Below are 288,358 nucleotides of genomic sequence, written 5' to 3'. Positions count from 1 at the left end.
GCTCGGGTTTTGACACCTTTTTCGACATTCGTTCCACGACTTTTAAGAAGTGACAAAATATACTCCCTTTAAGAATTAAAATATTATAATCCTTCTTCCACCGTTGGACCCAAAACTTTTGTTCCTTCAGCTTCATTTCAGTATTTATGTAATATTTTTGCCAGGAGGGATTGTACAATGTGAAATAAAATGGCTGCATTAGTAACTGCTACAGACCCATCTTAATCAGTATAATCTAACAATATATTCAACATTCTCGGTGAAAGTGATTGATCAGTCGACCGACTAGTGCCACTTTAAAATCGGAAAGAGAATATATATTCAGGTTGAGAGGGAAAAGATGACGCATTAATGACTGCGACAGATCGGTCTTCCCCCGTTCGACCGAAAAACGACCCTGAATGATCCCGCGGCGTTCTCGGGCCACTCCCCCGAAAGCCTGGGACGCATCAGTAACGAAAAGAAAAGAGAAAAGAGAGGGAAAAAGACGGCACGATACACCTGATGAGACTGGTGGTCGCCGCTGCTGCGTCCCGCAGCGTGACCCATTGTTTCCTGTCGTTCCGTCGAGACGGGGCCCGAGGTGCGTTTACTTTCGATCACATAATGAGCGGCAATGTAGGCCAGGAACGTCCACAGAATCATATTTCGCCGTACGAGGCGACACTCAACACCGGGACCGAGTCGCACAGAGAACAGACGATTAATGCGATAGCGTTCCGCGTTTCTTGGAATCCAAGGTAATCGTCGCGTAATAAAGAACGCCGGAACGGGCATGTCGAACGCCGTCGACCGCCATTTTAGATCCGAAAACTCGGTGCACCGCAGCTTACGTCATAGACAACTTCGTCTTACATCCTGGACACTGGCTATTCGTTCCGGGAATTTTTATACATTTTTATACCCCTTTTGCTGCACGCAAAATTAATTTCTCGATTCAGTTGAAAATTCAACGTTGTGCACCATATTTTATTTCCGGGGAATTTGAACGATTCTTTTAGGCACGATGATATTTTTTGTATTTCTATTTTTATTGAATACGAAAATTTCTTACAAAAACGAAAAAGTTGCAGGAATCGATTTTTCGAAAAAATCTACAGCGAAGGAACAATTTATTGAAAGTAGGAATTTCTTATGGTCGAGTTACAAAGGATGATAATATTCGCCAAACTGAAAGTGTTCTTGTAATCGACGAGCTAAATGTTTCGAAGCTTCTGAAGATCGAAATAAATCTCCCGACACGCGGAGGACGTTCGAAGGAGCAATTTAATTTCCCGCTGCACGTGACAGTTTTTTTTTTCCCCCGGGCAATTTGGATTCATTTGGAAGATGCGGTGCCGAGTTGATCCACGAGACTCCACGGAATTGATCAATTTCCAAGGCTCGTCTCGCGACACTCGATACCGAGCCGGGTTTCGGTCTTTCTGCGCATGAAACTGGCTGCGAACTGTGTGCGCGTGTGTGTACGTGTCCGCGAGTGGCAATCAACGATTCGAAACGCATTCCCAAAATACCTGGAATCACTATGTTCGGTCGGGCCGCGGGTCTATACGTTTTCCGTATTATTTTCGTACGCGTTCCGCTATTGTATCGCAAAACGAAAACGATTGCCTACTATAATACCCGGCGCGATTTATTGCGTCACCGTGGCTGCAATTTCACTCCCAGATGTTCGTATTTCGTGACACAGGCCTTGAACTCATTGTTTACGTCGCTCGTTTCCTGATCGCATCGCCGAATCTCGCGTATCGATACACGCAGCGAGCTCTCGATATCGCAACAGTCGGCTGGTTTGTTGAAATTGCTCGACAAGTGCGTGTACGCGTATGTTTGACATGGATTTCGACACGAACCGTGCAACGCCATTCCTTTCACAAAACAATCGCCTAAAATATTTGTGCGTCACTCCGTTGCGTAATTCTGATCGGTTCTGTAAGAGAAGCGGCTGTTTGACGAAGTTTGACGAAGTTTGACTACGAATTCTTTGGGGAATGGGAGAATTTAATTCGCTGATCCACAGTAATCTTACTGTGTACTCTTACTGTGTAGACGAAGTTTACAAGCTTTATTTTCCAGCAGTTTGCAAAATATCTCAATTGGGATTCAAATGAATATCTGCTTAGAGGAAAATTCTCATCCAAGTTTGCACTACTCACACAAACTTGTAGTTTCTTCTGGATGCTTCTGTTATTCGATGATTTTAATTTGATGGATATTAAAAATTGTACAATTCGACAATTCCTACAATTTTTACTGTCTCAAATTGTTTCAACTCGCGTCCGTGATAAATGCATAAAATGCGCACTCTGCTTATGAACGTTTCCGAATATGATAATGGGCTCTCCGCTCGCAAAATTCGTTCGTCGCCTTTCTCGCCTTTCTCGGTTATGCAACGTCCTAATTTCGCCTAATTGCCGCGGCAAGAAGCAATTCGCGATAGACGTTTCGGTGGATTAATTAAGACGTTTCCTAAGACGCGGCTGGATTTGCGCATCAGATCGCCGGGGTTCGCGTCCCTTTTTCGGCACGGAAAAGAGGGAGACCCGAACGAAACCCGGTCGAAAGTGACTGCGAAAGGGTTGCGGACTGGTCGGACTGGTTCCCCGATGGGAAACGGAGCCTGCGATTAATAAACATACGGCAGAATGTCGTTCGACGATACTCATTAGCATCGAGCATCGATCACCGTGCCACGAATCGTGAAAAACCGCTGTTGGAGCTGGGAGCATCGATCCTTCGGGTTTTATTTTATCGTCGACGATGGAGGGGGTATATGGGGATGAACATTTCGGGGCCTGTTTTTTTTTGCGCTGCAAATGCTACAAGGGGTGCGAGAGCGCTGAGAACCGGAATCGCCGATTTCGTCTCGTCCGGAAAATTACTATTCTTTTGTTCCGACGATAGAAACCCGTTTGGGAAATTAAACGCAGCTTTGTTCCGTTTAGAAAGAAGTCGAAACGGTATTATTTATTGGTTCTGGGAGCTTTTTTAGAAAATAATCCCGGGCCGTGTAAATGCGAGAGCGGATTAAAATGTCCTCGAAAAAGAGTTAACTGGAAAAAAAAGTTAAATTGAACGCGGGTCGGTAATCGCGAAGATACAGATTGCAACTTAATCGCAACACGCTCCTAGGCCCTCCCGGATCCGGAGGAGAGGGGCGGTGGAGAGGCGCTGGGAGGCGCAGCGCGATCGTTTTGCAATGTTGCTGAAATAATTGCTCGAAAACGGTTCCGCGAGCGGCGAGGTAGACGCTGAATTCCTCTTCGCTCTGAATTAATCTCGGCCGGAATGCGACCCCCACACCCGGCTACCCCATTGCCCCCATGGACGCTGGACTTTCATCACGAATGGCTTCTAGGGGGGATGCAATTGTCCGCATTGCCGAGTCGATGCGCTTTCCGGCGTGCAGGTCGCGTTCGTGGAAAAATTTCCGCGACTTCCGCTCGATATTGCGCCCATTCTTCGGAACTTTTCAGCCTCGACGGATGCCTCTTTGGTATCGGGGACTCTGCCCCGTATTTGCGCTAATGGTTGCAACAAATTCACCATCAGGACCGCGCGGAATCGCTCGCGAATAAATTCTTTCGAATTCACCGCCCTGCTATTCGTCGCATATTTATACGTACAGTCGCACCGAAATTAAATTACGCAAATGTTCGGCCTCGTGAAAACTGCATATTTTGTTCCTCCAAAGAAATTAACAGGCTCGTTTTTGGTCATTTTCATAGGTAGTACTGTAAAACTGATTTATACTAATTTATTCGTAGTTATACGTAAATCAGTAACATATAACGGTAAATTCATATCGCACAAACACTTTTATTCATACTTATGCAAACACTATTGCTTACAGTGCTATATTCTTGTGCGCGTTTCAACCAGAATTGAATTAATTGAATTAATCGAGTTTAAATAGTATTATTTTCCAGCTTTCCCTCCAAGTAACCAGCAAGTATTCTCGCGTAGGAACATCGATGTTTAAACATTTTATAAACATGAGGCACACCACACGGTAAGGAATGAGCTGAGCATTTCATGGAAATTCCGAACAACAATCACCTGTTTGCGAACGTTTTAAACGCGCAAAATGCAAGAAGCCAGAACTGATTGCATTTTCTCCAACCCCGAGGTGGAAGTTTTGTTTAATTTATTTTAACATCGGGTTCTCGTGTCGGTCGGCTGATCGACGATAAAAATTGTGCGATTACCGATGAACACGTGTTTTCCTGTTATTATCGCGCGTTACAACAAACGTTGCCGCGGCTACCGCGAAATACACATCGAGCGCAGTTTATTTCGCTTGTCGTAATATATTAACGCAAATCGTTCGGGAATACCGCAATCTTCGGGTAAATGTTATCGAGTTCCAGTGGGCCGGTGTTTGCGTTTCACGCGGTGTTTTCTGAGCGACGAATCGCGATGCCAAGCCACCGCGCCGCGCCGCGTTGTGCAACCAGATGCAATTACCATGCAAACAACACGTTACACGCCGGCCCCGCTCGCGCTCTCGCGCGCTCGTTCGATTGTTATACAATATTTCGCTGAGAGAACCAAGAAACGGCTCATCGAATGTGCGATCGCTGCAGTTCTGCAAACTGGAATCGGGGTGAAACTGCCCATTACACTTTATCGTCCATTAGCCATTGTATTTCATTACGTATCTAACGAACACACCGCGGATCTCTGTGCAAGGTAAAAATTGTCCGAGTCGGTTCGAAGAAACAGAAGTTAAATGGAGGCGCGTTCGAACTATGTTAATAAGTCGAGAACTACATAACGGCATCGTTGAATTCTTCGGGGCTGTATTGTAAGACATTTTTGTCAGACATGAAATGAAGATTTGTGTACTGCTAGGTGAAAATGTTTGAATTTCTCTCTCGAAAGCTAGGTGTGCATGTAGTGCACCTGCGTGTAGATTAAAATATCTAAAAATTCAATGTAGCATCTACCCATTGAAATATGTTTTAAAAATTGACTGAGCGAGCCTAAGCATTCCGAGGATTGAGGAAGAAAAGGGAAACAGTTATTCAATCTTTGGGAGCCGTGCGGTTTCATTCGCATCAGGAAATGAAGGATAGTCGAAGACACTTTGCACGCGAGGCAAGTGTCGCAGGGCGTTTTTGAGCGGGAAAGGGCTCGGAGGCCGAGAGCCTTGACAAAGTTTAAGAATCATGGTCGACGACGGAAGTTCTCCCATGGCAGCGAAGGGACGGAGACGGTGGCGCGGGCACGATTAAGCGTAAAACAGGGTAGAACCGACACTCGAGGATTCAAATCCGGTGGGGGGGGGGGGTCGAGAGCGTCCCGCGCCGGGAATCAAAATACATTTAGGATTTCCACAAAGGGAAAAAGTGGCATTATTCGTCGGCGAGCGGGCACAAAGGCATTAGCAGCATTTTGCGCCCTTAATATATTATTCCTCGGCCTCGTGGATATATATATTTTTTTTATCTCGGTTCTCGTCGAGCACCTTCCTTCTCGCCCCTTTTTTTTCCTCTCCCCACCGGTGTGCGCCGCACCCCTTTTGCGCCCGTCAATAGACGCACCGAGACACAAGGATCTTTTTCCCTTTGCGCTCGATCGTGATCGCGTCTTCGACCGCGCGCGATGCAAATATGCCCCGATGCAAATCAGCCGGTATGCAAATATGGCCGAACATGTGTGTCCCGCGTGTAGGCACCGCGTCCCCCGTAGACCCCGTGCGCGTCTTCCCCGGACCCTTTTTCCGGCCGAAGATCATCGGTATTTGCATATCTTGGATATTTCCTCTCATTGTTGATCGGGAGCCATTGTGCCCGCTCGATCCTCCCGTGGATCCGAGCCATTAATCCGAATATCGCTTTGAATCGAACTGCTAACGCTTGCGGCACGATTGACAGATAGCCTCGAGTGTTCCCAGGAGAATCTGCCCGGGATAGAACGCCGTCTTCCGGTTTCTTCGATCTGCCGGATGCTGCTCTCGGGGTGCGATCGAACCCGAGGACTTGAATTATCGACAACCGTGGGGTTCGCACCGCCAATCCTGGGGATGAGAAGAGGACCTGGGATCGAGTGGGTGTCCGGTTCCAACCGTTATTTATTAGCATTGTCCCCCTTATTATTCCTATGCCTGAAAAATCCTTTCAGTCGCTCATCTCATCGAATCTGCGCTCGAATCTTCGCTTCTTTAAATTTTGGGAAAATTTATATTTAATTCCCGAGGTTTTGGATCTTCTTTGCTGCCGACAGGTAACAGGAAACTATTTCATTTTAGGTAACGTTGAATTTTATACGTTCTTCGAAGAAAAATATGATCCTCAATTTTTTATAATATTGTGGATTCGTTTTTATTTTATTTCTTGCTCGGTCTAACGCTTCATAAAGTCACTAAAAAATTACACAGCAGAGCATTACAGTGCTCTGTACAATATTCTTTGAAAGAATTAATTATACTTAGAAAGAATTAATTAATTATAAGTTAGGCGCAGAGAGTACCGAGGGATGTGTGAAGTAAAAAAAGAAAAGAAACCGGGAAAAAACGTACATCGCGATAAAAAGATTTGGAGATTCGAATCGGCGGCCAATCATTTGTCGAGAGGTGCAGCTGTCTCCGGTCCGATAAAAGGAAGAAACAGCGAACGTGAGAAAAAAGGGCGCAGTCCTTCCCGGTTCCTTGGGCATATCAAAATTACGGGACAATCGAGAGCGTATCGAAACGAGGACCCAGACAGAAAAAGCAAGAGAGACGGAGAGAGGGCTGGAGCGCGGAACAGAGACGGAGAGAGGGAGAGAATCGAGCATATTATTCTTCGGACGCGATCGCGCCCGAGTCGTCATTGTCTGAAACCAGTTCGCGCTGATGCCTCTTTGCATACCCACTCCTCCGTCGAATCGTAATTATTGGTCCTCGCGCATTGATTATTAAAGAGCTTATTATAGGGTGTCCCCTTGGCCTTGATCTTCCGTCTGCGCATGGGCCCGGGGAATGAAAAAAGAAAGGGCCGGCGTTGCAGTCTGATCGCGGCGAGTGATCTGAATTGAAAATTGAGCGGGGAATTAATGAAAGTAAAAGTGACGAGTCGATTCATGACATTACGCCCGAACCGTTTCGAACCGGTAACAGAATTAAATTAGACAGGAACACGTCTTCGTTCTTTAAAACATCACCCCTCGAATTATACTGCGTTCATCCGTCTCATGAGAACCGATATCCTCGAGCTCTGTTCCGAAACAGATTTCACGCGGACATAAAACTCGTCCTGGTTGTTTAATCGAACTGCCACCGAGATCTCTAGAATTTATTTTTCCTCGAATTTCCCTGATCTGTCGGCTTTCTTGTTCTTTTTAATTGCTGCTCTTTTTCACCCGCTGCGTGCCCTGCGGACGGTGAACATCTGACTCGAACACTTAATACAAACATTCGTCCTTATCTCCGTCGTGTCTGCTTTGAGGAGGAGCACGTGTTCAACGATTATGTTTTCTTTATTTTTGGAGAATGGCCGCCCGATGCTCGGAACGCTGTCCCTTCCTTTGACGGCCACATTATCCTGTCAATCCAGTCGCGTTAAAAACTGTTAGTAGACACCGTTAAATCAGTAGACATATTAAAAGAATTTCAAGGTATCGTTGTATTCGTTTCAGCAGATTAAAATCATTAGAGGAAGAATCACATTTCTGTTTGACTTCTATCGACGTTTAACCCTTTGCACTCGAAGCTATTTTAACTCCAAAACGAAACAATTTCTCCGACATAGAATATTTCCCTTCTACATGTTTTCTATTTATGTTATACTTGTCAATACTGAAATGTTTAGTAATTTATTAAATACAAACAAATTTAATAACGTAAGAAATATTTTGAATAATGATACAGTAATTTTTAGTGGCGCCTTATAGTCGCCATTTAAGTGCTAAGGGTTAAACTTAAGCAACTATTGTAGGGCGTCTCAGAGGACGTAAAATTTAATAAGAATCTGTTCCAAGTTTTAACTAATCAATAGAGGATGAACAACTATTACCAATATTAAAGTAGGACTGAATAAAAATTGCGAGCTCGCAGAAGATCCGAACCTAGGAATATCAACCCTAGATACACCTAGCTCCGGAATGAAACAGTATCAATAAGTATCTGAAGTCAGTATAAGAGGCGTCCATAGAAATCGTTTCAAAGGATCGAGGAAAGCAGGAAAAATCGGCGGTGAATGGGGGATTGAAGAATAAAAAAAAAAAGAAGAAGTGTTGGCCAAAGAAGGAAGTCAGAGATCCCGGGGATCAATATCAAGATTGATTCCGTGGAAAGAGGAGAACGTTTCCGAGGGCTACGGAGTTAAACGTTAGCGGCCACGATCCCGAATCAATGTTGAAAATCGAGTCCATGGAAAGTCGTTGCAGGTAGCTCGGACGGCGTCCATTGTCTGCGGCCCGGGAGAAGAAGCTACGTGTGCCAGCCACGGAAAGTGATACCCATTCAGGCTGTTCTTCTTCGTCCACGGGGAGTCCTGGAACTGGAAACGTGAGACGTTGCCGGCCGTAACAAAGGCGACAGGTAGAAACACTCTCGCGGATAGAAAAGCTGCGCTCCTTCGGGAAACCGGCCGATCAGATACCGTTTGCTCTCGTAAACTGAAATCATCGGGGGTGTCGTAGCAACTGGACCCGTTTCCTTTCTCGTTTAACGAGAGATCGCTCAAACTTGGACGCCTTCGGACGCGCCACGTGGCTGCTGAAACGCATCCTAACGCGCCCGAAAACTTTCTAAATTTCCCTCGTCCGAAGCAATCCTTTGTGACAACTTGTTCGTCCTTTTGCCATTTTCCTGCGGGTTTCCCTATTTCCTTAATCAAAATCTAGAAACACGAAACTCCTATACTATCGATGTACAGTCACATTTACAGTACCAATTTTACATTTTAGGATCCAAATTTTTACGAATTTGGATATTTTTGACTTTTCTATGATATTCTTCTTCTCGGCATCATCTGGAACTTTTCTTACTTTCCTGTATAATACAAATTTTAATATTTAAATATGAAAATATTGGAAGTACTAATTCCATCTATACAAATGAAAATGTTACGAACGAAAGAAACTAATACCAAAATCCCTTAATTCTAATTAAATAGAAGCTAATAAAAATTCCTTAAAAAGTTATATTGATCTCAAGGAGATACAATAGTCTACTGCAATTTTGACAAGCTGTACTTTTCACACATTTTCATACCATTGAAATATGGGACACTTTTCTTGTATTTGATGGGATGCATCCTAGGGATGGAGTAGGTTCCTCAGATGAGATTACTAAAAGGATCGTCTCGACAAGTATTGTATGGTCGCAGAGACAATGTCAGTCTACCGGGGATCGATCAGGCTGAAGAAACAATTCCATTCTCTTAGGCTAGCCGGAAAGTCGTCCAGGGTTACCGGTATTTCAAGATGCACAGGCAAGATCGTGGTGCAATGCTAATCCGTGATCGTCGATCCGCAACCCCTTGCAATGATCGGAAGACGCAGGAGCGGGACCTGACCTTGGTCGAGCCCCTTCACCTGGCCCGATAAAGGAGAGGTAACCGTGCGTGCAGGAACACACGCGTGGCCTTCTGGGTTCTTCGTACGTGTCATACGATCTACGTCTGCACACGTGAGTTATGGGTTTCTACGGTAGCTTTATCGGTCTCCGGGCCACCTCCCTTGCATTTGTAAGAGCCTCGCAATCTACATTCGCGGGGCGATCGAGGAGCATTAAGTATCTTTTTAGGAACGATACCTTTTTGTCACACGCTGCGGTCGTTAACAATTTTCTTTAAAACTCCACAAACCGCTGCCTCGGGCCGACTGTTCTCCGAGGGACGGTTGTCAATTCCACTGCTTTCGACGACCGCACAATTATTAAACAATTATTAAACTTACAATTTATGTGCTTCAAATTTTTTATTAGTATGGGGTTTGTTGGTATTTTTGATTCGCTACTCTCAGCTTTCGATACTTCTACTTATAATTCAAAAGGACGATACCGTAAGGTTAATGTTTGTAGGATTTTTTTCGCAACCCTTAGTTCTCAATACTTCTACGTATAAGTGCAGAAGGACAATACTATAGGGTCAAGGTTTCCAATAATTTTGGATTCACTGCTCAAAACTTGCAACACTCATAAGTGCAGAAGGTGAACATTTGAATGCTTGCGACAAATAGATGGAAATGATCGATTCAAGTGGAATTGAAGCAAAGCAGCGTCAAAGATGGCACATTCCAAAGAGCAAAAGTCACGTCCCGAATTTTCCTACCGCGAGTCCTCGAAGCACGGTAATTTCCGAACTTTCCTCGCGTTGCTTCTCTTACCTTGGCTCTTTCTCTCCCTCTTTCTTCCCTTGCACCCCTGCCACAGAGTCGCACACCCCCTTCGAGAACCCCGTTCCTCGATCGGGCCCCCGTTCCCCCTTGGCGGGGTGTTGAGCCCCGCGCACGCATATATACACGTGGATATGGTAATTCACCAGCATCGCCGGTGATATGTAAATAAGTTAGATTCGAGTTTTGTTGCGGGCCCGGCAGCCGGCTCGATGGGAACCATACCGTACCAGCCGAAAAGAAACCAGCCATCCGGAGGAGAGAGGAACGACGAAAAGAACTAAGGCGCGTAAGTGTAAGCGCCTTAGTAGCCGCACACACGATCCGGACGACCGGATCCAGATTTATTGGCCGTTCGCCGAACAGAGAGGAGAAAAGCCGGCCCCGTTCGGTGCGAACGGAAGCCGGGGATTTTACGATCTTGATTCCGAATCGGCCGGCGACCGCGTCTCATCCTTCTGCCTACTGATAACGCTGTATTTACAACTAATTCTTTATTTTTATTTCGGCCTTTTAACCACCGGTTCCCTCTGTTCTATCTTCAACGATCTTCAACTTTGAAAACGTACTGTGTTCAAACAGAAATAATTGGACTGCGGATTTGTATGCATTTATCAAGAAATTGGCCGGACGAAATATACAACAGTGAAAGATTAGAAATATCTGTGATGTTGTTTTCAGTATAGAAAAATCATCGAGGGATGAAATTAATTTTTAAATACATTTTTATTTTGTATAACGATTCACGGTAATTATTCCAGTCTAATTTACATATTCTTTAGATTCTCCCGAATAAGATGATGTAATTTACCATTAAATTCTGAGCACGGGAATCTGTGTAAAAAATGTTTAAAGCGAAAAGGCGTACGCGACACGTTCTTTGTGAATCTTTTGGATTTCTTTCGCGGACTATACATGAATGAGCAAATGTGGTCACACCAGGTGACACGGCAGGCTTTTAACCCGAGGACAACGTTGGTGGAAGTTGTAAATTATTATTTTATCGATGTTAAGAAATGAAGATAGTTTCGGAAGGCACGTCGCGGTCGCTCGACGTTGGCGTCCCCCGATATAAACGGTGCATCTGCTAATCGTAATTGTATTTGTAGATTACGCGGGGACTATAGTTTACGTCGGCCGTAAAACCAGTTTCAGGTTGCCGTTCGATGATTCGAGGCTGGCACTCGAATACGCGATATTATAGTAATAACGATACGACTTTATTGCGCTCTATTACGCGGCGCTCGCGGAACCGAATGTGGATTATAAAATGCTGCGGTTAAATGGGCGGGAAATGTGTAAAAAAAAGGAACGCCATTAAACCTAAACCTTCGTGCGACAGCTGAATCAGAGAAGAAGCTAGTATTTAATATCTTAATGAAACTGTAGCATGACTGGCCGATACGCGTCGAGTTCGTGCTCTCGGCAAAAATGACGTAGGATATTGCAGTATGTAATTCGACGAAACGAATCGTTGGTTTTCACCGTTTTTGTTCAGGGAATGAATATTGAATCGAGAGACAAAGTGGTTATCCTTCGGGTAGCTCCGATACCCAAGTCACGAAAACCATAAAAACTCTATGTACGTCGCTCCCCCATGCTGTCTTATCTATCACCAGCACATCAGCTTGTATTTTTGCCAAGGTCTGATGGATCGTTTCTGTCGTTCACCTTCGGTACCCACTACCGGAACAATCGTGAAACGAACTTTGCCCCCCTCCCCCTCTCCCCACCTTCACACCCGCTGTTATGCTAATTCTCAATTTTTCAGCGAAACTGGTTCGATGAGAAAGACAGGAAACGCCACTCTCGTGACCGTTTCGAATTTCTCGCCTTTTGTGGAATCGCAAATCCACGGAGGAAGGAATCACTCAAAGAGGAGAGAAAAGTATGAAAAAAATTTGCTGGATCACAGTTACACTCGGTTCTCATGGCAATTCTTCCTGAAACAGATGATGACACTTCCTGGCACTTCCAACTGATGATCAAAATTTTCAGCTGAATACTTGCCCCAATTATTTTCTGACGTGCTTGCCCCAGAGCCCCTAAATATGAGAATGGTGAACCCTAAAAGTTACAAGTCATTGAATAGAATTTGGTAATTGTTGAAAGAACACTTGCAAGTTCTTGGACTTTTCAAAAATCGAGCTCCCAGGCCAATTGTTGCCTCGTGGAACACTCTTACCACTGTGGAGAGTAAAACTGGTAAGTTATTAGGATTTGGCTGGCAAAAGGGGTTGCAGGAGCGTGAAGTCGAAATATCGTATCCAGGTGTTTGGCCGGGCACGCGAGGTCGATTAAAATCTCGCTGTATCCTCCACGGAAAGTACGTTTTCGTGGGCCGGCTGGCCGGAGCCGGGGCCCGATCGATCGGTAGATCCGGGGCCTGATTACGCGCGGGTGCGAGGTGGCAGCACCTGTTTGCGCGCCCTCGCGGGGCCCGAGAGCGGGGCCCGCGCGAGGAATTGGGCCGCGTTGCACGCACACACGCGTCTGCCCGTCACGCGTCTCTGAACAATAGCATTAATAGGCCCTGGCGAGTTATTAATTGCCGGTGCCAGCCGGATATGACTGTCTATAGGAGCGCTCGCTGCCAGAGTGTGTCTAATACCTGTGGTATTCCGAAGTCGAGAGTTTGATTACCGAGATAATCACTGTGCCACTATAAATAATAATGGCGTCCCCGTTCTAACAAAAAATTCAAACCGTAACACACACACACACCGGAGGCCATCTTGCGAACTTTGGTGCTACAATCACGGCCATGTTTGGCTCATTAGGCAATTTTTCTCCGTGTTCAAACTGAACTATGCTAAGTTCCATTGGCTGTACAATAATTAATTACAGTGAAATTACAATGAGGTATCAGCTTTGCATGTTTGTTGTGTATTTGAAAACTGATATTGAAAATAATTTTGCATACTTCAGAAATGCAGAGAGATCATTCTTCTGCAATGTACTTAGATGGAACTTGTGTTAACTTCTGCATTAGACCATAGTGAGCTTTATAGTCATTAAAAAATATTTAATATTCCATATCTGGGATATCAAATCGATATTTGTTTTCTTGGAAACCGTGAAGATTTATTCGTTAGGCAGACACGAGTTTCGTAAATATTTTTCAATTTTAGTCAGATTTGCGCGATGGAGCAAGCCGCGCATACATTATCTAAATTGTGGAGGATAGTTAACGTCCCCGAGACGAACCGACTGACTTATTGCCGATGATCGAGATAGCGGTCGAACTTGAAAAGATTCGGACGATGCAGCCGACACCTTCGGGCTCGGTTCGCATGAGTCTCGCGGTGTCCTTGTTCGATTCACGGCTGTTTGCTCAATGCCCACGGTCCCCTTTCATCGAAGAATCGGCTGGCACAGAGCGATCTTTATGGTCAATCTACGTGCGCGTAATTAAGACCCGCCACTGTCGGGACTGATTAATAGAGGACGGTGCGAGATAATCGAAAGGAAGTAACGAACGGAGAGCAGCTACGATGCCATCGGTACGGGCGTACCTGGTTTCGCAGGAAATTGCGTTTGTTTGGCCAGGGGAGATAATTCTTTTTTTTTCACCTCCTCAAACTGCGCCTGATATCGTGGTAAATAGGTTTCGCACGATTCTGATGGATCTACCCTGAATTTCGATAGAGATTAGAGCGATACAGGAACATCGGAAATATTTGCGTTAGTTAATATTGCGACTCGAGTCAATTTTTCCGAACCTTCTGAAACGTGAGTTTGAGCGCGAAGACGGTGGGGATAAGAATTGCGGCAGTGAGAGAAAAGCGTTTCATCAGGTTCCCGGTATTTTCACGTGTCCATAGTTAATTTCCAGGCTAGTTCCCGGAGAGCGAATTTTCACCTGCGGGACAAGCTTGTCCACGTGGCTCCCCCTCGGCACTTGGAGCGAGACGCTCAAAACGGGAATGTTAAAATAATATTCCGCCGCGTTTCTGTTTTGTTCCTGCGCGCTCATGCATACGTAATACCCGCGGTTAACGATCAGTCGATTCCCTGTCGAGGAATTCCACCGCCGAACGAACGAACGTACGAACGAACGGACGAACGCCCGGCTACGTCTTCCACGGGCCTGACGTCCAATGACAGTTTGATGAACGGACAGGAAGAGACTCGCAAGTCCCACCTGGCTCTCCCCAGACAATTAGGACCGGCGTGCAAGGTGGCTCCCTTTGTGGGGCACGTCGATTCCCGTGATCGCGACCCGTTTTCGTCGGTAACTTCTTCTCCTCGACCCTGCCGAGACAGCATGATCGTCTCCAATTGCCACGCAATTAATCGGCCGCCCGATCTTCTTCCGCAACAGCTTTACTCCCCTACGATTCGCCACAGTGACGGACGAACTGCTGTTCCAAAACATCTTACCAATTTTAACACTCGAAAACACGTCTTGTTAGGGGTTGTTCAAAGAAAAGTTTTTCTGCGTTTCTTAAGATGCTTTCTTCAAGGACAGGAGTCTTTTGTCCACGATTAGTGCGCGTCTTTAGCGTTGGGAATTAATTTTAACGGGTTATTCAACGGTAAACGTGTCGAGAAATATTAAGGAGGGAACTGCTTAATAGTTGATCCAATTTTTTTATTCGAATAGTATTCTTTATTCCTTCTGTATGATTAGTTTTTTTCTTCTTTAAATAATTGTATCAGTTTTCACTGTAATAGCACAATAATTCGTTGTCAGTAAATGAATCGATTTTAGGAGAGAGAAAAGTGAAAAAGAAACGGGCCTAATCCGGCAACCCTGTCTTCGACTTAGGCGCCTTCTGACGGCAAGCGGCAAGTTTACACATTTGCGCTGGAAATATGTTCAAGTGAGTACAAATAAAAAAATAGTTTCTATGAATAGAATAATGTGATTTAATCACAGTTTAATCCTACGAGTGTTATGAATAGAAATTTTTTAACAATTAAAAAATCATATGACAGACAATTTACTGTCGTCTTTGTACCCTTAATAAGTATTTGTCAATTCTTTTTCGATTACGCAACAGGACTCTCCTTCCTCCAATCGGTGTCAAGTATGTATATTCAACGAAGGCGTATGCACGATTAGAAATTGATCGAGGAAAGGAGAGGCCAGGGAACGTTCGAAAACAGAATAAAAACGAGTCGACAGAGCGCTCGAATGGGAACGGGCTCGCGCGGTTAACAATAAGCCATTCGAATGGCCAGGTAAATTGCGAAACGCACGAAACTGCGTACGAGTAATATGCATACACGGTGCGCGCTCGGAGCCCGCGCGAAATGATGCACGGTGAACCGTGAATCACTTCCTACGTCGAAGCCGATGCCTGGATGATAGCCGGCGATACCACGTCGGCCGAGCTGAAACGGCGAAGTTAATGAGATGTGCAAATGAATCGAGGTCTCGAGGGGCCTCGACTTGCCGCGATAGGTGAAACGACGTGAGGAGGAGAATAAAAAGGGGCAGCGAGCAATATTCCTGCAAGATTGCACAACTTGTCGCTCGGAAAGAGAGCTCGTTTTATTTAGGAAACTTCGGAATACCCATGAACGGTTCGAAAACACTGTTACCCGCTCGACGCAGCCCCTCAGACCACGATCGCTCGTTATTAGCTCGTTCCATGCTCGCGCCATGCTCCATAGCTCATCAATCTTTTTTAATCTCCGCGTTTGAATCGCAAATTTTAATGCTGAGTTTCGCAAACAAATTTTTACCAACTTCTCAACAGCTCGCAATCCTTAAAACCAGAATACATCGACTCCTTTTGATACGTTTGAGTCAACAATATTGCGTAAAACTTTAAATGTTCCCTCTTTGGACAACCTTACGTTTACGACTTTCGTATTCTACCTTTGAACTTGTGTCGTGAAAAAAAATTTGTAGGATAGCCTATCTTGGCTCATTTTAAAGATTGAAGTTTCTACTTCGACACACTGTGATTGTGTATGTGGAAAATCTCTTTATATCATTTTTATACCACGGAGTTCAAAGCTCATCTTGGTGTTTGTTCTATAGAATTTTGCAAGTTCATTCTACAGACTCTGAGTTGCTTAAAACATTTTTCTCGCGATTCTTTCTGGCATGGCTTTGTAGGGAGAAGTTTCTCCTTTATAATGATCCTAGGTAGACTGTCGTACGGTTTTTTTTTTCTCACGAAGTTACAACACTTCAAACATTCAAAGACCTTTAGCTAATAATGTTACAAATTCATACGACTCTGCGGGGTTAAATAAATTTTGTTCTCCATTCGGATTAAAATCTCGTTGTGGAGGGAAGTCTTCTCTTTGTAACGAGCTTAGACAGACCATCGTACAATTTTTCCACCACTTCAAAGATGGACGCTCTTTCAGTCACAAACCTCCGACCCCTTAATTCTACTTACCCCTTAATTCTTAATATTTTCAGCGTTAAATAAATTTTTTCTCTATTCGGGCTAAAATGTAGAGGGAAGTTTCCTTTTTTGAACAAGCTTAGATAATAGTTACAGCATTTTAAAGATGAACGTTTTCGCAGTCACCCCTCAATTCTACGAAATAATGGAATATCGTAAAAATTGTAAAATTCTCGGTGTCAAAGGCAAAACTGGAGGCCCGAAAAATTCCCCCACCATAACTCACTCTGTTTCCCCAACCCTGTTCACCGATAATTGCTTTCTTTATCATCGCGTGGGAAGTAACCTTCAAAACGCTTTCGTACCTCCCATTTCCAAGGAGTCGGTAATGTTTCTCAATGTCGGCGCCTGCTAAAACGCCTGTGCGGGTAATATAAAGCGGCTCGAAGGCAGATGGGTGCATAATAAGGAGGAAATGCGCGGTGAATGGTGTCCGTGCAGCGTTCTATTAAGAAAAAAAAAAAAAAAAGAAAAAGAAAAAGAAAAGAGAACAAGTTTTCCGAAGAGGAGGGAAAAGCGACTTCGTCGAGCGTGGATTTCCTATCGATAGATTGCCGTAACGATCTGTGTGTAGAGCGTGGCTGGTTTCTCACGCCAGTGGCCTTATTTGCGAGCCCCGTTTCGACCCGTTTCTTTCGTTATCGAGCACCGGGTTTCCACATATCCGGTCCTCGTGGCTCGCTCTCGTATTCCGGGGACGACGGGACACCCACAGCGCAACAACGGCAACGGCAACGGCCCGACAACGCGCGGCGACAACGCTCGCGTTCGCTGGAGGATCGGTGTCGTGGCCGGGTTCGGTAAAAGGAGCTGGTGACAATCGAGTCAACAACCTGCGGCCGTTCCGGTCGCTGAACGAGCGATATTTTCGAGAGGAAGCGGCGCCATTCGGCTTCGCGGAAAGGATCAAACCAGCCGTTACTAACGGCGCCGGCGTCGATACGTCACGCGACCAGGACCATCGCCATCGCGTTCTCCCCTTAATCGAGGAAGCCCGATTGCTATCTTCACGCTTCATATGCGTTAATTGGGCGTTGTCGGTGCGACTGAATTAATTTGAGATCGCTGAAGCTAATGAGACGACGATGCGCTCGCTCGATCCTCGTCGAGCCGAGCCAAACCCGAGCCGAACCAGAACGCCGACAACGCGCGGGAACAACCCAGCCCTTCATTCCTTCCTTCGTTGCTTCTCTGCTCGGCTTTCCCTTCGATCGTTCGCGCCTTTGTCTCGAAACACGCAATCGATCCCCGCTCTACACACATTTTTATTAACCTTCGCGATCTTTGCTAATTGGCTGGTTCGAACTTTCGCAAATTCTCCGAGCAGGTGACAGATCGCGGGTTTCCGGCTGATTTGTCCCGTTCGTGGTTATTGCTGCGATCATAATCATCTGGGACACGATTATGGGTCCATTGACATCATACACTTGTACCTTCTTGCAAATATTACACTGCAAAATTGATTTGTACGATTTTCGGGTGGTTGTAACTATGTCTTCTAGTGTGAAGAATTATTATTTCTTCGTTTTTTCATTTCCGTTAAGAGAAGGTGGATTTTATAGAAAATCACGATACTTAGAGTGTTTGAAAGTAGGTAGGCGGTTTCGTCAGAAATTTTTCTCTGAATTTTTCCGGAATTGAGGGAGGAACGTATTGTCATTTTGTTCTGGAGAATGGGGACGGGGTAACCCAGTGATTATAGATGGAGAATATTGGTGTTCGATGACACGAAACGGTGACTAGAGTATGCCCCGAGGATGTCTTTGTTTGACAACGCAGCGCCTGGACCCGTGCACCTGCTACGTCACGATAGGCGATCGCTTAAAAGTCAGAGGCGCGTAACACAAAAAGCGCAGGAATACCGGAAATAGATATCTGCCTGGTGGCACGGAGACAATGGGGACGACGTATTGGCAGTCGAACGTTGAACAATGGCCACAATGCCGCAAGGAAAAAAGGGGGCCGTGCTTCAGAAACCTGACGTGCCTCGGTGCACCGTAACTGTCTACGAGAATGTCGCCTCCTGCGACTTTTGCAATAATTGTACATCGCGATAAGAACACCCAGGCAGAGGTTCTCAGTCCTAGACACCTCGCTGCGTTCCGTGAAACGGGGACATTCGCTCCAATCGATGATCACGTTGATTAAAAATCGAAATTAATCCGTGTATACTCAACCAGCTGACAAAAAAGGTTCTGAATGAATTTTTGAACAAAATAGCAAAGCAGTTAGCGACTCGTTAATAGTAATTTTGTGATTTAAAATTGCGCGATTGAGAGGTAGAGGAATGCTTTCTTGTTTTACCTTTACGCGGGGCAAATATGAAATGGTAATAACGATATCGCGGGGGAAGAATTTACGAACGTTAAACGTAACTCTGAACAACATATTATAATTTAAAAGCCCCGCTTCAACCTATGCATCTATCGTAGTTGCTTATCTTTCGTGTGTCTCGCAATTTTTTTCTTTTTTTTTTTTTTTGTTTATTAATGTGTACTGCTAACTGGTTCATGTAAATTGCGCTTTAATACAGTTTTTTCAAAGTGTAATAAACACGGCCGTAGAATAAAATGATGAAAGCGAAATGAGAATGCCTGTACATTTCACCAAGTTCCCGGCATTATTATGGCGCACGCATTCTTCTACGCGCAGGGAACGCGTAAAATTCATATTCGAGAAGAGCGACAGAGAGAGACAGACAGAGAGAGAGAGAGAGAGAGAGAGAGACAGAGAGAGAGAGAGAGAGAGAGAGAGAGAGAGAGAGAGAGAAAGAGAAAGAGAGAACGTTTCTTTGAACGAAAGTGTGATTGCGCCGATCCGAGCGGAATAGAAAATATTGGAGCGGTCGGAAGGGGTGGGGGTGGGGGTTGTGTGCCGCGAATTTTGGTTTGCTTTTTTCGAAATTTCTCAGCGCGCCGTCGACGCATCTAATTAATAGCCGCCGAACTGGCTGGGACATTAATTATTCAGGACGATGATGTCAAGTAGCACAGGTATCTGAGTAATAAAGCATGAAGTAATCATATCCTTACTGCGAGGATATAATGATGAAACATGGTAATTGGGCGGCGTGCCATCAAATTTGCACAGTTTGAAGGTCTACTACGGGAGAACAGAAAATTGAACATTTTACGGGTTGCTCGCTCCACATTAAAAACTGCATCATGTGCTCGATCTCGACGGATGGGTATAATTATATGCAAATCGGCCAATTAGTTGTGCCTGACATATTTGCGGTACTTGTTAATTTCACTCTCGCTGCGCAACAAATTGCAAAGATTACGACTTTGTATACATCACCAAGTGAGCTCGTTTAGTTCACCCATTACCTTTATTGATTTTTGCGCTTGTTATTGCTCCTAAACAATCTATTTATTCTTATCTACCGACAATAAACGACGCGTTCCACGACCTACTCGAACTTCCATATCTTTCAGCCAACTTCGTCTTCGTTCGTTCCGTTCTTCGCGATTATGGCGCGCGTTCAAGCCATTTTATGAATAATTCCAGCATTATTGACCGAGATTTTCAATTTCATAGACGTTGCAACAGCGCCACAGACCTATTTTATTTCTATTTTTTCTTTTACTTTTCTCCCACTTCAAGGCATCATCGAATTAGATTCCAATTTTCAAAATTATTAGCTGTTTATAACCTTAATAAGAGGATCAATGTGAATCTCAAAGAAGTTCAAAAAAATGTGGAAAGAAAATTGTCCCAACCCTCGTCCTAAGGGTTGACACGTAAAAATTAATATCCATTATTATCCACTAGATTCGTAGTAAATTGAAAATATTTGAACACGCCAAGCCGATATAAACAGAGCATGGCAGCGTTGATACGGCGCAACAATAAACTCGTATCAATATTCCCCGTGTCCTTAAACATCCGTACGCCAATAGAAAAGTTAACAGCAGCCTTTATACGAAGATTGCTGGATAGCAGGCAATCCCGGAGTCAATTTAGCGAATTTTTCCGTGGATTGTCCAACTTCCGCGGGTTCGCGGAAGCGGGGCACCCAGTAGATCGCACAATATCAAACCGAAACTAAAATTCGCAACCTGGGGTAGGACAGGCGAAAGCCCAAACCGGACGAGTCTCACAAAACCAACCCTTAAATCCCTCCCCGTTCCATTCCAATCGTTGCTCGCCTTCCTCTCGGAGAAAGACGGTAGAGAAAACTGGAAAAACCGGAGCCGGAGAGACAGCCGCGGGAAAAGAGCGAGGGAGAGGGAGAAAAAAGAGAGAGAGAGAGAGAGAGAGAGAGAGAGAGAGAGACGAAATCAGCTTGGGCAGGCCCACTCGCCTCTTCGAAACCAATATCGCAATGTTCGCCGCAGAAAGTTCGTCCGGTAATGCCATACAATATCTACTCCAGCTTCCATTACTCCGGTCTGGCCTCCTCCCCTCCTGCGGCTCGATAGGCTTCCCCTCCTCCTCCGGAGAGGAACCGAGGAGTCGAGTGCCGATCCACCTCCACCCATTTTCTGCCTCTGGACTCTGCTGGACCTTCTCTCTCGACCATGAGCAGAGTGGGGGGCGGGGGTGGACGAGGAGGGGGCAGCTGGATTGCGGAGAAATAAGAGAGGGGGCAGTACGTCGATTTTCTTTTCTTCCGCGCGCGCCCGCTATCCTGGATTTTTCCCATTGTATCCTCGTATTTTCCCGCTCACCGGCGAAATTTGATTGAAATTATTAATGGGCAAGGGTATACGCTGCATCCTTCCGGGGGAGAAATTGATTTCTCCCCCGGTTCTCTTTTCTTTCAGCGTTGCGTTCTTTCTTTTTCTGGATTCTTGTTGGGGATTTCACGGATAATTAATGTTTGACTTTGAGGCGTCGGATTTTTTAAATATTTACAGACGCGGCTGTTTAGGCTACTTTCTAGTGGAGAATTAAGATGTAAATGTGTTCGGGTGGGCGAGACAAGTGGTCGGAAGGACTAAGGCTTGATTTTTCCAGTGGCGCCTAGAGCACGCTGTATTTGGTGATCGGCACTTGGACCACTGAAGAACACTTGGTACTAGCATCTGTAAGCCATCCAGTCTACTACAAACGAGTCTGTAGTTCCCGGCCGTCCACTTTCTTCCACGGATTTGAATTATGTTGAACCCGCATCTTTCAGTCTGCAGTGTTTACCCTCGTCCAATAATCTTCTGGGCTCTCCTATTAAAATACCATTATCATGCTGATTAGATACTGGAAATGGACATTTGTGTCTTTAGGTGGGTCTCTCAACTGGCCGTGAATACAATAAGAGCCTTATTACACATCCACGGGCTACTCGTTACGTCACAAATGGGAGGAGAGAAATATTCGCGATAAATTCTGTGGATTGGAAAATGCTTGGAAAAATTGATCGAGGGATCTTCGGTGCGTTTGATTGGGGAAATTGCGGGCGTATCGTCGAATGATTTCGGACGTAGAGTGGTCATGCGTGGAGGCGGTGGACAGTGGTCCCGCTTCGGGTCTAATGACGCGCTGGCTCGGTCTAGAGCGGCCGGTTCGAGCGGCGGATCGAGGCGAGATCGTGGAGAGCGAGGAGGACGAGGCGATTTAACACGATTGGCCGGTAGAAATAAACTGGCAACACGCGCATTGGTTCCATCGGTTCCATTGGCTATCGGGGGCTTCTCGCGCTTCCGTCGGCCTCCCGCTTCCACCGACGCGCTCCCCCCGCGGCCTTGTCGCGCGCTTATGCTCCTTTTTTTTTGTTCGCTCATGTTCCACTCCACCTCCGCTCGATCGACGCCGTCGATCCTCCCGGGGCCGAGGTGGCCTCGATCACCCGTCACCGCGCCGCACGTTTCAGAACTGGTCGCATTTCGAACCTCGCCTCTCCCGGCCCCTTGCCCCTCGCCCGGAGACCGGCCCGCTGATCATCTGACACGATTTCAGCCAGATCTACCGATTTCCGAGAGATCCCGAGCCGCCTCTTATTTATGCTTCCAGCAGGACGCCACGTGAAATGAATTTTTATTCGCCCGGTTGGACCGTCTGCCGAGGGAACAATCGCTCGGTCCGGTTAGCCGCGCGCCCGCACGAAATATTAGGCTTCAACGAGACTCTTGATCTTCCTTTTACTATGGTTCTAGTTTTTAAAATTAATTTCTCAAATTCCTTCCTTCAGAGCGATATCCACTCGGAATCGGTCGAAACTGTGACAAATCGACTTGAGAGACTGATAAGGGTTGGAATAAATTTTTAAGAAAGTCTTTAGTCACAATACAATTTATATTGTCGTTCCACGGCTTCTATTTTTCTGTAACAAAATTCTGTCTGAAGTTCTTCACCTGGTTTTTGATCTCTGTTTGAGATACTTTCAGTGCAACTTCCTTCCACCACGATCCAGAACTGGCCTCAAAGTTAACGTCAACCGTTTAATTTTTCAATATTCGTCGAGTTGACGTTTTATTGAATTTTGATTGAAATATCTGAAAAATAACTCTTATTTTTTTTTCACAGTAGCATCTTTCTTTTGATTCTCGTTCCATCTTGTCAACGATAAAGCCTCGAATCAAGATCTGCAGAGTCTCCGGCAAAGGAATAGCTATGCTGATGCGTTTACGACATTTCCAGGCTGATGTCCTTTCAGCATAACGCGAAACAGACCTCGACACTTTCGTTGTCGGTATAATGGGATCGAAAGGGAATCAAAAGCGAAGCTGGCGTACCCGCAGGAATGTTGAGCGTAATGTTTCTCGCGTAGAGCCAAACGACCGGGGCGATCCATGAACGTCAAGACGGATACAGTAACGCGATAGTACGCGACTTATTGTCAGGGACGATAATGATCATTGTAGGAAGCCGAAGGGGAAGGGATATAGATCGTGCAAAATTTTTCTCGAAAACTGAATTGAAACAAACGAGCTTATTAGCGTGGCTAGTTTTTGCGGTTCTAATGACTGGCCACATAAAGTCCAATATACGCGGAGAAGCGGCCCGCACGATGACCATGACTCAAAAGTTCCCCCCATCGCGACGGGTAAATAACACCCACGTGACGGTGTCGCTTTCTTCCAGTCGGTGGCTAGATTACCGGGATGAGTTATGATAATTTCTGCCGGACGGCGATCAACGACGTCGGGCAATCAAACATGGCGCCCGTGGAGCAATCGAGCGTCTCCAACACCGCCAACGCTGCCGCTCGAATATCCACCGGCACCGGCTACATTGTTGATGATTTCGCCTAAACGCTACCTTGCGCAAACCCTCCAAATTCATTTTTCCGTTCACCCAAATTTTTATTCGTTTCGCTTCTTTCTTTATTCATTTTTCTAACCACTGTTAATTCGCAAGGAAATTAGGGGTGCCATTAGGTCACCAAATGGGGTGGGAGATTCTTTTTAATTCTTTGCTTTTTGATTTCTAGTATCACTGTAATCAACACCATTTTTCGTGTTGCCAGTATCCGTTCGATCAAAGTTCAGAGAATACACTAAAAATGTTCAGTTTCAAAATACTACTGGGGGAAATGGTATTATCGTTTGTACACATTGAAAATATCATATTATATATTCGCACAGATTGGCGAATTCAGGATTCTGCTGTTTACGATATCGCGATTATTATTTTGGTCGTCGCTGCCGGCGCCGAGAGCCTGTGTGCGCTAAGCAGATCATGGGGGTTGTTCTGTGTTACGGTAGAACGTGTGCTAATCTGTTGTAATACCAAGTTCGTTTGCAACTTCGTCTCTGACGTCGCGAACGTTATTATTATTTGCTCTTATTGCACGGGTACATACACAATTATCGTAGTCAGATAATTTATCATTAACGCACGAATTGGCCGGAACTCTCGTCAGCAAATCAACATCAAATTTGCACCATAAAGTCTGGAAATATTAATACATCTATCAAATCAATGCTACGTTGTTTCCGAGATATATTCAAGAGAGAAGTACGTAATAGCGATCAAAAATGGCACAAATGGTAATCGCATCAAATTCGTCCGTTCGCATTTTTCTACGCGATTTCTGGGAGCGATAGCGGCTTCCTGAAACTCTTCCTAGATCCCGACGTGCTAGGAATACATTTTCGATTCTCCGCTTCGAATCGGTACCGGTGGATCCGCTTTCGAAGCATTCTCCGTTGGTAGGAAGCCGGATTCGCGGGGAAACGGGCGGGAAATTCGAAATCGCGCAAGGTCGTGCCAATAAATCCGCGGTGGAAACAGCAGCAACTTTTCCGCGGTAGCCTCGACAAAGGTTAGAAAACTCGAGTAGGTGATTTCGAGGTGGACCGAGGTCAAGCCTCCTCGTCGTCGAGAGCCAGAACTCGTGCTTTCAGGGAAATTCAACTTCAGCCCTCCACCCTCTCTCTCTCGTCGTTTCCACCCCCTATTCCAAACCCCGACGCGTAGGAACTGATTCGGAGCCGCCGCGGTATTATTTATCTTCCGAATACCAAACAGACTGGCACGCATTGTATTATAATTTACTTACCGTCGTTATAATTACAATTTTGAGCGAGTGACCGGAGAGCTCGGTCGGGGAATTGCGTTTTCAGCAGAGCCCGAAATCGGACGGTCGGTCCTGTTTGCACAGGCCGAGGATAATATTCAATTCCAATCCGTCCGGTATTAACCGCGGTGTGCAGCCGCCGGTATAGCCTTAATGCAGGCCAGAAACTCGTGCTCTTACCACGGTAATATCATAATACGAAACTCCCCGGTCGAATAAAGCTCGCTCCTTGCGCCGCGCGCGAAGAAACGATCGCCGGCTCCTACATTCTTCACGCTCGAATAATTGTCGGCTGCATTTTGCCAGGCCGCTTCCGGCCGATGGAAAATGCCACGGTGTGTCTACCGTAGATACCCATCTACCTTGCGCTTCTTCAAACTTCGGTTCAGCTGAACTCTTACGTGCTACAAGAAGATATATTCCAGAACCTCGCCTGTAAACCACTTGATTCGCCAAGAGATTCAATGTTCATTTCCTGTTATCCTGTACAATTGTGTGCTTCATTAATAATGCTTCAATGATAAGGCTTTGTAAAATGCCAATGCGATAGAGCATCATGTTCTTGTTTCTCGAAATTATTTGAATTAGACACAAAGCAAAAATAAACGCAGAATAGGTGAAAATCGAGCACAAGCAGTTAACCCTTAGCGCTCGAATGGTGACTCTGAAGCACCACCAGAAATTGTTGTGGCATTATTTCAAAGAAATTAGAAAAAATATTACAAAATATTTGTTACATTACAATATTTGTATTGAATAGATTACTAAACATTCGAATACTATATGTAGAAATCGGATCAGCTTCGTTTGAATAAATTGAAAATATTGTAAGACGGAAGAAAAATTTAATTTTACATTGAAAATAGTGCCGAGTGCAAAGGGTTAAATTGAAGCACATTTTTAAGACCTGCCCAATAAACGAAAAAATTGATCTCACTAAGCGGGTCAAAAGTAAATGTACACTGTAATTTGCTGGAACTTTAGCCAATGGTTAGGAGCAGATCGTACTAATTACGGGAATATTCGCGTGTCTTAAAATTCTCTTGTTCGAAGACCATTGGCTCGAGAGGGGACTGCGTGCGCAATGGCTGGTTAGGGGAGTGCATCGATGGTCTTAATACGAGCCGCATTTAGAAACGATCGACAAGCGGTTAGCATCGAAGAAAGAGGGGCGATTCCGCATCTGGCGCACCTGACGGTCAGTTGGGCTCCCTTCTTCGTTTCTCCTTCAACTGTTTCGTTGCCTTGCAACCCTTCGCCGGAACGCAGCCGGACGAGCGAGCGCAACGTCTGCTTCTTAATGACCATTATTGAAATTTTACTGCCTCTTAATTGGAAATTGATGGTTCTCCCGACGCATCAGTCCTCGGACAATCAACCCGCGAGATTATGGTTCTACGGTGTTCGGAATATCGGTCGGAAATCTTCAGGTTTCTTTCGAATCGTTCGAAGAAACTCATCCCTGTATCGCACGATTTTAAAAATTATTCGAGGAACAATTACTACGAATCAGAAAAAAGATATTTCTGATCGGGTATGATACATTTAATCTCGACATACATATTAAAGTAATGTGACGGTATTAATTAAATGTCTCATATTCTATTGATATCCGGATTGCTTAATCACCTCCGCTACCGGTATCGATTTTCCCGTACACGGTACGCAAATAGATTTCAGTTAGATGGTCGTCAGAACGAAGCACCGAACGTCCAAAAAGAAACATTATTTAAATAATACGCTTGTGTGTTCATTTGTACGAGGAACCAAAAACCTCTGAAATGTCATTGTTAGAGACCTCTATGATCTTTATTGAATCAGCAAGGTCAATTTTGCCAGCTTTCCAATTTTTAGAAAGACTTTTTGCAAGACTCGATAGTTATCTATAGGTAGGTAACAATTCCCAAAAATTCTCAAGGATCAGATTTGAGATTTCAGTAACATTAAAACTCACAAGTAATACAAGTAGTGCGAAATCGCACAAAGTTAGTCTCGCAGTAATTAGAAATTCCTATAATTTCCAGCGATTATAGAGAGCAATTTTTCCAATTTTTGCAGATTCTATTCTTTCGATTATAATATCATTTTCGTCGCGACCCGGTTCGATGACGGGTCCCAATGATCCCCGCGTGTCGGAGCCACCCCCGCGCCGGACAAGGCGTATCCCGCGGCGTCTCGACGCTCCGAATTCGCGCCGGTAACGAAAGGAAGACGCCTCAAAGCTTCAAAGCGAGTTGCCACGTCCACTTATGCACGCGGCTCCGCTCAAGTGACTCTTCGAACGGAATTTCACCGACATCTGCGCGGCTCCCCTTCGGTTCCTCCGCTCCGTGCATCCGCACTCGCAATACGGTGCGCACGTAACGCACGGGAGGAACCATTCGGCCTCTGTAATTTAAAGGTGTCGCGTCAAGGGTGAACGAGCACGACATAAGGAGCAGAGTGGACGTTCCACGTACCAGCGGAACACGTTGACTTCTGGTGCGGAACCGTCTTCGGACCAGGGACAACCTTCGAACAGGTTCGATGTTGCAACTGTTCGAATCCCTTTCAGCCCGGCTCAATAACATACATTTCGCTCGGGCAAGTACTTTGTCCTTATCGTGCAGAACTTGTTCCCTTTCTGTTCGCGAAGACCGCCTTTTGCTAACCCTTCAGCCTTAATCGATGACCTCGGATAATCTCCATTCACGAACTTAATCTTTAGTCCGTCTTGCTCCAATCTGACTGGAAATATTTTTCTGTATCTAGAGTGATTTCTCTATATACGTCGACAAGGCCTGGATGATAAATGTCGCGGAATTATCCCCACTACCGCGGGCTATACCCTGTGATTGACGAACTGTACGTGTGTTTGCAGATGGATATTTTGTGTCTGTATTCATTCAGATCCAGAATTCTTCCTGTACGAGTCCATTTTTAATAGTATACCTATTCTAAAATCGCAGCAAAAATTAATTTAACCTTTTAACAGTTCATTATAGTAACACCGCGTTTATTCGGACTACTGAGAGAGACACGAACGTTCGAATAATAGATTTGTACAAGAAATTGTCGTGTGGAACGTGTTCGGAGGCTTGGAGAATCGAGGCTCTACAGTAAATAGAACATAATGTTCTCCATAAAACAGGGAAGGAAAAATCAGAACATGGACCGGAACGACCGATTGTGAACGATAAAGATGCAGGCGATAAGAACGAATCTTTTATTGCCCGGCGACACGAAATTTACCGAAGATATCAGCCCTGTGAAGGCAGCCGAAGGTCAGAGCTCTGTTTGCCAACTCTTTCATCTACAACAGGTACAAACAGCCGATAAGGAACGTGTTCGGGCCGGTGTTCGAAAAGGAACGAGCGCAATAAGCCGAATAAACATTCCCGAAGGATCCAATCGACAAGTCCCCGGTGCCGGAAGTTTTCCTTTTCCGATAACGACCGAGTCACAGGTGCAGGTTGAACGATTCCGCGCAGGTAGTAGACAGGCCGTTCGGTCGAGCAAGAAGGAGTCCCAATTGAAAGTTAATTTTCTGCGGCTGGTCTTTACACCTTCCTTTGCCCTCTCGCTCGTCGCCCGTAGGACCCTGACGGTTCAACAGGCAATCGATAATTAATATCTTCCAGCCGTTTCGGCTGGTGCGCTCTAATTGACGATTGCAATTAGTTCCGGACGATATAACTGGGCCAATCTTTGCGGCTCGAGTCGCTCGTTAAAATTACACCGTGCCGCCGAAATGTTCGCCCGGAATTCGATAACGAATTTTCATTAAACACGATCGTTTCCCGTCGTCCGTTTTCTCCGAGTTTCTTTTCCCCTCGAATTCGGTCTTCCGATGGTATCGGTGAAAATATTTAGATGATCTTCCGTAGAGGAGTGTTCATTAGATTAATTGAGCGAGGAACGGAGAAGTTTTTTGCTTCTCAATTAGCCGCTCGTTAATGGAACGAGATTATGCTGGCATATTATTCCATACCTGTGGCGGGCGCAAGATGTTCGTCTCCACCACATTTCTGTACACAACCCTCTTGCCGCCACTGTGGTCAAGGGATGGCAAGGATAGCAAGAAATGTGGTCTGGCCCGGAGAGTGCGGCCACCTTTAATTCGAAAAGTACCGGCACCGCTCTTCGAGAACCCTCTGAAGAATTTCCTCTCGGAATTACCAGAAATTTTCTCCTCGTACTTCGTTACTTCTAATCACCCGTCCATTGATCCCGCCCAAATGTACTCGCATCCGACTTCTTATTTCGACTCGTTCAACGAGCATCGTTCAGCACTTGGCCACTTTAATCCTTAAAGAATCAACGTTTTTAAACCCTGTCTAACAATTTTTTTAAATTCTTTGCTTTAAACATTTGACGTTCCAACGATTGTATATTAAAATACGGGCTACAATACGTGTTCCAGAATTTTTTTAGATTTGTTGAAAGCCTAGAACAGTCCAAAAAAATAAGGTGTCGATAAAAATAAAGTTGCAGACGCAGGGTTAAGGATGTCAATCAATTTTTGGTGGTTCATAGGACCTAGGTTTTGCTCGATGTGTAAAAATTAAATTTCTCGGGTTTTAAGGGTAGTGCATAGAGTGGGTTTCCAATTTTTGTATGGATTCTGTCGTAAAGTAATTTTTGTATCGAATTTTCGCAATCGCTCGTTTCTGATGGGGTAGTGAACGGATCTTAAAGTTCGAGTGGACCATTTTCGCGGATCAGGGGCGAGCCATCATCGTCCCGACAGACACGACGGCGTTCCCCACGGAGGCTATTAACCTCCAGTAACGTGTGAAAACGGCTGTAAATTTTGGCGACGACCCGTAATGGGTTGTGGGACTTTAAGGATGTATAATACGAGGAGGGGCCGAGAAGCACCCGCGCCCTGCTCCCTCTGAAAAACCCTTCGCCTGAATCTTGGGCGAACCCTTGCACGCACGTAAGAATGTGCAGTAATACACTCTGCAGAGCACCCCATTCGGGAACAGGCGAAAGGGGTAAGTAAGCTCGGGGGCTCCTACGGCCGCATAAACATAAATTATCAGCTGGTAATTACGAGATACAACCGAACCCCCACCACCCCCTACTACCTACCAGCATCCATAGCAGCGCAGCGGTTGCTTTCCTTTTCCGCCAGGGGTAAATCTTCACCTTCCTAGGAACGCCGAGGGGGTGCGAAGAGGGGCGGCGGATACGGCGAAGAAGAGGAACCATTCGCACCCCCTTGCCGAGTAGCGAAACGGAACCGCGTGGACCGGCTAATTGTTATATACATTCCATTAGGTTAATTGCTGAATTAAGACTTCTGTTGAGGGCGCCAGCAGTCGCGGACTGGATAATTATTGCGCGACCGTGTGAGCTATGGCAGAACCTGGTCGAACCATCCCGGGACATTCTTCAAATCGTCCGCGAGATGGCTGATTTTTTATAGTCCTTGCGAGTAATTTTTTAAGTACACGGATCAGACGCTATTTCACAGAATTTTTAAACACCCTGTATATCCCCATTAATACTTTACCTACAGAAAAATAATTATTGGCCAAGATGGTCATAGAAGCTACCTTAAGAATTGAGAGTAAAATGGTTGAGGACAGTGATAATTTATTGTTCTTCGTAAATTTGTGTTTTACTGGATACACGAATTATTTTTCATTTTGCTGCGTAATTAGTTGAGGATTCCCGCAGCTGTGCGTGTCACAAAAATATGTACCTTTCGGTCCGTTGCGGATTTATATCGTTTTTATTTATGTTGAGCCACGATTGTTCATCCCAGAAAACTTTGTGATTACCAACTTGAATGTTTTCTGTTTCCAGGTGTTGGGTTCAGGGAAGAAAATCAGAGATACGAGAGGACGGTCGCAAAAATGCCTGTGTACCGCCATTATCCTAGAATTATGCTCTCGCCGTTGATAAACTTCTCCAATTTGAAGGAAGCAGGAAAAGGGGTTAGCTACATAAAGCAGCCGAGGGAAGAGAGAGAGAGAGACACACAGAGAGAGAAAGTGAGGGAGAGAGGGAGAGAGAGAGTGGAGGGGAGTCGGCCCATGAAATGCTGCATTCAACGCGTGTCCCGGCTAATAAATAATTAAAACTTTTGTTTCGAAGGTGTCACTGATGTACGGCCTCCTCCCGGCCATCCCGCGCTCTGAGTAATCGCGCTTTATGAATTAAGGTTATGCTTTATGTTAAAAGATTCGCTCGGCATCTGTTTCTAATTACCCGTTAATGGCTATAGCGCCAGGCAGTAAAGCATTCGTTATTGTAAAGTTCCGGCTTCCTATGCCGCGTCTGCCGGCTCTGCAATCATAGATCTCGATACCAACTATACCATTTACCCGGCTAACTATCGCGGATACCGTTTATGCTCTTCCTACCGCGGAAACCAGAAGACTTTTACGAGGGACTAAAATAAATATCTTTCATGGCTGCTCTCAATTTTAAATTCGATTGCATTTTTAATCGGACGAATAAAACAGCCGCATAATCAAAACTGAAATGAAGCTTAATTTTTTCGAGGACACACACTCACGCATCAACGAGTACCTTTTAGCCGATTCTCGTTCGATCGGTTTCACCTCGGCTACCGCCTCTGCGAGCGCACATTTTCCGACAGACAGTGGAGCGAAGAGGCCTCGCATAATCGGCACTCAAGGGCACGGGCACTCGAGCGCCACGATTCGGATTCGTGGGGCCCCGGATCTTGAGTCCCACGTGCGACCACGACGACGAAGACGGGCAAGACGAAGAGAACGCCGAGCGAGGAGGACGAAGAGAGGCACAGCGTCGGCGACGTCGTCGGCGGCGGCGGCGGCGGATCTTCGATCGCTGCGGACCGGACGCTGTTAACTTTTTCGTCCTTTTATCGGTGCCGCAGGACTCCACGTGATTGCGCGGCCCTGTGGGAGGGCAGACGCGCAAAACATAATGCGCCGGTGATCGCGGGTGTGGGTGAGAATGCATGCGACGCACTTGGCCGGTTTCTTACGCGGCCATTCAACGCGTATGCGTGTGAGTAATTAAAGAGAGCGACTGTCACATCCGGCGACCCACGCGAGAAGGGTGCGGCCCTCTGTCCCTCCCTGTTGCTCCGCAACTCGGACTCCCTCTCTTTGTTCCTCCCCGCTGGCCAGCCCTGGGCCACGTCACTCTTTTCTCTGCTCGCGAACGCCTCGCGGACGAGTTTTCGAGGCCTCTTTCCGAGACACAGAACCCGAGACTTCCAACGAGCTGGCGCCTAGCCGATGGGAACCCACCGGAATCGAACCTGAATCCTCTTGTCCGTCTCCGACAAGGATTCCTCAACATTCTGGGCCCTCATCCTACTGCCCGTCTTCTTCGTTCTTCGCCCTTCGTATGAAGAGTCCACTGGAAGAAAGAAAAATTTCGATTTTAAGGAATTCCCGGACTAACTGAACTTTCTCTCGGATTCCTGTATTCCTGTATCACTTATTGCTTAAAATCTTCGTCAAACTACATTGGTGCTTGGTGAAATTTATTAGAACTTCTCCCCCGTTCATGATTTTCAAGAACAACAAAATGGAATTTTATTTCGATTCGAAATCAATTTATTTCATCAGGAGTCAGACTCGATGCTACAGTCCAAGGGGTTAACTAACGGTAGACAGGGATAAAGAATGAACATAATGTAACAATTTTAACTAAATTGGAAATTAACTAGTGGCTTGCGAACCGGATTGAAACCTTAGCGAGCACGATTGTCTGTAGAAAAATGAACATTGATATTAAAAATACATCCAGCACGTGCAGCGGAGGATCGGTTGCCAAGGGGTGGGGGATGGTGTTTTGTAAAGAGGAGTTCTAAGCAGGAGAAGAAGGGAAGGTATCGCGGACCAATCAAGAGCCGAGGCGTAATTTCGCAACTGGGACGCGCTCGATGCCTTTAAATCCGCGTGTCCCGCGGCATAACTTAGCTTATTTACGATCCGTTGGGGCGCGCAGGGCGACGGGAATATGTGACGCATTTTGCTGATTGAAATTTTCGCAAGATTATTCCCCCTCCCCCCGCTCGGGGGGCACACACCACCGCCGCCGCCGCACCGGGACGCTCCCGTTGCGAACCGGTGGGTGGGCATTGTCTTCGGAAGGCGAGTCGGGCCCTCTTAAAGCGCATTGATCCAGTAATTTACCGTGTTACGGCACTCGCGACATCGTTATGAAGATTACTGGCGAGAGGGAAAAACCCGGCCGGCTCGGCGCGTCGTCGGAATTACGGGGCCGGCTGAGGACTAGGCATAATGCCGGCTGCGTGCACGCTTTTGTAACAAGAATTACGCGAGCGACTGCTGCCTCCTTAATTCGGAGCGAAATAGGAATGCAATAGAAATTGTACGAAACGCCGCTCCTTTTTTCCTGCCTCCTCCTACGACTTCCTGGAAGACACAAGACACTGGAAGACACTGGACCAGCGACTGCTTTAATAAAAAAAAAAAAAAAAGAAGGAGCAATAATGAAGCAGCTAATTTATTCCGTGGTCCATTAGCTACAATTGACAAGTTTCGATAATGTGTCTTAGTAGAGCTGCGACAGAACAGTTCAACAATCAATAGAATCTATAGGTTTTCCAATGCAATTTATTCTACTCCTTTTGCGGGTTAAGATCCAGCAATTTCAATCTCAAAAATCGTTAAAAGCAAGAATTTCGACCATCAAGTAGCACTTCGTTTTAGCTTTGGATCACTTGTCCCAAAAATGCTCTTATTCTTCCAATATATCAAACAATAAAAATAGCTGTAGTTGCGTGCAATGCACCTTGAAATCTTTGAACATAAAAGTACAATATATGCGTTTAATTTTCTTTCAAGCAGACAAACCATCAAGCGCACCGTTACTCTCAATCTATAATCACTGGTTCTGAAATAGAAATAAGATTGAAGCCGTAGAATATTTTCTAAAACATCCTAGACTACGAGCAGACAACGAACTCCGCAAAGAAAAAATCTTCTACCGAGTTAGAGTACTTCTAAATTTTCTGAAATTCAAAAAGGGAATGTTTGGGGGAAGAAGACGGTGTTTCGTGGCGCGAAGGAGTCCACGGTGGAGGAAGGAAGGCAATGCGCGAGCGGAAGATCCCCGGTAATGTTGTGCAGGGGAAAACTCTTCAGACCCCATAGATCAATGGTTCGTAATTATTGTAAGTTCATTAGAGCCAGCAGGTTCCCGCCTCCTGTTTCTTCTCGGTCGACGGTTCTCCATCTTCCCCCACCTTCGACGGAAGAAGTCTCTCCGCGACCCCGAAAACCCCTGTTGGCGGACCTGAAATTGCGACATTCCGTGCGAAACGCCGAAACTATTTGACTCTGTAATTTGTGATTGTAGTTTATTGCGCGGATAGACTAACGGACCGTCGTTGCAACGCTGTTGCTCAACTCCCCGCAACGATTCCTTGCAATTTCGGGCTTGGAATTCCGCAGGAAGCCTGGGACACGCGCGCGCCCCGTTATGGATTGCGGCTCTTCCCGAACTTCTATTCTATCGGCTCCACGAAAGAGTCAGCTTTCGCCGGGGACACGATAGAAACGCGCTGCTTGCAAATATTTTACCGCGTGCCCGCCGTGCTTCCCGCGAAACTATCCCTGTTTACGTCCCTGATCTTGTTTCAACCATTTGTTAATCGGCCACGCCGTTCCGCAAAGGATACCCAAAGTTCTCTGGCAAAGCGAAACTTTCATCCGGAAGATCTTCCTCGAAAGCATCGAATGCCACCTCAGCCTCTCATCTTCCATCAATTTTGAAAATTAATTTGTGCCTTTATATATTTTTCAATTTCTCTCCATTGATCACTCCACTCACCCCTCGAGACTATTATTTGATAATACGTCTAATTCTGTTGCGTCTCAGCAGATTAGGTTCGCAACAGTAAAGGCAATTCTAGGTAGAAAAGTTTAAAAATAAGTAGTGGAAAGATCGAAAGAATTTAAAAATATTTACGTATTCTTTCCAATTTATTGGAATTATCAAAGAAAGAAATTTTGTTCTGGCTTCTGTTGCTTACGACAGAGGCAGTGAATTTTTATTTTGTACAAAAATTCGCAGCTTATTTTTTAGTTCGTCTCCCAATGGTTTGTTAATTTTTTTAAATAGCATCCTCCGTTCACAATATTTGTATAGATTAGAAAGTAGTGCCTTCTGCGTTCGCGTGTTTTTCCATTTGTAGCAAAATGGAACGTTCGAATGCCCGGAAGAATGTATTTTGCACGCGCGAAGAAAAAGAGGCGGACTGTTTAAAGAGAGTATTTTACAAGGAAGAAAACCCGGGGGTTCGTTCTCTGGAAACGCGTCCTGGAAGGAGGAAAGAAAGCATTTACATGCTACTCGACGGCAATATTGAGCACAGACTCCGTTAACTTCAACCGCCCTGCCAAGCTATTCTCACTATCGCAAAAACAATTAATGTTTGTTAAAAGAAATCCTTGATTTACCGGTGGACGGTGCTGCAGAGCCGAGATAATCATTGTCGGCGCTTTTCGCTTCTTTTTACTCTTTGAATCAACCGTAACGTTTGTACACTCTCGCTTTATCTCACTGAAGTTCGTAATTAATCTTCATTCAGCGACTAGTCAAAACAATCTGTTTGTTAAAATGATTATTTTTCCATTTAAATAGTTATTCTGCTGCGTCGAATTGTTACCTCTGGCTCTGGTTGAATGCGTTTCATTTTTGCGAAACGATTTTGTTGTTGCCGGTAGTAGAGTGCGTTGATGCGCAGGCATTGTTTACGCGTGTCCACAAGCTGTCTATAGCGATTAATTGAAATAATCTGCTGTTTAAGATTATTATTTTCTATTTAAATAGTTGTACTCTCTGCTGGGTTAAATTTCGATGTTTGACACAGTTTAATGCATTTCGATTTCACGAACAGATTTTGCAGATGTGAAAGCGCATTGTTGTGCACGCAGTGTTTACGCGTGTCCACAAGGTGCCCGAAGATCCGAGTGGTCTATTCGTAGTAATGACGGTGCCTCAAAAGATGCAATACGGCAATTACCATTTCTTCCCTGGCGGAGCGGCGTGTGACGACACGATGAAAATTGTCATTACGCGAACTGGCGCGACAATTATCGCGGCGTTCACGATTGCAATTTGCAACCGTCTGGAAACGGTCTGGGATTACTCAACGAATCATCTTGTAACTTTTAACTACCGGGCTGTGAGCTCGCGCCTCCTCCTACTCCCTCCTACGTCCCCTTAAATCCTACTCCGGATCCAGGAGCGTGAATCTTTTTCGTCGGAAATCTTGCTCTCGTGGGCCATCGATTTCCAAATCACACCCTCCTCAAAATAAATTTCCCTTCACCCTCAAAATACTCAAAAATTGCCTAAACACATTTTTCCATCCCTACAGGCATCCCAAAAAATATTGAACCCTTTAACTCTTCGTTCATTAGGATCCACTTGAAGCAAAAGCAAGTCCTCGATTAAAATCACATTTTCTAATATATAAATACAAAAAATAGTTACAAATTTTTGTTCTGGACTTATATGGTTTGTCTGAAAGTCATCAATTTGTAACAATTAAGATTGAGGATCTGCAGAATTTAATTTAACGAAGACCAAAATAAAGGAAATATTTCTTTTATTAATTTTAAAAGAATGGCTTTTGTAAAATAAATATGGATGGTCTAAAAATGTGATTTTTTCACTTCCATTAGTATACATATTTTCCTGTATTTTAGATTTTTTGATGGGGCATAAAGACTGAACAATCCATTCTACGATCAATATCTGTAATAATCGATAGTGCCACCAATTTTATTAGATTAATTAGATTTCTCGCGGTGGAGCGGCGTGGAAATTAGGCGAAAAAATCGCGCGAGAGGAATCGGCTCCTTCGCCGGCAATAAATAACAAATAATTCTTAAAACAGTCGGCCATGCATCATCGTGTCACTTTCGCGAGCGGTATATGCGCGCCGGTGGCGTCGCCGAGCGTCGTCGTCGTCGACGTCGCCAGCGACAACGCGGAACGACGCGCCGGGAAATTTATCGATGCTAATTTCCCGGCCGCGGTCCTCCACCGTCACGGAAAAAATTTGTTGTCATCCCACCCCTGCGACGCCGAGCCGCGTCGTCTTACCCTGTCCTCGAGGCAGTTACGTGTGCGGAGGTGTGCTTGCTCCGTTCCCGAACCACCCCCGTTTAAAACCGTGTTCCCGGCATTTAAGTCGCGCTGACTGACGCGAATCGGCAACCTTGGGGATCAGTTGTTTTCCCGGGGCGATTTTCCGCCTGTTCCACGAGTTTTCCATCCTGCACGAGACGCTTCTCAACAGGCCAAGCCTCGATCGAAAATCCTACAGGGGTTCTAGGCTCCGTTTTAATCGATCCAAACTGCCACGTCCTCGGGGGGTGAAATCTACCCCTGTGTTCTACGGATTCCGGGGTTATTCTTTAAATTGTTTCGGAACCGCTTATTCGGAGACAGGCTAACAAGAATTTTTTTGTGACATTCTTCTTCTTCTGCATCTCAATTTCTCGGCTTCATTTTTGTCAGATTGATCAACAGGATTTTTTGGGGAGTATATATAATCTAATTATAGAGATTAAAAAAGATTAACTAATCTTAATATTAGCTTATTTGTCTGAAAATAAAACAAACTGGATGACATGCGTATTTTTCCGTTCTGAATTGTTAGAAAGAATATATTTAGTGGTGAAGTGTTTTTATCCAGCACAAATTGTTTAACAAGCCAGCACTGCTTGTTACGAATTCGTCTTTGATATTTTATGAATCTTGAGAATTAATTTCAACAAATCTGACGAGCACGTTGCACAGTTCCGAAAAAACTGTTCTGTAAAATTTGCAACGATGTACAACCATTTCTCGACATTTGTAGCAAAGTGTTCGCGTGGGAACGATCTTCGGGCGGACAGAGGAGCGTGTTTGCTTAATACGCGAATAGTTGTTGCTATTAAATTGTACCGACGTTTATCAACGCCGGTATCCAGCGGGGCTCGCGAGGAACGTAATTAAATACGAAATAGTATGCGCCTCTTAATTGCTGGTGTCCTGAATTTAGCAATAGCCCCTAGTATTGTGTCCGTCTTTCGACAGTCTTTTCGAGCGTTCACCGCAAAACAGGCCTCTTAGCCGCGATGGTTGCGTTTTAATTCCGCGAGACATCCGCGTTCGTGAATAATTACGGATCAGGGAGCGTCTGTCAGCCTGTTCGTTTTGACATCGTCTGCTTAGGCTGTCGGCAATCCCAGAAATGATTTCATTACGCTCGGACGCTGCAATCGGAGAGCTATTAGCCGCGCTATGCCACGGAGAAACCTACTGACTCGATGATTGCCATTTTTGGGAACCCATTCTTCATTCTAATTTCCAAGCGAGAACTAGATAGGCATCACCTTTCCAGAATGGCTCTATTTTCTTTCTCAAAAAGGAGTTAAATTGCACGCAAATTACTGTCATCGTTGGACCGCGGATCTTTATGCAAGATAAAAATTTTTACTTTTTATTTTTATATTTTCTTCTTCCTCTAATGACTTTAAGAGGTTAAAAATTACAAATTATAAAAATTCTCTAATTCATCTAATCTTTCCACTGCCTCAAATTTCTCTCACTTGTGACAAGCATAAGTGGGTGAACCATAAAAATTTATTTTCAGCTGATTGAAATTACCCGCTCCTCACAATTGATTCGGAACGGTTTTATTTTGCATAAAACCCGCACAGTCCAGTCATCTCACTGTCTCCTCGCGTCCGTAGAGTCGCACGAGAGACGAGTTCCGGCTAGCAGCCGATTCGCAATCGCATTTTTGCGCATCGGCAGCGGGGGATGGGGTGGGGACTGGGGGTGGCGTGCGTCTAGAAACCGCGAGAGTTCGATCAGCGCGGACAAAGCGTAAAATGGGCCGCGTAATTTTCCTCGCAGGTGCAACGCCGCCGCGACAGCAAAGTAGTTTACACCGTTTACACAATGAGGCTCTTTGAGCGCGCCCCGAAAGCGTCTAATCGTCTTCCCCGCCCCTTGTCGTCAATGAGGGTAGGGAGAGAGGGTGGTTCTGCAGGGGGTGGGCGGATTGTAAGCGTTTCCCCGGGTTTTTGTCAGGCGTTCACCGTCGCGGGGCAGAATTCGTCGATGCCGCGGCACCGAAAACCTATTAGCTGACAGTCAATAAACAAAGGAACGTTCTGGGCGATATAATATTGATTAATGGGGAGGTTAAGGAAGCGTGGAGCCGTTTAGTCAAAGTTCTCTCCAAGGCGGCGCGAAATCAACCGGCGGTGTTGCTCGAGGAGGGGCGAGAGAGGAGCAGAGGATGGCGACGGGTTTGTGTGCGTGCAGAGTATCGAATTTCCTCCCCTGTAACAACGAGGTTCTATTAACTCCTACCCGCGCCGGCCTCACCCGATACAACCCCCGCTTTTGTGTATTGTTAAGACTATCCGCATTAAGCGATCCATAATAAGGAGTTACGCGGCGCGATAAATCGTTCCAAATTGCCGTGGACAACGGACCGATCGCTCGCAGCTGAGCCCGGGTCCCTTAAAATAACAATTACGCGCCCTCCGGCTCCCAGCAAAAATTACCATTCGATATCATCTTTCCCTGGACAGCTACCCTCTCGCAAAAATGACGATACACGTATTTAAATCTTCGTGATTCTATCATACAACTTTCATTGAGCACGAAGTTGTGTGTTTAGCGCACAATTTTTATCAAAGACCAAGACACGCGTTCTACAAGTACTATTACGGCTTATCGATGTTCCAGGTGCATCATCGAGCAGTAAGACGGCGGAAGGAGGTTCTAAAGGGTGAAAAAGTGGGCAAAGCGGCATCGATAAATTGGCGTAGGCGTCCACGGAAGTTGGAGGACGGTTTCCGGGCGATTTCGCAAGCGAGCGGTGGATACGCTCCTTCGGTTTTGCAACACAGTATAGTCGGAGGGGTTGAAGAATTCTTCTGGAGTCCACCGACCGGGCCTCGCGCGATTTTGACTAGTAAGCATAGTCTCCATGTTCTAATTTCTCGTTTGCGTTTCCCTCTAAAAAAAGAATGGCTTCCTTTTATCTCTGGAGAGTACCAACTATCTTTCGCAAGCCTGCAGCACACGGTACACACTCGACGTCGTGCTCTAGAATTCCAGATACTACAAGATCCCCGGGTTTCCTTCTCTCTCTCTCTCTCTCTCTCTCTCTCTCTCTCTCTCTGTCTCTTCTTCTTCTCTCTCTCGCCCTGTCTCTCTATCTTTCTCTCCTTCCTCCTCGGCCCGCTTTTCATGAGCCCCGCTGTCTTGTTTGCCACGAAAGTCCGCGTCTTTCGAGGGGACCAATTAGTTCCATTTTTCTTACGGAAACTGCATTCCGCTTCTTCGAACCAGTCGGCCGCCATCTTGCTGGGGATTGAAATGTTGCCATTTTATCCGTCCTCCGGCTAGCCGCGGACTTCCGAGAAAACGGCCTGCCTTCGCCAGTAAACGGACGTTTATGGCAGTGAAACCATATTAGAACTCGATCAAGTCTTGTTGCATTGTTAACGGGCTCATTGGTCGCAAATCGATCGTTTGTGCCGTTTTTGGGACTTTTTCTGTGAATGTGAGAGCTCCTAGATTCTTGAGATGGTAAGAGTTTCTCTGAGTATCTATTGAGCAATGGGAATATTAATTATCAGTGTGAAAATCCCTTGGGAAACGATGAAATCGAGTCGAGGATCCCGCGTGCATTTTCCAATCGATCCGTTATTAACTTCCGATGAGCCTGATACACATAATTTTCCCACGAACTCGCCAACGTTTATTACAATTTTATTTTCCTCGTTCCTCTGCGAAAAGGTGATCCAGAGTCGATGAATGTGTAATAAAAATTTCCTGTTCCCCGGATAAGCGTAAACTCGAGATTAATTGAATATCGAATCGTTACACGGGCATCAAAATTTTCTGCTCAAAAGACCGGTTTCCGGTCGTGCGGATTTATCTTTTCCTTAGCTGTCCCGTTGTTCTCGACGTTGAACGCAGCCGCCGCGTTTCCGTCCCCGGGAACTAAGAACCGTGCACACGAATGCGAATCCGCTTCGATATTAAAAAAATACAGGAAAAAAAACGAACAAACAGACAAGCAAGAAAAAACGGAAAAAAGAAAACGTAGCAGAAGATAGCTTTTGAGGAAGAGCCCACGGGTGGACGGGGTCGTTGATTCCGTGGAAATCGAAACAAAGCGTACCTTGAACATCCACGGATATTTCCGCGGGCTAGAAAAATAGATTCGAACACGGACGCAGCAAACCGCGAATTCGGGTCATCCTTTGCCGTTCCCCGTTGCATAATGTCCTGTGATGAATGTCGCCTCTGTTCCGCGAAATTTGACGGCGAAAAGGGGACCAGGCTCGGGACATCGTTGCAAAACCGTGGAAACCCCGCTCGAAATCAAACTAGTCGCTACGCAAGTTCATCCCGGGGCAATTTTTCCATCGCTACTCGAAAACTGCGCTTTCGGACACGGCGCAAGAGCAAATGACATCGCGAGCACTGCGTGGTCAATAAATACAATGTGTCCCAAAAAAGTGTACACACTGTTTAAACATTTTTTTGGGACACCCTGTATTTAAAATTATACTGCGCTCTAAACTGACATTCCTCTCTAGGTTCGATATTCTTCCTACTTTTATTTTGCCGTTCACTATTGATTTATTTACTGCGCTCTGAACGGTGTTTGCAGTGTGAAGTACAGTGTTTACTCGATATATGTCCACAACACGGGTCTGCCCAAGGACATATATCGGCTAGAAGATACTACTCTTTGATACACTGCTTCTTGACCTCTCACGGGGTAAACTCCGAGGCAGTGAGGATAGTTCTAGGACTTTAATCGGCTAGATTTTTGCGACATATATCGAGTAAAGATTGTAGTAATTTTATTTTATTTCTATTTTTATGTCCGCCCGAAACTATCATTCTATTTACTTACTATCAGCATAAAACTATTTCTTTGGAACCTCTCTGTCTCGTAGTACTGTTGGTCAGCTACTAGTTGCCAAAAGGAATTTAATGAATGAAACAATAGAGCGGTCTATAGTCTCCGTGCTCTATTCTTCCTAGAAGTCACAGCTTCTGCTGTTCCAATGTTTCAAGTGCTCGTCAAAGGGGCCGCGAAGCGAAGGATTCAAAGACGAAGGCTACATCTTAGAATCTGCTAAAAAATCGACAACGATTGAAGCTTACAAATACTACAACAAATTATAATATTATAATATTGCCGGACGCTATCGACGAAGCTCGAGGGTTGCTTCGGATACGTATGCAGTAGATTGTTAACGATTGGACGGGTCGTACGGGCGAAGGTGTGCGACGAGCGTCTCGAGGATCGAAAGAAAGCATCGCTGGGGGTGGGCGGGGGCGGCGGGAGATCGATAACGCCTAGTTCGCCACGCGGCGTCCAGAGTTTCTAACCAGATTTTCGAGACTTTCGAGTGGCACTCCTCGCGTCAAAGGACACTTCCCGCCCGCGGCGGGCCGACGATCGCTCAGGAAGGAGCGAAACGAACAATCGACGCGACGCGCGAAGTCAAGTGTCGAACAACGCCGCGTAATCATTCCGGAAGCTTTGTCGCGCGCATCCGAGTGCCGCGCGGGCGCGCAGTTTCGCCGTTGCTTCCTCGCTATTGAAGAGCCTCATTAGTACTGTTTGTTATTGTTTGTACGGCACTCGGGGTGAAAAAGAGCGTGATACGAGAGGGCGCCCGAGGTGTCACCGTGATCCCGCTGATTCTCGCACCTCTCTTCGTCGTCGTTACGAGCCCAACCTCTGCCCACCGTCCTCCTCCTCCTCCTCCTCCTCCTCCTCCTCCTCCACCTCCTCCTACCCCTCCTATCCCCCGACCCCCGTGTCTCTCTACTTGTCCCCATTTTTGGTTTCCTTTTAAGCATGTTCCTCACAATACGCGAAAGCTTGTTAAGTAGAAGCACACTTGGACTGATACGTCGAGGCGCGCGCGCGCGCTTGTCTGGCGACAAGACAGGGGACCCACTCGGATTACACTTGGGCCAATTTTTCGTACAGCTCCTCCCGCTCCTCCGCTTTCGAGAACGCCCGCTTATTGGACCGATTCGAATCGTGCCGCTATCCCTCTCGCACTTTCTGTTCCTTCCGGGCTTGATGCAACGTCGTTCGTTCACTCGTCGGTGTTCTCAGCTGCACCCGATGCTTCCAACTAGGAGAAAACGCGCGCGAAATGCTCCCAGCTCTGGACGAGCGTCCAGTTTAGACGCCAATGATTCACAGCTGAGGATAGTTTCATGAATCTTCAATGGACATTTATACTAGTGAAAATTTTCTTGGTGGAATTCGAAAGTTGTCCAACGACCAGAGTGACAAAGCAAATGCATCGACGTCTTCGGAACACGGTACAGTGATTTCTCTATATACGTCGCCAACGCCTGGATGATAAACGTCGCGAAATTATCCTCACTACCGCGGTAAACATAACCGTGTAAATATAACACGGCTCGAGTATGTCTCCTGGACGGTACACGACGCAGGAAAGACCCGTGTTGTTGACATATATCGTGAATTCACTGTCTAAGAGGATGATAAAAATGGTTCTACAGTTTTTACGGTGATAGCGGGATCATTGAAAGGCTCGGTGACGGCCGTCTAACGATCGGAGAGCGATTGAGGAGGGCTGCCCCGTTGCAAGCACGGCGCAGGTCCCTATCGGCGCGCCATTAGCGAGGCGCGGGTCCACTCGAGCCTCGGCCGTTTCATTTCCACCGACGTTTTATACCTACGTGACCCAATCTGCATCGGCAAATGGGTCGAGGATGTCTGCTCGTCTACACGGTGACCAGCCCGCGATTACCCATTCCTTTAGAATTAGTGTGACATCAAAGTTGCACGGACAGAGGGACAGGCAGGCGGGCCGGTCCATTGGAGCACGGAGAAAAGAAGAGAGGGCCGGAGTCTTTCAGTTCATCGCGTAGTACAAACAAAGCCGGGGCGAACCGGTGCAATGCACCCGCCCCAACATCTCTCTCTCTCTCTCTCTCTCTCGCTTTCTCTCTGTTGCACATGTACACGTACGTGTGCAACCATGGTACGTAGCGCACACATCCTAGCCGGGGCTAGGTTTACAGCTATTCCCTTAATTGCGAAGGTATTGCTTTTGTGCCGGCCCGTACAATAATCTTCCCGGGAGCCTGAACCATTAGCCTTCGCGAAATGAAGGAGGCCCCCACGGTTTTTTTCTCTCGTGCCTCGCAGGCCTCCTTTTTCTCGTTTGGTCCTTCGTCCTAGTTCCGTTGGGTAAACACCCAGCGAATTGTTCCTTCTGCCGCGCGAGCTCTCCTACCGCGGCGCGGGGGTGGCGGGGAGGGGTTGGAGGAAGAAGAAGAATTTTCGGTGGAAAACAACGGAGCATGGCACCGTGGCCCCCGCCTTCGGGCCGTGTTACTACGCTGAACGGGTACCTTCTGCCCGCTAACGAGGAGCAAATCTTCAAGCAAACGCGCCCCCGATGAAAGAAGACGCTCTAGGAATTGCGGGAATTGTTTGCGTCGCCGCGCCGCACCGGCTCCGGCTAGCCAAACCACTGTTTGCCTTCCATTTGCCTTCGGTTACGTTCCTCTCACGGGCCCTGGCTAATCGCGTAAGAATACCACGACCATGGCCACTGATTAACCATCCTTTTATTAATAGACGATCCACATTTACAGTGATTTCTCTATATATGTCTCCAAGGCCTCGACGATAAACGTCACGGAATTATCCCCACTACCGCGGGGCATACCCCGTGTAAACATAACACGGCTTGGGTATGTCTCCTGGACGGTACATGACGCTGGCAAGACCCGTGTAGTTGACAAATATCGAGAATTCACTGTATCATTTAAAGAAAATCACATTATGCATACCTTTTGTTAATGTTACAATAGTATACAAGGCTATAGCTGATATAAGTGCTGTTAATGCGTTCAATGAACGGTGCTAAGAATAGTCTCGAAACAAAATTTGCTATTCGCGTAGAACTCGGAGAAACCGTAGACCAGTTGCTAGATTATCGATCACGGGGGACGCACGGAGTGTTATGGTCGTTCCCGCGACAAATCAAACGGCGCGAGACCAAGGTCCCCTGTTGGCAAAGGGAGTAAGTGGCCAGGGATAAGAAGTGGCAGTCGAGTGACGTTGGGGGTGTAGAGGGTGGGGGGGGGGGTGTGGTAGGCAGAGGCACGGGTCTCCTATCTCGGGGATAGCATGGGGTTGCACGAAGAAGGGAGGGACAGGGCACTGGAGCCGGTGGTAGTTGGGTGGCAGTAGGATGTACTCATCCGTTGCAGTGCTGCAACTAATGAGACATCGCTAAAGGGCACAGGGTGGGTGGGTACAGACACGGTGGAGGCATATACACGGGGGGTAGGCGATACACTTCACCTGAGACTGCAGACTGCAAGAGATAGACGACGACGACGACGTCGACGACGATGAGGACGAGAGTGCAGGCACAATTAAAACTGACGCTCCTAATGGCAAGTCAAACGCCGACGGGCTCAAGAGATTCTTGACTTTCCAATGAAGCGATTGTTTCATATTCCTGTGCTTTCCTCCTGCACCATCTATCGACCGACTCCGGCTGGCTCCGCTCATTTCTCTCTTTCCTTCTCTCTCTCTCCCTCTATCCCTCCTTCCCTTTCTGGCTCTCTCTTTCTGCCAACCACCCTCTCCCCCTTCACCCCCGTTCACTTGGCCCCTTGTTTCTACCGAGCCGACACGTGAATCCTGGTTACGCGACGGAGCCAGAGGGAGGCAGAAATAGGAGGGGTCGGGGGAGAGAGAGAACCGGTGAAACTTTAGAAGGGAGAAATCGGTAGGAATCCGCGTAGATTTCTACTGGCTGCGGGAGAAGAGCTGTCTGTTTCGTCGTTGACAGGAAACACGTGCACCTGCGCTTCAGCCCGAACACTGAAAAATACCGATCGCCGAAATTTCAAGATATTTCACCCCCCGCGGACCCGGCCACCGCTCGTTCTCTCTTTGCCCCATTCCGATCCTTGTTAGCCTCCTATGCACCAACGAACCCACCATTTCTATTCATTAGTTTATGATCGTCGAAATGTTTGACACTTCATAAAATTTTTGTTTCAATCCTACAATTCCATTCAAGTACTAGGTCTTCATTAATTCCATTAATCCTCGTAAAATTTGGAAGCAAGAGCGACGAGTTTACAAATCATCAATGAGGGAACAAATTACTGTTGCACCGGAAAGTGCAACCTCAATAAAGAGCCACCCTCCACACGCAGCAACCAATAACAAAATATACCGTGACTTCAGAAATGGTCCTAACATCCGCCCAACCGATTAAAAGAACTATGGCTAGAACTCGGCAAATTGAACCAACAATAACGTGCATAGAGAGACAGTGTTTGCGGGGGTTGCAACCCCGAGGATCTTGGAGGGTGGCCGAAGAATTCCGGGAGCAACGGAGGAGCCAAGCGATCGGTAGTTTTAGTCGAACGTCTAAAACAAACGACGACACGAAACAGAGACTCCGATAGTCGTCGGGGGTGGCAGAGAGCCGGGGGTCCGGGGGGAGGGGGTGGCGAACGGAGGTGAACGCGGAAGGTTAAGGCTGGGTTGGATACACGAATGCTAGATAGTAGCTCCGGGCGGAGCTTGATTATTTTCCGCTAGCTCGTTCATTCAGGTGGAGAGCGTGGCGCACGAGGGGTTCAATTGGAAACAGCAATCACTGCTCGCCTGTATTTTGTTCTCTTCTCGGGTGCAGCGAACTCCAATAATAAGCTTTCTCCTATATTGCCTCTTCAGTTCCCCTCCCGCCGGTTGCGCCGGCCTCCTCGCCAAGTCTCCAGAACCGGCAACAGAACTACCCTTTCCCTCTTTCCGCTCCCCTGGCTTCGACTGTCCTACCACCGACCTTCCTCCACCTTCCTCCAACCTCCTGCTGCCTCTTTACGCCCCCCGGTGCCGCGTTTCCTTCGAGTTTCCAGCGTTTCGTCTCCCGTACGTTCCCCAAACGACCTCGGTTCTCGAGTTCGAGTCGTTTGCCGAGATACACCCTCCCGCTTCCACCACCCCCCCCCCCAGCCCCAGAATCTGCTCTCCTCCTCAGCCCAGGATGTTCCACGGAATTCCTACCTTCTTCGCTGTGCAAGTGAACATTCGTCTGACGATCAAGGACGAACCGGAACACGCGGTGTCTTCTTCGGGCTTCGCCGGCCTCCGTGAACCACCCCCCTGAGACGCACCCTGACTCTGATTGTTTCTGCCGGGTGTCCTACCTCGGCTCATTCGGATCTTCCTGCCGCAGGTCAAAGTTCGAAGTTCGCAGAGTTCGCTGGGAAAAATTTTTGTTGCTCTGCCACAGCGCTTTCGCGTTCTATAGGGGTGGTTTTTCTAGGAATAAATTTGCAATGTAGGTAATGTGGACGGAATAAAAATAAATCGGTTAATAACCAAGTTCTTTAGGAGCTATAAACCATTCTAAATAACTCTTTATAAGATTTTAGCTAAGAAAGCGGCGAATGTTTACCTCCGCAGTTCGCACGGCGGTATAATTAATCAATTGAAGTTTCATCCCTCGTTCGCATAGCATTATCGTTATTCCAGAAAATACCGTCGTAGAAACGAGCGTCCGGGGATGGGTTTTACGGGGGAGGATCGGGGGTTGGGGGCGGGATAGCGAAAATGCCCGGCACGTGAGTGGGTCGACGCTATATCAAAAGACCAATTACAATAAATTCCGAGGACACCGTTTACTCTGTCGGCACGCGAGCGGGTATTAATCCGCGCGGACTGTCAGCCCGCGCCGCGATAATGGAACGGATCGGCTTTTATCGGTCCCCGAGGCGCGTGGCCTTCTAAAGTTCTATCGTCGTTGACGAACTCGACAAATATCAGCCTGCCGAGGAAATTTCAGCTGGCCCCGAGTCGCTTCACTGTTCGTATTCCTTTTCCTGCTGTTATCGCTTCCGTGACATTTCGATGATGACGGCACGGGGCGGGGAACCTGTGAAACGAATGCTCGGAATGTCGTAAGGGCTGTCGGCAATCGTTTACACGCGTGTTCCGTCAACCTTATGTTGTCGCACTGTGTGCTTCTGTCAGTATGATCCTCAAAAAGTCGGAAGAAAAATTTATCGCTCAATGTACCTAAAAAATTTGGCTTTGCAAAACGATATTCCAAATATGTGGCCTACGAAAATGTAGAACAAAAATGTCCTCCAAAAATGTGCCACAAGAATGCCCCACAAATTGTACTCCAAAAATGTATCACAAACATGTAGTACAAAAATGTGTTACTGAACAATAATGCCTAGATTGCGTACTTTATAAATTTACAGAAGACTCGATGGTTGAAAATTCAAGTTATCGAACAACTAAGTACTGAAATATATGATTTCTCTTTTTCGTAGCTATTTTGACACGTCCTCACTTTCTTTGAATAAACTTTCCACGAGTTTTTTTTATTCCTTTCCAGTCTATTCGTAAAAAATCCCCTGAAGTACAAAAACATTTACAAATGCGTTTATTGTGCTGTTAGAATGTTTAAAAAATCGTAGCCAGGTCTATAAATTTCGATGCGAGCATTCGCAGCCTCGCGAAAATATTTCGAGCTGCAAGGCGAAACGGTTTGAGTCACGGTGCAGCGAGATTGCAGTAATCAGATGCGAAGTGGAAATTCCCGATGTAGAACCGCAAGGGACGAAGCCTTTAAAGAATCCAAAGGGTCAAACCATTTCCTCGGAATGGACAGCGGAACAAGAGTCAGGGTGCAGCAGTTAGAACGCACCCCTAATCCACGGTGTGTGTATACTCCCCGCCCCCTCCCCTGTCCATCCCCCTGGTTCACGTATGTACGTTGTCCTGCAATTACACGAGCGCTAACTCCCAACCCTTTCCCTCTGGTAAACGGCACGTAAATATATCGATTCAATTCCGTTTCAGCGGTGACCACCCTCATCCCCTTTTCGGGCCCCGGTCTCCTGGCGCGCCCTTCTATAAAAATTTATCGTCTGGTAAATTGTTTCGCGCGGCGTGTTCGCGATTCCACGCGAAACGACGAGGAGGTATACGCGCGTATGTTGCGTCGCGCAACGAAAACGTCAACAAGACCTGCGGGGGTGTGCACGAGGAGAACAGCGAGAGAGAGAGAGAGAGAGGGGTGGGTGGGTGGGGGAGAGGTGGAAGTTTGTGTGGGTGAAGAAACGACGCAGGATGAGGGGGGACGCAGGGGGGAAAAGGGAGAACGAAGTGACCGTCGTTCCCCTAAACCTGTCCGACGGGATGTTAATTAACAAAAAGTCATTAAACTTTTCACGGCGAGCGGAACGAAAGACCGTGCCGCTGTCTCTTCGCCTAGGATCGATACGACCCGTTTTATTTTCCGACTTCTCGTGCGTTTATTGTCCTGCCTTTTTCTGCTTGCTGCCGACGCGATCTACGTGTGCCCGCCATCGTACATTCGCAATCCCCGTGAACGAACGCTGAGACACAGAGAACCCCATAAATATTCCCTCGCGATCAGATCTCCGAATCGCTTTCGGAAGCCTTAGTCCACCGACCAGGAATTTTGGAAGCTGGTGAATCGATGTGACACTGTTTCTTCACTACTGAGTTTTCTGGATTCATTTTCTAGGTAATTTTAACACTCATCTGACACTCAGACAAAATATAACATAAAACTGTGAACCTAATAAAATTAATTGAATTAAACGACAAACGCCTAGGGGAAAATTATTCTTACTCTTCGGGCTATATTCAAATACATAAAATGATTTTTTCGTCAGTAAAAACACACATTAGACATTCCTCTAGCCGCGCGTAGAGTCTAAATAATCTAATTTCTGTGTACAATATCGGTGCGTTGATCTTCAGGACAAAGGGTTGAAAACTTGTCGAGCTATTGAAGTTACAGACTCCGGGTTCGGCGGGGGTGCAAAGGGGGTGGTTTGGCCGATTCCTTCGATGCGTATCGTCCAAGAAAGTTTTTCGCTGGGTCGCGTGTAGCGGTAAATTCGAGCCTCCAACCCCTTTCGCAACGTTTAAGCGAGAATGGGCCGAAACGGTCGCGGAATTGCACCGCACGGCGTAACGAGTTCAAGTGCTGCAGTCCATTGGTCGTGGTCCCGGGGTCTGCGAGAGCGGCCAGACGATTCGTGCGACACGGCGATAATGACAAGCATAACCATTACTGACCCGAGGTCGGTAAACGGTAACGGGCAGGGGTAGCTTTTCGACCTCGGGAACCGTGGCAGACGTCCAGATAAAAATCACTCGTCTAGAAGATTAAATAATAAATCACCCTCGCCCGGCCGTCTGAGTTCGTTTGCGCTCCGGTTCCACGTCGCCAATTAAATGTTTTCTCTTAACGATACGGGCGAGTCTTCTTCCCCAAGTCCGACCCGCCTCGTCGTCACATAAAAATGTTTGAAAAATTTGTCGCGCCCGGATATCGTTGCTACTTGCAATCTGGAGACGCGCGCGCCTTCCCTCCAGAAATGTATTCGACTGGAGTCTAATTAACTTCGAATTTGCCGCCTGCTGTCAATTACAAGTCGTATACTCGATTGCACCCTCATTAATTGAAACTCAAACAAAATTACGATTAGAAAGAAAAAATTGTACGAAATTTCCGGTGCGTAAAGAAAGACGTCGAGGTTTGACGCTGGCAACGAGATTGAAAAAGTCACCCCCGTGTTCGCCGTCGATTAATTCGGTAAAAAATATTTCAATTCCGCAAGACACCCCCGCGGAACTCAATTAATTTCGATCCGGGTCGAGACATCCCTGGAACGCGGGGGTTGCTACTGCCCCCGCACCCCTGGAGGTCGATTCGACCGCGGTTCGAACCGCGGCCGTGTAAAAGACCTAAACACCGCAAACCCAAACGCTCACTAATTTTCCGTTTAGTCGTAAAATAAATTCTCCGTTTCCCGGGGGGGGGGGTGGGAGACAGGAGAACGAAAAGGGATGCGGAGAGAGGAGAAAGAGGGGTAGGCGGTAGAGTTCGAACCGTGGAAAATGTTCGTACTTTGCCGCCCCCCTCGGTTCGGTTGGCCGTGGCAAGGGTTGAAGGTGCCGATGCTGGCATTTACCGGGCCAACAAAATTTGGAAGCAGAAGTAATCGAATTTGTTGGCGTCGTTTAATGAGAGCCGCACAATAGTTGTGTCTGTATAATTGGTACACACCCCCGTCGCTGCGAGACCCGAACCCCGCCCCTCGCCTTTCCCCGGGCTTTTCCGCCACTCTAACTGCTCCGCCGATGCAGTTGTCACGGACAGAGAAAGCTCTGCGAGAGAAAGGGAAAAGGGTATTCTACGGTGTAACTATTTGGCTCAAGCACCTTCGCAGGAGACCGCATACAGTGGTTCTCGATACCTCTACCATGGCTCCCACTGTCGACAGGGTGGCCACCCCACGAATTAATCATTTTTTCTTCCCTCTATTCTTCAGCAAAACCCACGATTTTTCTTTACAATTTCGTACACTTTGTTCCGGACATTTTTGGTATTAGAACACCTTTAGTATAGACCCATGGTTAGTTACGATTCAATTTTATTTTATTTTAGTCATACAATATTACATACAATATTGTAGGTGCAGGTAGTGGTACATTCTGATTTTAATTTATTGTATCATGATCCCGTATCACGTGTGATGTATAAAGTATAAATCATCACAGTCGAAAAATCATAGAATTGCACCCCCAGTTCACTATTTCTTTATTTATTCTTGTTGCAATTAAAATTGAAAGCAGAAGCTAGGTGGTCACATTTCCTGTAAATAAAATTAAAGTTTCGAGGATGAACTAGTTACTCAATTTTGGTGTGAATAACATGAACGATTGGAGGAAGTGTTAGCTGCCGATTTTTCCTGTGGAAAGAATATATACAGTGAATTCTCGATGTATGTCAACAACACGGGCCTTGTCAGCGTCATGTATCGTCCAGGAGACATACCCCGTGTTACGTTCACACTCCTCGGCGTCCGAGGCCTCTCGAGCTTCCCGGCCCCTTACGGAGTATACCCGGCGGTAGTGGGGATAATTCCGCGACGTTTAATAATAATTATTTGCTGCGAATAAAATAGGAAGTGGGAAGAAGAGTAGCATATTTACGTTCGCTGCAACTGGAGTCAAAAGTGAAAGAGAGGGACTCGCCAGCTCGCAGTAACGAAATTTAAGGTTTGTCAGAGTGAATTTCTGTAGAATTTGGTCGGAGGGTCGGGTCCGGTGTTCGAGTGACCGTTTGAACAATTAGAACGGCGGAATCGAGCAGTTACAAGGGAACTGATTGCCGCCCGATGCCCGAGAACCCCTGTCTCGCCTATTTACCAATATCGTGATTAAATGTTCCATGAAATCACGAGTTCCACGTCATAACATTTTAAGAGTGTCTCTCCCTCGGCCACGGCGAGCCCTCTTTTACCTCCGGGACAGCCACGTATGTATGCAGCCCGTGTATGTAGCTTTAATACTGTGTACCGGTCCGGCGCGGCGCGAGTATGCGAGCGTCGACCCGCGTGAACACGCGTGTACGTGCACGAAGCGGACCCTGTTCCCCTCCTACGTGTCTCCACTATGTATAGCGTGTACGCAAGTAGTCGGTAGCCGGACTCTCGAATAGGCTCGAATTCTCTGCTCCCTCATCAACGAACGCACCTTCGCCTACCGTTTAATTACAGTATACTTAGCTACACAATTGTCTCTTTTACTCTTTCCACGTCGCCTCCGCCGCTCTGTGCCGTTTCCTTTGAGGCTGTCGCTCGGAATTACTGGCGCAGGACATTTTTCGTCATTTTGCTGGGGCGATGTACTCGCTGCAAAGCCGGTAATTAATTCGCGTGTGCGCACACCAACGTCACGCGTTTCGCTACGCTGATCGATTTCTCCCCCTTTCTTACCGAAACTGATTCATAACGACACTTTTACACTCTCCCTTTTATTGCTCTAAAAATATGTATTTATTTTATTGACACAATGTGTACCGACGATTACTTCCTAATTATTTAAAGTCTACAATCTACTAGCAACCTACAATAATGTAATAGTTTCTCTTTGGATTTTTAAGCTTCTTTTTGGTACAGCACAGGTATTGATAATCTTATTAACATCTCACCGATAAATAGTGTTCGTTGCATCGAGGCACTCCGAGTACCTCAATATTATTTACGATGGCGATCAATGCGTTGCTGCGCGAATTAAATTGATCATTTTTCTTGTACAGAAAATGATGGCGGCAGTGGTCGAATGATTTCGGACGCTGTACGATTTTCACGGGAGGTCCGACAGAAGTTTCCACTGCAGGGAATCTCGTAGCTTTACACGGTACTCGCGCGGCGCGCCGTCTTCGGCGCTCTTCTTTCCCTCTATAAAAGAACATCTGCGATGGCACAGTATCGCTTACCCCGTTCACCGGCTCTAAAAGTGACAGAGAGTCAAAACACATAGGCTAAGTTGTTTTGCACTTACCTCCCTTTGCGTAGCGCGCGACAGCTGTATTTATACAAGCCACTTCCGGCGAGACTCGAGCATGATAATTTCTTTTCCTTATTTCTGCCATCGCGAGAGACCCGCTGCGCAAGAAAAACAATAATCTCGTAGGAAGACTGCGCGGCGGCGAGGAGCTCCTTTTGCAATCGGTTAAACAAATTGATCGGGTGCTTTCCAAAATGCGTAGCAAGCATCATGCACAAAATAATTGTTCAAATGAGAAAGCGATTTTTCTTTGCAAAGAGATCCCCTGGCCTTGGATTTTTAGTTGCTGGTATTGGCTCTTCTCTGGTTTACTCAATTTTTGCTTTTATGCGTCTAGGTTTGTAAATGTTTAGTTTGTTTTACGGTTTGGGGTCGGTAACGATGGAATGTTGGTGCAAATCCGCCCCGGATCGATATCCCTATACCTCAGAACGCGGGAGTAGGTGTCGAGGGTAGAAATGTCGTTAAATTATACCAAAGATGTTTATTGGACGCGTGCCAGTCTTCGAGATTCTTAGCCGCTTCCTGCGCGCATACCAACACTCGAAGCGACAATGAGACAGTCGTGGAAGCCCTATCAGCTTACCCCGTAATAAATAATAGAAACCGTAAATCACAACAAGTTGTATTTTGTGCTCAGCAAAAACTTCCTTTGTCCTCCCTTCGCAGTCTCGGACCTCTCTCAACTCGACAACGATTCGGACAGTTTCGAACAAGACTCGTATTTTACTTTTACAACAAACATCATTAACTTGCGTGTTTCAGTTCAATATTTTACCAGCAGGAATATTTCAAAATTGATTACAGTAGCTTAGATTATTAGGTGCGTTATGTTTCCATTGTTCTAGAATTCGGAGATAGCTAGGGAAAATATTAAAAAGTCACCACGAAATGATTGTAAAATTATATCGCGTCGACCACGCAGAAACTGGTAATTCGTTCTCCGGGCCATCGTAAGATTTCGCGCGCGCAAGTCCGCTAATTAAAACCGCGGGCGATCCGCGGCGCGCGCGGTTCTTTCAATAACAACTCCATCGGTTTTCAATTCGCGCGGAGGCCCCGCGCAATAATCCTTAGATTACCGAAAGCACCGGTAATTAATGCCCGTTCGCTCCTCGTAATCCACTTCCGGCTTCTCACGCAGTCTTCGTTCCCGCGCGGCCGAGAGGCCTTCCGCCGGCAACTTCATCCCCCTTCATCGCGATATTTAATTTCTGAGGAACGTGTTTCCATTACAAAATATTTCTGTATTTGTCTGGGAACTTCTCTAAGAGTTTACGAGGAAACTCCGCCGTTAGCCGACTACGAAAACCTCTTGTTGTTTGCCTCGCGTTACCACCCGGCCCCGTTCGGCACCCCGTTCGCCTTCTGCACACCCTTCCGCACACTCTCCCTCCGCAAAACCACCCCCCCCCTCTGCCGCTCCCACCCTCTGTATGCGCGCTCTCTTCGCGGAAAGGGGGTTGCAAAACTCGGGGGTGGTTGCGCGATGCGGCCGCAGCCACGCGGAGTCTCTGCAAGTCCCGAAGAAGCTACGGACAAGACCGACCAACTTGCATAATACATTTTAATTTATAGCGATATTAATTAACAACTCTAGCGGCGCTCGCGTGTTCGACTATTCCGACCGCGAACTCGAACCGTTGATATCGCCGCGGATTTTACGCTGCGATGGGACAGTTTAGCGGATTGTAAATTAAGCAGGCGCGGTTATGGCTCCGCCAGGAACGCTATCCGGGCACTGTCGTGCCTCCCTTGGTAGGCATAACTATCAAATATTTTACGTTTACATTTTTCTTAGGAAATATTCTTCAAAAATCTCTACATCGTGTCATATTGTACGTAACTGTCACACACGTTTCTTTTTTTTTAACCATCACATAAAAAGATGATGGGTCCTGGTCCCTTAATAAATACCATAGATATTTATTGGACAACTTACAGGTGCATAAATGAATAAATTTGTAAATTTACCGTACACATTGTATACATGAATGTTACACGATGCCATTAATTTTCGTCAGATAAAATCGAAGGTGAAAGCAAGATGATTTATAATTTGATATTGAATGTTCGCGATCTCTGTTTTCATAAATCTGATTATAACGACGGTGCAATATTTCCGAACGTGCGGTGCGTTCATTTGAATGATATGCGTGGTAAAAATTGATTTGTAGCATGGTGGCAAAGCGAGAATAAAAAGGGATCCACGGTTCTTAAGCTGGGAATACTTTCGAGGTGCCGCGCTGCCCACGAAATTCGCCGGCGCGGCGTCGCATTCCAGCGCGAATAATCACTGTGCCAGAATCTGGGAGCAGCTTACAACATTGTATTTCAGTGCGCCGGTGTTATTTGCGTTATTTATTCGCGGCCGGTTCCCTATTTAATCGTACAGCAGTTTTCGATAATCCCAGTTGGCTCGGATCCGGTTCACCTCGAATCTCCGAAGCTACTCGTGTAGCTGTGCTAGGCAGCCGTACGCCACAGGCAGACCGTCGATTGCGCAAGCATCCGGTACTAAATAGATCGATCGACCGGCTTCGTAAAACCGATCTCTAAATTCGCGTTGATTTTATCCACCCGTTGTTTTTATCGAAGAGTTTCGAGTCGGCGGTGACGTTTGAGAACGGCTAGCGGCGGTCGTTGAACGTAGAAAGCGAACGAAAAGGCGTTTGATAAGCGAGCAAATTGCACGGGACAGATGACGGATTTCGATACTCGGAAACGGCCGCTCGTTAAAACTAATGGGAACGGCGGATTTAGAACTTGGCAGTATTAATCATCAATTATATCGACCTTATTGCGGCGAACCCGGCGTGCGACGTGCGTGACAATCGTTGGAACGAAACGCGCGGCGCGCACGTGTTTTCGCATCGCGGCTCGAATCGATCGTCGATCCGACCGAAATAATCGCGAACCGGCGACCCCCTAAATCTCGATTTTAGTAACCGTTAACCTCGATCGACCACGCACCCACCCATTCCTCGTAAATGATCCTGGAATCTTCGGGGCTAAAGAACATTCCGCTCGCTGTAATTCACCGAGACTTCGCCGACGCGGAAATTAGTTCGCTCGTAATTTCGTCAACTTAATGCCGCGTCCAGCAGCAATTATTTAATAGCCTCTACACAGCCGATGATTAATAACCAACGATTTATTAACCCCCTTCTCCTCGAAAATCCATTTCCTTTCTTTAACAAACCGTTTCATTTTTTTTTTTTTACATTTCAGGAATAATATTTCAATTGTACAGCAGAAATGGACGAATTAATACACCAGGATTTTTCATAAATTTATTTCCGAACAGAATCGAAATAGAGGATTGACCGACGAGCGCATATTTAGCAACAGCGTCAAGAAATAAGCGAAAACTTCTGCGTCTGTCGAAAACAAGAGAAGCTATGAATAACCTGTCAGATCCCCTATATTTTATAATTAATATTAAATATCCGATCGTCGGTTTCTTCGGATTTCATTGTTTTCCGGTCGATCGATATTTCGGAAGAACGCGTTATTCCCGGCACGTCGAGTAAGGATATTCAATTCAACAAAATGTACATCTAAAATTGGTGGCATTAAAATGCAACGAGCCGAAAGACGGAAATAATTAGAGCGCAACGACTGATTTGGAATGGTGGATAACATGTTACACGTCGGGGATAAGTTCGCGTCGGACCCGGCCGCTGTCAAACGACGTGACATAATCGTCAAACGAAGTTCCGGACTTCTGTCTGGGGATTCGCGGCGGTCGAATGTCGCCCGGGCCGAGCCAAAACGCGATATTTCCGCGTCAATTCCGCGGACGACAAAGTCGCCCGTGAAAAATTATTCGCCGCTGCTTCGTCTCCGTTCCGGCGACAGTCGATTCATATCGTGCGTCGCAATAGCGTGGAAAACACTTCCGCGAACTATCGTAGACCATCCGCCCGGGGCAGAGCACTTAAACACCGGCCGCGACCAGCGTGGAGAACCTGACGGATAACGACCATCCAGAGATTAATCGGTGGTCACGAATTCTAAATTCTGCCGCGCGGTTTAACCACCACGGATCGCCGCCTGACCGACTTCAACTTTCCGTTTGATTCCGTCGAACCGAACCTCCGTTTCCGGGTCTGTGTTCCAAGAAATGGACTCCTTTCTGATACCTATCTCATGCTAACCCAACCACCATAACCAAATATAACCACCTCCAGTTTTAATTTCATCGTTTTTGCTCCATTTCCTAAAGTCACTCATTTTCAACTTTAAACGAAAATTTCTCGTAGTTCTAGTCGAAATTTCGAGAAGTTCTTTCAGGATCTCGTCAATTAGTCCTTCCTGCCAGTATTTAATTTTGTTAGACGGAGATTGAGCAATCAGGGAATTAATTAGAATGTTTTAGGTGGTAGTCACGTGGTGGTCGGTAAGATAGATTCCTACTGTTCGAAAATTCTAGTTTACGGGAAATTTAGAGAGTTTGTGGTGGTGTGTCGTCGCTAGAGGTATCTAGAGAAGCACAGTTTGCCCAATGGGGCACTGCCCTGATTCCGTTGAATTCAAGAGCAGCGGAGACCACGCCCACTGAAGACAGTCTGTGTATAAACAGAACTGCGCTTTCGACATTAAGACAATATATCTCGGGATAACCCAATTTTTATTCAATTTCTGATCAATCAGTGATTTCCGGAATGCGATAATTGAAATGGGTAATTGAAGGGGATCGTAGGAATCGAGAGCGAGAGAGGAGCTGTGTCAAGGAACGAATATATTCGGCGGGTCTAGCAGAGCGCGTATACATCGTGGATGATTCACCAACAGTAATTTTCCGGTGAACGCTTGTCGCGGACCGCGTGGACGGCATATATCGCGCGGCACCGCGCGCCGCGACGATTTCGGTAAAATGTGTGACGGTCGAAGCGACGGGCAAAGCCTCCTTTGACTTCTGTCCCGTGACCATAAACCCCTGATTTACGCCGGTTCGGGCCGAGCCCGGTACCGTTCGCCAAACCACGCGTGAGATCGACCTGTCGCGAAAATCGGATTACCGGCTTTTTACTTTGTCTCGTTTCTACGCGGCCGAAACCGGAGACGGGGCCGCGGCGACGACGCACTTTGCTCAGCCGAGATTGATGCTTCGCGGGAACTTAGCTGGCACCGAGCTATCGCTTCTACACTTTTCTTGTTCCTCTCCGTTGCAAACCCGCCTCCCTCGAACTGCTCGAACCCGATGGATGTTTCTTTGTCACGGACGCTCAACCCCGTCATCCTCGATCACGCGAATTCTTTTCTTTTCGCATTTATTACACGACCTGTATGCTTCAGTTACGCGTTTGACCCTGCTTTTCTTTCAATTCTTTATCAATGTTTGAATTGCCAGTAGAATTAATATTTTTAAAATTAAGATCCAGGGAGCATCGAATTTTGAGACGCGCTAAAATTATTCACGCGTTCGGGTCGTACACCCAAGGGTTAATAGTTCAGTGATTTATGTCATTGTTCCAGCATCTGGCAATTGGCTCATGAAACTCTATTACTTGTACTCACATGCGGGGAACGCGCACTTGTAATTTATTTGGACACGCGGTTGACAAGATTTACTTTACTATCAATAATTTCCCAGCGGTACGTTTATTGCTAAAGTTCAATATATTATCTTATTTCAACATTTTTATGAGGTGTTAGAAGCCGGGGATATTATTTCTGTTTGACTCATGTGGACCGGGAAGTATTCGTAATTGTTGTATCTGATCTGGCGTCAAGTTTGACATTTGATTAGGAGACTTTAATAGTCGCACGGTTGTCGGCTATATTTTCTCCTGATTTGCTCGTTTTCTTTTCCCCCGATCATTTTGTGTTCCTCTCGGAGGTGGGATCGTTATCGACGAAAATATCCGTCGATCGGATCGCGAACCAGCTGTACGAACACTTACGCACATAAATGTCGGCGCACGGTCGCCGGACATCGTTTTCTCCGAGCCGATCCCAGCCGATCCCAGCCGATACACCCGGATAATGTCCGCAAATTCTCGGCGGATAAAGCTCGGCCCTGGCGGAATTTCGAATTCGCGGCCGCAATACGATCAATCTCCGACTGCTCGTTACCCGTCCACTTCCCCGCGCGCCAGTTCGAGTTACTCGACTTTAAGTGCCTCACCTCTCGCCCGGGGCGGCCATATAGATGCCAGGACCGTTTTCAACGACGAACCGCCGTCGTTTGATGATATTGATACAATGACAACTGTTACACGCCGTACAGTTGCTAACCGCTTTCTTTCTTCTCGTTGCACCGCTCTTGCATCTGATAATATTTGGGCTCCGGTGTCCCGGCGAATATTTGACGGACTTCAAAGCGAGATATTCCGCGTGGCATGCGACTATTAGCACATAGTTAGTCCTCAAACTCTGCCAGATTCGACACAAAATTTCTAAATTAGTTTCAACGTGTTCCGACGCTCGCTCCTTGCGGTTTTTGTACTTAGAAATCGGTCATGGAGGTTTGTCAATATTCTAGAGAAAATTTTTATTTTTCGGAATTCATTTATAGAAATCGAGACCAAGGGGGGTAGTTTCTTTCTACCACTGGGAAATTTCTAATAGGCTTCGGAGATTTTAGCAAATTTTTTTAGAGATCAGAAAATTTCCCGACGCAAAAAAAAATATTGTCAATTGTATACTTATTCCCTCGCACGTTAAAAGTTCGCACATGTCACCAATGTGAACGGCCTATTCTTTAGGATGTCTTGCGTTGGTTAGGTATCTTTGAGAAGGGAAATATTTACAGCCTCGTTGACTGTGGATTCTCAGTCTATAAATTCGACAGCTTTACCATGTCTTAATTCCCAAAAACTTGAGAAAAAGATTTTTTGAGAGACTCGGCGATTTCGGCTAGCGTTATTGACGGAAGGAGAGGGCTGGTAGGCTTGTGATTTTTTCCCGATCGCGTTCCCGCGGCACTGCTTATAACCGATCTTTAAAATCGCCCCTGCCACCGCCAGAATTAGAAACATTCGTGGGTCGTTCCACCGGTCGCGAAAGCGTCGCGTCGCCGAGGAAAGGAAAGCGAAGAAAGGGGAGCGGCCGATCGTTCGGTGAACGATAAACCGATCGTGGCGGGCCCCGGAGACTCCAGAGATACATTGGCCGCTCGTTTAACGTCCTCATAAAAATTCTTTCGTTCGGCCACCGTGGCGGGAAAGACCGGGAGTAAACGGATTTCGAGGCTCCCGATGCCAGGCCGGCCAAGTAAATATACCCGCGACCCTCAGCGTGGCCCTAGGCCACAAATTAAACTATAAATACACAGCGAATGAACCGAACAGGACCGACTCCAGGAAGCTGCGATCGCCATCAACGAATCGACGCCGTTTCTTTCGAGCCAGTCATCGCCGATACGTCGATGATTCACGACGCGACTCGACCATCTTCTTGCGCGGCCGACTCTGAGCGAGACTAGGTCTGTGATACTCCCTCATTTATGCACGAAATTTGTCTGCTCTCTTAGCTCTCCTTTTTATTAATCATTTGGATACTTAGGAGGATACTGCATCTCTCAATTCTTTTTTCCTCTAACACTATTACAAAACTGCTCTGAATTTATAGTCCCAAAATAAGAATTTTGTGCAAACAAATTGTAAATATTAAAGGTTTTAAATTATCTATAGATTTTGGTTGGCTGTACAAGGACTAACATTTTATTATTTTCTTTGTAGTTCAATGGACGAAATTTTAATCTTTTCTACTTATTGCGTGTTCAGTTTACAGTTTGAACCTTTCCGTGGTCATTTTATTCGTTATTTGGTATGTCCACAGTTTCAGTAAACCGGAAATGATTTAAGTATGCAAATGCATAGCTGAGCGATCGAGAGATCGGGCGATTTATGTTTAAGAAAAGGTTTATGATTTTGCTTAATATTTTGCGAATTCGATGCGGCCGTGAAACCATAAAAATTCACAGTCTACATACTGAGCCGTAGCTTCAAGGAAGTACAGAAATAATTAAGACGTTTCGGTAAATATTTCCGGCCGGAGGTGTGCGAATGATTTATTTCCAAATTAGGCGTGCCCATCGAGAAATAAAAGATAGCGGGGCCCGGATTAGCATCGGCGAATTCATTCTCGCCATTCTATTTCTCCGAAGGCCCGGTGGTGCTCGACGAATCGCGATTTCGTAGCACGATTTCGCCGTGCTCCGATTCCGTGGAATTTCCGTTTCCGTTTTGGAAAAGCGGCGCTGTAGGAGCTGTTCCTTTTTCAATTCGTATGAGCCGACGATACATAGTTGCTTGCGACATGGCGCGTACCTATACGTACACCGTCGGAGATCACTCGACGCGGAACGAACCGTACAGTAGAAAACCGGAGCACGCATCCTCGCGAAAACATTGCATAATAGCCGCCCGACGGAATTAATCTGTCTACGTTTTTTGCACGCGAACGGACAAAAGAGAAATAGGAAAAATTGAAGAAAACAGCAAGGCGGCAACCGGCCGGCCGTCCGATTTTGTTGCGAGATCAGCTCTGTTGATTTAATTCATGACAAATCCAGCACGCGAGCCACGGATCGCGGGATCGGGTAAACACGTCGAATAAAATCGCAACCCTCCCGAATCTATTAAGAACAATTGCTGATTAATTTTAATGCCGCCTCTATCGCCGGCCAATTAAATATTAATTCCCCCGTACCGTTCTCGCGATTCGACCGTAATTAATGGCAAACTGATATATCTAATTGCTCGGCTAAGGAGGGAAACTGGCTCGAACCGGCACAGCCGGAAACGCGATGCTCTTCCGGTTTTCTTTTCATTGCACAATTTTTTCCTGATTTTCTGGAACACATTTCTAAAGCTTTTAACACGCTTCCTTGATCAATCTATCTGGGGTGCATTTAATCAATAATCACACGTACTTTGGATATTTCGTAAACTGGTACAACGTGACGTTCAATTGTACATTTATACTAAATTAAAATAACCTAACCTTGAACTAAACTCCCCGTCTCGAACCGAATTAAATGAAATCAAACCCTCGATCTATCGAGCACACGCGATGACAAATATTTACATGACAACGAGTGCGAACATAAGTACGAGAAACATTACAAAACTTGGACCAACGAGCTTGACGACATGTTCCAAGGTCACGGAACCTTCCAGGACCGTATCGCACACAGTAATCATTTTTATAAGAGTATTCAGAAAATGTTCAAGTTGCTGTAACCTCGAGCGGACGCAATAAATTCACCTGTTTCTTGTTATTGCGACCAAGAGCGAGCGGGAAGGGGTTCGCAATCGAGCAAGGAACCTCGGAGAAGCATCATAGTTCTCGGATCAATGCACCTGTCGAGTTCATTCGCCGGTGTGGACGTTGGAAGCGGAATTATTCGGTATATCGTCGGTGCAACGTCCTCGCGTTCTGGAAATCGGGTTTCCACGGGCGGCCGGAAATAGAAAGAATCTTTCGGCCCTCTTCTGAGATCGAAGCTGCCCGGCGAAAAACCAGAGTCGCCGTTTATTTTTACAATCGGCAGAAGATTGAATCGTTCGGCGCAGCGACGACGAACACGACGACGAAGACGACGACGACCGCGCGAAGAAACGGAGCGGGGCCGAGCATGTGCGATACACGCGGCTCTCCCTGTAAGCCGTTCTCCTTTGGATTTTTTCCCTCGACTCGGTGTTCCTTTTTTTTTTTCTTCTTTTGTTTTGTTTTCTTCGCTCGTCTCTGAGGTCTCTTTCTTCGTCTGGAAGGAGAGAGCCTCCAGCCCCGGCCTCCGCCGCCGACGAAAACTCTTTGAATACGCCTGAAACCTCGGGATCCGACGCGCCGCGAGTAGCCGCTTTTCCGAGGAAGAAAACGATTTCCACCGACTCCGGGGAACTCGGACGCGCACTGTTTAGCAACCGCTGGCCTTCCGCGACCGCAACCGGAGCCGATCTCGCGAGAAAGTGCTGTTTAAAGGAGTTTCGGCACGCTCCCGGCGCAGGGGTTGCGAGATCCCCGACAGAAATGGAACGGAACCGAGCGGAATCGGACGATGGAAATTTATCGGGGAAACGAGCAAAGACACCCGGGTACTTCCGGTCCCGGGGAATCGTGACGTTCGCCCTCTCTCCGAGGAACGTCGACGGCGCCATTGGGAAATTGACAATTCGTCGCGTAATGCTGCACAATGATCCGATAAATTCAAGAATCTAAAATCCGTCCGACTGGGATTGCACAATGCAGCTCTTTGATGCTCCTAGAGCTTGTTTGTCGCGTGGAAAGTTAGTGCAATTTATTTGCCGAGCTGATAAGAATATCACCGACAGGAATGAACATGTACGCATTCGCGGGACAGAGAATGCACTCGCGCAAACGTTACGAGCAGCCATAAGATAGAAAGAGTGGGGAAGGCCGAGGAGCAAGGAATTGGTGGCGGAATCGTCGAGATTTACAGGCGCGCATGTTGTTGATAATTAATTGTAGCGAGAGCGTCGTAGAACGATGCTTCGCGGCTCGTAACGTAACTGTTAATGGATATTATCCGTGATAGAACTATTCTAGTTTTCAGCCGAGTAATCCCGAAGTAAAGCGCAGATAGATCTAGCAGTTCCAAGTAACAGCGTAATAAGACAAGGTGGAATAGTCATGTGGAGTAATCGAATGAGCTCGGCTCCTTTAAAACTGATAATAAGGGGCCGCGATAAAAATGATGAAACGCCGCGTTCGCTCACCTGTGCGTCCCTATTAAATCCTTCGAACATCCAGGACGAACGTCGTCGTCAAATCGACCATTTTATTGTGCGTTTTAATCAGTTCGTATTTCGTACGGTTTCTGAAAGAAATACTCACCTTCCAAATTACAGTCTTCATTTTCCTAATATTTCTAATTCACAATTATTAAGATTCTAAAGATACATCCGTGAGGAATTCAACAAATTTATTTCTTTGGGTATGTCATTAAAAAAAAAAATGGCTAAAAATTTGGGCAGCACATTCTTGTTATTTCTATAAAGTAATGTCAAATAGTCCCTTTCAGTGCTCCGTAAATCCAGTGTTAAAATTGTGTACTTTTAAAATTTTAATACTCACAATTTAACACTAACCTACCGAGCCTTAAAAGTAACCGATACATGTTGTCCTATAAAAATGACGAGACTGAATTTATTTGTATTTATATATCTTTACGATCTCAGCAATTGTAAAATAAAAAGGTTTAGTGTTAACACATCCCTAATTATATTTTTTAAAATTCCTTAGAATATTCCAACCTGTATTTCCTCAAAATATGGAATTATAAAAGAAAGGTAATTCGATTCGAAACCGAAAAAGGCGAAAGTGTTGTCTCAGAAATTTTTGGGGAATTATTTTGGAGGCTCGGGCGAGGATAAAGAAATTGACAAATATTTTAAGAATGCAGAGAATTTATAGCAGCCAAAAAAATTGGCTGGAAAACACTGCTGGAAGATCCGCGTGGGCGGAGTATGGTCGATAAGAAGCGTTCAAGGACCGTGTTCGGCTCGCGTTCAACTATTCTCCCTTTGAGCGTCCTCGCAGCTGTACTCGCTTGTCGTTTCCCGTCCGTGGCTCCAAATTACCACTCAATTCTTGAGCGGCGTTCGGCCGGCAGAATTCAAACAAACACAATCGGGCGGAGTACATCCTCCGGTTGACGCATTACCGCTGTACCGTTCCAATAAAACGTTTACCATATTACAACGTCAACCGTCGACTCCAACGAGAGCCAGCGTTCTGTTTGCTTTGGCCGCGACTCCCCGTTTTCCTCGTAGCCTATCCGTAGCGTCTTCGCCGCTGATTTTTCGACGGCGGACGCTTTGAGGGAGCGGTATCGGTTGCCTGGAAATCGACCGATCGCGCGGAAACGCTGCGACCTCGTTGAAAAGCCCTCTGTTCGCTCCAGGCTGTTCGTAATTCATCTTGCTAGTCCCTGCAACTGAGAAATTTTTAAAACAAATTACTTGGTTCTTTATAACCGAAGATCTCGACACTGAAAATATACACAATCTTTCCTGGTACAATTTTAATTAACATCCCACATACATTTCACTAATACTACCAGCTTACATTTTTACCAAATTATCCACCAACAGTGTCTGATTCGGATCACGTTGACAAATTGACAGGAGCCCCGTCCGAGGTTTGCCTAAACGACGCGCGTTTGATTGGGTCCTGAAACATCGCGTGGCGTCTCGAAAGTGTTCTTTCCGCGGTATTATAATACCGTAGGATCTCCGCCCCCGTGACTAGCTCCCTGCTAATGAAGCTCGTTCGAAACGCGACAGACGCAAGACAGGAGGAAGGAATCCACGACAATTTCGACGCGACCCGAAGCTTCAAAATGACGGATCGTCCCGCGGCTAGCGTGTGAGCGGCCCGGACACACCCACCTCGTCTTCCTTCGCGGCAAAGTAGTGTCGCACGCGAATACACACTAAATATACGTCCCGTAAATATAGACGATGTATTTACAAGAGGAACACGGGCTGCCGTGTGCCGATATTAACCGTAGCCGTCGGAAAAATCGCCCGTCTACGGGCCACCAACGTCGTGCCGCCATCTTCGCCCTATGATCCCATCCTCGCCCCAAAACCACCGTTCTTCTTTCGAACTCTTGGACGACCGAGTTCGAGTACAATTTACTCGTTACCAATTTTTAGTGGCGCCTCAGAGCGTTCTGAAAGAAGAGGCAGGGTGACAGGATTTTCGAACAGTTCGAAAAGGGGATCGAAGCTGACGTGTCCGAGGTTGGTCGATGATCGTGCGCAGCGGGATCGTTGTTCGGTGCGTGGCAAAGCCGTCGCCGATTGAAATTTGTCGCCGGCACGAACCGCGTTAACCCGCGAAGCTTCTGTTTCGCTGGCGGCGCGAGAGGGGCGTCGGGGACAGAGAGAAGCGGAGAAGCGGTTCGCCACGCTAGCAGCGCCACTAAATTAGCTTAATGCGATGCATTTGATTAGATCGCTGCTCGCGGAGCAGCTCGTAGGAGGAAATACCGAAGGGAGGAGCGAGAGAAGGTGAGAGCGCGGGAGGGAGAGTGCTTTGCTCTTTCGAGTTGCGCGGGGTGGCCAGCCTCGTTTCATGGAATTGATTAGATTCAGTTATTAATATTCCTCTATCCCTCACTTCATTTCCGGCCCCGATTAACTCGGCGCTAACAGCGTGACGACGAGCAGAGACCACGCTGCAGAAGCGAAAACCTCTCTAACCTCCTCCTCCTCCTTCGTCTCCGCTACCTCTCCACCTCGTCCCCCTTCCCCACCTTCGCCTCCTTCAACTTCTCCTCCTCCTCCGGATCCAGCGCTGGCTTCTCTTTCTGCAATTACACCCACGCTTCCACCGTCTCTCGGACCCGTCTGTCTCTTTCGCCGCGAGTTTAGCCTCTGTGTATCGATAGCCACGAGTACCCTTCCCGGCAGAGGATTATGAGATCGTTACTCTGATCCTTTCATACTTTCCTTCAAAACTGAGCACTTCATTTCACATGCTTCATTCGGACTGAATTGCCCAGTGGAAGTCGATTTCGTTCTACGGTAATGAAAACATCATACATCATGCCCTATCATTGTGACAAGATAGGGTACATTTGAGAAATTACTTTCTTGCGATCGATGCAGACAATTTTTATTTCACGCATAGGTCTATACGTCGGTATCGTTATGAGAACATTACAAAGCCGGCAAGGACAGAGACAATGTGTATTACCCGTTCACTTGAACAGCCACTTTTAAAAATACCACTGTCAGATCAACGTCCACGAGCACCTCTCGGTCCACGTCTCTGAAAGGAGCATTCCGAAAAAATCAAAGCTGATCTCCGGCTTAGCAGCTAGCTATAAGGGGACGTTGCAGTTTCTTTCAGCAAAGGCTGGGCTTCCGAGGCTGTTCGATTCGTCGGTGGCGAAGCGTTTATTTTCGTTCTTCGGAGATACAAGTTTTTCGTGGTCGCCGGCGCGGCTCGTTTGTCTCGCGAGAGTTATCGGCTCGCATCGGCGTGCAAACGAACGTAAATCCGGCGACAGAGAGAAAGAGAGAGAGAGAGAAGGAGAGAGAAGGGAAAGAAAAGAGAGAGAAAGGGCCCAGCGACGGCGTGGCCCCTAATTTCGGGGATAAAGGCCGGGGAAAAATTGCGGGATCTATGCCCGGCGATGGACGCAAGTAATCGTCCCCACATTTCACCGCGGCTTTGCGCGTTATTTATGCGGTCAAGCAGTTATGCCAGTTTACAGCGATCGTCCGAAATAAGGCAACCGCGAGTTTTAAGACTCGGCGCTGGGCCCGCTGAGTTATTGGCCGCGATGCGTCAACGGGGGTTGCTTTGCGGGCTTGGATTTGTAACTGTTTCTCGGCAACGTTCGGCCCCGAGAACACCATTAGATTGTCCTTCGAGTGTTGCAACGGCTCTCGTGCCCGCACCGTACTCTGTTAAATATTCGACACTGGTATGCGGAGCCTTTCTATTAGTATCCTTCTGTTTTATGCCGCAACTAACGCCTGTCGTCCGTGATCTTCGCGCTCGGATTAAATTCGCTGATTTTATTCCCACGTAATTTAGTCCTATACCGCGCAGCTTGTTACTTCGCCGCTGCGCAACGGTCAGCGAGCATTGTACCGTCTTCCTTTTTCTTCCAAAGTCGACTTTCGTGACGTTGGAAATAATCTAAGAATCTTATTGAAGTCCATTTAATCTTGTCTCTCGAGGATGTTGTATACACATGTAAAATTTCCAGTGTAGGTGTTAGTGTTTAATTTTTAAATATATCCGAAATATCGTATTTCGATGATGAAAAATTATAGTCGATGTTCAAGCTGCTGTAACTTTGAGAAAAAAAAATCGTATCGCGGCCTATCTAGGCTCATTTTAAAGCTCGAAGATTCAGCTTTCAGCGTACTGTATTTATTTTTCTCAGAAAAATGTTTACACTCCGTAGTGATGGATATAGTGAAAGTACTTCCTTTTTCGAAAATTTTAAATTCTAATATTTAACTCAATCATCTGTACAGGTCACAAAAAAGTTTTGTCATCAATTAAAATTAACGCGGATTTAAATAACGAAGTCTCCCCTTTACAACGAGCTTTTCGAATTTGGCGTACGATTTTTTCTCATCGTTTTATGATACTTTGATCGGAAAGTGTGCCAACACTGACTCGAAGTCTAACTAAACATGTTCGATATGTCTTTCACAAAAGGGAGGGTATTACCCTTTTTGGCCTTGACATTTCTTAGCACGAACTAGATTGAATTAGCGCATTTGAAATGCAGTGTCAGCTCAGATCAGATTTCGTATGGACAAATTAATTTTTGCATGGACGAAGCTTGTAGTCTCTCGGAGGATGATTGGTGGTTACGAACAGCAGTTGACGAAGCTAACGTAGATTAATGCCATCGAATTAGGGGGTGGCACATTTAGGACGTCAGTCCGCGTATCCGATCGCGACCCTACGGTGCTAACCGGTCCAGAAACCCCCGGAACTCTCGAGATATTTGCGATGCCAGTGTCGCGTTCCGGGCTGCCGTTCCGATCGGCCACCTGTCCGGAGGAATTGCGGCGTTAACGAAGCTGTAATTGCCCGGGAGGAGCGTGGCCCCGACAAACAAACGTAGCTAATTGACTCGGAAATAAACCGGAGTTGAAGTGTCGCCTGTTGTCCGGCCACGCGGCCCACCGTTGCCCGCCTCCTTGTTCGTTCATACACTGTCGTCGGCGGCGGCCGCATACCGAAACCAAGATTTTGACTTATGCCAAAGCGAACTGTCTTTGTGCCGGGGATGCTGGCCTCGTTTAACGCCGTCCCTCCGGCTGCCAGCTCCCGCGGCACTAACCCCGCTTATTTCCATGGCGTGCCATCGTCTTAATATAGACTTGCGAATGCTATCAGATTCGGCCCTCCGCGAGACGTCCACCGTTCTTCTCTCCTTCGGTCGCCGCGTTTGATGGAACGGGACGCGCGCGTCGCGACGCTCTCGGCGAAACCGGCAGGAACGCCTACTCGCCGACACCAAATTGCCGGAGACTCCACCGACACCCTGTTTCGTAACCTTATTTTACCCACCGCGGCCCGACTTGCCCCCTTTTCGCTCCTTTCCCAGGATTTTGTTCCCAACCCTTCGACAAATCCATCGGTGATCGTGTTTTTATTTTTCTCTCTTCTGATTTGTTAAAAAATAATATTTAATACTCCGGTCAATTGACCTGCGAGCTTTCTATCCTAGAATCTTCAAAACAGTATTTGATCCATCGCTGAACAAGTCCTTGGACTGTTATGCAGTTTCAATATGGACGCATATGGTGGCACATTAAATTGACCTTTGATAAAGCATCGAAGCATATTAATTCGCGGCATCATTTTGCTGGAAGTGGATGTTTAAAGAATCTTGTAGGCATAAAGGGTTAATTCATAGGCATTTACCGACTCTTCCTAGTAATCTCGCCTTATAGTCTTCTTGCGTTACTTCAGGATGAATGATCAACTGTATTCTCTGAATTCTTTGACAAATCTGCTTGATCTACTCTCCTTAAAGCACACGGAATACATGCATACAGTATAGGCTTGAAGATAACACCGAATCGAACAACTTAGAGTATACAAATTAATGTTCTACAATGTAACAGGGATCAGTGGTCGTATGACCAACTGTTTTAGAAGTTATCATCTGCATCATTCTGCCATCGGTTCCCTTCTCTCTGAAAAGAACTCCGGTTGACAATAACATAATAAGAGGTTATTAGGCGATTTTCGAGCGCGAAAAAATTGCGTCGCGGATTGCAGACTCACCTGAGCCACCGCAGGGGAGGGTGAGTGCTCGGTTGCTGGGAGTGGCGAATTATTCCGGCCAATTAACCCCGCGGATACAAAGAGGCCTGTAAAGAAAAGCGAGGCCGACCTTGACGCGTACAAATGCGCCGATGAATAACCAAGTCATTTTATTTAGAGAACCGATCCGTCTTTCCGCGGGAAGGAACGAATCGGGAGACGGAAACCAAGGGAAAAAGAAGCCGAGAACCTCTCTCTCTCTCGCCGCGGCGCGCCGCTCAGAATAGCAGCCTAGTCAGCGTGGTTTTTCGCTACTTCGCCGTCTTCTTCGCGGTCGGTCGATGTCTGAATATGCGACCAATTAATTCCATCCGTTTGATTCTTGGCCGAAGATCGTGCTGACCCCTAATCCTCAAATATATATCCCCTTGCGCGTATATCCGCCGCCGTCCGAGATTATCTTTTCATCCGTTTGGCACCTACGTGGCTCGGGAAGACGCACAGGGAATCCGGTACACAACCGAAAACGTTGACATCCGTCGTTTGTAAAATATGATTCATTACAATGCCGAGTCTCCTCGCCGGGGTACCTTTGCAACACGTGATTCAGAACTTCGCTCCTCCGTTCGTATATTTAACTTCGAACGTCCCGCCGCCGCTGTGACTTCGTTTGCTCACGTTCTCGTCAACCTTTGAAGACTCTGCTCATTAACCCTCGAGACATTAGGCTCGGTCCACCAGCTGAACATTCGAAAAATTCGACTGTGGAATATTTCAACAGAATATTATCAATTTCACGCTGAAATCCTTACGACGCTTAATGTTACAGGCAATCTCAATAAATTTTCTATATCTTCGACCTTCGAGAATTGATTTCTATCTATCCTAGAAACACTGAAAAGCTTCTGCTAACAAATTAAAATTATTATCTTCCGAAAAACGTTTGCGTTTCTCTTTAGGGACGAGTAGGGAAACAATATTTTCTCATTAACCCTGGAAAGATCAAAGATCAGGCTCGTTTCGTCCGCAGAAGCAATAAATTTTTATTTTGCGTAAGTATCTGCAATCGGGCCTTTAAGACCAGCATAATTTACGTTTCATAGCGGGCCAATTTAATTTCACAAACCTCCCGAACACTAGCCGAGGAGTTTCAACTTATTTTCATCTCGGCGACCAGGGAGAGTGGAAACGTAAATCGATTTTTAAATTGTTTAAAGGCCCGCAGCCCGCCGGCTAAGGATCAACGTACGTCGTTGATCGTGAAGACGGCGCTTTGATCTTCTTTTTCGAAGATGTTGAAGAATGGTGGGCGAGTCTCGGTGTAACCCGAGCGCAGACGTAAAGAGGATGTTCGAGAGCATTGAAACGAAGATGGCGGGATACATTCCGATCGTGGGTGCACCGTCTTGCCGTGCCGTTGCGCTTTTGGCAGGAATTCAGCACGCTATTTTTTCCGCGTGCACGGAGCACGGTTTCGCGCTGCCCCCCCCCCCCCCCCCCGCGTGACGTCCTCGATTCGTCGAAGAGATTCATGGCCGCTGATCTCCCGGCGACGATCTTTCGAGATGAAGGTGACGGCTCGGCCGCGTTTCCGAGAGTTACGGAGACAACCGATCTGATTTAAAGCAAGCTTAACCGAGGAATAATGCAAGCCTTGCCAACCCACTGTTTATATTTATCGTTCCAATGATGCGGAATTATCATCTTTTTCGCAGCAGTCGCGCCTGTTTTTGACGCACCCGCGCGAAGACAATGCGTCCGATCGATCTCCAAGCTTCTGTAGCCAATCACTATTACATCGAGAAAAATTTGGTAAGCCATGGTGGACACTCGTGGTTAATTTTATTGAGTCATTCTTGTGGTATTATCCATACGGTATCTTGTGGTGCTGAGGGTCAGATTAATTATTAGATCTTTATGCAGAATCAGAATTTTCTGTGTCAATTACTGGAAATAGGGGACACATAAAACTGCATTTCTTCTCTTAAACCGTTGAATCGTTTGATGAAACTTGTGATTTATTAATCACAAATCAGAAGTTTCAAATTATATCAATTTTTATCGACGCATCAGAGTGCAAAGGATTAATAATGTTAAATACATAAAATTCACAGTCTATTAATCACGAAGAACTTCTCATGGGGTCTATCGATTTATTTCGGGATTTTTACTGATTACTATTCCATGCAGCGATCGGATCGAACGAGCAGGGCGAGACAGTTTCGGCCGGGTCCAATCATTTTCACTCTTTGTTTGCTATTCAGTGCTTTATCAAAGAACTCACGGACATTTCCGCGACGGAGAAATCGTCACCTTCGAATTTGCCAGGCGAGAATCTGCGAAGTAATGGCCCCGCCGGTTTCATGGTGCTCGTAAACGTCCGAATAGATCAAACCTCGTAGGATACCGAGCGAGTGCGTCGACTGGTCTCCTCGAGTGACTATTCATGAAATTCCTGTGGCCGGCGAAACTGCTAACGATACGAGCGCGACAGACACGGCGATTCAAAAAAAAAAAACGGCGAACTTTCATGGCGCGATCGTTATCCATCAACGCTGACTACCACTTCTGTTAAATCAGTTGGATTTCATTAACCCCGCCACTCTCCGCTACAACCAACAAGTTCCGGTTCAGAGCAGTCGTTTTCTGCTTTGGTTCCCGTCGAACGAAAATCTACAATTCCATTAATCATACTACTATAGGAATTTCAACGTACCATTATTTTTTGGTTATAAGCTGGGTTAGTCCCACTGACGAATTTATATAAGTGCCATGCCTCCCAGAAACGGAAGGTATTTGTCAACATTTCTAAATTAATGTTAACGCACAGAGTGATCGTAATGATAGCAAATGTGATCCGAAAAATAAAAGAAAGTTGACAGATTATTTTCAGTATCGTACGTCTTAACTTTTCAATTTTTGTACCGTTAAATAAATTACTTTGATCTCGTGGAATTTTTGAGGTTGCCGATCGGGCATTCAGAGCGTTAAGGTACGTAATTTGAAATATATTCTTGATGAATATCTTGATTCATTTTAACGCCGGATTTATGGAGTACTATAAGTGTCTATTTCGCATTACTATGTACGAATTGATTTTCCGGAGTTAATGCGTGTCGCAAAGGAGCGCCTAAAAATATTCGTTAGCATGATCGTCTTCCTCGTCGGCCCTCATGGTTTTCTTCGTTGTTCGTTGACGTCGCCGGCGTGGTGGACGATAAATATGCGTGTCTCTGTCGCGGCGAGGAGCGCGAGCGGGAACAGTTAAGATATGACGACACATAAAGTGTCGCGAATAAAGCAACGCGCGTCGTTGCACTTCGAGATTGCAGTTCGTTGCGTCCCATCGAACGGATTCAGGGGCGGTTCTATCGGATCCGACGCCCACGGAACGCTGACGCAGAACCGCCCCAGAACCGGGTTCTATCGGTTATCGATCAGGGGGTGGCTACCCCGTGCGATTGAATGGCGACGCTATCGACTGCCGGTGCAACTTTCCCGAAAACAACCCCATTTTTCAACCCCTGGTTCCACGGAAAATCCTCCATCGTACACAATTTTCATTTCACACGATTCTTCGTAGTCTCATATATTACCTAAAACAATATCAATTTTTATTCCTCCAATTCTCATTAACAAAAATCAATGTACCACAATTCGGAACAATTCCATTAAATTTTCTCGTGTTTAATAAATTGCTAAATTCTTGATTGTGGCACACATAAATACACTCAGTTTCGTAACGCGACGAAAATATTCTAGAGTAGATGAGACAAAGAGTTGACTATACCATTTGTCACAATTCATGAAGAGTTTGAATTAAGATTTCATGCATGGCTGCAACCACGACAATAAACTCGAATTTCCTTGACAAACGATACCTCTCTATTTTCAGAAAATCGAAGATCCTTATCGAAGGAAATTGCAATCACGTGCCAGGCAGCTTTCGAAACGCGAAACTCAAACTACAGGTGAAACAACTGTTCGGTACCGTGAGATATAAAAATATCGTAATCACCTGACCGCCAAGGATAATAATAGGAATAGCAGAGATTCGTGACAATTCGCCCTCTCCCCCACTTCAGCTGCACTATCAGAACAGAATAAAAAATGTGCATCCGACTGGATCCTCGTTGAATATTTCAGGCGTTCGCTCTATTTCGACTTCGCCGGTTCTTTTGGCAAGCGATCCCATAAATCGCGTTCTGCGAGCGCGACGCGACGACGGTAGAAACGATACACACGGCTTTTGACGCGTGGCAGCAGCGGCCGGTAGTTATTGTCCGAAATTGCAATGCACTTAATCCGGCCGGGGCCGTCACGTCGTCGTTAAATCGGCCGGAAAATAAATTACCGATTGCCTTGGCAATAATCCCGGTCGATTTTCAGGAAACCCCCCGCCGAAACCCGTTCCCCAAAGGCTTAATGCTCGGGGATCTCGTCGTGGGTTCCTTTTTTTGTTGTTGCCGCGGGACTCTGCGCTTAACGTCGCGTGACAATGTTGAGACGAAAGTGATAACCATAATTCTGTCAAACGCCGGCTGACCGCGGGGTTCTATCTGGAAATACGATAATTGCAGAATCAAATTTGCCCCGCGGGCCTCTCCGCGCAGAAATAGACGCTGGCCGCGGCGCGGCGCGGCGTGCACCTTCGTCTCGCGATGCGACAAAAGGAGCACAAGGATCCACCGGAAGTGGAATTCCGATTCTCTTTCGCCAGCCACCTCTTTAATTATTCGTCCCCCCCGATCGATTAATCAATCCCCTCCCTTGCACTCGCCTGTCACCTCGATTTTATATCCCCGCTTTAATGCGACGCCGCGACGGCCGATCCTTCGTCAATCTTTCCGCTGCTTCCGCGCGATCATGCTGCGATCCGATGCGCGCAATACTTCGATAAACTTGTGAAGTTTAAAACTACAATATGCTTGCGGTAAAGAATTCTTTTTTGTCAGCAGCTGTTTTAGTATCATTATTTTATTTTTATTTTGGCCGACTTTCATATCATCATAAATAGTCTGCCAACTTATATGCAAAATAAAAATTGTGTTAATCGCAAGATGCAGGAGCTGCATTTATTTCTTTTTTAACACATTTCAGTGACTTGAGATCGATACAACAGCATTTTTAAACTCTTCAAACGTGTTTACACATCTTATGTGCATGAAATCCGCAATGTGTTATTATAGTCTCATGAGGAATGATCTTTTCCCATTGCTTGAAGTATCTTCGATCAATCCCGAACACTAATCACCGAGTTGGAACACTAAACTGTCTACTAAAAAATATTTAAAAACTCGACACATCATTTAAACTCGTGCGAATCAATCTGCCTCTTGCAGGAAATTATTCGAATAGTACTGTGCACAATTGCACAAGTGTGTCGTGGATCAGCGTTTGATCGAGGTTCGGAAATTCAGCGAGGTTTTAGTGACATTAAATCGAACGACGAGCACGAGTCACGGTTTTCTGCATTTTTGAGGAAACGCGAACGGAATAAATGTTGACTGCAGTCCGATTAACGCGGTTTCATCGGGCCGAACGTGATCTATTTATAGCCGAAGCCGATGCACGCAACCCGGGGGTGGTTCTACACGGAGTTAATGCATCCTCTCGTTGCATCGGCGTTTCGGCCATAATGGATACAGCGTTTTTCTCTTTGTGCCAGATACATAATCCGCGGCCTCTGTCGAAGTTTCGTGGTAATGCCTTCGCGCCTTTGTCTCTGCCTCTTCAACGCTCTGCCGCGGAGAATTTTGGCACGACAAAGGCCTGGCCGTGTCTCCATTTTGGATCCGCAAGCCTGTCGTTTCTCTCCCTCTCCCTCTCTCTCTCTCTTTCTCTTTCTCTTTCTTTCTCCCTCTCTCCGTGCGAAGCAACAGCGACGGTTTCGTCGATCGGCCGTTTCTACGTTTCGCCCACCTTCCGTGTCAATAAAACAACAAGAGTGTAATAAATGTTGGGTACATTGCGCCGCGGACTGTTGTAAACTGGCGTCTACAAAGTTTCACCGGTGCGATGGCAGCAAATGAATCATTTTGTTGCCACGCTGCGCCGGTGACCATGACGAAGCCTGATTGCTTTGCATAAATCTCCATTACGTCCACGGTACCCGAAACCGCTGTCACTATTTACGAATTAATCCGCATTTAATCAGACGCACTTACGACTTTATGGTATACCTACGCCCACGATGATAGTTCACACCCTGGACACGCATCGCATACTATTTTACGCACTCAAAATAGTCACTCTTACGTGGTCCGACCCCCGACTGAACTTTCGACGGAGGATTACATGCAATTAATCTGTTTAATGTCGACTTTTACCGTCCGTGATACAGAAAACAATTTAATCTCTCGTTCCGAGATAAACATATGATCTTTATGAGAAACGAAAATGAATTTTATTCCGCTGGCAATAGAAGCTCGTTTATTAATTTCAGGCAGGAGGAAGTAAATTTCGAGTTAAATTAGTTTCGGGGTAATTCGATACGGGGTTTATTATTTAGGGGATCGGTTCGGTGGCAAGAAGGAAGTCATCAGTCGCCCGATGCTCGCGCAATCGCGTCGTCAGAGCGGAATGAAGTTCGGAAACGAACGCAGTCCATCAGTTACGCGTAGGATTTTAATGTTTGCCCGTTCCAAATTGATGGGAGTAACATCTGCGCCGCGCTTTAAGTCAGCTAAGTCCTGCGCCGGCTACTCTTCTTCGGTTTGTTGTTTTAGCAGCCGGCTTCAGAGAGCGCGGCAAACATATCCGACAGAAGATGGAAGTAGTCCGGCGTTACGTATGCATTGTCGCGGGGAGAACTGTGCAAACACCCGGGCGCGACAAAGGGATCCCCGCGAAACTGTGTCCAATTTTTATCCGCGAAAATAAGTTCACCCATTGAACGGCCTCAAACACCGTAAAACACCGGCGCGAAATTCTATTTGCCCCCTCGCCTCGCGCTGAAACTTACCAGCCTCTGACAACTTCATGTTCTTGCAGAGACGCGCAAACAATCGCGAAGCAATGAAACGCGTGATATTAAGCAGTCGAGTAGTCTTTATTATTTATTCGCGGAGCCGATGCTGTTCGGGTTAAATTCTTTTGTGTAATCATTTGAATACAATTTATTATTATATTATTTTAATTCCACAGAAATGCTTGTCTCCGTTAAATTTTTATCGAAAGGGTGATCGGCATTTTACCAATTTGATTTATTTAAACAAAAATTGAATAAACAGGGGACTTTTGGTCCAGAGGGAGTCGCTCTTCTCACGATGGCCTCTCTTGACCCACAATTCCCGGACTGTGTCGGCTACCGTCAGTAGCTGTGAGTCAAAGTTTGATCTTCTAGGTGGCGACGGACACACATAGCGGATGACGGACGCGTCGTTATGACGGACACGGGTCCACCTTCTGCGCTCAGAATTCTTTTTCTCGATTTTCCCCGCGGAAATTACAACCATTCGCGTCGTCGGTAGAGACGATGCGTTAAAAAATCAGGAACGCGACAAACAAAACGATTGTGCCCGTTTCTTATTTCACGAGCTCGAGTTTACCCTTTCGTTTCTCAGATATCTAAATTCTGTCTGTTCCGACGCGCACGTTTCCTCGCTGCCAATCAGATGAATTGCCCGTCAATCGAACTCGCTTTGAAGCTGACCGAGAGCTGTCGGCTGTCATTTCCTCGATTTTTCCCGAAGCGTGAGGAATTTCTCGTTGGCGTAACCGCTCGCTGTTCGAATTGGTGAACCGTGGTCTTGAGCGACTGGTTAGTTCGCGACTTCTATAGAGGCCGTGCATTCCAGGAATAGGCTGTCACGAGCGGTGCCAATGCAGCCACTAACCTATAACTTATTTCACGTATCGTTTGACGTGATGCATTCGATCCAATAATATCCGGCCCGGCATCGGGAACGACGTCGTCGGCGGGCCTACATGCGAGCAAATTCATAACGGCGCGCGGCGTGGCGCATCGTGCATCCGTCGCTGGATCTTCCGCGAACCTAAAGGCCCGCGCGGGACACGAGGATATTAATTGATCCCTAACCGTTCCACCCATCGTGGCCAGCGACTTCCTCGATTATCGGCTCGGAAAAAGATGATGTTTGTTGTTCCGCGAACGTCTTCCAGCCGGTTCAACCGAACCACGGATCCCGGCCCCGCGTTTAGCACCGTGTGACTCAACGGAAATCGTCCGTGACGGTGACTCGCGACGCGCTTCCTCGAACGGTTCCCCGTCACCAATCCCGCACGATTGATGCCGGATTGCTGTTCCACTGCCAACTGCTCCCATCTGGCTGACACAATTGTTTTTCGAGGCCTGAACTTCAATATTTGCCGCCCCGTTCCGAAACTGAATTTTCTGGGGACTTGGACGCGACAGGGGATCGATCTAGCGATCGCCGAGTCGCAAATTTTTCGAGTCATTGAAAAATTACGATTAAACAGTTTGGTCAAAAATCAGTAATTTGATACCATTTTTGAGTCTAAAATTGTAAATCCGTTCACCGCAGAATTTTTTAAGGGAAACATTATTTTTTAATTAATTGAACCACGAAATAATTCCAATAAAATGCAAAAGTGGTCTGCGTTCCCCTCGGCAAACATAGAAACGATTAAATCCGTTGACCTTAATTATGCATCAGCCAGATGCAACGTCCGCTGAAATAATTCGTCAAATATTCCGAGCGTAAATAAAAATGTAATATCGCGCAAATAGACCGCGGATTTGAACGATTCCATCAAGGTTTCTAAAATCCATTAAGCTTGCTGTTTATTCGTAACCGGATACGACACAGAGTTCCTCCGCCTCTCAGGACTAGAAAAATGTGCAGTTGCATACAGAACCGCAGTCGTCTCGCAAACAAATCAATCATGCCCGGTGATCCTTTCGGCGGCTAGGAGGTGTCTAAGTCCCACCTACTCGCAGCAGTGAATCTCGCGGAACGAGATCGCTAAAAATAAGCCCAGTAAATCCGAATATTCATTTCAAATCGTCCGGCGCCGCGAATAAATGTCCGCGGCGATAACGCGTCCAATAAAAACCGACCAGATAGACCGGTTATTTACGCGGGTAAATAAACAATCTGTCCACGTCGGTGGCCGATGGCCGGAGGGAACGTGATCGACGGACCGGGACCAAAGAGGACCGGGCCGAAATAATTGAACTGGTTCCCGGGGAAATTCAATTTCACGAGAGGCGAGGCACGGAACAAGTCGTCTTGGCTCGGCGTCGCGACGACGCGACCGATTCCCGATTAGAACGATCGACAGGTCAAAGCGGTGGAAACGGCAAACTTTCCTTTGCCGAGACGCTATTTTCGACACCGGCGACGGGTCACGGCCTGGTCCACGCTCACAAGTGGGCGTCGTATCGTTAGTGATAAATTAGAACGGATCACACACATATCTCGAGAGTGCTCGGACCTTCCGGGTGCCGTTCGCCAAACGATCTCTACCTTTTTGGAAGAGATCCGCCAAAAATACCACCGACCATTGGAAACGACGCATCGGAATCATCGGGTGCCAATAATCGCCGAGGGAGACTATGGTTGTTTCAGAATCCGGCGGAGGCGCTGGCAAGTTGAGATTAAGGGTGGTAATTATAATTGGGGAGTTGGCAGTTGGGTAGGTGGTATTTCAATATTTTTTTACTCAAGAATGGGGTGAATTATAAAATAAGTATGTACAAGGCTTGGAAACCTATGGAAAGATATTACTGTTGGAAGAATATTGCCTATAAAGATAGAATTAGTTTATGTATCGAGGAAAAATATATAAGCAGCTAAAATTCAGTGAAAATTTAAAAATTGTACTACGGGTTATTCCTTGCACCATAGAAACAGTAACCCTAAAATTAACATGACTAAAGTCAACAATAGGGTGGCCAATAAAGGCTACACTAAAGGTGCCTCCTCTAAAGTTCACAAATACAGTTCACTCATTTGCCTCAAGAACCTCTGTAATTTCGCAAGCAGGAAAATTTAGGGCGGCCTCGTGCAGTAGCTTCATCGAGAATGAAATTTCCGCGGGCTTCTGGTTCGGTGTTTGTCGCCGGAAAAAATGAAAAAGGTGCACGCGGCAATCCGAGGAGAAAGAAAACAATATTTAAGAGTCTCGTTCGCGGCGGAGCCCGTCGTCCGAGGGGGATGTTTTAGGGATATTAGCGAGCAAAACAGAGGGTGAGAGAGAAAGAGAAAGAGAGAGAGAGTGTGGAAGAGAGAAAGGGTGAGAGAAGGAGAAGCAGGGTCAGAGGAGAGGAAAGCCGGGCGAACCGGAGGGTGAAACGCGGCAGATTAATTTACGACGAAAGATAAGGAAGAGCGGTGGGGTCCTCTTCTTGTCCGACAGGATTCGATTGTGTCTCGGGCCGCGGCAATAAATGTATTTCAAAGCTCTCCGGGTTTCTGGCGGCCACCTCCGCGCCTCCGCTCTGTAAAATATATCCATTGTTGTTATTCCAATTAGTCATTCGAGGAGACGCGGGGTATCGTAAAGAATCGAATAATGTATGCGCCCGATATAAACGGCCGACGTTTATTTTCGGGTGCCGGGTGTCCAGAGGGGCCGGGGATTCCTCGAGGAAAACGCAGGAAATAGAGTGGAAATCTAAGACGGGTCTTTCACGTACGCGACCTGACAACAACCGCGACAGATAAAATCACCTCCCGGTTATTTTTGTGGGAAATCTTCGCGGTTCCACCGGCTCCTGGATATTGCTCTTGAATTATCCAGACTCGCGGTAAGTGACGACTTAAATATATCTGCTTTGCTGCCTTGCTGCTTCGCGGAACGGGTCTGCAACCTTTATGCTCGAGCTCGATCGTTGCTGGATATTATTGAGACCATTCTGACGGGCAGCGCGATGACGTAACTTGACGGGTTGCTGTGATGGTGAGGACAATTTTTATTTCGTTCCGATACACTGAAATCGACAATTTTTATTTGGTTCTGATTTCTGTTTGATGCAAACAATTTTTATACGCGTACAGAAATCCGCAATCCTCGAAATATTCGCCACGACCGCCCGCTAATTAGGGCATAAATTATTTTTTTCCGAAAGCCATCGAACACAGTCCAGTCCGTTTTTTCAATCGATTTAAAATTCCGTGTGAAACGGCGCGATGGAAAATCAGCTTTGACGGCGGGAAAATTCTCCGGGAAAAAGCGAAAGTTTCCGTTGCTGGAGCGCCGAGGTTAGAAATAGTTTTGACTAACGAGGGACGTCGGGGCGCCCTCGCTCTGCGAGAACTTTCTCCGCTAGGATATTAATCGCTCGCGATTAGCAACGAACGCCGAAAGTCGGCAAGCGGGCGATCAACGTCAATTTCCGGGGCCGCGCAGCTGTCAAATCGATGCCGGCTTAATTTAAATCGAACGATCCCCCGGCTTTGCTTCATTTGCATTCGCTAAGTGATAAGTAAACTTCCGTAAACATATCCGGACGAACGATAAGCGGGAAATAAATCGCGAAACTTTAAGTAGTTATAAATCTATACTCGCCAGAGATACGGGGCTTGTTGGGGAGGCGGGGTGGGAGGAAAGGGGGTTGCCGAGGGAGTTGACTGGGGGCGCGAGGGAAAGAGGAGAAGACAGACAGCCGGGACGGAAAGAAAGAGCGCCTCCTCTTTCGAAGATGAAGGCTCGCCCGGAATATAGAGAAGACGTTAGCAGGGGGTGGCGGGAAGCATAAAGTATAATTGCATCGGGTGGCGACACCCGTTAGCACACCCCCGTGCTAATAGCGCCAACGTCACCCGGTTCTCGTATTTTAATGCCTAAATTATGTACGCCATCGAAGACGACCTCCGGGAAGAGCTATATTGATTGCAATCCCGTCTTTGTCGTGCCGGAATCGTAATTTCGATTGTCCCCGCGGAACTGCCGCCATCCTCAAGCAGAAGCTTCTTCTCCCAGAAACACTTGCAGTTCGTTCTGCTGACTATTCCCGGGGCGAAACAAAAATTAAGATGTCGCAAACTGAGACGTCATTTGCTTCAGCAAAAATTCAAAAAGACTATTTTAGAAAATTTAATAATTACCAAATTTTGGTGGTACGTGGCTCAAGAACCTTTTTACACGGTTGAAGAGCTTTCATTTGACCCGTAGCTTCATAGTCAATTAGTAACATTAATAACTCTGCACTGAATATATTTCTTTTCCAAGATGTGTAGCTTAACCAGACACACAAAACACAATTCACTTAATACAGGGAGGTCCTCAAGATACAGTGTGGTACAAATTATTCTAGTTATGCCCTTATTTGTTCCAACGTTTCAAAAATCTTATTTAAAATTTAAAGGATTTCATGCATTTGCGACAAAAATGCATACCATTGGACATTCGAAGAATTTTAAAATCATATTTTCGACTCGTTAGGATTTTTAAGAGAAGAAAGTAATTAAATGGTCTTGCAATTAATGGAGAAAATTTGTTTGCATAAGAATCCGCAGTCTAATAATTACAAAATTCGTAAAAGTCTGCACCGCGTGATCTTGCAAGTCGACGGTCGCAGTAATCACAGGGTCTCTAAGAAAAGGTGGAATAGTATGGTAAACAAATGCGGCAGACGAGTGAAAAACTAGCACGACCTTATGGGAGGCTGGGTAGCATAATTCTCTGGTTAAAGAAGGCTTCCTCAAGGACAGAGACCTCTGCGGTTGTCCGGCGACTCGGTGATCAAGCTCAAAGGGTGAGCCCGCGATTTCCAGGCGAATCATTTGTTTAATTAGCCAGAATCCGCCACAGAGAGACGATCTCGGTAGTCCGGGAGCGATAATAGGCTCCCGCTTTCAAATGGATTTCGAGATTTATGCTAACACGCCGCATTTGTTCCTGCGCCACGACTGCCAGGACACGGTTCGTTATGCTCTCGTACGCGGACCGCCATTCGAGGAATGGAAATCGTCAAAGAAATCCTCTACGCTCGCACGTGCGAGCCCGGCCGACCGTCTCTCGTTTCACGTGAACGCGCGAACGGATTTATTAATTGCGGCATTTTATGCGTACCGTCGATCCGACGGATTAAAATAGATCATCCGTCCAGGATTTTTCTAGACCGACTGCAAACCACCGGGACCGGCTCCGAGCAATTAACGAGTTAACCTTTCTACAACGGAAAACCATTTCTCCAAGATTCGACCACCATTTTACAATTAAATAATTTTCCATCCTCGACTTGTAAATTAATTTTGTATGGTTATTCTCTAGAGCACATTTTGCTGAAATTTCTTCCTCGTAAAGAGATTAATACAGTAGTGACTGTTTTAAATATAGATCCCGAAATATTGATCTTTTGAGTGCATGTATCATTTAAATGAGTACATGCTCAATTTTTCTCGGTGCTTACAAATGAACTTCTGAGACACTAGATCGAACACAAAATCATTTTGTTATGATCCATCCAGTGTAAAACGCATTAAAATAGTTTGGCAGTAGCGTGCGAAGAAGCGATTGGAATTTCTTGAAGATGGAACTGTGTGGTACGTAATAATTTAGCAGAAGCGAATTCTCTCGGAGTCTATTGGCTACAAAATGATCGAGTTAGCAACAAGCTTCGCGTTCCAGCTCATTTAGGGCGGCGATTCGAGTGAGACATTTGCGAGTTTGGCAGTCGAATCGGTCGTGAGCCGGCGGTGGGTGTGCGATTGTCAAACGATCGTTGATGAATAGGTTCCGCGCGACTATCCGAAGCGTCGGTGCAAATCGCGGCGTCGAACGTGTTAACAATTTTATAGTGGCGAGGTTATTTATTAGCGCGCAGCCTTAAGTTACTATTTCCGCTGGCTTGCGCGCTATAATTCCAACGTAGCGAGCCACCGCACCGGCCGATTCGTGCCAAGTCGAGGACGATTTCACGGTGCGTTTGAACCAGTCTTTCCCGGGACGTTCGATTAATTTGCCGCGAACATCGGCACCGAGCTTTTGTTTCGCCGATATCGTTCGCGATCGCCGGGAAGCTTGATCGAAATTTCAACGCGATATTTCGATCGCGGGCTGCCGCTCGGGCGAAAATAAACTTCGAGTCTGTAACATCGAGACGGTCGGCAGACGAGCGATTTTTAAGCAAATTGAAGCTGCTCATCGAGTGAAGCCACTTTAAATAGAAGGGGGTCAGACTCTTCTACTTCTAAACCAATTGCGGATGTCATTGAACCGGCTTGTGCATTACTCCCTCCGACACTACTGGCGGAGGTCCTGACATAATCTCGCTATATTTGAGCCGATGCCACCACGGATAACCTCTATCTCGATCTCATCAATAATAAAGCGTCCACGAACTAAGAGCAACATCGCGCGGACCGTTCCAGTCTGTTTAACTCTGTCCACGTGTAGAAAGGTGTAGTTGTTTCTTTTATTAACGCCAGCTGGTCGTCACTGCGGATTTTTACGCGAAATAAAAATGCTCTAATCGTAACGTGTTTCCCCTCCCAGCAATTTCAATAAGTCGAAAATAACGTACGAGCATACTTAAACTCTTCTAACACATTTACAGTAGTGTTTCGCAGTACCGATCGCAGAACAGCATTATCCAATCACATAATGAGCATATAATAAATAAAAACGAGAGTGTACCGAGAAAGTTTAAAGGAAAACTGCTGCGCCTTCAATTACAACTGTTCTAACTCCGGAGAACAGCAGAATAATAATGCATTTATATTATTGATACACGGACGACGGTATAGTCCGTGCAGGAATTCCAGAAAATTATTCGCTCATTTACGCGATACCGAAAAAGGTATGCTCGTTAAAACGAGTGGGCAAGAAAAATGGGAGCAAAGAAAAATATCAAACGGTAATAATACGAGGGGTAATGCTCGTTCCAGCGGTTTTCAATACGGAGTAGAGTAATCAGGGAGCGGGCATAAAACTCCGCCAATTAATGCCGTAGATGTCATGCTCAAAAATCAGCCGTCAATGATACACGCTTCGCAGAGGGAGCGTGTCCAAACGAGAATTTCCTTTCACGAGTTCGATTATGTGTCGAAATTCCGACTAACGGGAATTTAAACACCGGGAATCGAATGCTGGGTTGAGTTGGGAGAGAGAGATGGAGAGAGATAGAGAGAGAGAGAGAGAGAGAGAGAGAGGGTGAGGGACGCGGCGGATAGGGGAAATCTACTTTCGGTTCGCGATGTGGATTCGAATGCACGAACTCACCTTTCGCGAGAGGCGAAGGGACGCCGGCGGGGGTTGGAAAAGGCGGACGAGTAATAGCTACGGAATATTGCAATAATATGCAAAGTATATGAGGGATATATTAATTTCGCGAAAACGGTGGAAACGTAGAGAGCTGCTGCCTCGGTAGAGCACCGGCGGCCCCGGCTTCTGCGGGCTTCCGTGCCCAAAAGAGGCGGCACATCGGAGAGTCTGGGGTGGAAGGTGGTCGAGACGAGGAACCGGGGGCTTCACAGACAAATAAATACACGATATTTCACCGGATGGGAAATGAGAGTTTGCTTCGTGGCTTGCTTACCGGCTAGACTCCGCGAAACTGAATTTTAATTCTCAGGAGCGTGTATCTACATGCCTCGATTACCTACTCCCGGCCACATAATGTACGACAGATACGCTTTATTACATCCACCCCGAGATCTGTCTGCCGTAATCCAACCGGCTGCGGAACGTCGAATTAAGTACAACTGCTCCGCAACACTGTGTCAGCGTACCCCCCTTTTTTTCGCGATTTTCACCGCGAGCTAGAAACCGTTTCGCACCCTTCGATCCCGCGCTCGCCATACCTCAATGATACCAAAAATTTTGCTAAAAAGATCTACAATTTCCAATTAACAACTATTCGATTTTTGCGGGCAGTGTTTAGAAGGATTAAAAAAGTCTAAGAGTATCAGCAGACCTCTTACGACTTACTGAACCAACTGAAAGGAGAAAGAAATTTTTATTAGTGCTAACAATTTTGGTTTTTCACGAAGATCTAGTAATTATACAGTTTAAACAACTGCAAATTACTGTACGAAAAAGCTTGAAGATCCATTGCTGTTTGGTTGACTGGCATAGTCAAGTATGCTGTCACTTTCTATGGAAATAATTCATTGCCGAACTTGACCCTGTATGCAATCGAAACATGATGAATATCCTTGCAGTCATGACTTGACAAATACAAAAGAGTTACGTATCTACTTGTATGTTCAAATAAAGCGGACAAGATGTAGCAAATATAAAATTTGATTTCAAGGATCATCGTACACTTCCAACTTCGCAAGTTCCATTGAACTCGCATTGATACTAATCTGCCGCTAATCTGTCTCCGAAAAGTCCAAGGATTTTTCGAAGCAAACGTGTTCTTCATTTAGGGACGCTTGTCCAGCCATTTCCGCAGGAAATCAGAGTTGCTGGTTGGTAAACTTGTAGAAATTGCCGGCTCCGTCAACAAATTCCGGTCACTATCGCCACAATTTCGCCGGAAAATCACGCGAAGTTCCGAGCTTTTCCGAATGCTGGTAGAAAGAAGAGGGTGGGGGTTGAAGAAGGAGAAAAAAAAGAAGGAAAGCGAACGAAACGAAACGAAACGAAAGGTAAAAGAGGAATTCGTGGCGGCTCGTTTAGCGTTCACTGTTCGAGAGAGGCGAAAGGAAGGCATCGAGCAGCCCAGACGACTGGAGGCACCGGGGGCTGGGAGAGCCGGTCATAAGTTCAAGCCAAGAATTCGCACGGGAATGAGGAATTGAAGTAAGTTGCGGCTTTGCCGACTCCGGCAGTCGTCGTCGAGGTCGGCGATGGTGGTGGTGCCGGTCGGTTCTGCCGGATAAAAAGTTGAGAAAAGCAAGAGTTGAGATCAATACCTCCGACCGACCGCCCCATCACGACCCCCTGGGTTCTCCGTAGAAGTCCCCGGACTGAGACCTCTCAGAGTCTTGGAGCACTCTTTCTCTCTTCCTCCTCTCCATCTTTCGCTTTATCTCTCTTTCTCCCTTTCCCCCTTTCTCTCTCCCTTCTCTCCCTCTCTCTCTCTCCATCGCTCGAACGGCGTTTCCTTTCGTCAGGTAGCAGCGAAGAAACGTGGAAATTCGCCCCGCGACATTGCGGAACCTTGTCCCGAATCTTCGCAAGTAGTTCTTCTGCTGAATTTATTTCTGACGTCGCCGCGAGTCGTTGTCCACGACGCTTCTGTTACAAGCAGGTTCGTTAGCGAACTTTCTTGACTAACCAATTGTTCCAATTTTGATCTATTAGCTCCCGATACGCTCTTCGAGGAACACGCGGATTGCCCCTCTCTGTTTACTAACGAGACGGAGCAATAACTTCGTCAAATTAGAGATGGGCTTTCTAATTCCTTGGACCGTGGGATATATTGCACGGTTGTTGACTTAATGAGCTACAGATTCTGATGCAAGAACTGGGTACTGCATCGCACGGTCTTCTGCTGGAGTTACAGCAATCGATATTAATGTTCACGGGTGAAGTACATGCTAAACTTAAACCTTGGGTCTAGAACCTTGAACTTGGATAGTGCGCGTTTGATCTTAGAACTTCGGAATCTTGATCCTTGAACTATGACCCTTGGATGTCGAACTGTAAACCCTAGACTCTACATCTTCCGAACGACGTGAATTTTGTTCTTTAAACTAGGACTGCCGAGCTCTGATCGAGACTGATGTGTATTCCTAAATACAGCCGAAACTCAGAAGACTCTAACTCAGGACCAAAACAGGAGATCTCAGACCCTCATCTTGAAAAGACCCTCATCTAGGACCTAGAGTTCGACAGGATCAGATACTGGACCTAGAATTCCAGAGTTTGAAACTGAGGAGGCTAGAGTCCTGAACCTGGAGCGCAAAACTCGCAGAAACCCGTAACCCAGAAGACTCTAACACCGGATTCAAAACAGGAGGTCCCAGCTCCTTATCTTGAAAGCTAGGACCCACAGTTCGACAAGGCCAGATGCTGGACCAAAAATTCCAGAGTTCGAAACTGCGGAGGCTGGAGTCCCGAACCAGGAGCGCAAAACTAGTAGAAATCCGCAACCCAGAAGACTCTAACACCGGAACCAAAACAGGAGGTCCCAGCCCTTCATCTTGAAAGCTAGGACCTAGAGTCGACAAGAGCAGATGGTGGACCCAAAATTCCAAAGTCTGGGACTGCAGAGGCTACAGTCCTGAACCTGGAGCGCAAAACTGGTAGAAATCCGCAACCCAGAAGCCTCTAACTCCAGAACCAAAACGGGTGATCCTAGAGTCTGAACCTGAAAGTTAGAGCCACGGCAAGACTAGATGCCGGGGCGAAAATCTAGAGTCCCTAGCTGGAAACTCGGTGTCCAGAGCCTAAAATCCGCGATCCCGAAGAAGAACAGTGGGATAAGAGGTTATGAAGCAGTGTTTTGCAAGGAAGGAGGCGAGGCAGAGCGTCGTAGACCCGCGAAGCTCCGTCGCAACTTTCAGCGGATGAGTTGTCGGAGCGATTTAGGCGGTACCCGGTGGAAGAATGGTTCCGCTCTCTCCACCCCGGGGCCAGCTCTTTCTCACTTGTACCTTGTCTGGCAGGGCTGGCTGTGCAAGCCGGAGGAGAGCCACGCCGGTATTTACACGTCTCCGTGCCCCCGCGAAACAAAGAATTATTATTTGTATGCCCTCGTGGGTGGCGGAGGATTTTGCAGTTCACAAACTAAGTTAGCAGCTACAACTCGGCCCTGGAGCGCGGGGATGGGTGGACGGAGGGTTGAGGGGGTTGGTAGGATGAGAGGGGTGGGGGGAGTCGTTCTCGTGTCCGGAGGCGGCCGAGGGGGAGGCTAGACCGCCTTCTCCGCGGTATCTCAGATTATGTGCCGCGAATATACGTGAGTTACAACCCCCTGTCCTACCCGTTGCGACCGAGAAGCTTCTCCGAGGGTCTTTGTGTCCATTTCTTTCGCGGAGAAGATCCTGCCTCCTCCGCCACTGATAACCTGATGCTCCTCAACCCCGTATCTGGACTTAAACTATACCTAAATCAAATCTAACGCTGGCGTACGAGCTGCCTCCTTCCTCGCTGTTTACCTGATACTCCTCTAACTAATATTCCGTGCTCCCTCGCTGTACCAGTGACTTTTCATACTAATTTTGTTAATATCGCTGTTCGTTTAACCCTCGGTCTGTAATATCAGACTTGTAATTAAGAGTTCCAACAAAGTCCACTGAACATGAACGTTATTCAGAATACGGCGATACAATCGATACGAAATCCCCTCTAAACAGATGAACAGCGACTGTATTAAAAACAACAGTTATCGTAAGATTAACTCGAAGAGGTACCTTCAAGAGTATCTTTCAAAAAAATCGATAAATACAGCAGTGAAGAAACGTCATTGTCTGATACCAGCACAATCGATGCAAGTTTTAGGACCAATAGGGCTCGGAGGTTCCTAAAAATTGTCGAAGGCAGAGAGGGCATCTTCGATCGAGACGATCGAGGGTGCAAGGAGGTCCGGCGATAAGGCGTCTCGAGCGAAAGGAGAAAGGTGCGCCGGGTAGAAGGTAGACGTGAGGAGCAGAGAGGGATCGTCAGTCGGTCTCGAGCGCGGCAGCAGCGGGGGTGGAAGGACGAAGGTGAAAACTGTAGGTGGAGCGAGAGCGGAAGGTCCGTGGGGTAAGAAGGAGTCCAGGACGTCTGCGGGAGCGGGACAGGGTTAGAACCGGAGCTCTCGAGAGTGCCGCGAAGAAAACGCTTCGGTTTATTTCAGTTCGATTTTTCCAGTGTCGCCATCGCCCTGACGACAATTCGCAGGCGCGGTACAGTCTCCGCTCCTCTCTCTCTCTCTCTCTCCCTCTCACCCGGTCGCATTCCGTGGCTGGCTCTCTTCCATCCCCGTCTATCCGACTTGGTACCTCTCCCTATCTCTCTCTCTCTCTCTCTCTCTCTCTCTCTCTCTCTCTCTCTCTCTTTCTCTCTCTCGGTCTCTCCGGCTTCGGACCCGACGGAACGAACGAATGGGTTACGCCCAGATGCGCGCATCGAAGCCTGGTCAATAGAATCGTTCTGTCTCCTGTTTGTAGTCGTAGCTTCTGCCCCTCTCTCGGACAGTCCGCTTCGGCAGCGTCGAATCGGAAAGGGGTGTTCGCTCCGGGAGAGAGAGGGGGAGGGAGAGGACGAGCGAGAGAGAGACGAGTGCGTGTAGGTGCGTCTGGTCCACCTATAGAGGAAAGGGTGGACCCCGGCATGCCGAAGCAGGCAGGAGTTTAACAGGGTGCTCGCCCGGTGAGCATCCACCGGCGGAGGACCACCCCCCGCGCGATTGGAAATCTATTCCCACCCTCGAAGTCGAACCTCGACCTATCGGAGGGTTCGGTTCGGAGATATTGAGTCTGCGCTCTCTATACCTTCGAAAGGGGATCCCGTCGGTCGTTTCGTCGCCCGGCTGGCCTCCTACCTCGTCGCCCTGCCGATCTTTGGGACGCACTTCTTTTCCACCCTACAGCAAACCCACCCCCGCGCAACTCTTCCTTCTCCGCTTTTCTCTCTCTCTCGTTCTTCCCTGGTAAACGTTCCCTTGCTACCTCACAGTGGCCGCGCGATTCTTCGTCTGGACTTGAGAAATTATTTTTATGGTGCTTGCAAGAGGGTTTCTAACCAACCCCTTCATCATCTCTGGATGATAGTCCGATCTTCTTGTTCAATTGAATTAGTCCCCTTCCTTTTTTTCATTGATCGAAACAATTCAAGATCGAGTTTTGCAACTCCTTTCTGACTCTAGTTGAGGCTCCAACAGCTTCAAAAATAGCATGAGGACACAAAGGGGTATCCACGTTGCTTCTCTAGACTCTTGGTAAGCAATTTGTCACCTCTTTCCTTGGAAAAATTGGTGCCTGAAGAACTTCAAAAGCAGAATTGGTGCCAAATCGGGGAACCCAGGTCCCTCCAATCTACTCGAACAATAGAATTACATTACAGAGTGATCAATTGAGATTTTGAACATCAGAAATGAGAACAGCGTTTTCTCTCTGTGATTTGATTTCGGAGGGCGTTTGAGGTATAGTTTTTTCTTAGGAGAATAGTATGGCGGCGCGGCCGGTAGCGTCGATCCGCGTCGTTAAAACAGAGCGGAACGCGGAACGGGTGCTCGGCTCGGTGACATGGAACTGTCGTTAAGTGCGTTTATGTCCCTTTAGCAGCGGCCGCGTGAAATATTTTCGCAACGAGCGGCCACTAGCACGCGCGCGTGCATTGTACCCGAGGACCGAGCCGGCGGACCCGGGGTCAGCCATACCTCATTGCACCGGACAGTGGTCAGATATTTTCACAATAGGTTCCGCGCCGGTGCTTTCATTGCAGGAAACTTCGCGGCTTGCCGGGGTGTTAAATGGCGGCCGGCCATTGAATACGCTTCTACAATACGGTCAGAGCGCGGCTACGTAACGCCGGCTGTTTGCCTCCGACCGTGATACGAATATTCGAAGCCGCGAGCCTTCTTGCCTCGGAAATGTTCAAGCGATACGGTGAACTGGAACGGACCCCGGGCTCTCGAACGAACCCCGAGAGCCCCGGTCGAAAGTGTTTCGGCCACGCCGAGTCGCTAATTCTATGGTCTGCGGGCGAAAGAGGCGCAATTATTACACTCGGGATTGTTAGTCAAACAGGAATGCTCGTTTACCATGCGTTACGATTCTCTTCAGAACTTTGAAGAAATTCCTATATTTCCGTTAACGGTTGAGAAGAAGATGCACATTTATTTTTCAATCCACAATTTCATTTTCTTGTACCCTGGAATTTCCGAGAGTTGCTGTACACCACAGAAAAGTTTTCTGTCGTCTCTCTTCATGTTTCCTTCAATTGGACTTACGAGATATACGATATCAAATATAAAAACGTTCTTAATTTGAAAATTTAACTCTCATTTAGTGTTGAGACCGACAACTTTTGTTGAGAAAAATGTTTACGCCTTGTTGGGTCCAATACATTTGTTCAGATGAAGATTGCCTCTGCAGGGGACGCAGAATATTGGCATGGAGGCAAACAGGGTGGCAATCGCGATGATGGTGATGTTTAGGAAAATAGAAGTGACCCTGAACTCCGGCAGACACCTCCGGCTATCGATTTCCTCCCGCGATATCTTGACGTCGCGGTCGACCTCCTTTAAACGCTTCAAAGTAGTAAATTCTGATAACTTATAATAATTAACTCTTAAAATTATCGAGAGTGAAAGAGTTAACAAGAATTATCAAAAGATTCAGCCGAAAAGTGCAGTTGCACCGCGCCCGTGAAGAATTCAGTGGTTAAGTAGATGTGGTCGGTCCTGGTCAGACAATCTCGTTCCAACGACTCAACGCAATTTTATATTTTGAAGTAAAGTATTTGACACAGTGTTTGAAGACGGTCAGGGTACTTTAATGAAATTTTTATGAATTTTGTAGTCAAATTATCAATGCTTATAATGGGTTATTTGAAATGTGTATAACGTACACAACTTGTAAGTAATTATTACTCTACACTCTTTTAACAGTGTAGAGCGATAACAACCTCCAAAATTAACATTCACATAAAATATAAATCTTAAAAGCATTAGTAGACCGTTGATTTTATGCATTTATGGCAAAAATGGATGGGTGTAAATTCAAACGACACACAGGTAATAACAATTTAAGGATATCAGCACATTTCTTACAACTTAATAAAACCACCAAAGAGAGAAGTAAATTCCTCTTTGGTTCCTATGTCTTTCAAAGAATGCACATAACTCTTATTTTGCATAAAGTCTGATCTAACCATTAGCATGGGCGTCGAACATTAATTCGACTTGCGAAATATGTTGCAAAATGGAAAACGGTTCTAAAAGCTATAAACTTACATCAATCCAAAAACCGAAATTCTAAAAAGAATTCAGCAAATTACAAACTGCAGTAAACCTGGATCCAACAACCCCTTACATCAACAACCCCAAAATCATTAATCAAAAAGCTCTATAGAATTTCTTGTTCAGAAAAATACAAGCTCGTAGAAACTTGAAGGACAACTGATCACCAGTCAGGATTTTTATCTAGGATCCGAGACTGGATCCAGGTGTTCGATCAAGATCGGCATGGCGATCGGCGCTGGTGGACCAGCCATTGCTCCGATAATGCGTTCATGCCCGACCGAACGAGGAGGCAGTGGCGCACAGCGCCGATAAAAAAGAGGAGTTTTCGTCCTTTCTCTCTCTTATTGCCGGGTCTATCGCGCTTGGTGCCGTTGGGGGCGGTGGCGGCATGACGAGGACCGTCGAAGGGGTGGCCAGACCGGTCGGGCGAAGGGTGGCCGTGAAAGAAGGAAGGAGAGAACAAGGTGGCGGGAAGAGCGTGTCTCCGGGGGTGGCAGAGAGGTAGGGGCGGGAGAGAAGTAGTGGAGGGAGCGTGGCGCGTCGGGGGTGGGACAAGAGAGGGTATAGAAGGTATCGACGTTTTTACGTAACAAATCAGTCGTAACTGGCGCGCTCCGGCCTGCGACCGTGCGCGGTAGAACGACCAATCAGAGAGCCAGCCGATATTCGATATCCGATCGCATCATAGGTTCCTGCCCGACGCGCTCCACTCCGCTTCGAAACACCCAAAGGTAGAAGTCCAATAGCCAGATGGGAAAAAGCGGTGAGGAGGAGAGAGGACCCGAGGCCCAGGGAGAGGGATGCACAGGAAAGGGATGAAACGCCGGAGGGAGAGAGGAACACCCCGCGCCAATGTCGCGGCGACACGAGGGGGTGAAAGAGAAAGCGTTATAGCTTGGGGAACAATTGTACCCCGGCAAACAATTCCTCGTTGCCCGCGCCATTTTTTCTTCCCGGCCGAACACCAACCTCCCCTCCTGGTCCAGCCGTCTTGGAACCGATCGAAAATGGCAGAGCTCCGTCGATGGACCTTTCACCGTGCTAAACGCCGCGCTGAAGGGGACATCAAACTTTCTCCCCCTCTCGACGAGAACTTTACAAGTTCCCTTGTAAGCTGATCAGTAGTTTTACTCGGCTAAGGAGGCGCTTCTGCGGAACAGTCTGATGAAGCCAAGTTCTACGTTAAACACGTTCTTGGCACTTTATTTCGCGCGTAAGGGGGGATGGTTAACCCCTTCGATCTTGCCGCCGATTATAGTAGTCCGTGAGATGATCTGAGCCTGTGCGGACTATAGACGATATACAAGTGACGGGGTATAGATTTGTTTTCTTAAATCGACCACTTGGATTCCTCATCGAAGAATTAAAAGCTGTCTACTGTGGTTTGAAGTGTTTTAAATTTAAAAACAGAAACAGAAAGCAGCGCTCCCCTTCACCCATGTGAACTGTACTCGCGGCTTAGTGCGTCGTAAAGGGAGGCCTAAACGGAATCATCCTTCAGGGGCGAGTGAAGCGATGACTTTTGCCCGACCTTGTCTCGTCTTGGGTGGATGGAGCCGATCGGAGGGTAGTAGAAAAATAACGAAGGCAGGGACGGGAGGACAGGCCAAGTCGATGGGACAGAGGGTGACGCTTGGCGAGTGAACAGCGCGGGATGTACGGAGGGGTGGCGTCGGGAGGATGTCGGATAGGGGTAGTTGGTGGAAGCAAAGGCGCTAGCGTAGAAGGAGCGTTTTAATCTATGGTCTGGGTGGGGGAGGGGGAGGAGGAGCGCGGGGGGAAGCCGGGGTCGGTGCTCACCCCCGCGGCCGGATTATAATCAACCCTTTTATCCTAGGCTTTCCATGTCGCTAATTTCCATAATTACACAGACGCTAAAATCACAATATCCTCTGCCGGCAGAAAGGAGTAACCTACGTGAGCTTCCTCCGCCTCCGCCTCCTCCAGCCACGGCAGCGTCACACGAGGAGAATGCCTGGGTGTTCGGGGGAAGGGTGAACGAGAAAGGGACAGGACGAAAGAGAGGCCGCCGGGGCTGAAAAGGAAAAGAGAAGGACCACGCGGGGGTGGACCGGAGGGTGAGAGAGGGTGAGGGTGGGACACGAGGACGGCGCGGGGGCGGGAGAGCGGGCTGGATAGAGATAAAGGTACTCTTTAGCTAGGATGGCGTTCGCTCGCATGTTTATGCACTCGTATCCGCGTGGCCGGGCATGGAAGTGCCTGGATAACCAGCCAAGTGACAACCCGGCAGGTCTCCTGCTGGCAGAGACCTGCCAGCGAGAGAACGCCTCTCGACTCGAATTTTGAAAGGCAGCCAACTCGGAAAAGTGGGTTTAAAAGTCTCTCGATAAGTGGCGGCGTGATAGCCCGACGGGGACTGCATCCACCTACCGAATGCCTAGCTGCGTTCCCGTTACTCGCGAAACGCTCCACGAGAGCGGCTCGATGCTGGATCGTTTTTAGCCCCTTTAATCGCGCGTCAGCCTCTCCTTTATACCCCCGGCGCTCGTTCTGAATGGATCTAGTCGGGGTCTGATCGATCATCTGGGGACTAGACGCGTGTACCGCCTTTGGTCTCTCGAAATTTCGGTGGAGGATTGTCTACCTCGTATTTAGTTTTATACTCGGACATTTATCCAATGGCAAGTGATTCTAATCAATCCAGACGATAGAGACGATGCTGAACGTACAAGAGGTTGATACTTTCTTCACTTGCTCAGCCTCCTTCGACGGTGTCCTATCCATCCCTCAATATTTAAATTGGTAACAATTTTCTTTGTACTCTTCTTCTTCGTAAAAGATGCTAAAAGTATAGTTAAAATGCCAGTGTCGTTTTCTCCAGGTACTCAACCCCTTTCGATGAAGTCCTACCTACTACCCAGATGTTCGACAACAATTTGCTGTACAGCCAAATACTTGCCGAAAGTCCAGGTGATAAAGTAAATAATACCAGGAAGTACAGAGGGTAGTTACCTCCTGAATGCCCTGCCACCATCTCAATTTTCAAGACAATTATCATTAAGAATTGATAGAGTGGTCATACATTGATAGAGTTCAAAGGGTGGTTACCTCCCTGCCCACCCTCTTTCCACATATCGCCGTCTACCTCAAGCTTGAGATGACGAAAATATATCGAACATCGGACGACGCGTTCGGATGATTCTGAAGGGAAGTGGTACCAAAAAGTATGGAGGGTAGTTACCTTCTCCAGATGATATCGGTCCAAGTGTCGATCGTGTTTGGTGTCGTTGGCTATCCTCTCGATATTCCAGCGTAAGAGAACTCGGCGAGTGACTGGGGTTGACTTTTCTCACTTTAACCTCGCGATGCGATGCTTGGCTTCGGGAGGGGGTGGAAGAGGGGGTTGCTGGGGCTGTATCGAGCGGCCCTCCTACATACATCTATCTCCTCCGACTCGTTCCCTCTCCTGGCCGTTCCTCTCTCGCCCGCCTCCTCTTTCCCTCTTTTCCCCCCGACATTCGTGGTCTTCCGCCCCTTCCACCCCCCTTTCCAACCTTCTCTACCTCTTCCACCTTCTCCTCCTTCTACGGCTGTGCCTCCCTCCGCGTCCTCTTCACCCATCCTTCGCGACTCGCCTACCTAAACCCGTCTCTCCTCGGCCACCCCTCTCACCGGCGTTCTCCTTCTCAACTCTCCGACAGACTCTCTCTCTCTCTCTCTCTCTCTCTCTCTCTCTCTCTCTCTTTCTCTCTCCTCCGTTTTCTCTCTCTCGCTCTGTCTTTCTCTCTGTCTAGCTCTCCCTCTCTTTCTCGTTCTTCGCCGCTGTTGGCCTGTTCACGCACTCGCTACCCGGGTCTTCGGCACGAGAACGCTCCCGCCGACAAACAAACCGCAGGCACTTCGCAGTTTTACGCAATCGTAAGTTCCTTCATTTGTTTATCCGTTCGGCGGGGATATTGTTACGCACCCCCGAGGTCGCCGGGGTCCATGGTCATGCGCTCATCCTACGGCTCCGCAATTTATATCGCCTAAGTCGCCGAGATACCGCGGCGCTGAAGTGCTCTTCGCCAACACCGTAAACGTTTAATCAATTTTTCGGAAACAATAGTTAAAAGCTGGATGGGCTCTGAACTCTGAGGTTCCACGGAGGTTCGTATCTTTTGCAACGTTCGGTTAGAAAAAAATTGAAGTTCACGGGGTTGATACATCTGTATGCCTTGACTCTTCAACCATTATGTCAATAAATATATTTTTCTCAATTATTCCACTCAAATGTAAATTAACCTATGGTCACCTATGAACGTAGAAAGCTACAATAATTTTGTTATTCGTCAAGAAAAATATTAAATAAGATCTCAGGTACCCGGTTATTAACGTGAGGGTTAAAGGAAATAAACAAATTACTTAAATGAACCACATTAAATGAACCAGTGTAATATTTTGAGTATACTTGATCCCGAAGGCTTGATCCATGTCTACCCTATTTCAACCCCTATTCAGACTTCAAAAAAATGTCATGACCAACATTTGACCATTTTTCCCGACCCTGCTGACCTCTGCGAAACTATGGGACCCCTCTGATACTCGCCAGGAGACACTTCGCAGTTTAACGCAATCGTAACTTCGACCATTTGTTTATCCGTTCGGCGGGTGTGTTGTTACGCACCCCCGAGGTGTCCGAGGTCCCTGGCCATGCGCGGGGTAATAAACCGCGGGGTGAACGAGTCCTCCAGGTAACTCTATAAAACTTCGTGGACCACTTCTCTTTATCACGTATCATCCCGTCCCCGCGACACCCCCTTCGGACGTTTAAATTTTAATTAAAAGACGAACCGTCGGCGATACCGAATGGAAAGATGCTGTAATGGGTCCGCGCGACGCCGCAAATAAAGATCCGGCGACGCGACGTTTCTTCGGCGAAGCGACAAGTTCGCACGGAATTGTGTCCTCTCTTTCTCGTCTCCAGCCCGTCAAGAAAAGACAGCCCGAGATACAAGCACCACCTTCCAAGTGGGAGACACTCTACAGCTTTATGCACTTTCCTTTACTGCGACGGCACAGGGTTAGGCGAGTAGGACGCCCGGTCGACGAGGAGGGGATTCCTCCGCGCCGAAATTGCTTGCAGTGTCGAGTTGCCGAGAAACTTTGGATTTCGGACGAGCGGTGAAAGCGGCGAGGGGAAAACGGAGTACAAGGTCACGCGTCGGGGCTGATTATTAACTTTTCCGGCGAAGATCCTGCCCATGCCAGTGATTCTCCGTCGACGCTGTGATTGTGTGTTGATACGGAACAACGGGCCGACGAATTAACACTGAACAGGACCTTTCCCTCTCTTTCTTCGGCGTGCCTCCGCAAAATTATGCTCTTCGTGTTTTCATGCCGATTCGTACTCGTCCTTCATCGAAGAATTTCCCTGCGATTTTTGGATCGCATCTGATAATTGCTCTTGGTGTTGATTTATTAGTGGTTGATGCGGTTGAGAAATCTTTGAGAAAGTTGCTACAAAGTGTTTTTCATGTGTGGTTCCATTTTTTGATGAAGTGTGTAATGAAAATTTCACTTATTTTTATTTCTGAAAGGAAAATAAAGATTTTTGCTGGTGTTTCATGCTGTGTACAATAAGTCAGTGAGATCATTGAATCAATTAAAAATAAAAGTCGAAGAATAACACTGTTCTACAAAAGAATCCTGTATTGTTAAAATAATGTTTAATTCAAATTGGTTCCATAGATTCAGAGGTAAATGAAGGACCTTTTAATACACGGGTGGAACCATTAACCTGATTAGAATGATAATAGTTATTTTTTGGTTAAGTGTGCGAACATTTAAAAATTTTGTGGCTGGGTGATCCGCGTTCAAGTTGGTTGCCCTCCAGATTGTTACAATAGCAAGAGTGCAGTGAACAGGAAAACATGCCAGCTTGCTTGCTCGCAAGGTCATGGCCCTCCCCGTTCCTTAGGTTTACTTAACTAACCCAACGTTGGTGCACGTGCAACTTTCAGTCAGTTTTAATATCACTGATCCTCGGGTACTGCAGTTTATATCGTGCAAGTTTCCAAGATACTTCGGCGCAGAAGTGCTTTCCGAAGAGGCCGTAAATATTGAATATATTTTTCTCTACTGTCGACTAAATAATTAAGGGAGAAAGACTAGGATACTGTCAAGTACTACAATGAACAGTAACGCATCGCAAGTACTATGCGTGGTATTGAATAGGAATCGACGTGTCTGTTCAGGACCGACCAATTCTACTTCTCGCGAACGCTGGGACGCGCAGCCGAATTTTCAAACTCGATTTTCTCGAAAACGAAGCCTCAACTGAAAAACTGTTTCCAAACGAATTTCAGCCTCAGCTCTCTGTTATTCAGCAAATTTAATTTTCCCAATGATAAAATGGCGGAACGATGGAAATAAATTGTTCACGTTGTTCCTGATTAACAAATCGACACGAACGGGGGTGTAGAACGTCCTCCATGTTAGGAATTTATGAAAAGTATGTTACATTCACATGAAAATAAATAAGAGCTGAACGACAAATCGTATCCGCATTTGAAAAATTGCACCTGGTCCCGCATTTAAGAATCACAGCACCGCGAGATCCCTTTCACTCTCCAAAGTGGTCCAAGACCACAGAATTTCGAATTCCGGCATCCCTTAAAAATGCGTGGAGCATCCCCGACGAATCTCGGCGCGAAAAGCAAAGGAAAATGAAAGAGAAGAAAGGTGAAAGAAACCGAGAGTCCAGCCCCCTCTGCAGATGCATTAATCGGCCCCCGTGCACGTGTACAGAGAGCGTCCTGGGTGTACAAGACGAGAGGAAGGAGGGCTGTCGCGTGGACGGGGGCGTCGAACGGCGTCGAGGTGCTGGACGAAGGAGAAGGGAATCGGGGGGGGGGGTCGAAAGAGAGAGTGAGGGAAAGATAGACAGGGAGAGAGAGAGAGAGAGAGAGAGAGAGAGAGAGAGAGAGAGAGAGAGAGAGGCAAGACGAGAGAGAGGAGTAGGAGAGAGCAGTATCTTGGAGACTTCGCACTGTATCTTGAAATGAGTTTTGTTGGATCAATAAGTTCCACTATAAGAACACTCTCGCTCTGTCCCGGTGTATCGGAGTGTTGGTAGCCCGTCCGTGTTTATCTGTGTCTGCAAATAGATACACGGCGTACATGAGTCTCTCTCTCTCCCTTTCCTCCACCCGGGGCCGGCTCCTCTTCCGTCTTTTCTTCGTCCCCCTCTCTCTCTCTCTCTCTCTCTCTTCTTCTCTCTCTCCTCCACCTCCTATCTATCTCTCTCTTTTCACCCTCTCTTCCCCCACTCTTCCCCTCGGAGTTTCTCCGTGAATCCTCCACCACCCACCAGCACCATCACCGCCACCCATCCACCCGCTGAACGTCTATGTATCTGTCGCACCAGTCGACTATGTACGAATAGGATAGTCGCTACAAGCATTTCGAGATGAGTCGAACTCAATCTCGCGGCAGACGGGACGCTATCTGGAACGAATCTACCTGCCGGTGATCACGTGAGCATGAATACGCGAATTTCCGTGATTGCCGGTGGCAACGCGGGAGGGGCGACGGGGATATGATACCGTGAAATTTCGACGATGCTCGAACCTGTCCGTATAATTAGTCCTGCCGATCGGCACCCTCCCCACCTCCAATCCGATGCGATCCTGAGGGTGGGATCGTTGTAGCACCCTTTGGACGTTCTTTTCGAGGCTACTCAATTGGTTCTTTGATTGCTTACAGGCTTGGAAAATAAAATAGAACAACAAATGAAAAACAAATTCTGCACTCTCAGTGTCTGATTCTAGCAGCCTGCATATATTATTATATTATTATATTATAATTGGATCTGATAGAGCTACGTCAATAAAATTGTATAATCTTAAGTACGAACTGTACCATGAAACGTAGTTACGATGAATTAATTCATCGATTGAGCCACATTAGTACAAACTATATCAACTAGAATTCAATGTATTTCATGAAAAGCTTAATTTTCTGAACCATTCCTGAAACACAATATGAAAAGGGTGCATAGAGGGACCAACTTGCATCTGTATTGAAGATAACAATATAAAAAAAAATCCTCTCCATCATGCAATCTAGCATCTCCCTAACGAGGATTTGATTTTAAAATTTAATTACTGTAAGTTTGACAACAATTTTTCCTGAAACGAAAGGAAGATTTACTCGAAGAAGGAGACGACGAAGAAAAGACGGAGGCTGCACCAATGTCAGCGTATGTACCAATAGAACGTACCCTCCGCCGTGGGGGTAGTTATATAAGACCACACTCTCTCCGGTGCATATCGGCAGCCCTGCAAGCAGGTACACATCGCGCACGCATTCACGTGCACACTACAACCCAGACAACCCAGTGCAACCAACCAAACAGTCGGCTACAGTGTCGCAGTGGAGCTCGCAGATAGGGGAAACAATTGCTATCGGCCCGTAACAAATGCGCGGCAACCTGCGTTCGCAATCCAACCCCCCGCCCCCCAACCATCCTCTACCACGTTCTCCACCCTCTATTTCTCGCGAGCTAGGCGATCATTATATTTCCTGATTAAAATAACGCTAATCCCTTTTCCCTGGGTTTCAGCGACTATCGTCTTTTGCGCTGTCTTTCGCTTCCATCCCCCGTGTTTCATCCCCCGCGAATGGTTCTTGGCCGTGTGCCTGCGTCTTAACTCTCCTAGGCGGTAATGGCGCCGTAAACCCCGAGTTTCGGTTATCGTGCGATTGATTCCGCGATGGGAAACTCGGTTAACCCTTCCGGCACTGTCCTATAAAGTCTCGGACCACTGGCGAGCCAAGAGAACCCTAAGTTTGCTTCCAAATCGGATCAGCGATCCCCATTCTTGTGAAATAGAAGACTCTCGAAATGCGTGTTTTACTTTGCAATTTTATGGGAACCAAAAATTAATTACTTTTCCTTCTCGGTACCTGCGCGACTTATATCTTGCATGAACTGTGCATCTGTCTAAATTCGGTATACAGTGAATTCTCGATATATGTCAACATCATGGGTCTTGCCAGCGACATGTATCGTCCAGGAAACACACCCGAACCGTGTTATGTTTACACTTCTCGGCGTCCGAGGCCTCTCGAGGTTCGTGACCCCTCAAGGTAGTGGGGATAATTCCCCGACGTTTATCGTCCAGGCCATGGCGACATTTATAGAGAAATCACTGTAAATACATTTTACGTCGATACTGCCCTATTAATGTATTTATATTTGAAGTATGTAAAAACAGTATTAAGTAATATGTGTACTTATCTATTTCAGGATCTACTCTTGATCCAATAAATCCCAAGAATAGCATAAGTAGAACTCGTTAGTAGTGTCAAATAATGTTAGTTTCAGTTTTCACTTTTGCTGCTAAATAAGTATCCAATATTTCTTAACGTCTAACCACTTGTTCTCTATACAGTTACCTTACCCCTCCTAGTGTATAAAAATACAAAATAGCCTACCAGAAATTAGCTGAAGTATAGCAACACCCCTGCCCAGTACCAACCCAGAACCGAACCAGCGTTTTCTCTATTTTCTGGCCAGCTGAATGGAAAGTGTTGCGGCCAATGAAATGGTGCAATGTGAAGCCCGAGGACAGTGCACGTCTCCGGGAATAGCTAGCCGAGCAATAAGTTAGGCGTTTCGTTCCAATAATTCAAGACGCGCGTCCCGTTCCGCGGGTCACAATAAACCTGATGATCGGGGTCGCGACGCCTGGGCATGTCCTTCAGCGGGTCGCGTTCGTTTTATAAATATTTAAATCTCCCGTGGCCCTTCCCGCCGCGAATAGTGGAGCCCTTTTGTACGGACAATCTCGAGTGATAATCAGGGCTCTCTTGTGTCTCCCGTGCGTGGAACGGCGGTACCGTTTTACGGCGAGTCCCGGTAAATCATTCTGGACCGGCGTGGAAACGTCTCGGCCACGTCACGGGATTTGGTACGCTCGTTCCGCGGACGGGAATTCTTCTCTTTCGTACACATCCACTTATTCCGGAGCCCGATGCGCGTTTGATAACGAGCCCCGAGTCGAAACGGCCCCCCATTTTAAAGATCCCGCTGCGTCATAGAGGACGTTCCTCAAGAAAAATTAGTACCGTTTGTGCGCGGAACGACAGCGGCCTCGCAGTTTATTATTAATTCCTCGACCGTTCCCAGAAACTCCGCATTATCTTGCGCCGGTCTAATAAACTCCCCGCGTCTGCATTATTCTGTCTTAAAACCTGCCAACGATCGCCGCGAATTATCGTTCAATTCTGCTCGACTTAAGGGCGATTCCCTCGCTGCGAACAAGTTATTGAATCGTTTATGTCGCAACATACGTTCCTTTCTTCACGGCATCTGCAACTGCTTTCTTTTAAAAAATTCTCATTCGCAACCCCGTCGCGGCATAGGTGCAAAAATTGAAACGTGACAGGTCAGAATCGTCACGTTGCAAAGAGAAATAACTCTACTTAGGCTCGGTAGGAGTTTAGAACGGAGGCGGAAGGGTTGAAATTCAGTGTGAAAAGTTTCTGTGGTATGAAGGAGAGTAAACGGACTCGAATATTAAATTCTGCGTTTCGGATTGGAAAAATTGATGCGGGCGTCTCATGACGCGAAGCTGAATAATTCACGGAGCAAATGATTGGAGGTATTTAATTTGGCAGGGTTGTGGCAACGCGTCGAAACATCTTTCAATAACGCCTAACATATTCTCGAGCACCGATTACCCCATTCTAACACGGATTGCACGCCGTCTGAATAACCTATGGCTGCCTGCGCCTCGATTCCTATCGCTGTACGAGGAAACTCGAGCAGGATCCAGATTGCACATGCGAAAATCCGATGCACCGAGGCGACGCTCGTGATAGACGCGTTGCTACGCCGGTTCACGCGCGTAATTAGAAGCCGCCCGCGAACAATGAGGAGGATAACTTTTATTTCGCTTATCGGGATAGCCTATCTACGCAACACCGACGCCGTTTCTAGCCCGCGTTTTGCGCCAGTCCTCCTCCCCCCTCTCTCTCTCTCTCTCTTTCTTACTCTCTCTCTAGCTCCTCTTTTACCTCCTTCTTCTCCACAGAAGACTACGACGACGACTACGACTCCGACTCTTACCTCCTCTACTTCTCCTTACCCCCTTCGGCGTACAGGAAACTATTTAACTGATTGTCGCTTCGAGGTAAACTTTGCAGTCACTTTTCCGCACGATACAGCTACTTCCTGCTTAAGTTACTTACCTGTGTCGCGGGAGGAGATGCCGGCCGTGTGACCGTCGAGATGATTTTGCCGGAGGAAGGAAGCACTCCAGAAAAGTTCACTCCTGATCTCCGACGGTTCCGCGGATCGATCTTCTGTGACTGCTTCGCGCTGATCAATTTCCCGCGAAGCATCAAGATCTGCACGCGGACCCTGGCACCGGGTTGTGCTCGTCTCTGATCAATTTCCTGCTAAAGTATCAAGATTGTCTGCACGCAGATCGTGACACCATGTCGTTGAATTTTATAATCTCACAGCACACACGATTCTTTAGGAAATTGCATAATGTAAAATTTAAGGGTGCTGAATGTTGTTGTATTGTTTTGAACGCGCCAGATCTATTGGCAACGGCGACACACATTTCTCTAATCCACTTGAATCGATTTTAAGGTCTTTTAAGTCTCCTGCGACAATGGGAATTTGTTTTATTATTTCATATTATTTCATACAATTATGTATGAAATTTATGGTACAGAGAATAATCACGATTTCAAGCTTGAAGTTCGGAGTGTCTTTTATTGTTTAGGGTGCATTAATTTTCAATTAATTCCAGAATAAATGTATAACTCATGACTGTTTTAACTCGAGACTCATTTTTACTTGGACATGTAAGAAAGCAGGCAGAAAGTATTAATTATGTGAACAATATATGCAGTAAGAATCACTCCTAAAAATGTAAATTTTTAACAATGACGTTAATCTGGATAAGCAAAATGTGTTCAAATGAATAAGTCTGAATGCAGGGTCCAATTATTACGTATGGATCTCCGTGCAAACATAAATGCAAATATAAGATAGCGCACTAATTAATAAAAACAATAATTAAAGGAAAATGTATCCAGCCTGTTAAGTGGTTCTGTTGAACCTGACGCAAAGCGCATAAAAATGGGCACAACAATAAATATGTAGCATTAGACATCCAGGGTGAATGAAATATCGCTAATTTATTTTCACGAAACTCCCGTTATCAAGCTATTTCCAATTGGAAAGGAATAATAAGCGGTCGGACTGCCAAAAAAGGAGACTAGGATGGCTAACTAACCCAGATCCGATCAGCAAACTTCCCAGCCCTACATTCGCTCGAAAAACTTTGAGCTCTCCGGTGGAAAAGTTAAAGTCCACCGTCTCCACCTTGAACCTTTTACTTTCTGACCATCTTGTCCCTCCCTTCGTCGACCTCGAAGCTCTCGAGCTCGCAGGCATCGAGGCAGGCGAGGCAGCGGAGTTCACGAGGCAGCAGCGTCCCGACGTCGGAGTCCTTCGCTCGAGACGTCTCTAATCGTAATGGTCGTGGAGTGTTAATGTTCCCGTTAATACGGTTGAGGTGTTTAACCTTGTTAACTTGCGCGACTGCCGCGACTCCGAGCGAACATGTATTACCACTTCCCGGTTGCGGTAATCAGTGAAGCGCGCGCGCGCGCGTGAGAGAGAAAGAGAGGGAGAGAGAGAGCACGCTCGCGTACGCTAGCTTTACGCGTTTGCGGCGGCAGCGTGTGCGCGCGGTTCGTAGCCCCCATACGTTTTTTTTTTCGAGGCTCTTTGTTTTCGAGCAAACGGGAAAGGAAATGTGTTTCATCGAGCGTCGGCGGTAAAATATTATTCGTGTTCCGATGTTATCTGATTATCCGTCGTTCAAGCACTCGGCCGAGGGAACGCCACGCCACAAATTATTTGATTCGATGATTCTTATACGGTTTCGACTACCGAGGCTGTCTCGGAGCGACAGGAAACTCACCTGTGCCCGTTGATGCTCATTTCTGACCTTGATTTCTGTAACTCGTATTTTTATTGCGGCGAGGAACATTTTTAAGGAGCTGCCTTACAGATCCCAGCGAAGACAAACATTTTGAGTATTTTAGAGAAAGGCAAGGGCACACTTTTATTAGCTTTCTTCTTTGCTACTTTACGGACTCTCAGGGATCCTTGAGAAATTTTTCCAAATATAATTAAAGAGTAAAAAATGTTAGGGTCGTCGTACATTTTTCCCCTTTAGCTTGCGCATTCGGGAATATGTCTCTCAATAAACAGTGTTAATATTTCGCGTTTCGCGGCTGCGGAATTAGTGTAATTGAGGAGAAAAGGTGCTCGGTAAATTGCAATGGCGATCGGCAGGGGGTGGCAGAGTATCGATAACGGATTTCCCGGCTGGATACGAGTTTGTCTGGGTAAATAAACGCGTTGACCAGGGTGTATGAAACGATTAACGGGGGCTTGGTAGCATACATAATCAGGTTCGCCGGTAGGACGGTCGGTCAATCGACGGTACGACAATTTCTCGAGGCATTTTCAGCTCCCGACGGGCCAGTCTTCTGCAGGAATATATCGATAGGACGAGCATTATCATATTATGGAACTCTCCATACAGTTTCGGCCGACCTCCCTTCCTTAATTTAAATTCTATTACACCCGATCTCTATTCCCTCTTTCCTATGAATATTCAAACTCGGCGAGACTAACCCCCATCTCTCCCTGTCCCCGCCCTCCCTCCCTCCCAACCCCCTCGGTTCCGACACCAACGTCCCTCTCTTTCCAGCATTTATCGAGTATCCAAAGAATTAAATTAATATACCGGGCAAAACAGCTCCCCACCCCCCACCTCTATTTCCCTTCCGATGTCTCCTTCGGGCTTCGTCGCTCGAGAATTTCACTGACACATCCCCTTAGAAGAGCTCGTCTCGGCGGCCATTAACGTCATTTCCCGCGATAAAGCGGGATAATTAGCCGGCAAAATCGGGAGCCCATCGATCTGGACAGATTTTCAGAGCAACGTCGACCTACCGTGTTTTCATCAATGCTCCAGACACCCTGCTCCAGGAATTCGTTTAGAGCAGTCTGCCTCGATAGTCTCTGGAAATCACGATCAACCCCAGTCTTTGACATTTCATGGTTTCACAGGGTTTGCAGACACCTGCTAGTACGTATAGCTTCTAAAATTCTACGGACCCACTTTAAGACGCACATTCAGATATTTATTGCACCGTTACCACAGGTGAGCTTAAAAACCACTAAAGAATTAATTCTAATAGAATTGGATTGTGGACTTCTGTTCGGAAAAATAAACGCTAGCTCCAAAAAATAGGAAGCTCGAAAATCCTACAATCCAATCGACTCAACAATGTTTCTCAAGGGTCAAACACCGAGTAGAAAATAATCACAATGCAGAATTAATTGCAACTTGACCAAATTTTTTCCGGCATGTGTTTAAGCAGGGGTTGAAACGATGGAAAAAAGTAATTAAGGGAGAGTCCCAATTGTGACTCGCTTGAGTAAACTTCATCTAGAACTCGTATCCGAATAGGGGATGAAACGGGAGTACAAGAGAGACCAAGATGATCTTCCGTATGATGAGAATCAGTGGCCCATGCAAATTCCCATTTTTGTAGTCCGATTCGCAGAAGGTAGCCGTGCCGGGTTTGGTCTGAAGGGTTGATCCGACAGGCGCTCGGCGCAAAGTGAGTGACTAAAGTCTCGGAAAGGGTTTCCTCAATCGCGACGGCGACGCCGACGCCGACGCCGCGACGCGGCGCGGCGCGTTCTTGTACATCGCTGGGCACAACGGTTAAGTTGAAGGGACGAGTGGGCGCCTGGAAGGACGCTATTATCGTAGCTCAAAAGCGCGCGAGCTTCGCTCCGCGACAAATCAAATCTCTGCCAAGCGAGCGGAAGCGGAACGGAGAGAAGAGGAGAGAAGAGGAGAGGAGAGGATGAAGAGCAGGAGAGAGGACCGTTGGATAACCGAGGGTAAGGGCGAAAGGGAGGGAATCGTAATAGAGGGACGCTACTGGAATTTCACCAGACGCGTTCGCCACGAGCCATTGAACAGTTATCGTTGTCGCAGCCGTTCAATGAGCGGATAACCGACTGCAAGGACTTCCGGTTTAATAAACGCCCGACGAACACGATCTTTCACGGGTGCATCCTTGAATAACTGAACGACGAAGAAATATGAGACGGATCCGTGTCGCGTCGCGTCTCGTCTCGTCGCGTCTCGTCTCGTCCTCCCTGTTATTCCCTCGTTTCTTCCAGATGGGATTGCTGCAATTCGCCGTTGCCTTACCTACATACCGAAGGTAACGTGGAAAGCTTAGAGGATTCTCTCGATACTCGTCACTGTCCACTGAGAAACTGTTCCGTGAGTCAGCGCCCGCTTCCGGTGAAGTCATCGGGCTCACCGAGCCTTGTTTTTCCGGCCGATCGTTCGGCGATGTGAGTCAGGTGCATCGCTATCCATTGACGTGCTCAAAAATACCTGTAGAATCCCAAAATTAATTGCAATTGTCGGTGATAAATATATCAGCTTAACTAAAAATTACAAAGCTAGAAAAGCCGGGGTACAGAATCGTCAGGAAAGCGGTGAACAGTTTAAAAAACTCAGGTCTCCATAAATGAATAAATAAACCCATGTTTCGTGTGACCGCGTCGTGCCTTAGTCTCATTGGAGTATCGACGCGAGTCGAATGAGTCCCAGCGTCTGGGCCAGCCTCAACAGGTGTCGCGGAGGTGCGACGCGCTCTTACGGGGGTCTCGGCGCGAACGAGCGAGCGGCTCGGCCTCGTTCAGAGGGAACAGAGGCCGGCACAGGGGACAAAGAGGGCGGACAAGCGGTGGAACGAGGAAGCAGAATAAAAAGACGCGGCGGTAACCGCGCTTGTTTCGTTCTCAGCGCGTAGTGGACGCGGGGCGAGGCGAGAGAAGGAAAGGTGACGAGAGAATCGTCGCAGGTCGGCCGAGGGAACAGTGGTAGGATATAGAGAAAGACATTTCCCACAGATCAAAGCCAGTACGGGCCGTCGTAGATTCACGCGAGCGTAACAGAACTCGGGCGCGTAATTAATAGAAGCCGGAAAGCCGGCGGCTTGCAAAAACAGTTATAAAAATGACGAGTTTACCATGCGTAAGAGGAAGCTGGCCGCGAGCTGAAGCAGGCCGGAGCGCGCAGAAGAGAGCGAGCGACGATGACGACGTCGTCACCAAACGGCGCGACGCCCGGCGTAATCGTGACGGACGTAATAATCGCCGGGACGCCGCGCCGTCACACCTCGCGACCAGCTCCAGCTGATCGTTCAGCTGCAATTATCGAGCAAACAAAGAGAGACGTCCGGGATTACTGGCTGACTGTGTCGCGAGGGGTCGCAAACCTAAGGTTTCCCCGAGCTTTGAAGCAATTATGCGAACAGCTGCCGATTTCTTTGGCGCCAGATTCGCAAAACTCCAGCCGTTACCATGGATCGGTAAGCCAAGCTCGATGGTACGACAGTGATTCAATTTTCGCCCGAAACAGTGATTTGCGAATACATTGTACTTTGCTTAGGTTTACTGGAAACTATAGTACCTGATTGCTACGTACATTCTATACACCGTGCGGATGGATTAATTACAGGTACGACGCATAATGAGTCGTCTATTTCAATTTTTCTCGCATACAACATTATCTGTGTGTTATCTGGTTTATCCAACTTTTTATTTACATAACGCAATTAACACTGCAACGGTTGCGGTTACGAGGCGCTGCTTATTCATGCTACCACAGACATTTCTACTTAATTATATATAGGAAATTGATGTTTTAGCACTGAAGTGGGTATACAAAGTTTCTTCAACTCGTCTGGGAATATTCAATACACTTCGAATAACTTAAAAATCTATTTTAACATCCCCAAAAAATTGTCTGAAAAATCAATCGGGTACTTGAACACAATTTTCAATGACGGGACAATCGGACACAATGAATGTCTTAATACTCAACCATCGTAAAAAATTGAAATTAGAATTCTATGAAAGCATACGAAAATTGTTAAAAAAATTGCAGCTGAATCTGAGGAAAATGGTTTTCCGTGAGACGACTTTTCACGTTCGCGAACGCGGCCGCCATTTTCGCATGCCCGAACGGGAACAAACACACCCACGAGGGGCGCGAGCATTTTAAATTACGTTTAATATTAGAAAACCGTTTGAAGTCCGTAGGTGGACGTTTCCTGCACTATTTCACTCAGACATCGTCAAGGTATATTTTCCCCGCGATAGTACGAGTTTACTTCTCATTCGACAAATTATTGCCGACGCAAACGGTCCGGCCCGTACGTCGTCTAAACGACGACGTCAACGACACCGGCATGAGCACCATGAGCCACGAGACGGAACACTCGCTTACAATTATTACTCGTCCAACATGCAGCCCCGGTCGTTTTCAACAACCGTGGGAAATTCGTATTAATCAGGACCTCGGGTGTCCTCCCATCGAGCCGGGCCTACCGAAACCGTCAACAACGCGAGAAAAAGAGGCATGTTCGATGTCAATGATCTCGTAATGCTTCCACGAACCCTCGCTGTGCCGTTATGCTCACCGTTCTGTCATACCTGGCGCACGAACTTCTCAAACAAAAGCATTAGAGGCACATGGTCAGCGAGAAAGAATTAATAAAAAATGATTTAGTATACACAAACGAGTAACGAAATTGTTGTGAGATTCTACAGTGTATTTTAAAATTACATTCTTCCAAGCAGTACATATATTACAGTTAATATTATTTATACAAATGTTTTAAACATTCGTTTCAGCTATTTCAAACAAAATGTTTCACGCTCTATTTCACATAAATTACAAAAGTTCTGAAGCCTGAAATAGATAACTGTCAAGGCTTAAAAGATCCAAATAAAATCACTTTGTAAACATCGCCAACAAAGGGTCACAAATTATTTTTTCCTGTGCACAGTCTTCGCCCCAGTCTGACCAAACATTTTTTATCTAAAACCCGAGAGTTTTCCCTACAAATCCACCTAGCATAATCAATGTTCCTGATTGACGAACGTCAGTGCAAATTGTTGAAGAAGTCCAGGTTCGTAACTCGTCGCATCCGGAGCGGCTTGCGTTCCCGATATAAACGAATTCGGGCAAAAAGCATAGCAGGGGACGTTTTAATCCTAATCTCCGACTAGTCTGCGACACGGGATCCCTCGATCAAGACGATCGTCGCGAGTCGCGGGTGCGATTCGTCGACTATTAATACCGAGCGGGTCGGAGCGGAGGGAGAGCCGGTAGTCCCAGCAAAACGATCAGAAAACGCTGAAGCCGTTCGAGAGAGCGTTTGCCGCGGCGTGTGAGCCGCATACCATATCTAATAATGAAATAACTCAAATAATTCAAAAGGAGTTATGCGAATGCCTTATCGTCCTGACGCTTTGAATTACCCGGCCGAATGGTGCCGCGCCGCGAGGATAGACGAGGCGGAGGCGGCCGTGGTGGGAGCGTATTTTTAGAATGATGTATGTCTTCGTTTGATTCCGAAGATTGCGCTCCGCGCCGCACCGAGAAACCGAGAGTCTTAACGGGATCTGGTTACGGACCTGACGCCGAGTGTTTTCGGATTCTTGGCTTCGTCCTGAACAGAGCTATCGGCAACACGGATCTACCTTCTTCTCGCCTTCCCTCTTCCACCTTCGCTGACAGACTGGGCCAGGGACCATGCCGATCCAGATTCCGCCCTGTCCTCTTCCTCACTTTTTACCCACCCCGTAGCGCTCCGAAAATTTGTATAGCCCCGAAAGATTCCTCGAAAACCGACCAACGATCTTCGGACCTCCCTGTATCTGTACTCTGATCAGCCCCGTGCCCGTCAAAACGTGCCCGGCGCACTAGAATCTAGCCTCCTTCTCGCTCTCTTCTATACAGTTGCACTGCGCTCGTCCCTCCGCTGCTGTTAACCTGTGGATTTTTATGGGAGCCTGGAAATGGAAGGACACAATCATTTTTACACTCTTTCAACATAAAATAACCCTGTTCCTACAATCTAGGCCGTTTATGACCGGAGCGAAATTTCACTCTCCAATTTCCTTGTTTTCAATATCTATTTTTTCCCATTAATGCTCCAAACAGTTGGCATTCCAACGATAGGAACGTAGACGAAGCAAGGTTGCCGATGGAGGGTCAATAATTGTGCTAGAAAAAATATTGGCTAATATGTTATCCTTGAATAGAGTAGGATAAAAATTGAATACAATAATAACACGGTAACAAAATCGTGGATGAGGCTCGTCGAATCGATTGATTCGGTGCATGAATGAAAAATGTAAATAAGTGACGGAAATAGCCGCGTGTATCGCCGAACGGGAAGCCTGGTTCACAGACCCCGGTGACTATCGTTCGGGAGGTTGATTCCTCGGCTGCTCGAATCACTGACATCGTTCAAGTATATTTAGATTCTGGTTAGCGTTTGACAAAACCAAATTTGACTTTGCGGTTGATCCGAGGATTCCGTTGTTCCCCCCGGCGTTTCGACAGATTGTAAATCGGAATCGATCACGTCCCCCGGAAATGCGAGGCAGCTTGTCTGACAATCCTGTCATTAATGCCCGGCGTCAGTTTTAATTGAATCTTCCGCGACGAGGCGAGACGCGGAATGGAACGATTAATAAGAGTGTAACTGACAAGGGGAATTCAATTAGAAACGTCGATCGAAAGAAAATCCGGCAAGAAAATCCCGAGCGTCCTAACTGTCGTTACGGGCCGCAGGAAATGCCGGTACGGCACCGATCGATTTTTAAATTTAGCACGCTCGTTGCTTCCGTTCGATTATCTTCGTTCGCCGGCTGATTACACGTGGGCGCGCTTACTCGAATGAGATCCTAATTAGCCGTGGGCTAGTGCACTGTAAATATCAAAATATATTGCTCGGCGCTTCTGTAATTACAGTGCTCTCGGGCCTGCGTTCGCGAACAAGGGCAGGATTTATGTATCAATTTTCTTTTACAACTTCTTAACGGGGCCCATAGTTTGACAGGCATGTCGCATGCGCTCGATACGATCGCCAGACTGCGGAGAGAAGTAATTATTACACTGCGGCATTAAGTGAAACAAATCCTGACGCGGACAGCTTATCGCGGCTAGAAAATTGTTTGCATTTCATGCGAGAGGAGCACCCCGATCGCTGTCGAATTAATTAACGCTCCTCGAATGTTCATAGAAAATTCTATGGCATTATATGTTTAACGCACGAGTGCGCTGCGACATGAGTGCTGGAAAAATTCCATGGTCGGCGAAGAATGTCTGCCGAGTAGATAAACAGATATGCATTTTCGCGGACTAATTTCTCATTAGACCTGTTTCTGGAAAATCTCATTAAACCTGTCTCGAACGCTTGTCTGCGGTCGCGGGATACGAAGAAACTCCACTCGTCGAGGAGACATCTTACCATATCAATTAACATTCATCGATACGGTGCGGAGAAACTCACTCATCGAACGCTACAATGAAGTCGTCTCTGTTGTATCAGAACGACGACGGCGTGGACGAGATCGATCTGGCAAGGAACACGGCAAACCGGGCAGCGAGAACGGATCGTTCTGTAGATCGAAACGCGGTTGTAGCGTCGACGCTTGAGTTTTCATCAGTTCCAGCCGGTGCGCAGGGGCGTGCAGGTGAGCGGTGCACGGGTTGGGACAGCAAGAATATCGAAAGAAAAAAGGGTTCTGCGTGGAAAAAGGGGGGACGGAGAAAGGGGGAGGAAAAAGCGGGGGAACGATCGTCGTGCACGAGGGGCCACGATCAAGATCGCGAGATCTAACCCTCCGGCTGGCCGCTCTTTCGACGCGCTATATTTATCGGTGATCTTGCCGAGTTTTCCGACCTCGGTGTGCGGGGATCTACACGGCTCGGTATGGAACTCGATAACGCGGTCGATCCTCCCCGTGCGTGGCTGCCATGGCAGCTCGGTTGCGTCGCGTTGGATCGCGCCGTGGCGAGGCGAGGCGAGGCGAGGCGAGGCGAGGCGGTGCAACGTGGCGCGTGTGCGTGCCATCTTCGAAGGAACACAATGCACAGGTAAGAGCAGAACGCGCGCGCTCGACGGCACCGGGCAGACGTCGTGCGTGAGCAAGCGCGGCCGCATGATTCAGATGATGCGGCCTGCATGCACGGGAGCGCTCATTAACGCTTATCAATAATTACGTTTCTACATTTATCGCGTAACAAGCGAGCCGGTCTCGTCATTAAACGGCGTTCCTCGGTAGGGATACGGTCTACTTGCCTCGACCTCGGCAGATTCGCGTCTTCGCGGCTGCGCACACGATCCACGGGATCCTGTACGAGGCATCGCGATCGAGGAATCGTGGAACCGCGCGACGCTCAGCGACGCAACGGGGGTAACGACGCACACCGATCCTCCTCCAGACTATCTCGCGCATCTATCTGCTACCCAGCGCTCCTCGCGGCCTAGATCGAATCGCTGGAATCGATCGAAATCCGCCGACTCGAAAAACCTCTCGACTTCCTCAAAACCATTTCCGAATCGTTCTCGAACGATCTGCGAGCGACAAAGAAATTGTGGAATTTCCAATGAACATTGATAGCACTGCTATAATTGATTGAAATTGAACCACGCAAGTCGGAAGACCTAACTTTTCCGAGAAGGCTTGTTGATTTATTCTTAAATGACTTGTAGAATCAGAAATTGCTGGAGCGTTGTGTGTTATTAAAAGTGGAATATTGCGAGCAAATTTAGATGATCATTTGTGATAATAGTAATATATTTATGCTTTCAAATTGATGCAGGCAATACGGGACCAATAATGCTCATCCGTATATCTTCAATGCTACGCAATATAGACTGCAAAAATATCGAAAGAATTTTTTTTTCTCTCGGAACAAGAAGCTCGCAATGTTCCGAAATCGGCGTGAATATAGTAGAACTTATAATTGGAAAATATATACGGTATAAATAATATCGTGTCGGTAATTTCGTTCTCGACTGCTGCTTTATATATGAAAGAGGATATGCAGAATACTAAAACGCGTGGATTGGTAATAGCGAGGAGAGGCTCGGAACAGGTATCCAAGTAGAACGGGATAGATTTATCTTTTATTAGAGCGTGTACCCATTGGGAAGGAAGATCGAGGAGCAGAACTGAAGAATAGCTCTCGCCCAATTATGGCCGATATTGAGAAGCATGGAAGCAGTCAGCGATAAAATTCTCGAACGGCCACGGAATTAATTATACCGATTCAATGCGAGATATAACTAACGATTTTCGTGGTTACTGCATTTCTGAATCGTTGAAGCCGGCGATAATGCCAGCCGATTAGTCGGGCTTGAACAAAAGCGGCAGGAATTACGTATCTGCTTATGGAAGCCGGATGTTGCTTTCCTTAATAATTCTGTCTTCTACACGCCGTTTCTTTCGCGAAAACAGCAAATAACCGGGAAGCGGTTGCTATTTCCTATCACGCCGATCAACGATACGCCGAATGGGCGTTCAATGGAAAACTAAATCGTCGTAACAAACGGCTCCGAGTTCCTGTCAGCGTTCGAGCTGTTCCTCAGAAACGCTCGGCGCAATTATCATTCCCGTTAATACCCTCCCACATCAACAATCTGTCAGCACGGTGCAATATCTTATAGCAAACTCGCATTTTTAATACAGACGCTCCGAGAGTCGTCCAAACGATTGAGTGTACGTTCTTAATAAAAAAAAATAATATTTTCACCTGCAAGGATAATTAAACAGAGGCCGATATATTTTCCCTCTTCTTGAACCGCAGTCTATAAAATTACGTTTTTAATATCGATAATTGAAATGGCTGAAAATACATCTTCCGCTGCAAAAACAATATTTTTACCTGCAAGAAAAATTGAAAGGCGCAATGGTAAAGATCTGTGTTCTTTAAATAATATTTTTATCGAGGAACATAAGGCCGACCGAGTGTACATAAGCGAGGTCCATAAAAATGATTGAAACAGAACCGCGCCGGCTATCTTTTATGTACTGGCATACTATAAAACGGAAGATTAATTGAAATTTAATAGTCTAGAGAGCTCAGAGGGGTATAAAATTATACTCGAGTTTTGTTTCCCTCGTCTATAAAAATCCGAATCTAGGATAAATTAAGGCAAAACTGAATCGCTCTAATAACTAGTGTATATACATATATATATATAAATGAACGACGCGAAATAATCTCCTCGATGGCTTGCGCGGCCGTTCCGCTCTGTAGAGCCGTGGAAAAGAATGGAATCGTTACGGGAACGAATGTAGTAGTTTTATCTTTGTGATTGTTACCTCTGTCAAAATGAAAACTCGAGCGAGCGCGAGGGGACGCACGGCGAGCGCGCGATTTCTGATGCACCCCTGTGTGCGCTCGGGTGCATCAAGTATCTTTAAGATGCAGGCCCCGACAAGATCGAATAGAGAGAGAGAGAGAGAGAGAGAGAGAGAGAGAGAGAGAGAGGGAGAGAGAGTAAGAGAGAAGAAAAAAATGGCTCGGCTAATAAGTTCCACGGGTTCGGGCATGAAATGCCATGTACACGCAATTAATATCGCCATCGTCCCCCACGGTTACCTGGAAAAAGTTTCTCTATTCGTTTCCCGGCGACGCGACGGCTGTTTAAGCAGTCGGTTGTCTTACACGGCCGGCCACACAATGTATATCATATCGCGCCGACCTGCTCGCGTACCGTGATCATTATGTGTCCGCAACAAAAGCTCGCGTGATTCATTATAGACACGCGTTGAATTATTACGAATGTCTACGATCGGCGATTAGCGATACACCGTCGAGCACCGCGGTTCGACGTTGCGAAACGAGAGCCAGCGAATCGTTATCGGCCGAGGCGATCAACGGAATGAATTAGTGTTAAAAATTTTTCATGGTCGCCGGCCACAGCGACGCGACTTGTCCGATCGCTAATGCGTCTCGACGTATGCGTTAAAATTGCAAAAATGTCTGACCACGTTAAATCAGTGGAACATCGAACTTACACGTCAAACCCGACGTACCCCCTATTCCGGCGAGCTCAATAGTATTATAACTTCGTTCCTACTAATTCGTGATGGGTTTGCCGATACGAGACGTGTCAATTATCGTCCAGAGAGTCAAATCTTTCTCTCATTAACCGTACACAAACCAACCATACATGGTACAGCTATCATTTTCTCAAAAAGAATCAAACTCGCGATAACACGCGTTTTATAAAATGTAAAAAGGCTGAACAGTTTGATGAACCCTTTGAGAAAATATTGCAACAGCCAAGACAATTAGCGAGGGAATGTAAAGTCCGAGCGATCTTCAATCGGGCCTGTTAATGGAATCGGTGGTTGACAGAGGCGAGTCAGGGTTTAGCATTCCGGCAAAGGGACGTCGGAATATTCCGGTCCCGAGGAAACCGTCGGTTGAATCATCCGGGCCCGGGCAGACCGCGGGAATAATTAAATGGCACGAAAAGATCGCTGTGAGAACCAGTCGCTCGGTGATCTCGAAACGACGCGACGACTGCGACGACTGCGACTGTTCTCGCTCGGTTTTTCGGTAGAAGGGGCTCGCGGGGTGTTGCGAGGTGGAACCAAGGTATGTCCGGCGACGATCGTTCGCTAAACCGGTAAGCAAATTTATTCCCCTGTTGTTGAGCGACGCCTCTCGACCGCGTCCGGCCGTGTCATTACTCCCTTTCACGATCCTCGTTAGCAAAGACTCGCGCGCGCGTAAAGCACGGATCCTGTAATAAGACGCGCGCGTAGCCAAGCGTGTCGACGACGACATCGACTTTATGGTTCGATCGTTACCGTTACCTTTTGCCGCGCGGGCGAAATCTCTCTTTGTTACCTTTTTACGCACTGTAAAAGGAATCGCGAGCTCCCCGGGGAAATTCTAAGCGGCCGCGCGCCGCTGGAATTCGGCGGACGAGCTGCAGTTTTTGCGTTTTACCGGCCCGCGTATGCCTTCTCTGAGGATGCACTCTTATACTGTCCCTTATTCTGCGCTTTTAAACTTCCCTTCTGTTCCGAAAACCGTGTTTATTACGTACGTATTATATTCATCGTTTTGTTACATACCGTGCGTAGAATGGCGGTTCTACCGGTGGAGACAAGTGGTATATACAATAATCATTTCTGTCCATCTATCGTAGCCTGCAAAGAGAAACGTATGCGTGCTTGCAATCAATGCAAACAATTTTTGGTCATAACGACGGGCTCTGATGTTTTTAATTTAAAATTATTAATACTTTGGGTACATATTGTTTTAAAAATATTGCTATAAATGTGGGCAGCAGGTCCTTGTCATTTTCATAAAGTATCTCAAAATAGTCGCTTTCAGTGCTCCGTAAACCTAGTATTAAATTGTTGACTGGTTGACTTCGCGGTTTCAAATTACAACCACTCTTTTTATAAATGCATAAAACCCACAGTCTACTATTTCTGTGTTCCACTACCTGCGTCTGCTTTTAGAAACGACAGAATATTTGTTTTCTCGCTGCCTGTTAGAAATTGATGCGTTCGTTAGAAATAGTAAAACTACGAACGAGACACTGTTCAGCAAAAGTCTGATACGATGATACGTGAAAAATTTTAACGCTAGGATGTAGGTAGAATCACGACTATTTTCTATTTTCGAGCGTACAGGATAACGGCAAATAATGTCGATTTTTGCTTAGCGACCTAATGTGACAGAGAATTAGCAGAGAAATGTACTTACACGGTGTACAGACCGTACATGTAATTTTAGATGTCAAACATTTTTAGAACGCGGTATAATGTCTCCTAGTCTTTTCCCGTTTTCAGGAGAGTACCTAGCAAACAGTAAAAATCGGTACAGTGTACTCCACGGAAAAATAGAAACGGGGAAACAAACTGTATGCAAATTTCAGCATGAAATATCAGAATAGTGAGCCAATAGAACAGGTTGGTCTGTTAAATATCGCGAAACGCATCTCATACGAAGAACGTGTCGAACAGCTAGAATGACGAGGCCGGATTACCATTAATTCCGGAAACGGCGTGACGCAGAAGACAAAGTATTTATCAGCATCTGGAAAAACATGGTTGTTGGGACGTGTAGAGGGAAGAGGGAGGGAGAGAGAGACAGAGGGTGGGGAGGAAAGGGGAGGGGCAATTAACGTCGAATCCACGTGGCCTGTACAGAGGGAACGCCGTTGCCGATCGCAGGCGACATTGCATTACGTTCAATTCTTGTAATTCAAACTGGTCGATCCGCACGGAGGAAGAGGATTACGTGTCGCGAATAGCCATGCAACGAACACGTATGAAACGCACGGACGCACGGACGCACGGGCGCCATGGCAGCGGCTGGCAAGTGTGTAATAAGATATCCGCGGATACTCGAAGCCCTCAATTGGCTAATTTACCGGCAGTTAGCGGCTATCCGACCGCTTAGGTCATCCCAACGTGGCCGGGCATTCGGCCTGAATAATTTATAACTGCCTGTTTACGAGAATTGAGAATAATGAATTTCAGTGGCACTTCGCACTCCGACGCATCATTGACGAACTACAGCTGGCCATATCGGGCCCGGACGGCTCGGATGTTCGTTATTAGGTGATACGATGACACGTCCACGTAACGTGAATAACATCCTTCGCCGTTGGAACGGACGCGGCGCGTTACCGATCTTGATTAGCCGCACGAAATGCCAATGCCTCGGCCGAAAACCATCCTTTTCCTAACATCCGTCACAATTCTGATCACACAACTTCTGTTTCATTCATTTCTTTTTTGTTCGCAAAACCTGTACACGTCATGACACAGCCAAAGTTGTCACAAGTTCAAGATTTAAGATAATAAATCGAGAAACAATCGGCAGTAAAATTGCGTCTGCCACCTTGTTACACCGGTGTACAATAACTTATATAACAATTAATTTTTACCCACTCTTCGTACCTATGAATAGACATAAATTAAGATAGTGTGTGCATCATTTGAACCCACAGGAATCAGCCGGGAATTTACTTTAGTTTTCAACAATATAATTGAGATGTGAATGAATGCATAAAACCCGCAGACCGATCGCAATTAATTGTCATTAGTTAGAAGAACCGAGCAATTCACCGCCACGTCTTTAGGCAAGTGTAGATGGAAATCGATTTTTTTCGCCTCGGGAATAGATCGAGTGTCCGATTGTTTCTTCTCGGGATGACGTTTCTGGCGGAGCCTAAAAAAAACGCCAATTTACCGTCCGCCGCGTTTATATCGAGCTGTTACGACGGCGAGGTTGCATTTTATGGAAGAAATCAGTGCAAGATATCCCCTGATTGCCGGACGATTGTAATACCGATTTTTCCACCGGCTCGCGGCGCGGCGATGCATTCCTTAGTTAGGCATTTAGGCTCGTAAGGGGCGCCGATATAAAATCCCGCAACATGTTTTTCAGTGCGGGACGCCCTGAACGGGGACTTAAAATTGTCCCCTTTCCGGCTGATTCGTGGTAGTTGTCTCTCTCTCTCTCTAGAGAGAAAGAGAGAGAAAGAGGTAGGTTGCAATTTTATTCGATCGAAATGGTATGCCACGAGTCGAAGCGATCGTTAAATTGTATCTCCGCGTGTGAAATCCGTCCAGAGGTGGAGGCAGGACAGCCAAAGGCTGTCCAGGATGCTGGTTAAGGACAGAAAAAGGCAAGGGGAGTAAGACAGACCGTGTGCATACAATGGCGCAGGAACGATCGTTCAGCCAAGGATGCGTTTTATAGGTCCGATGCCTTTTATAGTCCACGGGACCGCTGCCGGCTCTAAAGAGACTGCTACGATGAGGAATCCCGTGCAATTAAACGCTTATTGCTTGCATATCTCCGAATCGATCCACCACTAAAGTGAGTATTGGCGCTGGCTGTAAAAGCTCCTAGATAACCAAAGGCACTGACCACCGACCGCGTTCTGATGCTTCGATTTCGTGGCGCCCAGCGGCGGCTACGAAGACGTCGCGAGCATGATTTAACCATTACTCGACGCACCTCTGTGCCTTCCATTACCCACGCTTCTTCTCCTCTCGATAGCAAACATATTTTCTAGATCTCATTCACTCGACGAACCAGATCCTGATCGAGATTCCGTGTTTAATTGCCATTTCTCTGGCAATTACCAATCAGAAATGGGCTGTATCAGTCTTATTAGATCTCTGAATGCTCTATCTCGTACACTGTGTCCCGTACAATTGGTGTTCTTCAGGTTTAAAGCAGATTTTATAGACATGGTAACGATTTCAGATTTAATTATTATTTCGGAATAATTTCTTGTACAGGGTTCAGAGTGGTTGGATTAAAAACAGTGAGAGGTTCCAGTTCGCGAGGGGATGATTTTTCGAAGAACATCAAATGAAACGGAAACGAGCAGCCCGAATTATTTGTCGAATGTAATAATATTTCCATGACAACTTATCCTAACATGTACATGTTCCCAACAGCTTCCGCTTCGGAATGAACGTGTTACCAAATAAAATCTCGAGCTGCAGATTTGACGTTCCTTCAAGTTTAAATTCAGAAAAACTAGGGTCAGTGACCGGTACCGATTTCTGACGGTTCCGAGAGATGCGGATGGAACATGGCGACGCGAGGGGCCGAACCACCGAAAACTCGAGCGTGGTTCCTAGCCCTCGCTGGTCGCCGAGCGGCCTCAGGAACGAGAGCGGCCAAAAAGGACTGTAAATATTTTCCTGGCGGGCTATCCCCCAGCCGAGTGGTTGATTTTATGATTTTATGGGTTCAATTTTATGAAGCTGTCGATTAGATTCGCGGTGCCGCTTTTTATGTTCGTTTCGCTTTTTACGTGGCCAACGGGCGAGAGGAATGTTATACCTGTTAGCGATTTTAGACGTGGCGAACGTTGGAGAATCGATTATTAATAAAACTGCGCCCTTATGCCGATTGTGTCGCGTCTGAAGCAAACGATTCTCCTGTCTCGTAAAATTCACGAAAACCCCGCTGAATCGAAAGACGGAGACAGGCATTGACAGGTATTGCCGGTTCAATGAAATCGACAGTCGTTCTTTCGAGCAATCTTCACCGACAATCCATCACTATCGACTCACCGACGCGGCTCAACAATATTTTCATCGACACGTATAATCGCTGGTATTCTTTATTAGGTTTACGGAGCAGTAAAAGTGACTGCATTCCTTTATAAAAATAACGCGACAGTGTCTATCCAAATTTTTAGCCATTTTTACCCGAAGAAATAAATCTCTAGAATCTCAATAATCGTGAATTATAATTGAGTGAACATTGTCAATGAGTAAATATTGAAGTAGTCGACGAAATCGTGTCACTGAAATGACTATCAACAAGGTAAAGGTGACCTCTCTTGTTGCCCCCTCTTCTGCAACCTCACTCAGCACAATGGCGATTGTGCTATTACTAATTTCTGATTAAGGAAATTTTAGGATCGAAGAAAGGAGAATATCGGTAAGAACAGTGGGCTCGAACGAATCAATAGTGATTCGTGGTGGCCAACAGAGGTCTGATCTTATCCGACGAAACAGCGACGAGCACCGGGCCCCTCGCAGCCCCCCGCTGCAGCCATAGCACTCGACAGCTTTACTCAGCGCGGTGCTCATTGCTCCATTACTAATTTCCGCCCTCGGCCATGCACACTGCTGTAACACGGTCCATCGTGGATGCTCGCGAGCGCGCTCACTCACGCGCACGCACACCCTCAGCCAGATAATGCGTCCACCTACAAACCAATCTATTAGGCGCCATCTCTTTGACTGCTCACTTACATCGCGCTCTGTCCTCCCGCGTGCCCCCTTCGTCTACGAGACCCTGCCTGGCCACCGGAAGCACGCCGATGCCGGACACCTACACGCAAAGAGCCTGTATCTCGGACCCGACATGGCGAAATGTGGATCGATCGGTGACGAACACCACCTTTTGTCTCGCCGTCGACTCGTGTGACTCGATTTCCACCATAGAAATTGTCCCCATCGTTCGGCGAGCACGAGTCTTCAATTTTGTCACTGTTTGTAAACTGCCGGGCCCCGTAAATTTTCATGCTATTTTTATTTCATTTGTGTTGCATGGAATTCTATCATCAGCGCAAGGATTGTCCCACTATGTCAGGTTTAATGAAATTAATTATGAACGTAGGAACCTGCAGGAGGATTGTATGATCGTGTGATTCTTCTTATTTTAGAGAGACGGTATGGAATTCAGAACTAAGAGTAAAACACGCACATGGACCACACGATTCTTTGTCCACCTTGGAAAATTAATTTCGTGGAAAATTTAATTAAATCGCTTTGATTGACTGGGAATTTTTTAACGTGTCGAATCGACAGTGAACAAGGTCGACGTTTCCAAGCGAGATGACCGATGAAAATCGTCGAATGTCAGAGAACATGGTCGAGGCCAGCTGGTCGGAGAATTGTAGTTCCCCGAAGCTGGTAATCGATGGAAGATTGCGGCGGCGGCCTCGCGACGGAAAGATGGTAATTCGTAAAATTAATAGCGATCTAGATTTCTAGATTGCGGGAAATGCGAGCAATTGCGAATCGTGGGAGTGCGGGAGAGGCGATGCATGAAATTTAATACGTTCGACGTGAAGACGCCTCGGGTGCGGCTGAAACGAAGGGAAAAGAGGAGGAAACGGAGACACATAACGAATGCCATTCCTGACCCGCGTGGCTATGCGAGCATCGCATTATTGTTTGGTTTCAATTAAACTTCCATTTTGCGCGACGTCTCGGCTGGCGACTGCTTCCTCCAGGGGGGAGAATCGTCGACCTCTCTTCTATCCGAACCGAAGCGAATCGACTCGCTTGTCTGACAATTATTGCTTTACCTTTTACAGCTAAATTTCATCCAAATGTTATAGTTTTCTTATATATTATAGTTGCACCTTCTGAGAAATTTAATTCCACACACCTTGCGAAACTCATTTGCAATTAGAAAATTAATTCTAGAAAAATTCCTCGACGTACAATGTAACAATTCTTTTTTTCTCGAACGCTTTTTACGCCCAAGTTCTTAGTACTCCTAAAGTTGATATTTCTAAGTAGGCGTGTCACAGTTATCTTAACCGCAGTCCAAACCTCATTGCCGGAAGTGTTCCGATTGCAGCCGCGCAATCGAACAATCGTCGTGCTTATCGACGATTCGCAGGAAACCATTGAAAATCATTTATCTAATCAACTTCCTTCCGAATACGCGTCCCCTCGAAAAGGATCGAGTATTTCTGAGCCGATAGTCTGTCTGGTCGAACGCAAATATATTTTTCGGGAAATGTCGGACGATTTCGCGAGGAAGACTCGGCCCAACGAGAGCGGAAATTACGAGCACTCCGACGACGACCAGGGAGGAACGCACGTATTTGCTTAATCGGACGGCGCGCTGATGCCCGCAAAGAAGCTGAACAGTAAGATGTTCCATTAATTAAGACTCTCCAGATGTTTGAAATTACTTGGTCCCAGCCCGCTCGGACGTCCCCATCGATTTCTTAGAGTTTCCCGAGGAAACGATCCCGCTCCAACTTTTCCTCGAAATTTTCTGCCCGGGATTTCTTATTGGGTTCGACGGTACTTCCCGTTGTTCTTCTTTGATTGCGGTGAGAGTATTTCACTCGAGTCTGAAATTATTCGATTCTGCAGATCTGTCCATTGGACCTCGCGAAGGTCCTTGGTATTTGCAAAAGGGTGTAAAACAATGTAATAGAGAGTACCTCTGGGAGTCTTGGTGTATCTTCTCAAATTGTGAGTATTCTCTAACGAAAAAATTACACGAGTTACTCGAAAATACGTCCTTTCGTATGCGAAAATTCCCATTGCAATAACTTTACAGGTTTTTCAAGAAAAAATTCCCAAAAATCACCTTGCCGCTTCACGGTTCGCTCAAAAATAGTTCTCCAAAAAAGGACCTCTAGGGGTCCGTCTATAACTTCATCAATTGTTACTCTTTTCCAATGAAAAAATTGCACAAGTCACTCAAAAATATGTTCTTTGAGATGCATAAGGTCTCGTTACAATAGCTCTACAGGTTTCTCAACAAAAAATTCCCAAATATCAACTTCTTATCTCCTCACGATTCACTTCACAAAAATAGTTCTACAAAAAGGACCTCTGGGAGTCTGTCTATACCTTTGCCAATTGTTAATATTCTCTAACGAAAAAATTACACATATCACTCGAAAATATGTCGTTTATTGTGCAAAAGGTCCCATTGTGATAACTTAAAAGTGTTCTTAAAAACAAATTGCCAAATATCAATATCTTGGAGTTTCTCAACTTTGGTAATAGGAATGAGATCATCATCGAGGTAATACTGTATTCAATTGGAGCAGGATCCATGTTCGAAAATTGAGAAATGGCCGACAGAGGGGGCGACCGGGGATCGGGCAGAGTCGGAGGTCGGTTCTCGTGACGAGGCAACTGGCGCAGATGAATTTACATGCACGGCGTAAACCGAGTGAGCTGTTTCTCCAGTTTGTCCGACGGAGAATAGTGGAAAAAGGGTGGGGAGGGGAGGGGGCGGGCGGGAGAGAACGAGACGGAGGCCGGAGGGGCAAAGGATAGCGTATTAACGAGCTTAAACGAACGGAAACTAAGTGTCTCGGCTCGGAGTAAAATTAATTAATCGCAATGGTCCGAACTGCGGCGACGATCGCGCGCTCTCGTTTCTGGAAATCGTTTATTTTCTCGCCGGCTTCGCGAGAAACTACTTCAGCGGCGTGTTTCCTAGAACACTGGAAGATCTCTAGCATCGGTCCCGCGTCCTCCAACACCGATACCAAAATCCAAACTTTCGACACAAAAAGGAGAACGCTCGTAAAACCTCTCCGCAGCGACAAGGTCTGACTCGCACGAACTACTTCGGAACCACAAAAGAGTACAACTGAGAGATGTGTAAAAAGACACCGGTGCATATGAGAAGGTTCGGAAGAATACATTTATAAACTCGTAACTAGTCTGCGGACTAAAAGAGTTTAAGAATGTTGATATATTATTCCCGGACCTGTTAATATTGTTAAAGGAAGAAACATGGCTACTGTTTCTTGCAATTGATGCAGACAATTTTTATTTTGCGCAAAGATCCACTACGTAACATGTAGATGAACATAAGTCCAGAACAAAGAGTCAGATTTGTGTACAGATCGTCTTTAAATGTATCTTGTCCACGAAATTTGGTGGTTCGAGTGATTCATGGTCGAAGAGGCGAGCTCGTTAGGCATCCTCGAATGTTTCACAGGAGCCGCGCAGGTTGAGACACTTTTCGGTTTCACCTGGAGGGCCGGGCTAATAAAATTAGTGACGAGGTGTCTCTCGGTGTCGTGGGAAGTCGCTCCACGGGTCAAGCCGACGACGTTGACCGTGTGTGCACTTACAACGAAACCGTTTCACCTTCTTCCGTCTTCCCTTCTCCTCTCCCCTCGCCACGGAATCCCTCGTAAAAGTTCGCCGGTGCTCTCCGCGTGCGTACCTACGCGATGATAATTGCTGAGATTAGGCGAACCCGGGGACCCGATGCTCCCGAGAAGCTAGTTAAAAGTAATGACACGTTGAACAGAGGGTGGGGGGAGGGGGACTCTCTCCCTCTGTCTGTCTCTCTCTCTCTCTCTCTCTCTCTCTCTCGGTCCCCGGACTCTTCAGCGCGGCGCGATTCGAAATCTGTCTCCGAGCGGTTTTTGCCGGGGACACACGATGCTGAAGACAGAGGTGAAGACATCGACGCCCGACCTGTTTCAACGACGAATCAGGTACCCCGGTACCGAGCTTCCGACGCGAGACATGCTCGTTAGCCAGGCATCCTCGATCGATCGTGGGATCTCGCCGAGTTTCGTCCGCCGACTTGTCCGAGGCTACTGGAATCAGGGCTTCTTCTGCTGCTGGTTGGGTATGCCGGGATTGGGAAACTGTTCCCTTTGTTCCTGCGATCGCGATGATTGTATACTAATCCTATCACTTGCCCCAGCAACGTGGCTCCCCGGGATCTTGATCTTTGTATTAGATATTTATATTCGGTGTGTTACAAATTGTTTTCTGGATTTCATGATGCACCGAATGCGTGCTGTAACCATTTCACACACCCTGTTATTATTGATAAAGTAATTTTAACACTGGAGATATACAGAATATTTTAAATAATGTTTTAAATTGTGTTTAGTAGAGAAGATGTCGGAAAGAACGTGACATCTAACCAGTCGGAAATAAAAATTGCAAGAGGGCTGCTGAAGAAAGAAAAAGTGTCAGACCGGGTCCGAGTAACGTAAAAAGAAATATTTAATAAAAAATTTACAAATTGTGGAAGGGCTATTTTTGACGAGGGGCCATTAAAATGATCCCGAATAAAATGGAGCATCGTGCGATTGAAGTTCGAATATCGCAACTGTTTTGAGGACTTATTGAGAGGAAAATGTGTCAGAGTGTTTCGAATATTCGTTGGAATTTTGAGGAACGGGTCCAGAAATTGCAGACAGCCGGTGGAATTGCTGGCTCCGCGGAAAACATCACGGGGCAAGGAGAGAAGCCCGCGCCTGGGGAAAGAATGCGCGATGGCCGGCTCGTTACGCCGCGACCTCTCGCGATCTCGTCTCTTTGTCTCCGGAGGCCAGCAGTACGCACCAGGTGACCGTAATCGTTCACAAATTAACGTCGTCGGGGCAGTTTCTTCTCTCCTTCCACGGATCCACCAGTGCCTCCGTATAAGGCCAATATACCAGGCCGTGTTTCAATCATTTTGTTCCGTGGTGTTTGCTAGCTATTCGCGGCCATCGCCATCCGATCCGTGCTTTTTTCCTGCGTCACGAAAAACCACGTAACGTTCTTCTGAGACCTCTAACACTCGCATTTTTCTGGCAATCTGCAGAATTCAGACGCGAGTCCGCCCCGCCCCCTTCGAGAAACGCAATGTTAAATCTTAAGCTATGTCCGCACAGAAGCAACATCGAGCAACTTTTTGTCGCCTTTCGTCGCTTTCTTCATCTTCTTCCTTCAGTCGGTGAAGAAAAGAAGAGAGCAACCAGGGGACGCAAAAAGGTATGGACATATTCTTAGAGACCTAAAGAGAAAAGTTGTCGCACGAAGTATAACATCGAGTATCATGCATTCCTGACAAAAATAGAAATACAAAATTTGTGAGGAATCAACTTTTCAACTTATAAAAATTAGCGGAACGAGCAATACATTTTCATTTAATTTCTGTTCCCTACGATCGATTTGAAAAGCTTTTATTTTGCACAAAGATCCGCAGTCAACTAATTATCATTGAATTAATTTATAACGTCGGTATATTTCTGACTATATTTTCCCAAATATTCGAAAGGGCCTGAAATACCTTTACTGTATTTTCTAATGAGAGACGAAAATTCTGAAAATATAAAAATAGCTGTCAGATTGTTCAGGGATTACCCAAACGAGGTATCAAAAAATCCGTCAATTAGAAAAAATCCCAGCAGCTCGGCTAATTAGACATGTGAAGCGATCAGCCCGGGTGGAACGTAGTCTCCAGGCGATTACCTCGCCGAAAGTGGGCAACCGAATAAACGGAGTGTCCTCTCATCGGGTTACGGTTGCAGCAGGTGAGTCAGCGGGTTCGTTCACGGTTGACCCATTAAATCACGGGTATCAGGACGGGATCAATTAACAGCGGCGGTGATTCCGCGTCCGGATCGACTTTCGGGCGCGAGGATTGCCGGTCGGCGAGCAGTCGGCTCGTGAGGTCAACCTGGAAACGACTTCCAAGAGTCCGAAACACAGGCACAGGATGGACGTGAAGTCGCGGAGAGCGTCGCACGTATCCGTCGCGTTTTATTACACGTGTCCAGGGCCTGTCCGGGGAACGGCTCACGGGAGCGGGCAATATCCATAAATCAGAAGTATCGTTGAACGAGCCCGAGAGAGTCCTCGGCCTCCGCGGAGTTCTCGTCACCGTGTTATCGCGTTGAGCAATGAACTCCGGATCTTTATGTAGATCGTATCGGGGGGCCGCCGTGACACGTGGAGAGTGTGAGAACTGCCGCGAGCGACGCTGATGGACACGGATTTACAAGCCCCGCGGATAGACCGGCTTCTTGGACTTCGGCGACCGGCTGATGAATTCTTACCTGCCTCCGACTAGCCCCGATTCCCTTCAATCTCGACCTCGCTGCCAGAAATAGGCCCGTTTCCCAGCCAAACGCTGTCGAAAGCCCTTACAAATCAGCGGCTTAGGTGCTGGAGGGCTCCCTGCGAATTCTTGCCACGATACCGAAGGGCTGGCTTCGATATTCTACACGACACTCTTCCTACAGATTCTCCTAGGATTCTCTGTTAACACAAAAATTAGAGCACGTTTCACACCTGTCAATATTTCTATAAAAGTTTCTTCATCTATCAAAGTAGCTCCGGAGCTTATTTCTAAAATATTTCTCAGATTTGATGCTAGTTAATCGTCTCCTTACCCTCGGAGTAACTGTATTAACCCTTTGCACTCGATTGGTGACTCTGAAGCACCACTAGAAATTATTGTGGCATTATTTCAAAGAGATGACGAGAAATTTTACAAAATATTTGTTACATTACAAAATTTGTATTTAACAGATTACTAAACATTTAAACATTATATGTGGAAATCGGATCAGTTTCGTATGAATAAAATATTCTATGACGGAAGAAAAATTTAGTTTTAGAATGAATATAGCGCCGAGTGAAAAGGGTTAACTAAACAATCAAAATTGTAGATATTCGTGCAAGTTCAACCTTGTGAGCACTAATTCACCGGAATTGAAAAGAAATTCTTTATCTTCGCGGAAATATAAATTCCAACAAAATCCCCTATTTACGTTTCACAAATTTCCGAACATTCGAAATGCACGTGATCCACCGCGCGACGAGTTCTGGTTGCGTCGCATTCGTCAGATTAGCAGAACCAATTAATCAATTAATGGAAAAACTGCGGATCGGTCTCGGAGGAATTCGCTTTCGGTGAACCGATGGAAATGAATTCGAGCGACATTGAATTACGGGTGAAACGGAGCGCGTGCGGGTGCGATGACGCAGGATACAGACGACAACGAGTGTCTTTCCATTAAGCTTCATCTGATCCGCGCGAAATACCGATTACACGGAGGGTCGTTGGTCCGATCCGCGGCAGGATACGCGTAAACGCGAGCGACTCGTAAATTTTCCCTTCCCCAGGCCCGCTGGGAGGGTGGGCCCTTCGGTTGATTTAGCATTCAGCACTTAAATCAATTCTAACAAGTTCGGTACTTAAGAGCTCCCGAGTTTGTACAGAGAGCGCGTTGCTCGTTCGTTCGTTCGTTCGTTCCTTCGTTCTTAAAGAGAGAGAGAGAGAGAGAGAGAGAGAGAGAGAGAGAGAGAGAGAGAGAGAGGGAAAGAGAGAAAGAGGCGCCTGTAGGGTGGTTTCGGGGGTGGTGGAACGTGGGCGCAGATGGGCTCGCGGAATCTCGAGGCGTTCATTACAATTATCATAGCAGCCCCACAACCGTAACATCGCGAACATTAAGATGCCTCTGGAAAACGTTTCTTATGCAGCATTGGTTTACGGGGTTCGTTGGTCTACCAAATTTTCAATGGCTTTCCCCCATTTATCGTTAACGTTCCTCCGCCTCCGCGTCTTTCTATTGCAACGTTCTAATAGGGGGCTGCGATATCCCCTAACTGCAACTCTCCTTCTCCCGAGCCTTTTTTATCCAACTCGTTACTCTAGGATTTGATTTGTCTGATTACAACTTCTCTATGACAAGGAAACATCTTTATACCAATAGAATATTTCCAGAAAATCAAATTGGTCCTTCCAATATTTGTTAATCAGATTTTACTTCACCTTTACGCAAAATAAAAAATGTCTCCATCGATTGCAAGACGCAGGAGGCAAATAAAAGTTTCTTTCCTCTTTCAATAGTCTTATTAAGCTGAAATTAATACACTGATGTTAAATCATTTTAAGACGTCCACTGCTTTGAATTCTACGTACTCAGTTACCCCATAAATGCATAAAAGCCGCAGTCTAGTGATAATGCATGTCGCAAAGTGATCGTGCAGCTTTATATTGGTATTGTTAAATTTTTGCGATTACGGTAAAGGGAGGATCGATCGTCGCAGGGGTTAATTTCCGGCGGGCAGGAACGATTACTATGGTTTCGGCCGGACAACATTGACCAGAAGCAAAGTGTCTTCGACCAGGAACCTTCTAACGACCAAAGGACCCTCGTTTGCCATCAGAATGCTTCGGGGGGTAATGTTTTCCTTCCCGACTCGCCGGCTTGATTTATTTTATTGCTCCCGGCCTAACGTTCAGCGTTTATTTCGTCGAATTACAAGAAAGGGGTTGCTCGCGCCACTCGCTAAAAGGCGACCCACCCTCGTGCCCCCATACCCCTTTCTTCAGCAATTTCTCAACCCCGGGCATTTGAAACCTTATGCTTCCTTCGATTGTAGGGAATTAAACTACGGAAAAAATGGGTATAACTAATGCCCACCGCAACGAGAAACCCGACCCTCGTACTCGGTCCCGTTAATTAACAAACCCGAATCGATAAAGTGGACCGGAAGATAAAGGCCGGAGGACAACTGCCAAGAAGCGAACAGTATTAAAAATATTTTTGCGAATCCTACAGATTACGTGGGAAACTTATATGACTCTTTACGCAGACTCCAATTTTTACCAGTTTTAAAAACCAGATCATTTCTTCCTCCTATTTGGAAATTCTTCGTAAGATAAAAGTGCCAATAATTTCTCGCATGCCACAAGCTCATAAAGATTGTGCTGTACCCCATGCTAATTTTTACAGTCCCCTTCACAGAATCCAGCGCGAGAGAAGAGCACGCTTCATCAATTAACATCGACATTGAAAAGGCAGCCCATTTCGATCGAAGGTAAGTGTACGGTGTTCTCCATAAATCGATAGCAGTTTGCATGAAATTTGGCCAGATTGCCAACGGCGTCGAATTGACAATGTATATATTTAGACGTCATTCGATGGTAACTTACGAGTCGAACTGTTCTTACATTTTTTCTTATCTCCGTTCGGTTTCGAGACTCGTCGATCGTTAATGACCCCCATGAACCCACAAATTGAGATGTCGAACATAAATTTCACATGTTCCCCGGTCGCGAACGGCGAACGTTCAAGACGGTCGGTTCACGGGAGTGGACGACGCGTCACGCCGCGAATGTCCAAGCTGATTATTAGCGATCATAAAATATTGATTGATTCCGACACCTGCCTCTAACTACCCCGTATTACACTTTCGTTGGATGTCGACCACCAGCCGGAGGCTATTATCTTAATCATACGGTCTCGAGTTGCCGTAATTATAAGCAGGCATATAACAAACATATACACCGGTACCGCTCATAACCGAGCAGACCACTCTCGGCCGCGGGAGAACAAAGTGTTACACCTCGGAAACTGCTCGACACTCCCTCAGAAAATTTCTGACCAATCCTTCGGTCCATTGTTGCAAATGATTTTTTATACCGATCTGCAACCATTTTCCAATCATATTTTCCTGGACTTCAACACCGTTCGAAAATTCTTGCACGTACTTTCCAATTACAGTGAGTTCTCGATATATGTCAACAACACGGGTCTTTCCAGCGTCTTGTATCGCCCAGGAGACCCTGAGGTAGTGGGGATAACTCCGCGACGTTTATCATCCAGGCCTTGGCGACATATACAGAGAAAGTGGGTAGAATTCAAATTAATATTTTTTATCATATTTCAAACGCATCTAGCTACTCGGAGAAGGCGTCTCGTCATTTTTACTAGGACCACGGAAGATGGAAAATATAAATAATAATTCTCAGGTGACAGACTCTGTGAAAATAAATTCGGCCATGTTCAACCACGTCCATATGCAGTAATGCGAGTTCATGTTACAGTACAAATATCAATCTATCACAATAATAAATACTTTGCTCGCTATTCGAAGAAATATTTTCTACGTTTTATACGATACAAAGAAAATTGCTGGCACATGGTAGATTGATAGCGAGCAGACTTGAGGCTTCTAGCAAGCTGGAAATGCTTTTCGGCCAGCAGGAGGAAGGGCTCCGGTAATAAAAAGCATCTTCGGCGGCACCGGTCCGATAAATCAGATGCAGCGGGTTAAAAGGCTGCTCGATCTCCGAAAACTCGCGGAGCCACCCTTTCGAGAACGCCACTCGCAGCCTCTTTCATCGCCCTCAGCGGAGATAAGGATCGACGGTTCTGCGAGGAGCAATCGGAAAGGAGAGGAGGCCCTGGAGATCTCCGAGGAATCGGGAATCAGGGAGTCGGATTTAAAGGCGAGCCTCCGCGATAGGGGGCAGGGGGGTTGAGAAGCTCCAAAGAGTTCGAAAGATGGGGGTGGTTCCGTGGGGGATAAATACGGCGCCGACGGAGAGAAACACAAACAGTAATTACGAATATCTCGGCTCGGGATCGAAAAGACATCGCAAATCTTTAACTGGTTTTAGCCATCCGGCTTCCTTCTCGGAGGGTGATCTTCCGCTTTCTCTCTCTCTTTCTCACCCCCTTCCTCAACCCGCTTTTCGCCCACCCCCATGGCACCCTCATTGCCCCCACGGGTCCTCCGTCTGCCGAGTATCAAGACTTCGAACCCCTTTCGGTCGTACTTTCGGATTAACCCTCTCCCTTTTCCTCACCTCATTTCGTGTCGAAAACTTATTAGTAATTACGCCCCGGTATCAGCGCCGGGATCAAAAAGAGACGAGCTCCGCCGCTTTCCGGATCCGATCGCTTTTCCTCTTAGAACGATGCTGAACCGCTGCGCCTCCCTCTCGGTTTGCTCGTTCCTGGTTTCTTTAATTCCCGAACTCGATCCGATGATTCTCCGGTAAATATCGAAGGAGATGAGAAAAGTTTCCGCCGGGACTGCTAATGGTACTGCCGAGCTTGCTACGGGATTCGCAATATGCCGATCCGAGGTGAACAGAACGGCCTCGGTGCCTGCAAAAATTAGCTCCGCTTCGCTAACGTCTCAGTCCGATTTGTTACTGTTTTTGAAAATTGTTCCCCTACCGGTTTGCACTTCACTGGAATCTCAAATAAATTTATATATTCGCATTTATTGTTTCCGTAATGATTTATATCGCAATGGTCTCAGAAATCTGACTACATTGTAGAAATGTAATAATTGTACGATTTCTTCGAAGATGCATAATTTATGTAGGAAAATCGTGTGCGACTGATTTTGACGCTTGCCTGGAATATGCTGGAGTGGTCTGTGCTTTTAGATTCAAAGAGTTTCCACGAGGTACGTCCGGGGAACGCGTTCGGGTAAAGGTGATTATTATTAAAATCGATAAAGCTGCGCGACGGGGATAGTTTCACTCCGGTTGAAAATGCAAACGTGAAAAGTATCTTTGAAGGGCTATTACTGTTACCGTTCTCTTGATCTCTCTCAAGAGCACGGGATGAGGGGTTCAGCATTACCCAATGAATGGAGAGTGCTAGCAGTTGGAACGGCAGTATTATACGGAAAAGAGTGGCGATGTCTATTTGAAGGAAGATAACGGGAGGCAAAGAGGCGGAAAGAAAGGATAGACAAAGTAAACAGGACGACCTTCGCAAAAATGCCAGACGAAGGATCAATACAGACGGGAGCATTCACTGTAACAATACCTTTAATTAATACGCCTTTCATTAACTCGGCAAAAACATCGCTACGCGCGAAATATTACAGCAAGAAAGAAACTCGATGTTTCTTTCGCAAATATTCGAGGGGAATAAATAGTGATTGTCTAAATTTAAGGAGATCTTTCATTGGTCGGTCGGTGGTTTCGGGTTCACGCCCCTTGCAAACGATCCTGCTCATTTTCTTTTGCTATTAGTTTCCACTCGAGCCTTACCAACAATTGTTTCCTCAGACGTGTATTGCGCTTCAAAGGGACGGTCCCTGTTCAAACGATTCCGGTCAACTGATGTTTGCTTCGGTTAGCCGACTGCTTGTCCCTTCCGGCACCCCGGCGCACCCTTCTGTCCGGTCCTCTCCCGACAATAATCATAGGGTCTCCCTTAATTCCGTGGCAACCCCATTACATGGACTCTCTCCTTACTTAAATAGGTATCACCTCTACTCCCCTGCAAAGGAAATTCTGATTGAAAAAATCTCTCGAAAATATCTCCATACATAGTATCAAATCAGGAAAAATTGATTCTTTCACTCAAAAAAATGTACTTTGCATATGCATATATTTTTAATTTACAGTTTCTGAAATAAATGAAGGGAAAATCATGAGACGCTCAGGGCTGTACCTACACTCTCTCAAAAATGTTTTTGTGTTAAGGGTGGCTCTACAAAATGTGCACAAGTAAAAACTGAAACGAATAAATTGCGAGTCTATTAAAAATATTTTCCTATCAGGGGTAGTTCTCCCTAAACTCGTAATAAATCTCAAATTTTACATTTCCATCTCAAATATTACAACTGGATTTAAAGGGCTGAAGAGTGTTGGAAATCCTGAACTCCAAGGCGACAACAGTAATTCGAGGGCACAGTGTTTCCGATCGTGTCTCGATTCCGTCCATTGAGGTCCACTCGGCCCGTGGCCACCCCCGTTCGTCCAGGGCTCACGTTTATGTCTGCGTCGCCCCAAACACGCCATAAAATCAGCCCCAGTGAACGTCCCACGTGAACATGGGGGCGAGAACACCATATTCTCCCCCACCAGGACGGCGTAGAGAGTGGGTGCGAAAAAAGGAAGCGGGAAAAAAAGGATAGGTCCCGTTCGCAGACCGGTGCAAAATCACCCTTCGCCCCCTTTCACCAGGCTCAACAAGTGTATCCGCGTAAAAAAAAGCGAAGAAGAAGAGAGAGAGAGGGGGGATGAGAGAAAAAGAAAAAACACCCCCAACGACCATTATCGGTGAAATTGGGAATCAATAGGCCATGAAAGGATGGGGTCGAGTACACTTCTGCTGCCGCGCGCGCGGCACACGATCCTCGACGCTCTCGCTCGTGCATCGATGGTGTACGCGCCTCTTCCTATCATCCTCCCGGCCTTCGTGCGCGATAATTCGATTGTCGCCTCTGGTGTGTTAAAAGAAAAATGCGGTGAAATCACCGGGTGCATCGATTCCGCCCCCGGTAAAACGCCTGGGAAACGCGCTGCAGCTACTCGGTGTCCCGCCGCGACTTTATAAATAGGAATCCGTCGAACGAAATTTTAATTCCTCGGAATATTTCACATCTCCGGTTCCCGATCTGCATTTTTAACGGATTTTTGTTAAATTAGCAGCAAACATATTTTTCTTATTATTGTTTCTCTGTGTGGAATAGTTCGGGGACTGCAGAATATGGATTTTTCTGCAGATGTAAATATTCATAGATTAAAAATTTTTATTAAGAGGTCTTTCCTGCGAGAGGAATAAAACAGAGAGTTTATTAGCTGTGTCAATTTTTTAATAGTATTCTGAGCTGAGGCTGTCAGGGATGCACAAAATGCATAAGAAGATGTACTAGTGAAAACTGTAAGCTACGAATTTAATCTGATTTAATGTAGACTGCATATATATGAATGTGTGCATGCTGTACTTTATCTTACTTGCATCGTCTTTCTCTGCAGCAGAAATAGATCTCAGTTGAGATTTGAAATGGTTAAATAAAAAGAAAATATGTTACTAGTAAGTAACTAGTGCATAGCTGTATTTAATGTGTAAGAATAAATTTGTGTACTTGTTGTGGACCGTAGTCACTCTCAGCAGACAGAATCGTTTGTGAATCGCAATCAATATAATATATTGATATAATATATAATATATATAGTGATATAATATATAATGAACAGCTATCTCACCTGCTCGCAATCAAAGTTATCTCGAAGCAGGTGAGGAGCCGTAGCGAACGCCGATTCACGGGCTCGCGGGCGCGCCGGCAGGGGCGTATAATAAAATTACGTTTGCTGGGAATCACCGGTCGCGCACAATGCTTGTCAGGCTCGTAAAACTCACGCCTTCTTTCGACGATTCTCGGCCCCGCTGTTCCCCGGCTTTATTGCGACGCGGCCGTGCAGTTTACAGAGTTTCGTTTGTGCTGTACGCGACGTCGGCGACGTGGACGTTGCGTCGGTGCAGAGACAGACCGGGGCCCCAGATCTTTTTTCGAGAGAGGGCAAAGACAATGTTTCTATTGTGATCCGAGCCAAGTAATCACAGGTTCGGCCGCGCCAGGTGTTTTTCCGGAAACTGATAAGTCCTCTTAATTTCTTTATTGCCGCCATACGGTCCTACGTAAATAGCGGGCCCCGAACACAGAAGTATTGTTCGGACGCCGAAGAAGCGAGAAGAGCAGCGAGCCGGTGCAACGGATGTTCCTTTTTAAAGCTGCACCAGTATTATTGGTTCTACGGAATCGGGCGGACGCACAACAGAAACCTTTTTTTCGGGGTATCACTCGGCCCGCGATTATTTGATAGTTTGCCAACGCTTTCGGGCATTGGTGCCCTTAGTCCGGATACCAAGCTTGAATATGGTTGCGTTTATTGCAGCTCTCGATGCGAACTGTACTCGAGAATAGCTATTTTTAGGGAATATATCAGGGGCTATTTTAGGGGCTATATATATAGCTATTTTCTAAAAATTCTACGAAGTTCAAACAATTTATTTTCATTCCTGCAATTAATATTTTAACCCTTTGACACTTCAAAGATTCTAATTACAATTTTTACAGTGCAGAAATAAATTTCTAGCAATGCCAGCCCAGTCTTGCTGAAGAAAATTTTCTCAAGGCCTGCAAATTTCCTGACAATCAAACGAAATAATTTTCAATATTACAATCGGTCTTTGAACCCTTATGCACGTCAGAGATTTTATTTAATCTCGCTACTTGCAGCGCAGAAATAATTCGTAATCCGACACGTGCCTGCCTAATACAATTCTTGATAAAGGATATTCACTTCTGAACTTAACTTCTATATACACACTTTTACAAGAGAACATTTGCTAGATTAAATATATCGGTATGAGAATAAACGTATTCAGTCGAATATAATTTGTGGCAGGATACAAGTTTCTAAATGTACTTCTGAACTTAGTTTCATAGTGATTTTTAGAACGGAGAAGTGGATCGACATTTTGGAATATTGTTCATCGCAAGGAGAGGATAATGGCGCGCGGTTGCTCCTCAAGTATTATGCAGTCTTCAGCGCAAGTTTCCCGATCCGAATTTTTCCCGATCCCACAATCACCGTCATTGTTCGCGGAGCAGCACGCGAAACAGTCCCAAACATTCGAATGCTTTATTCCGACAGGAAGCAGAACATTCGCGGCACCCTCGCTCTCCTTTTCAAGCGTAGTCGAGCGCAGGAAATGCGCGGTCGATTGACGCGTCCTTTATGCGCGCGACGATGCCGGAATATACCCAAAGAATTACCATATTGAAAGGACAAGCTCTCCCCATAGAATTCGCTCTTATCTTGCTTAATAAATAGTTAAAATCCGATATTTGTCTCCGTTGTCCCATCGTTCCCTGATGCAAGTGTCCGAGTCGGAACCGTCCCTGAGAACATTTTCCCCCAGCAAAACCAAACACCAAAATGTATCGGGAACGCCAAAAACAATATGTACAATACCAAAATATATTTTTGCGAACATCTCAGACAGCAAATTCTATTTAACCCTCCGTAAATAATAAGGAGATTTTCAATATTAATTTTTCCCAATTAAAGCATTAAACATTTTACGTTCGAAAAATTATATACGAAAATAGGAACTCCAATACGTACTTCCGAATTTTTTTATATTTTCTGAAAGCCTAGAACGGTAAAAAAATCAGGCGTCCATAGTAATAAGTTTGCAAACGGAAGGTTAAATCGATGAGGGCGTATCTGTGCGAATAATAATTGCCTCCTTTCTTTCCTAGGATACGGTAAACAATAAAGAAGTTTTTCGACTGTTGTGTACGCGAAGAAGATGGCGGTGAGAGGGGTTAATAATTTTTTCAAGACGACATCAAAGGGGCCGGAAACCACGGGCGCGCGCCCGAGACTCGTTCGTCCCCGGGGGGTGGGGTGGGGGAAGGATCGAGAGGGTTGAAAGTTGCGCAGAATGAGGGTGGTGTGCTGGGGGTGGCACGTATTTAAAATATCCTGCCCGCGAAATGCCGATACGGATGGGCTCTCGACGTAAGGGGCCGACTTAAGGTACGAGAAGAGGGAAGCGGTCTGGCCTCTCAGGGCGGCGAGATGCTTGGGGGTTCGTACGCGAGAATTTGCTACCCCGCCAACCCTTCTCGTCAGCGAGGTATGCCTTTGGCCTTTGTCATTTAATATCGGTGTCGGTATGCAAGGACTCGGGGTAAGGAAGCCTCGGGTGATCGCTTTGATGGCTGGGCGGCCCATTCGTGAATTTATGGCAAGTTCGAGCCACCACCCCCGCGAACCCCGAACCACCCCCAAGCTCTTTCTACCTGTCTAGGCGGCTTTCCTTGCGGCCGGTCAAATCGCTGGCGAACGCGAAACCCCCGCGCAATTTCGGTCGAGACATCATCTCATTGTCTTCAGATTGCTCTGATTAGCTCCGTGCACTATTTCATGGAGGATTTTTTGATAGTGAGCATCGTCGGTGACTCTGTCGAAGTTCGAAAGAAGAATTTGTTTAGGTTGCTGGATTGGCTTTGTGGACAATGTGATTTTTAGCACAAAGTATCCATTCTCTAACTTCTATTGGCTGCTCTGAAATACTTGCTATAATTTTCTGTGTTCTTATAGGGACCATCGGAGTGCAAAGAGCTAATGGTAAGTCACTGTGACAACCTGAGGTATGTTTCCCGTGAAACCTGAAACGTCCACAAAGCTCTGTGCTCTATTAGATTATTACAATTACCGGTGAAATCCTGTTCGGTGCCCACAACAATACGGTTCTTGAGGAAACAACGAAGTGTGTTTTCTGTTGGTGTTTAACGGGAGGAAGTGGGAATATTACGGTGACCAATTGGTCGAGTAAAATTTCGAGAACAGGGCTTTATTAACGCCGGGGCAGTGCGTGAACGGGTTGTATAGCGTACATCCCAGCATTCCTGCGGACGTGACGAGTGACCATGGGGCACGCGTTATTGGAGAACGCCTGAACCGTAACGACCATAGCCAAACCGCATACGGTTATGGTGTACGAAAGAACGTGTATCGTGTGTACCGTCATATCGGGTCTGGCCAGGCAAGGCCGCGTCGCGCCGGTACTTGCACCGCTGGCCACGGTCACGCAGGGCATATTCACGCGTGTATGCGTTCTACACGCCTGTGTATATGTACGTACAGCGTACGCGTGCAGTGTGCACGCGGCTTGCGCTGGATATATTCCCAGCGTTAATTTATGTACAAGTACCGGCCGCATTGTGCGCAGCTGTATTTGTTGCCCGTGGACTGGGCTATGATCCGAGACCATAGATCGTGACTTCTGTGGGAAACTCGAAGGAAAGTAATAACTGCCGGCGCTACCGACGCACATCCGTCACTTTTTCCCTTTTTTTTTTTCTTTCATCCTTCTTCTTCTTCTTCATTTTTATTCCCTGCTCAGTCTTGATGTCCGTGACTGTGCGTGCGATCGACGCTGAAAGGGAAGCGGTAATCGGTAACGCAACGGAGACTTTCCGAGAGGGTCGGGCTGATTAATCGAAATTGATTTCACGAACCACCGTTCATTATGCCGTGAATTGTATTTCAATATCATTACCTGATTACTTGGCTCATGTCCCTCAAGGCCTCGCTGGATGTTCCAGGTGGATGTTTTGGAAATGGTGCAATTCCTGCGTGAAATGATCAGTGATGTATGGCGGAAATATGTCCAATCTCGACGAGCACGATTTTACCAGAAAATGGACATTTAAATTGTTGAAAATACCCACTCTTTGCACCAAGATATTTTTAATTTCTCTGTCAAAGAATCTGTAGCGTTACAAAGAAAGCGATGATTTTATTGGACTTGATGAGGATCCAGTGATTCTATTGAATGGTCTACTTTCAATGCAATGTCTGTGGAAAATATGTACAACCTCAACGAGGACGATTTTACCAGAAAATGGACATTTTAATTTTTGAGAATACCCACTCTTTGCGCCAAGATATTTTTAATTTCTCTGTCAAAGAATCTGTAGCGTTACAAAGAAAGCGATGATTTTATTGGACTTGATGAGGATCCAATGATTCTATTGAATGGTCTACTTTCAATGCAACGTCTGTGGAAAATATGTACAACCTCAACGAGCACGATTTTACCAGAAAATGGACATTTTAATTTTTGAGAATACCCACTCTTTGCACCAAGATATTTTTAATTTCTCTGTCAAAGAATCTGTAGCGTTACAAAGACAACGATGGTTTTATTGGACTTAACGAGGATCTAGTGATTCTATTAAATGGTGTCAGTGTCTCCAATCGGGAGCAGAGCAAAAGTGAAGGAAAATGTTTCCGATCAAGCGACGCATGGAAAAATTGATAGTGAAATTGAAAGTGAAAGAGGGCTCGAGTACCGAAGGAAGCAGCTTCCCAGCGAGCATGAGTATAGTGTGCGAGGTAAAAAGAGCCACGGGGCCGCGGTGAATCGAAACGAATCTCATCCTCGCGGGTCGGTCCTCGCGATACGGAACGAGTTTTCTCTGGGTTCGCCTCGATCCGTCACACCGCCCCCGCGAGACGCGGTCACATGCCAGCCACGGCGATAAATTACAACGTTATGGTTTCCCCTGACATTTCTGTACAGTTCGCTAACCCGACCTGGCCTAACCTCCGAGTCCTTAGCTCTGCGTGCATGCGCGGCTCGTCGCGTTCGTCGATTCGTGAAAAAAGAGCGCGTCGCGTCGGTACGTCGTTCGAGGGAGGAGGACGCGAACGAAAGAAGACGAAGAAGAAGAAGAAGAAGAAGGCGAAGAAGACGCTGCTCAGCCGGTACTTATCTTGAGCCGGGGGCCAACAATGCAACCGAGCTTCGCTCACGCAACTGTCCCTCCGCATCCGCTCTCATCGAATGTCTCTTTCCTCTAGCAAGGGGGACAGTTGGCTCGAGTCTTTATGAAAATGCAAAGCAAACCGGAGCGAGAGGACACCGAAAGGATAAAGTAAGACAGAGAAATGGCGGGGAGGTGAATCGGGAGAAAAGAAAGGCGATGCGGCGCCTGACAATGCCACGGAGACGCGCCTACGTGTATTAATAATTACTGTTATTCCGTAATGACCGATGTGGAGCATGGGAAGACTCGATAATCCTATGCATTAGACCACCGATCCTTCATTATACCCGGTTCGCCCTTATTTATGGAATTAAAGCTAGACCCGGAGATGGATCTGCCGCCGTTTTCTATGCTTTTTTAACGGTGGTGTGCCTCTCCCCCTCTCCTCTTCTCTTCTTACCACCTCTTCCTCCCCCGCGTCGTGCGTTCTCTTAATACGCGAACGCTCTACGCGGCCACTTCCGGCGACGGTGAGAAAGCCGGCGAACGATCGTGTGCCCTCCCGCCGTTGATAGACAATCCTGGAATGTCGCTGCCTGAATTATACGATTTAATCCGCACCGGAGGAGAAAACCTTCGTCGCAATTACTGTACTCGTTAATGGAACCAGGTAGACTAATAGCGGCGGCGAGGACAACGGCTGAGAGATTCTTTTCCTATTCCAGGTCGTTGAATCGGACAACACGCTTCCTACCATTCACCGGTTCTTAAACTGCCTGCCTACGTCCGAGACTATCGTCGAATCAAAATCCCCGTTCTGTATAAAAAATCCATGGCAAAACTGGACCTAACGTTGCAAATTCTGTACTGAAATGATCGAAAATCTGAAAACTGAGGAAACTGAGCTGAGATTTAGAAAAATTAATTTTGTTAGACGTTTTTCCGGTCTCGATCACTAATAGCGATTTTAATAACTAATTTTTTCACTGTTCGGAGCTCTCAAGAAATCTAAAAAAATTCTGGGAGACGTATCAGAGTCCCTATTTTAATATATAAATAAATATCGAAAAGGAAGAAATTGAAGAGTTGCCGGTTGCTCATGGAGGGTTAATTAAAATTGAATAGAAATAATCTGACGAACAGGCGCGTGTTGGCTACGAAAATAAGGGTAGCGCGTTTCTTGAAATTCGATATAGCTCTTGTGGTGCACACACGAATTAAGAGAATTATTTCAAATCTATGAAACTGTCCCGCTCTACGTCGCTTCAATAAAATTGTTCACCGGCCATCGAGTGCTTCGACAAAAGAAGTATGGACGAGGGGGTAGTTAATGTATCCGGGTGTCGCAACGTAAGGTTTCGATTTAACGAACAAGCAGGAAATATCGGGGCCATGAATCATTTAGCCCGTTTCGGACGCATCGGGGTTCCGAATGACGATATCCACCGAGGAATATCACCCTTCCCGAGACGTCGGAACGATTCCGCGACTGGACCCGCATATCGGCCGAGGTTCCTAGTCAGTCAGGCTGACAAATGTCCGGCAACACCCTTCGCCCCTTCCGATTCCGCCGCCTTGAATCTGAATCTTTCTGCGGGAGGGCGATGGAGTGGATACTTCTCCCTCCTCTCGATACTTTATTACCCCAGGAAACGGCGTGCCCGGCTAATGTTTTCATTCGATCTATCCCCCGGTTTTCTATTCGACTCTCCTGAACCGTCTTAAGTGGTCTCATCTCGGCTCGAGACCATCGGGGGCGTCATTTTCAAAGCAAATTCTGCCGGATAGTCGTTCATTCTACCGTCTCGCACTGGCACCTGAGAAATCGATTTTTGCTTCGCTTCGGCGAGGGTCGGTTCATTTACAAACTCTTTTGCGAAACGAAGATTCTGTTGGTTAGGAGTAAACTGCAAATTGTACGCGTTTGTGGTGAAAATTAGTAGCTGCAATTGAAAGAATGTAACAGCTAGAATGTGCGATTCCAGCTTATTAAAATTATTGAAGAAATAATAAAATTTCTATTTGGATCCTGCTGAGTGTACTCCGTGCGAACAATTTTTAGCTATTTTTAGCTAACACTGTTTAGCTATTTTAGGAATTGTTTAAAACTGTCTAAGACTAATTCTTATTTTATGCCTATCTAATCATGTCTCTATACACTGGACAGAAGACTGAAGCATTACGTCGGAAGGGCCCATTCTTTTAATATTATAATTATTGGTGGACATTCGTGCATTTATGACAAAAATTTGTAAAATTCTGAAAAAAGACGCATGTCCATGGAAGGCGCTTTTATTTCGCAGGATACTATTCAGGAAGCTTGTACGTTGTGGATTCTTTTATGTGTTCGTCTTGCAACAATAGCGAACGAGTTAATAAATTTCCAGGAGTGAATAAAGAAGATCCAACGTAAGAAATATTGTCGTGGAGGCACGATCCAGCGTTTCGGTGGAGAATCGGCAAGCCGTAGAGGCGATTAACAACGTTAATATAGAAATACAGCTCCTGGGAGTGAGATCTCTCCGAGGTGAAAGTTAGACGGGTGTAAAAGGAGTCGGTGGCACAAAGGCGGGAAAAAGAGAGAAAATAATTCCTTCGGATGGGTTTATTTACGGTTCACCTACCATGTTACGCCCCGTACGTGTCGGCTGCCGATTCGTTCTTGCTCTCCATCGGAGTGCCAAAACCCCTGCTATCCTCACAATACGCGGGGGAGAAAAACAACGATCGTGATCGTGGAATAAAGTAGATGGCACGGCACGGGGATGATGTATGGCGAAATATACAAAGACACGTTGTCTCCCGTTATTTACGTTATTGTGCGCCGACACCTCTCAACTTTAATAAGAATGGCTCCCTGAAATTCCGCGCTGAATGCGACGCGCAAAGCGAATTGCCATTGGTGACACTCTCCGCTATACAAACGCGATATCAACAGACGTTCAACAACCCAAAACTTTTCCTCGCCCACGCCCACCCTATTCTTTCTCGCTTCCTTTCGATTTTAATTACCTGCCAAATTGGGAAACACCCAAATCGCTATCATCCCGAACAATTCTAAAATGTACGTGCGAAATATTCTTTACCTAATGGCTTGCCTACAAATAACAGTTACTAGAAGGGACAGCGAGCTTCTATATATTGTTTAAAAAATGGTAACAGCGCCACGACCACAGAGACACAAAAACAATTACGAGGAAAGTATAAATCTCAGCTGAGTGTACATTTAGAATAATTCTAAAATAATTGCAGCTTCCCAGGTCTGTCTGGCTCTTTTATGATGCACACAATTGTCCAAGCTTTATTTGTTTAAGTCTAGCAGACTCTTTTTATTCAACAACAAATCATTTAAAGAAACGGGATACACAAAATGAAACGATTTTATTTAACAGCGAACGCGTTGATGGAAATATTTGTTTCGTCAATTTGCGTCGCAAGGTTCGAACGTTCGCAACTCTTACGAAAGGATAATTACCCATGGTTGATTTTTGGTTCTAATCTCTGAAATTAATTTAGCGTTGACGTTTCCCCGTGACTCGCGCGTACTCCGGAGACGCGGTATAGCGCAAGTTCTCCGTGCAGGATCAATTCAAGTTAAACAGAGCTAATCTCATAACCTGAGATTCTCTTCCAAACGGATAGATACAAATCAGAGGAAAGTTCCCGGTGTCCAGACGGTTCTCCAATGTTAATTCGGCCGAAAGTTCAGCCGAACAAATTGGCAAGATCAGCCGGCAGAAGAAGCCGCTGCAAGAAGTTAATCCACGTAAAAGCCAGATCAGGTTAAGTCGGCCAGGTCGAAGGATTTCTGTTGATCGATCGAGGGATCGAGCCGCGTCCCTGCTCTTGGACCTGTCGTGGCTTTCTCTGCGGCATCGCGCTATAATGCTGCCCTTGATCTCCCGGGGAATGACGAATTTTCTTCGTGAACATTCCCGAAACCAAACCATCAACTACACGCTTATTCTCGTTTATCAAACGAGACTGGACTCCATTGACGACATGGAGACAATTTTTCTGTGACGCTGAGACCATAAAGTGGCAATATCGGGCTATGAAATTGGTAGAAATATCGAACACGACCATAATATTAAAATTAGGAGCGTAATAGCTACTGGTTTAACAGAAGTAAAAGAAATTGTGCTTAATATGAAACAGCCTAAATCCGGGGTTGATAGATCTGTAAAATGATCATAGATTTATTTTCCAGCAATTGTAGAAGCGAATCTGATCTATGAATTTTCCCTTGAACGAAGCAACATAAATTGGATATCGTATTAAACTTGTATTAAACAGGGGTGCTTGGAAAAAATTTGTATCTGCTCCCGAAGGGATAAATTTGTCTGACAAAGTGGAATATGTTTCAGAGTATTGCAATAAAAAGGGAAAATTGAGGTAAGAGTCTTAAAAATATTTTAGAATGTACTTGCTGCGTTTTAGAACAGTGCGATGGAAAAAAAAAGTTGATTGGTGGATCTCTATGGGAGTATTGCGAGCGTCGGGGAGAAGGATTGCGAGACGAAATCGAGGTAAGAAAACAAAGAGTGTTCGCGGCTTTCTATGGTCACAGTGGTTGCCCGTGTGAACGTCCAGCGGTGCTGTGGACGGACACGATTGGTCGAAGAAGAGTGTCAGCTCCGAACGTTGTTGTTCCATCCGACGCAGCGTCCGAAGCCGTAATAATGGAAGAGCAACGCGCCTAATTACCGCCGATACACATGTGACCGCTCGCCGGGTACTGGCCGAACGCCGGTTTATTCTTAAAGGCATATCCACACGCCTAGAAGTGTCGCCCGAGCGAGCGTCGGCCCGCGATTGCTCGTTAGCAGAGCCACGGCCCCGTGTCTGTCACGAAATCGCTGATTATCATCGTTCAAGGAAACCACCGACGACTACGTCGCCCCTTAACTCTCGTATACCAGCCATCGCGGCCATTACTTACTTATGCCACGGACTGGTAGGCTTAGAAAAGCTTTGTCCACCGGCGCAGACCGCGAGAATTAACTAGAAACTTCGTTTCGAATTTTTTTACCATTCATTTTTACTCGCTCGAGTTCACCTGAATTTCTAGCCGGAATTTCATTTGTATTATCCCGGGCGTTTCGATTCGGAATGAATCGAAATTATGTTCAATTTTTACTCTAAACTTCCGTCAGATTATTCTAGGATTTTACTGTAGAATTAATCTGAATTATTTCTGTGATTTGAATTCTTTGAATCTTTGTTTTAAAATTGATAAATTCCTTTCTAATCGCCTGAGAATAAAAAGAGACTCGTTCCCACTTGATAGAAATTTTTATTGTATCTCGTTTCTAGCGGTGATTAAATTCTAGAGTTTCCTTAAATGATAAAGTTAGGGTTTCCATCCCCAGAAACAATGCTTTATTGTTTCGTCTCGATGATTCCGATCTCGCCAACTTGATGTCGTTGCAAAGGGTTAATGCATGAGACACAAAGGGTGCCTCAGGAAGATCAGCAGTGGATAAAATAGTATAAGACAATGTTTATTCATATTGCTGAACGTAAATTCTATGGTTCGTTAGTATATTTCCAGGAACGTGAAAATCCTAGTAAAATGTGGAAAGTGATTTTTGATGGATCACCATGTTCAGAGAGCATGCTGCGGGGAACGGTTGAAGAAGGTTTGTTGATAAGAACTATGTTCATAATGACGTGATCTTAATGACTCATCTGTAATACACGTAGATATTAAGCTACCGGCGAGTATAATCTAATGTCTTGAAAAATGCTGATGATTCTGCTTCGGCGATAAGCCTCTTCTCCCTCTGGCGTAGAACTGTCCTCCGAACATCTAAAAATTACTCTACTCAATAAATAAACAAATTCACTCGAGTCTCCGGTCGTCAAAACAGTTCCCAACCTCTCAGAGTCAATCATTTGAATTGAACCATCAGTTTCCACACAAAGGGACATTAACAACGGCCGCATAGAATCATCAAGAATCGCTAACACCCGGGATCATTAACTAGGAAACTTATGCGATCCTAACAAGACACGTAAAAATGATCCAGCTAACGACGAACGTTGCCACGATCCATTGTAAACCAAGGCCGATAGAAATCTGTTCGGTATCTGACCAGAGATTAGGAGAAACGGATATTCGAGGAGCGAGCATAATTTTTTAGGAAATCGTTGTGGTCGAAGAGTCTCCGGTTGGAACGACGAATGCCGGAAGCTGGCGTTCAACAATGAGAAATGAAAAACCGCTTCTACGCTGCTGGTTCGCTGGCTAGGCTGGCGTGTTCACACATCGGTTGTCACTGGTGCACGTGTGAACACGGCGACACAACCCGGAATTAGGGAAGACGCTTATTATTTCAAGGTTCGGTTCGCCTGTGCATCAAATAATCAGCCGCGATGCGTTACACTAGATAAGTCCGTGAAAAAGTAGGCGATTAGACGTTCCGGACGGAGGAGGTCGGGAGACAGGAAGCAACTCGGATTAATTTGCCGAAGTATGGCATTGTCGCCGACGCTCTTTGTTCTCGTTCTGCGACGGGGAATTTGTTAGCACCGGAGAATTACCGACTTGCACGCCGCCGTGAATGGGATTACACGAAACTGAATTCTTCGCCGGGGGGGGCCACAATGCCTGATTGATCGGCGAACCATGGGAATTAGTATGAACGAGCCTCGAATGCCCAAAAATCACGGAGACCCGATCTTCCTGTTATTTTCGTACCTGAAGCCAGATAGAAATATAAAAATGAAAAATCTTCCACTGTCCGCAAATGTCTACCAAAATTCAATACAGTGATTTCTCTATATATGGCGTCAAGACCTGGATGATAAACGTCGCGAGATTATCCCTACTACCTCGGACGATACACGATGCTGGCAAGACCCGTGTTGTTGACATATATCGTGAATCCACTGTATCGATCTCGTTTACGTGAATCGTATTTTATGGCAGACGAGGAAGGTTAGGGTTGCATTTAATTCGCCGTTGGGGGATCGTTCGGGAATCGAGAGTGGTCTCGTTTGCCTGTAATTGTTAAGAGCACCGACTTTCAATTTCGGAAAAAAAATGATACGAAGAACGTAGAAAGGGTTTCGAAGTACGGTTTTAACTGCTCGACAAGGTTTCCGATAGTTCAGAAATCACGGCGCCCAACGCCAAAAGTAGCGGGCACTATCTTCACCGCTAATTAAGCGCGTTCCATCGTGCCGCGGACGCACGTTTATTAACCAATTCTCGAAACAGTTTAGAACTTTGTAATCGCGATCGCCTACCGGAGGATACCCGGCTGATGCCGCAACGACATTACTTCGATCCTCGTTAATATCGCATGGGATTTTATTCGCTACCTGCCCTCGAATTGCCAAAAAAGCGATCCGTTCGGGAACACGTGCATGTACTGGGTGGCACGTTCCACAGGGACTCGAATTCTTCCCCTGTCAGCATCAGTTCCTGAATATACAATCTTCACACAACAAAGTTGTGGAACGATGTTTAACACTTTCTAGGAAATTTAAAGAATTACAAAAATTTTATCTAATCGAGTTGAGGGATTAATTAGTCTCAGTAACAGCGTCCTCAATGAACATTGTAAGCCAGGATAGTTCTCCCCACTATTCCTGCAACGTTCCCAGAGCGGTCAGAGTGGGGCGACCGTCTAGTCCAACCATAACGCCTCATCGTTCGAAGCCTATTTCTGTTTACAGTAGCAAGCAGGGTCGACAGATTCAGACTTGTCCCCCCACTCAATCTTCCCCTTCCACGACGCTGTTCCCCCACGCTTCCGCCACGACACAGTCGCGTGACGCGTTTCGTCTCTCGTCACAATGTCACATGACTCATACAGTACTGGCACAGAGAGGGTCAATGAATATATCAATTTTTGTCGTTGGCAACCTGTTTCGCAGCAGCACGGTTCTCGGGAGCCGCGCGTCGAACGGTCCACCCGGTATAATCCGGACCGCTCGTAATCGCAGGGGAACTCGGTCCTTGAACGAGGGTTTTACGAGTGCCGGGGCATAACCGTGAGTACAAATTAAAATCTTGCACGCTCGAAACTATCGGCGACGGCGGTCGAGAGAGAAAGAAAGAGAGAGAGAGAGAGAGAGAGAGAGAGAGAGAGAGAGAGGCCGTGGCCGTTGCTCGTGTCGCGTCTAAACTCGTATCGGCGGATTGGACCGCGGCAGGAAGATAAGGAAGCTGATCCTCTCTTGTCCGTCGTAAATTCACCGGGAGCCACGAAAGAACGCTGGAAGAAGCCGAGAAGAAAGGGGCGCAGGGAAAACAGCGGAGCAGCATAGGCTGGATGGAAAAGGAGGGATCCGGGAGCGAGGGAGGAGGGGAGGCGAATGGTTGGTTCGGCTGATACGGACGATCGCTTCGTCTGCGAGCGGACTGATCACTCTGCCGTCGCTCTTATAATTATTATTCGTATTTTAATGGCCGTGGAAAGGCTCGTACGCCTTTGAGGCCGGACGGAGCGACGACTCCTCGAGACCCACCTCCTCCAGCGAGGAGCTCGCTGAGCCGCCCCTGTGCTTTTAAAAATATTGGGGATTTCAGATATCAAATGCCGCGCGCTCTCGGCAACGCGTTCTCTCTTCCTCTCTCTATCTCTCTCTCTCTCTCTCTCTCTCTCTCTCTCTCTCTCTCTCTCTCTCTCTCTCTCTCTCTGTTCGATGGGTGCCGAGAAAAGGGACGTGAGATCCCCTCCCTCTCCTTTCTTCGCAGTTCTTTTCTGCTTCCCCGTCGAGCGCCTCCGGCGCAGCCATTCAATCAGAAGCCGGGGCCGAGGATAAGTTGCGAGCTTTCATTTCGAACCCGCTTCTTCACGGGGAACGGACGCACCCGATACCGATAGGTGAAGCTTTTCCTAACTTAGCCCCTACCCGCCCCAGGGGTTCTCAGTCGATGAAACACCTGGGAGACGCTGGACTGAGTTTTGACTCTCAGACTGTCTGGGTCTTCCTTGACCCAAGTTATCCGGCCGTTGATGCTTTGGCACGCTAGCTGCGGCCAGCAGAACTGGAAGAAGAAGCTCTCTGCTGTGACTCGGGAACGTGAGAGATGTCATGTGTTTTTAAAAGATGATAGCAAGTGGTACAGTCTCAAAATTGATGAGGCTTACTGTGCATACATTGTAGAAGGTGTAATCTATTGATTTATGCTTTGTTTATATCGTACTTTCGTTACATTCTTCTTCAAATCATTTTTGGTCATCCATTTTGCAAACTTTTAATCAGTCATCCTGGGGTTCACTGTCACACACTTATTACAACACTTGTTAGTTCCAACAGAGACTGCTCGGTAAAAGATTCGTTAAGAAATCCTCAGTTAGGATCTTTGTCTCTAGAGAACACCATTTACTGTTGTCACTAAACCTACCACGGTGAAATGACCGGTTTTATAATTTCCAAGTATCGAAACTATAAAAATTGAAAATAATGGAATAAATTTCCTTGTCCAAAATTGCGGTCAATCCGAGTAAATTTAGAGTTCCCATTTCTATAAGGCAACGTTCACCATATTCTTTTAATGTCTGGCAGGTTTAGCTTGTGCTGCTTCCTAAAGGAAATCGCGAAGAAATCGACAACAAGAACATCGTCCACATAACAATCATACTATTACGAAGATAGTCGAAATATCGTCAACTAATGCCCGCATGTCTCCCAAGTGCAAACACAATCGCCCGTCCAAAATTGAGAAATTAATCCGATCGAGATCCAGCTGAAGATCCGGTCTAGAACCTCGAGCCACCCAGCTCGAATGCCGAAGCGTCGCGAAAGGAAGAGGTAATCAGCAACGAAGGAAGGAAAGTATCTTCTGATCAATGAAAAAAACGCGGACAGAGAATCCACACCGATGAAGGAAAAGAGACAGCCATAGAATGAGACATCAATCAATTTACAACCCTTTGGCCGATTAAGCCGAATCAGCCGGCCGAAGACGATTCGTTTCTCGGTGGCCCTACTCCCGAGTTAATATGAATTAATAGATAAACATACAATTAGAAGTAATCTATATTAATTAAGGGAGGGTCTTGGCTTCGCGGTGGCTCGCCTCCTTTGTGTCGGTACCGTGAATATCCGGCGATTCATTCATTAACCCTCACCTTCGACCCTGTGGCTCGGTAAGGCCGCCAAGACTCGAATCATGCTTCGAACAATAACCGAACGAGAAAATCTACTTACGGATCGATCGACTCTTTCGAACCCCGGAGATCATGCCGGGTCTCCCGTGTCCATCATAGTTCGCCCGTCTTTGTCTACAAGCGCCTACACCAACATTTTCTTTAACTATACTATTCTTCCTTCTTCATTCTTCGACTACATTCTTTCTACACGTCTCTGGATTGCATTGTCTATTATTGCACGGTCTCGATCAAACTAAATTCATCTTTGACAATAATATTTAAGGCCTAATGATCGCAAATTTCTGATCATCCCTCTCCATTATTGCGCCGCGCCCTTATTTTTATTATTTTTCTATTCGATCCAGATCGGAAACATTTCCGATATCTAAACTGTAGTAATTTCTTTAAAAATGATCGTACGACAATAAATCTAGGCTCATTTCGAAGATGTAAGCTTCTACTTTCATAGCCCATCGGTCATTTTATACTAAGAATATTTTTCTCGATGTAGCGGGTGAGAAATCGAAGACACTTTTCTGCTCGACGCTATTATCTCCCTGTTTGGTCTAAATCGCGAAACAAATTCGCGCGAGGACCCCTCACGCGAGTCGGGACGCCCCCCGATCGAATCTCGAAGGTGGCAAACTCGCGATTCCGGGGATGAACGGATTTTTATCGCCGCTGTCGCTCCAATTCCGCAGATTACGTCTAGCAAAAGGATCTCCCCAGGAACGAGCGTTTTCCGCGATCGTAAAGCGAGAAAAAGAGCGGGGACAGTCACCTGGCAGCTCCGGCCTTAATCCTAAGATTTGCCTGTACCCTTATACTTTGGGATTGCTATAAACAAAAAGCAGTGGGTGACTCTGTTTCCGCCGGCTCGGCAATGGGGATAGGTTATACAGGGAGAGGAGAGAACGGGGAATCGTTATTAATACAAAGGGACGATGGCAAGCAAATCCCAATCTGAAATACGACAGGGAATAATCCGGTTAAAATAAAACGAGCAGCATCCGCGGGGGCCGCGTTAAGATTAAGCCTGGCCTGTTATAGTCAGTTGCATTCAACCGTTTCCACCCGTGTAGCTTCCGCGGTGGTAGCCCTGGCTCCTCCGGTAGAGAAAAAAAAAACAGAAAAAACAATGGTGACGGCGCTCTGGTAAAACGTAAGTGAAATAATTAACCGGCTCGCACCGGTCCACCTGTGCACAAAATCATCCTCGCGTTCCGCCGGACTTTATAGCACCCGGGAAGAACGCACGCATCGAAAAGGAAGATTTGCACGGTAGAAGGCGGTAATTGATGCGAGCCACGGCTTTTTTTAATTCCGCTTTGCTGGATGCTCCGTACAGCGAAACGCCATACTCTCCTCCCCTATCAAAAATATTTAATTCATTTAATTCATTTAATTCATTTAATTCATTTAATTCATTTAATTCATTTAATTCATTTAATTCGTTTAATTCTGTTAATGAATACATTTTTCTGTCTATTTTTATCAAAATTAATGCGTACAATTTTTGTTATACTCCCAGAGTATGTGAAAGGCAGTCACTTTAATGATAAGGATAGAGTGCCAAAGAAATACACATTATTTTTTTATGAAAATCGAGTGTTTGTAGCATAATTTTTCACAGTACTTTTTGAGAGTGATGAACGCGAAGAATAGCCCGAGTAAATGATGTAACATGTGCAGAGTCCTAGAAAGAAACTTTTTAAACATTCATGTATACACGATAAATGAAAATTAGAAAATTTCTTTCTAGTATTCTACACGTGATGTCATATTAATTCAGTCTGTTTTCCGCAAGTTTTACACTTAACAGAAATGCTGTAAAAAATTACGGACCGTTGCCGGACACCATAACCTGGCAAGAAACTATTTAATTCACGTAAAAAGAATATTCCAGAGTAACACACGTTGAAACTCTAATGAGAGAACGAGTTCGTAACCGTGCGCATGTTTTATCTCCTGACGGGAACAGCAGATAAAGACGATGTTATCGATGGTATTACACGAGCCCTGTCTGTAATTCCGAATAATATTATAATAATTACAATTGCTGATACCGGGCTGTTCTATTTCTTAAAGAGTGGAGACATCGATGCGTCAGGATGCAATTTTCGACGACATTAGAGGGCATCCGGTAAGTGCTACGGCGAGGGGACATTAGTCACGTGAGAATGTCATTAGCAAATTGCTTAATTCGCCGGGGCTCTCGATACGAGCGGCCTTTTCGGCGGGCGCACCTTTGTAATTATTGGACGGTCGATGTCCATCAGAATTTTGCGGTCTGTCACGAAGGGCGCTTTATTGGCAGGTGCTCGATCGCCGAAGGGTGAAGTACCGTGCGCATCAAGATTGAATCAAGGCCTCTCTGTCGATCGCTCGAATTACCCGGCAGCCTCTGACGGATCTGCTGATATCCTGATTATTATTGATTCAAGCGGGAATTAATGGTAATTACGTTCAATGGGTTACGATTAATGTTGATCAGCGAAAGTCCTGTCGCTTATCTCGCCCGATCGACCACCAGATAAAATCGTCCGTTGATCCTCCATTAGGAATTTCGCAAAATTTCATTCCGCTGGTGCTAAACATCGCAAAACGAACAAGAATATAAATCACTCCCTTAATACATTCCGGTATTTGCTAGCAATGTAACAATCCATGAAAGTTTGTAATCTAACGGAACTAATATATGGTGATATATAATGCATTAACATACGGTTTCGTTTAATGAAATATTACTAATCGGTATCAGATCGCATTTTAATGATAACGATCTCTGCCAGTTCGCACGAGAACATGTATACAAATGTTATACAATTTAATCGTGTTAATCAGAAGCGCTGTACACCGATTTCAAATCACCAACGATTCTCCTTACATCCTGTTTAGCACTATATTGTTACAAATTATCAGAAACACTCGATATCGCGAGATTAAGATTAATATCAAAGCTACCTCGGACATTGCGTTATCTGACCAATTAAAACGTATCGTCAAGCGTGCAAGTACAGAGCAATCGGGTTGTAGAAAATAATAATTACCAGACATTGAGATATTCTTTACGGGGATTGAATTTATTATAGATTCGAAGATTGAAGCTTCCTCTTCACTTCCTCTTCCTCTTCATAACTTGATCTACGATATTTTCTAGTGGTTTGATAAGATAAAAATTACGAACAAGGTCTTTTTTAGATTATGGAAAAGTTGGCGGCACACCTCTCATTCAAAATTCGATAAAACGGTTGAAAAAAATCGTAGATCAATTTTGAAGGCGTCATTTTAAAGAGGAGGCTTTAATGTTCAAGCCCGCATTAGCCTGATTCAGCAAAAAAATTTAGTAATGTTTCCACAGACGTTCGAATGTACAGCATTTTCGAGACGACACGAGTCTCCATTTTCAGCAGGTTTCTATGCAGAAGCTAGGCGGTTCCGCGAATGACTTATGCGAGTATCTTTCGTCGGCAGTTACTCTGTCATCGGGTGTGCGAGCGTAAGAGGCGATGGGGCCGCAGAAAAGGATGATTAGGACGAAAAGTGAAAAGGGGAACACACAGGTCGCGACGGTTCCCGGCGAACAGAAAGATGGAGGACGGTTCCTTCGAATCGAGGCCCCGGTTTCTGCCGGCCATATATAACCCGGGACATTAAGTGGAGATCTCCACGGTGCCGTGGGCTCAGTCCGTTTTATCACCACGCTCATACCGTTTCAATATGCCATCAATAATAACTTCTTTTCTGATAGTCGGCGGACGCGCGTGCACCGTTGCAACCGCGCCGCGTTACATTTAATGCCCTGGGCCCGGGGTCTACGGGGCCTCTCCCGCTTTGTCAGGCCCCAACGGACACATTGTTGCGGATCGTCTGAAAGATGGCCACAATTAAAACCGACGAAATTTCTTCGAATCGACTTTCGAACAATCGCGGACCCCCCGCTCGCCCGCCATTGTCGCGGCGATATTTATGCGCGACGTCGCACGGTAATTTCTGCTCGCCGATGAACGAGCTACGGGAACACCGTGCTCGCCGGGTCGGAATTAGTAGACTGCGGATGTTTATGCGTGCGTATTAAACGCCGGAGGAACGCGGCGATATTTAATGCACAATTAAATTTTTATCCACTAAAATCAATGGGAAATCACGTTTTAGCCGGGCCGGACTTAATGAAAAATTTTATGCCCGCCATCCCGTCTGACCAAACTTAACGAAATCAATAGAAAATTTTGTTTTACTTGAACGAGAAGATTTTACTATACAATGGTTTCCAAAAATCTATTCAAACACAGTACACTGGGTCCAGGAAGCATCCCAACACTAGATACCAAATTCTCGAAAAATTGTACATCTTTAAACCGTTATAACTTTATAGAAAATGATCGTACGACAATCAATCTGGACTCATTTTAAAGTTCGAAGTCTCTACTTTCATAATCCATCAGTAATTTTATTCTAAGATTTTTTTTCATGATATAACTGGCGAGAAACTTAAGACGCCTTTTTTCCTCGAAAATGCTACGAATTGAATTATTTGTGGAAACTTTGAAAAACTTTTCTCGTGATCGGGACTAACGTAGATTTAAAGATTGGAGCTTCCCCTTTAAAACGAAGGTTTTAAAAATGCCGTACGATTTTTCCAGCAAACGCGCCGCGATAAAAATGATTTTCTGCAAGAATATACCAGTGTATAGGAACGAGGAATTAGATTCTGCGGCGAGCAACGATTTACTATCCGCATTTAATTGATTACCATGCGTGTGCGTTTGAACACACGAATGCAGAGGCTACACGGCAGCCGAGGAGAAAGCTAACGATAGACGATGCCGCTGTAAACGATCCTGATTTACGATGCTATAATTACTAATTAGGAGGTAATTGTAATATAGTAGACGGTTCTGGTATAAATATGGATTGATACCGGCGGTATACTTTGTGAACCATTCGTTTTCTTATTTGCCCGCTTTATGTAGGAAAGATATCGTTTCATTGGGAGATTGTCGAGCGGCTAACCAGATTTATGCGAATCTTCCTATTATATCAGAATAGTTCGCTAAATAACGTAGTCGGAAAATTAAGTAATTATTCTGCTGCGAAGAATTCGAAGAACAATTTTCTTTGGTACCTCTGGAAGCATATTAGTGACTATAGCGAAATGACACCGCGAAATCGCATGGTCACGGATTCGCGGACCGGATCGATCCGGTTTATTCGGAATAGGAAGTAAAATGGGGCCCGTTAGGTTTGTTTCCGGCCAATCGTGCACCACGGAGAAAGCACACACAGTTTCGGAATTGATTTCATCGCCAGCAAAGCGTGCCCTCGATAAACTATAACACAGCTGCGCTCGCGGCGCGGCGCAACAGCGAAGCGAAGCCGCATGAAAATGAATTTTTATGTGATCGAAAAATCGATGTTCAGGATGCCGTGAAACTCCCTCGGAAACTCTTGGCAAATAGGAATAATACTTCACCGGGTAATAGATGCTCCGATAGCGGGCCAGTGAACCCCTTTTGAACGCTTCAGCGATCGGGCATTTGACGGCGATGGCAATTAGAGTAGTCCGATTTCAATTATTTACGCTGCTAATTATTACAATGGAACCGCCGTACGCGTTCCCCGAATTCCCCGGAAAATCACTCCGAAAATTCCCCACCGATGGGAAATCATCCGCTCACCCAAAAGGTTCATGGCAAAGTCAAACCGGAAAATGATCTCCAAGTGGAAATTTTTATCCAGTCAATTGCGTTTAGTCAGAAAATTCCATAAATCGCAATCCTTAAAATTTGCTCTATAAGACCATGTTATATTTCTTCAAAGACTGAAGGAAGGCGTTTATTAAATTGTCGAATGGCTCTCAACAAATAGCTCCATCAATCTTCCTTTCAAAAATAATTACCGCTCGGTGAGCCCTTAACTAAATCGCCATTTGAACTGGTACAATCGAACTCGTAACTCGAAAAATTGGCATAAACTGGGAAATTTTCAACGATTGTCAGCCCGCGAAGATGTGCAGGCTGAGCGACCCAGGGTTCGATGGCCCCCGTAGCGGGGACAAGAAAAACAACAGTAGACGAAGAAAAGACCGCTGTCCGATACGATCTTTTCGTGCTAATAATTATTGTATTAATTACGGCGAGGGAAGCGTGCGCATCTACGACGTTTCGAAGATACAAACGCGAGCGTACGCGCGGAAAGAAGAACGAACCTAGAAGAAGAAGAAGAAGAAGAAGGAGAAGAAGAATAGGGAAGACGAATAAAAGAAGAAGCAGAAAAAGAAGTATAGTGTTGCGAGCGTACAAGTGGTTCGCACAAGAACGCTGTACGCGACGAGGAGGACAGAACGAGCAACTAGGCAGCAGCGTTAGACATTAGCGGAGCCGCATGGGTGAGACTGACTTATGTGCCAGATTTCCTGTGATACCAATAGTGAGGACACGCAGTGAAACGCGTGGGACTCGCTGCCAAGACACGCAATGTCTGATCGAGTGATCTCCATGCAATTAGGATTCGCGCGGATTATTTTTGCGCACTCCGCCGCCGATCCGTGCCGGCGACGACTGTGGCAGATTATCAAGCCCGCAGCCGCCGCCGGCCTCGAGGAATCTTCATATTCTACCGGTTTGAAATTCATGATATTGTTAACGGAAGCCCTCCCCGCGGATCGGCTCCTGGATAATAGAGAGAACAGGCATCTTCATAATGCTACTTACAGTCGGTTCTATTTTATCAAATATTCACCACTCTTCTGTGGTAATAACATTTAAAACCGAAGAGAACGAATAAAACAGTTCTGTATCAGAAGTAGAATTTCCAAGTAAAAGTTGCCCAGAGATGAATAAAATCAATTTTCTCGAACAAACTCTACATCCTAATGTCTAAATTAAACTGGATGAATGAATAAACAATTCTGCAATCGAGCAACAATTGCAAGAGTGTAAACATTCCCAGAGTGTGATAAAGTATACTTGAACGGAAAATCGAGCGTCACGGTGAAGAAAGGGAGCGCGGTGACGCGTTCGTGCAGTTGTCTCGGCAATGTCGGTGTAGTCGTGCATCAAAAGTTGCGTTTTCCCGTGCCCGGCAATTTGTCTGCGAGCATTCCCGATTCCCATAAAGATACATGCCCGATTATTTTGGCCGCGGCCGGTCCAACAATACGGAGAATGTTAGGAGCGTTTAGGGGGCTGACAGAAAGCAACGGTGAGGAAGACTAATCTTCGCGAAAATCCGTAATAAGCGGCGGTCTCCGTCGCGGCACATGTCGCGGGTACGCGTGGGACTTGTAACGAGGACATGCAGACTCGACCACGGTCCTCAGAACGTGCCGCGTACGCATCGGTCACGCGTGCCAGCTAAGAATTCGAAGCGGAGAGACGCGCGCGCGCGCGCGCAGAGCACGCAGCCGGTGCGACGAAAGCTCACTGCCAAATTCCAAGCGTTCTCAGTCAATCTTCGGCCCCGACCTTCGACCGTGATCGCATTGATAGCGTCGATCGCGCCGTGTGCGAGCTTTTGCACCGGGAAGGTCACCAACCCCGAATAGACACGGAGATGCCTCTCCGTCTCCTGGCCGGATTAAAATTAGACACCCCCGACACTTTCGGACCTGTCGTTCGATAGACATGAAAATCTTATGGGATCTTGTCGCCAAACAACGGGATCGCCGTAAATTCTATCCACCCCCGCCAGCTGTGTTTTTATTGTTTTATTGCGCCGGTAAAAATGGACGGTCCGCTACTCTCGACTGGCTGCAGCTCGGTAAAATTAATATCGAGCCTCGTGTGTTTAATCGGTTTGAATACGCGGTGGGTTTAGACAATGTTTGCAAACTTTACTTCCGATTTTTGAAGCTCGAAACCTCCATGTCAACTTTGCGGCAACATAATATACTCCATGAGGACTTTGTACGACCGATCTTGTGCTTCGTTTCTGGACCATAAAGCGGTTCAAAAAAATCGTATGTCAATTTTTCAAACGTCATTTTATAGCAGAAGCTTCAATCTTTAAACGCATATTGGTCTCAATCAAGAAAAAATTTTTTTAAAGATTTTACATATGTTTGAATGTACAGAACTTTCAAGAAAACTCTTACCTTCGGTTTCTCACTCGCTGCATCACGAACAAAATTTTTGGGATAAAATGATCAATGGATTATGAAAATAGAGACTTCAAGCTTTAAAATGAGTTCAGATTCATTGTCGTGCGATAATTTTTTACGAAATTGTAACAGTTCAAGCATGCACGATTTAAAATCGAAGAATTACTCTGCTATTGTATGCATATTTAGCGATCGATTATTGACAGGCTCGATAATTAAAGAATTTTGTACCGAAGAAGATTTAATAATGCATAACCATGTATTCGAAGTAACAACGTTCGGAGAATTAATTCGGCACACGTACAGCAGCAAGGAAAAGTGTTGGTACACTCGCGCATGGCATAAAGGCTGTTTGTATTCACCCAGATGCAGATTTGATGCGTTATTCATAAAACTGCATCTATTTAGAAACTATGTAGATCCATGAATAACTTACACGAATATCTTTTGTTAACACTTACTCGTGGCTTATGTGGAGTGCACGAATATTTTTGCTGCCTATTGTATGTATACTGTGGATCGTTGAAAGCCGACGCGTTAATTCATTCATATTTATTACATAAATCTATTAAATAATACAACGTTGGTTACAAACAATTCGGGAATGTTCTGATATTTATTGCCTCAATTAAAAGTCATGAAGGAACTTACATAAAATGTTTAGAATTTTCTATGAATTTTTATGAGTTCTATAGGCTTCATTGTTAACTGCGTTTACCGCAGCCTTTTTCATTTTCCATTATCCTGCTCGAAATATCCACAAACCTAACCCTTGATGCATAGATAAAATTGTACTCTAGTAAAAATTGATTTGAATCTTCGCGCGAGTATAAATTTCTGCGGATTAATTTATGAAGAACGAGATCCCACAAAATCTCAATTTTTGCATTTTATTAATTATTTTATATTTCATTAGTATCCCATGCATTTTTATCTTATTAGCGGACTGTGCATTTGTATGCAAGCTAAACTCTGCATACATGAATTGGAATCAGACAGAAAGATCTTAAATTATTTAATAATTTTAATAGATTGTGAATAATATTTTGGTATTTCTCGATTTCCCACTATTCTGAATTTCATGTACAGAATTCTTTATAAATTTTTTAAATCTCCAGGCTACTGATCAGACATTCCCATGCACTTTTCGCGCGGCGATTTTCAAAGGATCAAAAGTGCAGCGAACGCATAGGCTGCGCCGGCCAGAAATAGTAAAGACTCGGTTGATAAATTGAAATCAACTGCGTTGAATCTCCGCGAGGGAAATAATCCGAGTGTCGCTCGTGGCCGATGCGCGTCGCGTCATAATTAAGCAGATCATTAGCGTCATCGCGATGCGACCGGCAGAAAACACCGGCGAATTGCAACGCCCGCTGGCGCATACCGTTACGCGATGGCTGCGAGCCGATATGGTACCCTGACTAATGCGACCGCGGCGTTGCACCTTGCAAATTGCAGCAGACCGCGGGATGCACTGGTGCACCTATAGACGAAGAAAAACTAGCCGGGCCCGATTTAAGACCGGAGGAGCTCTGTGTTCCTCGGTGACGACTTCCGACGATCCTCGTGGCCGATCCCTCGACACCTGTCGCTCGTAAACGCGACGACGTGTCTGGTTATTCATTCCGAAATGTTTTGACACCACCCGGTTTTATTAATGCGCCTCGGCCGCTGGCTCTCGCTTTGCAGAAATCGCTTTGCTCGTTTCCGGATCGCATTCGACGCGGCTGCGAAATTTACGAACGCGAATTCTGCTCGAGAATCCGCTCGATTCTTTGTCAAATGGAAGAACGGATCCGTAGAGTATTAGTAAATTTATTCGATCCGGTCAGTATTCGCTGTGAACCCGCTTCGCGATTTCTTGCGAGGAATTAGGTTGGACAATTTGGAGAAGGAATGTCGCGATCTAGAAAATAATTCTTCAAATTTGAATGAACAAAATGAGAAGGTTCATGCGGAATAAAATTTGCACTGACAGCAAGGTACAGGATCCCAAATAATTTGTATAACTAACAGGATCCCAAATAATAATCATTTTCCCAAATAATTTGATTGAGCCGAAAATAATGCTGTCTTTTAAAATTGAATGTTCCGACTGTTTCGCGCTTGATCCACTTATTTCTAAATTGATAAAATGCGCGGACCACATAAATAAATTGTAGATCCTGTCGAAAAGATAGACGATGTACAAAACAATGAACAAAAGGAAAGTTTGAGGGCATGAAAAGTTTCCCATGGAAGGTGTGCTATCTGAAACGTGTGTTTGTCAGCGAATCCTTTCATCAGCGAACAGTTCCATCTCGAAGGGGCCCGATGCGGGCTCGGAGGTGGTCCTGCACGGGCAGGTTCGGAGGGCTTAGCAAAACGAAAAACAAACCGCTTAATAGAACGGCGAATTCCAGTCATTACTATTGCCCTGGACGCGGCTCCGGTGTCACGGAAAATTTCAATTTTCCGCTCGAGGTAATAGATAATAACGCGAATATTTTTCCGTGTGACGGAAGTCCTCCCGTGGACAAAGGATTCTTTCTCTTCTGGCCGTGTCCATGCCCGCCCTCTCATCATCCCTCAGGTCCCCTCTCGTTCGTTCGTTCGTCGTCCGGCTCTCTTTTGCCCAGAGACAGAAACGCACCGACGTCGAGCCAGAGAGGCTAGAAGGAAAAAAAGGAGACGGACAGAGTAAGAACGGAGGCGGAACAAAGTGGTGACGGCGGCAGAGAGCTCGAAACAAACAAACACTGAACTCGCAACCGGAGAGAGACAGAGAGCGAGAGAGCGGGAGAGAGACAGAGAGAGAGAGAGTGAGAGAGAGAGGGAGAGAGATAGCACACACCGGCACACCGGGCGGCTACGTTCACTACGTTGACCCTCTATAAATATGTATAGCCAATATCCGCTTACGTATTCGCTCGCAGCGACCAGCAATATCGTCATGCAGATCCGCGACGGGATTGGATCGCGGCCGCCAGCGGCCTGGGGGATCGACGTGTGTGATTCACGGATCCCGTGGATCCTTCCAGGATGGCCTGCACGAAAAGATCTAATCTGCATGCGTTTGACTCTGGCCTCCATTCGGGTATAAAATCATTTTAGAGGATAGAATTTTGTGTGCTTTCTGCTCAATCCAGAGCGAACAGTATAATCGATTAAAAATAAGATTACCGCGTCGTTCACGGGAAATAAAACAACAAGGTATAGAGCAAAGGCTCAGATCAGAGTCTTCAGTTAACACGAGGGACAAAGTGTTCGAGGAGAGGGAATAAATTTCAATTAGACTCGATCGTGCGGCGATGGTTCCCGGTATAAATTCTTGATATTCCGTAAAAATCGGCGGACCAGGAATGCGCGGAAGAAGCGCGAGTACGAAGAATCAATATCCGGTGGTAAGAAACGACAGTGTCGCCCGAGAAAGATCCGCCCGGGAGTGACGGTCCCGGGGACAGAGCGGCAAAACAGGGCGAACGGATGTCGAAACGTAGAAAGAAGTCCGCGGTGTGTGGTAGGCGTGCGTTCACGCCTACTAATTACGATTCTAGACGCCGGTTCCCCTGTCCCTGGCCGAGGTGTTCTGGGTGCGGTGACTGCTAACGAGAAAAACCCACACGGTATAGCCAATCGAAGCGGCACGCCAGGGTTGAGAGTGGTGCGACCGATGCGAGAAGGGGTGGAGACGGTCCCCCGAGGTGAATCTTCAAGGTCCGTCGCGAAGAAACTGGCCCCCGGTTCTCCTCTCCTCCTGGGGCCCGCGTTCTAACGTGTCCGGATACCAGCCGTCTGCCGCTCCGAGGTAATTACGACAGGGTTCTCTTCTCTCCCGCTGACGCTTACCTTTGCTACCTCTGCTGCGTTCGCCTCGCTGCCACCTTGGGATCCCGTGTAGCTGCTTCGAGAACAGAGTGACAAAAAGCCGCGTCTTAATGCAAACGCGCCGGCTCGGCCGTAACTCGTTAATTATAGGCCGTCCCTGATTGATCCGCGGCCACTTCGCCTCGGTATCCGCGGACGGATACCACAGGCTGGTTTGCCCCGACACCCTGTCGATATTCGTGGCGGCACGCGCGACCAAAAGCTCTCCAACAGACATACCGGGGAAAAAATTAATTGAAAAATACCTAAGAACCCGGCTGGACCGCCTACGTGCGTGACGACCAACAACGCTGCTCGAACTAGACTTGTTTACTAGGTACGCGATCGACTATGGTTCTACCTTATTCAGGGCTCGAACACTCGCTCGTTTTTAATTCCCCGATTTTGGGGTGATCGTGCCGGTGATCTATCAGCGCTGTCGTCAGGTGGAACGATTAGGAGAGAGCTGGGGAGCTCGTATTTGGTGTGATTAGGATACGAGGATTTTCTGAAGTGTGGAGAAAATTATTTTTCTTTCTCATTGAAAAGCATTTACTGGTTCATATTTCTCCCTGATATTAATGTACTTCAACGTACTTCGCTATTGCCCGTACGTTTTAATCAGGTCTCTGAAATCATTGAACAATGAACCCTGAATCGATCCATTTTCCGCAGAGGCCTGAAAGTAGCAAGAAAGAGCGTGTTATCCAGGGCACCGAAGAAGGAAAACCGAGAGCTCGATTTTCCCATGATCTCGAAGATCCCTCGGTCTGATGCGACTACAGCGGAGATCTATGGACGTCAATTACCGGAGGGTAGACAAAGCGTGAACACAGTCCGGGAAAATGTTGTTGATTCGACTTGCCGGTACATTGTTTCTAGGGTTCTCCGGAGAAACCCCCGCGTTCCGTCAGCGATATCCGCAGCGTTCGTTTCCTGGAGTCGGTCAGGCTTTCGTCGCCTATCACGCTCATCTACGTTGCGCGGCAAGAAAACAGATGGGTCGGCTGACGCGCGCGTTGCTCGGCGTACAACGTACTCTTCATTAATTTTCCGTTAGCCGCGGTTCGGTTACGGCGAAACGATCTCTCGTAGCGAAAATACGTTTCACTTCGGTTGGCTCGGTGCGAGCGAGGAGGAGACCGGTCACCGGTACGACGGAGAGAGATCATTATCGATACGAAACGAAACGAAGCTCGCCGCGGTACCCTTCCTCGGTTAGTGCCTGTGCCTCTCCTTCGGCCCTGTGTTCCTTATGCCTTATAATACCCGCGCTGATGTCGTCGCGATTGTGACAAAAAATGACGCGTATCCGCCGGAAGCGGTCTTCCTCCCTTCGGTGGCCGTCCATTACTTCGTACTTAGGCTCTCTTTTTCCCCCCGGGGCCTCTGCCGAGAGATGATTCGTCGTTTCGTGGACGGCCGAGCCGCGAATCGACGCATCTGCCACCGCCGTGACGAATTCGACGGCGAATTAATTGATCGCGATCTGACGCGACTTCGGCTCCCAGTCGTCGTCGTCGTCGTCGTTGTTGTCGTAATCGCTCCGACTGGCCTCGAATACTATATCCAGAGACGTCTACCTGTCGTCCCGACCCCGTGTAATGGACTGCCGGAATTTTTTCGCAAGACCAAGGCTGTCTCGCACACCAACTTCGACGGCGAATCGCGCGCGGAACATTTCATGAACTTTTTTGCCGGACTAACACACCTCGTTCACTAGACCGTGTTATCGATCGCTAGAACCTACATCTTGGAAATCTCTGATTTTGTAAAATGCTTTAGCAGGACCAAGGATATCTCAGACACCAACTTCAATGGCGAATTGCGCGCGGAACATTTCATGAACTTTTTTGCCGGACCAACACACCTCGTTCACTAGACCGCGTTATCGATCGCTAGAACCTACATCTTGGAAATCTCTGATTTTGTAAAATGTTTTGGCAGGACCAAAGCTGTCTCAGACAACAACTTCGACGGGGAATCGGGCACGGAACATTTCATGAACTTTTTTGCCGGACCAATACACCTCGTTCACTAGACCGCGTTATCGATCGCTAGAACCTGCATCTTGGAAATCTCTGATTTTGTAAAATGTTTTGGCAGGACCAAAGCTGTCTCAGACACCAACTTCGACGGCGAATCGCGCGCGGAACACCTCACGGATTTTTTAGGCGGACCAACACACCTCGTTTAGTAGATCGCTTGAACCTACATCTTGGAAGGCTCTAATTTTGTAAAATGTTTCACGGAAGCCACAATGCTAGCATATTTTTTTCCACTCGTTCGAAGCAGAGAAGATCCTTCATGACTCGCAAATTCGTGCAACCTAGAGGTCAGCAATCTTCCGAGCGAATTGGCTCGCAGTTTTCGCAAGCGCGCGTATCGTCTTCGGGCGACTCGGGACACGCAGACAACAGTTGTGACGATCCCCTCGGCCCATAAATAACTCGTTAGCCCAGTAAATTTTCAGTTAGCAAACGTACAATTACTTCACGCGGGTGTGTTTCATCAAGCGATCCGGATCGACGGGCACCGCTGAATAATTCAACGGGAGCGCTGGCCCGTTCGATCAATATTCGCTAATTCGTAGGTAAAAAAAACGCGCGCGCGCACGCGTGTGTGTGTGTGTAAAAAGAAAATCGCGAACCGTTGCTGTCTCTATAGAGTAGTAGTGCCGTTTTGCCGTTGGTGCTCGCCCAGGCCAATTATACACGTGCCGAACCGGGACGGATGAGTCGAACGTTACCGGGGTCGTGGCGTTCGAGAGGGTAACAGGTGGTCGAGCAGGAAACATAGGCTATATAAGAGCAGATACTGGCCGACTGGTTAGCATAACAATTGCACCAGCTACTGTGCTGCCAGCGAGCGTGGAATGATTTATGCGTAGGAACGCGCATCGCGTTCACACGCGCAACAGACGCGAGCACCGACAGCCAAAGGCTTTTCACTATTTCTTGCGCGCACGTCGATGCCTGCGAAAACCCGGGGAAAAGTCTTGAGTGAAAACCGCTGCCGATCGATCGGACCACTGTCTGGGAAAGCGGGAACGCGTCTTCGCTGCCACTGTCGCCTGCTCGCTGCCACGAGCTCTTTTTCTGAGCGCAGATAAATATTTTTTAAGACCAATTCAAGGCTCCCGGGGTTAAGCAGAACTGTATTTTCTTGGGGACAGGACCTAGAGGACTGATAATAAAATATAATGGAGCTTGATTTTATTTTTAAAATTGCTCAAGATAAAGGAAAATGATGAAGAGCGCAATATTAAAAAGTTATGTGCCAGTGTGACCAGCAGCTTTCAGCAAATTGAAGGTGTCCGCGAGGGAACTAATGATCCCCCTAAACCAGACAAGTACTTCAAATTAGAAGGTGATATAGGGGTATCTTCGGGCGGAATCGACGCTCAGGTTGCCGAAATTCTCACCGGGATAAGAATAATGGACCGTGTTAGGGTGTTTCCCGATGGCAATCTTAATAACTATCCATTCCGCGGGTAATGCGAGAATTACGTATGGTAAACTACCGCGGGATTTAGAAGAGGAGGAAGAGGTAGGTGGCAGAAGCGGCAGAAGAAGACGATGCTATCGATATTATGGATGTTATCAGATCATTATGCGGCGAGAGTACAAGACGAGGCACCGAGGCTCTCTAGTCCGCTGAATTATGCATAATGATGCGCTCGCGCTCGAACAATGACTGGCCCCCACCGCCGAGTATTGTTCGGCCCCTGGACACACGGGGGAACCTACGACTATATAAAAGTGCCACGGAAGATGCGCCGTCAAGATCGTCAGGGAAACAAATGACGCTGGCGGGCCTTTTAATTGCAGCACCTGCTTCGGTTTGCGCGCAGTGGTCTTCTTCTTCGCCGCCGTCCTACCCGTCCTCGCCGTTGCGCTGCGTTCAGCCCCGGCGAAAACGCGGAGGTGATAATTTTTCTTCTACAGCTGGTCGATTTCGTTTCGAGGCACCGAGTCATTGACGAGCCTGCTCGTAAAAACCGGCTTCCTTGTAAGGTAGACGCGAAACGTAAATGACCCGCCGCTCTTAAGACCAGTTTTTGCGCTCATCTTCATTATTAAACCGCTATAGTGTGCCCTCGTTAGAAAATACACACCGCGGGCAGCCCGGGGGACAGATAACGAGGGTAGAACCCCGCTTTTATACGCTTAACGCCAATCTTTCCACGCTCCACAACTAACCAATACCGAACCCACTCGATACCGAACGGTGTACCATATTTGCCCGAACCGTTGTTCCCAAATCTGGCCTTGATCTTACTGAAAACTATTTCTATTCGACCCTTTGATTACGACTGTATGTTCCTTCGCATTAGTTCATTTTACATAACTTCATAAAAATGAGACTAGAGAGAAGAAAAATTTCTTGATAGAAAGAGGATTATTTAGCGTCGAAGGGTTCAAGATCGTTCAGACGATAAAAGAGAAAATACTTTACTCCCGATGAAGTATGAGGAGACCGAAGTATAAGCACACCCAGAAAAAGTAATAGAAATAAGAAAACCACAGTACAGTGACTTCTCTATATATGTCATCAAGGCCTGCATGATAAACGTCGCGGAATTATCCCCACTACCAAGATGCAAGACCCGTGTTGTTGACATATATAGAGAGTTCACTGTATAGGGAATAAGAAAAGTGTGCAAACGCAGAAAAATACAGATAAAAGATCCGAAACAACGTTAAAGCGATGAGAAAATAAATAATAACCTCATTAATCGAGTTAATTGACTCGATGCTTCCAATTCTGGGCGATCGATTACAGTTTTTCGGGCCAGATGCATCAAAGGGGGGCGTCACGAATGATCTCCCGAGCGATCACGAACGGCCAATCATCGACGAGATATTTATTTTCCATTATTTCGTGGGAATCGAGGCAACGCGCAGCTTGTTCCCGAATTAGGAGCCCCCGGCCGATGGCGGATTTTTATTTTCTGCGCTGCCTTTCCATCAAGCAACCCCTCACGCACCTTTCCTCCTCCGGAGGGTGAATCTTCCAGGCTGTCATGTGTCTATTAACGGCACCGGGTTCGGAAAGCTTGCGTGACATCGAGCCGGGCTCGGTTGTTCTGGAATCGGTTATCATTCGACAGGTCCCGTTTATTAACCTATTTAGATACACCTCGATTCTTCGCCGCGTTCGGAAATCGGCAGATGGACGTGTGTTCGCAATCTAGCAGAGCTGCGGGCAATCGCGATCAAATTGCTTGGGCTGATGATGCTCGTGTATCAGGATTGTCGGCGCAGAATCATTCGGGCTAATGACACTATTCGACAGAACACTGTGATCGGGCCGCGGGGCTCTTGCCTGGTTCCGATCGACGCGATTTCTAACAGCTCCTCATCATGCGTTTGTTGGGACAATATTTTTGGTTAAATTTTTTGAGAAAATGATCTTATCAAAGAATTCGGAAATTTTAGGCACTCACAAAATCCGAATTTCTTCGGACTCGACTTAAAAAAGCTCTGACGATCCAGAAATTCTAGCCAGTTTAATATTATGCAAGTGCTATGTGTCGATGTCAGATAATTTTTTATTTTTGCTATACATTTTGAGTTCGAAGGGATGCTTTCACCCTGAGTTATACAAACAAAATATATGAATAATGACTTCACAATTTGATTTACTTCTCCTGTGTACGTACAAAAATTTGAAAAGGACAGAAACATTCGAGTCAACTTCAAAAAGACGTCATCACCTTAAAGAATGAAAAGAGGGCACATAAAAAATGATTCGATACGTCTAACGCTATTCCGACAAGCCTCGAATACTTCGTACAAATTCCAGGATATTTGTGTCAATTTTGAAAAATGTTTGCACGCCAAGAAATAGGAAAGTGTCAAAAGGAGATTTATCCTGTAACAAGTTCGTAATATGTTTACGAATTTTCATTTCCTGTTTACAGTTTGCTCTCAAAGCACTATATCGTTTCTCTCCAGTCTTCTGTATTTTTCCAGTATTTTTAGATGTCCATCTCGCCGGCCTGATCATTGACAAGACACGGGAGCATGTCGATAACGATCTTATTTTCAGAGAATCAGGGCAATGTTGCAAAGTCACGCGGCTTCGCATTAAGAAACCGGAAGTCGATTTCTAAACGATCCCGTCGGAATCATTAAATGGTGCCAATTAAAAAAGATAATGAGCGGGATTCATTACTCCCGCGAACAAAGATTCCATGCCCGTTTGGAGAACGGCTCTGTGCCGAGACGCCGACGCCGCGTCGCGACGCGAAACGAACGCAGGAGAACCGCGCCGTCGCGCCGTGACTCTGACGCAACGAAATCCAGTCGAATAGCATCCACAATGGACGCAGATCGAGAACATCGCTATTAAAGATAATAGAATGTGTAGAGCAATTTTCCCACAGTCACAGCGGCGAAAACGCGGCGGCTTTCCTACCTTTCACCTAATGCCACATTTCGCGTGTTCTGCGTTCGGTCGCGAAATCTACAATTGAATTCCGCGGAATCATTGTCTCCAACGGAGATGGAAATATACGGTCTCGTTTGGATCTGCGGGCACGCCTACTGTGTCCGCAGAAAATCGCATTATAGTCTCGCCTGGGTACTGCAGTACCCATGCACATTTTATCTGGAAAAATGAATTTCGAATTTGAATTTTCTGCCAATGCACTGTTAAAGTTCATTTTATCTCCCTCGGAAACCTTCTGTGCAATCTGCAATGAATATCCGGAATATTCTTGCACACTTCATCGTTTGTCTATCGATGGTAAAATGAGACCTTCTGATATCAAGTATTAAATGTTCCTCCAGTAAATTGTTAATACTATTTTGCTTATTTTATTCTAAAGAGAAAATTCTGTACAATTTTTACCCAAGGAGTTAAGAATTTATTCCACTGCGGTTTAGGAGTGGTTTGGATCGAAGGAATTTCAAGGCAGTGTTCTTCGGACGCCGTCTTGAGGATGGTTAGTGAGCGGAAGAGAGTGTTCGTTGCGTAGATTATTCGGTCAGCCGGTTAAATTGGCAAATCTTAACCCGAGGGAGAGGACGCGCGATTTTCCGTGCCCCGGCAGGCCAAACTTTTTCTCCGCTCGCATTAAACGCTGACACGAACGCCGGCAACTTTTCGCCACGCACGCCATAGTGTCACCGATCGCATGCTAGCGTGCGGTTAGACGACATTTCAACGCAGTAAACAGGGAAACCTTGTGGTCTTTAGCTGAAACTGGAGTTCAGTAAATAACGTCTTTTCATTCCTGCCCTGGGAGGTTCGAATTAACCAAATGCTTCTGATTTCGAAGTTCCTTTCTATTTAAAGCACACTCTTCTAAAAAAAAAAAATACTAAATTAGAATCCTTTCCTTTCCGAATTTTCGGGACCTTCGGAACCATTTTGGTTTCCTCGTTTTTGGAGATTTCCGAAAAGCTACACGGCTGCACACCTGACGCGCTAAGCTCGAAGTGAACAGCGAGAAGAATTTTTCGAACGACTGATTAATTCCGGAACGAGAGGGGGGAACACTCGTGTACATCGCCGAGAACACGACGCCTCGCAGTGAAACACGGTTTTAATTACTTTTCATACTTTCGTGCGATAAACGAGGCGTTGACTATCCGTTCGCCGATGTCAGGGGGCGGGAAGAGGGCACTATGCACGCGCCGCAGCTTTTAAATAAACGGCTGTCTTCCCCTTTGACTTCGCGGTAATGAGTTTGTTTGCATTCCAATTTGAAGAAGTTTAACGACGTTCGTTAGCCGAAGCGAGCCGGCCTCGTCGTCGAACCGAATTCGCTTTCACCGATTCCCGGAACACAGAAGTCATTACACTTTCTTCGAATTGATCAGGGAACCGTGATAAATCCCCCGGGGGATTATCTGGATTTCAAAACTTGACGCGTCCCCTTTCGGAACCGCCGTTCGAAAACAATAAAACGCTCGATGCGGAAACTCGAACGGTTCGTTGCATTCATATTTTTATAAATTATAGAAGCGGAGCAATTTGTGCGATGCGATGTAAGATCGGCAGCTAGATTTGGCACATATTCATAACGAAACAAAAGGAAAGGGAATGGAAAGTATCAATGCATACCTTGCACGTTAATAGAGCGTCTCGATCGCTAATCAATACAGAAAAATCGTTGGATGATTTGACGGACCTCGCAAGCCAATGCAGGTAAAACGATTTCATGTCACTTTATGTGAACCACGACAGTACAGTTTTACTTTTGTGTTATACTGAAGTTTATTTGTACGTTCTCTGCTAATGAATATATTATTCTGCTGGAGATTTTAATTTAGAAAAATAGCCGACAAGGGCAGATTCGAGCGCCGTCATTTTTAATGCGGCCATCGGACGGTGTCATCTTGGAGGACGGGTTCGAAGTTCGTCTGGGGTCGCGTTATACTTAACAGGGGCCTCTCGCAGACAGCATAACTGGCCCGAAGGGAGCCGGTCTCGCGCGAGGGTATTTCAAAAGGGAATAATTCGGTGCCTTTTATTTCACGGTCTAATTGCGGCCTCGGCGGCGTTCCCGAAGTCGTCCAGAAATCCACGAATGCCTCGATGTTACGGAATCGTAATAACGCGCCGCTTTCCGAAACTTTCCCCGAAACGTGCGTCCTGATTAAACACAATGAACACAGCGCAACACAATGGAGTAATAATATCCCGGGACGGCGCGAAATTCGCGTGTTGAATGAAAAAGTTATCAACAAGCGAAATTCCCGTGAATTCCGACAAAAGCATCGAGTTAGGCTAGAGCGCCAGGGGATCCGGGGGAATCGGGGAAGGGTTGGAGAGAGAGAGAGAGAGAGAAAGAGAAAGAAAGAAAAAGAGAGAGAGAGAGGAACCAGAGGGTGAGGGCGAGATTGAAGAATGAAAAGTACCGAACACACGCCGTGTGTGCTCGGAACAAGTCGCCGTGCCGCGCCGGCCAGGTTTCTATCGTAGCCGGCTCATTATCGTTGTAATTATCAGGCAAAGAATATAATGTGAGACGGTGGCGTGTCAGAATGCATTCAATATCGGGCCTCCCTTATACGAAGTTGATCCCCGTGTCTGCGTGGAAGTCGTACGAGCAACTCGGGGAAGGAAAACAGGCTCCCGTTTCAAATAAAAACCTGGATTTTCGAGGGAGAAAAGTTACGCCGGTTCTTTTCCTACCCGTTCCTATCGCCACACATGGTCTGGCGATGTCGGGGCCTGCGGACGCCATTTTGATTCGTTAGCCACGGTCATTTCGTTCGCCAGCGTTCCAACGCCAATCGAATATTTCAACTATCTCACACGAACGATGCGGAACAGAACATTTTCTTGACTATATAATCAAAGCATCTGATCATATCATTTTATTCACTCATAACAAATGATATTGAATTTTTGAACTCTATCGGTTCGAGCAGGTGCTTTAAAATTGATTACATTTGTCACTGAAACATTAAAAAGAGTACAGCTTGAAGGATTATTAACCCCTTGCCCTATAATATCGTGTCAGACACGTAATGATGATTCTGAACAGAGTTTAGTAGTGTGTGTTATTAATTTCCTTTAAACCGAAATAAAATTCTATTTTGGTTTTGTTAATGTTCAGCTATTGGAGAACGTATAGGCATGCGATAGACATAAATTTTCTCCTCTTTTAGGAAATTACAAAGGGTTAGAAATGTTTTTCTACAATTCTATAGTCTCTTGAAGCTGTCTATTTTAAAAATTACCCTGCAGCCCCAGAACCAGTCATTTTCCCAATTTGCTGACGATAAAATTCTATACAAGACGTTTATTGAATCGGAAGTAGGCATTGGTACATCAAGAAATGATTTTCACCATGAGCACGAATAAGAAAATAGCGGAAATATTTCTTTAGAAAGAACGTGGAAATGTTTCCAGCCAGCAGCAATGTCAGCCATTCAAAAAATTGTTTATTGCACGCGCTTATCAAAGTCACCGAGAGTTCCACTGCAATTGAATCGTCGGTAAACATGCAACAGACAGTGTACGAACCCTCGGACAATGGGTAGGCAACACCACTACACGCAGGCCGGATTCCGGGTCAGTTCTGACAGGTAGCGAAGTTTCTTTTGCACAAGTTTCCAGCGTAAAGTTTTCCACGAGATTTTTGCACCACTTGTTTCTTATCTGGCTGACGGGAAACGATACTCCCACACAATAACCTCACCAGACAGGCATTCGCTGTCTGAAATAGATTTGCAATACCACACACAGGTCGCCTTTTAACGGCACTCTGGCCTGCACTATGCCGTTTCTGCGATACAACTTCGTTTTATTTCGAACAGACCCTCGCCTTCGTGGATTGATGTTCCAATGGGGGACTTTCTAAACAACTTTACAAATTTAGTAGAATATTCAACAATTGGAAACCTTGCTGAAGCAATTCCGTTCTTGCTCAGGCATTTTTGCAAAAATATCTATTTCGAATAACCCTAGATTTTGTGGTTCTAATTTTTATTGAAATTTTCATTATCTTCTGTTCTCTTTTGATCGCCCATAACAGATTATTCAGTCCACACCGTCTTTTAAAACGGTTCTAAGGAGATTTTTCGAATGGGGCGACGCGTACGAATAAACCGGGGAGCTCGGTTGATTTTTTGATTCGTTGATCAACGTGAAACGGAGGGTTGGCTCCTCCTCGGATCGATCGTAGCGGGGAGCTGCGTCTCCGCCGCGAGGAATCGCTCGGAAACGCGAGATATATTGACCGGACCGTTGTATCACGGAATCCGTGCATTAATAACCCAGCCGGTCTTTAACCCGTAAACTTTGAAACTCGGACGGGGTGCGATTAAGAGGCTTCTAGGGTCGTTTCGTGCTGGCCACCCCCTTTGCCCACCCTCTAAACCACCCACCAACCCAGGCTCGAGTCGACCGAACGGAGGAAGTTATAGATACCTTGGATCGAAGAGTTCGCGTGAGACGTCGGGGGAACGATCGTTTTGACGATTGCGATTTCGCTCAAGGCGCACCGAGCTATCCAGTCAACGAGACAATTAGAGTGCTTTATAATATCGAGGCTGATATCGGGCAATCTAATTGCGGCTGCTAATTGCGCTGCTGCGAGTCCGCTCGCGGATCCATCGATTCGAGGGCTTCCCTAGCCACTTTTGCAAATTGTTTCCATGCGCGCACATCAACGTGCTGAACGTTCTGCTCTCATTTCCCTTCGCGTCGTTCATTACCATTCGATTCAGCATTTTCATTATCATCTGGGACTGGGAAGAATATATTATAGCCACCAATCACTCAGAGTAAATCAGAACTATTCAAGTTGTGATGTGTAGCGTCAATATTTTGCGACGTAGCATCGACGAGTAAAATCCTGAAATTTATTTCCAAAAGATTCTGAATAAATCAGATTATTCACTCCACTGTTCCCAAGTAAATGGAAATATTTTCTAGCAGAGCATCGAGGAATAAAATTTGAAAAATCATCTTCAGCTTCTCGACGCATTTCCAGAGTCAGATCTGCGCACAAAAGATTCCTCATCAGCACTGAAACGTGGTTTTCCATAAAAATTGAGAATTGACGAGGTGTATGTTCACAGAGTACGCGGCTTCAATTTAACAATGACGCAAGATCAAGCACAATCTCGTCGTCCCGTTTCAAATTTGCCACGCGTCGAGCGTCGAGCGTCGCGCGTCGTCTCGAAACGCGAAAAAGCAACGTCGCCTGCTTGAAACGCGACCGAGGACGGGCAATTTCAGAATCCATCGCGCCTCAAAGGACGAACGCACTTTTCCACGTGATGTTCCCGCGTCCTCTGTTCGCGCCCTAAATGCAGCCGAGGCGTCACGCCCGTTCCGCTTCTCTCTTATTGCGAAATTCTTCTTTTCCGCGCTCGCTCGCCAACACACCTGGGACAGGATGTTTCCTCGCGGGAAAAACCGGGGTCCTGTTCGCTTCCTTATTCCCATGCATAGCTCTCGATGTCGCTAGAGGACCCTGTTTAGCGTGCCGGCTCGGCGTTCGAGGCGGATAATATTCAATTTCACGCGCCTCTGCGGCAATTTACGCGCCGCCCTGAAAACCGTCGCTCTTGCGCCGCTGTTAGGCTGCGGTTATACTGGATCCGATCTCCGATCCGCGGGACACGCACACGACGTAACAGTAGATACCTCTCGGCCTTCAAAATGAGCACCACCAGGATTTTCTATGATTTTTTTACACGAACTTATAAGGGTCCAATGGTGAACAATTTATCAGTCGTGATTTACAAGATATTTTTTGTGACTTTAAAAATATTTTTCTTGGGGGTACCGGGTCATTATGTAGTCTTAGATAGTGGTTTGGAGTTGTTAAAATATTTACTGGGCCTTCGAGATTGGAATAATTAAGTTATTTGTGGCTTCAGTGGTCAGACACGCTAGGCGAATATCACTGTTCCGACATGAGCCCTCAAAGGATTGGTTTTCTGGGGTAGGGGATTTTTGTAGTACTGTAAAATCTCGTCCTGTTTATACCACCGAGTAGAATTATCTTTCTGGATGCTGGTTTGTTTCTTTTTAAATGTATTTTAATGATCATTTAGTTTGAATGAGATTGTTTATTCGTTTCGAACGCGTTGTTGTAGAACGATTTAGAGAGCGAATTGAAGAGGACTCAGACTGTGTCAGAGATCGCGTCGAGTGTAACCGCGCCCTTACCGGGAAGAGGATCTCGGCGAAAAGTAAAAAAGGAAGCGGCTCGAGCCGGGTTCGAGCGGTTTGAACGTGCTCGTTTCCGGCGTTCCCCTTGTCTCCTTCGATCCTCGCGGAGCTTTACTGCCTTCCGAGGCCGCGTAAACGGCGATAATTGCGAACGCAGTTGCAGAAAGGACGCTGGGAATCGCGTGCATTCCCCGTGAACACGTGCACATAACCGGAGCCGAGAACCAGGGGGCAGAAGTTCGGACTAGGAATAGGCGATGCCGTTTTACAGCCGCGTAAACCGCCTGAAACGCAACGTTGGTTAACTGCGAGCGAGTTCATACGACCAGCACGCCGCCAGATGCGTTACGACTAGCCTGCCCACCATCTCCTCTCTATCTCTCCTCTACTCTCTTTCTCTATCGCTCACTCTCCGTTTCTCTCTTTCTCTCTTCAACGGCTTGTCAATTATTGAAATGAGCTAATTATCGTTTTCTCGAAGCCTCGCGGCGAACAGCTGCACCTTGCGCGTTCTCGAACGTTTAGACCGGGAAGGGGAGAGGCTCCCGCTTGTCTGCAGAGTGCACCGGCGCGGCGTGCTGCAGCGCGTGCTACGCGTCGCGTCATTATCCTTCAGAATGCAACGGCTGCGCTCGCTGCTCCTGCGACCGGCTATTCAAGCTCTTTCGGAAGCGCGAGACCGCTTTCGTCGAGCACCGGCGATCGCCTGTTCGCACTTTCACTGCCTCTTCAACGAGAGATGCGGCCGCCGTTTCTTCCTGGCTTATGGATTCGTTTGTACGGTGATGGGTTTACGCGTTACCCGTGGTTATTCAACACTTGCACGCCCCGGACCATGTCGACCGGTTCCTGTTAAACAGTCGTTTAACACTTTCAGTGCCACGTCGCACGTGACCGACGCAAAACTTTTGCTAAACTGGAAAATCAATTCTTACTACAATCTAATATCAACCTATCAAGCACAAAATATATAAAAGTGAAACGCCTCATTTAAGGGCGAAGATTGAATTCGCTTAAACTTTGTACGATTTTCGTTATAATATGTGCTCAAATACAGAAGTCGATTCAATAATTTCCTACGAAAACGTTCTCATAATTTTAATAACTGTGAAATAGAAAACCGGTCGTTTTGACCGTGGTAGGTTTAGTGTTTAAGTAAACCAAATTCTATTGAGATCCACGTGGCTCGAGAATGCTACAAAAATTGTTAAATCAGTTATTTCGATTTTGTGTGATTTCTATGGACATTACTGTTCAACGTGTTTCCTTCACTTCAGAACTTGTTACAAAATTGCATACTTCATTCATATTTCCATAGAGAGCTCTATTCGCCTATTTAGAACAGATAGAAAACAATTTTACAGAAGTACCGCGAAACTCCGCAACGTTCAAAATTCAGTGTTCGCTCCAAAATGACATTCGCCCTGTAAGATTAAAAATCGAGCCGTGTTCTCCACAATTTCGCGAGGACTTCTACACATTGTGAACCACTTTTCCCTAATACAGCGCGCCACTCCACGAACAATGATTTTCTGAAATCGATTCAAATCGTAGAGGAAGATATTCGCAGAACCAGGTCCCCGGGTATTGAATTCCGGGTAATCTTCGCAAAGACCAGGTGATCCGAGCGGGTAAGACGTCGCGTAGGAGTCTGCTAGATTTGAGGGTGGGTGGGGGAGGGGGGTCGAAATCGTTCGACTAATGGAACAAGAACTGAGGGGTTTGCTGGAAGAACCTTATTTCGCTCGTTTATCCGCGGAGTGCAGATTCTTAATAGAATACTCGATGAATGTATTTCTCTTACGAGACTAAGACCGGTTACGGGGGACATCGGGCCGAAGAGGGAACCCCGGAGAAGAGGACAGGCGAACGGAGGAGGGGGGTACGGAGAAGGGGAGAGAAAAAGGGGGAGAGGGTGGGTCTCAACGCGATAATAAATCTGTGCTTAGCTCTGCGACAATGGGCCGGACGGAGAGAACGGAAAGAAGGGTTTAAGCCGCGTCCTACTTACGCGACGGGGATACTCTCAAATGGATCGTACCCGGCGGCCAAATTAATCTGCCGGGAAAACGAATTTCGCGAATGATTGGACCGACGACTGCAGACGCCTTCGATTCCCGTTTCATACGAGAAAAGACTCGCGCTGTCTTCGGCTGTTCTTTCCTGTATTTGGTTTGCCCCTCGGTGGCTACGCCAATGCCGACGATCTTAATCGGTAGATTATTGTTTGTTGATTTTACTGTCAGATCTCTGTTTCGAAATTCCCTCTTAATCTCCTTCATTTCAGTAAACGTTATACTGTACAGAATTATTTTATAGGTAGGCTGTTACAGTGAAATCTCGATCTAAGCCCAATCGGGTCCGTGCTGTGACGTAGATCGTGTAAGGCTACTACAGTGATTTCTCTATATATGTCGCCAAGGCCTGGATCATAATCGTCGCGGAATTATCCTCACTACCGCGGGGTGTGTCCTCCCTCCAGTGGAGAGGATACTGACTAAGATCGTGTAGCTCCGTTCGGCTCAGATCAAGACGGTATTTCTGAATCTCACCACCAACCTTCTACTTTAAAATTGCCCCTAGGCTATTGTTTCTAAATTTTACCACCAACTCTGTCATTATATTATTTTTTAGACGAGGTATTGTTTGTGATCCAGGACCGCAGAAATAAAAGTAACTCTATGTTGTATAGTTTGGGGCGGGGGCTAGAACAGTATGGTTTCCAGTTCCGAGAAATTCCAGATCGAACGGAGCTTTAATCGCGCATTAAATCGTTCATAGCAAGCTTTAATGCCTTCGAGGAAAAAGCAAGAGAGCCTAGGCCGCAGATGCGGCTCAATCAGTGTCGCATACTTGAGGCCGCACGCTCGACCTAGCCAAGGTCGGCCAAGAGCTACCTGCATTCTACGTGTTCTTGTCTACCCTGGTATAAGGCAGGTGATCCTCTGTGTTCAGGTGAGCAGCACGGCTCAAGGAGGGTGACACTGAACCGACGACATTTTCTGGATACGCGGAGAGATTCTCCTGTTTGTTGATCCTCTCCTCTCCTCGGGATCTTCTAACAATTGCAACACGATAATCCGCTAAAATTTCGAACAATCCGGAACACTTTCTGGATCACGAATACTGCGGCAGCAGAAATCGATTTGAAAATATTATTTAACGTTCCGTCGAGCTCTAACTTTTTTTAAACTGTTTAAGAGAACCACGATGAGCGTTGCAAGTAAACAATCCTCTCAGGAGACCGGGGTTCGGCTCACAAAAGATCGCCGCCGGCGAGTATGTGTGAAACGAGCAAGGGACACCAGGAAAGCTCATCATTGTGACCGGTTGGAAACCGGTCGATGAGGTACGACGGGTATGTTCGAGAAATGCCGTCAGCCGGCCAGCTGATCCTGGGAACAACGCCCCGCGACCATTTCTTGCGGGAATTAGGCCTCCTTGATTTAAGGCCAGCCGCCGGGTTTCTCACATTCGCGAGGGGGCAGCTCCAATTCCGCAAATTCGATCGGGGCTTCTATTTAAATCGCCGTTCCGCTATTAATTCCACTCGTGGATACATTAACACCGGCTATCCGCTCTCTCTCTCTCGCGCGAGCAGAGTTTGCGACTCGCTCTCTACTCTCAAACACGCATGATTTATCATCCCGGAATTCCTCATTCGTCAAATTTTAATAGGATTTTTTGTCGGGCCCGGATTCCTTCCTCGGATTCCCGAAAAACGACCCAGCGAAACGAAATACGTTCTTCTGGCCCGCTTCTGGACCCGCGGAATGAATTTCGGAATATGCTTCTTCACTTTCTCGAAAATCTTTTTCTCCGACCAACTTTTATTTCCTACAGAAATAATAACGTATTAAAAAATCTACTTGGTCACGGACTAATCTATAAAATTCTGGCTACATCTGGATAATTTTATTTTTGTTGTAAATACTACTATTAAATGTCACTGGAGGTAATTTGTAAAAATTGTGTAACTCTACAAATTACTGTTGGTCCCAGTAGTCAAGTATTTCCGATTTGAATAATCCTTAGGATGCAGGAGATTGATAGCCAATTGCATATTTGAGCGCCCCGAGCGACGATAGTGGCCGCACTAAGGCGACGACGGCGTCTAAAATAAAGCGATGAACCGCGTCTATAATAAAGCGATGATCGTCCGGTTCCCATTTCGGAAATAATGGGTTTTGATTCGTTTTAATGGCGCAACTTGTCTCGCGGTGGGACACGGGCCCGGCGAGGATCGGGGTTCGGTGCGCCTCGGAAAAGAAATTCGTCGAATTGTTCGGTGTCAGCGTGTACAGGTGAGCGATACCGTCGTTTGAGAGAGGCCGTCGGCCGAGTAGTTCCCAAGACCGTGTGTCGATTGGTCGGGATTGTTTGCGAAATTCCTTCGATAGTATTCGATGAATCTATCGAGGCACGTCGTCCGCGATTCCAAAGGACTCGGTATGCCGGTGCCGGTCGTTAGGCTGGTCGTCTTTGCTATCGAGAGCCCGCGGATAAAACCGTCTTGGGAATCCCCTGGCCAAACCGTCGTCGCTTAGACGCTCGACCAGCCCTCCTCTTAATTGTTTACGCAATAATTAACCTCGGTAAACCGTGCTCCACCCACCCGTCAAATTTTCGAGTCCGGGAATTTTTTCCGTAGCTTATTTATTAACGCGACCAGCAGTTGAAAATATAGAAAAGTGTCGAGGGACAATAACGATGTTCGGGACGGAGGGACGAGTCTTACAGGTATCTCAGACCGACTCCAAATAATCCTGAAGAGTCCTCGAGCTTCTATTTACCGTGTCGTCGCGAAAAGGATAATCTGTCGAGGATATTTATATTTGCTGGCTGGAGAAAGCGGAGTGCGCTAAACTTTTGAAGCGTACGCCTAGGGTAAATATCTGCAAACAAATTATTGTTTCAATGATCTCCCAATGTGTAGCATACGTGTTATATTCCCAAATAAAACATTTAGAAATTCCACGAGCAACGTGCGCGCGTCTGCTCAGCAAAATTGAATCAAAGAAGTATTTCTCTTGTCTGTGTTGCATGCACGACAAGTTTAACAAAGTGTTCGGAGTTCGGCACAGCAAAATCGAGCAAGAGGGAAGCGGAGAGTACAAAGACCAAAATCAAAGTCGCGATTTAAAAACCAGCCCTTTAATCTCGGATGCACGGGAATATCATTGGCGACCGCTGCACGTTGGTCTCTGCACGAGGACGCCGAAAGAATGTTTCGCTGACAAAAATAAAAAGGAAGAAATAAAAAAAAGAATAAGCGACGAGGACAGATCTTCTTGAGAGGAAAACGCACAAAGGCCGCGCGCGTTTCGAGAGGAATTATTTTAATACGAGTCTTTGAACGGGGGTTTTCGAAATAATTGCGACGACAACTGGAAGCGTCCCGCCGATAGACACGCACTATACTCTTTCCACCCTTTGGCCAAAGGGGTGGCCAAGGGGTGGTATGCGTGGGTGGGGGCACGGGTAACTTCAACGTTCAAACAAATAGGAAGTTTGTTTGCCGGGTGTACAATAGGTGGAAACCGAATGATATGTCTAACTAAATACGTTACCGTACCGGTATCAAAGGGAGAACCGAACCTTTATGATGGTTTCTGGTTGGCCCGCGTCTCCGCAGTTTGCCGCTCGCCCCCCTTCTGTGGTCGCACACGCGTACACACTCACCTGCCCTTGCCAGTATCTCTCGAAACACACACGCGTACGCGCACATTGATACCCCACGGCTGTCGCTTTCCGGACGATGCATCAATTGCAAAATTGAAATTTCAGCATCAACAATAATTACCATTGTCACCATACCGACGGCTGCTTCGCGTTCGTTACCGGATCGAAAGCGGTTCTCACCGGGACCGCCCCCGCGCCCACCGATATGTCGTCGACTCTGCTTTATTCGCTTCGGTTCCCATGAATCCGTGCAAATTATTTCAGATTCCTCTGCCCAATTTTTCTGTGTTCACAATGCACACGGATTCCCTTCGTTTTTTGATTATCTGACTAAATAGAAAGATATTACGAACAGCTTCACATACAAGTGTGGTAGCAAAAGAGATTCTGGTACTCTAAAAAAATATATTTGGGTGTATAGACTAATTCGTGATCATCTAGGAGTAACTAGACTGCAGATCTTTATGCGAAATAAAAATTGGAATGTACGGGAGCCAAATTTCTTCTGTTTGAAATTTTTATAAAATTTGAGACGATGTATCAATATTACCAAATTGTTTCAAATTCATTCTAGTTATGATTAATTGTGAGGGCCACGAATTAATTTGTACACCTAAGAAAGATGGCCCAACGATACGTCGAAGGGTCTGGGAACGGCTAGGATGTGTTTGGTCAAAATGTAGCTGACGATGAGAACCGCTGAGAATTGAGAGCGTCAGGACGTGAAACTTTGCCTAAAGGCTCAGAAACATCGGGAAATACGTAGCTAGTTAGTTGCTTCAGGGCGGGAACGCATCACCGTTTCCCGATGCGTCTCCCCGGCCCCTTGCATCGCGTGTACCAACCATTTCCGGTTTATCTATCGATCCGCTGAACGGTATGACAGCCAACCTGTCTAAACGCTAATATGTCAAAGGCAGGCGGGAGTACCGAAGACAACCGGAGAGCAGCGATTCTAACGACGACGACGACGACGACGACGACGACGACGACGACGGTAACTGCTACCCTCGAAAAGCCCTCGTTTCGCTTATTTGGAAAGTCGTCTGCGACTCTCTCCTGCCAGCTTCCTTCCTTCCTTCCTTCCTTCCGAATGAAAGACTAAACGGAACCCACGGCCCTGAAACGCGAAGGTGCTTCACCCCCTTCGCTTGTTAACCGTGCACGCGCGAGACTCTTGGCAAATTGATCGCCTTGTTACGGACGAACGATTGTTGCAGTCGGTGTAAGATAGGTGTTAGAACTTTGGTACCATCTAAAAATTCACGTCCACTCTTTCAACGCCCCCTGTGATCCTTGGTCGACGTGTCCGTTTGGTATACCGTTAAAGAACAATCTTACATTTTTCCGAAGTAGAAAATTTATCGTTAATAAGATGGGGATTTGAGTAAATCAAAAATTGTTACTCAACTACAACGGTATTAAGGAAATAAAAATGTGGAAGGATTCAATGGAGTCAAAAAATACAGTAATTAAAAATAAAAGAGTAAATTTTATTATTATTAAATATTTGACTTTCGGCTTTTTGTAATTTTTCTTGAAAGGTAATGGTTTTATGTTTTGGAATTTTCCTCGTGGGGTAAGTAATGGTTGGTAGCAAAATCATGCGACGGCGGAGACAATTGCTACCACTTCCGTGGGTCTTCAGAATCCTCTTCGGAGGTCGGGGGGTGGGGGTGGTTTGAAGGGGTCCTAACTATTTGTTCCCGAGCGGGAATCGATACCGCGATTCGAATTCCGCCGGCCGCCTAAGACGATTATCGCTCGAAGGTAAGCTCTCACAATTAGAATCAACGCATTCATTCGTTGCCGAGTGGCGGAGAGAGCCGTGGCCCGGGCTCGCGAGACAAAAAGAGAGAAAGAGAGGGAGAGAGAAAGAGAGAGAGAGAGTGGGGGTCTCGGGATCGTCTCCCGTGGGAAACCGTTCCTTTCGCGGCAGCAAGGACAGAGAGAAATAAAATAGTGAAAAAAGAGGCATGGCGGTTACGGTGGGTGGGATGGGCAGGGGGAGGATGAGGTGAGGGGAGCACAGGAGTTGGGAGGACAAAATCAAATAGAAAGAAGAGGGGACAAATAGCCGGAGGAGGTGGAGGAGAGGAATCGGAGGTGGATCGAGGTAAAAAGCTCGGCGACGAACGCGGCCGCGGTGCCTCCTGAAGAGAGATCACCTTTGTCGGCAGCCTTGCTAATTAGTTTACTAACTTATCGACTCGACCGTCCCGTATCTGTACACTACCACGAAATCCCACGGGGTCGGTGCATTGACAGTGGCTGTCACCATATGGTTGAGGTGTTGCGAAGCAAAATAAACCTCGAAATCGTTCGATTCCCTAGCGATGGAAAGAGAAGAAGATGAAGAAGAAGAGAGAGAGAGAGAGAGAGAGAGAGTCGAGAGTGAGAGAATGAGAAGCAGAGGCGAAGAGAAGTTCGCTACAACCCATCTGCTCGATTCGGGCCCCGATAGTCGCGTTCCTGGAGACAAATTAAGTTCTTGCTACACGCGTGTTCCCTCGACGATCGTTCCTACCTGCTTGATATCCGGCAGAGTCTGGATTCGAGCATTATCAGCTTCGGCAAAGTAATTGGGTGATTAAGAATGGAGGCCGATTGACATGGAAACGTCTGCCGGCTTGAAGGATCGACTTGAGTGTGAGCGGTACCATGGGCGCTGAGATTGAACGTGTTCGCTTTATTTAGGAGCAAGAAATTGGTGGAAATAACTATAAAATTCATGTAGTTAACACGAGAAGATTACGAACGAATGAAATCTACATTGATAAATCATGCGAACACGAGGGGCTTCACAGATCCAGGACACGCTAGACTATTTCCAGAAACCTAAGCGATTTTGTTGCATTCCAAGGGACACTGGAATTCTAAGGAACTCTAGAAGGTCTCAAGGGACTCTAGAGAGAACCAACACGATCCTCAGAGGACCCGAGGGACTCCTGGAGGATCCCAAGAGAAATCTAGAGGTCCTAAGGGACCTCAGGGGGGTCCCAAGGGAACTCTAGAGGTTCTAAAGGACCTCAGGGACATGTCAAGGAAACCCCAGTGATCTGAAGACCACCTGGGGGGTCCCAAAGCAACCCTAGAAGTCACAAGGAATCCCAGGGGGATCCCTAGAAGTTCCAAGGGACTCTTGGAGGATACCTCGCGGAACTCTAGAGATCTTAAGGGATCCCTAGAAACCCCAACGGACATGGACATGGTTGCTAGAGGTCCCAAGATAACCCTAGAAGTCCCCGAAGAAACGTTCTAGGTCACCTGGTTGCCATCAAGGTCAACCTTGTCAACCCGTAAAGTCCCCTAGAAATTCTCGCCCCCTATAAGTTCCCAGAGACCTCCTTCGAGCTCGAGGACCCAAGGAGGACTGCCAAGTTTGGTCTGATGAGTTCTGCTTATACCCCCACCTGGACTGTCAGCGCTGTCAATCGGAAAATGTTAACAACTCCTTCTCGTGGTTCGGTCATCATCCTGAAGACAGTGAATCCTAGATGACAGTGATAACAATAATTTTTTAAAATTTACAAAGCAGGCTGCTCAGTCCTCTCATAGCTGTTTCCATCTTTTCGGCTCATCCACTTGAATGGTGTCACTCTTCAAGATCGAAGTAGCTCCCGGTTCACCTTTTTCCCTCTTTTTTTTTTTAGAACCATCAGTTCTATTGTCAGCAATTCGGAACTTATTCCCGCGTAAGTTACTTCGCTTTTACAACCGGGAACAACGTTTCCACGGCATAGTTGGATATTCAGCAGCATGCGAGCCATTATTCCCTTTATTCGCAGCCCTTACTTGATTCGCGCGACGAATTAAAAAGCAGGAAGAAGACGAGAAAGGGCGAAAGTAACGGGCTGCCGGCCTGCCGGCGAGGTGGAGCGGGCGCGTCGAAGCGAACCGATGAAATTCAGACGAGGGATAATTTTTTAACGTTATTACTCGGCCGGCCGTCCTGCGAATCGGTTCCCTCTTCTACCCTTTCCTCCTCACCCCTTCGTTGATTGGCAATTTCGCGTCTTGAATTTTTATCCAGCTCGTCGGAATCGGAGGGCGCGCGCGCGAGAGAGAGAGAGAGAGAGAGCAAGAGAGAGCAAGAGAGAGAAAGAGCCCCAGCAACCCCTTCGTTTTTAAATTATCCGCGAGATTAATCAAGGCGTCATTTTTCACGTCCAATTTGCAATAAAAAGAAACCGTGCCGCCGCGACAGACCAAAGAGCAGAAAGAGAGAAAGAGAAAGACGTGGAGACCGGGGGAGGAGAGCAACAAGAGCACCGTCGGAAAAGTAAACCTTACTCTTAATTGATATATTTTGAATTAATTAATCCTTCCGGCCGGATGATCCGATGGCGACTCCGAGGGCCGCACCCTTTTTCTTAATTAGCACCGACCGTAAATTTCTTTCAATGGACACTTTTTTCTTCGATTATTAGCGCATACATTTTCCAACCCCTTCGCGGAGCAACCCCTTTCGCTCCTGATGTTCAACATCTGCTGACAGAGGAATTTACTTTGGATTCCATGGTGTCTTATACACTTGTGAAACAGGGATACAGTGTAGTCTCTCCAGGAGCGCGATTGTAAAGAGCTGTGCACTAAACTCAGAAAGTGTTCAAACAGTGTCAATTGTTGGCCAAATTGTGACCGATCCTTCCGTCCAATTATAAATGTTTTATCCTCGAAATTAAATTACATTTAACGATCTTGACTCGTGAATGCACCATCGGAAATGCCACAGCTCCATTCAAAAAGTTTGTGATTATTTAATGTCCATCAGTTTTAATATGTGGAGATGTAAATACCGAAAAGAGGAATTGATTTCCATTTACCATTTAATCTACAAATATCTGCGTTTTAAATAAATCAGCCGCGGATAAAAATGTTACGATATCAATAAATAATGCACAATCTTACCCGATCGTTTTTCAAAGAGTTACGAGCAGCGAGAGAGGGTTGAACTCCGATTCCCGGGGGTGTTCGAGGGAGGACGCAGCCGCTTAATAAGAAAGTTGTCCGATGGACCGAAGATCGAGGGACCGGGGGCGTTGAAGCGGAGTAATTAAAAAATATACAGCGATAAAATAATATTGGCTACAAATTGCGCGGCGCGCTGGGCGATCCTTCGCCCTTTTATATAAGACATAAAATTTTATTCGTCCTCCCTCGCCGCTTTTCAACCCCTTCGCTTCTTTATGTCCGCAGTGGTTCTTCTGACCATCTGCTTTTTATATCTATTTATGCACCTGGGCGAAAAAAAGAATCTCGCGTTTAAAACTACTCTACGCTACTGGACAAAAAATTGTGCACCTTCGCAACCAATTCAGACAATGCATCCACCTCCAGGCCCCTGTTCGAACCAATTTGACCTGTGCTTGCTATTGTAACTTTTCTTAGAGGAATATGCACGTTGATTTAATGTTAACACTTTGCACACGCTCTGCAGAGGAGATGAAAATGAAATTTTTAAAAAATTTTGTGTCAACTGTGATCGAATACCAAGCGCTCCCACAAAGACTTAATTTCTCATATAATTTCCAAATTAGCCCAACAAGAATAATGTCATCTCGCATTCATAAAACGTTTGAACGAGAAGGGATAAATGTCTGCTGTGGACGAAAGGCTTTTTACAAAGTAGATGAACGAAATAAAAATCCTATTAACGGTTCTCCACACATATTTTCATGTGTCAAGTTATGAATGGCCGAGGAATTGCCGAGAATTGCAGGCTACCGTGAAATTGCATCTTCCAAGGGCGAGCACCCGCACGAACGACCGACACTGTCAAGAATAAATCTTCGCGGGCCTTTTCTTGGCCGCTATCTTTTTTTCCGGTCGGCTATCAATGCGAAACTGGACCTGTCTCTGTTCCGCTTTGCCACCCTGTATACACGGTCCCGGCGCGGTGGCACGGCAGCGAGCATAGCCGCGGGGTGTCCGCTCGTTTCCATTCTGGGAAGGCGACGGAAACGTTATGCAAATGGGTTTTTACGGGGAGAACTTTCGTCGGCGACGAACAGAGGAACAGGAGAGGATGCCGGGGTTGGTGCGAGAGCCGAATCAGTCCGTCTAGCCTTTTCCCTCCGCCCCTAGAGCCGTGCCTCGGGATCGGCCAAGAGGCCGGATCATTTTTACCGAAATTAAATCGAAAATTAGACTCGCATTAAAATGCGCTCTCGATAGGACTCGCTGGAATCGCCGGTGGCTCAGCAAACGGTAGACCAGAGCGAGCGAGAGACGGAGAGAGAGAGAGAGAGAGAGAGATAAAGAGAGAGGGAGGGAGAGAGAGAGAGAGAGAGAGAGCGCGATCTGGTCGATGGGGAGGGTTGGAAAAGGACGAGAGGACTCGAGCAAAGAGCGGGGTAGGATTGAAGCGAGAGAGACGGCCGAAAGAGGGGGTTTAAACCGAAGGAATTTCTTGCTCATGCAAATCAGAGATTCGCAGGCGGGGCGCCGGGGGTGGACGCGGGGATTGTACGAGTTAATCAGGATCCGCTCGCGCGGAAGGCACCGGAGCCAGAGAGGAAGCGGAGAGGAAGCGGGAATCGGCACAGGCCCGGTTGAAAACCACTGAGAAATAAGAGTCCGACGAGGCCTGCCAGCTAGAGAAAGGGATAAAATGAAAAAAGTTCGCCCGGCGAACAATCGTGTATAAATCAGGGGTGGTTAATAGGTAAGAACAAAGGGTTAGAGCACAGCAGCCGCCGCCGCCTCCGTCGAAAGACGAGGACCGGAGGGATGCGCTCTCGGCGGGGTTGGACCCGTGCACCGGCTCCAATTTACGATTCATTTCGCCGAAACGGCCGCCACCGTCGGCGCGCCTTATATCGCCATTTTGCCGATCTGAATAATTAATTTTAATAACGAATTCCCAGGCTTGACGCCCTCCGTCGAACTCCTCCTGCCGCCCTTCGAGTCTGCCTTCCTGCCTCGCTTCTGCCACCACACCCCCCCCCCCCGCACGTCCACGGGCCGCGTTCGTTTTCCAGCGACGGGGGAATGTCTTGGACGTTTGACGGAAAGCCTCTATTGTGCGATACATTTTTAATCGGCGAGACGCCGGTAATTTGTTTCCCCGATTCTTTCCGCCAGACGCGGTTACTTTTCTTATTCGCGAATCGTGGCGCGCGCGAGCCGCTCCGCGTTCCGCGAGGAGTGCGTCTGATGGTGGAGGAACTGCCGAAAATGGGAATGGTTTGTGTAATGAGATTGCGTTGGGCAAAAGTCGTCCACGGTGAGAAAAAATACGCGTAGTTGATGGAGAAATTGGTTAGGTGATTTTGTGACATTGATTATCATCCTGGCAAGATAAAAAGCATCCAAGAGCGATTATTTAATAAATTTACTTCTTTGGGTTCGTATAAAAAGATTGGAACTTGGATAAATACACTCTTGTTATTCGTATAAAAATAACAAATCTTGATATTGTAAAATAATCTCTCTTAGTGCTTCGAAAAAGTGTAATTGTGTAAATGTACGCACCATTGTAATTGTAATAGAATCAGGGAAGTGCTATCAATATATATAAGTTAAAAAAAAAGCGTACAATAAATTCTCGATATATGTCAACAACACGGGTCTTGCCAGCGACATGAATCGTCTAGGAGACATGCCCGTGTTATGTTCACACTCCCTGCAACTCAGACCTCTTTGCGGCTCCTCAGGGGGTGTACCCGGTGGTAGTGGGGGTAATTCCGCGACGTTTATCATCCAGGCCTCGGCGACATATACAAAGGAATCACTGTACTATGGTGTAATCATCTCCAGAGTTGGTGTAGTTCTAACACACTAGTATGAATTTATTAAAACATATATAAGTAGTTAGTTTTCCTCCGTTCTGTGGATCGGAATGGCGTCAGGAAGAAGAACGATGGTTCCCACCCGTCCATGTGGAACAGATTAGTTAGTTAATAATTGTAGTTAATCGCATCGAAAGCTGAATCGATCTTCGGTGTGAGCAGAACGGCGATCCGACTGAATTATTGATTATCGCAACGCGAATGACGAATCGACCCGCGATGTTAGGGTTGATCGCTTCGAAATCTTGTTTGCTACCGATTATGGATCGTCCGTGTTGCCTCGTGACTGCTAACTGATTGGTGTATTTTAAATGGCTTGAAATTTATTGATTACACAGGAAACACAGTTGTATTTTTCACTTAATCGTGATCTGTACTACCCCGAACACGCGTTATCAGTTTTGTATTAGTTCCACCTATCGAATACTGTCGAAATCTTGCCCGTGGTCATTCAAACGAATTTATTCGTTCTCCGGAAAATTTATATGGAAACATCGAGAATGCTATTTATTACGCCTCGGAATCCGTGTTCTCGGTGGACAGTAGTTAAAAAGAATCGGAAATAATACTGGGGGGATCAGTTATCCCGAAGAGAGATCGAAGACTGAAGCGACCAGAACAGCTAACGGTACGCAAAAGACATAAGTGTCACTCTTATTTATCGGCAATTAGACCCATTAAATTCTCGTGTCATCGAGCAAACGGGAACAGAGTGCGTCGAACAGCTCCTTCAAGCAACATTACACCGCGGCATGCACAATACATCAGGAAACCCGTCATTTACATCGCTTAATTGACAGTCCGCCCGATAGCATCGTGAATACGAAGAGTCCCGCCGGTTGATCCAAGGAAACCGGTGTTGTTTCGTTCGTCGTCGGTGATCGATGAATATTTGATCGATCCTGGGTTTCGAATCTCTCTCCCTCTCTCTGTCTCTCTTTCGGATAACATCGTACCGAGTCGAACCGTGCGCAAAAAATAAATATCGAAAAGCGATTTCGACGTGTGACACCGCGAATAGCAAACGACGTGTGTCGCGACAGCGAAATAAATCACCCGAAGCGGAACCAATGATAAGATCAACCTCGAAAAAATGGAATACGACGGGGGATAAGGATCTACCGCGAGAGGCTCTCGATTACACTCGCCAAAGAGATATCTCGGAGCCATCCGTGATTTACAAAGCAATAAAAAGAATCAGAAAAATTCGACACCGGAGAGAGAACGCCGCGCCGCGTCGCGCCGCGCCACACCACCGTGGATTCGTGCCGGTGACTTCGACGGGATTAATACGGCCATAAGTTCGATCGCGGGGCGGTTTATTGGAATTCTTAGGTCAGATTTATGCACGCGAGAGCCTTCCGATATGGGACGGCAATTTTAATAAACCTGTCGCTTTAATTTCTCAGGGAAAATTCACCTTTTACGAATTCTTTTACCGGTCCTGGCTCGAACGAGCTGTCTAGACTCTTAACGTTGTTTTCGGGGGACAATATACACTGTATTTGTGATTTTTACCGATCACTGTGAAAAACGATGTTTCAAGTTTAATTTTTATTGATGTTAACCTTGGAGGATAGGATTCAAACATTGGCAAAAAATGGAAGGAGCATTTTGTTCTTCAAAATCGATGGAAAAAATGTCGATCGTCTGCAAATATATTTGATATTTTTATCGTGGCTAGATTTTATGTAATCGCAGCAGAATTAATTAGGCGAAATCACGAATCACTGAATTTCCATCAATAAAAATTATTAAAGGCAGAACGAACTTATTATTCGGTTTCTATGTCTAACAAACCGTACGGACCATTTTTATTGTTATTGAAAGCATCACCAGCGAAAATGAGGCATTTAATGAAGTACTGATATTGTTTTGAAAGAGTTGACATTTTTTGGGAGGAAGATCAGCGCGGACATTCAACGAAGACTCTAGACGACGTTTCTACGAGGTGTGTAGATCGTGTGGGGGATGTTCGAGTACCGATTAGCACGGTAGGACATCGATGATTTAGCGAAGTCGATCCAGCGATCGAGCTGGTACGTCGAAGAAAAGGAACGAAAGAGAACCGGGGAACGATCCTCGAAGCATTCGGTGCCTGATGCGACGCGACGGTACGAACGAGTATGGTAGTGGTGTGGCCCAGTGATATACAACGCTATCACCCTCGTATTTACTGCAGTGTCAAACCAGGGCGACAACTTGGTTACAAATTAGTGCTTTGCATCTCGCGCCTGGCCACGTCCCGCTCTTACACCGTACACCGTCGCCTATATGTATACATCCACACACATATGTACGTACACGTATATCTGTATCTATGTATGCGCATCTACGTATATATTGTATATGTGTTACTGTGTGTATGTGTATCTACATCGGTGGCCCTTCCAGCGGGCTATACGAGTCTCGTATGTTTATGTTCCTGGCAGCTGCGCCACAGAACCTTGCCAATATTGGTTCTCAATTTAATGATCAGCCAGTTGCGTGCGCCCTACCTACCCTCTTCTCGCGAATTCCGAATCGTAAAATTCTTCTTCCGACCAGTCCAATCGGTTCGCAGCCTATACTTGCACCTTAGGCTCATTAAAATCCATAAAACAGTTTTACTGGCCGTATTACCGTCAGCGGCCTCGTCTTTTACAACGAATCAATCAAACCCGCTGTATTTTCGCGGAAGCACCTGTTCAAGAACATTAAAAATAATCATCATTTTTTTCGAACTCATGGACAGGTTCCTCACTCTACAAGTTCCTTTTCGGAAGCGCGAACTATTTCTACGGGGACCGACCGAAGCAAATTTTTAATTATTAACGTTGCACGGCTGAAATATCGTGTCAAATATCATGATAGGGGAATTTAATTCACCATTAACGCAAATTTCAATAAAAAGTACAATACGTACAAGGAACGTGTACATATCACCGAAGATAAGGAACATTTGTGTTTGTGACAAGAATGAGCAATTTAAAACAGTGTTAAAAAGATATTTAGGATATCAGTGTATTAGTTTGAGCTTAATATTATAACTAAGAGAAGAAAGAAATTTCTTTGCAGTCAATGCATACGTTTTTATACGTACGCCTGTGTGAATATAATTTCTTAAATTAATTATAATTTTTGTATGAATACAATTTCAATCTTATCCACATTTTTGGGAATATTCGGAGTGGAGAAACAGGTAAAGGATGAAAGATAAAAATTGTGTATCTGTCGGTTTCAGGTTAGATCCTCGAACGTTCGGGATGTGGCGCGTTCAGAAGAGGTTGAGATCGAAGAAAGTTAGTGCGTTCCCCGTGGATCAAGATATCGGTGCTCAGATTCGTAGACGGAGATCGTGGCATCGATCGGTCGATAGGGTGAACTGAGAACCGCTTGCCAGTAGAAGAGGCGATATATCAGCCGTGGGTCAACAATGTGTAAGCGGTATCGTTCCCGAACCCCCAGGTCGAGCGACCCAAGTTCGCTCTCGGTGACACTTCTGGAGTTTCTGCTCTTTGGACGGTGCACACCGGAGATATATGTTATTGGCTGTCCGTGTGAGTACACGTGTGTACACGATACAGCCGAGACCCCGGTGGACGTGTCTTGTATGTTCGGTTACCGAAGCTTTCAGAGTTATAGTCAGGAACCTCGAAAGATAGCTCGTGAACGGCCCCGTCTTCGATGCTACTTCACCCCTGCGAGTGGCCCCGAGGAACCATACATGCTAAATTAACGCCGAAACTTTCTTGTAAATATCCCAATCCTTTCTTGTTGCTCCCTTCCGACCGAATATTGCTTCCACTATTTTCGCATCGTCCACCGGCTTCTGTTTTGCTGATCTTGTGGCACAAGATTTTCCGAGGAAAAGAGTAATTAATTCGTCATGCATTTGTGATGAGAATGAGTAGGTAAAATTGAAACGAATAAGAAAATTGAAAGAACAGTAGGTACAGCGATTTTTCTATATATGTCGCCAAGGCCTAGATGATAAACGTCGCGGAATTATCCCCACTATCGCATTCTGCAAAATGTTCTCGCTATAAACGGCGGCCACTCAATTTGGTTACAAATGCATAAAATTAAAGCAGTCTATTTATGGCACACGTGGTCTAACTTGTTGCACCCGTTAAAAATCGCGAGGATCCTTGGAAAAATGGAGAAGTGCAGTTCGAACAGGCATCGAACCTCACAGTGGAGTAAAAGGGGAGCGCATAATCGCGGCGTATTCGCGGCATAATCGCGATCTCGTTCAGAATTAATTGCACAAACGTTCGAAAGCGGCGCATACGGCAAGCTGCTCAATAAATAGCATCGATATGAGAGCGCAGCGGGCACAGTTCGAAGCGGGCCAGCGTTAATGAGGAAAAAAAAACACGTATCGCTTCCCGCAGGGGGTTGCGTGAGGGTTGAACGGGGGTGAAGGGGGCGGGGGGCTGGCGGAGTTTTTCACCGGTGAAACGTAGAAAATTGCGGGAGCGGGTATCGAACCGGTCCATCGTGCCGTGAATCGACAAATTACTTTTCATTGCCGCGATGTAATCACAGATTCAGGTGTCGCCCTCATTACTGGCTGCCCCGGCAGCCACCCCCGTTTGACGGGGGGAGGGGCGGTAGGTTGGAAAGAGGGGCGGGTGGTGCGCGGAGGGGTGTACAAGGACGTAACAGGAAAGGGGCGGTTGGGGTGTTCGAGGGTGAACGGTGGAAGCAACAAATTGAGGTTTTGAAAAAAAAGCACTCGGCCCCGCCGCGCCGCTTTGCCACAGGGAAACCCATTGATTTCCCCCATTCAGCCGGCGCGATAATTAAATGCATTTTATACAGTTCTTGGTGCGGTCCCCGGGCATAACGGCGAGTAATTAATAGACGTTTAAAATTTTTAATAACGACGCTTTTATGCGTGCCGTTTCCCGAGCCTCCCCAGTAATTATAGCCGGTGAATGGATCTGTTGCATTTGACTTTTAATGCCGGTGGATCAAGCGGGTTACACTGTGCCACTCTCGCGAGAGAGAAACTCCGCGCTGACGCGCGCGCGCGCGCGGCGAACTCGCTCGCGTTCGCTCGCTTGCTCGCGCGCGCTACACTTATCTGCCGGTGCTAATGACGGGAAAATTTTTCGTAATATAGCTTTTCTGCGGGCTTGTAACGCTTCTCTTCTCTCTCTCTCTCTCTCCCTCTCTCTTTCCTTCTTTTTTCGGCCGGTCGAAGGAAAAGCAAACAGGAAGAAAAAGACGGCCGGAAGTCCCTCCGTGTGCTAACGAGCGGCTTCAACTTGTTCAACGCTTTGCTTCCTCCTCCCTTTATTCCTACGATTTCGCCATTTCTACCGGTTTCTTTTTCTCTTTTTTTTTCGACGTTTTCCTTTTCGTTGCTTTCTTCTTTTACGCTTGATATATTCAGCCGGCTTCTGTCGTTCGGCTATTATGTTGTAACACGCCTCGTGTGGATCGCGCTTCAGCGACGACGTGTGTGAATCGGCCGAGGCGAGCGCGCGAGAGTCCCGGGGCCGGTTGATAAGGATTAATTGGAGACGCGTTAACGAGCCGGCGTTGACGATATTTCACCGGCGCGTTGATGAAAACCGATCCCATTCGCGGAAGAGTTTACATAAAATCTTCACGCGACCGTTGCGATAAATCAGTGCTTCTTTCTACACTCGAGAAAAACGCCGACCGAGCCGCACGCGTCATTAAAATTAATGATCGCGTGATCGGCGGACGCGTTCAGGCCTCATCTCGCGACGCGAACCCGGTCAAACTCGTGTCTGCTGAATCAATGGACACCTGTTTCACCGTGACCGCACCACCTACAGTCCCCCGGGATCCTTTAATTAATTAATTGGGACGCGCGCAGGTCGAATTAGAACTCGCGCGGTGTCTTGGCCCAGAGATTGTCGCTGAAGGTCCTAGGATAATACTGGATTCCCTTTGGTTCTATACTTTAACACTAAACCTACACAGCCTTAAAAGTACCCACTATATATGTCGTCTTGTCGAAATGACGAGATTGAATTTATTTAGACTTCCTGCGGTTCTTATAATAATATGTCCTCTACTAAAGACATTTCACGATAATTGCACAATAAAAAATCTGTAACCAGTCATTTGACCGGTACTGGTAGGTTCAGTATTGGGGGCATGTAAATCCTGAACTAGATTTGAGCACAAACTCATTGTTTCAACTGCCCAAAAATATTTTATCCCGTTTACGTCTTCGCTGTCTTTCGTTTAACAATTTGATTCGCAGGCTCTAAGTTTCCTGACGTTCCCTGACGATTTTTGTGCGGAGAAATCGAGCCGAATCGTGAGCATCTATAACTCCGTGGAACCACGTCTATACCCGTCGAAAATGTTGCAGATCAAATTACTGGCCCGTCGGGGGCCCACGGGGGCCCGGAATCGCGGCGACTATCGAGGAATCGTTTCTACGCCTCTAAACCTCGGCCGGTTTAATTGGCCGTCGATTTATCGTTATGTAGGCAGATGAAACTGGCGATAATACCGGGCGACAACTTGCGGGATCGCCGCGTCGTATGTTAATGCGCGATTAATTATATAACCGCGATTTTATGGGAAACATGATTCCAACGGAATGCTCTCAACGGGAAAACCTAACCACTCCTAGCGATCCCGAGGGGAACGTGGGCGATCGATTATGCAGTTAATCCGAAGGAATTTTTCGCCAATTAATAACAACGATGCAGTACTGCCGCGAGTGCCTTCGTTACGGTATATTAATAAATAAATTAATAATGAGCGTCCGACTGATTTCAATTTCATTACGAATATTTAATTTCAGCTGCAACACGAACAGCAATCAAATTCTTTTGACTCGAGTCACTATTTTAGCAATTATCCTAGATATGGAACAATAGTACTGTTGTCTTGCTGTAAAATTGCAGCAATTAATATAAGGGTAATAAATTCGAACCAGTAGAACAGTTTGTTTGCATTACTGTAATGTTCTCGGTTCTTTGACCCTTCTTTTTCGACTGTTGTTTAACTCTTTTTCGAAGTTATTTAATTTTCTCGTCTTACGGGTTTCGTTCGGTACTTTTTGGCCCGGTATCGTTTTATTCGGTGAAACGCTTTGGCGAAGACCAGGCCGATGATCGGTTCTGTAATAAGAGAAAGGCGAAAGCCCCGCCGGAGTTATTAAGTAAAATATTGAATTACGACAAGGAGGAACAGCGAACGTGGAAAAAGGCGGAGCGCGATATAAGAACGATATGGGGTGCCGGGATGATATCGAGTGGATCTTCTGTCTTGATATAGACCACCATGAGCGAGCTGAGCCCAACCAGTAGACCTTAAATCGTCCTCGCACCGGGAGGGCAAACCAGTGCCCCTCGGTACCACCTAAAATATCCTCGACCTAAGGTATCCCGATCGAACGTGTCCACCACCTCTGCTCACCGTACCCTACAAAATCGACATTCCCCACCATTAAATCACTCAGAACGCTAGGTGCGGTGTGACAACGATGCTGTGACTTCCGGGAACTGTGTACTTAAATTTACTGTCCTCTGAAGCGATCGTCCAATCCTTTTCGTGGGCGGCCCTCAAAATACCTGAAAAATCGTTCGTGAATAGTTACGACTCTTTCTCCTGCAATTACCAGGCCTTCCAACATGTCCACAAGTGTAGAACAAGTAATTCGGTCGTAATTTTTACATTTGCAAATTTTAAGTGACAGTTTGATTAGTAGAATGTACAGGTTAATGAGTAGAAAGATGAAGGACAGGTTTTCGTAGATCCTGGTTGATCCCAGCTCTTCATCCTCGACAGCCCGTCCCGGGCGAGACTGACGCGAGTCGTCTGCACTACAGGAAAGATAAACAAATCGGTTTCGTGGAGGCGTGAACGCGATCTCGTCGGAAATCGTCGACTCTTCGCTCGAGTGTCCCCTTCAGCCTTCTGTTTCGAACGGGAGAGCTCCAATTTGTCGGCGACGTGGCCGTTGCATGCTCGGTGGCCCTTTTTCGTTTCTTTTCCGCCGGTTTCCTTCGAGTTCACGCAAGCCGGCCTGACAAATAAGCCCACCATGCAGCCGCGGGAACGGGCGAACCAACAAATAGCTTCGCGGCCAGGTGTCAGAATCAAGATTATGACAGCGCGTCGGGTATAAATTTGAAATTTAAGAGAATTCTACCTTTGCCCGGGGTGCTACGGTCACCGTACTACCCCCTCGAACCCCCTGGAACCTCCGAAACCCTCGCTACTTCCCCCTCCCCCCTCCCGGTACCCTAACCGAACGCCGGTTCCACGTAAATCACGGTGATATGCGGGTTCGCCCAAAATTCCCGGCTAATCTCGAAATCAAACAGCAAGGAAAGACATAAAAATGCTTTATCGCCGGAGACCGAGATGCACCTAAGTCGCCCACCCCCTACTCCGCACCTCACGGCTCCGATCGCCTTGTTCGGCGACCGGACAACGATCTGGCACCACCATTTTGTCTCGGACCGATGACATCGGACCTCCTTGAGCCACTTTCGACCCGTAATTCGAAAAGCGATATCGCATTAGATGATGCAACAATTAAAAGTTTTCACTGGGTTCCCTCCAACGCGTTTGCTACCGCCATTCGTTGGACTGGAGACCTTCAGTGGTCAAATGATTTATTAAATCAATGAGCAACCGTTATAAAGTATCCAAATCGTTTGGAAGAAGAGAGTCGAATATTTTCTGAATATTATGCTGTGTAAACAAACTGTATGTGAAATTGACACACACTGTCGACTGTAAAATAATATATTAGCAAAAATTGTGATTTGTGTAAAATTAAATTTGATGTGATTTGTATTAATTCCGAGCTTCATAAAAATTAATCGCGTTGTAGAATGGCTGACTGCATCTTGAACGTTCTGTAACTAACAATATTGATATTACAGAGAATTATTGGAATCAGAGAGAGTTTGCTCACGCCCCGGATTAGAGGGATCGATGCGCAGCACTTTCTCCGCTAATCCGAGCCAGCATTGTGTCTCACCGGCCACGGGGAAGAGGATTTCGGTGGTCCGCGGTGGTTTTCTTTTTGTCGGAAACAGTGATCGCCGGGTACGTCTCAGTTTGCATTTAAAGGACTTCATCTATAAATACGTTGATTAATGGCCGCGTCGCCTCTTATTTCATGCGTCCTCTCTCCTCCGTGGGGCTTTGCCACGAGTGAGAATACGGTTGCCAGGCAATTTAAGACGCATCGAAAACGCAACGGTCAGTTCGGGGGGCAGAATTTATGCTCGTCCGCCAATGCATCGCCACCGCTTCGGTCGGTCGTCAATAACCACCGTCCACCGCCGATACGATACACCTTCGGGGCCCTCTCTCCTCTCTCTCCTCTCTCTCTCTCCTCTCTCTTCTCTCTCTCTCTCTCTCTCTCTCTCTCTCTCTCTCTCTCTCTCTCTCTCTCTCTCTCTCTCTCTCTCTCTCTCTCTCCTCTCTCCTCTCTCTCTCTTCTCTCTCTCTCTCTCTCTCTCTCTCTCTCTCTCTCTCTCTCTCTCTCTCTCTCTCTCTCTCTCTCTCTCTCTCTCTCTCTCTCTCTCTCTCTCTCTCTCTCTCTCTCTCTCTCTCTCTCTCTCTCTCTCTCTCTCTCTCTCTCTCTCTCTCTCTCTCTCTCTCTCTCTCCCTCTCTTCCTCCTCAGCCTCCGAATATCCGATTGCAATTATTTCTTCTTGTTTGCATACTTCCCTCGAATCCATCCCAACTACCCGTTCGTTCCCAGAAGTCATTGATATTCGCGCAATCGGCGAAACGGTGATACCGAGATCGTATCGATTCACGAAACCGGCGTAAAACACTTCGTCACGAAGCCATTCTACATCCGCTAGCTATTCCACATCCGCTCGTCATTCTACTGTTTCGAGCACGTCTGGCACTCTTCCACTTAACCCTCAAGTGCCCGGTATAGTCACGTGACTTTTTAATTAATAATTTCCATTCACAGACTTAAGATCCGTCTTGGTCTTGATCCGACGGGTGTTAAGTCTGTGACTAAACTTGTCACATTTTTTGCTCTGTATTATCGATATTATGAATTCTGACGCCAGAAACGTACTTCAAGTTTTTCGCTTTATTTCGCAGAGAATCGAGACAAAATATAGCTCATAGTGCGCGCCATCCAATGGAATAAAAATGCTTGGATTCCGCGGCATGAATATCGTCAATTTTTGGCCTACTTCTAACGCTTGTGTTACCAAATATCTGCATAATCTCGGCAGCTCCTGACCAGCGCGCACTAGATTGAACCTTCCTCTTTCGAATGAGCCCTTTACCAGCGACAAAATATGGCACGTAAAACCATTTTTTGACGGTAATGTAGTCACTCTACCTTATCGCGAATCTACGAGGACCGGGCCCTTAAACTGCGACGGGGGGACGTTCAAAATTATTTGTCAAAATAATTAATCTCAATTTACGATTTTTTCAAGAACCATTACCCACTAAACACTGCATCAGACATGGAAGAGCCACCATTATAGTTTGATTCAGCACCGAATGTCCCAACGTCTGGCACCCGAAGATGTTTGCTCCAAATCCCGGGCAGCATCGACGCGTACAAATTCGTGCGTCGATAGGCGCGCGCGGGGCGCGACAACCCTTTTTATCTCGAAAATTTGATGGGTCATTTGTCTGTGGAAAAAGGTGTGGGGAGGGGAGGGGGCACGGTCAGCTGCAGTTCAGGTGGCCGGGGTCCGGCGTTCGGGGTCCGTTGAAAATTTCGAAAACGCGGTGATCGATACGCCGCGTCGTAGGGCCGTGCATAGACAGCGAAACAAATGCCGCCGCCTCGCATTTAATTACAGGAGTATTTTATCGGGAACGGAGCCATTGGTCGCCCATTCATCCGTCGTTGTTCACGTCCGGGTGCGTCTGGTATTTCGAGGGCAGCACAAACGTTCGCCGGTTATCTCTCTCTCTCTCTCTCTCTCTCTCTCTCTCTCTCTCTCTCTCCCTCTCCCTCTCTGCGATGCCGATGTGTGTCGGTGTGTATGCTGCCGAGCCCCGGCATAGGGCCGACGGTCCTCGAATATTTATGGGGGCCAAAGTCAAATTAGTGGCGTACGGCGTGCACCTTTTGATTAAGTATCTGTTAACTAAAGGTAATACTTAATAAAGTAACGCTGATTTAGTGTGGGCCAGGGACGCGCGGCATCGGCCGATCGTTCGTTTTCCCATTCAAAATAAAAATTCGATATTTATGGGCACCGTTCGGGACCCATATGACCGTTCGGCCCGCAACCAAGCCGATCTGCCGATGGGATTCGAAGGGTTCGCCGCGTGAGCGAAATGCGTGTGTTCCGCTCGCCTCGAGCATCGAATCTGTCGCCTTCGGTCCCGCGTTCCTCGAATTCCATCCTCCGCGCTGCCACTCGTCGATACTCGATTCGATCGGGCACGGAACGAGCCTACGTTTCAATGAAATCCACGGTTTTATCATTTTCACTTGCGTCGGCGACGGCGATGTCGTTCCCAGCATTCCCTGCCCGAATATCTCTGATCTCGTTCGACGCTCGACCACTTAGATATCGTAATGATGCGCGGCACGATCGATCTGGAACCTGCTCGACGATTCATGGCCAGCGGAATGGGCATGGGACGCTGAAGAACGACGATACGCTGCTTTGACGCTAAACCTGCCGAGCCTTAAAAGCAAACTATCGAATTTATTTAGACTTTGCGCGGTTCTTGTGATAATATTCATTATTGTAAAATAAAAGATCTGAAACCTGTAAATTTGACCGATACAGATCTTTCAGATTCGAGGTATTATTATTATTGGGTCAGTGCAAAAGTTCGTGCCCGATTTAGTACTAAAATGCAACCAGGAATCGAACCTAATGACGATTGTAATTTGACGCAACCGTTGGCCATTTTGTAATTAAAGTTTGAGCAATTTCGCGGCGGGATCGCGGTGCAATAATCGCGAAAAACGAATTCTAAGCGTTCCCCCGGGGGTGACAGGCGTTAAAAAGGGGATCTTGTTTGAGAATAATTATTTTGCAGGTCCGCCGACTAATTGTATTGCGGCCAGGGTGACGTTCCTTAGAGCGTGATCCGGTTATTAAAAATGTTCACGCGCAGAGAAACAGCCCCTCGCGGATCGAAAATAAACGATGTTTCAAGGCGGTTCCGGAGACGGTCCCACTCGGCCCGGTTATTGTGTACTCGGCCACGGAAATTATGGCCGAAGCAAAGGCGGTCGACTCGCGGTTCGGTAAACACTAAACACTCGTTAGTGTATAGATTGAAACGCAATCTGTATGTTCGCGCGCGCACCGGGCTACCTTGACTGTGGTAAAGAGAGGGAAACGGTTGGAAAGGCCATGGTAACTCGTTACGCCACCCAGAGAAGAAGGGAGATTCCGGGGTTTGCGCGACCGAGAAAGGGTAGTCCTGCTCTGCCCGAACAGCCCCGAGGCCCCCCACTAATTGATTTGTGCTACGGCAGCCCCTGCTGCCATAACGTTTCGCTGTGCCCTTTACTTTCCCGACCACTAACCCTTTCCTTGGTCATCTTAAGACACCGCACGCATCCAACCATTTTTTACATAATTTAGTTTTAATTCAATTCAACCGTTGACAGTCTAAAGCAGGGCTGTGCATTTCTTGCCTGGTACTGTTTTAACAGCCTTCAGACAAGTGCGTCAGCTGATGTTAAAAACAATGATTTAGCACCTATAAAATATTGAAACTATCTTGTTCCAATTATTCAAAATATTTTAAAACAGTCGTCCACATGCACTGATGCGTTCAATGCGTAAACAAATTTTTCCAGTTCAGAAAGGTGATTATTTCTCGAAAGAAGCGTAAGGCGGTTCGATCCCAAATTGTAGTCCCTTTTAGGATCAATTAAAAGTCTTGTCATGGCGGCCGGTGCTCGTAATCGCGTTAAATTTATATTTTTCAGAAACTCGTCCGTCGTTTGACGTGTGGGTGTTGAGAACAGCAATTAAAATCCAAGACAGACCGAAGCGAACGGAGCGAGGAGCGTTAACGATTCCTCGAAAATGGTCGCAGCATGGAAGGTTATGGTTCACAGGCAGCGCACGCGAGGAAAAGGCCAAGTTCATTGAATAAGGAACGTTTACAACGTATCTGGCGGCAATAATGTAGCGTATAGTATAAGCTCATGCGAGATATTTAGTCGGATATCGTGGCGCCACACCACCCAGGGGACCCTCTCATTATTTGCTGCCAGGATGAGCCTTTATTAGCAGTTATCCTGTTCGGTCTCGAATCTATACGTTCGCATATCCATAAATTCGTGTTTACGGTGACCGTATCTTATGCAAATGAGACGATTTAATCCGTCGGATATTTCAGAGCATTTTTAATAACCCTCCCACCCCCGGCCTTGCTCGCCTACTACTCCGGGCCCTCCTCGGACCAATCAATTAATGACGATTCATCGTCTCGCATCTTCGGCATCCGAGGATTCTTTGCTCCCTGCGGGTCCTATCGAATTGTGCAGATACCTGACATTTTATCCTCGACGCGTTATTAAGCACGCGGAAATTTATTTTATTAAATATTACACGGAATATGTAATCTGTGTCGTTAGGACATTTTCTGGGTATTGTGAATGAAGAAGTCAGTTCCTAGCAAAGGGCAATCTTTTGTAAAAGCATATTGAAATAAATTTTTGAAGAAACATTCATGAAGCTTGCAAATTATATCCAACATTCAGATCATTGAAAATTGGGTGATACAAAATTATAGAAACATTTACAGAGTGTATAAGACGCGCAGTGAGCAATTGAAAAAATTATACAGGAATCATTAAGTTGGAGACACAACGCCAAATAATACAAATGAATAAAGCTATAAATTCCTTGATCTGTATACTTACTTAGAAACGAATAAGAAAGTTATTTGTGTGACATAATGGCAGACAGGCCAACAATGCTCGTGTTAGACAGGAACTGCAGCAGGTATTAAACTTTTGCTAAATTGTTTAGGTTTGTTTTTGAAGGACAGTGAACACAAAAGGGAGACAAACGCGCCGTCACCTGGTTGGGCGACCAGGGTAGCAAAGCGGTGCTAAAGATTAGGCGCCGCTACTGGAAATCGCGGCAGGAATCATTGCGTAGGGGAAATCGGCCCGGATAGAGCAGCAATTTCGCTGGATGTTTCGAGCCGGCAAAGTGCGATAATAAGCCCGCGGGGCAGTCGGTGAGAATTTGCAATTCGCTCCGCTCAAATTGAATACTCCGTAGGCGGAATCTGGACTCTCCGCCGAGGGTTAACCTAAGATCAGCGATCCGTGATATAGTTGGACTTTGTAGCCGTCTGTATAATCGGTCGTTTACTTCGTTCTACGATGAATGTCGTTTCTGGCCGTCTCAGACAATGGAACGTCGAACGGCGAATTCGACGAACCCTCGCCACCAGAATCTAATTAACGTTTCATTCGCAAAACCCGATCCCAATCACAATTTCCTTTGGGAGAAGTACCGCCACATAATTTCACATTAAATTAACAATTTAAAGATTATATAAAGTCTAGATAAATTCAATCTTCTCTCTTTAGCACATACCAGTTACTTCTAGTACTGGGCGAGCTTAGATAAAGTATGAAAAATAAATTATTAAAAAATTACAGAGATACACCGAGGGTTCCAGAGACTGTACGAAAGCAAAACGAATTATGAATTAAAAATACAGGAGGGGTGAAGAACGAAGGGTACGAGTTAAAAATGATTTGGAGGGGCGATTAGGCGCGATTTAAGCAGTGCAAATTCACTCGGAGCGGCGAACGATTTGCCCTCTATTTCCCGCGAGATAAATTTCCGGCGCTGATATAGGATCCCATGATCAAACAGTTAGAGTTGCCGGGCGCTTTACAGAAAAGCTCGTTAAACGCTGAATACTTAACCGTTCGCGTCGTCCGCGCGCTTAAGCTCCGCACACAGGCGTTGCAACATCCTCGAACGAGCCGCGTTAACTGAAGATATGACCGCGTTCCCTATCAGAGAATCTTCGGTAGCCTTTTTTACGCCGGCATTCCTCCGCCGGCACGTGCTCAGACGCCCCTCGCGCGCGGTATGAAACACGACGCGGGAAACTCGTGGCGGAGGATTTTGTAACGCGCCGCGCGGAAATAATTAAGGGATTATTTCAAGTGCTCGCTGACAGGCCGGCCGAGCCGACTCCGAGTACACGCGAATCGCGAACCCCCTGACGATAAATTTCCACCGGTGAAAACGTGACGAAATCGACTGCAGCTGCTGAGCAGAGCTGCTGCAATTTGGCAGCTGATCAGTGACCAAGATTTAATGCCGACACCGTGCACTGACCGGGGGAGTGCGTTCGCAAATATTGTCTGGGGGCTGCGCATTGTGACAAACACAAACATCAATATTTGCATTAACAAAAATAAGAATCTGCATTTTCTACAGCACCCCTTTCTTTTGGAAAGCCCTCTAAAATTGATATTAAATTGGATAAATGAGTGATCCCTTAGCAACCACCCTCTGTATCTCCGCAAAATGATCAAAAAGGCCAATAATCGGCCGAATGGGCCGCGGTAAAAAGAGGGAAACGGTAAAAATAAAGGTCATACGTGTAAACGATGGCGAGACGATAAATTAATCCCGCCACCGTTCTCCGTGCCCGCGGTACACCAAATTCGCAAGCTGCTCTCGCAGCTCCACACCCGCACACCCTCCCCCGCGGCAGCCGTGCAACCACTTATCCATGATTTATTGAAATTACATCTCGACACGCGAAAAAAGGAACGTTTTCCCGTGGCATTATCTTCCGTTCTCCCCGTCTGAGCACGAACGACACTCCTCCGTATCCGTGACAGGACAATATAACTATCATCTCGTCGAAGATTAACGATCTTTTCAGGTGTGCCGAAGAGGGCTGCTGTACAGATCGGCTCTCTCGTACGTCTCTCTTTACCCTCGCGCCTTTTGTGCACGCGTTATTTCACGATTAGAGACGGCTGTTAGCCTAGCCGGAAACGTTCGACGTCTTTTGTTTCCTATGGCCGGCCCCGATGATCTCTCTGTTACCGACAAGTTGAACTCTGACCGGCCATTACGGTGCTCGATTGCCTGCGAATAATCTCCCATTAATTACATCGTCTTGGCCCCGGAACATTTTTCTTAGCCGTCGATTTTACTCCTCTTTGTTACTGTTTTCGAACACGTCTCCTCTGAATTCTCAAATAATTGCGCCTTTATGAGGCTTGATTGCGCGCAATTGTTTCTATCCATTGGTCTTATTCGTCCTTGCATCTACGTTTGAATGTTGCGTCTCTCTTCAGGGATTTACACTTTCTTCTATCATTTGTCCGTATACTAATTTAATATCCCCGTTAATGTCTCTCTGATATGTTCAGGCAAAATACATTTTTTCTGCGCTGATCACAAGGCACTGTGACCACATAAGAATTCGTTTCTTCCTTCAATAATTTTAATAAGTTGACGATAACGCATCGACGCTTCTACATTTCATAAAATCAAAGAGAAATATATTATTGCCTGGATTCTCACTTACGTATCTCCCATTCGTTCTTCGCCTAATCTTCCCAAAGCGTTACGAAGAGGAAAGAGAATTTCAGGAAGTGTATCTCGGCAGGGATTAATTAATGAGCATTTCTGAGTCGGATAGGATCGGTAATACGAAGAAACGGGTACGTTGGATTATTTTGAAGGAATAATAAAAGGGGGTATCGTGCACGAGAGCCCGGTTAACCAGCCCGGCGCCAATTAGATCCCGAGAACATCAGCTCGCGTCGGTTTTGTCGTCGATGGAACGATATGTAAACAACTTCTCGGTAAAAATCCAGGCTCGATCGCGATATTGGAATTCCCGGGGTTTAACGCTGTCTGGAATTAACACACGATAGCGGCTCGTTAACGTTCGTGATCACGGCAGGCACGCCGACGCGTCGCCTCGCGTCGCGACGACGTTTCTACACACACTGTTTCCACACACGTACACGCGGGTTGCCAGTACCCGATATCCCGACGAAGAAAACTGGTAATGGGGTGCGTGCTGCCTCCGCATCGCGCGCGATCGAACTGGTTTATCGATAAAGGGAAATCATAGCTTGCGGACTTTACACGGGAACCGGAGCGAACCGAACGGGCCAAATGAATAAGTAACTATGGGTCTCTGTGCCTGTGGTTACGCGTGTTTCCACGGGATATCTCGCCACGCCGTTGGATTGGCTAACTTACTCCACGAGGAAAACCGAAATGCCCTAGATGACACGTCGTTATGACCGCCGCGAGCTTTCGATATCCTAGCCGAACGTGGAAACGGAAATGAAGACCGAATTGTGTGTTTCGAGCTACAATTCGGGAATTTTTTGGTTGCTTGATTTTAGCTCATGTGAGAAATTACTGTTCAAAATTGATAAGGTATGCAGGGCGGTCGGGAAATGCGGGGAGAAATTGTTAGGGTTCGTTCTACTCACTAGAAGTGCGAGGGAATGTTTAATTTGGTAGCAGAGAGATTGTTGTACTTTTTCGCGATGCACGTTGCTAGACTGAACATGAAAATTCAAATAAATTAGTGGGATGACGATTCGAGAGTTGCTCTACAAACCAGTCGAAACCGCATTTCGATATCTGCAACAGTTTTTTTTTTTTACAAAAATAATTGACTCCATTTGAGATACGAAAGGGATGAAGCACAAGCTCCGTCTCAGTATCCCCAACAATAACGTAAAAATAATTCGCTCTACCTGTCCCAACACACAAAAATGGACAACAAATTCCGGCACAAAAATTTTTGTCAAGCGTGTCGCACGGGATAATTTGCAACCCGAGGCCCACCCCGGACTATTCCACTAATTAGTGTAACCCTTATCTGAAGACACGGGCGTCGTTTCGTTTCGTCGATGAAATTGCAGGTTCGGTAGGAGGCAGGTGCGAGGCGTTCGGCGTTTCTCGCGTGGACATTGAAGCGTGACAGGGTGCAACGCATCAAATCCTGCTGGCGAGGCGGCAGTTGCACCGGATCGCCGTAATTCTCCGCGAGAAGGAATCGCGGTGAAACCCTTTTCGTCGAGCTGCCACTTCACCGTGCGCACGGACACGAACACACCGGCAAACCGTCTGTACACACCGTTGGGAAGCGTCGCGCGAGCTCGAATGCACATGCACACACGGATCTATAGTGGGAGAACCGTGTGCACACGGACGTGTCTCCACATGCGCGTAGGATACGGCACGGCACGCCATACTTTGACAGACACAAAAACATCGGAGAGCCTTGATAAATTGCCCAGGAGAAAAAGCATCGGCCACTCGAGGCTGTTCGGTGGCGCGAGAGGGGCCGAAAGGAACAGAAAGAAATGGGAGCGGAGAGAAGAGGAGAGGCGTTAAGGACAGGATACATCACGGACTGGTTCCGGTATTGTTCGCGTTAATAGCGGCCGAGATACAACGGGACTCCGACGGATCCACCCTCGCGACGTAAATACGTGCGTTCGAATGAGCGATGCTTCGATTATCCCGATCTGGAGAGCGTCAATTTGACGGAAACGAGAAACAGGAAGCGTCTGCCGCGAGGGGACGGACAAAGTAGCCGGCTGAGTAGCTCGGATGCGACCAGAAACTCTTTCCCTTTCTTGATTCCAATCGCTGGCGCTGTTTTCGTCTCCATCCAATTTCCACCCGGGGCTAAATCAACAAGAATACGTGTATCGAGTCTGGTTACAAAACTGTAGTGCGCTGATAGACGAGCAAATGGTCCGCTGAATGGCCACCGGGCAACGCACAGTTTTATCTCGAACTCGTCCTTTGCGTAGTTAGCGAAAACAGGGGTTGACCGGAGGTTCGTTCAGAAAGAATTTAAACCTTCAGAATCAATCTTCATTCATATCCCAAATGGTACAGTCTTTTGACTTTTTCTTGGGAACAACAAATATTTCCGGCAAGATTATTGCAACACCTTTTTTTAATGGTACCATTGGGATAGGTACAATGCGAACACATAGGTCCACGGTCCACGTCTCGAGTGCAATTGATAAAATATTCCCCTATTGCCCCGTATAGCGAACTATTGGCAGAGTATTTAGAAAATTGTAAAGTAAGGACCAGGAGTCCGTATATCGTGGGTTTTGTCGCAATGTTCTTTTTTTTTGGGCATTGTCGTCGGCTGGTAGCAGCCAGTGGGCGTCACCGATAGGGAGCAGCTTCCTCGATGTAATTTATATATTTTCTTTCGACCGATATTTGTCATCAAAGAGTGGCCATTAGTAGGAGAGCGTAGCAAAAGAAAGATCTTCGGGAGACACAGCGGGAGGCATTAGACCATGGCTCCCATTAGCTCAACCGGGTTTTTCTTTCGGAAAGAAATTAATGGCTGATCTTCGCGCTGTATGCGCTGCCGTTCGGCCGGTATACAACCGATTCTCGTAATCCTTCAATAACAGGACCATTAATTAGACACTTCTATCTCAGGCAAATTAATTCTACTGCCTTGCGCTCGCCACTTCTCGAATCTCCGGCAAAAAGGTCATCGCTCGCTTGTGTGAATCAATATATGCATAATAAAGACGTTTTACGTCAATCAGAAGAACTGGAAGAGGCGCGTAAAAATTTCTTTCTTCTCATAATGATCGCGATATGTTCAAAATAACGTGATGTGGAATACGTGTTGTAGATTTTTATGCGATATAAAAATTATTTGCGTTGATTTTAACAGCCGAGCGGAGAGCACTATGTACGCATATCGCAGGTTCGTAAAACCGGATCAATGGAATTGACTCTTCGAGCAAAGGCAACGCGTCCGCGACAATAATACGCTTAACCGCATTGTGCGAGCCATTTATGTATTTGCCGGAGCGTAGAACGTATTTTTAGTGTGCTGGACGGGAGTTTTATTAAACGATCAATCAGACCACGTTACGGCAAGAAACGTCGCGTTATAAACGTTACCGTTAAGCGTCGCCTACCTTCGAGCTATAGTGGCTGATAGTCGTTCGCACTCGCAGTTGGGAACCACGTGAGTGGCACGTGACTAAGAGGATGTAGCAATTATATCTTGACTCTATCCTCTACTCCGGTCTCCGCTCCCTCTCTCTCTCACTCTCTCTCCCTCTCTCTCTCTCTCTCTCTCTCTCTCTCTCTGTCTTTCTTTCCGTCGAGCACAATCGCCCGGTTCTTCTCAGCCCTCTCATTCTGCCTCAGCATCTCCCCCGAACGCGGCCCGCCTTCGTAACGCAACAATTAACGTGGCTTCGTGATATCAAAAATGACCCTTCCCCGAATCCGAAAACCGGCGGCTGCCCGTCAAAGGCGGCTGCAATAAATTCTTATTGCCGTTCATCGGGGTATTTACGGTTCCCCGAACGCCGACACGCCACACTCCCTTATTATTTTATCGTCTGATTTCATCTATCGATACTCCTGTCGTGTGCCTCGCTCACCAAGAATTTCTGGCGTTATTGTTTTACCAGGAATCCTCTCCCGGCCGGCGAAACAGACCCTGGAACCAGGATCCCGAACGGCGAACCGAACAATTGGTTTGACGATGTTTGCCCGGGTTTGAACAACCGTTTCTGCTCGGCAACTCGTTCGTTTTTGTGAAAGGAGTTGCCCGAAAAGGATAATCCTTTTGTGAAGGAGAGTCCGATAAAATTTGTGAATGTTTGACGTCGTTTGATCAAGTGTGTCCTTCTGAATACTTGCCCTGTCGACGAAGGAGTCGTCCGATTTGAAAATAAATTTGTTCGCGGTAGCAGGATAGTATGACCGATGAAGTTTGTGGAGAGAAACGATCCTCGGAATAATGTTTGGGGAGAGCGTAAGTTGTTGCAGTGCGTGAAATACAATGAAGCTAGCGAACGTAGGATTCGCGGCGGGTAAAGGCGAAAGAAGGGATTGCATGGGGGCAGGTGTAGGTGGTCCCCGGTATTTCCTGCATCCGCGGGGGCCCCTGAATCGGAGGCTTGCACTTATACGGTAGCCGAACGACGTAGTCCAGGAAATCTAATTGTCGGTCTTCGACGTAGCCGGGCAAATTACAAAAATAAACACATCGGCGGAGAGCAGATAGGAAGCGAAAGTCGGGAGAGTCCGGCGAAGGGTTGCAAAAGCGGAGGGACGAGGACAACGGAGAAGAAGGAAGGAAGGAAGGAAGGAAAGGGGAGGTAGAAACGGTTGAATCGAGAGAGGATCGCTCTCCTCCGCGCTGCTGCTGGGTATAGTTCATCCTTCTCTTTTTTTCTCTGTTTCCCTGTTCGCCTCTCTTCTACGGGGAATGGAAATACTAATTTTGCGGAATACGGTGGCCGGACTGCGGTAAGCGGCCGTTGTGAAGACGGTGGTGTGGGTCGTGATTACCTGGGGATAATTATAGTCGACGTGCGCACGGGTTATAGAAGGGGGTGGCTCTGACCGTACCCCACGTCAGACGTGCGTTTACGTGTGCGTAAGGCTATCACGTGCTTGATGGAGATCCGAGGCGAAGTGATCTCTCGGCGCGGCGCGATGCCGCTACGATCTCTGATCACCATTTGACTTCGCCCGCTACTTACTTTCCAACTTTTCGTCCAAAGGGACCCGCCGTCCGACGTCCGCGCGAAACACCTTCGTTCCGATCAAAAAATCCCACGGAAACAATCATTGTAATCACCGTACCGAGGAACCGAGGGCTTCCGCGCAATTCTTTCGATTCGAAAATTAAGGTGATTCATCATTACTGTTTCAACCCTCCTGTACCTGCCGGGGTCTTAATTTAATTTGGTACATCGAATGTTACTCCGCGAAAATTGATTTATGGCCTTTTGTTTGCTTTCTTTCTGACGCGAGGGATCTTTAAATTAGGAATAAATTTGCTTCCTCTTTCTTCGCGACCGATGCAGCGGAATCTCGTTTATTTGGACGAATAGGGGAACAATGTAGTTCAGGTAACTTATTAAATTAATACTGATTTTTTCCGAGACACTCGACTATATCTACATATGTCAATCGTTCTCCAAGATAGCATCGTCTATAGCAATTTCATTTCTTTAATATTGTTTCCATTTCCAAGACTTTTTACTTAATCATATCCCCATTTCGATAAAAAAAAAAAATTGCTTCCATATTTGAGAAATTACCAATTAGAAATTCTGTAAAACAATGCAAAGGGTATCATACACTATGTACAAGATTTGTACTAAGGCATGAAATGCTTGAAATTTAAAATAAAAATGGCAAATGATTGTGGAAGATTTGGGGAGAACATACCGATACTCTTCGACTCTTCTAATCCTTCCGCTGTTTGAGATCAGCGCTACTCGTTGCCGTCATAAATGCATAGAGATTGGAGTTGCCTAATTATGTAAAAAATCATTGTCCGAGGAGGTGAAAGAACGGATCGGTGACCTTCGAGCGGATTCGATACAGCGTATCCGTCGGTGACCGCGAAGGACAGTCGGCCGGAAGATCGGCACAAAGCCGGGGCCGCAAATGAGGCTGGAAAACGGCGAAAGGGGTCATGAATTCGCGCGGTTCAATTCGTGTCTTTGTCTCTTCGATGAAGGGCGCCGCGGCAGATATCTCTCGGGGTATATACGCGCGCGGTTTGAGGTGGAGGCACTAAATCAAGGCCCCGCATGCTTTGGATGGCGTCTAACAAATGAGCCAATGACAACCAGCCCGGCCCTGGCTCTCGGCTCCTCTCGTTCTCCCGGTGGTTCCATCTCGCTCGAACCCGCACGAACAAAACGATAATATATTCCAGCGTGCTAGCGAGAGAGAGAGAGAGAGAGAGAGAGAGAGAGAGAGAGAGAGAGAGGGGCGAACGGGATCTGGACGGATCGAGCGGATACTATACGCTCGGCTCGGCTCGGCGCGTTTCGAGGCCCACGATCATCGAGCCCGAAGGAGAAATCAGCCGATGATGCCGGTGATGCTGATGGTGATGGTGGTGGTGATGTTCGTGGTGGTGGTGGAGGGTTTTAAGGCCCTCGCAGGGATGGAGGAGGGGCTAGTCTTTTACACGTCACCGGGAACTAATACCTCCAAGCACGCTAATGACGGCCAATAATTTAAAATATGAATTTGTATAAATCACCGGTAATCGTTAATTTCTCGGAATGTTAGATCGGCTCCGGTCCATCAGCCGCGGCCAGGACAACACCGGCCCCATCGTCTTTGAGGTCCTCGCGGAGGTCATTTGTGCCGGGGCCCTAGATTAATTGGATTAATTAGGCATTACCGTGCCCCGGGGCACAACGATGCATTAGCCGGATACGAAAGGGGGGAACCCGTGTATGGGCACACGTATACGAGGATCTTCTTTCTTTTTTTCTCTCTCTCGCTCTCTCTCTCTCTCTCTTTCTCTCTCTCTCTCTCTCTCTCTTTCTCTTTCTTTCTTTCTTTCGGTCTTTCTTTCTTTCGTTCGTTGTTTCGTTCTTTCGCTCTGCGACTCGGCTTGCTCTTTCACTCGGCGACCTTCCTACGGGGAGATCATCTTAGGGGATTCGCGGGATCTTTGATTTTGGAACAAACTGATTTCATCTTTCGTCACAGGACGACGCTGACGGATCGCCGGTGATTTTTCAGAATGGACTGGGAATCGTCTGGCTTTGAATTTTGGCGCGGGCTCGCCTTTGACGCGCGCTCTTGTCTCGGCGGATTATGTCACGCGTCGAACAGATTCTCTGGACGATTCTTTCTTTCGATTTGTTCGGGACCCTATTGTCTAGAACTGTGACAATTAACGTTGTATAATGTGTTCGCTGTCGGAGACATTTTGACAAATTTCAATCGTGCTGTGTCCGAATTTGTCTCCGGTGGACGTTTGAAACGGCGCTTTATAAACATATGGAGAAATGTGATGGTTAATTAGAATCTCTGATGATACCACGGCATCAAAAATATTGTGGGAAGAATCTTCTTTGATGCCGTTTTTGAGACCTATAGAATCTGCATCAAAATTAAAATGAAAAAATAATTGTACTGCCCATAATGTTCTTTACGAGATTCTAGGAATGTAACTGCTCTTAGAATCAGTACATTTATGGTACTAGCTCATACTACTTAATTTTCAAGTAGTATTAGACCATTTCACCGTTAAAGTTCACAGGCGCCATTTTTAGTACACTGGATCTGTACCGAATGAACTGAGAATACTATTGTTCTTAGTATTCCCGACAAAATTCTAGCAATGCAGCTATTCTCACAATTAGTACATTCGTCATACGGCCTCATAAATAGTGTTACACCATTTTACTATTGATCAATATTCCTTACGTGACGCGAATTTTCTTATTAATTCTTTGCACCAAAGCGTGTGCATTTAAAAATATTTCAAGAATTGTTCCTAAAAACTACCAAGGGAAAATGAAATTCCCTCGAACACTCGGTTCTCCAGTGACTTAACACTAAACCCACCGAGCCTTAAAAGTGACTAACACATGTTGTCTTATAAAAACGACGAGATTGAATTTATTTGGATTCTGTGTGGTTGGTATGTAATCATTTCATTGGTATGTAATCATTACAAAAGCGTCTTTACAATTTCAGTGATTGTAAAATAAAAAATCTGGAACCGGTCATTTTGACCGTCGATGGTAGGTTTAGTGTTGAGTCTGTGTATGAGCGATAACTGCGTTGTCATCGGCCGATGGCGATTGCGCGGTGCGACAGATCGTCTGTCGAACTCGCGTATCGGTGAACTGTTTCGAAGGGGTCCCCGAGTGGCCGGTTGCATGGTCAAAAGTCATTACCGGCGAACGAAATTTGACATGGTTTTTACTTTTATTGCGCGACCGTTCGCCTATAATTATTTCCACATCTATCACTCGAGAGCTTGGCAATGACCAGCCGCGGCCGTGGCTCGAAGATTGAAGATCGGCTCGGTAGAAAAAAATGAGACGCGAAACCGGGGTCTTTCGAGCAATAGCGCCGAAGAAGAAGAAGAAGAAGAAGAAGAAGATGAAGAGGTGGCGGAGGCGGAGGACGAGGATGAAGGAGGACCGAAGACGTAGGAGCGAGAAGGATGATGGAGGGTGGACGAGGGAGGAGAGGGGGGACGCGTCTATATGGGCATTCGTCGTCGACTGAATGCCAGTCGGTTTCCTCTTGTTCGACGAGAACACGAAAGGCTTCGATGACGTATGGTTCGTGGAAGAAGGAGAAATAAAGAGCGTGAAGGGAGGAACGAACGTACCTGTGATTGTCCTCGCTCGGGATTCAGAAAAAAAAAGTGTCATTGTGCTCTCGGGCCGAACGAATGGTCATTTGGCCCGAGAGACCGGCTGACATTTCTTCGTGTTCTATGAGCTTCCCCCTCTCCGTGCACCCCCGCGCACCGTCAATTGATGAACCCTTGACAGTCGTTAACGATTCGAGGCCACAGGTCTTGTTTCAGGGCGTAATCCCTCCCTATTAATATCCCCAACGTGAATTCATTCAAGTGTCCGTCAATAATCTGTCTGGCCAACGCGAGGATACAAGCCGGGACCCATGGTTATTCTGCTTTTTTCATAAATCATCCCCTCGAATGGGACATTCTCAAAGATCGTTTTATCGCCGCGTTAATGCGACCGAGACATTCCTCATGGTCTCACAGGGACACACCGAGGTGTTCTCGCGAAGAATGCTCTTCGGAAAGTTGTTGACTACAAAGAGCAGGCATTAAATTGACATTTATTTTAATAGGTAATAGCCTCTTTGACAATTCTCCTTCGTGGACGTCTGACAATTTCTAAACCGTCCGCGTTCTAAAGAAGTCTTTGCTATTTCAGAAAGGGATTGATCCGCGATTAACATTTTATTTCATAGTTTGGGGCTAACTCTGAGAAATGAGAGGGTTGACCTTCTGTGGCGCAATTTTTCTTCAACATTCGTTGCTTCGAAAATTGATTGAAACGTGATACATTTTATTTAATAATTTGGAGCCAGTTCGTACAAATACAATAATCATTTTTCTTGGAGCAAATGGATCATAAAAATTCTCTTGACCATCGTCTCAACATCGTACAAATTTTCTGCATCAATTACTAGAGACAGGAGCCAGACATTCCTAAATAATTTTAACGAGTTGAAAATGGTATATTGATATCTTTCAAATATTATAATTCTTCTACTATTTTAAGCAGTACCTACTCACTTTTCTCATAAATGCGTAAAATCCGCAGAGTACTTATTCCAAATAGAAATATTGCGCTACCAGGATTCTATTGTCGGGATTTTATTGTGCTAAAAATCTTTAAAAATTGTCCGATCAATATTAACACTGTCTAATGCATAAATTATTCGTCAATTCGCACACAGAGCAACGCCACCTAAAATAACATCGATAGGAAGCAAGAACTGCATCTTCGACGAGCATAGGACCGCGCTAAAACGACAACAGTGTAAATGTTCGACAATACCGTAATCCCCAACACATTCGTCAGTGTAACGTCTGCGTCGCGGCATTCAAACAAGAGGATGAAAATATTCGCGGCTCGTATCCTCGATAAATGCCGTCGCGAGAGTGTCCTCTGAATATTCCGCGTTTCCGCGGAATCCGCGCGAGCCTGCCTATCTATAGCGGAGCGGTCTGATATATTTCTGAAGCTTGGCGAGCGGCCACCATTATGCACATGATAATTAGAATGCGTTAGCGCGTGTCTCAATATATCCGCACGTGCTATACGCGCGCCATGTGAGTTGGACTAAGCCAACCGGTCGGCCGCTCCTTCACTGGATTGGTGCCACGGTGCCGTGGGTGGTGGCCACTTCTTCCTCATGAATACAGACACTCCTGTCGATTATCGATATGCTCTCGATGATTTACCGACACCCAACCTTCCGACATCCCAGCCATTTTCGTCTCGATTCGTCTAGTCTTCAAGGTTAGCTCGAGATCAATGCATTTTAACATCCACAAGGTACAGTAGGAAAACGTATTCTACTGCAAGAATACCGTCTGCAAAATATTTCCTGCTGAAAACTTGCCGTGTAATAAACTTTAATGTTCGTGAATAAAAATTTCGGTTTTCTATCGCGACTAGACAAACTCGAAATCTCAGTGAATCTGTCGGAAGCGTATGACTCAATAAAAACGAGTAACTCTTCATTTTTGCCAGAATTAAGGAACTGGTAAGTCGACGAGAGACACGGTACCATTATACTAATTTTTCAAAAATCAGCCTGTTCAAGTAGAAGTTTCCTTAAAGAGGCACAGTGTACGATCGCCGCGGTAATGCGCGAGCAATTTCGTCCATCGCAAAATTTTGCTGTCCAATGTGTGACGCGTTCGCGAAAGTTGCCAATGCACAAAACCCAGCGACAACGTCATGCAGAGTATTAATTCGCCTTTTTTGCGGGAATTACGAGCCGACGATGGGTCACGCATATGTGAAGACGACGGCGACGACGACGACCGGGGCCTGTAAATCGATAAAAACACAGTTCTCACGGGGTTCTTGCTGGAAAGTATCCGCGGGGAGGATAGTCGGATATCGAGGCGCACAGGAAATCGTTGAAACTCTGTCTGATGATCAGGACAAGCAGGCTTACGTGGTTTTGTTTTTTCTTTTTTTTTTTTCTCTCTCTCTTTCTCTCTCGTGTCGGTCGCGGGCGGACGCAAGTGCGTGCCATCTGCAGCCGGCGTAATTCTCGCGAGTTTTAATATCGTGTTTCGGTATCGAGTGCCTCGAAGTCGACTCGGCTCTGTGAGAAGAGAAGATGTTGCTCATAGGTAAAAGAAGGCTGCCCGAAGAAGACGAAGAAGAGGCAGGCAGCCAGCCAGCCAGCCAGCAGCAGCTCTCTCAGGAAGACTCGGCTTCGGAATCATCCGGGCAGACAGCGATATCTTGTTTCCTTAATAAACGGAAACGGAACGTAATCGTATTATTTGTTTCTACCTTTAAGAATACTACCCCCCTCGTTCTAAATACGCGCGACACGAAGCGAAAACGAGACGGGGGGACGAGACGAGAGGCGGAATTCGAGGATCCGACGAGATGAACACGAGGAAAGAGAACGGAGGGAATATTTAAGAAGGTATTAAACCCTCCCTCTCCCCTCGGCCAACCCCCGTCGCGTGGATAAGAAAGCATTAACGTTGTACTTTATTCGCGAGTGCTCGATGAGTTCTGAAATATGGAAAGTATCGCGAGATTCCGGTTTCAGGTAACAAAGTTCTTGCCCGTGCCCCCCTTTTCCTGCTCGCGGATGTCGATTCCTGCGAATAAGACGAGCTCTCTCTCTCTCTCTCTCTCTCTTTCTCGTTCTCCCTCCCTTTAAACCGGACGGGAAGCGACCGGTAATATTTCACCGAACTTCGCCCGCGAATATTCATGTCCCGGTGGATTTAAGGACTGAAATATGTTTAACGAATTCGTGACCGAATAAATATACGCTGACCGTATTTCGCGGGCTTAACGAGACCTCTCCGTTCACGTCTGACCGATTTTTATTCATAAATAAGAGTGACATTGCCGGCAACAAAGAAAGTGAATCTTAATTCTCTTACTCTTCATCGATTTATTTTCCCTCCCCGAAAAATAAATTAAAAGTGAACAGTACAATTTTATGCATGGAGCGTCACGTTGAAAAATTGTTTGCTGTGCATGAGGATACACGATAAAAATTTTATGGAAAAAGGTTCAGAACTGCTCCTGAATGACTACATTTTATCAGAAGAATTTTGCCATGGAATTTTTGGTATTGCCGAGGAATTTCCGAGTCCTGAAAAATTAAAACGCGCAAGGTTCAGCGCTATCGCGTTACAACTCCCGACACGTTTACGACGGGTCACGAGTGACCCGGTATCGTCTGACGGCTGAGAATACCCCTCATTCACAGATTCTTCTTCTATTGAGCAAATAAACACGTGCGTGATTGCCAGGACATAAACGCGGAGCCATATCTGCCGTGGCATTCTCATTGAGAATCCTAGCGAGAGTAAAACGACCCGAGGTCATTGAATGGAGTCAGGTGTTGGACCACGAACCACCGAAGGGAAACGCATTAACAGGTGTTGTGTGTGGGGTAATAGTCGATATATCATTCACCGAACCTACCTGAAAGCGCGCGCGTTTGTTCGATACGGGGGAAAGCGTGCTCGATTTTTCCGAGTGTTTCGACGGTACAATGACAGTCGAAATCGTACGGCTTTGGGAACAGCTGGCTGACGGACACGCAGGTTTCTATGCTGCTGGAACCTTCCCGGTAATTCTTGAAACTGTGATGAATCCGTAATTTCTCTTCGATGAAAGCGGAAGAGTTATTCGATTCTGAAGCTGATTGTTCGAGCATTTTTATTCGGGCAATGAAACTTTTCAGATACTTTGTCGCTCAGCTGAAGGTCATTTCAAGGTCAATATAATCCATTAATTTGTCCATTTCCATTAGGACATTATTCATAATTGTCTTACCCTGAAGTAGAAATTTCAATAAAGCAGCGTCGAAAATCAAGCCTATCTGGATTGTTTTAATCGTTCGCATCGAATTAAATTTTTCTATATTAATTATATTTTAGCTATTAGTCGATTAATATTCCCGGTGTTGGGCGTCGCAAATCGCATAAGGGATGCGTTCGCTCGCATTTCCGGCGCGGCTAACTATACCACAGTCCAAGGGTCATAGTTTCCCACAGCGTCGAGGGGCCCCGATTAACAAGTATCTGTCGGGCAACACGGGGATCGCAGTTGTAGCAACGTTCGCAATACCCCTTTCGCTATCTCGTGCAAATAACTTCTACATTACGTATCGTGTGTCGAGCAGGTAACGGCCGTGCGACTGAAGTCACCGAATCGGGGCCCAACGAGTTAACGATTACAAATCGGCTGGCCGATCGGTACCTATTCCCGGATTAATAGAGCGATAAATAATCGAAAAGCTGATTACCAGAAGCACCGTCTCGCGGCTTGTACAGTTCCGTCGACAACGCGAAACCCCTGTACAAGAGAGAGAGAGAGGGGAGGAGAGGGGAGAGAGAGCTCGTTGGCGGAGAAAATAAAAGATAAGAAAGAAAGAGACGCGACCGGACGTTGAAGAAAGGGCAACCGAAAAGGGAGGAGGGGACGAAAAGGAAAGAAAAGAACGAGGTGTATTGGTACGACGATTCCTTAACGGCAAATGAATCCTTGCACCCGCGATACACCGAGAGCTGGTCTTAAGTTATACCGGGAGGAACGTAAACCCGTAAACGTGCCCGAGGCCAACATATTACGCGCATTAATTCGCCGTGCTTGACGTGGAAGGCGATTCGTAATACGCTCACGGGAAGAGGGACACCAAGAGCAACCAGAAGAAGGCCCTCGATGCATAACAGGCCTGCAAACAGCGACAGAAGCTGCCCTGGTACCTACATGGCGATCCTAGGTTATAATGAGATCGGTAGGGACCGGCCGATACCTCTGCCTGCTCGGTAATTATTAATTTTGAAGCCAGTAAATATTCTGCGCGAGCCTGCCTCGAGGAAATTTGCAAGGTTGCTGTAAGATGGATGAGGATGCAGTCCTAGGAGAGAGACCGAGAGAGAGAGAGAGAGAGACCGAGAGAGAGAGAGAGAGAGAGAGAGAGAGAGAGAGAGAGAGAGAGAGAGAGAGAAAGAGGTCCTGGACTGTTCTTTGAGATTAGTTGTCGAAGAACAATGCTCCATTCAGGATTCCACCCATATTTATTTTTAAATGATGGTACTATTATTTTACCTTCCTAAATTTCAATAAATTTCATGTTGAATGTAGAATCTTTTCAAATATGGTTTTAACGATTCTTTGGGATTATTTCTGTAATAAATAAATAAAAGTCGTATGCTTTATACTATATAAATAGGAATTTATTTCTCTCTTCAGTGGTTTATTGATTGGAATTACACCCACCCAATTGTTGCCATAAATATATAAAATCCGTGGCCTAGCAGTAAATTGTTTGGTACATGTTTCTGTAGTTCCGAACGAAGGGTCTCGGTGGAAGATTTTTCGCCGCCGTGAAAGATCCGAGGCGAACAGAATCACGTTGCAAGACGCTTCCACCGACTCCACGGAGATCGGCGCAGACTGTATCGAAGACGTAATGGAGATTATAAGGCCACAAATGATCGAATCGCGTAGGTACACCAATTACTCGTGGAGGGCGGTCCGATTCGCTCTGGCCTCCCTTGACGGACCACCCGTTGGTCGTCGTTACGAACGCGGCATCGCTCGGATACATCTCTGATCGGTAAGCTCCGATCGTTCCTTTTTAACCAATCTTCCGAATAAAACTAGTCCCGATCGAATGAAAAAAAAACCGTGACTGTCGATTTCCGGTTAGGAACAACGGGCACGTTCCCTTTTGTGACACTCGTCATTCCGAAGAGAGTGTGACAAAAATGAGGTGTGTCGCACATTTTCCACGTATCGAATGTTTTTGACCTATGATTGACGTTCCCTGTACAATGTACGAGAGGGATGTATTTAAATAAAATCCCCCGCACAGTGTGCCCATCAATATTTCAAAATTTCTCCCTTGTTTTCCGGCGCTGTATTTCTCTTGTCTCTTGAATTAATTAATCGCTCTTCCGTATAATCATACTTTGTACTAGTCTAGCAAAATTTCACTAAATGTGAGATTCACTGATATTCGAAAATTTTCAAGGAAATAGATATATTAATATTTGAACACGGTTTATTAAATATGTTTGCGTTGCTGAAACTTTGATGGAGGTTCAAACATAAATTGTAGCCACACTTCGCATCATTCTATGAAATTGGAATACACAATTTTTACATTGTATTCGATATTTTAATAATTCTAAAATAATTCGCAACTTTGTGCTGCTGCAAGAATTCGGTCGCACTCTTTAGAATTATAAAAGTACCATTAGCAGTCAAACTTTTAACAAGAATTCAAGGAAAAATTTTTAATTTCGGTGTGAATAAATTGATATTCGGTGATACCAATTTTATGTCAATCATTGTTAAGCAGCCGGACGAGTCGTGCAGTATTGAACGCGTTAGGTGTCGATAATTTTTTATGAACGATCCAGCGTGCCGATACTTTTTGGAGGCACTGTACCCGTTCGGTGATATATGCTTGATATACGTTTCCGAGGCGGGGGTGTAACAAAGACTATTCACAGTCCGATTTAAACAAAGACGGCGTCGTCCCGCGACGTCACGGAGCTACTCGAATGAACGCCGGCAGACCGTGGACGTTCGTAATACCATGGAATTAATCTATGCTCGCGTTGGTAATAATAAGGAAATGTTTCAATCTCGATGATGTATAGCGCTCGGTGCTCGCTTGTTCACAGTGGGAAAAGGGTCTCTTCGTTGTTTGGAACGGCCGCGAAGCGATCAATCTCGTCAACGAGTCGAGCCCGGGGATTGGGATCAGGAATCCCAATCCCTTCAGGACGCAGATCCCTATCTACGACACGGGGAACAATAAAATCCACAAAATCAAATGGTACCGATTGTCCTGGTGATTAGAGAAATAGAACCTCCATCGCGCACGGTGATTTATGGCGCGTAATTGCCTTCGTTGCGCAAAACCCCGTGTGAAACGACGGAGGTGTACAGGCGACAGATACTACAGAACCACTCGAACCACAATGGGGATAGTCTTCGTCATATACACGTGAGCCCTCAAGAATTCGAATTGTTCTTCCCGATATCTTCTATCTGCTTGCGACATCAAGAATCCCGTCAAATTAATTTTCATCCGTTGTTCATGTTCTCTGCTGCTGCCACTGTCGAGGCATTCCTCCATTTTTATTTCCCTTGGAACTAGACTGCCGATTTTATGCATTACTGACAAAACTGTGTAGATGTAGTCGGGAACAGTGAAAATATTGTTTATTAATATTATTAAGACAGGAAATTAATGTACAGGACACACAATTTTTGCGAATTAAATTTTATTATCCCTGAACTTCTGGAACACTGTGGGGTTGTGATTAGAGAATCCACTGATAACGATTTAGTGATTATTTGAGAATGTAGGAGCGCAATTCGTGCAGCGAGGGTGGAAAAAGCGTGTTAAAAGTCGTTCCCTCGGACGGACAATAATCGGTCGGCGGTTCTCGTGCAACGTCCACGACGGGATTTCTGATTTATCCGGATAAGTTAGCGGAACGTCATCCCCTCGACATCCCTCCCCTGCGGACGATACCCCCCGTCGGTCTTACGGCGTCCTGCTTCGACTTTGATAACCATACGATAGTTGCTTTCTGCCGGCTGGGGTTGGAAAACGGAGACGCGCGCGCGAGCGCCACGGCTCGGCTCGGCGGTTTATCTTCGATTACGAACGTCTTGGCTCTCGGTTTCTTGGCTCCAGATTTATGGCGAGCGATTTGTCGGTAGCGCCCAGATTAGAATTAGTTTGCGGAGCCCCGGGTCCGCGTTTGTTTGCGATCCGACACTGTGTGTCGGCCCCCGTGCCGCTGGGAGATCGAGATCTGCGAAGAAGAGAAGAGACGTAACCCTTGCTCGCTCGTGATCCTGGCACCAGTTGATCGAAACCACGGGAAATGAAAATCGTGCCCGGCGAACCCGCGCGACGATGAGGAAACTCCGCTCTAATCGCCGCGAGATCGCCGCTCGCCGATAACCTTTTTCTAACTAATCGGCGTCCCCGATTCATTAGCCGCTTCGCTCGGACCTTAAACGCCTCGCTCTGATGTATAATGGACGCTCCGGCCAACGATTATAACGCTGGCAACCCTTAAATAACACTAGAGCCACCTGAACATTTCTCTATCGCGATCTGAAATTGCGCTAGCCATTAAACAATACGGTACTTCGGTCGCGCGACTTCAAGGAATTTTTACGATTTTGTACGATTTAGATAACAACTTATTCGAGGGTTCTTTGTGCTTACTGCACCCGGTGTCCTTTCAACCCTCACGAAGATACTTTGGACAATTTTTCTCGCGACTGAATCCTTGGCAGACTTGAAGATCGAAGCTTCCCCTTTACAATGGTATCTTAAAACTTCATGTGCGATCTTTTTTTAGCTGTTTTATTGAACTTTAAATAGAAGGTGCACTATCAATAATGTATCGTGACCGAACTTTTTTCCACATTCCTTCTTATAAAATGGCTAAAAATAATCGTACATCAATTTTCAAGCCGTCCTTGTAAAGCTTCAATCTTCAAGTTCGTCGTAGTTTCATTTATGAACAAAATTTTTCAATGTTTCTGGAATCACTTAAAGGTGTAGCAGTTTTTTGGATAAATCGTTACCTCGAGAACGAAGTCGTTTAGCAATTGCAGATTTGATTCAAATGTTAACTTCAACTTTGTTGCTGACATAGTTTATTTAATATGAAATGAAGTGTTCAGTAATGATTTTAAAAATTTGAAAATGGTCGCAGGGGTCGCTACAGACTGTCAAGAGCCGCGATGGCGTCTGTACACGCACGCACCACCCTCTCCGTAGTGGTTCGGTAGTTTGCACCCTTCTTCCCGGCAATATTAATATCTCTAATCATTCACCAACCCCTTCGCACCCTTATCAAGAGACACCATAGACGTTGCCTTGATACGTGTTATTCAGATTTATCCCATTTGCCTTTGGGACCGTATTTATCCGTAGAACAAACCAAGTACACGGCCCGATAAAGCGTTTGTTTCGCGACCGGGATTAATGCTAAGCCGCAAATGAAGGGCTCCGAGAATTTTTTTGTCTCCGACGAGTCTCTAAACAACCCTCCCGGGGATCTCGCTATACTTTCGTCGACTCAGCCTGATATCAATGGCGGTCGTTTGTACGGCTAACCCTTAGTTTCATAAGCGAGAGATAAACATCCGAAAAATTAGAAATATTCTGATAATCAACCCTCTGCGCTCTGTGAACTTGACATTCACTTTTTTAGTGGAATTATACATTTTTAAATCATAGCTCTCATTGCCCCCAGCATCCTCAAAACATTTTTTAAAAATATATCTTTTTTCAAAACAGTTTCTTACTTACCAACGGCTGGGTACCGTTGGGAAATGAAAAAATTATTCTTGATACCCTGCTCACGATAAATTCAGCAATTAGTTGGACACAAAATAAGGGTTGAATGGCGTGTCTCGTCAACGTTCTTTTAGCGAGACCAGGGTCGTGGATGTTGATAAGATTGAGTCGGAAGACGTGGGATCATTCACGCGGCATTAAAAGGGCGCAAAGACATATAGCCGGGCCGGGTGGATGAAGATGAGAAAAGGGGTGGGAAGGAGATGCTCGTATTTAGCCACCCTCCACACCTTTGGCCAGTTTCGTCTGGTTATTAATGAACCCGCTGATAGGAAGTGTCCGTCTCCCAGCGAAGAATCGCCTCTCGGAGCAACGCTGTCACGTATTCGGCTTCTATTTCCCTTAGCTAACGCTCTCTATATGCAAATACGTCCGACCGGTCCCTCCGCGTGTCCTCTTTCGCGTGTCTCCTTCGCGTATGTATGGAAATGCGTATTATCGGGCCGGCTCGGGCCGGTGTGTGTCCGTGCATCTTTACAAGGATCCGGCGCCGGGTATACGAGTATATGAGTGCACGAGTCCTGACTCTTTATAAATAGCGACTTTGATATGCAGTCGCGCCTTAACCGGGGGATGAAGCTCTAACCCTGTGTAGCTCCGCGCCCCATCAACGGCAAAGCCTGGCCGCGTTAAAAATTAAAGGGTCCACGCGTCGTCGTTGCCCTCCGGATCGCCGATCCTACACCAGAAAGGATTTCCCCTGATTCTCCGCAACATATTCTTTCGTGTATTGTGCGTTTCACGGCAGTCTAATTGCGCTGGCAAAACTTGGGAAAGAAATATTAGGGAAGGTACCGTTCCTAGGAAATATTTTTGATAAAATTAAATTTTATGGGGTTCAAATTTATCAAATATAACGCTGTAGTAATTTTTACGAGTTTTTTAATTGTGTGAATGCAAATAAAATGTGGGCCACAGTTACTTGGTCGTTTTAAACACACACGGAATTAATTTTAAAGATACTGTGAGTGCAATAAAATACTGTAACAGAAGAGAAACGAAGGCTAATATTTTACAGATTTTATTATGAATCTGTATGCTATCATTGTACAAGAGCTCGTTAAAATCAAAGTGGAGCAGTTGGACTCCTTCCCTTGTCAATCTAAAATTGGACAACAGAAATATGAGATAATACAACGTTCAGTCACATAAATATTTTACCTAGACGTATCCGTGCTTTACATATTTGATCGCTGTCTGTCGGATGCTTGGAATCATACTGCAGTTTAACTAAATGTATCGCCGAAGAGTGTTCGAACGAAAGGTGGCGGATGCAAGCAACAGACATCGTATATCAATTTTAACGCTGAATCTTTCACAAGCAACGATTAAATGTGGAATACACAAGAAGCATGAAAGTACAATTAATGTACCGATATTTTCCGACCTGTGGGAGAATAAATCGAATAATTACAGATAGAAAAATTGCTGCTGGATATTTTCTGCTCCGTTCAAAAGTGACCACGATACGAAAGCGAAGGCTATCGGAGCCCAGAAGCCATTTTCCCGAACACGAATCAGAGAGCGGGCCGAACTCCGCGGCGAACGATGTATTTGACTAGGCAAAAGGAAGGAAACTGTTATCTGTTCCAGTTGTTTCGTTGAAGAGGTCGACAGGTGCGGCTCGCGCCACCCAGCTGCCGCCGCCGTTCCAATATCATTCATATGACTCCACGCTTCTGGCAGCCATTGTTTCTCCGGCGTTTCAGCATCGAGGAGATACTTTATTTCGTTTTAATAAACCGCTCGTAATTAAATTCCTGAATGCGGCTTCAAAAGAGAAACTCCTTCGTGCCACGGTACTTTTAAGAAACATTTCACTTGCCACGAAAAAATTCTGTCGAACTCATTTTAACATTTTCGAGGAAAATTTCGTCCGACAATGCAGCAGCAACGGAAAATAAAATTCACAAGGGGCACTTCTGCGATGAAGATTGTTGCGACGGAAAATAAAATTGTGCTGGAGGCTTGCTTGAACGTTTGTAGTCGAGTGACATCATCATCGATTTGCACGAGTGTCATCCTGCTTGAGGGACGGGTCCAGGACACCGGCAGCGACCCGGTAGGGCGACCCTGGTTGATGAAGGGCCACCCACCAATCATAGCACTGGTTAGAGGTGCACTCGGTCAGAGGTGCACGTTTTAGACGCGCGAATGGTTGGCTCTATTAGAGTCGCCATAAGTTACAATTAAGTCGGTTTTGGGGTGCGCCCTTCCCAGATGTAGGTGTCGACGTGTTCAGGGGTGTGAGGAAACTCCAGCACGGCGAAATCGGGAGGCACGCGGGGCCCTGACGAAGAAGGCCGGTAGTGGATATCTCGGGAGAGGCTTGTGGTCTATACTGATTTAGAGTTAGTCTAATTTCAGCGTCGCAACACCTAATGTCATGCCGTCTATAACACATAAATAATTACCACTTAGCTCCTTTGTCGTTACGAGGCCCCGGAGCTTCCCCCTCGGACCGGCGACGCTCCTTTGTCCGCTGCGGATCGTTTACGACCGCAAGATTTATCGACTGGTAATGTCTGGCTTGCCGGAATCATTAATGATCGATAATTCATAGTCGCCGGGACGCTTCTGTTTTTCGGAGAAACAATGACCGGCGATCAAAATAGAAATCGCCGTTCGGCAACGCATCTGCGCACTACCGATCATCCGCAAACAAAATTTCAACTTGCCAACCGCGATTTTGTGTTCTCTGCTACAGCATTCTGGTTGGACCACCATCATTTCAATCAGAGTCGTTATCTTTGGGAGGAACAAATTTTGCTATTTTCTTCAACGATCTGTTAATATATCCAGAAAGTTGCAGATTGATATATGTAGTAGTTTTGTTTATAGAAATTCACGATGATCACATGGTTACGTGGCTCTTCGATATAGAGTCTGCTACAGAATTTTGGGTGGACCACCATAATTTCAATCAGAGTCGTTATTTTTGGGAGGAACAAATTTTGCTATTTTCTTCAACGATCTGTTAATATATCCAGAAAGTTGCAGATTGATATATGTAGTAGTTTTGTTTATAGAAATTCACGATGATCACATGGTTACGTGGTTCTTTGAAATAGAGTCTGCTACAGCATTCTGGTTGGACCACCATAATTTCAATCAGAGTCGTTATTTTTGGGAGGAATAAATTTTGCTATGTTCTTCAACGATCTGTTAACATATCCAGAAAGTTGCAGATTGATATATGTAGTAGTTTCGTTTATAGAAATTCACGATGATCACATGGTTACGTGGCTCTTCGAAATGGAATCACGAGTTTGTCTCACTAAGTTTCGATCGAACCACCATAACTTCGGTGAAAATCACTATTTTCACACGCAACAAATTTTGTTGTACTCTTCGAAGATCAGTGAATACGTCCTGAAAGTTTCAGATGGATATGTTTATTAGTCCCACCTAGAAAAATTTACAAAGGTCACAAGAACGGCCAAAGACCGTTCAAGACATGATAAAACATAGACCGGCCAAGGGCACAGTTTATGATTACGGTGCGGTTGTGACTTCAGGCTATTTTTGAGATTTAGCGGAATTTTATGTCTTATGATGATTTATTAGAAACTTCATATTTTACCTAATGGTCTCAATAGCCGTTGACGTACCGTAAGACATCTGCGGACCAAATGCGGACCTTTAAGGGCCCTAGGTAGGCGACGAGGATTCGGGGCGAGAGTACTCTAATAAACTGGTCGGGTTCCCTCACCCTGTCGCCTCTTGGAGGGCGTACATTAGAATTAAGACACTCGTGATTGGTTTTCGGAATGTAACCGCCTACATTGCGAAAACCCTTAAAAATGTAGAGCGGAGAAGGAATTAAGGTTGTAGTAGCGCGCACGAGGGTAACCTCTGGTCCCTATCTTCTTTCTGTGTGAAATAAACGTATTTATGAAATCGTGTTCAAATCTCTTCGTCATCCTTACAAACGTGAAGATCAGGAGGACATTCGGAGAGGAATCGGCGTTTAATTAATCGGCCGTTTCGCCGCCGAAGTCCCGGTCCCGGTGTCCCCCTGGGTTCGGATCCCGTCGATAAATTAAAAGGTATCGAGGTGAATCGGGGATCGATGCCGAGGAAAACACGTTGACGTCCCGCTGCTTTACAACGGCCACGTCTTAACACGTCCCCGGGTCCGGGTCCCAGGCTGTCCATTAAAAGTATTTACTGCATATTATTACCTTCACTTACCCGATCGTTTACGATCCACGATAATAAAATAATTATAACTCGGTGTCGTAAAACGTTTACGGGGAACCGAGAGAGGCGAACTGCTGCGCCGCGGTGTGTGTACCCCCTATTCGAGAGAGTCGGACATCGCGTTCTCCACCTGAGCTGGTTTTCCCGCGCCGCTCCGCGCTGTACTCGCTCATAGGCGAGACGAGAATCGTGGCCGGGCTGTAAAGATAACGAAATGCCGGGCTATCTTAACGTCCACTTGGATTTTTCACTCGGGACGATTATATTCCCGAGGAACAAGGCGGTCCGTCGATACCATCGGATCGAACTGGCCGGTCGGGGCTTTACGTCGAAAAACTTATCGAACGGCCGCGACGTCACTTGAATCGACCGTAAAACGGGCCGCTACACGCGATACTAAATCTCGTTCTATCTTGACGTTGATTCGAGCTTCGAGAACGAAAGAGGAAGATACAATACCCGCACAGGCTCATCCGCTGCCTCCAACTGCTCGTCAGACGACTGTTAGTCTACCTTCTGCCTCGTCGCACCAAACTGATTCCAATTGCTGAGTGATTCATTCGAAAGGATCATTTTTACAACCTTGTATAATTTCTTGCGTATCCTGCTAGAACCAAAAGCCAAGAAATTTATTTAACTGTGTAAAGACATTTTTATGTAATTTTAAAGTGAGAATCTGGAACCAGGCATTTTCACCTTTCTAATAGTTAGAGAAGTGAGCTATATAGAGTGATTTCTTTGTATATGTCGCCAAGGCCTGCATGATAAATGTCGCGGAATTATCCCCACTACCGCGGAGTATACCCCGTGAGGGGCCAAGAAAGGAGAGGCCCCGGACACCAAGGAAACATAACACTGCTCGGGTATGTCTCCTGGACGATACATGACGCTGGCAAGACCCGTGTTGTTAACATATATCGAGAATTCACTGTGATTAGAAACAATGATGGAAATTTTTGAAGTAGGTATTATTATATCATTAATATGATCAAGCAATTCAGGAGACAAAATTCAGAGGTTTGGCGTTCTCAGAGACTTAACGCTACTACTTAATTGACGCACTAGTTTCTCAGCAATTTTTGATCAATAACGATTCAGCGTTCCGATAGAAAAAGATTTACAACCTGTTCTCATGCTAAGAAGGAGCAAAGACGCCAAGTTTTGATTTACCGAAGGAGAGTAAAATCGGCGAAGAATTTACGTAGAAATTGAATGGAAATTAATTGGAAAGTTTCTTCTCCGGGTTTTCAATTAACAATGGGCTGATTAAATAGGAATGATGTATGGATCCGTAAGAGGTGCTCCGAGTTTTTCTCGCGGAAGCTTCGATGGCCGTTCGATGCACGGAGCCGGCGTCGAGAACCCCTGCGGGTCTATTCACAATCACGGATTTGATTTAGCGATGGAGAGGCAATATAATGTCTCTAACGAGAGTGTAGCATAAGGATAAAGGTAGGAAGCCGGTCTAAGAGGGGTGTAGACGAGGGCCTGGTGGAAGGAGGACAGCGCATAATGCCATAATGCCAAACCAACACAGTCCCGGCTCGTCAGTATCTTTGATTAGAGGCTCCATCCTCCTGATTTGCTTCTAATAAACCCATGAGACCGGCCCGGGAGATCAAGACCACGGTGCCGAAACGTCCGATCACGTGATTCCCGAGCACCATGTCCAACCGGGGCTGGGAGGAGGGTGAGCATATTTTTATCGATAAGACCCCGACTGTCGTTTCGGGAATTATTAGGAACACGAAATTACGGGGCGATTCGAGATAACCGGTGTGCCCCGACTATCGAAGCCAACCGGATGATCACAAAGATCTCGAGATCTCGCTGTGACGTTGGAATCGTGTTGTGCTTTCTCTGATAATTGACGCGGTATTATACTCGCTATCCGTGCTGAAGTCCTCGAGGAACGGAAGCGGCCATTTTAATTGGCTCTTGGGCAGACCGGCGGCTTGTCATCGGCAAAATCGCGTCCCGACGATCTTACTAACTCGCCAAATCGTGTCAGAAACCGTACGTAATTATGTAAATTCGCTGCAACGCATATGCAACGCTTAATATATTCTGCTTTTTATTTTATTCTTAACGCGTCTCATTCGAGCGTGCTCTGCCTATAACGCTTGACTTGCTGGTTCGCTAATTATTTATTTCTTTTACTGCAGTTTCGTGTGTGCGCTCACCTTGGCCTCGCTTATTTCAATTTCAGTCCTCGAAGAGTTAAACCGAAAAATTCTCTTTTAAAAAAATGTCCCGAAAGATAGAATCGTCTCGCGTCCCCGAGGGTCTGTTAGTCTACGATTGCTATTGCTTTTTTGAGTAATGCATTCAAAATATATGAAACGGGAAAAATCGGGAGGGGTCGTCGGGTGAACGATTATTGTTCTCCGAAGGATGCCTAGAGTCTTCGCGGACGGGATTGAACGAGGGCCGGGGAAATATTAAGTTTGAATGGTTGGAAGGTGAATTATGTTGATCGCGTTGGTCGATACGGGGCGAACGGAGTATCGGGCCTGGAAAGTTGTCGGTGTGCAAACTTACGGGCGCAATTTCGTGGCTTGGGAAGTTCCAATAGCATGGCGCGTTTTCCTTTTTTTTTCTCTCTCTCTCTCTCTCTCTCTCTCTCTCTTCGTGGCGCGGCGGCGCTTCGAATCTGAATCCTTGGAAAGCGAATGAGCCTCTTTCGAGAAGGGAAACGAAGGAGAGTGGGTTGACGGCTGCTCGAAGGCAGCATTATATACACTGAGAATACCTCCCGCTGGCTGCAGAAATCACTGGCGGGACTTAATAAGCGTGGAAAGAGCCGAAGAGATAGAAGATAGCTAGCCGGATGATGCGAAAACTTTGCTATATTAGCCTTTAGCTTTGGCGATCCGCAGAGCTTTTGCCGCGGCGCCGAGCAGAGCCGAGCCGCTCCGCGGAAACTTGCTTGGATACGGACACGCGTACCGACATATTCGCCGAGCTTATATCGAACTAACTTCCACGGGAATATGTTTTCCCAAGAGTTCCGAGACCAAGAAACGAAACATCGCCGACGGATGGCCGTGTCCGAAGCTGAAACAATCGCCGGAACGAAAACATTCGCGAAGACGCGAAAACTAGCTGTCCCACTCTCTCGTGATTTCCTACCGATCGATTTTCACAATTCTAGATCACAAAATATATTTACAGAAGTGTTTACACAACTGGGATACAGTCTCTGACGTTTTAGAAATAATTGCAAGGTGCAATCTGCTTCAGGATTGCAGTGAATTCTCGATACCGTGAATTCTCGATATATGTCAACAACACGGGTCTTGTCAGTGTCATGTATCGTCCAGGAGACATTCCCGAGCCGTGTTATGTTCACACACCTCGGCGTCCGAGGCCTCTCGTGCTTCGAAGCCCCTTACGGGGTATACCCTGCGATAGAGGGGATAGTTCCGCGGCGTTTATCATCCAGGCCTTGGCGACATATATAGAGAAATCACTGTAGTAGAGGATTTCTAACGAATCCTACAACTAACAGTGACAAATTCTGCTCCATTCACGAAGTGTGTTTGATTTAATATTGTCGAGTCGGAATTAATTTCTGAGGCTCGGTAGGTGTTTCTACTGGAACAAAGGAGACAATATTCGGGCGCAAGATTCTGAAAACAGCTTCCGTTTGATCGTGAATGAAATTTCCGAGTCTCCTCGCTTTTAAATCCACGAATCCCACGCGGCTCGCGTTTAAGAGGTCGCGGGAGGGGAAAGAAGGGAGCAGGATCTTGACTCTCGAGCTAGACTTTATCAGACGTCTTGTTTTTTTGTTTCTTTCTTTCTTTCTCTCTCTCTCTCCCTTCCATTCTTTCCGTTCCGTCGGTGGAGAAGAGTTAATGAACGGCGGAGCACTCTTGCTTTCGCTGTTTGATGCGGTAGCGTTTTGGCCCACGCGTCGCCATAATTACGTCGTGCACGCACACGTGTCCCATAATGCGTGATCGGTGTGCCAAGTGTGCGATATGCTTCTACTTACTACCTTCTCGACGTCGATCGAAGCCAGCCTGATCGTCTCCTCTTTCCTCGAAATCGTCGAAAAATGTCTGGAACTCGTGGTAACTCATAAATGTTAAAACAAAAAACCATCAGTCTCGAACTGTAAAGGATTGAATGGTCAACCCTCTGGACTTGACCCTTCGTTTGCTGTGCCGGAGACATAAGATATCATTCTCACCAAATACCGTATAGGTACTCTCATCCGAAATACGACGACAGCCGATCCCGAGCTATCGCCTTATATCGGAATAAAACTGTAGTAGTGAGTCAGAAATGACATTGGCATAGTTCTAGAACTCGCAGGATTTCGGGGGTTAAAATTGAATCAACAGTTAAGTAGATATCCTCGCACATCGATTTACCAAATTTGCAATGGAATAAAAATCTGATCCTTCCATTAAAAATTGAAATATCGAGGTCTCAGAAATTCCATTGCGCTTTTTCTGTCGGTTCGTGAATAAAACGGCATACGCCCAGGAGAACGAAAGGTCAAACCTTGACCTCGCCGTGTTTAATGAATCAATTACCACCTGAACGTTGTTTTTCTCGTCCGTGTCCAATGCGAGAAAAAAAAACGAGGGAAAAAAGGGGCCACGTGCGGTTATCAAGAGCCAGTGTGCGTTATGAATGTTTAAGATCGGTGCAACAAGTACAACTGGTATCGGAATGACGTTATGATCTCACGATGACATCACTGGGTAGCCGGGAGAGTTTCTGCTTGCAACAGCGGCGAGCGTGTGTACCCGGCCAACGCTCCAGACACAGGATATTGTCGCGGCAGTCATTCACTAATTGATTCACCGTTTTTATTTTACGCCGTGCCTCACGAAGTGCGCGCGGTTCTCAATATCTGATTGACAGTCATCGGCAGGGAACATCTGCCCCGGCCACGCTATCTCTAATTACGTTACACATAGTTCGGTAGCCCAGCGTGCACGCACACGCGTGTAATTATAAGTCGTCACGCAGATGACCCTCCGATGCAAATTTTTCAACCATCGGATTGATACGTTATCTGCTCGCTGCCTGCGCCGTTCATCGCGAGACAATCTTCTGTCACGGTTGCTTCGACCGTTATCTTTTAGACGGCAGACGGACGATAACGCGGCCGCAGAGCCGCGATATTTAGAAGTTTCGTCTGCGAGATGCTGAAGAATTTGCACATGTCCGTGCACATTATCTTTCTGTCGCCGCAGAGACCGAGGAGAGGTAACGTAACTCGGTTTTTGTTCTCAAACAATTAGTGCTGAATCCGTTTCCATTCGTGCCGGCCCTTGATCGATTAAAGAAAATCGCATCCGCGGATGCATCTATACACGAGAATGAATATTTAAGAATCGTATCAAGCGTGACGAAAATTTCGTGACAGAAATTGAATTTGTCAAAACGATCATCCTAAAATTACCAGGAAAAATTCACGAGTCCAATTAAACACTAAAATTAAGGATGAACTAGTGCTGATGAGGAAAGCGTTGAGAAAGAATGTTCTGAATGGTAGATTGTTGAATGGCTTGACGAAGATTGGTATTTTTGGTTCAGCGTTGAGAAGAACAGGGGATTCCGGAATTGCCGAAGAAATGAGAACCGTTTCCACGACGACGGTGGCATTAATTCATAGAGTTCATAATCTATTAGTTACGTTAGCGGAGGAGCGTTAACGAGTGTAATGGCATCACACGCCATCTACGTGTCATTTAATTCCGACACCCTCGCACCATCGATGATCTCATAGCCGCGGCCGGCTTGGCTTCGCTTAATTGTTTGTTATCATTACCGAGCGCGTGCTATTGAAATTAATGTTGATCTGTCTCGGTTAACATGTGCGCTCCCATAAAACCTGCTTCCGGCGCGTTGGCCCGTCTCTCTCGCTTGATGGAATTAAGCCGGGGCATACGCCTCGCGTCGACGGTTTCTTCCCCTGAAATAACCAGTTTTTCGACAAGCCTCCGCCGCCGTAAGAGCGTCAATGGCGCTCTTACTTTTCATATATGCTGTTCCTTTTCGCTTCTTTTTTTATTCTTTCTTTCTTTTTTTTTTTTTCCTCCTGCCCCGGACAATCTCAATTCACACCGCATTAGGTCTTGTTATCCTGTTAAGCGGGTAACATTTGGGTTCGGCCCTCGAATTGCTGTATCAAAAAGTTCAGAAAAATAATTGAATCATCTGCCCTCTAAAAAGCGGCCGCGATGGCCCGTATCTCATCGAACTTAATATTTAAGCGTGAAAAAGCCAGGCTTCAATTCCAGGCTTAGCCTCTGTCACCCGCCACCGTGTTAAAAAATCGAAAACTTGGCACACGTTTCAAATGAAAATTATATCGTCCGAATACTGTGGACGAGTGGATTTCTCTGTATATGTCACCAAGGCCTGGATGATAAACGTCGCGGAATTATTCCCACTGCCGCGGGGTATACCTCGTGAGGGGCCCCGAAGCTCGAGAGTAAACATAACACGGCTAGGGGTACGTCTCCTGGACGATACACGACGCTGGCAAGACCCGTGTTGTTGACAAATATCGAGAATTCACTGTATGTCAACAACACGGGTCTTGCCAGAGTCATGTATCGTCCGGGAGACATACCTGAGCCGTGTTATGTTTACACTCCTCGGCGTCCGAGGCCTCTCGAGCTTCTTGGCCCCTCGCGGGGTACACCGCGGTAGTGGGGATAATTCCGCGACGTTTATCATCCAGGCCTTGGCGACATATACAGAGAAATCACTGTAGTCTCCTGTCTCAATTAACACTAGGTTTACGGGGTACTAAGAGTGGCCGTTTTACATTACCTGATAAATATAACAAGAATGTGTCTATCCAAATTATTGGTCTTTTTTTAAATAATATATACCCAAAGAAATAAATTTGTTAGATAATTCCTCATGGATGGATCATTACAATCTCAATAATCGTAAATTAAAAATAGTAGAATCCGTCATTTTGACGGGTCCCGTAAACCTAGTGTTAATCAACAAAATTCACCGTGACTGAAGATATAGTTGATAGCAGAATACTGAATGAATGCACAGAGTACACAATTCGCAAGTAATTTACCGTCGGAGAAATTCCCTTCGAATTCCAATTGAAATTTTGTTGGGAGAAGAAACACTATAAATTGAAATTGTGCTCCGGCGAGCTCGCAATCGAATGTTAAATAAACTATTCGCATCAGAGGCAATAAATATTTTGATTGCACAGCCAGGCATTCCGCAGGACCTCGGCCGGAAATCCAGTGCCCGCGAACGTTCTGTTATTTAACACGCTCAGCAAAATGGAATTAAGAGTCAATTAGGGATTCTTCATTAAATTTCCGTATATAATTACTGGATCATTAGGATCATTAATGAAAGCAACTGGGTGTGATATCCGAAGAGAACAGGAGGCTGCTGATTATTAAAGGCGCAGCCGAACACGAGCTGCAAACCGATATCGCGATAGGCATTCTCGAAAGCGTTTGATATCTTCCGTTAATTCCACTTGGCCAGGTAAAAATAAATCATGTCTCTCTTCTATCTATCTTTACGGCTAATTGCACTGCGTTGTGCGTAAAAAAAAACGTTCGCGGTCGATCGTAGAGAGAACTTCCTCTCATTGATGGATGATAAACGAGCCTAATCTAACGCGATCAGCCGGCGTATAATGTGGTCACTGACCCTCGGTGCGTGATTGTTGCATAGACGGACAAGTGTCCAATATAGTTTCCATCGAACTTAGTTTATTGCTAATCGAAGCAGAGACACTCCAATATATTTAATTGCAATATTTGACAGGAACTCTAAGAAAATCTTTTGAGGCGCTTAAAAATTTCTTAGGACTTTGATATAATGTCTTAAGTGGATGACTCTAAATCTTCATCAGCATCTGCGCAATTTTTCTTAGTCACCTTTCTGTCTTCAAATTTAAAAGAATATTTCACAGAAATCCACGCGAAGGAAATTCGAAAATAATTTTTGGAGGCTCTGAAATTTGCTTAGACCCCCAAGATCAGTGTACAAAAGTGGCTACAAGTCGGCCCTGGAATGCCATAATCATCCACGCGTCGGCGAGCCCTATCGGAACAAGGAAACTCGTCGGGCAGGACGTGCCGAACATGGGAACGATTTGCTTTTACAACTCGATAGCTCGGCGAAGATCAGAAAATCGTTCCGCGATATCGATTCTGAAAGAGGTTCGAGAGCGTCGTCCCACTCGCTCCTTAATGAACATGGTGGCTGCGATGCACTTTCGTTCCGAGCCGCTAAAACCGGCTATCGGACGGATCCGCGACGTACATACTCGTTGATCGCAGTTTATTACGAATCGGGCACGGTCCAGATACGGCCGATCGAAGCTACGTGCGCCGGTCGATCGACGATATTATTACAGATTGCCTGAACGGCCTGTGAAATTCATGATGAGCCGTTTAATGGCTTTAGACAACCGCGAAAATGATCCATTATGCTAGGCACAACGGCAGCGACGCACTCCCTTGATCAACCTACCGAGGCTGCTCGAACAATGCAATATTTCTATCCCACCTGAATCTTATCTTGCATATCTAGTCACTCGAAGTTCACGAAATTCTACCTTGAGTAGAGGGAATAAAGATCACCCTTAAGGGTAAAGAGATTACAAAAATTTCAGAATGTCGGTATACTATTTTCCATTCTAGAGAATTTTTAAAGAAGGCAAGACATTTTCATTTGGTCCCGATCTCTTGGTTTCAGACAATTTTTATTTCGCATAAAAATCCCTGTTCGTGACGTATAAAATAAAATATGGCACTCCAATTAATTATTCTAACAGTATCGCAAGATTTTGTATTTGTATTTGTTCGCTCTGCGAACGCTTTGGAAAAATTAAAAAATGACGGGAGACTGAAAGGGTTAGGCGTCTCGAAAAGTTTTCTATTTTGCAGGCGAGCGTCGCGGTTGTTTTTCGACCGGTGTTTCTCCGCGTGGATTCATCTCGCACTGCGTATAATTAGACTGAGTTATCGACGCCAGATTCGGGGACAATGGCTGTATAAATATTCTCGTCGGGAGCGGTCCGCGTACGTGGGCAGATGCGTCTCGCGGATACAGGGTGGTCCTGACTAAATGCAACGTGGATCAGAACAAGGCCGGCTCGTAACGAGTGCGTCGCGAAACGCCTGTTACAGCCGCGGTTGATGCACGACGATCTGTCGCGTTTTTGACGGGAGTCGTTACTTGCCACTTTCGCAGCCATCGCCGAATTCCCCCCTTTGTGTACCGTTCGGAGGAATTTGTTGCGCTGATCGTCGCTCTCCTATTATCCTTCGCGCCATTAACCAGCCGATTTTTACGGCTCCCTGCCAAACAACCCGTCATTCTCGCCGAAAACATTATCATCTCCGTCGCCTTTTTTCCTTGAGCCTATGGAGCCTCACAATTTGACGAAATCATCTTAATTCATACAACACCCCTTTTTAGTGAGCTTAAAAAAATATTTTTTCCAGGTTGTCTATAATTTTCTAAAAATAATATTTTTGCTTGGAATTCCCAGCAGAATTCAACACAGTTTAATTCCGTTTTTAATTTGCTGAAAATATATGAAAGGAAATTTAGTGTGCCTGTAAGAAAAATTGATCTACAAAAATTTTAAGTGTAAGAGATTGTCGAATCTTCTAGAACCCATGTGTCTCAAATTTGAAGTAATTTTGCGAATGGGATCGCCACGGGATTATTTTTGCGGAACAGCGTTTCGTTATCAGTACTCCTTCGCAGGTTGAAGATTATGTATTGCGCTGGGACCGGAAACGGGCGCCGGTAATTATGAAATAAATGTAACGGGTCGTTCGATAGTAAAAAGCTAATGAGAATAGGTGCGTGCGAATGCCGAGAGACAACGCCCCAATTAACATAACACGTCCTGCGGAGACATTTATTTATTTATATTCGTCTCCAGAGAGTGAGGCGGGGGCGGGGGCACACACACCGGCCGAGTTTTATTTATGGTCTATCAGGTTAATTAATAACGGTCTGTCCACTCTTCTGGCGTGTCGGACTCGTCGCGTGGAAAAATTAATTCGGTCATTAACGGATCGTATCCGGAACAGTATACGATTCGTGCCCCCTCTGCTCCCCGGAGACGACCGGGAAATATGAGTTCGGGCCCCTTGGGTGTTTTGAGAAGTATCGATTAATCAAATGGGTGGGGGTGGCTGCTGATGTCACCCGCTCTCTATCAGCCACGCTCTTTTTAATCACGAAATGGAATTTTTCGAAACGAGTAGACCAACGCGACACTAAAACGTTCTAATTACATCCCCTTATCGGACGAGTCCGATGAAGCTCATTAAAAGTCTTCATCGACACTCTTCCACAGATTAGGCGAAAATCATTCACAACGCAGAAGCACATACGCATCAAATACTATGCTGCAGCCTCAATAATCGTTATACCAAGGTACAATTGTTGTTCTTCAGAATAGAAATTGTCTGCGTCACTTGGAAGACGCAGGCATTCAATTATGAGATACATAGGAATTCATTTTGTCTCTCAACAATTTCAATAAATTAAAAATAGTAAGGTCTTGGTAAATTCTTTTTCAAATGAAATTACCATGTTCCAATATTATTTTAGAGCGTGTACGCTAATTTAGAAAATTTTAAACAGCTCAGGATTAACCTGAAACATTATTCCAAGCGCGATGCGATAAAGAATTGCTGTGGCAGAGCTCGAGGGAACGAAGCCTTGAAGGAACGCGATAAAATCGACGACTATCGGGGCAGGGGCGTTAAAGGAATGGTGCCAAATGGATTTTCAGATTTTTCAATATAGGTTGCGGCTGTCACGAGGCCGTAACACGTAAATTGAGAACGTCGATCCAAGGTTCCGGGCGATATTTCACGACGCGGCGGCTCGGTGTGGCTTGTTCGTGGCCCCGCGACCTCAAGGAAACACGCTAGGGTTCGGGTCATTAAGAGGCCACGAGGACTTTTGTTTTATAGAGGACCAGCATTTTAAAAGAGATGGTATCCTTCTACAGGCCGGTGTGTGCGTGGGGGAAAGGCCGAATTCAAACGGCCGTCTGAAATGGTCCTTCTTTACCGAGAAGCAGCCCGATCGTGTTACACCGGTCTTTCGGATCTGTACGATGGTAATTATCCATTCTCCTCGACTATGGAGACACTTTGGATCGTGTTACACTTGTTGGTTTATGCAATTAGTGGACATCATTTTTTACGCGCCACAGGGGAATCCGTCTTTTTTTCTCTGTCCGAGCCCCTCGTGTGTTCACGCGAGAATCTAACAAGCAGATGTTGTCGAATTGATGTACCGCGTTTCGAAACCATGTTAATGGAACTGTAAAACGCCCTCGGACAACCTAGAACCATTCATTCCCTGGCCCGGCCAACGCTAGACCCCCATAGATGAATTTTGATAAGTATTTTTAGTGAAAACAAATCATAAAAATGGGAATTGCGTGAAGAAAAATTTGTATCTCACTGTCGGATAAATTTTGACAGATATCGCAGCTGCACTGTCATAGATTTTTTATTCGTTGCAGTAAATTTTAGCAATGAGAACTTTCAGAAGAATCTCTGCCAGGAAAAATTTATATTTTATTGCGAGATGAATTTCGATAAATATTGCAGCTGCATTGTCATAGATTCTTCATTCGTAGCAATAAATCTTAGAAATGAGTAGTCTGAGAAGAACGTTTGCCAGGAAAAATTTATATTTTATTGCGAGATGAATTTCGATACATATTGCAGCTGTAAATCTTAGCAATGGGAACCTTGTGGAGAATATTTGCCAAGAAAAATTTGTATTTCACTAATAAATGAATGTTACATAAAAATATCTGTTTGTTAGTTTTTGATCTCATTCGTTATGTCAAAAATTGAGTTTAGTTCGAACGTACAGGAGAAATGGTTTGATTTAGCGTGGAATGAAAAGGGAAATGCATTGTTTGGGCCGGAATCGATGTGCCGTCGAACGAAGCGAAGGATATGGTGTTTTTTAATGGGGAGAAAATTGTAAAATGGGAGCTCACGGTGCAATCTGTCAACGAAACGTGTCCCTCTCCATTCTGCGTTGGGAGTAACGATTTTTTTCCCAGCGGCGAGATCGAGTTATTTCGGAGTAACGTTCAAACCAGCCATAGAAATGTCGCACCTTCGGTCTTAACAACATGATAGAGTGCGAGCGACAGCCAACTTTATCATTCCCGAGCGTGGTGGGTGCGTTAACTGCAGTGCACGCTAGTATTTTGCTGGCCCTATTAATAGATACGTCTGTGTCTATGTAACTGCGGTATTACGGATATTAATAGCCCATAAATTCAACGCTATTTCCACAGGTAAAAGTTGCACCGCGAAAACTCTCCAACGATATTTCCCTGCTCCAAGGAAACCACCGCCTCTTTTTCCATTTCTCACGAACAACCACTTCGATGCCCAGACACGAGAAAGCAATTATCATTAATCTATACAACGATCCAACAAAGCTCGACTGTTAAACGACTATTTGATGAAGTTCCCGCCGCACGAACCGGGCAAACAATTGATTTTCTTCGTCATAAATAAATCTGTATGCTTCTTGCTTTGGGGAGCCTCGTGGGAAAATTGCCTTGAGATTGCGCATGCAAAAATTAAGTTATTATCGTGTGTCCCCAATACGTGGCCCCGTATGGCTGTCCCCGATCGATTATTCCTGGAAAAGCTTTTCTTGCAACCCTACTTCTGTCCTTAATACACAAAATAATCTGTGGGCCTAGCAGATACTTCATTTCAAAAAATCAATTCTCCCCAATGACAACCTGAAGTCATTTCCTACGCTCTCAAAAATTTCCAAGGCTCGTTCCCTATTGTTCTAGAAATGAATTTTTCTTAGTTACAAAAATTTCCAGCAGCTACCCAAGACTGCTCGACCTCTTAAAAATCAATTGTCCTACAAATTAAGCTTTCCTCTCTTATCCCGCTAATCAAAGTAACCAGATGATCTATTGAATACTTCATCCCCTAAAAATTCATCCCCAAAAATCCATATTCCCGCAATACCGTCAACAAGCAAAATTCAAACTCGGTTTATATGGTTACCAAAATTCCCAGGAGTGCGGAGGTCCGTGGGATGCCGGGTCCCGAAAAGCGCGCAGAAAATGCGGGCTGTCCAGGAAAAGAACGCGAACAGGCGGCCGCGAGGAAGAAAAGCAAGAAAGACCGCTCGCAAGCAAGCATAGCGAGAGCGAGCGAGTATTGGAGCGAGAAAGAGAGAGAGAGAGAGAGGGAGAGAGAGCGAGGTAGCGAGCAAAAAGGAACAGAGGCTCGTGGAAAAGAGCGAGCTAGTCGGTCGCGACTCGGTCTCGCGGGGCGGCGAGGAATACAGGCTGAAAAGCTGAAATCACGCTGGCCGGAGCGAGAGACGCAGTCGACGCCGTTGCACTCGCGTCGCACCGCGTTGCAACCAACAGAAAGAGAAGAAGCGCGGGCGGATTCTGGTGGGGAGAGAGGCCGTGTCCCGAGCTACCACGCGGCGTCTATGGGCCCTTTGATCTTCGCCGCTCTTCGCTTCTGCCTCGCTCTATCGACACTTCATACTTCTACGGCTGATCGCAGCCATAAAACATTATACCGGGGCTCCGCAGAGAGCCAAGCCGCGAGACCTTTCTCCGACGGTGCCCCATTGTGTCCGCTGGCGCAGTCTCTCTCGTCGCGATGCACCGCTTCTTCTTCTTCTTCCTCGTCGTCGTCGTCGTCGTCGTCCTCCTCCTTCTTTTTTTTTCGTTTTTCTCCAGGCCTCCCTGCCCTCCGCCGTAATAACAAAACGCGGCGTAATAATTAAAACTCGAGCCGTACACCGAAACCGACGCCCCCGCGGACCGTCTGAATCTTGCGAGACGTCTGAACGGTTCGACGAACGCGACCCATCTCGATTTTTGGCGCGCTGAATCGCTGGCAGCAATCCTGATCGAGATCACGCGCGGCCACAAGGTTTTCCGAATCTTTTCTAAAGACTTCCAAAACATTTTGACTAGGGAGGGTGGTATCGCTGGGAATCTAGTTAATTAGGAGTCGCACAGAAAGCTTCATTGAAGACGGTCGATATTTAGCGAAAATTTGGATCATTCCACTTGGTATTTATGGAACAGCATATTTTAGAGAAGATAGAATTGCCTGATAGAAACTGCCTAAAAATAACTCTGTAGATGATATTGCAATTTTCCGAACAGGACAAATTGAATTTCTAATGTCCCACAGGTAATGTGCGAGTGATCTAATAGAACTGGTCCGGCGGCTAGTTGGATAAACGCGCTCGGTTTAGAATTTGTCATCGCGATTCTCGAAGAGTCGAGCGAAATTTGCACATAATAGGAACGGCGCCAATGAGAGGCCGTTCACAATTTGAAGGGGAAATTAAGGACTCCGGGTAGCTCCTCGCAGACCGAACCGACCGTTTGACATTCCAGTCGTTGTTATTATCGGCAGACCGGCGGATCTGGAGGGACTCTGATGAGTCAGAGCTACCGAGCCGTTCTGCTAATTTTTCAATTTATTCCTCCAATTACGCCGGGTACGCGATACGCCGACAATTGGCCGTTATTAGTTTCGAAACGCGACGCTCTCCGGGCCGGGGTTTCCGTCCTCGGAACGAATTCGCGCGCTGATAGACTAGTATGACATCTTCTTTTCATGAAATTCCTTTTGTTTAACCTAGCCACTGCACCCTGTTAGCCTTCGAATACCTAAACAATGGATCTCTCTCTCTCATCCTGATTTTCTGGAAATTAGCCTAGTCGCTCGTGATTCGCTCCTAAAAGACAACACACTTTTGCGTGGCGAAGAATGAAATTTTTTAAATCGCTTGTCTTCTAAAGAATTTAATGTCATCTAATCCCTTATTGTCCGAATAACATGTTGCCGTCCTAGCATCAATTGTAACAAATTAAAAATCCATTGATTGACCATAATAACGAAACCTCTGCGTTTACTTGGCTGTATACGATTTTTGCGAATAAAAAGAACGTTCGATTGAGGGAGGGGGGAGGGGGGGTGCAGACTAATTCCAGCGTGCAATTTCGCAAAATCCGGTGGCGACGGGGAAATACAAAGAAATTCGCGGCGGGTCAGAGACCCGGGGGACTGATGAGCCTCGGAGGCGTCTCTAGCCGTAATCGCATAAATCAGAGCAAAAGAGGAAGAGACGAACGACGGTCGGGAAAGAAGAACGAAGACGGCAGACAACAGACAGACAGACAGAGAGCTCGCTCGGGCAGGTACAGTATACCTGGTGGGTTCAAGAAAACATTGACACGACACGAGGCAACGCATCCGTCCCGCCGATGACACAGCGGCGCACGTGCACTCCGAGTAGTCGGGCATAAATAATACAAGACGCGGACAAAGATGCCGCCCCCTTGACCATTTGTTTAAATTAAAATTATCCCCGGAGCCGAGGGAAGTGCGTCTACTCGCATGTCCACACGCCGGCTCTTTTATTATAATTGTTAATGGACGGTTGCCCGGGTCCTGAACACCTATTCCAGCCGCGGATCTGTTCCTCCAACTCGCTCGCCATTCCAATTGTTGATAACTCGCCATTACTTCCGCTTCTGGTGATCGTTTCCAACGTTACATTGCTTTACGGAGCACTAAAAGTGACTATTTTTTATTATGAAAATAACAAGAACGTACCTATTCCAATTTTTACCCAGTCTTTTTATAATACATGTACACCGTACGCCCAAAGAAATAAATTTGCATCTTTACAATCTCAATAATTGTCAATTAAAAACATCAGAATCCGCCATTTTTCTGGAGGTATATTCATAAAAGATTGTCGAATATCCCCAAAAATATACTGGGAATTTTGATGCAAAATAAAAATTAATTCCTAGATACAGACATTTCATTTCCTTTATCTTTATAATTAGTTGTAAATAATGCAACAGTATTTTCACATTCTTATTCACTGTTCTGCATTTGATCTTCGCATTTTTGTCATAAACGCATAGAATCCACAGTCTATTGATGAGGAAAGGAAGAATTTACGACGCTACAAATAAAATATGAACGACACGAATAAACAAAATGGACAAGACCAGGTATTGGAACACTGAAAACATCGTGAATGAGCTACGCGTCTGCAGAAGCTGGCTAAGAATGTTTCTGCAGGTAGTATTTTCCAGGAGGCATCTACCTAGCAATTTAGCTACCGCCGCAGCAGTGCTACCAAATATCCAGAGGCCCCGTAAAGAGCGAAATCGAGCGAAAACTGGATACCGGTTGGTGGTGGTTCGATCGCAAATCATAAAACGCCTCGGATCGCGTGTTCTTGTATCAGAGGATCAAATCGGATGTGGAGCTCATCGGGTCCTCGTTGTTAAGCTCGAGCAGGATCGCTCGTATTCGGACTTTTATTGGCCGAGAGACCAGGCAATCGAGGGCCCGATGACACAGAGATGAGCCGGGCCGGACCGGGCCAGGCCGGGCCGGGCCCGTGGGCCCTGGGGCCGCAGCACCGGGTAGCAGGGATGAAATAGAATCATCAGGTATGCCGTGGGCATGACCTTAAATCGGCTCCCCGATACCAATCTCTATCGATAGCCTGGCTGAAAGAGTCAACTGGATCCTGGAGACACGGCGATTTCTCCGGGACTTTACGACCGCCATTTCAGACGTCCTGTCGATTTCATCCGCGGCTAATTGAACGTTTTCTCACAGGGTATCCGAACAGGGTGCTGGGGAGGGGGTGTACGAGGGGGGGGGGGGGGTCATCGAGAAAAATACGCCGCGCGCGCTGCGTGCCCCGCTCGCGATCTGCCTCGCCGATCAGCTACGCGCGCGGAGATACTAACTAATTTTCCAATTAGCAGCGAGACCTAACGCGCTTGTGTAAAATCGAACTCCGAACGAGCCGGCCAGCCGACGCGACGCTTCCATGCCCCGTATAGCAACGCTATCTTACGGCTGACAATGAGCACATGTTCTTGCCGGCCGCGTGTTAGAACTTCTCTATCTAATGATCGCCGATTAGAAGCGAGATGCTATCGGCGCTACCTTCGTTCGACTGGACCCGTTCTCTGCTACAGATGCTCCCACTCTTCGAATTGAAATCTTCGACCGCCGGTGTAATGAACCGAGCCGCTTGACACGGCTAAAAAAATGTACTCGAGAAAAGTCACCGATACCCGCTGGTTAATTTATTCCGACCTTCCTCGCACTCTGGTTACTTTATTAAGTGTCCAGCGAGTGGCTTAGGATTAGTTTGACGAGCATGTCCGACGATATAGAGCGTTCTTAACGTGCGAAAATAATTAACGCTAAGCCTACCGAGCACGAAAAGCGTAATAATTGCGGAATAAAGTATATTTAAATAGGGACACGGTGACGTTCAGAGTTTCATTTATTTTCAAGTATGAACCATGTTTGCAGACTGGTTTTTTGGGGGATGGGAGAGGGGCTATGGATTGTTAGAGCGACACGAAAGAGACATTATGGGCGAAGGAGAAAGAGCGAGAATGAAGGAGAACCGAGGAGAACTGGAATTTGGTAATGGTTGTACCGTATTGACTGGTTACACGGCATTCTTAAGAATATAGTACTCCCGCATGCGGCAAATTTAATTCCGCCGATGGCGCATTCTCGCACGGCATGCGGGTCAGCACAAAGACCAAAAATTTACGCCAAAGCGATCCTAAGGCTGGCGATCGCTTAAGTGCGTCGGCTACTGCATCGGGAAACGATGACGTCGAGACGGTGCACCGTACCATTACTAAAAACCAAAAGAACAATATAGTATAGATAAAAATCTGCCAAAAAATCGTGTTCGCCGATGCGCCATAAAATCCGGACTCTCATTCATCGTCTCTGCACGAAACAATATTGTGCTTCGAAATGTTTCAACGACGTGAATGCTGTACGAATTTTATTACTTTCTTTTTAGGAACTACTGAACAATCTCTTTGAACGCTTAATTTTATTGCCTATGAATGTTGTACGTGTTTAGATGCAATAATCGGGGCACAAAGAGAGCCTTAATTTTACATCCACTTAAACAGCCTGCTGACATTTCCAGATTCGTGTAAACGTTGAACAGTAAAAGAATCGGTCGTGTTTAACGCGACGTTATCAAGCTTCAGCCATCGATACTGCTGCCAGTATATCAACCAACCACGCGATCTAATCATTTTCTTCCACCCCCGCAGGTTTCTTACAACAATTCACCAGTGTTCTGCACGTAGATAGCACACTTAACCTTCCCGTTAACAATAATACTATTCAATCTAGGAAATACTGTACAGAAGAAGAAGCACACTGGTAAATATCGTCTACAGTAAATTATTAACACTAGATTGCCGGATGAAAAAGAACGTCAGTTAGTGATTCTCTCTTACAGATTGGTGGTATTGTATGTTAATGAGGGTGATCAGATACCTACCTTCATAAGCTTATTAAAAACCAACGCATGTTTTCAAAAAATCGTAAATCAGTGAAATTGACCCGCTCCGGCAATCCAGTGTTAAATAATCCCATAGTAAATCAGTCAAAGCGATCCAATGTATCATTTAACATAAAAAAAAAACGCACAACAGCGACAGAAGTGAAATCCCTAAAAATGTTTGTTGAAAGCAATGGGATGTGCAAATGAGTGGCATATGGGCGTTGAAAAGGCATCGATAATTCACCTGTCGCGCGATACCCTGCGTCTCTCCGCGATCGCGCACGGGAATCGCCAGTCGTCTCGGGCCGGTTTCTTTCGCGTTAATTGGAAAAACCATAAAAAAGGACAAGGCACCGGCCGAGCATAACTCTCGAAGCGTGTTGTGCCCGGTGATGCATCGGGACGCGATAAAGCCGCATGGAAACGAACGCGTCCGACCTCGCCGCGAATGGTCCGAGAACAGACATTCGACGAGCGAATTAACAGGGGATCCGCGACGATTCGATTGCTCGTTTACCGAGACGATCACATGCTTGTAAAATGCGAAACTCGTTTTCTACGAGGTTCGCGGCTCTACGCGCAATTTACCCCGGCCCTTGGCCCCCCTTCTCCACGAGCGCGCTCTCTCTCTCTCTCTCTCTCTCCCTCGCTCTACAACTGTGTCTCTCTCTCTCCCTCCCTTTTGTGGGCCCCCCTCGTGCCCCCACCGCCCCTCCCCGCGACTGTACCCCGTCGTTTCCAACCGCGGTAAAGCACTTTACACCGGGGCCCCGGCGTCGCTTTTATCGAATTCTGATCTCCTCCCGGCTCTTCTGTCCTTCACCGCCGCCTGAATGTGATCCGACTGATAGGCAAACACGATGCCAGATGTTGGACCGAGGCAATTTGCGCAACGATCGATTTATGACGGTCATATACGTGCACGATGCCCGCTGCTTTTCCTGTTTAATGGAGCTCCAATAAAGTCGTTCCCGGACGCGGTGATCGCGGATTACAAGAGGTCTCCGCAGGGGCTGCATGCCCGGCTGCCGAGCTAGAACTGCATGCCCGAGCCTTGCCTCCTTTTCATGAAATTTCGAGAGGCCAAACCTGCCGGATCCAACACCGATGAGCACGGATCGAACCTCTTGTTTGTGAAAATTCATTTCCTCAAATAATCCACAGATCTCGGCCCCTAGCGCTTCTCTGGAAGACGTTCAGCGTTCGGAACCGAAGATCTTCAGAGGACACTCTTTCATCTTCCTATCGACCAATGGCGAACTAATTTGAACTTCGAATACTCAACTAGAAACTCTGTGGCTTTTCCTCGAAGAAGGTCTCGTGGTCTCTGAAAATCGTCTAATGCTCTTCAAATCGAATTCCAATTGGCAATCACCCCAGCATGTTTTCATAAAAAAAGGTCTTGACGTCTCCGAGAATCGTGCACGAGCTTCCGCAATTGTTTAACGCTTTCATCGAGTTCCTAACAATATCCTGGCACTGTTTCAGAAGAAAATCGACGCGAGGGGAAGGGATTGCCGCAACGATCTATCAGGTGAGAAAGGCTCCCCCATGTTTCATCGGCGAGCTTTCACGCAATCTTCGGGGCAGCGGGGATCGGGCCGGGCAATTCCGAGGAAATGATAGATCGTCGAAATCCCGATTCCATCGATGCCACGCCGGAAATCCGTCAATGTCGACGGGCCCACGGTAGTTTCCGTGGCTCTCGGTGTTTGACACGGATACCCTCGTAGCTCCCCTCCCCCTCTCTCCCCGCTCTCTCTCTCTCTCACTCTCTCACTCTCTCTACCGAACCGTTCTCGGGGCTCACCTTCTTTCGGGACTTTGTCTTAGATGCTGCGAGAAGATACGAGCTGGAAGGTGTAATGGATCGCCACACGACCAGCCGCCCCAACCCCCGTAAGGAACACCGGCAGAGATCGGTTAGATTACAGAGAAGCGGGGCATAATGTCCAAACAGTTGCTCGTCAACAACCGTCTAACGGTCCTACAAAACGTCCGCCATTGCCGATCGCCGAGGCCCGACAGTCGAATTCCTCGAACGCTACACCATCGAGAGCTGAAATCTTCACGGGGCTGCCATAGATACCGTTACCGGAGGTGCCGAGGGGACCTTCGTGACAACTACCGATCTGTTTCTGGTGATCTAGACCTGGATCCCGAGGGGTACCCTCCCGTATTAATCCTTGATTTAATTGCTTCGTTGTTCGACAGAAAAATATGCTTCCACATAGCTCGCGTTCCAATAGCTACTTATTCTCCACGCTGGCTCTAGTCTGTGTCTATAGATCTTTCTGCCAGATAAAAAATGGTTAAAACAGTTACAGGAAACAGAAGGTAGATGAAAATGCATTTTCTCTCTTAACAATTTTAATCAGATGATATAACGTCATTTTTGTCATAAATGGTTTTTCTCTATATGTCGCCAAGACATACATGATAACCGTCGCGGAATTATCCCCACTACCGCGGGTATACTCCGTGAGGGGCCACGAAGCTCGAGACGCCTCGAAGAGTGTAAACATAACGCGGCTAAGGTATGTTTCCTGCTCGATACACGACCCGTGTTGTTGACATTTATCGAGAATTCACTATACTTTGTCTTCCTATTGCTGCAGTGTCTCACTATTCGTCAGCGTCTGTACCGACAAACTTCGCGGTCATTTTAAATCCGTTTCGACGGTATTGTGGTGCAGTAAAGTGTACCTAGAATTTTTTTTAGAGACCAGTAGGGGTTGCAGACGGTTCGATAGCGGATCCAGAGCGGCCAGGATAGCGAGGACACTCTAGAACCGCGGAGTTGAATTATCCCACGGTCGAGGCTGGCTGGATATTCGATTTCGGTAGCTGGGTTGCGTCGGTACTGTGCTCGTCGGAGGAAAACGATGGACGTGGATCCGCGGAAAGACGTGCCAGCGCCGTGGGTGTGTGCGAAAGGGGACAAAGAGATCCGCGAGTCCACGGTAAGGACGAGGAAGGAGCGACAGAAGGAGGCGGCTTGTCTCCTCGAAAGGAAGAAGGACAGCCGGGTATCTCTCGGTCGCGAGCGTAGAGGGGAGAAGGATAGCGGGATGAAGAGAGGACGGGAGGACACAGAGGGAACTTGTTATGCTTTGAGAGATATGGCGGAGGCCTGCGGAATACATAATTTTGTAAAGACAAAAATGCTGTGGTCGTGCCTCGGCGGAGTCGCATTTTTCCTTGTTTCACGAAATGTTCAGCCTCGGATGCCTCTACCCTCCCTCTTTCTCTCTCTCCCTCTCTCTCTCACTCTCCTCTCTTTCTCTCTTCTGTACTCGTTCTCTCCCGCCCCCTCTTTTCCGTTTGTGGCCTGCTCCTTGTCCAAGCTGTTCTCTGCGCATCATCCCTCTCTCGTCCCTCTAGTAATGCGCCGCGGAATGAGAAACGTTTTGTAAAAAATGTATCCGCATCTTCGCTACGCCGCGCCGGCTACGCTTCCATCGCGGGGCAACATGTTGCCGCGGACTGTGCGTGTTCCGAGGAACACGCCGAGATGAATTCTGATGGCTCCTCCTTCACTGTCGATCTCCGTGCGGATCCGATCTGTGGCGGACTTGTTACAGATCGCACGATCCGTACGGTTGCGGCTTCGACTCGTCTACGAATATGGACCTGCGGACGATCCGCCATTTTATTCGCAATGTAACGTTCATCTTGTCCTTTTTAATTCGTTATTACTGAATCTGCTAGGCTAAGGATTTCTTCTTCATTGATTTTGTCAGGTCTGTGTGATTTTGGTACTTCTGATCAGCGTCTTCTTCGTGGTGACTCTTTGGATCTTTATTGAGAGATATTTATTGAGAGGCTACTGATTGCTTCAGCCCAGCTGTATTTATTAAGAAGATACCGATTGTTTCAGCCCAGCTATATTTATTAAGAGGGCACCGACGGAGGAAACGGAAAAGTTTCAGGTTGCCCTAAGCATGTCCCAAGGAAGGCGAGACAGGACCCGTGTCAGGAGCCATGATCTAAGAGGCACTGATTTCCCGGGCAATAATTCCCGAACGAGAGGTATATCTCCGGGGTCATAAAGAACGACAAACTATTGTCTCGGGGACAAAATGTGGCCAATAAGTGGTCGGCCACGTGAATAGGCGAAACGCGAAGGTAACGGTCCTTTTCGAGGGAAAAATTTCCATAAACTCTTCCCGGTCGTTTCCGTGGTGATCTCCTATACAGCGTAGTCCCTTCTTCGTCGGCCTGCTGCCTGCCCGTCATCGTCCCCTCTTACTTTCACGCATAGTTGAGATCCCTAACTGATTTTAGTGGTTTCCCTTTGACTTTTTGACGTCTTACAAGGGCCGACAGCCATTCAAATACTTCTATAACCGCGTGGCCCGGTCTGTCGCCGCTATAACTAACCTCGGTTAACTCGACAAAGTAAACTCTCCTCGACGTCCCTTCACCCACACTTTTTACCCATCGACGTCTCACCGTGCCACCCTTTGTTTCTATCCCCAGAAGCAGGTAATAAAACCTGATCGCTTCTTCTAGCAAACTGAAATTTTTCCACTGTCGATTTTTATGCAATGCAAATTTCTTTTAGGCACACAGAAAATACATTGTATTTTCCGTTTGCCGTAGAAACTAAATTTTATTCGATTCGCACTTTCTCGTGGAAATATTTATTCGCAGAACTTAACATACCTGCCGGTATAACAACGCAAAAATAATTAGCGATATTGAGGAATTCTTTAATTGTGAAGCGTTGACCAACGGGGTGGAGTTTCTGGTACCCTGGAACTCTTCGGTGCTCGTCGCGCCGACTTCGTGATAATCGGCGGAAATTCGCGCTCGGATACCCTAAATTCCAGGGGAATTTAAGTAAACGAAAGGGCACGGCTCCGACTGCAGGGTCGGTTCGGAACGTCCGAAATCCTTCAAAGGGATAACTCCGTCGAAACGACGATCCCCTCGAACTAGGATCCAACTTTTCTAGGTCAAAGCTAGCTGGTTCACGTGACCCAGTTCCATCGAGATTTACTCTGTACCCTGGATGGATCCTCCGTGGGCTCGCCCTGTGTTTCTTCGAAGGGAGACCCAAAGGTCCTCGTCGCCGAGGTTCACGGTACACTCTCGCGAACCTCTCGCAACCGTGGACTCCTCGGCATTCTGGCACGTATAGCAGTTTTCAAGATGGGTATTTGATAGGATGCGGACACGTAGGGTACGTATACGCGGCGACTCCGTAGATTAGGATGATATAATTACGACATTAACATAAGTCACCGGGCAGGTACGGCCGCGGAATAGTAATCGTGTCGAACACGTGTGCGCGTCATCGCTGTTTCGTTTTACTGCAGTTCGTTTGCCGGGGGATACACCGCGCGCGCTCGTTTCCTCTTCTTCTTCTTCTTCTTCGTCCTCCCCATCCAACAGGGTTCACGTGCGCATGAGGACCCCGGCGATATCCTTCTTCTAAATACCGAGATATTTATCGTGACTGACGCACCGTCGCGTCGCGTCGGCCTGCTTTCCGAATTCTCTTTAATCTGTCCAGCTGTGACGACGTGAATTGTTTCGTGATCGCACCGTGAACTTGCCCAGCGACGATTGGATTCGGAGTACCGCCGAGTTCAGGGTCTTCGAGAACGATCCTGGACTCCTCGTTAACCAAACGCGAACATTACGAACCAATATGCATAGCGCACACTTTGTTTCGCCGCTGCGAGACCAGGTGGAAAATTAATTGCCAAGCTATGAGCAGGGAAAATTCTTTTGGATTGAAATTTTTAAGTAGAAAATCCCCCATTCTTCGTACGTTAAATAAATCATTGGCAATTTCAAAAACACATTTATGACCTTGAAATGACCTTGAAACTAATTTGAAGGGTATTCTTCTTTGTCATCGCCGTGAGATGCATATTTTGGAAGTATGCGATCTCCTGTTGTTGATTTTGTACTGTTTTCAACGTCAGGAGTAAATTCATGTTCGGATTAATGGCCAGTTTAATTTCTTAATGGTATTCCTGGATCGAAAATAGTGCAATAGTATTTTTAAATGGCTTGAACGTTTTTACTGATCTTCTATTCACCAAGTACCAAATGCTTCATCCCCTATTTTTCACGAACAGACATCTGGACACTGCAGCGATAATTTTACAGAATAATCGACGGTAATTATTATGATAAGTATTTTATAATGGGGGACATATTGCTGGAAAATGGAAGGTGCATTTCGGTCGGAAAGGTTGCATCGTGCATTGGTCAGCCGGTGACCCGTTTCAAACGGGTCCCCGTGAAATTCGCGATCCCGCGTTCGGGGGCGGTTCGGCACAAAGAAAAATCCGTTCCGCAACAATCAACAAGCCGAAAATAAAAAAGGAGGAGAGAGAGAGAGAGAGAGAGAGGGGAGGTGGGTGGAGAGGGGTGGAAAGGCAGGAAACGGAAAGCGAAAAAGGAGAGAGAAAAAAAGGGGTGGAACGGAATCAGCAGGCTGACGGAGCACGCCGTTTGGAAAGTTGGTGAACTGATGAAGCAGTCAGGCGATCATAAAAGGTAGGCAAGTTGAGCGTTGGCTGATGAAGAAATAAAAGTGTACCCCCGCCTTGCCCCGCCGTCCTCCCCGGTCCTCTCAACCGGTCGGAAGGTAGAGAAAGCACAGAGATAGGGTTGCGGAGGCAGGCAGATTTCGCTCGGTCTCTCTCTTCCTCCTCGTCGCTTCGGTTCGCCGGTCTTTCTCTCTCCTTTTCTGGGTTTATCCGAGTCACCGATCGCGTAGATTCCGAGAAGCAGCCGAAACAATATCATAACTCGTCGGCCCCGGGAGCCCAACACCGTAAATAGAAATGCCTGATACCGCGAGGACTCGTTGCCTCGCTGCTTCAGTATTCCTCCCGCGCAAACGGGGCTCCACGATAATTATGATGCGCCTTGGAGTCCTGGCCGATCGGTTTTTGATGTCCCTTGCTCGCCGTGGCAGCCGAAACGACCTCACCGGGTACCGGTTCGGCCTGATTCGTGATCGAAATCCGTGATCGATCTCGACCGGCTTTCCAGTCTCCTGGAATCCTCCGATCTTCGTCCTGGAATGCCTAAATGTCCTGGTAATCCTTGGTCGCTTCGCCCGTGGTAGGAGGAGTGGGGGGATTATAGGTGATGGTTGAGATCTGGTTGATCCTGAGAATGCTATTGGCAAGTTGTCGTTTTCTTCTCGGCTGCAGCAGGCAAATTGAATTTATATTCAGGTCCTTTCGATCACGATGGCTTCTTCCACGATTATTAGGCTACCAGGTGAAGGCAAATCAGGATATCCGTCAACCTGCCGCGGCTCAATGCCTTCGGCTGAATCAGATTATACTCGGTGCGAAATCTCTGACATTTCGTTTTCAAATTCTGATAAAACTCGTTATTATTGATGACCCAGGTCTCGATTTTTCGATTGGAAGATTTATATTTAGATTTGGAATGTCAGAAAATTTCTAAAATGAGAAATGAAGCTGTTCTTCAATAGAACTTGACGTAAAGAAACGTCAAAGTGACGAAATCTAGATCTTGGAAAATCTCTAAAAATGGGGCTACAGTTATTTAAGAAGAAGAAAACAGAAATCTTGTGAAGAAGTGATTTTCCTGTGGTATAAAGGAACGATTCAGCGTTCCGAGATGTTGCGGTGTGTAGGGATTCGGAAAAAAAGGGGGATGAAGTCGTCCAGAAGGGAACTAGATCGTCCCCGGTTGATTCCTCGTTGTTCCATTGACGATTTTATCCATTCTCCACGGGGGCTGACATCTTTTGACATTCGCCACGGATAGCGGCGGCTGGCTACCATCGCATCGGCTCGCTGGAACCAAAGAATAGACACTAGAGCCACGGGCTGCGCTCGCTTAATCCGCGAATCGAAGCTTTCATGCATAATTCATGGCCGCGCCTCCACCTCCCGGGTCCGCACCGTCGCCGCCGCCGTGCGCGGCGTCTTTTGAATCGGAAACTTTTGGAATTCCCTCCCGACGGGAAATTTATCGCGCTTACGGCATTTACGTCACCCAGAAAACTCCGCGTTTTGTACCTATGCGGCCGCCGGAACGCCCGGGAACCCGCGATCCATTTTTTCCTTAATGCTGTATCCACCTGCGAAAGCGATCACCACGTGAAGGGAAAAGGTCCAACAAAATTTTATCTCTTGCACCGAAGGCTTAATTATACCCACTTCGAGTCGTAGGTGGCGTCGAAATATTTTTGCAATATTTATCTATTGCGTTTTGGGGCTTGGAAGACTCCTATAAATTTATTAAGAAAAAGATGCAATAATTGAAGATTCTAGTTTTACTAGTAGGTAGGCACGACATTTTTAATTTTCATTTAATTGTTCTCCTTCAGTCACGTGACATAGCTTCAGGGATACTTCTCTATGTGACAATTACACTGTAATACTAGGTTCTTATGCAGAAAGACTCTTCAAGTAATAATTACGCATCGCAGAAATCATCACAAATAACGAAGCTATTCTCCCACATCATTGCCAAACTGTGAGTCTGTTATAACCGAGGATAATGGACCGGGAATGATCATTATTAATATTTGAGAATTTATTGGCTGGCACGAAAGGCAGCGTTAGTCACGGAAAGCCGAATGATTCGATCTTATTTTCGACGAGCTGGCATCAGTATCGTTCGTTCAGGCTCATGCGGGTGTTCGAAAGTGGTTGCCCTCTCCCTGCCATGGCCGGTGTCAATTTCAATTGCCGGTTGAAGAGATTGATACGGGTGATCCTGGGCATGAGCGTCGCTCAACCATGTGAGCACGTCTCCCATAAATGCAGAAAGAGACGTTCGTGTTCCGGGGACGACTCCGGACGAAGTTTATGGCCGCGTTTTCGGCGGCCGCTTTCGGGGGAACGATGATTTGGATAATTCTTGCCGGACGGTAGATTTCGGGGACCGATTAAGCGGAACGACTGATGAAGTGACTTGGAAAGCCGGGGTCCGGCTGAAAGGTACAGTGTACTTAATAAGGATGATGACAGTCGCGAGAGCTGACTTCGTAAGAATTGGCTATCCTCTTCTTTCGGGGAAACCCCTCTGATTGCCGGCTTTCGCGATTGCGAAATATTGGACCGAGAACCAATTTTTGGGAGACAGGACCAAAATCAAAAATAATTTCACCGAGCGTAGAGTTTTTAGATGCTAATACTACTAAAAATTCGTGTATTCGATTGAAATTGCTATGGAAAAGTTGACGAGAAGATTATTAGAACGGTTCAAAAATCCATACAAAATGCAGTCGAAGTGAATGAAAAAATTGGGCATCCTTGTTTCGGAAGAAAATGGAGCTTGATTCGGGACAGAATCGTTAGCAAGTTTGTGAATGATTTAGTTGGTCCGGGGATTAGAAAAATTAGGGTGCCTAGCGGAAGATCGTCGATCGAGAGAGGACGGTGGTCGAACGATAGTTAGAGCGTCGTGCAGGGACCACCTGAGCCATAATTCAAGAAAGGGGGAGGCGAGTGAGACCACGGTGTAGTGCGTCACCCATTGTCCAAAGGCGGGTGTGGTTTGTCGTTGTTGGAGCAACGCGTAGGATGATCTACCTGGGCCATTCCTTGCCCCCAGGCCGACTGCACTCGTCTCTCTAATGCTAATATCGTCTCCGAAATTGTACGAAGGCGAGACATGTTTGCCCGGTGAATTTTGCGACCATAAATCCATTAGCCACGCTCCGCGAGGGGCCCTCGCTGCCACAATAGGCACGCCGGCGATTGTCGCTGGCGTTTTCTGGACAATTCCACTCGCCAGCCGGCCTTTTATTCTCGGGCGAAATCGATCGGGGAAATATCTCGTTGCGGGAACATCTTCCTCGCGAGATCTTGTTCGGTTAAATTACTCTTGTTCATTTGGGTCACCGGAGACAAAATATCAGAGTGTCATTAACACGCGAAATAGCATTGTACACTACGCAATGATCAATTCCATCTAAGGAATTGTTATATCAATTTTTAATGATACCTTCTCATAAGCCATTGATCTTCTTTTCAACAGCCATCAATTAAAATTAATCCAGGTAGCTGCTAGACGCCTAAACTACTGGGTCAAAATGGACCCAACATGGGCACATCTATTTTTCACACCTTTCGTAGGCACCCTGGGTCGTCTATGTCCAAGGCTATTTTTTTTTACTGTTTCCGGTTTTCAAAAATTCCGAAAAAATTCTGGGGACACCTGTTCAAGTCTCTACTTTAAATTTTCATCCAGACATAAACGACCCAGTGCGCACACGGAGGATGAATTTAAGAATTGTATTGGAAGACAAAGTTTCCGGTTGGAAAGTATTAAATACCTTAGACAAGCAACGAATTCTGTGTCGTGATTTATTGGGAAAAATAGAGACTTTGCGTCTCTTGCCGTAAAATAATAAGCACTCGAAAAGGTTAAATACAGTCACGCGATAAGTACTCTTTTACGAATGAAAATATCATCGGACGTTCTCTTAATTAATTATTGACGCAACACTGACAGGTACTTTTACGGCTATGAAATAGCGAAACTGATAGGTTCGATAGATTGATAGCCCCGCTGGTCTTCCACTCATTGCGTAATCACCGCGACAATGATTTAGGATGACTATAACGTTAAATGTCGTCGCCTTCGGCTTACGGATTGTTTCGCATCGCGGGAGATTAATGAGCCTGCGTTGCCATTAATCCCTGTTAAGTCTTTTCCAGAAAACCTCGTGCCCCGCGGTGGAGAGAGAGAAAACGAGACTTTAAGCTTCTTCCGATTCCACGGTTCATGAGACCAACGAGATCTACGGACACGGACTCCTAAATTGGCCTGGGAAAGAACACCATATTACGATCCATATGCTAATAATTAGAACGTATCTCTGGTGTGTATAAAAATTTTGAACGACATTGTTCCTTTATTCTGAAATAATCTGGGCGAATTGAAATGTGCATAAAGATCCAAAAATCCCTCTCTCTCTTATCCGCTTCTTACTCTAACAAAATTTATTACTCCCGGTAAAAGAAATAGTAATAATTTAATTCAGACCTATACACTATTGTTCACTTAATTTGTATCAATTTTCTCAATATCTTGCCACAAAAGCAGCTCCACAGTTCCAAAATTCGATCCTCAATTTTCGACACCGTCAAGTGTGTAATGCCTTTCTCAATCCAAGAACCAGTTGCATCTTGAAACAAAGGCTGACCAAAGCCACAGCAGTCAGCCGAAACAAACAAAAAGAAAAGCGACTGACAAAAATCCCATTTCTCAAATCTCTGCACCAGGATCAGTCGGAGCTAATCCAATTTCGACTACGAGCAGATAATCAGCGCCGCAGCGAGCAGAATCAAAGCTACTAGAAAGAAAAATACACGAACGGTTCCGAGCAGTGTCGCCGTTGGTATCTTAATCGTTCGATCTGGCCCGTCGAACGTGATTGCGCTGCCTCATGACTTTCTTTCCCTTTTTCGTCCCCGGAGCTTTGTCCGGGGCATCGATATTCGGCGTCGCGCGCCTCCCGGAGGACTTATGGTCGCCGTGGAAAGGTAATGGGCCCCAATAAAGCATCGATACCCGGTCGTCCCTGTATCGGGAGGTCCGTGGGACGCGTAAGGACTCAATACAACCGTGGACAGCGGGAGAGGGGTGATGGGGGAGGGGGAGAGGGGAGGCAGGTCCTCGGCAGGCCATCTCGTAAAATAAATCGGTGACATCCCGCAAGGCTGGTCAGGCGATTTGTGTGACGGACAAGCGTCGGGAACCGCGCCGAGGTTCGTATGAAGACGTCACCTCTGCCAGCCTCTGCCACAGCCTGGGAGAGAGGGAGCGAGAGAGGAGAGCCTCCTCGTATCGGCAGAATCATTTGTCAGGAGCTTCACGTCGCGCGGCTGGAGGTCTCTCTACTTGCGATCGACTCGCTGATTGACTTATTGTGAGGATCGCGGACAGTCGCCTGTCGACGTGCCGGATCATGCCAGCCGCTACCGGATCTTGATGGCGAATTATACTCGCGAGCCACCGTGAGACGCCCGTGGCGAAACTATGGCGCCCCCTGAATTTCTATCGATAGACGGAGGCGGCCTCGTTCGTTAACTTAGGCCCTTTGCTTTGATAGAGTACGCTTTGGCTGGGGGCACCTGGAATATTAGAGCCTTGACTGAGATAGAGACAGATACAGCCTTCTAACAGCTACTGTTCTTATTTTTTTAATGGCATTTTATTTTCTATATTCCCTTTTCTGAGATCAAATCACTTAAATCGTGTTTTTCTGAAGGTAGAATTCCCTAGAATACCCTACTAATGCATAAAATTCAGATGAATTTGAGTGACTCCTAACACAGTACCGTGACCAAAGAAGTGAAACTGTTGCGCACTGCCCTAATTTAATGGTCAAGGACCGCAAAGATGCAACGTCGAAACACAGTGTTTCGACCTGAAATAGAAATCTCAATGGTGCAGAACCGGTCACGGGTTGCTGTTCGTTATTCCCGAAGAAAATGCGACAGATTTATGGCGTCGTGGAGAGATCGCCGTCCGAGTAGGTCCGAGAAAGTGTTGAATCGGTGTGAAAGGTGGGATCAGCAGGCAATCTCTTGGTAGCCCGTGCCGGAAGACGGTCCCCGGGCAACCCTAATTACCGGGAGCAATTAGAAAATTGCGTCAGACCCGGGAACGGCTGCCGCGATTCATCATCATCCCCTTCGAACAATCGACCGGCGTACCCCGGCACCTATTGTTCGTCGATATTTGCCCGGTGTAGCATTGCTCCGGATTTCGACTCTCGGGGTTTACCTGTCCAGGTAGAGGGAAGGATGGAAATCGTTTTGGAATTGCGAAAGCATCGCTGGCCCCGGAAGGCTTCCCTGCGGAACGCCGGGGGTGTAACTTTCGCCCCGGGGTAAGAAAAATTGCTGAGCATATTTCACCGGTGGTTCCCGGCGGGGCACCTGACTGCGCGACGGCTAGAAACGTTGCTCGTCTCGGCTTCGAGAAAATAGATCGACGATCGAAGCCATTATTTAGAGAGGCGACCGGACCGGCCGAAAGCCGGTGGACGGATTATGCCGGTTGATCTCCGGGACTAAATTGCATCGCGTCTGCTACGCTCCGGGATTAATGGACTACGTTATCTGGGAAAGGAACCGCTCGATAGACAAACGCGCCGCATTTATTTATCACGAATTAGACGGCAGAAGTACCGCGATTCCGGCTCGCCCATTTTTCTCCGCAATTGTTCCGCGATAACGTTACGACGGACACGATTTTCAACAATGCACGACTCTCGTCGCTGTTCTCCAATGTCTGCTGTAGACGCTTTTAGAGACACTGTATTGAAATTGGGGAGAAATGAACGATTAGAAAATTTTATAATTGCCTCTTAGTTTGTTGTAGTCAATTGTGTCAATTTGAGGTTCATTTGATATTCAATTTGATATTCATTTTGTAGCTGTTCATTTTTAATATCGAGAATTTTTATTTCTCTTAGTTGAAGAATGGATTAATTCGCAGTTTTGCTACAGTATGTAAAATAAGGTTGGGTAGAACATAGTTGACAACGTACAGTGTATTCTCGATTTATGTCAACAACACGGGTCTCGCCAGCGACATGTATCGTCCAGGAGACATACCCGAGCTGTGTTATGTTTACTCTCGGACTTCGTGGCCCCTCACGAAGTATACTCCGCGGTAGTGGGGATAATTCCGTGACGTTTATCATCCAGGCCATGGCGACATATATAGAGAAATTACTGTAGTTAGCAGAAGCTCAGGATTTTAAATGGATCTATAATATTAAAAAAGGCGCTCAAAAATTATTCTTTACATAACAATAAGTACTAAAAGAAATTATTTTATACGTTGCAAGGTGTGTCGAATGTAACTGTCATTGCTGGAAAGAAACTTTAATATCCAACGTGTATTTATTATTTTATTATTATATGTGATTCAAGATTTCACTCGTCGTCGTACTACAGGGAACAGCATTCTATTTAGCGTGTTACTGCGGCCGAGATCGTTTCATTTGCCGTCCCAATGCATTCAATAAGGGCTCGGTGGCATCGAGGATTGTCACTGTAGGGCTAGGGTCTGGTTGAAAAATTCCGGAGTCTGAGGATCGGTAGGCCACGGCTACCGTCACCACCCACGCAATATTTCTCCCTTCGACATGGTCTTGGTGGCGTCTTACCCGTCGATTTTCAATCCCGAGGCAGGGAAGAAGGGCTCCGACGTTGTCCGGGGCCCGCAAGAAAAATTGATACGTGGGCCCCTAATGGCCCAACAAAAACGGACCCAACAGGGACGCGACAACAAAAGCGTATGCATATTATGAATGAATGGACCGGGCGAAGGAGGAACGGATCCCAGAAATATATTGCCTCGGTGCACCCACTCTCTCCGTCTCCCTTTCTCTATCTTTCTCCTCGCCTCACCTCTCTGTTATATGCGTGGTCACTGGTGCTATTCCCGAGGGTGTTCGAGGGGGATGACGGGGAAAAGGGAGAGGCCGAGGGGAAGGTGAAGAGGGTGCGCAGAAGCGCCGCGAGAAAAGAAACTCGCGAAAGAAAGAAGGGAGTCGAAAGAAAAACAACGGCGCGGTATACGGTAGAGAGAAAGAGCGAGAGAAACACGAAGGAGAAACAGAGAGGGACGAAAGAGGATCGAAAGAAAAAGGAGAATGAAGTTGCGAAGCTCGCGCGAGTTCTCCTTCGCCCTCCCCACCCCCCACCCCTTGCCTCCTCTGCCCCACACCCCCGCTTTTATCTGGCTTTGTGACGAGGAGCAGGCGAGGCCCCGCACGACAGAAAATTAGTAAAATCCGGCGGGTAGCGCGTGGAACTGTCTGTCCTGATGCTCGGCGTCGGATTTATAAGGAGCGAAGCCACGATTTATGCCGCGGCCCCTGTTATTTATCGATTTCGATGGTGCACGCGATATCGCCGCACGGATATCGATACGTTCCTGCCTCGAACGGCATGCCTGGCCTCGGTCCTTCTTCTTCTTCCCTCCCGGGACTCCACCTCCTCCTTTAACTTCTCCTTCCCTTCTCGCTTCTTTATTTCGTCCCTGCTTTTCTTTCGCGCCAGCCCTGAAAAATGGCACGGCCAATTTTCTTTGCGATCGGCGACCCTTGTAACGTAGTAATTTGTGGCCATTTTCGACATCATAACGCTCGGCTGTCTCAATTTTAGCTTCACACACGCTCCGGAATTTTTTTCGAAATTTTGAACGGAACCGGACTAAAAGGAATTTGTAAAACTGTTCTTTGTCGAAGGATTTTTGTGCTGATGAGCATTCGTAATTAACCGATCATAAATTCAATCCTTCGTAATCTGACGGCGATTAAGAGGCACTAACATTTTGACATTGTTGAATTTATTTGTGTTCAATAAATTGCCAGAAATTTGAGTATCGTGTGCTCCGTGTGCAAAGAGTTAGAAAATGTATTAAAAAGCAACTACCAACTTAAAAATCCCCAACTCTCATGAAGGAAAAATCGCTTTTAGAACGAACTTCACAAGCTACAGCTGGCACGTAAAAATTCCCAACGTTAAACAATTTCAGTCGGGATTCGAAAATCTGCAATCGGCGGGCTTTCACGCGCAAAGATCGCGCACAAATGTTCCAATCAATGAAATCCTCTTTGGCAACGGCCGAGTTATATCGGCCTCGGCTAAGAAGGGTTCGCTCCTCCCCGGAGATTAAAACAGTGCGATACGAGTGTCGACAGGCTTACCGAGCCGAAATCATCCGTTCGCTTTTTCTCTACGATAGATTAATACCGTAAACGGAAGGGTGTAGGCGAACGTAACAGGAGTAGGGTGCGAGAGGTTTCTGAAAGACGAAAGATCAAGCCGATTACCCCGCAGAGCGAGCGTGGCGTTAGGGCTGGCGAGGCGGTTTGCCGTGCAATTATTAATTCCAGGAAATCGATAAGCTCAAAGAGGTTCCTCCCGATGCCGTGCTTGTAATTATTCCCGACAGAGCGGTAGGAAGAAGAGAGCAAGGAGCAAGAGGCAGCCCTCAAAGCACAATGCCACCCTCTAATCACGCATCGACTTATCGGCAACGAGGAGGCGGGGGTGGGCTCGTGTTTTACCTGCACCTTGAGACACCAATAGTTCTTACGGTGCTCCTGGCTAATAGCCCTTTCGGCAAGAGAGCTCAAACTACAGGAAGCACTTTCTTCTTCGGTTCTCGCCTGCTTTCAGGCTCTAACGAGCGCGGTGTCGATTTGAATATCTTTTGGACCGCTCTCGAACGACGAAAAAGACTCTAGCCGTTTCATTAGAATAATAACACGGTAAATAATTGCGGAAAATTATTAAATTGCCAAAAAAACCGTGTCCCGTTTGGCGCGGAAGAGCGAATTCGAGGGTCGGAACCACCCCCGAAAGAATAAAATGAATTCTCGATGCAATACGTGGAAGAAAATGTTTCAGGTACTGTTGGCTATGTTGTGAAGAATATTCGAACATCGAACCGCAAGCAGTATTGAATGAATTTCATTTAATGGGACACTGTTATTATCCGAACAATTTTATTCCGTTGATTGCGTACGTCGTTAACAGATGAAACATAATATCTGCCACGAAATTAATTCCTGTCTGTTTCTCTCGAATAAGACTGCAATACGTTCACGACAAAAATGAATAGTACTTGGGGAATTGCTGACCTACCTCCGCTCCCAGAAATGTTTAAAATTCACCGTCGTCGGGTCCGCGCAACAGCCTTAATTAACGAATCGACCGTCTGGTGGTCCGAAAACCGTCGCAGCTAAATCTCTGGTTTATTATCCGGAACGTTTAGCTTTTTACGAAGTCTGGGACCGTTCGATGGCTCCTTGCCAGCCTGCTGCCGCGCGATTAATGCGTATTTATGTGCGTTTTCCGGGAGAACAGCGGCGTATTTTCCTCTCGCAGCTGTAGAGACCCATACGAAAAATTCGTCCATAACTTTTCGAAATCCGAAGAGAAGGGGAGAACGGAACAGGAACAGAACGAGAGGAGAATACGGCGAAGGGTGGAGAATAGTTTTTCTGGTATTTTCGCGGTATGGTGAAAAAACTGCAGGCTACCGGAAGCGCGGTGATAGCGAGAGGACGATATCGGTACGACCTCTAGGAACGAGCCTCTGACCACGGTGGGCCCTGCTCGCCGCGGCTGTGGCATCGTGTGCCCTATAAGAAGTGATCGTTACTGCACGCCGCCCTATAATCTACACGGGCTAATGACGTCCATTACGTTACTGCGCGCCTCGGACCGCTCGCGTCGTCCGCTCGCTTGGCCACGGTCCCGATACGCGACTCTGTTCTGTGTATTCTCGTGCCGGTACCACCGCAAAGAACACACGGAACACACGAAGGATTCCGCGGCTCTAGACCAGTTTCTCAGGGCGCAAGGCCACGGGCACCGCGGTTCCCAGAATCATTTCAATTTTCCGACGATCCTGCACGCCGCCCTCTATCGATCCTTTCCTCCGCAGGGACTGCAAACGCTCGGGAAATCGATTTCATCCAGCTTCGAACGATCATGAATAGACTGCGGATATTATTCATTAATTGTCTGTATCAAGAGAAATTAGACATTTTTCTTCTTCCTTTATCCCTTAAGTACTCAATGCTGTGATCTCAATGCACATTTTTATATCCCGAATATAAATTAACCTATAGAAACCTTCGAATAATTTTTCTATTTTTCGATAAAAATATTGAAAAAGTTCTTAGGAAAAATTGAAACTGGGTACTTCGGTATGCGGTTATTAACATAAGTGCTATTTTAGAAGATTGGGAGTGTTAGCACAGTCTAATTGCGAGATTTTATTCAAAATAAAATTCGTCTATTTAATAGTACGAACAATGTCTGACCGGCAGATACGTGTTCATATTATTTATATAGATTTTAATAGACGTGCAACACAGCCAGCTGGAAACAGTTCTGAAAAGACCAATTGGACACGTGCATTGTTGTGGGATCCAAAACCAGGTGACGGAATTGTTTGTGCAGGTTCAGAAATAATTTTTGAAGCTAATCTATTCAGTGTGACTGGTTAGCAAGATGATCGAAAATGTTCTTAGTATCACACTGTTTGATCTTGTCTCGAGAAGCTTAACGAGCAGATCATATAATTATCCGGGTTGCACGAAATAGGTTGTACACTTTGATGTCGAAGCTTCAAGTGGTAATTGCTGTATAGAAAAAATATATTCTTGAAATATTAAAGCTGAAGAATCGAGTTTTGGTCACAAAAAGTCGCTTTCCAGGCCACTGTGCAGCGGCGGCACCTTTGTGCAACCATAACGGGAGCCGCAGAACTTAATGCTTCGACACAAAACAGCTCGTTTTAATTCATCCGAATGTCTCGCGTGGCACGCACTGAGCCTTGCTCTAGGATCTTCACGGTTCTTTGAACCCTGCTCGATGATAGTAATGCTCGCGAATGATATCTTAATCGTCCCTGCCTCGAGACGGCGCGGCGCGCTTCTGGCCAGGATTTATAATCTTTTATTATTTCTCTAGAGAAAATTCACACTTCCACACTTCTCCGCAAGTATTTTGAACAGAAAAATCAGGTGGTAATCATTTGGAATATTAAGGAATATTCGAATAGTCGAATTTTAAAGATCTATAGTGATTTCTCTGTATATGTCGCCAAGGCCTGGATGATAAACGTCGTGGAATTATCCCCACTACCACGGGGTCTACCCCGCGAGGGGCCAAGGAGCTCGTAAACATAACACGGCTCGGGTATGTCTCCTGCAGGATACAGGACACTGGCAAGACCCGTGTTGTTGACATATATCGAGTATTCACTGTATAGTGCGGTTCCACTGAACGGGAACTAGTGTTCAGAAGAGAAAAATGAGCTGGCCAACAGGTGAAAGGTCCAACGCGACTCGAAATCGTGCAGGTTTCAGCAAGCACGAGATTTTACAGCTGGCATGACCGGGTGAAGGGGTTGGAGGATAGGGTCGTCGCGAAATTAGAATGTTGATGGCGGCAGCGTCCGGTCGATCATCGAAAAGCGAGGACCGAGGGCACTCGCGTTCCTGGCTTATCAAAATGACAGACTGGTCCCTGAATTGATCGTCGGCTAACTTAATGGTTCGACGGAGGTCTTCCTCTTTCTACCTGGCTCCGCATCTCTTCCACGCCCTGGTACGTCGTCCCCCGACAGCCATAACTCGGTCGAGCGAAACAGAGGAGCGCGCGCGAGCGGAATCTGTGTGTGGCCGAGCGCAGGCATGTATAAATACGCGAGGAGAGCCGCGTATAACAAGTTATGGCAGATAAATTTATAGCATCTCCAGTGAAACGCCATTACTTTAAATGCACCCCTCTCCGGGGCCGAGTGCGCTATCCTCCGCGATCCTCCTTTCGCCTCTCTCCTCTCTCGCATCTTGCCTCTCTCTCTCTCTCTCTCTCTCTCTCTCTCTCTCTCTCTCTCACTCTCGCTCTCTCGCAGAGTCCTGCCGCCCGTCCGCGGTATCAGCTTTTACGATTTTTAAATAGCCCGCGCCTGCGAATGCCTTCGACGTTGCAGGAACCGCGCCTTTTGTCCGGTCTCGATCTACGGATTTCAATGATCTCTCCTGTATCCCTTCCCGGCCGGGCCCGTGATTTTACGGCCGGTGCTTCGATGCTTCGCCTGGATCTCTCTCCGAAGCAGCCATTTCACTGTCAGCGATTTTTTGCAACGTTGTAAAAACGTAACGACACGCTCGTCTTTGTTACAGATGCCCGCGTCGGGGGCCCCGTTCTTTTATAATTATTGCCCCACGGAGGCGGAAGCGCATGATCCAAGGCCTCTCGATCCCTACAGCGCCGCTTCGATCGACGCGATCATCGGTCCAGCTACACCTCGCAGCTTCCCTTCTATTGCACTCATTTCTCTCTCTCTCTTCGTGAAAATGGTCCAATAACAGCTGGCAGATCAGCACCAGTGCTCGTGCAAATCAATTACAAATCCATCAAAAATTTGATCCAAGCAAGTCAGAATAAAACTGATGAGGAAGGGTCACCCTCAAAATCAACCCCATCGACCGATACGTCCAATTTCTACCCACACCTAACTCAGTCGGAGAATCGATTCATTGCGGGCCTGGTGCATCGGAAAAAATTGCGAAAGACCTCGGTGAAGGGTGCAGAACGGCATCGACGCATCTCCGGGTCCCACCCCACGCTTCCGCGAGACGATCAAAGTTCAACCTCCATAATCTGGCCTAATCATGGCCCGGTGCCCCGAGTCGCTAACTTCTGTGACGTGTGCCAAGTCGTGGCGGGGATTCAAGAACGCCGGTGGAGAGAACAGGGGCTGGACGGGAGGGTGATGGCGCGGGGAGGACCGACGGGGGTATCAGTATCGCTGCGAGTAGGTTGCCAGCCGGGAATAAACCGTTTATCCCATATTATAATTAGTTAAATTCTTCGGGACGTGGAGGTGTCTTTACACGTCAGTCAGCCCACTTCGCTTCCAGGCTCATCCACCCCCGTCCCCGTCATTCCTTCAGCCCTCTTCCTCCTCGATCCACCTCATCCACACCCTCCGCCCCCCTCCCCCTCCGCCTTTCCTCATCCACCATGGATCTGCTCGTTCTCTCCTCCCCCAACGGCACGATCATCTCCAGCGCAGACGAGCCAGCCGTTCCGACTTAACTCGTTCGCCCGACCAGGTCGAGAGGGGGATACGTAAGATATTAAACTATCTGAAAATTAGTTAAATCTTGTTTAAAAGTTGGCCGGCCAAGTATTTGCAGCCGGAGAGAATCGACACCGGCTGCTGCAATGCGGCGATCCGAAGCGGTTCCGTCGCGGGATCCGCGGATATTGCCATCGTCGTCTATTTTTTAGCCGGAAAGACACCCTACCGAGCCTATCGAAATCCATTTCCAATGAAATGTCTGCTCCATAGTCTTTCGCTGATGTTTGCTTGACAATTCTTTAGTTCGTACCCCCTTCTTTCGGGGGTAGTTTTATTCTCGGGCTGGTCTTGCTTGGGTCAGATATTATATTTTCTTTGTGCTACCCAATACTTGGAGAACTGATGTTGCGGGCGATTGTACAGCTGGTAATGTTTAAGCCCACTTAGACAGTTGTTTATTAATTTATTTGAAGATATTTTTGGTGGTACTCTACTCACCATTGATTTCCTTAATGCGAATTAAACGGACTTCAATTTTATTTAATCACCTGTGCAGCTACCCAAATGCTGCCTTTTTATATTCCTGGGTCAAAATGGACCCCCTCACTACCATCCAATAATAGCCAAATAAAATTCAACAGTTCATAAAAGTCGACTGAAGTATTCTAAATGAAATACGAGCTCCTTCTTCTTTATTCAACTATTACTACTTATTAATATTACTGATTCCAGCTTCTCTAAATTGTGTCAACTGTGGGACAGAAGCATTTCAAACATAGAATGATCAACACCGGTGTAGATCGAAAGAAAAATTAATCAAGCATCGTGTCTAAAAAATCAGAGGAAGCCTGTTAAACGTATCAGAGAACGTGTTAGGGTATTTACATTGTCGTGCGACTTGCTTAATGGGTCTCCGGCAGATAAGGCTAACGAGTCAGGCCAGTCTTGAACTTTCGCAAAATAGATTTCGCTTCGAGCGAAGGTGTAGCAACGTTTTATCCGCGCGTTGTGACTCAAACCCGCGCCGAGACGTCCGGATAATGACTGACAGCCATTTGTTTTCTGAGTCAGCGACATGTCCATAAACCTGCGAAACCGATAAGCGGTGTATAATTTTGCTTAATAAACCGATTTCTTACGATCCTCTAATAAATCATGCTCTTGATATGCATTTATGCTAAACTGGTTTCGGTTTGTCCTGCACCGATTACACGTGGTGCGCGCGTACGACTATTAACGCAATTAATAACGGACATCGGCGATTTTCCACTATACTCTCGTCTATTCCGATAATTCCGGATTTTTAAGGGAAATTTTATGACTAATCTTTTTCACGTGCCGCAATAGAAATCACGAAGTAGTTAAATAAATTCAATCTTGCCAGTTTTAGTGCTCCGACGCTTCGGTAGATTTCGGTCCGGACAATCTCGCGTATGCAAATTCGGGTTCGCCGATTTTCCACGCGATCCAGGCGGCCCGATAAAAGAATATAAATCTGTTAATCGGCGCTCGCCCGTCGAAATTGCGAATCCGCAATAAAATCGACGGCCGAGGAGAGCGTGCGGAAGAAAAAAAAAAGAGGAATCGGCTCCGGGGGCGTGATAATTTATTCCAAGGCTGAAAATCGAACAGCCCGGTCGCCGTTGAAATCGGAACGGAACGGGGCGATGAGGATGAAGAGAAGGAGGAGGAGGAGGAGGAGGAGGATGAGCCGAGGCACGCGTGTAATCGAGAACGTCCAATTCCGAACGAGAGATTAACACGGTATTATTATTCTGACAGGATTTTAATTTCGTCCGCGGTCAAGCGATCCAACCTCGCCCGTGAGAAGCTTCCCCCTGCACGGTTTTCTGTGGAAGTGACGCGGAGGTTATGGCAACGGCAAACCTGGTGGGTGTATCGATATTGACGAGGGTGCAATCCGCGTGACGTTCTGGACCCAGGGACCAGGCCAGGAACACCCCTGCGTGCTTCGGGGTCCCAGCGGGGGACGGTCACAAATTATATCTGCCGGACGTGATGCTAATCTGGAGAAAGTTTGGAAAAGCAGACGTGATTGATTCTAATTTATACGTACCCGGAATCCGAACTAGTTTCCTGCATTCTTTTACATCTGGCTCGCGTCTTCTCTGCATTCTGGCGATCTCCGTACGATAAGAACGATGGAAATTCAGTTTGAGGCATTGACCTGTCGTTTGGGACCTAATAGGGAAAACAACCCCTGAAACGTTCTCTCAAGCTGACCACAAAACGCTGACACCAAAGAATCGAATTCCGCCTAGTTCTGTATTGTCTTGTTTAAAAGACACTCTCGTGTATGCTAATGCAAGTTTTAAAAATTATTGTCCACTATTTCTGCTTCTAACGCACTCAGAATTATAGAGTTACTGATCTCTGAACATTTTCAGGTACAGCAAGTACTTTGATACGTCAATATTGTCGCCAAGACCTGGATGATAAATGTCGCGGGATTATCCCCACTACCGCGGGGTATACCCCGTGAGGAGTGTAAGGTCACGTGGATCAAAGAGTAGTATCTCTTGGCCGATATATGTCCGTGGCTAGACCCATGTTGTTGACATATATCGAGAATTCACTGTACTTTCTTTCATTGCTCCAGCTAACATCTAAACTGCGGATTTATGAGTCATTTAAAAATACTATTACATAATTTTCGTGTTATTAAAATTATTTAAAGAAGGAATTAGTTCAGAAAATTTATATTTTGCATAAAAATCTTATTGTCGGAGCTTAAGGCAACTGGAAACCGTTGCGAAAATTGCTTCGAGCCTCGGAAGTCCAGAAAATGATTGAAAATAATTGTTCATAAGGAGGTGATTCGTCTTCAGGGCGCTCCCAGAAGGATCGATTCCTTCGTCCCTAATCCCTTCGGGCCTGGATCGAGAGATCAGCAATCGTTTGGCGCGAAACGCGTGAATCGATCGGATTTTCAGGTCCGCTAGATGAGAACCTGTCCACCGGTGGTTCGTTTTCCTTTTCTCGCGCCGGCATCGACACATTCTCCCCCTCCAACACAATCAGAAATCCACCGTGCACACGCACCGTGTGCGAGGATGTGTGCAAGGGGGAAGCCAACGCGGGCACACACGTTCAGAAAAGTAGTCCGACAATGGCAAGTTACCTGTTGAACATACGGACAGGTGACACCCCACGTCCTTTATGCGGCGTATCCGTTGCGTCGTATTTTATCGGTCGGAAAGTTTGATTTCTCGTCGAGGCTGGCCCACAATAAAATACTTCGGCCCGGCTCCCACGCCGATCAGCAGTCAAGTGAGGCCGGATTACTTTCATAAATTTTCCCCCCGGCCCGGACCCGGGGGAACCCGTCGATCGACGAATCAAAGCCACCAAATAATCCTCGAGGGTTCCGTCGTTCTGTCTTTAAAATCCTAAGGGATCCACGTACGCGCACAACCAAAGGCCGAACATTTTTCTTCCGTTTTTATTTAGAACAAGAGGAATCATCCAGGAAATCCAGCATCCGTTCTGGGTAACTCGATTTCTTATATCATAAGCTATTCCGCCATAATTCAATTTCCTGCCGGAGGTTTCAGCAAATTACGATTTTTATAGATCCGTTCGGGATTATAACACATGGTTCCTAGGACGTACTTAGTAGTTTTATGATGGCCCAGCCTGATCGGTGGCTATCAAGTTTTTATTCGCAATTGTGTATTAGGAAATTACCGTCGGTAACGTAGTGTAATAGCTTCTTTTCAGGTTAGAGTAGAGAATTGTTTTAAGCTTCTGATATGATGCTGTCATTGCAAATTCTACGAATTCTTGCACTGCAATGCAATCAAACAGGATTATTCACTTTACAATTTTATGCACTTATTGCACAAACGAGTCGGTGCAGTTTAAAACGGTCCAAGCACGTCGATGTACTGTTTTCATTTGATTAAGATCATTAAACAGAAAAAGAAATTTTAATATGTCCTCTGCTTCTTGCAATCGATTCGCAAACAATTTTTATCTCGCACACAGGTCGATAAGCTGTTAAGTATTCTTCGTCACAGGGCACAGAAGAGATTCTGAAAAGGTGAAACAATAACTAGAGAATATAAAATAATAAAATTGAATATTAAGTGCATTGTCCAGCGTATCAGCAACAATCTCGCTCCATAAAATTCGCAGCCTCAGGAAGCAAAGTCCAGCTGGCATACAACACCCAGAAGGTTCGAGGACGAACACAGTATCCTGCGGCGCGACGGTGATTAATAAACGGGCAGAAGTGGCAAAAAACGATGTTGGTAACATGGAGTTCGGCCAGGTACGAATCCCACGTGTCACAGATCTCGGATCGATTCCGTCATCGATAGTTTCCGAAGGCTGTCCTTGAGAGCCGGGTCCGATCCTTCCACCACAGGACCGATCGAAGGCCGATACACGTACACAGGAGGTTGCGCGTATGCGTGTGGACAGGAGAGCCGAAAAATCGAATGCGTTCATCCGGCAGGCATTCCAATGAGACAAACAGGCCGCGAGGAAGAAAGAAAGGAGGCTAGATGATGAAAAAAGGACGCCGGAACGAGAAGATGTAGACGGATGGCGTGATACACGGTCTCTCGCGGCATGGCAGCCTTATTTCTCTGTATATCTCTTTCTCTTTCTCTTTCTCCCTCTCTCTCTATCTCTTTGGTCTCTAGCTGAAACGCTACCAGAGAAGCTACGGTAGCGGGTTTCGCTCTCTGGGCTGCTGGCAGGGCGTAGCCTGCAGGCCCCGATCATTACCGACATTGTCCGCTAATGGATATTTATGAATGCACCAATCAACGCCACCACTACCGGGCTTCAATGCAATCAGAATCGATTATATAGATTCCGGCCGCGGACGCAACCTTCGATCGTCCTTGCCAGACTCCGCAAGACGGGCCGTGCTGCCGCGTGGGCGGTCTCTCTTTCTCTCGAAAGCTTCGGGGAATTAGGAATCAGTAGGAAATTGTCGGCAATGCAATTGCCGCAGTCCGAACACTTTCTTCGAAGCGTGCCCGTCGCCTCCTATCGCTTTCCTGATGCTCTTTGCTCCCGGGATCCTCCTCTCTTCGGTTTAGTAATAAGTGGTGAGTCCACTTAAAAATATTTCTTTATCGATTCAGCAAGAGCTGCCAGAAGTTACTCGCTACTCTGTTAGATTAATCACTCGTTGATTTATCACCGATTTCAATTTTATAAGGTAAACGGTCAGCTAAAATTATTGTTAGCAATTTTCTTCGCAATATTGGCGACATTCTCGTAATTATGGAGCTGTCATCCTCGTTTGGGTCTTGTCAGAAACATTTATTTCTTCTTCGAAACACTGTTCAGTTGTGTGCAAGACTATGATCGAAGATTGTCTATGATTTTAGAAGTACACGGTGACACGTCTAAACTATAAATTAAAAATTAGTGTGTTCCTATCACTTCATACTGATAATGTGGATTTCTGTGCAAAGTAAAAATCGTCTGCATGGATCCCAACCAACCATTTCAATAGTTTAAACGTTCATATATCAGAGTTCGTTTCTTTGGCGGTTTTGGTAGCGCGAGGTTCACCTACATCCGCGGTACGAACGTATCAGATCCGCAGAGTGCTGATAAGAGCCATAACATAGCAATCGAGAGCCGGAGAAAAATTGGAATTTCCTCGAAGGCGTGAAGCGTTTCGGTTCCGAGAAGACGTTCCGTTTTGATCTCGCCGCCCACGCCACCGCTGGCCGTGCTGTTTTTGTTTCGCCGATGCTCGGGGAAACAAAGGGCGATCGGCTGCGCTAATCAGCCTCCGTTCAGCTCATGATTGCACGTGTGACGTAATCGGGCCATTTGAAAAAAGTCACGAATAAGCGTTTCGCAGTTCGGCCACGCGGTGAATATGCCGTCACGGGGCCCCGTAACACGCCGTGACCACGGCGTGTATAATATCGCGTGTAGCTTGGCCGCATTGTATGTTTACGAGTCGGCCCCGGAGGGCCGAAAGAGCAGCCGCGCCACCACGAACAGAGAGGTGTCGACCAACACGTGTCCGTATCGACGAGGATGTATCGACGACAGCCTCTCCCTTCGGCTATCCGCGTGTGGTCGCTGTTCGAGCTCTTCCTTTTTCCCCCGGCGTGTTCCCCTGGATTCCTTTTACTTTCGACGCGTACCAGAGAAATACTCCGACCGATGCCTATCTGCCACCTTGAGCTTCGAGATCGGTGATTAAACTCGAACTCGGAAAGTTGCATTCGCTGCCGACTAAAATGCTCTGTAAGCTCCCGAAAAATCGGGGTAATTTCGTCAATCAGACAGAAATTCCACAGTCAACGCTCGTCACAGTGATAGCACCGCTTCAATCCCTTAGACCCAAGAAGTCACGAAATTTGGATTGACCGATATGTCATAACTAGAATGTCTACCGATTGTCAGTGTGTTGACACAACTGAAGCAGAGGGATTCAATTCAGCTTGATGAGCCTCGATAGAAGATACGAGAATCTGAGAGTGACAAGGTAAAAATTGCAGTGGTTGTTTCATTAACCCTTTGCACTCCTTCGTCGACTGTGACTCGACGTTTAACAGGTGTTTACAAAATTCCGGATCGCAAAGGGCTAAAACAGTGGATCTCTAGATGAATTAAGCAAATGCCATTTAATAAGGAAAGCTATACTTTCAAAGGACGCTATGAGAGCCCGGAGGAATCTACGAAGCTGAAGAGGCTTGAGATGGTTACACGGAACGATCTCCCCGTGAACGTGAAGAATGATCGAGGTAATCGAGAGAGGTGCTATAAATCAATATGAAAAAATGATGAGGAAAACTAGGTCGGGAAAAGTGTCCATGAAAGTTTTACGAACTTTAAGGGGTCAAGGAGGACGACTATGATGGCACGAAGAGCTTCAGGTGATCCTGCAAGCTTGAAAAAAAAAAATCTTTAAACACTGCCTCCTCGGCAGTTTCCTCAACTACAATAATGAATCGTCTGAGAACCCTGAAGAGAGTCTACGAGCAATCTGTGATTCCGTGTGTCGTAGAACACGAACGTCTCAATTATAAATTGACGTTGCAAATGAAATCTGAATAGGGAATATGTCCCTCTGCTCAGGGATTCGTACACGGCCTCCGGATTATCGCGTGGCTCGCTGATTAAATTCGCCGGGGCCAGAAAAAGCTATACAATTCCGAAGGAATGTTTTCCTGATCGGAGCGGGGAGCCATAACCGCGGCGCGGTTCGCTGAAAAAACGCCGGACGCCGGGCTGAATTTTCCAGCTAAGATGGGCCGCACTCATATGCCTGCGTGTAACGATCGTTTCATGGGAAATAACGTATAAAATGAATTGGCTATAAAGCCGGGTAGCCGCGCGCGGCTCGGGCGAGGAGAGTTATTCGTACCCCCGGTTCCTGCGTGTAACTCGTGTACCCTATAACTTGACACCCTAGCCGCCATCGGGCAACCATAACGCGCGTATATCAGTATAATCCATCTGAAATCCGGATCCAATTTCTCCGGGGCGTCACAGTAAATTCGGCATTATGAATTTCACAAGCAGAAGAGCAAGCCACGCTTTGGCGCTCGTCGACTGGTTACTTTTTCGACGAAAGGGAAGAGCCGCTGCTTCTTCGGGCGATCCGAGCGCGCGAGATGAATTCTATTCTGGCGCGTAACACGGACACTAAAACTTTATTCCACCCCAAGCCACGGAGCTTGATGTCCCTTCTCGTAACTCGCGAGTATCGAAGATAAGGATGCGAGCGAATAATCCGGCCGGAATCGCCCGACCATAGAAATTTTAAACGTTCCGCTAGACCCCCGGCTTCGCGGAATACGCTCGTCATGTTAAACGATAATAACCGAGGGAACGACCCGGATACGGTCCGGGAAGGTCCTCGATCCACGCACGAATATTGGGAATCTGCAAATTGTCGCGGTCGCCCCGATACAAAAGCTAGAAAGCGCAAAGTCTCTAACCTGTCGTCTCAGCTTATAACTTTTAATACCTGTACGGGCGCTCAATATCTTCAGAAAGAACCGGGATACTTAATTTTGTTGATAAAATTGACAGAAATCTAGATCAAGATCTATTTCAGCTATTTTTGACAAGTGAGATTCTCAAATTGGGGCTTGAAAAATTCCTGTGCGGCCATTTTGCAAAAAAACAGGAAAACAAAAATACACAAATATTCCTCAAGACTTGTACAACATAGACCACGTTCTATATTTTCACTTAACTTCGCACTTTTATAGGAAAATAATTGCAAAATGTCTCACTTAAACTCAATAAATTATCAAGAGTCTTTCAACGAACACTGTGATCTTTATGCAAAATTTCTTTTCGCTGTTTTATCAACGGCAAAATAACTACAAAATTTTGAAGGGTATCTTCAAACAACATTTCCCAAATTGTCTCTAACACAGGCGTTTCCTCCAGTTCTAAAAATTTGCGCAGGTCACAAATGCATAAGGATGCACATTCCACCGATCACGCGAGACTTGCAGGATCCACAGTTCTCGTATTATCGATGAAGCACAGTTTTTGAAAAGGGTACACGTGTACGAGCATGTGAGTTTCGAGGGAGAGAGAAAAAGGTTTCGGGGGAAGATGGTGGATCGGCTTATGGCTGACAATGGCAGTCAGAGCCGAAACGGTAGCAATGGTCCATTGAGTCGAGCAGTTTCCGATTCCTTTGATCGTGCATTGAACTTTGGTCCGGCGAGGGCAAGCATGTTCCTGGTTTCCTTCGGATACGGTGTCGGTCGCCAATGACGACGCTGGATCGGCGGATTCTGAGGCAGTGGCATCATCAGAATGAAGAACGACTCGGAGGTGTCCACCTAACGTTACTAATGATCCCGTGGGCTCCGTAGAATACATATGGAGCGGCCAGTCTGAATTAAAATCGCTCTGGCTATAGCGACCTACCCTTCTCTTCTCCTATGATTAATGGAGAGTTCACACTCAGAATGCACACACAGGATAATTAAGGGGATATATTCTGGCCACCGAGTCCGCGTGTAGTTTGAAGGATGTAACGGGTGACGGGATCGTCAGGCCTCGCTCTTGCTCTCTTGCAACCCTGTTATTATACCTGAAACACTTAAAACACTTTTCCTGAATCTCTACTGAATTCTAAAATTTCCCTCACCTTGGTCGATCGGTTCGATATTGAAAAAATGTTTTTCAGGGTTCAGGGCATTTTTAGGAGTTTTGTTGTGGAGGGATCGTTTGATTACGGGTGTGATTGATCGATAGAGGAGCGAAAGATTCGAAGATGCCACCCGGTATACGGGGTTTGGACGGCAAGCTTTAAGATCTGCCGCATCACGCCGCGGTGGAAGGGCGGCCTAATCATTAATTCAAGGCTTAGGTGTAAACAAACGATGATTTGATAACGTCCAGAGACGCAGGGGCGTCTCTAACGGCTACCAGCGAACGCAGAAAGGGCGGACGGAATCTTCTCTTGATCCATCCACGCACGATGCGTACACGCCGGGGAGGGACAGGGGTTCCGACCTGTAAGTACAGGTGCTGCATTTGCTCGTTAATTATGTATACGACTCGCGAGAATTACGCTCGATTAATTTTCCCTGATGCACGTCCTCGAGGCTGCGCGGATTCTTCCTCGCAAATGGTATCCGTGTTCCTGTCCTCCGCGTCTGAAACGTCTCACTACATTCGATCCGGCACGTTTTCCAGAAACAACCGTGCCCTGGAACCTCGATAAGTCGCCCAAAAAACAATTTCTTGGTTTTTGAGTATACAGATTGCAAAATATCGAAAATACAATTTTCGAAATCGGGAATATATTTCAGATTAACATCGACGAGTCGCTTTCGGTGGTAACTATATTCTTTGGATGAAGATAAATGTTTCTGGGGACTATATGTTTGTCCGAACCTGTTGAAATAATATCGTAAAATGGTGGGCGGTTGTCAGTCAAGTCGATGTGTACGATTCAATTAAAATCTGTGGTGTCGTTCCGCAGTTCCCGGAACTCGCGACACGTGCGAACTTCGAAACTGTACTTCCAGGAACTTCGAAACAAACACTTGTATAATTAGTTCGGTATCTGTACGGGCATGTAATATTAATTAAAATGCATACGCGACGCTGCTGCTGCATACTTTGGAACGCGAACATTCGAATTAATTTTTTCGAACTAACGAATTCTACTGTAAATTAATATAGAAAATTTTAGGTTTCGGTAGATGCCCAGTTTCAGGTTCGTAGGCTCAGAATATTTACAGAATAAATTGATACGCTGGAGAATTGATATCTACTAATTTGGATAGGTTCCTCTTTGCTCGTGGTCTCGTCGATTAGGGATTCTCCATGAAAGAAATATATTATAAATAGTAAATGAAGGGAGGGTAAGGCGATGGGAACGCGCGGGGGTCCAATCCGTGACAAATTGTTGAAAAAAAAAAGGTAAAGGTTTGACGCAGAGGGGGTCGTATGCGACGTCGTTGAACCCGGCAGCATGGTTTCAGGGCACAGGCGAGAGGGGTTGGCCCGAGGGGGTGATACGAGCCACAGTTACAGAAGGCGGGGGTGGTGGGAGATCAGGATGGCGATGGGTCGGGTTAGTGGTGGTGTGTACAGGAGCGAGAAGAGCGCCATTCTTTTGTAAGAAGCTCACATAAATTGCGACACCCAAGAGTTAAAAGCAGTCTTAAATTACGTGCCGTCGACTCCTTGATGAATTGAGTGCTCCCACCGCCGTTCTATCCTCCTCCTCCTCCTCCCTCCTCCTCCTTCCATCTGCTTTCCCCGTAGCCTCTTCTCTAGCTTTCTTCGCCTAGCGATATTATACATTGTTTTTACGTTCCCCTTTATACCCCGTCGGAGGCTTCGCAACCCTAGCCCCGGCCAGGTAACTGGAGCAACTGGTCGTAATGAACAGCTCCTTTATAGTTTTCAAGCCTTCGCCCGGTCGAGGATGCGTCCGTGAGATCCTCTTCGTCACTATACACCCAGTCCTCGGCCACTTTCCTTTAAAATGGGCCAGCGCTACCCCGCCCGTAGATTGGACCGGCAAAAGTAACTCAGGTGTTCTAATTAATTAAGCGTTTTATTGTCGCTTTTACAGACCCGCTTTCCCGGATACCAACGAACCTCGCGTCTTTATCGAGGAAATCAACTTGGCTCTGGCCCTGCTATGTAAAACGCGATCTTCCTAAATTTCTTTCGACCCTTAAACGAACCGTTGCGATCTCCTCCGGCTCTTTAAACTAACAATCATTTCTCCAACAAGAGAGAGAGAGAGAGAGAGAAAGAGAGAGAAGCACACAATTTTTGGTCGAAATAATATTAATCACTCCAAACCACCCCTTTACGCCAAGACAACACGTTCGCCATCGGAATTTATCTTCGTAATTACAATATTCTACGAAATTTATCCTCCCGTAAAATATGGAAAAAGATATACTGTCACAGAGAAGTTATAAATCCTCCGAATCTCGTGCTATTCGTTACTATAACGAATATCTACGTACACAATGTTAATTCGATTTTCTTCACGTGATATTTGTATATTTTGAATTTGTATTCGTGATATCGCTGGTCGCTAGCCCGTCAAGTTCAAGTGTACTTTAAGTTTACGTTTACTCAAGCAAATCTCACAATTTTTTCCATCGCAAAATATTAACAATTTTCGAAGACATACCCATTGCATTAGAGGTCCTTTTTAGGGGTTGCTCTGCGAAGTTCCTCGCCGGAAGCAATGATCACATCTCTGACATCTTCGACTGTTAATATATGTTAAAAATAATATATACTGTATTTTCCCCCAGTTCAACCAGAAATTATTTCCCAAGCAGGAAAATCGGATTCTCTTCGACTCCAAATTCCCAAAAGCAAAAATCGGCGTAAACACAAAAATTCCGCAAACGATTCGACTCAGTGCAAGTATCATTAGCAGAGGTCGCGGGTCTTAACTAGGGCCTCCAACAAGCCCCCGTTCTCCGAAAGGGGTCCGATTGAACTAGTTTCCAGGGGCGGTGTCATCGTGTCCCGAACCCGTGGCCGGAGCGCGTATAAATTAGCCCGAAAATCGCGTAAACAAGTTGTATCGCGGTCTGAATCGTGGCCACCAATCACCACGGCTTCTCTTGTCCCGCCGACAGTCTCCTTCACCGTGGCACAACCCCCCTGGTCCTCCTACCCCCCGCCTCCCCCGTCCCATAACCCCTCCGTGTTCTCCGGTTCCCGTGGTTCCACGGCCTTGCCTCCTTTTGTTTTTTAATATCGCCGTGTATTTTATATTTCTGAAATCCTATCTGATCCTACGCGACTGATTTATATGCACGATGATACACGCGTGCCGGCACTACCAACGAGGGGGCCTCGAGAAAGCAGCCATCATATCTGGGGGAATCATCGGGCAGCGCAAACAGAAAATAACTGGGTTACCTTTAGTTTTATTTGGCGCAGGTTACGTCGGATTCGTGGACAAACGGGTGGAGAGGGAGAGAGAGAAGTAAGAGAGGGAAGAGCGAGAGAGAGAGAGAGAGAGAGAGTGAGAAGAGAGGCGGCGGAAGAGGAAAGGAAAAAGGTTGGTGGCAAGAATGGTGAACGAGGATCCGGCCGAGGGGACATGGAGGAGGGGCGGGGGGAGACGGGAGGGGAGGGGCAGATACGTTATTGTTCTTGGAATGATTCCAAATAAAGATTTCACCGGTACAGTGTGTAGGAACCTGAATAATAAAATTCCGACGATGGGCCAGCGCGCAGCGCTAACCTCCATTTAGCTCTGCTGCCGGTTGCCGGGCACGGGTGTAAAGGCTGCCTCCTCGTAACAAATTGTCCTGTTTGCTTTTACCTCGCGCGTCGGCTTTTCGGCCATCAGAAAGCGAAACGATCCCCTGAACGCTGATGGAATTAGCTCCCTCCGCCAGCGACAAAGTCGCGGCGATCCCTTATCTCGGTAATTGACGGGATTACGCCAACTTGCGGATTTTACGTAGATCTTCAGGAACTAGTAGACCCGCTCGTCTTTATGATCCTCGAGCCGCGTCTACGCCGAGCGAAAATCTCGGAATCTGCCCTGTAACCTGTTCTGCCTCGATGGAACCGATAAATCAATCCTTTGCTACATTCTTGTTCCACACGCTTTTCGCAGAATTCTGACGGTGCGTACAAATTTGCGAATTAGTTGTTCACTCTCTTTTATTTGGCTGCTTAATTGATGCAGGGTTGTATTTTAAATACTGGCTCGAGTCTGGAAGCGGAAAGGAAAAATTGATAAATTGGACATTTTTAATAGGCTCTACTTTCAAGTAGGCACAGAACATTCTTCGAAAACTTACACAAAAGGTACACAATTTATTAAAAAGCGAAAGACAACTGTTTGTTTTGAAGGACCCGCTTTAAATCTAAAATTGTAGGGACTTTGAAGAGCATAAAGAAAATTTGCAATTACCGTTAAAAATTATATGTATGAATTAAATTTGACTTCGTATTGACGGAGCAGCATCGTAAATTGTAACGCTTGTGAAAGGATGGTGATCGCGCGATTAATACTGAATATGTTTTGGGGAATTTTTCTTGGAAAAGTGTGGGATTCATCGGGAAGATAATTGGAGCAGCGGAGTCTAGATCCCGATCAGTTTTTCCAAGTATTTTCCCGTGATCTTGGTCACGAATTCTGGTTCGCCCCGGCAGCGTTCGGCATTAACCGCGATTATCATATTTTCGTTGGGGACCTGGCATCATAAATTTGATCTCGTTATCTCGTTTACGGACTGCAGCCGTGCAATGGAGCGGGATGAACTAACGACGGAGACGTGGGTCACTGTGGAAGGAGACGGTTGAAAGAAGTGACGAAGGAATGGCGTGCTGAAACGAACAGGCTTCTTCAAACGAGAAGATTCCTGATGTTTCTCGCCGTTTATATTGTGTTTAACAAGTCCACCGCTGGCTTCCAGGAAAATCAAACTTTTATCTCCGCTATCCACGCTCGCTGAAACGCCAATTAATTTACATGCAGAACCGTTCCGGAAAGCAGTACATACCTACAGAAATTACTGTAATTTCCTAGTCTCGGCTAATAAATTATTGTGGGCACGTGTACTTTCCTGTCAAATAATTTACACACACACATACACAGAAAATTGAACAAAAATTTATACACTTCATTAAGCCGCCAATACCCAGATAATTGTTCCCTTTCAATTTATTTAAAAAATTCTATGTCCCCGTTTGCAAATATTGAACAGATTTCTGCTTTCCTGCGCTCTTAAGAATTAATTTAAATTTGAGGTATAAAAATACGTGTTGCAGCTATAATAAATTTTTTGAATTAGTAGAAGCCTTGTACTCTTTACGTTTTTAATGTGTCTGGATCAATGTCTACGTTTTAATTGGTCCACCTATTAGCATTTTTGCGCCTCGTAAAATTGTTGAAAAGATGAAAAGGGTTGGTTTCGGTTCGCGTGGCGTTAGGATGAGTTGCCGAACATCTTGATAGGTTTCCGTGAAAGCAGTTCCAACGTAGGGCGATCTTTATCGCCAGAAAGTTCGCGCTTCTTTCGATTCGGCCAATTTCGCCGGGCTCGGTTCGCGCGCATAACTGTGCATAAGCGAAATTTATGCCAGGCGATTTGATTACCGCGATATAAACTTGATGCGGACCTGGACGACAAGACGGGGACATACATCACGTGCACGGTTCGAGCCTGGTCTCTCTGTACCCTGGTACCATTCCTGGTAAACCAACGACGCCCCGCGTTCCGTTCTTCCTTCTTTTGTTTCACGGCCGCCGGTATCCTTTCTTCTTCGCCGATTCGTCGCCATTTTTTCCGCGATCCGAGCCGCCATTTCTCTCGCGTGCGTGACGACTGCTTGATATCGTCCACGTTCAATCAAACCTCTACTTTATCATACTGATAACAGTACCAGTTAAAAATGAACAAAAGTTACGAGAAAAAAAAATTCTTTCATACAAAATAGCGAATATCTGGATTAACGATGTTAGAGAACTGAGTGATATGCAGAAGATGGTAGATTACTTATTGGTACACCTAGTGGATTGAACGCGGGCACGTTTGCCAGACAAGCTCGCGCGCCAAAGATAAGTTTAGAATAACTTGTTTTATGAATTGTCTTGTCACTCAAATCATAATGAAAATCATTTCCTCGAAGACCCGACGAAAATTAAGTCGCAGCGTAGAATATAGATGCTTAATTGATGATCCGCGTCTGGGTGTCTGAGGTGATGAATACTGCACTTTCGAAACTGTAAAACACTAATTTATCGACCCTCAGGCGCGCAAAAATATCACTGAGAATTCGAGCCTCTGCTAAAGTAAACAACATATCGAGGATCAAGCCCAAACGATTCTACTAGAAATTCTATTGAACATTAGAGACGCTGTTAAGGAGTAGTTCATAGTTGATCCTGAGGCTCGCGAAACTCACAGCATTATTCTTTCCCGATAAAATTCTGTTTCAAAGTAATGGGTCCCATGGGACGTAGGCTGAACGCTTTTTAGAAAGTCGGTGTTCAACTTTTACCACTGCGAACTAAGAAATATTTTCTGACAGCAGAGACAGGGTGCTCCGACCATCTAAGCTGTAATTTAGGAATTTATTAACTCTCTAGCATCTTTAACTTCATTTTTAATTTTATAGAAGCTGCGATGCCTACATTGAGCAAAATAAATATTTTCTACTAGCCAAAAATGAAGGGTTCAATTAAAAAGTTTACTACGTCTCTAGCATCACAGGCTCCATTTTAAGGTCAGTGTCGTTAGCAGAAACACGTGGTTGTGCAGAAACAGTGACACCTCAATCTTGCAAAAATAAATATATTTTGCTGGTAATGACGTCTCATGCCCGACTTAATTCCACAGATCGAAGGGGTTCGGCTGTGCGGGGACAGAGATTCATTGTGCCGTGGTCGCTCGCGAAATCAAAGGTCCAAGAGGTGAATCCAGAGGTTCAATTTATAGTTATTGTTGCTAATTCACCTGCATGTTGATCCGGCGACGTGTATTATTCGCGAGGATACCGAACGTCGTCGAAGGGGGGGCCTAAATCACCAGCGTCGCTTGACTCACCTTCGTCACACCCATGGCGGCACCCAGGAATAATAGCGGCCCGGGGCCGGAAGTCCCCTCACCTTGTCGGACCAGTTCGTTCCGAAGAATCGACGGTTTCGACGTGTTTGTGTTGACTGCGCCTCGGTGCACGCCGCATTCGATTTCATATACGGAACCCCTGCACTAATGATGCCTACACGCGGACGAAAGAAGAGGCGACCGTTCGTGGGCGAACGGATCGTCTAATACTGTCCTCGGGTCCCCGCCAGCCATCGCCTGGACGAGGGGCGGCATACAAAAATCCAATATTTATAACTTATTGTCTGGAATTTGGTGGCATAATCAACTCGAGCCGCTCGCCTCCGATCTGACATCAAACTTGCACCATTCAAGCGCTGCACCACATTTTTAACGATTTCAGGTAGTCGTCAATCCTGATTTTTATATTTTCATAATTGAGTGTTCTTTTTTATATTTTTTATTGGCGAAGAAGAAGTGTTTCTGTGTCCTCGAGAATCGAAAATATTTTACAGGACTTTGTTGATGAGAACGAATTTTTCTTGGTGGACTTTTCTGCTGTACTAAAAAAATTGTCGAGTGTTAAAAATTAACGCGTAATTAATTGGAGTCGTAAATCGATTAAAGAGCATTTTCCAGTAGCGTGAAAGTGTAAATTTGGAGCAGACCGAGAAAAGAAGCTTTTGTCGAATCAAAAAATCTTTGATGTCTTTCCTTTCGCTGCGGCAAATGTTCGCGAGAATCTAGTGTCAAAGGGTAGTAAAGTGAAGGTAGGCTTAATTAGGGAGGAATATTGTTTCCCGTCGGTGCCGGCGCGGTGAATAGCGTTTAATTATTAAGGCAGGGTTACGCGGAGCGGGTTTCGAGTCCGCGAATCGTCAATTGCAAGGCTTATTGTCGTGCTGGTTGATTTAAAAATCGACAAATGGTTGTTCAGATGGCATAAAAGCGACGGAAAGGTAGAGGTACCCCGCGAAAGGACAACGATTACAGGATTCCCGTGGTCAGAGAGCATTCGATCCTCGATGCTGTAGGTACCCGGGACTATAAATCATAATTAGGCTGCAAGCGGTAGCCGCGAAGTGGCTGCAGGCCCATTAGCAGCAACAATGCAGCCAACCAGCTTAAGACGTCGTTGTTGCCAGAAGAAGAGTAAGTTAGCCGGCCATTCAGACGCAGATCGTATCGAGACTATAGAACAGGACATTCGCAAAGAAAGAATAATGAGTGTGCAATTCACAATGGGTCATTTGGAAATGTTCCTCCGATGGCGATCAACGGAGACACGGTGTCCTTGCGCGTCGATAAATGAATTGCTTGTACCCCGGTGTCAAGCTAATATCTACTATCAATTACCGGAATCCCTATACCTCTTCCTGTGCTCGCAGATTCACTGACATTCGTTCTTGTCACAGCAATCTTCAGAATTCTTTAATAATTTAATCCACGAATTTCTAGGAGAAAACAATTCAGAAACTTCCATATCGATATCTACTGACGACGAATTACTGATTTTAGTCTGCTAGTTAGAAAAATATATTTTGGACTACAATTTATTAAAAAAAAAAACTGTCACTCAGTCTATTAATGAACAAAATTATTCAGGCAACATTGACTCGCATAGAAGCGAGTTTGCAGCTCCAGAAGAGCCTCAACGAGTTAAATACTCGAAACTGTTTCATCCATTCGTTTCCAATTTCGTTAATTGCCACAAAGGGAGAAAATAAAGTATCTATACACCGCATGAGCATAGTGACGAAGCAGAAGCTGGCGTTCATCGCGCTACTGGTTTCTAAGGACACGAGGAGGAACTGCGAGCACTGGAGGGGATCTACTCGTCATTCTAGATGATTGGATTTAGTCGAAAACCGATTAGACTAATTTCCACGTCCCCTTAATGTCTCATTTCCCATGATTTTCTGTGTCGATCGAGAAACATTCTAGATTGAAGGATGACGACGCGTAACCGATTTTATGAGGATTCATTGGGTACTAATTGGAGCAAACCTGGGCCACAGATTAACCAGAAAATTTTCAATTTCGACAAACCGGATAATCGTTGATTTAACGGCGGGGATTCTCGTTGGGGTTTTTTTAGGTAGACGCCACCGAACCCGAGAGCCTACCTGGAAACAATGATTAGGCACTATTAGACGTCGTGGATGCAGAGGATCTTGTAGCGGCGAGCAGACATGTATCGGTGATTCACCGGTTTCTTAAGATTCAGTGGCCCTCGTCGTTACGGAATCGAAGGTCGAAATAATTGAGACAGTCCGACGATTTCCACTTGTAATTTCGGCTGCGGGGAATTTCGGACCACCTATGGTGACGGCCCCCGCGCGCTCAATGGGTTCCCTTGTGATCGAAGACACCCAGGCCGTGTTATAAAATCTGAAGATTCATCTTCGTCTACTTGACTCAAGCATTGACGGGCCCCGATCTTCGGCCGAGGCCTCTGGACAGTTCCCGTGCACCGAAAAGAACACAATGGAAAGTCCAAAAGCCACGAGCTTTTCTGAATCCCTAATATGACTCAAAAATGAATCCGAAAGTCTATTCAATCTTGGTATGTACGCGCTATCCGATATTTCAATAGTTATTCATTTTTGTCACACTCAATCTTAAATAAGGTGGTTATTTATTCTTATTCTTCAACTCTTACACATATAAAATAGCAAGTAAACATATTTTTCCTAGTACATACTGCACACGCACTAAACTAACAGAGAAATAATTATTCTGTAATCTTGAGCAATTTGCACTAATTTGATAAATCCGTAGGCTCGTAGAAAATATTTTTGAAATGTACGGTAAGTATAATGGTTGATGTTTTATGAGGGGTGAAGGTGGGTAAGCATTTTTAGAAGATCGTCTAGCGTTTATTTGGCGGTATCAATTTCGAGTTCGCACTTTCGAGCGATAGAAAGCGCAGCGGCGCGGCGCGGCGGCGCAGTTGCATCGACGGGAACGGTTTCTCTGTCAAATGACGAATGAGCAGAAGTCATGACGAATTATTGTACGCGGTATGTCATGCATCAACCTGCCAGCGTTCGCGGCCAAGGAATAACGAAGATCCGAACGAACGAGTGTCTTAAATTTCATACCAACACCTACTTGAGAAACGGTGCACGGACGATGCCGGCCGTTGTCGTGTACGTTCGACGTATCTGATCGTTGAATGGACGCGCAGTCGATGATTCCAATCTGCTGTCAATGGTAGCCAGCCTTCGGCCGAACGGCCATTTACCAGCCGGCGGGATGCGAACACCGCTTAATCATATTTCGAGCAAGTATGCGGTGCCGTTCGGCCTCGGCGGTGCCAATTTTTGGACCTATGGTGACCGAAAAGTCTGCATTCGAAGCCTTGTAACATATTATTTTAACGAACACTTGGGAGAATTAAAAATAAATTACTGGGATCGTTAATTTATAGCTCGATTTATGTGGACATTGAGCGTATATGCTGCAGCATACTTTGTTTAGAATGTTTGGGAAAAGGGGGGCCCAGGTAGAAATTAAATTTTTGACACTGTTGACATATTCTGATGTACAGTGCATTCTCGATATATGTCAACAACACGGGTCTTGCCAGCGTCATGTATCGTCCAGGAGACATGCCCGAGTCGTGTTATGTTTACACTCCTGGACGTCCGAGGCCTCTCGAGCTTCGTGGCCCCACCCCGCGGTAGTGGGGATAATTCCGCGACGTTTATCATCCATGCCTTGACGACATATATAGAGAGATCACTGTAATTCCTCAGGTCTCTGTTCTATTTTATACGTAAATAGCTGTTCATTTGCCTGGAATTAAATTTTAGATACAGTTGAAAAATTTTTGAGCGATTCTCTTATCGTGAGCGAAGTCTCAGTTGTTGGAGGTAGGTTAGCGGTGTTTGAAGGATTTGTGGAACGGATCGGGACTTTTCCGAAGGGAGCAGTTTAGTACAGGAAGCTGTTGAACGGCTCAATGAATCGTGGAAAGGGAGGCGTTCCTGACAAATTTTTCGGATATCGTCGATTTATCAAATGGCCACGATTCCCGTAGCCGAGGTGTCAAGACAGGTTGACGTCGTCCTCGTCGTCGTCGTCGTCGTCGGAAAGGGGTTCGCGTTTCAACGACAACGACGTCGGGGTAGACGT

This window comes from Halictus rubicundus, chromosome 6 (genome assembly GCF_050948215.1).
Source record: "Halictus rubicundus isolate RS-2024b chromosome 6, iyHalRubi1_principal, whole genome shotgun sequence".
Classification (NCBI taxonomy): Eukaryota; Metazoa; Arthropoda; class Insecta; order Hymenoptera; family Halictidae; genus Halictus; species Halictus rubicundus.
Note: the sequence above shows the minus strand (reverse complement) of the source record.